The 288,358-nt window shown below is 42.8% G+C and overlaps 5 protein-coding genes, 2 long non-coding RNA genes, 1 other non-coding gene and 1 pseudogene across 41 annotated transcripts; 4 read left to right on the top strand and 5 right to left on the bottom strand.

Moving 5' to 3' along the window:
- Window positions 1-11,536: 11,536 nt before the first annotated feature.
- LOC145510504 (uncharacterized) lies at window positions 11,537-22,467 on the top strand. The gene is made up of 2 exons (XR_014057061.1): window positions 11,537-11,790; window positions 18,758-22,467. It is a non-coding gene; the product is annotated as an uncharacterized LOC145510504 (long non-coding RNA).
- Window positions 22,468-40,556: 18,089 nt separating this feature from the next.
- Window positions 40,557-40,696, bottom strand: LOC145511835 (small Cajal body-specific RNA 11). Its single transcript, XR_014058209.1, has one exon.
- A 15,524-nt stretch (window positions 40,697-56,220) lies between these two features.
- On the bottom strand, window positions 56,221-99,891 carry MRPL22 (mitochondrial ribosomal protein L22). 6 transcript variants are annotated; one of them, XM_081501892.1, is made up of 8 exons: window positions 99,846-99,891; window positions 99,723-99,765; window positions 75,087-75,222; window positions 72,249-72,319; window positions 70,655-70,720; window positions 69,772-69,849; window positions 68,071-68,140; window positions 56,221-59,598 (listed from the first exon to the last, which is right to left on the bottom strand). In XM_081501892.1, the coding sequence occupies exons 4-8, from the start codon at window positions 72,249-72,251 to the stop codon at window positions 59,387-59,389; spliced, it is 429 nt and encodes a 142-aa protein (XP_081358018.1). In that variant the 5' UTR covers window positions 72,252-72,319; window positions 75,087-75,222; window positions 99,723-99,765; window positions 99,846-99,891; the 3' UTR covers window positions 56,221-59,386. The 6 variants fall into 6 exon arrangements, with proteins under 6 accessions (XP_081358018.1, XP_081358017.1, XP_081358014.1 ...); XM_081501891.1 differs by having other exon boundaries at window positions 75,087-75,204; XM_081501888.1 differs by lacking the exon at window positions 72,249-72,319.
- Window positions 80,087-82,996, bottom strand: LOC145509402 (PITH domain-containing protein 1 pseudogene; annotated as a pseudogene).
- A 3,623-nt stretch (window positions 99,892-103,514) lies between the features above and the next one.
- GEMIN5 (gem nuclear organelle associated protein 5) lies at window positions 103,515-145,465 on the top strand. 10 transcript variants are annotated; one of them, XM_081501867.1, is made up of 28 exons: window positions 103,515-103,758; window positions 104,516-104,676; window positions 105,482-105,663; window positions 111,115-111,266; window positions 111,476-111,592; window positions 111,701-111,833; window positions 112,843-113,008; window positions 113,869-114,081; window positions 114,814-114,899; window positions 119,121-119,203; window positions 120,499-120,632; window positions 122,168-122,241; window positions 122,952-123,133; window positions 124,966-125,105; window positions 126,065-126,236; window positions 128,451-128,678; window positions 129,171-129,284; window positions 129,657-129,779; window positions 130,796-130,891; window positions 131,293-131,430; window positions 133,680-133,827; window positions 136,883-137,002; window positions 137,513-137,723; window positions 139,465-139,719; window positions 141,238-141,400; window positions 142,016-142,517; window positions 143,887-143,983; window positions 144,527-145,465. In XM_081501867.1, the coding sequence occupies exons 1-28, from the start codon at window positions 103,593-103,595 to the stop codon at window positions 144,692-144,694; spliced, it is 4,524 nt and encodes a 1,507-aa protein (XP_081357993.1). In that variant the 5' UTR covers window positions 103,515-103,592; the 3' UTR covers window positions 144,695-145,465. The 10 variants fall into 10 exon arrangements, with proteins under 10 accessions (XP_081357993.1, XP_081357991.1, XP_081357990.1 ...); XM_081501865.1 differs by having other exon boundaries at window positions 130,793-130,891; XM_081501864.1 differs by having other exon boundaries at window positions 111,473-111,592.
- On the bottom strand, window positions 104,360-167,845 carry CNOT8 (CCR4-NOT transcription complex subunit 8). Of its 12 annotated transcripts, none has more exons than XM_081501880.1 (8): window positions 167,679-167,845; window positions 160,150-160,331; window positions 158,826-159,019; window positions 155,173-155,334; window positions 154,149-154,293; window positions 153,343-153,453; window positions 150,606-150,650; window positions 150,202-150,423 (listed from the first exon to the last, which is right to left on the bottom strand). In XM_081501880.1, exons 2-8 carry the CDS (start codon window positions 160,264-160,266, stop codon window positions 150,385-150,387), a joined length of 813 nt encoding a protein of 270 aa, XP_081358006.1. In that variant the 5' UTR covers window positions 160,267-160,331; window positions 167,679-167,845; the 3' UTR covers window positions 150,202-150,384. The 12 variants fall into 12 exon arrangements, with proteins under 12 accessions (XP_081358010.1, XP_081358009.1, XP_081358007.1 ...); XM_081501879.1 differs by lacking the exon at window positions 167,679-167,845 and adding an exon at window positions 167,355-167,486; XM_081501884.1 differs by lacking the exons at window positions 150,202-150,423; window positions 150,606-150,650 and adding an exon at window positions 104,360-104,627 and having other exon boundaries at window positions 167,583-167,845.
- Window positions 167,846-171,815: 3,970 nt separating this feature from the next.
- Window positions 171,816-197,008, top strand: FAXDC2 (fatty acid hydroxylase domain containing 2). Of its 4 annotated transcripts, none has more exons than XM_081501860.1 (9): window positions 171,816-171,927; window positions 177,836-177,883; window positions 180,165-180,256; window positions 180,388-180,491; window positions 185,405-185,526; window positions 192,786-192,991; window positions 193,475-193,580; window positions 194,197-194,360; window positions 195,107-197,008. In XM_081501860.1, the coding sequence occupies exons 1-9, from the start codon at window positions 171,886-171,888 to the stop codon at window positions 195,258-195,260; spliced, it is 1,038 nt and encodes a 345-aa protein (XP_081357986.1). In that variant the 5' UTR covers window positions 171,816-171,885; the 3' UTR covers window positions 195,261-197,008. The 4 variants fall into 4 exon arrangements, with proteins under 4 accessions (XP_081357986.1, XP_081357985.1, XP_081357988.1 ...); XM_081501859.1 differs by having other exon boundaries at window positions 194,167-194,360; XM_081501862.1 differs by lacking the exon at window positions 177,836-177,883.
- Window positions 197,009-199,148: 2,140 nt separating this feature from the next.
- LARP1 (La ribonucleoprotein 1, translational regulator) lies at window positions 199,149-257,029 on the bottom strand. Of its 6 annotated transcripts, none has more exons than XM_081501854.1 (20): window positions 256,162-257,029; window positions 221,098-221,159; window positions 220,758-220,823; window positions 219,668-219,842; window positions 218,645-218,773; window positions 218,369-218,569; window positions 218,107-218,269; window positions 217,135-217,279; window positions 214,018-214,192; window positions 213,724-213,893; window positions 211,189-211,581; window positions 210,237-210,360; window positions 209,910-210,115; window positions 209,329-209,435; window positions 208,003-208,154; window positions 205,182-205,326; window positions 203,402-203,511; window positions 203,121-203,248; window positions 201,409-201,608; window positions 199,149-200,718 (listed from the first exon to the last, which is right to left on the bottom strand). In XM_081501854.1, exons 1-20 carry the CDS (start codon window positions 256,598-256,600, stop codon window positions 200,631-200,633), a joined length of 3,378 nt encoding a protein of 1,125 aa, XP_081357980.1. In that variant the 5' UTR covers window positions 256,601-257,029; the 3' UTR covers window positions 199,149-200,630. The 6 variants fall into 6 exon arrangements, with proteins under 6 accessions (XP_081357980.1, XP_081357982.1, XP_081357984.1 ...); XM_081501856.1 differs by lacking the exon at window positions 256,162-257,029 and adding an exon at window positions 255,424-255,750; XM_081501858.1 differs by lacking the exon at window positions 199,149-200,718 and having other exon boundaries at window positions 201,288-201,608; window positions 256,162-256,228; window positions 256,655-257,029.
- LOC145510496 (uncharacterized) lies at window positions 255,802-266,502 on the top strand. Its single transcript, XR_014057057.1, has 3 exons — window positions 255,802-255,833; window positions 264,321-264,721; window positions 265,833-266,502. It is a non-coding gene; the product is annotated as an uncharacterized LOC145510496 (long non-coding RNA).
- Window positions 266,503-288,358: the final 21,856 nt, after the last annotated feature.

The following is a 288,358-nucleotide window of genomic DNA, read 5'->3' as shown; positions in this document are numbered from 1 at the left end:
CAAAAATAATTTGATGAATAAATGTTTCCCATTTTAATAATGAGCTTACTCTAATGCATTAATCATATAAGTTCTAATTATGGCTGTTTGAAATAGCCCTTAACACACATAAGTAGATTTGACTCCCATCAGAAATCTTTCCAAAGCTGGATTTTATATGAAGGATGGCTTTTGACACATCAGCCCCCTAAGGTTTCTGAATCTGAAAATATTAATACTTAATAACTCCTAGCATCTGTGCAGTTATTAATGATTTCAAAGTTCTGTACCTCATTTGATTACCACATGACTTTCATAAGATAGAAGTTTATTCTCATTTACAACTTTGAAACAACTTGTTTAATAGCATAATGATTAGTCAGACAAGAAGTTGTAACCCAATAAATGTTTACCAATCCTCCAAAAATTAAATAAGCCCTTAAAGTCTAGGCCAGTGTTTCCTGTAGTCTTTTCTACTGTAGAACATCAGGGTTTCTGTAGGGTCACGACATGTCTTCTTTGTGGTTAGATAAGTTTGGGAGACATTAATAGGTTTCCCTACGGGTAGGACTTCTCAGAGCTTTTAAGACATTGATATACTTGGTGAACTGCAGAGAGGGCTCTTAACATGAAATACTCCCCATCTACTCCACCTCAGAACCCTTCTGACAAGAAGCACTTGAGTTTCACAAAACCTTCTGGACTCATCAAAATACTACCCTTCATCTTCATCTAAAATTACCAGCAAGAGCACTAAAAGAATAGCAAACTAGTTAAAAGTACTTCCACATTAACTGGCTGTGACCTTGAATGGGTCACTGAATTCCCAGCCTCGCTTGCCCACCAGGAACACACCGATTCTAACAGGGCCTAATTCTGAGGGTTGTCATGAGGACTGAATGAGGCAAGGCAGGCAGAGTGCCTAGATCATGTAAGCATTCGATAAATGTTAGCTGATTTTTATTGCCAAAGAGGCAGAAGGTCAGAACAGAATCTATCTTAAAATAGAACAAAACACCAAAGGTTGGGGTCCTTGGGAGGCAGCCTCTAGGATGGAGTTTAGTCTGTAGGAGGCTTGTAGAGGAGTGTTCTTGAAGTCAACATCAGGGGAAGGGAAGAAAGAGGGGAAAAAAGTTGAGCTGTGAGGCAGCCCAATGAGAGCGAGCCCCAAAGGGAAAGACCTAGAGATGAACTGACCCTTCAGAATTGTCCCCAGTTGAACTGAGAAGCTCAGGCATGAATCTGTCATTGGATGTGGGTCACCCAAGGAAGGCCTCAGATAAGGCAGCTCAGGCTACAGCACTCACAGCAACCAAGGCAAGTTCTCCAGCAGAGGGGTATCTGACCAGTGCACATAGAGTTTTGCATGCACACACACACACACACACACACACACACACACACACACACACAAACAACACAAAACAAAGCAAAAGCTTTCCTGATCCTCTGGGAAGGAAAAAGGGCACTCTGAAGACATCAACCAAATCTAGTCATTTATTCACTCATCATTTATTAATGCCTACCATATGCCAGGCCACGGGGCTAAGGGGTTATGAAACAGGTACTGATTCTATAGCAATAATAATAATAATGTCTTCTCTTGACTTTTTAAAGCATGAAAATAAAGATGGGGAAACAGAGTCGGTAGAGATATCAAACCACTTGAAGCCAGAATATATTCTCAGGTGATCAGTCACCTGTCAGCCCAGTATGAAAAGGTGTTAATTTGAATGAAGAAAGAGACACGGCATTTTTATTCCCCAGAGCAATACATCAAGTTGTTCTCCCAGTGATTTCGCAAGCTTGGCAAACTCTGTGTGCTGCACAAAATTGAATTTCCAGGTTTGGGGAAGCCTGGGCAGGCTCGAGATGCATGAGGATTTATGACTTTAGGTACTTAAAATGCCTCCCACCTATATTTGTTGTGACCTCCTCCCCTCTGCCCGTGGCCCCAAGTTAACCACAGCCTGGGGCAGAGCAAAGGTTAAAGGCACACCAATCAACCAAAAGCAGCCCCAGAGAGACAGATCTTTGCCTGGTGGAGGGAGAGAAAGCAAAGCCTTTCATGTCCCCGGAAGCCTTGGCTGTGTTCCTCTCTGCCCCGGAGCAGCTTCAGTTCTCAGGGTCTACCCACCCTCCCATCCTCTCAGGGATCCCTCTCATCCTCTGCATCTTGTCACTTGTCTCCCCAGCAGCCCCTCAAGCATTGTTCTTCTTCAGCAAAAGACAGCTCTTGTCTTTCCCACTGACCTTCTCGCCTGTTTATGTTGTGTCTTCTCAAGAAGCCAGACAGCTACCCTGCAACTAATATTTCACATTTGTGTAGGATGTCATAATTTACAACACACTCTGGGCCTCACAACCAGCTGAGAGGCAGGCACTGTAGAAATGATGACTCCCACTCTGGAGATGAGGGCACGGAGGCCCAGAGAGGCAAAGTTACTTGCCCAAAGTCACAAAGCAGAACAGTGAAACCCAAACCAGCCCCTCCATGTCACAAACTAGCTACACCCACCGCATCTCAGCCCCAGGGACTAGGCCATGTGTTGGCAGTGTGCCTCACACTCAGTAGGACAAGTGATCCAAGTCACAGATTTGGGGAACTACCTGGGAATCCACAGGAAGAAAGGGATGGCCAACCCCGCAGAAGAGGCCCATGTATACACTTCTGCACAAACATATGATCCAACTTGAGCATATCTGCAGAAGCCAAAGGTGGTTGTTTTCCAAGCCAAAAGCAACTAAAATTTTGAACTAAAACAACATAGATTTTTTTTTTTTTAACTTCACTGCCCCAAGTGAACTTAGGAAATCCATGGGCCTCTGAGCCTAAATATTTCTCTTGTCAGTTTAAAGTTCTTATTTTAAAATGTTTCCAGGGACCCATTTAAGAACAAGCCCTTGACAGGTATTCATTCTACGTTTTTTTCTTTCACTCAGCAGATAATCACTGAGCACCTACAGTGGACCAGGAGCTGTGCTAAGTTCTAAGGATTCAGTCAAGGACCAGGCAGTCAAATTCCTGCTCTCAGAAGGTCTCACAGACTGGCAGAATATTATGGTTATTAAACAAGCAAGTACAATGCAGAATTTAGAAATATCGCTCTTTGTAACCCTGTTGGAGTTTAAAATAGGACAACTTCTATGAAGAGCAAATTGACAGAAGCCATCAAAATTTTAAATGTGCATAACTTAGGGCTCAGCAGATGCAAAAGTAAAATGAAACAAATTAAACTAAAACATCAGATACTAAAGCAAGTGCAAAAGGGTATAGACATGAAAGGGGAGAGGGACAGAAAAGTAGGAGGGAGGGAGGAAGGGAGGGAGGAAAGAAGGAAGGAAAACTTAAATACCCATCCAAAGGAGTATAGTTTTAAAAGTTATGGTACATTCATACCATTGAGTACTAATAATCAATAAATATATGCAATAGACTTATTTGTACCAACCTGGGGAAATGTTTATAAAACAAGCTAAGTGGAGGAAACAAGCAAGTTGGGAAACAGTGCATGTGTTATACCTGTCTATGCACATGTGAGTGTGCCTATGTAAGCACTCTCTCAGTCTATGCATATGCGAGTGTGCCTATATAAGCACTCTCTCAGTCGTGCCCAGCTCTTTGTGACCCCATGGACTGTAGCCCACCAGGCTCCTCTGTCCGTGGGATTTTCCAGGTAAGAATACTGGAGTGGGTTGCCATTTCCTACTCCAGGGGATCTTGGAGGGATTGAAGCAGAGTCTCTTGCATCTCCTGCATTGTCAGGTGGATTCTTTACCACTGTGCCACCTGAGAAATGCCGTATAGGCATATATGAACAACTAAATGTATATCTACTTAAATCCAAAGGGAAAGCATCAGCAAGGATACAGCCCAAACTGTTACCAGGGAATAATATCTCTGAGCAGTGGAAGGGGGATGGTTTAAATTGACAAACCTTCAAAACTTTGCAAAGTAACCTTACTCTTGTAATTTTGAAAACCCAGTTGAGCAAAATAGAGTATTAAATGTTCTGAGAGGGGAAGAAGGGAGAACTGTCTCTCAGCACCAAGCAGGACTTACACTTCATTTCTTATCACTTTAATTTGCTTGTCCTTCAATCTCCAGCATTTCCCAACAAGACCCCAAGTATCCTGCAATTTTTAACCCCACCTAGTGGCAAATAGGTGAATTTCAGATGTCAAAACTTAAAGAGAAATACATTGTTTTGCAGGAGGGTGAACGTGGTGGACTTCACAGCTAAATACTACGAAATGACTAGTGAGAAAAGAGGGTCTTCTGGAGCCCCCCTTATAGCCCAACCATCCAACAACAAGTTGCTGTGAAGAGAAAACAAGCTGAATATGTTACAGAGGCTGTTTCCCAGTTCACACACTCACTTTTGTAAGAAACATGTGTGTGCTAAGTCGCCTCAGTCATGTCCGACTCTTTGTGACCCTATGGACTGTAGCCCTCCAGGCTCTTCCATCCAAGGGATTATCCAGGCCAGAATCCTGGAGTGGGTTGGCATGTCCTCCTCCAGGGGATCTTCCCAACCCAGGGATCAAACCCGCATCTCTTATGTCTCCTTCATTGGCAGCCAGATTCTTTACCACAAGCGCCACCTGGGAAGTCCCACACATTTTTATTCTTTCTAACTCAGCTAAACTTCTATTTTGAGCTCTTATTCTGCCACGATGGCAGGGATTTATTTTTAGTCAATACAGTACCACTCGCTCTGCTCCCACGACCACTCCCAATACACAGTTTACACACACATAACACCAGGACCGGGGAGGGGTCTCTGGGAGCCAGTGTGCTGGGGGTGGGGGTTTAGGTCTACACAGGCTACTGCAAGGTGCCTCTGAGCCTTCCCACTGGGCTTTTTCTGGCCCAGCAACTCTCCCTTGCTTCTGAGTCAGAGACTCTTTGCACAGTCAGGTCACTTCTGCCTCCCTCCAAGACTAGCCATATCATCTTTTTCTCTTGCTGCTCGCCTCCCAGGGCTCCACCCTGGAGAGGGGAGGGGAAGGATGTAGGAAGTCTCTCTCCCAGATCACAGAGTTCACTGCTCTCAACACCCACCTCCACCTCAACCGTCCCCTCCACACCACGGGGGATCTCTGTCTAGTCTTGTGGGGCTGTGGGGAGTGGTAAACCCCTGTGCTCCAATACTCTGGAAGTCAGCAGATGGGAGCACAAAAACCCGGAAGCTCTGCCCCAACTTCCCCTGAGATAAAGAGGTCTATTGCAGAGTAGGGTGCAATCCAGGATGGGGAAAAGGAAAATAAATGGAGAAAAAAGAAGAGGCTAATGAGCCATGTGCAAATGGTATAGCCAAGGCTTGGTTACTGGTATATAATTGTCTGGGTCTGAACCTCCACTGCACCATTTACTGCGTGCATGTGTGCATGCTCAGCCACTCAGTCATGTCCAATTCTTTGTGACCCTACGGACTGTAGCTCACATATATCTCACAGGAAAGAGTGTAGTTGTCTTTGGTATACCTTGCTGTCAAATAAGAGTCCCACATTTCTTAGCATTCATTATCCCATTAGAATGGAAAATGTGACATGATTAGTGCCTAGGAAATTTCCCCAAAGTCCCCCCAAATACCACTCCAATAAAACACAACTAGATAAGAAAAGGGAATCCATTAGTCCTATAAATTCTACATACACATTTCCTCCCACCCATGCTAAGAAGATAAAGACCATGCTCCCAGCTCTCTCTTATCCCTTCTGTGGATTGGCTCCTTCTTCCACAGACTCAACAGAGCTAGGCAGAAACTGAACTAAAACACAAGTCCCTTCTCTAGAAAGCTCCCCCGACCCATGAGAGAAGAGAGAAGCCATGTGACCATACTCTCTACCATTTCTGATTAGACCAGAAATGAAGACACCTGACCCAAGATTAGCCAATCAGATTCCCTCCTGGGAATTTGAAATTGGGATTCAGAGACATTTAGTCAGTATCTGAAATTGGCTATACTGATAAGTATGAGGTGGGCAGAATTCACCAGATGGCCTGAGGAGCAGGAAAAACTAATCTATAGAGGAAAAAAAAAAGAGCAAAGTAACTATGCATAGGTAAAGAGAGAACACAAAACATCCCTATGGCATTCTAGACCCCAGCTTATGCCTCTCCCTGATGGCTGCCCAGAGCCTTCTTTATCACACCCTCATGTTCCATATGACATTTTGTCCTCATCATTATTTTTCCTTTTCTACTTAAATTAGCTCCAATTGGAATCACTCATTTATTCAGTCCTCAGCCATTTGTTGAACACCTGAGCTAAGCCAAGTGCTGTCCTTAGTGATGGAGAAACGGTAGTGAACAGTACAGACCCATTCTTGATCCCATGGAGCAATCAGTTCTGTTACTCACAACCCAGAACACCTAGGATAGACCCTACACCTACCACAATATAGAGAAATGCGCTCACAGAAAGAAAAGTTATAGAGAAATATACACAGTTTATCCAACATCTACTATGCGCTAGGCACCCTGTTAGGTGCTTTGTATGCACCTTCTCTGACAACAGCCCTAGGAGACAGGAACTATTATCATCCCCATGGCTCAAGGACACAGAGGATTCACACCTGAGCGGTCTGAATCTTCGCAGCTGCTAAGAGAAAAGATAGAAAGTGACAGAACATAAGCAGACACTGGAGAAAGACACATACTCACAAACTCATTTACATTCACATGTACACTCAAACACAAACACACACCCAGAATTCAGGCCACCTATATCAGCACAGACCTAGGCACCTCTTGTTCTTTGTTAGGTGCTGGCCTCTCTGCTTCATCTCTATCCTATAAGGAGACGAAAATCAACTCCTCCCTCTTCAGAAATACTCTTGAAGAGGAAGAAAGCTTGGTAATACTTTAATTGGACAAAAGCCTTCCAAACGCGGCCTCCTGAGCACAGCAGGGATCCATTTTCACCTGCCTTTTAGAAAATGTGCCCTCCCTAGATTGCACATGAATGCTCTTAGGCAAATGCCATAGAATCGCTCTAAATGCTTTCTCCCAGCAGGTCAGCACTTACCCACTGGACGCCTCCTCAGGAGCCCCACTCAGGTTCCCTTGCAGCTCCATCCCTGGCTGCTCCCTGCCAGGCCCAGGAGAGCAGGGAGCAGCTCTGATCCAGGTGGACAGAGATGTGACTAGTCCCTGCCAACAGCCCCTCGCCCCCACCTCAGCTCAGGGTGGGCAAGCAAACACTTAAAGGCTGGCTGAGGCTTCAAGCCTGCAGAGTCCGGGAAGAAGACAAGAACTAAGAGGCGGGGGCATTCCAGCAAGAGAGGATGGGGAAACAGGGTAAGAGACACCTCTTGTTAGCTTCCACATCTGGAAAGTTGGGGTTCTCACATCTGCCTTACCTCAAAACAGATACCATTTATTGAGCATAGGCACTGTGCCAACCACATTTGTATGTTATTTTAAAGAACTCAAGTAGCTAGAGACGACTGTCTCCAATATACAAGTGACAAAACTGAGGTTCCAGAAGATAAGGCTGGGTTCACATAAGTAATCCTGGTTCACATAACTAGCAAATGGGAGAACCATCACTTTCCAAAGTCCATGCTGTCAGCCACTAGCTTTACTTGTGTTTGACTGGATGAACCAATAGTGAGCAGAATAGGACAAAGCCACCAGTATGTCTTCATAATTTGCCAGTAGTCAGCCTGATCTAGCGGCAACTTTGATTCCTCACCTCCCCACCTCCATCCCCAAGCCTGAATTATCTTCTAGCCCAGCTGCAGACTTCTTAGGACAATTTTCCTGATCCTAAGACAGGAGTCTTAACCCCAGAAGGCCTCAGCTGCCACCTACCCTAGCAAGCTCACAGAGCTCTGACACAAATGTGCTGACAAATCCATACCTCATCATCATAGCTAGAAATTTTTAAAAACAGAAATCTGAGCTATATTGAGGGAACTGGGAACTGGTATCAGAGTTTAGGTTTCAAATGCTTCTCGAAAGAACAATAGGAAATGTCTGCCTTAAAGCCCCATAGAGTAAAGCTTTATGATAAATTTGGTGAAACCTCTTTGAAACTCTTTCTGTCTCCCCATCCACTCTACCGGTAAGAATCACTCACATGTTCCATTTAGTATTTTCTGCTTTGCCCTCACACAAGCTTTAGGGTGAGCTCACTTACGCGCTCTTGCTCTCTCCTTCTCTCTCTCTGTCCTTCCTGAATTCTCAAGGTTCTCAGCAAAAAAAAAAAAAAAAAACAGTAACAAAGAAACACCCAACTATCCAGTCCTCTATGGGAAAAGAAATACTCATAGACACATGTCTCAGATATGCTTTTATCTTACATTAGACCAGGTATGTTTCCAGTTACAGAAGAGAACAACCAATATCTTAGAGCTAATCATAACTTTGATATTGGCTGAGGTCTCTCTGTCCTTGTCATCCAGAGAAGATGAAAATGAAAGGTCTGTTAGGGGCAGGCATTTTTTCCCTTTCTTCCCCCCCCTCCATTGCTGTATCCCCAGTGCCTAGAATAGTGCATAACACTGTGGTATTCAATAAAAATTTTTAACTCTTCCAGGATCTATTCAGACCTATGAATCAAAAACTCTGGGAATGAGGCCTAGTAATGTGTTATTATATTAAGCCTTCCAGGTCTTGATACTGAGTGATCCTGAAGTTTCACTGAAGTTTAAAAACCACTGAACTGGGACTTCCCTAGTGGTCCAGTGGCTAAGACTCCATGCTCCCAATGCAGGGGGCCAGGGTTTGACCTTTGGTCAGGGAACTAGATCTTGAAAGCTGCAACAAAGAGTTTGCATGTTGCAACTAAAAAGGATCCATTACCATACACAGTAACAAAAAAATTTTTTTCTTGTGATCAGAACTTTTAAGATCTACTCTCTTAGCAACTTTCAAATATACAATACAGTGTTAACTACAGTTACTATTAAAATATTTTTAATAAATAGGCAAAACTGGCTCAACATACACACACATATACCCTCTGGGGTAGGCAGACTTACAAGATGGCTCCCAGTGATTTCCACTTCCTAGTATTTCTGCCCTTGTATAACTATCCCTCTCTTTCAAGGTGGGCTATGTGTAGCGACTTGCTTCTAATCAAAAGAACATGGCAAAGATGATGGGATGTTATTTCTGTGATTAGATGTCACTTCCATGATAAGGTTACAGAAGACGGTCACTTCTGTCTTACCAGCAAAACTCACTCTCTCAGGTCAGCCTGAATGAAGCAAGCTGCCACGCTGAAGCTCACATGGCAAGGAAATGAGGAAAAACTTCAGCTAACAACCAGTGAGGAAACACAGTCCTCAGTCCAGCAGTCCCCAGGAAACTGAATTTTGCCAACAGTCACATCAGAGCTTGGAAGCCTTCTTTCCTCAGTTAAGCCTTCAGATGATACCCAAACAATGACTGACGCCTTGGTTGTAACCTTGTAAGAGACTCTGAAGATGTACACCCAGGTAAGCTATGCCTGGATTCCTAAGCCACAGAAATGCAAGATGATAGATGTTCACTGCTTTAAGTTTTAGGGCAATGTGATACACAGCAACAGGTAACTAATATTCCCTCACAGTGCAGAAATCCAAAACATTCCCCAGCACTTCTGTGAATCACAGAGTGCTTATATTTTCATGTTCCCCCTGGATTTGAACTCTAGGTTTAGTTTGATTTAAGAACCGTCTCATGTTCCACCTACACTACCCCTAATCCATACTCCTTCAATCTAGCCATGACGCTCAGTCTCTCATTTATTTCCATGTTCGCAGAGAGCAGGTAAAACAGGATAACCAAAAAGCTGAAAAGGACAAAATAAGGAAGGAAAAGTCCCTGGTTGGCTTGGAAACGCTTTAAAATATTTCTAGAGATCTACAAGACCATACATAAACACAGACCTGTGGGCATGCTATAAGACCTGAGAACATCCTAACTTCTCATCTCTGGCTAACAATGAGGCTCTATTCAAGCAGAAAGTGAAGTCTGTACACTCAGGAAAGCTATGCCTAGCAGTTGTGAACTGCTGGTTCAGCAATGAACATGTGCCCCAACACAAACACAGAGCCCCTCAGCAAAGCCTGGGAGACGTAGCAGTCCCAGAAGTTTAAGGAAACCACTACCCATCAGGAAATTAAAATTGTTCTCTAGAAAATATCTATATTTAACACAAAAGAAGGCAGTAATAGAGGAACAGAGAAAAAAATATATAAGCTGTATAGGAAACAGCAAAGTCACAGGCATAAATTCCACCTTCTTGGTGATTACATGTTAATGAATTAAACACTCCAGTTAAAAGGCAGAGCTTGGCAAAATGGACTTTTTTTAATGATCCAACTGTACACTATCTATAAGATTCAAAAGCACAAATAGGTTGAAAGTAAAAGTATTGGAAAAGAAATACGAAGCAAAAAGAGAGAGCTGAAATGGCTATAATAATTTCAGACAAAATAGACCTTCAGACAAAAATTGTTACTAGAGACAAAATTTCTAAATTAATGAAGAATATATAACAATTATAAAAATGTGTATACCTAATGACAGAATCCCAAAATACACAAAGGAAAAAATAACAGAATTGAAAAGAGAAATAGACAATTCAAAAGAGACTCAGCAGACATATCAACCAAAAGCAATGCATGTACCTGAACTGGGTCTTGATTCAAATAAATTGTAAATACACACACACACAAACACATACTGAAAGAAAATCAGGGAAATGTGAACACAATGAATATTCGATGATATTAAAGAATTACTGTTCAAGGAGATCAAACCAGTCAATCCTAAAGGAAATCAACCCTGAATATTCATTGGGAGGACTGATGCTGAAGCTCGAATACTTTATATGATGTATGCAGCCTTGGAGGGAGGAGGTGGAATATAAGGACTAGATCAAATAAGATTACTCATGAATGAATAACTGAATAATTAACATTGCTGGATAGAGGGTCCATGGCAGCCCATTTTGTTATTCTTTCTTATGTATGTATTCAAAATGTTCCATAATAGAAAGCTTAAGAAGGCAGAACAAAGCTACCTGACTGCTCACTCTGAGAAGCACTAGAACCAAAAAGATTACTATTTGTTGTTGTTGTTATTTAGTCACTAAGTTGTGTCTGACTCTTTTGCGACCCCCATGGACTAGAGTCCTCTGTCCATGGGATTTTCCAGGCAAGAATACTGGAGTGGGTTGCCATTTCCTTCTCCAGGGGATCTTTCTGACCCAGGGATTGAACCCACATTTCCTGCATTGGCAGGTGGATTCTTTACCGCTGAGCCACCAGGGAAGCCCTTACTATTTGTACATCTACTCAGAAACCATTTGTTGAGCATTTACTATGGGTAGGTCATTGGGATAAACATGTTCTCAAGCAGATACAGATAAAAATTAATTATAAACAAAGACCAGAAATGTGTTTTAAGAGAGACCCAAATGTAGGGCTTCAAGGGGTTCGTAAGGGAGAGATTATTACTGATGGAGGACAAGGGCAAGCTTGAAATCACAGAATAATCAAGTAGGAAGAATCTCCATCATAACCATCTTATTTACATCTGAAAAATCTGAATTCCAGAGAGAGGAAGTCAATCTGCCCAGTTACCACAGCAACATTCCAACAAAGCTGGGATTTATTTGTTCTGTAGCTAACATTCATTGACAGCTTATTATGTCCTGGCACCTTGCTTAGAATTTCACAGATTTAATCCTCACAATGTATTGCATTATTATCCCATTTTACAGAGAAGAAAACAGAGGTTCAGAGAGGTTAAGTGACTCACCCAAGTGGACACAGCCAGGAAGTGGCAGAAACAGGTCTCAAACCAAGGTAGGTTGTCTCCAGCTCCTTCTCTCCTCTCTCTATCCTGGGATTTAACCCAGAGGTCCTTCCATCACTCAGTGCTGGGTTCTGCTGTAACAGGATAGGGAGAGAACAACACATGTTTCAGGCAGAGGAAATAGAGGGGATATAACTAACACTAATACTTTGTCCTATAGGGCTTTCTAGGACTGACAAATGAACACCTGAAGAGAAGAACCCTATCACATTAATAATTTCATGTCACTATACAATGGTTGCCTTGTATAAATGCACAGAATTTGCTCCTGTGACCATTTTCCATACAGTGCTCTCTGACCACTTGCTCTGGTTTTCTGCACTTGTCAAACAAAGCCCATTTATCTCAGCCCTGCTGAGGGTCATCGAGCCTCCTCTGGCAGTCCTTCCCCACCCCAGATGGACTGCAGCGTGGAAGGCTCCAGGGGCCAAGCTCTCACACACCACCCAGCTCTATCCTCCTCCCAGAGGGGCTAGGTGGCAGCATGGAAATCTGGGCTCTCATCCTTAATAACACTAGCACAGCTCACCAAGTGACCTTGAGTAAGTCATTTAACCTGGACCTGTTTCCCCGTATCTTTCACATTAAAAGGGTCAAATCACATGAGCTTTAAAAATGTATCTTTTCCATAAAATATTTAATCACTATGCTGTATACCTGAAAGGAAATGTAATATCGTAAGTCAACTATATTTGAACTTTTTTTTAAAGGCACATTCTTCTCTGACAAGGCATAATTCCATGAAAACAGGGAGTGAGGAAAAGACACTTAAAAAAAAAGTTATTGGGGTTTCCCTGGTGACTCAGTGGTAAAGAATCCTCCTGCCAATGCAGGAGACAGGGGTTCAATTCCTGATCCGGGAAGATCCCACATGCCGTGAAGCAGCTAAGCCCATATGCCACAGCTACTAAGCCGGTCCTCTAGAGTCTGATAGCTGCAAAGTGCTGAACCTAATGACCCTAGAGCCTGTGCTCCACAACAGGAGAAGCCATTGCAATGAGAAGCCCATGCACCGCAACTAGAGAGTACCCCTCACTTGCCACAGCTAGAGAAGAGCCTGCACAGCAACAAAGACTCAGCATAGTAAAAAATAGAATAACAGAAACAAAAAAAAAATTACAAACCAAATATAAAATTGTAAATCAACTATATATATAACATATATGATAAAATAAATATAGATATGCTTATTCACTATACAGTGTTAAGGGTACAGCATTATCTTATGCCACTATTGGACTCAAAATATCAGACAAATTGGGCTCTGTAGCCCAGCTTTGCCAAGCACCGAGTACGTCCATGCTAATGCTCAATCACTGTTGTGTCTGACTCTTTGAGACCCTGTGGACTGTAGGTTGCCAGGCTCCTCTGTCCACGGGATTCTACAGGCAAGAATACTGGAGTGGGTTGTCATTTCCTTCTCCAAGGGATATTCCCCACCCAGGGATTGCACCCATGTCTCCTGCATTGACAGGCATATTCTTTACCACTGAGCCACTTGCGAAGCCCACTGGGTATGTTATTTTCTTGATTATAATAATAACAATAATAATAGTTAATAGTCATTGAATACTGCCTAGATGTTACAAACTCAACAGTCTAAGGTTCTCTTTGGGGAAAATCATGTAAGTCTCAGTTACCACATCTATAAGAATGAATAGAAGCATACCATAATATAGTAGCAGTAACATTACTGATATCAGCAAAGGTTTTTTAAAATTATATTATTGAACAAAGTTTGAGCTTGCTAAGAACAATTACTCCATCATCCTCCAGGCTAATGCAATGTTAGCCACCTACTGTGAGAAAAATATATATATATTCAACTATTTGTTTTTACTTTTCTTGAAAACTACTATTTTTAAATGTCATCTTATATCTTTAGGGTTGTAAATTCCTATAGCAGTAATAGTAATAAATGTATTATCTCCTTACCTTTCCCATTATTATTCCAAAAATAACAAATTCAGGCAGCTCATCATAAAATGCCACAAAAACAAATGAAAAATAAAAACATTTGTGAGAGAGGTATACTCTGTTGAAAAGCTAGAGCCAAAAACTGAAGAATTTAAAACCATGTGTATCACAATTAGACATTCAGTTGCTCTTACTAGGCCATCAAGTATTGAGACTATTTCCACTATCACATGACTAAGCTCTCTCAACTGGATTTTATGATTTTTAGTGATTCAAACTACTGAATCAAAAGAGTACTCAGAGATCAATCAGTTCAATTCCCTTCTAGTTCCATTCCTATGTTCAGGAAAGAAAAATGAGAGCCCCAAAAAACAATCAAGCAGTCAGTCAACTATTAGCTGCTCCACACACTATCATTTGCTAGCCTCTCTCTAGGTTCTTGGGATGCCTCATGAACAAAAGAACACTAAAAAGAATCCCTGCCCTCATGACACACACTGTGGCAGAGAAAGTGACTTGTCCAGACAACAGTTCAGACCAGGAGCAAAACTAGGTTACCCTACACCTAGACCTGGGCTAGAACCTTTACATCCAGTAACCAGACACCTTGTTTCACAGCAAAATTTGAATGACATCTGTGGTTAGGATTATCCTTCCTATACTTTGCTCAAAATGCCTTCAAAACTTTCCTTCAATTCCATCTGTTTGGCAGAGATATAAATTTCTGATTGCCAGGTCAATCCAGGTTGACTACAGCATGCTTTAACAAATCTAGTGAAACTACACAATACAATGTCACAGACTATAGTAATTATGTTTTGTAGCATGAATAATGCTGAAAAGTTCACAAAGTTTTTTGGAATCTTTTGGGAGATAGGTGTACATGCTAGGCATTTCCATATTACCCTATGCCTTCATTATAGAATTTCTCGTGTTATATTCTAAGTGCTTATTTTGTCTCCCTCTCTAAACTGTAAGCTCTATGATGGGGCAGGGGCATCCATGTGCCCTATTAGATTGACATCTAGCCCTAAGTCTGAATGCATGATTGGCACTCAATCCATAGTTATGGGGGAATGAATGAATGATCCATTTTCCCTCTCAAGCTTTTCAATGACCCTTTGAAGTGAATAGATATTACTACTACATTTTACCGGCCTCAGAACAATACTCAGAAAGTCCAGGTCATATTTCCAACGTCACATAGACAGTCATAAAAAAACATGATCTCCTGATAATTATTCTAGTGACTTTATGTTTCTTATAGACTAGAACCTCCTGTTTTTTCATTTTCTGAGCTCTTTACAGAGTTGGTCACCATATCTGGCCCCTAAGGAGGCAGTAATAAACCTAATTATTAAAAATTACTTTGATGAAACAGACTTTAAGTCAAAAACTGTCATATGAGACTTAGAAGGACATTATGTAATGATAAAAGGATCAATACACTGGGAAGATATAATAATTACATGTACCCAACATTAGAGCACTTAAATATATGAAGCAAAACTTGACAAAACTGAAGGGTGAAATAGACAGCAATACAATAATAGTAACAAACTTCAATACTTCACTTTAAATAATGGATAGAATATCCATATGAAAGATCAATAAGGAAACAGAGGACTTGGACACATTATAGATGAAGTGGATCTAAAAGACATACAGAACATTCTATCCAACAGCAGCAGAATACATATTCTTCTCAAGTGTACACAGAACTTTCTCCAGGATAGGCCACATATTAGGTCATAAAATAAGTCTTAACAAATTTAAGATTAAAGTCATACTAAGTATCTTTTCTAATCACAATAAAATAAAACTAGAAGAACCATAAATTCCTAGAAACTTACAACCTACCAAGACTACTATGAAAAAAAATGGAAAGTCTGAAAAGGCCTGTAGCGAATATGGAGACTGACATAGTAAAAGGATCATACATCATGACCAAGTGTGATTTATCACTGGGATACAAGAATGGTTCAACATACAAAAATCAACTAATTGATACACCACATTAAATAAAGGATAAAATCACATGATCATCTCAATAGATACAGAAAAAGCATTTGACAAAATTCAATATTCATTCATGATAAAAAACTGTCAACAAATTAGTAAAGGAAAGGAAGCACCTCAACAAAATAAAGGCCATATATGAAAAACCCACAGCAAACATCATTCTAAAAGTGGAAAACTAAAATCTTTTCCTTGAAGATCAGAAACAAGGCAAGGATGCCCACTCTCTCAATAAACCAGTTATAGAAAGACAAATACTGCATAATTCCACAGGTATGATGTATCTAAAATAGTCAAATTCATAAAACCAGAGTGGAATGATGGTTGCCAGGGGAGAGTGGAAAATAGGAAGTTGCTAATCAACAGGCATACAGTTTTAGTCAGGCAAAATGTGCAAATTCTAGATATCTGCTGTATTAACAACTGTACCTATAGTCAACAGGACTGTACTGTATACATAAACATTTGTTAAGGGGTTAGATCTCATGTAAAGTGCTCTTACTACAATAAAATTTTAAATGTTTAAAGAAGTGTTATTATTATTATTAAGAAAAAGAAATAAAAATAGTTTTTTTAAAAGAAAGGAGCTTCGGAATCAGAAGGTTCAAATCCCAACCCTGCCAGTAACTAACTAGCTGAGGGATCTTGAGTGGGCTTCTTCATATACTTATTCATCTTACAAAAAGAACATCATAGTTCCTATCTCCAGGGAGGCTAGAATAGAAGAGATATGCATGTAGAGGTCAACACAATACTGGCATTTCCCATGTAGGACCTTAAGGCCAATGCCCCCTCCTCAGATTCACAGAAATGGCAAAGCCTTCAAGAAGGAATCATGTGGGGAGCGAGGAGGGAGGGGGTCTCAGGATGGAGGGCACATGTACACACATGGCTGATTCATGTCAGTGTAAGGCAAAAACCACTACAGTATTATAAAGTAATTAGTCTCCAATTAAAATAAATAAATTAATTTTTTTAAAAAAAGGAAAGGAGCATGGCTTCTTCAAACCTGCTTATGTTGTTCAATGTACCAAACCAGGGAGTTCTAAGACTCAGATGCTCACAGACTGGTACCCACCTAGACAGAAAGCACTCATAATTCCATTCAAAGTCCCTGAAAGGCTTCTTCCCAGCTTCTGCTCAACTCAAAGTCAACTTGTCAATTCCTACAGGTTCCTGCAGCTTCATACAGTTTGGACAGTATTTCCTCGTGGCTTGTGTATAAAAAATTCTAAATGCTTCAAATCCTCAGTTGGCCTATGAACAAAGGAAGTACTTTTTGTTCAAACTAAAACCTTTGAAGAAACAAGCGAGGGGCTGAGGTAGGAGAGCAGCCTGGCAGTCAGCACAGGCCAAGTAAACAGCCTAACAGTATTAATAGAACTATGCGAACAATGGGAGACATCATAACTCTCCCACATGCCCCGAGACAAACAAAGCCCCAGTCCAAGAGCACCACAGACGGGCATGGCAGCAGGCTGGAAAATGCTGCCTACAGATCAATCCCCAATCTTTGTTCTGCTTCCCAAATCATTTAGCACACAGACATTTGCTACATTGGACCTTGTGATATGAAAGTCCCTGCTGAAGAGTTTTGACAATTTGTGAGTGCTATTTATTGTAGTTTATGACCTCTACAAGGGAAAAGCTTGGAGTTGCTCTTCAAAATGCAACATTTTTTTAAACATTCATTCACTCAAGAAATATTTACTGGGCACTCCTCTGTGTTAAACACTGAACTAGGTAGATCCTGGGGATCTGACAGCAGCAAACAGAAATGCTTCTGGCCTTCACAGAAACTGTGTTCCAATGGCACCAACAGACAAAAGCAACTAGACAAAAATAAATAAATAAATACTAATTGCAGTAAGTTCTACAAAGGAAGCAAATAAGGAGCTGACATGGGGAATAATATTAAAATTTGAGGGAAGAGATAACATTTTAGCTGACACTCAAACAATGAGGAAGGAAAGTCATGAAAAGAGATGTGGAATCGTATAATCCCATTTATACAGAATGTCCAGAAAAGCAAACATATAGACACAGAAAGTAGATTGGTGTTTGCCTAATGGGGCGGGTGTGAATGGGGACTGAGTATAGGCATGAGGTTTCTTTTTGAGGTGATGGAAATGTTCTATAATTCTATCCCTGCCCTGGATATTTATCCATGAGAAATGAAAGTATAAGTATACAAAAAGACTCATTATAAGTACTCAAAAGTATATTCAAGGAAACCTTATTCATAATAGTGCAAAATGGAAATAATTCAAATACTGATCAAAAGGAAAGAGATAAACAAATTGTTATATACTTATACAATTGAAAAATACTTAGCTGTATAAAAGAACTAACTCTTACATACACAAAGACCCATGAATGAATCTCAAAAACATTGTGCAGAGCAAAAGATGCCACATACATGGGCAAAAGTAAAGACTTTATTATTCCATTCATATGAAATTCTAAAAAAAGAAAATATCTATGGTGACAGAAGTCAGAAAGTGGTTTCCAGGGGAGGGAGCAGGAGGAAGAGTGACTGGGAAGGGGCACAAGGAATGACCTTCTGAAGTGATGGAAACGTTTTATATTCTGTTTTGCATGGTGGTTGCTCAAGTTACATATCTGCAGAAACTCATCAAATTGAATATTTAACCTGTAAAATATACCTGAGATTAAAATTAACTGGCTTTAAAAATTAATCCTCTAACCACCAAAAACCTACTGTATAGCACATGGAACTCTGCTCAATGTTATGTGCCAGCCTGTATGGAAAGGGGATTTGGGGGAGAATGGATACATGTATATGTATGGCTGAGTCCCTTCACTGTTCACCTAAAACTATCACAACATTGTTAACTGGCTATACCCCAATAAAAATGTTTTTGGTGTTTAAAAATTTTTAATTCAATTTTTTTAAAAAAGCAGTTTGGATTATGTCAAAAAAAATAAATTAATCTTCTCCATAGACTGATACATGTACATACACACAACATTCTTCCTGTAATTTCTGTATGTTCTCAGACCCCAGCAGTTCACACAATCTGGATTAAGAACTCCTGGACAAATGACTTTCCAATATCTCACATTCTCTGAATTCTCTGAAGAAAAAACAATTCTGAAATCACAAGGTAATCACAAAGTCAAAAGGGAAAAATGAGTCCTCGTGATTCACATTTTACCTATAACATAAATCAAGAAATGTACACAATCTTCCTTGGAAGTTACCAGCTACGGTTAATATCTTTATCCTGGCCCTGTGGAGCAAAGGCAGAAGACAGGGAACTCATTGGACTGGAGATGGCTGCTAGCCAGAGGAGAGGTGCATGAAACAGAAGCCCTGGTTTGAAGCCTTAGTTTTACCACTAGCACACTGAAGATTCCTAAAGGAATTCTAGAATCAATCAGGCCAAATGTATCATTTCAAGGATGAATACCCTGAGTTCCAAAGAAAGGGGTGAACTGGCTCAAGTTCAAATACCAAGTAAGTAACAGGGCCTGATTAGAACCCTGTCTTATCAAACCCAACTGTTATGGACCCTGTTGTTTTGTTTGGACAGTGTCTATTTTCTAGGAATTTCTTCTTTGTCCTATTATACATAGGCCTGTCGTAGAGCTACCACATTCCTTCAAAGTAACCCACACTATCAGGCCTACAGTATATGGGTCTAGAGAGACAGATGAGCGAGAAGAGGGGGGAGGAAGGAGAAGAGGATGGGGAGAAGGAGGAAGAGGAGGAGAGAAGAGAGAAAGATCCCATCTGTCTTTTTTCTTTATTCATTTTTTCTTGGTTTTGTTTTTTTTGGCTGCACTGGGTCTTCATTGCTTTGTGCAGGCTTCCTATAGTTGCGGCAAGCAGGGACTACTCTTTGTTGGGGTGCACGGGCTTCTCACTGTGGTGGCTTCTCTTGTTGGGGTCTGCAGCTCTAGAGTGCAGGCTCAGTAGTTGTGGCACACAGGCTTAGCTGCCCCATCACGGCATGTGGAATCTTCCCAGAAAAGGGATCGAATCTGTATCCCCTGAATTGACAGGTGGATTCTTATCCACTGGGCCACCTGGGAAGCCTAGAAGCTGGTCTTTTGAAGTTAGATTTTGTTGTTATTTTTCATTGAGGTATACCTGGTGTACAATATCAGATAAGTTTTAGGTGCACAACACAGTGATTCACAATTTTTAAAGGTTACATTCCATTCATAGTTATTATAAAATATTAGTTATATTATTTGTGTTGTCCATCTGCTTTTAGATGCTTATACCAGAAGTCTGTGGCAATGACCATTATCTTTCCCATAGTCTGAAAAATCCATTAAGTCAGAGGTGCCCAACAATTAGGCCTGCTATTCAGCCTAGAGATTACTTCTGTAGACCTTTTAAGAGTTCAGAGAATATTCAAGAAGGTATTTAGTAGAAGAAATTACAAGAAAACATAGGCAGGATGCTCTTTGATATCAGTTTTAGTGATCTTTTTTATATGTCCCCTCACATAAGGGAAACAAAAGCAAAAATAAACAAATGATTCTATATCAAACTAAAAAGCTTTTGCAAAACCAGGGAAATCAACAAAACGAAAAGGCTACCTACTGAATGGGAGAACATACTTGCAAATAATATATCTATAAGAAGTTAATATTCAAAATATACAAAGAACTCATACAACTCAACATCAAAAAAAAAAACACCTCATTTTAAAAATAGGCAGAGTATCTGAATAAACATGTTGGCAAGGATGTGGAAAAAAGGGAACACTCATGCATTGTTCATGGGAATGTAAATTGGTGCAGCCACTGTGGAAAGCAGTATGGGAGTTCCTCAAAAAAATTAAACATAGAACTACCATAGGACCCAGCAATTTCACTCCTGGGTATTTATCTGAAGAAAATGAAAACACTAATTAGAAAAGTTATATGCACCTCTATGTTCATTGCAGCATTATTTACAATAACTAAGATAGGGAAGCAACCCAGTGTCCATCAATACATGAATGGGTAAATAAGATGTAAGACACACAACCACACACAATGGGATATTACTTAGAAGAAGGGACAGAGAAAAAAAACTTTCTCTACTTTCACCAAACCTATCCAATTAAATTCAACCTACCAAATGACAGGTTTCTCAAAAAAGAAAGCAGGGCTCATTTATTTGAGTTGCAAACAAATAAGGAAAAATTGGCATAAACTTTATGTCTTTCTAAATGTTCTACTCTTGGTCTCAGGCAGGACGTTTTTAAGATACTAGGCATCAGCCTCAAGTTAATTAATCATTAACCACGTTTCATGACTCCAGTTTGTCTTGCTCCCAGGTTCCTGCCAGAGATGTTTGTTCTGAGGAAACCAAAGTGGTTAAGGTGGCCACAGTGTGCCCTCTGGTCAAACGGAGTTTACCTGTAGTATCCCAGCCATTACTTTGGCTTTGTCTTCTAATAGAACCCACTTGTTCCCATCATCACTTGTCTCTCTTTGAAAAACCTGACTACAGAAGCAAGGGCACAGTTTTCATTGGTTATTTGCTTATATCTAACAATGTGATTGGCTCATCTATCATTCAATCAGAACAAGTACAGGCAACAGCTCTAAAGGAGTGTTCCCTATGTACTGAGGAAAAGATGGCCAAAATGTCTCAAGCCAAAAAATAAATAAATAAGATGCAGAATAGTATGTGCTTTATGTTCAATATGTTTTTGTTCAGTCACTCAGTCATGTCCAACTCTTTGCGACCCCATGGACTGCAGCACACCAGGCTTCCTTGTCCTTCACCATCTCCCAAAGCTTGCTCAAACTCATGTCCATTGAGTTGGTGATGCCATCCAACCATCTCATCCTCTGTCCTCTTCTCCTCCTGCCTTTGATATTTCCCAGCATCAGGGTCTTTTCTAATGAGTTGGCTCTTTGCATCAGGTGGACAAAGTATTGGAATTTCACCTTCAGCATCAGTCCTTCCAATGAATATTCAGGGTTGATTTCCTTTAGGATTAACTGGTTTGATCTCCTTGCTGTCCAAGGAACTCTCAAGAGTCTTCTCCAACACCACAGTTCAAAAGCATCAATTCTTCGGTGCTCAGCCTTCTTTACAGTCCAACTCTGACATCCATACATGACTACTGGAAAAACCATAGCTTTGTCAGCAAAGTGTTTAGCATTAACCCTTTAGTTGTGGATCATGGGGAAGACAGGGAGGTTGTCTTTAAGGAGGGTCAGGGTGGCAAGAGTCTTGGGGAGGGGTTAGCTCGGTCTCAGAGCAGCATTTGTTACCAATTATATAGATGTAATTCAACATTTTAACAACTGCTATGGTCACACCAGTGTACAGTAGTGCCCAGACACAGGCAAAAAGGGTCGCTATTCTGGCCCCCACATTTTAGAAGACCTCACATGTCAGAAAAAAATAAATTCCTTGGAGAACACATGGTCACCATTGTCCATCAGTGTTCAAAACTATAGTAAGCACAGCCCATTCCCTAAACACCTGCTCTTCAGACCAACACCATTCAGGCCCCAGGGAAGCAGTTCTGCTCACCTCCTGCCCCTTGTACAGATGGCTGAGTCTGAATGCCACGAAGGTTTGTGGGTTGTGGCTCTGCTGACATTGAAGACAGAATGCACAGTGCAGGAGGGTTTGTGTGGTGAGAGTGCTTAGGTTATAGAAAAGACTAATTAATTAATTTGCCAAATTCTTCCACAAAGATAGCATACATGTGACAGATTCTTGAATAATGAAGTACAATCTCCCAGCAGTGCTGAGTGTCCATTTTTTTTTCTTTTCTTGGTTTTATAATATATTATTCACAAATTAGCATGGTATCCATAATTGCATGTGGTAACTAAGGAATATATGCTGTATTAAACAATTCATCTGTATGTACTGTCAAGAAAAGGTGCCCAAAATGTCTTAAGTAAAAAAATAAGATGCAGAATAGTAGGTACATTATATTCCTATTTCTGCGGGGTTTTTTTTAAGTTCATATACACAGAGATATACATTTGAACAATCATAGTAAATTTCTGGGCTTTCTGTCTAGAATTCTGTTTTTCTGGGAGTCCACTGAGAAGGCAATTTACTCTATTTCATGCTCTTCTGAAGTGTTTGGATGTTTTTTATAGTTCATAGATCAATTTTTCAATTTCAAACAGTAGTGTTTCATTAAAAAGAAATTCCTTATAGACTGAGTAAATTATATTTTCATTTTATCTATTTTCTGATTTTTCTACATTGACTCTGTATTATTTAATAACTTCTAAATAACTCACTTCTAGGGACTTTCCTGGCATTCCACTGGTTAAGACCCCACGCTTCCACTGAAGGGGGCATAGGTTCGATTAGCTATAAAAGTTATAGTCACTAATAACTTTCCCTCATTAATTAGCCCAACGTGCTTCCAGAAGATTTTCTGTCTCTGTAGCCGAGAATGCGGGTTTCCAGTTATGCTGAGAACTAAAACCACTGTGCAGGGTGTGCATATGAGAGAGACAGATACAGAGACAGAGGCTGACAAAACAGAGAGAGAGACAGAGAGAGGCAGAGACAGGGAACAATCACAATTGTCACAATCTCCCCAGAGTAAACAATAGCAAAGATAACATCCTGAGAAAAATGTTTCTTCCTGGGGATGTCCAGAGAATTTTCCCACATCACTCCTCTGAAAATCACAACTCTCACTCCACTTGGGGAGTCTGGCTGAGGGGAGCCGGAGCACAGAGAACACAGTCCCAACAGCAGATGGGAGGTTCTTACCAGCCCTTCACACCTGCTGGCTTGCTAGCCTCCCCGGTACCTAGGCTTCATGGTCATCCGAGCGCACACTGCTGCCCACCCTTCCCCCACCCCTGGCTTTGCACACAGGCTGTCCCAAACTCTGACACCAGAGCAAGACATCTCCACAGTCCTGAGTTTCAGACCTTCAGCTCCAAACTCCTCGGCCTCCTCTTTTAAAAATGCCTATTAGCTCCATTTCATCTCCTCTCATTCTAAAATCCACTAATTCATTGAAGGAAACAACTCTTTTGATCTCTGACAGAGTTTCAATTATGGAACCCCACTAGTGGAACAGAACTTTATTCCAATGAGGCAAATCAATCAGGGATGAAGGGGACAGAGAACAGCAAGAGAGAGACAGAAAGAAACAGACAGAGACCTAGAGTCCAGCCATAGACAGAGGGAGTAGTTAGAAACACAGACAGAAGGTGAATGTTTCAAACTTCCAGCAGCCAAAGCATCACCCAGGAAGGTTTTTAGCTCAACCCTTGTTGTCTCCTAAACTCAGACTTGGTAAAACTGCCCCGGGAATTCTTACTTCCTTCATCACAGATAACAATGAGAAGCAGGGCTGCCTTTTCCTGACAGTTCCACGACTCTCTCAGCCCTCTCAGCAATGACCTTCCAGCATTCACAGCCATTATCTTAAAGACCTTGGCATCGGCAGCCTTCAGAGTGAGCAGTAGTAAGAAGCCCATGCACACCCAAGGATGCTTAAGTCACAGAAGTTTAAGCATAAAGCAGATGAGGTTAGGGGTAGGAATTGTGGGGAGGTGGTTCACAGGGAAGAGGGGAGAAACCTGGGGGAAAGTTCAAAGGAAACACTTTACTGCCAAAAGCTTTGAAGTAATCAGCTCCTCTTTAAAGAACACTCTGTTACTATGTCATTTCTATGTCTTGGGTCCAATTTCACAACTCAAATGTATAGGATTCAATCACATCAGTTCTAGTGGTAGGGGAATGCTTAAGATATGTGAACAGAAGGCACTTTTCTAGAATATTCTCTTGCAATGCAAAACACACACACACATACACATCAAGTGACTTGACCCTAGGATAGTTTCAGAGGCATTCAAAAGCTCCAACAAGGTGACTGCCCATACCAAGTCCTATGTACAGAGGCTCACTAGGAAAGAAAGCTAGAATTCAACTCCCACAAAAGACAGCTTGCAGAACATGGCATCTACTTGTTATCAATTGGCTTTGAAAAACCTGACACAGGCATTTTTGAGCCCTAAGGGGGTGACTGCAGCTCTCCTCAGAAAATCTGATCAGCAAGGTAGTTGCTGCCTCCAAAGTCCAAACCCCTTAACCGTGGGTAACATGTTTTCAAATAATGATACCACTCGAAAATTGTACAGCACTTCATATTTCTTAAGTGCCTTCATCCATGTGGTCTTCTGGTGCTGGCAGCCAAGCAGGGCAGGGAGGAGAAGGGAGCCACTTGAGACAATGATGTGCCAAAGGTCACACACAGTGGCAGTGATGGCCCAACTGTACATGTGGTTGAGTCAGAGACAAAATCCCAACTCCACAGGTCTTCCTGTGATGCCCAGAAGGCCTTGCACATTGACTGAGCCTCACATTTTAAATTTCACTACTCTGTTGGCATTCACACTCTCTCCCTCCCCCATCATGACCCCTGCTCCTCCCTCTGCTTAAAATGCACTTCCCCGGGGAAGAGCCACTTGTTATTCACATCTTGGCTCAAATGTCATCTCCCCAGGGAGACTATGCTTCCTAGGAAATATGCCTTCACTATGACAGCCCTATGTAGAAATGAGCACATTCTGAGATTATTTTCTGGACTGGTGATCTTGTTAATCACCTGTTCCCCCAGCAGAAGCACGAGGACCTAGCTTGTGTACCACTGCATCCCACATGCCAAGAACAGTGCCTGGTACACAGTAGGTGCCCCCAAATGTTTTCTGAATGACTAACCTATTTCATTAATACTCATAATCTACCTTGTAGAAACATGAAAGCATTATTATTCCTGTTTTACAGATGAGGAAACTGAGGCCCAGATGACTGACCCGTTCAAGACTGCAGCTAGAAAAGTGACAGAGTTGAGAAAAGAGCCTGGGTCTTAGACATCAAGTCCAATGCTATCTGCACTATATAGCTTTTTTATACCAAAAGTTTAGGATGAGAAATTCTTGCTAATCAAGAATTACTTTATATCCCATTCATTCATTCATTCAACAATGGTTCTGAGCATTTATTAAGCTCAAGAAGTATATTAAACTCTATGTGAGATAAAAAGGATATGGGCAAGGTACACTTTCTGCCTCCAAGGAACTTACCAACTTTTAGGGGAGTTAAAAATAAACACATGAATATCAATAAAACAAAATAGAAAGCTTTAAGAGCTATTATGGACTGAAGCGTGTTCATCCCAAAATCCAAATGGTGAAGTCTGAACCCCCATAACCTCAGAATATAACCATACTAGGAGACAGGGCCTTTTAAAGAGGTAAAGATTAGTGAGGTCATATGGGTGGCCCCTAAACCACATATCCATATTTGCAGATGGGCTTCAAAGAAATAATTAAGTTAAATGAGGCAATTAGGGTAGCTCTCTAATTCAATAGGACAGTTGTCCTTTTAAGAAAAGGAAGAGACAGTAGGGATGTGTGAGCGTAGAGAAAAGGCCATATGAGGACACAGTGAGAAGGAAGTCATCTGCAAGCCCAGGAAGGAGGCCTTAGGAGAAACCAAACCTGCAACACCCTAATCTTTTTTTTTTTAATTTGAGGATAATTGCTTTACAATGTTGTGTTGGTTTCTGCCACACAACAACATGAATCAGCCATAGGTATACACATGTCCTCTCCCTCTTAAACTTCCTTCCCACCCCCACAATTCCACCCCTTTAGGTTGTCACAGAGCACCAGGCTGAGCTCTTGGTGTTAAACAGCAACTTCCCATTAGCTATCTATTTTACACGTGGTAATATATTTCAACGCTACTCTCTCAGTTCGTCCCACCCTTTCCTTCCCCGACTGACACCTTAATCTTGGATCTTTAAACTCCAGAACTATGAGAATAGTAATTTCTGTGTTTAAGCTACCCAGTCTGTATCTCTCTCTCTTCTCTCCTTACAAGGATACCAGTCACACTGGATTACTAGCCCACCCTACTCCCATATAACCTCATCATCACTTAACCAATTATATCTACAACAAAACTATTTCCAAATAACATCACATTCTGAAGATCAGGACTTAACATTTCTTTGGGGGAGAGGATACAATTCAATAAGTGCCTGATCCAATTTTACTTAAAAAGACTCCTTCTAAAACTTTTTCTGGAAATAATGGAAAAGATAAATGACACAAAGTTTAATGCAAAGATTATGTAAACCTAGTCTCTCACCACTGGAGAGAGACTGGCAGAAAGCAGAGCCTGAAGAAAGAAAGATGGAACAAGTCCTGATGGCCTTCTCTGAGCCCCTGGATCTAACCACACCTGATGCTGGTCTTTCCAGTTATATGGGTTATTACATTCTCTCTGTTCATTAATCCAATATAACTGAATCACTTAAAACCAATAGTTCCAACTAATAAAGAAAACAGAATCAATAACATCTGACAATTATCAATACATGAGAGCAGTCAAAGGAAAGATGAAGCTACCTCCAAACTGAGTTACTGAGAGGAAATAGGGATGAAAATGGACAAAGGGAAGTCTATAGGAAGAGAAAGTTTGAGAGGGAAAAATAATAAGGTTAGTTTTGGGTTTCTTGAGCTTAAGATTCTAGGATGACATGAATGGGGTTATATTCTATAGGACAAAGGAAACTTAAGATCAGGATTCACAGGAGAAAGATTATTACCTCCCATAAGTATGATTTGTACTAACACAGAGGGATGTATCAAATTCAGTGCAGGAAACCAAAGCCACTCTGGATATGTCAAGCAGAAAGAGGTTTAATACAAGGATTTAGTTACTCAAAAGGAAAAAAGGGACTGGAAGGCTGGAAGGGGTAGAAGTCAGGGGGTCTACAAGGGACTAGGGAGCTCAGTGACATGCTACCATCGCTGCAATCCCACCTGCTGCCATTCCTGCCCCTAAAGTCCCTGGAGGCTGGTGACTACCGACTGGGATGCTGAGTCAAGTCACTGCAACTGCCTCTTAACACATCTCCACCACCTTGACTCTCAACAACCATGGCTGCAGACAGACCCCATGAAAGGGCAATGAACTGGGGGAACTTATCTTGCATCTGGAATCCTAGCTGCAGGAAAGATGAGTTAGCTTTCCAATCTCTCGAGGTAGAAGGACGAGGAAATGGTAATTGAGAAGCCAAGCCATGGCTTCTACCACCAGGGATATATGCATATGATGATAAACCACGTGAAAGAGCAATTAATTGTCTGTATGATCACTGTACAGCCTTCAACAAGTGTATTTTCACACACTGAGAATCAGTTTCCCTGTCTCTAAAACAAGGCAACTGAACCAAGTGATTTGTAAGAGACTCTTCAGTCTGGCTATTTTAGATGTCTGTGAAAGCCACTCATGTCCTGATCCAGAGTTAAACAATTTCCCCCTGGGAGTATTATCTTTCCAGTCAGCAGACCAGCCCTCCACATTTGAACACAATCATTAAAGAAGTGCCACCCCACATACAGTTTAATAACTCACATTCCAATCCAATTACTGCACGTTTCATAAACAAGTGCTTCTTAGCATACAGCTGTTTCTCTGAGCAAGCAGACTTTTTAGAAGGGAAATTACGATGATTATACTTAAGATACAGGCATGAATAATAAAATCATTCTGCCTCTCTCGTCGCTGTTATCATTTCCCTTTCAGGCTGTCTTAGATGGGAACCTCAATGCAGCCCATGTCTCAATACAGCCACCCTTCCCACTCTGGACCCTTTAGTCCCCTCAACTAAGGTCTGCCCTGTCTCTTCATCAAAACACACCTGTCCTAGGTCCTAAAGGAGCAAAGGATTTGACAAGGGTCCTACTTATTACCTCTTCATCTCTGACCTACTATTGCATGTGAAGTTGGAGGGAATTTGGTGCTGACATAAGAAGCAGACTTACAGTGAGGCAACAGTATGGCTTGGAGCATCTGACCTCTTTCTGGATCCCTGAGTTCCCACCTCTAAAATAAGAGGATTGGATCAAACCAGGAATTCTTAGCTGGGGTACATGGGCAAGCTTTGGAGATTTAAGGATAAGCCCAAATTATATGCTGTAGGTCATATGTATAAGGAACATTCACGTGCCCAGTTTTTATCTGGAGGAACAATGTGGTCCTAAGAACACTAACTCCATATTAGTACCACAGCAGAGCATGTGACCTCGCTAAAGCAATCAGTGCTACCTCCTGTCCAAGGTATTGGTTTGGAGATGAGCATATGACTAAAACTTACGACCAGATCAAATTTTGTGACTTTTATTGGGAAAGCTGAAACAGACACTCTTTCCTGCTAGACATATACAATTAAGAATAAAGTGCCAGGGGGATTCCCTGGTGGTACAGTGATTAAGAATCTGCCCTCCAATGCAGGGGACATGGGTTCAGTCCCTGGTCTGGAGATTAAGATCGCACATGCTGCAGGGCAACTAAGCTCATGAGACACAACTAGAGAGAATCCATAAAGACTCCCGCATGCCGCAACTAAGACCTGACACAGACAAATAAATATTACTTAAAATATGAAATGCCAGGAGCTTCTACCAGCCATATTGGAACCCACAGGGAACCAGCCTTGGGATAAAGCTGACATTGTAGGAGACAGAAGAAATGAGTCTTGGTGAAACTGCTGAAGTGCTGGATCGAGCTTCATCTGATACCTCTAAAGCTTTTAATTACGTAAACCAGTAAATTTCCTCCACTGATTAAGCTACTCTGACCAGGGCTTCTGTGCCTTGAAATTAAAAGCAACTTATGTGACAGTATGTTTATATGTGAAATGCTCTAAGGAGAGAAGTCACAGTTTCCAAGAGATCTTCAAAGGAATCTGTGACCCCCCAAAATATTTTAAATCCATAAACTAGGAAAATCCTTCAGGTCCTTTTGTAGCATTAGCACTCTGGAATCTTATGACTCTATGAAATAGTTTTTTTAAAAATAAAGTTGATTTTTTTCCATTACAAAAGAAATTACATGCTTATTACAGAAAACTATAAAACTATAGAAAAATAAAAAAACTAAACAGAAAGACAACCACTGCTAATATTTCTAAAGTTCCCTCTTAATTCTTAAGTTTTTCTATGTATAATCTTAGGGAGGTTTTCATATAGCTGAGTTCATACTATATGTACAATTCTGTATCATGTATTTTTCACTTGCCATTATCATATAATTCCCACATGATCACAAACTCTTTGTAAACAGCCTTTTTAAATGACTTCTTTGCATTCTATTGAATGGATATTTTATAACTTACTACTCCCCAAATGTTGGACAAAATGAGGTTGTTTCCAGGTTTTGTCTTTTTTTTCCTTGCGTTTTTTGTTTTCTTTCATTTCTGCTATTCTATTTATTTTTGTTAACGGAAGACTCCTTGCTAAACATAAAGAAAGGAGGCACCAGCTCTGGAATGCCTGTGATCATGTTAGACCTCATGGGGAAAGAGGCAGAGAGCCATCCAGACACAGGGCAGTCCCCACCTGGCCATGGAGACAACTCCTGGGTCCTACACCAATTCAATGTTAAGCCATCTCTGAGCCTCCCATTCTTCTCCCATTTGGCTTCCCTGATAGCTCAGTTGGTGAAGAATCCGCCTGCAATGCAGGAGACCCCGGTTCTATTCCTGGGTCGGGAAGATCCACTGGAGAAGGGATAGGCTACCCACTCCAGTATTCCTGTGCTTCCCTTATGGCTCAGCTGGTAAAGAATCCACCTGCAATGCAGGAGACTCAGGTTCGATCCCTGGGTAGGGAAGATCCCCTGGAGAAGGGAAAGGCCACCCACTTCAATATTCTGGCCTGGAGAATTCCATGGACTGTATAGTCCATGGGGTTGCAAAGAGCTGGACCCGACTGAGTGACTTTCACTTTCACCTTCCAGGGCAGCACTCCTGGCCTCAAGGAGGAGGGTCTGATCTGATCAGTGGGTTTGAGAAGCAGCCCCTTTCACTACAACCAGCACAGCCCTCTGTTCTGCCCTGCTTGTTTTTGGTAGGTCAGTTTGGGCAGCTCTGCAATGATCCAGCTTTGTCTGTAATGGGGGAGAAGTCACACTCTGTTGTCCAGCAACAAGAAGTCTCTTTAATCTCCAAAATCTGTCTGATTGGGATAAAGGTGGTATTTGGGTCACCTATCTCCTTAGGTTTTGTCTAATTTTTTTATTGGTTCAAGCAAGGAAGAAGGCTGCTATTTATCCAACCCCTTCAAAACCACAGCTAAGACAATAATATCCTCCCCACTGTTGCTGAGTCTCTCTTCTCCTCATCCTGCAAGTGGGCTGTTGGAGTTTGGGACTCTGTTTGGAGGACTTAGCTGAAGACAAAACCTCTTGCTACCTGCGTATTTTAGCAGTCAGTACTGAGCTCAGATAGATACCACAGATAATAGAGTTTGTTATCACCTCTAACAGCCACTACTGTTTCTTGAGTAGTAATCATGCACCCTGCATTGTGTTAGATGCTTTACACATGTAGTTCATGCTAACAGAAACCCTATGAGGTAGGTTGTCACCTCCATTTTATAAGTGAGGAAGCCAAGGCTCAAAGAGGTCCTATAACACCAAGATTCACACTGTTAGCAGTGGCTAGGCTAGAATTCACACGTAGATTAAAGCCCATGCTGAAAGCTCACGCTCTTAACTTCTTGGCAACCCCATGGGTCCTCCAAGGAGTGGCTGGGACAGGGGCAGGTGAAAGAGTCAAGACCCCCACACTTCCTCAACACTCAGTCGAGGGAATTCCACCAGGCCACACCAGTCTTTATCTTTCCAGAGGCCACCTCCACAGCATCAGTGTGATTTAAAGGGACTTGAGGGGGAGCATGCTATTTATATTCAGCTTCTGGGTTTTAATGGAAAATTCATGTAACATAAAACTTATATTTTAAGTTGCACAATTCAGTGGCATTTAGTACACTCAAAACGTGCACAATCACTAGTTCCAGACCCTAGTTTTTTATCACCCTACTGCCATTTTTATCACCCTAAAAGGAAACCCTAGTACACAGTCACTCTCCAGTCTCCCCTCTCCCCAGCCTCTGGCAAGCACTCATCTGCTTTCTATCTCTTCTGGCGTACCTATTCTGGATATTTCATACGAGTGGAATTACCTGTAGGAGATTTCTCATGGGTGATAACAGCTCACAACTCGTTGACTGTGTGGTTAGGGAAGCGGTCCTCAAAGCACTGGGTAGACAGAATTCTCTTCTTGCTGCCTACTCTGATTCCTCCTCTGCCACTGGGCTGCCTCTTGGCTATTCTCTCTTTGATCATCCACCCTCTCCTCCTACCTCCCCAACACATTAACTCAAAACAAACAAATAAAAACCTTTCCCACCAATGAGCCAGTGACCTAGGAAGTGTAATGATTCAACCCTCTTTCTCCTTGCACAAGAAGGTCAAGACAGGGACTTCTCTGAAAGTGCACTGGCTAAGACTCCTTGCTTGACCCAGATCCCACATGCCACAAATAAGAGTTCAAGCGCCACACTAAAAGATAACACATACCACCACTAAAGATCCTGCATCCTGCAACTAAAGATCCTGTTCACCGCAACTAAGACCTAGCAGAGCCCAACAGAAGAATAAATAAGCAGGTCAAGACCAAAATGGCACTGATAGACTCAGAAGTTCAGCACTCCAAATAGTCTAGGCTCCTACAGGAGTCCTCAGTCAATGAGTATACAATTCCACTGTCGCATCCACCTCCACCCATGCTACCCTTCACCCTTGTCATAGGAGCTCTGAAAACTGTACACATCCTTATAATGTGTTATCTCTTCTTTCAAGATGAATTCTAGTCTTCCTATAGTAGTTATGCAGTGAGCAGTGAACCTAGTTTATCATTCTTGTCTGTGAATACCTTCCCTTCTGGTTGGAGAAAGCAGAGGAGAACCTGAGTTACTCAAAATGATACTGTCAGAGTGTGGAGTAGGAGAGGCAGAGAAGGGATGACTGACGGAAATGCAGGACCAATGAAGTCAAGGGGGATGGAGGGATTCTATGCTGAAAAAGGACTTCTACATCTTTCAGGAACATCCTGTGGAAAAATTAACTGAGACAGAGACCACCTGGCTGTCTCTGGGAAGTTACATAGGCATACAGCATCTCCCTGGAAATTATCTCCTGGTCTATATCTGACATGAAGAAAAAGGTATTCACCACAGACTGATAAAGTTCAACAATTTCCTAGGTCAGTTCCAAATTCCTCACATCTCAGCCCAACAAGACAACTACCTATATTCCTATGACAGAGAAGGGGAAGGAAGGACACTGAACAGGAGAACTGGGACAGATGAAATGCAGCAGCCCTTGCCCTCAGTCCTACTGTGTCCCCTCCTGCCTCTTCTGAGTGTATCTGTGGCATTCTGTGACCCTGAATATCCAGTCATCACCGTGAAGGCTCTCATTAATCTCAGAACTTGTGCCCCCACCACCACCACCCCCAACGCACACACACATACACACGTCCAGCATCACTAAGTCAGTAGGCAAATACCCGTGATCTCTTTGGGAGGTTATTACTCAATGGATTGAAAATATAGAAATGAGTGTTCTATGGCTAACAAGCCTAACCCTGGATGCTTAAATGGGAGCCCAAAACACTTCCTTCAGTACTGATACCCTATCTTTCCTCGGGCTGTCACAACAAATTACCACAAACTGGGAGGCTTAAAGCAACATAAACTCACAGTTCTAAAGGCTCAAAGTCCAGAACCAAGGTGCTGGCAGGGCTATGCTCCCTCCAAACACTCTAGGGAAGAAAGCTTCTTGGCCTCTTCTGGATTCTGGTGGTTGCTATTAACCCTTGACATTCCTTGGTTTGTGGCATCACTGCAATCTCTGCCTCTGTCTTCACACGGAGTTCTGCCTGTGTGTCTGTGTATAGATTTCTCCTTACAGACACTAGCTATTGGATGAGGGCCCACCATCATCCAGTATAACCTCATCTTAACTTGATTACATCTACAAAGATCTTATTTCCAAATACGCTCACATCTACTGAAGATATCTTCAGGGAGTTAATACTTGAAGATATCTTTTGGAGTAACACAATTCAACCCACCACACTCCCAGAGGCCTTTCATGTTAACAACAGTTTCCTGTTGTCAGTTCCTCAGACCTCAAAAATATATCATCAACACTACAAAGCAGCAGTATTTATTTAGCACTAAGCGCTATTTTATATGGATTGTCCTGTTAACCCTCAAATACTCTGTGAAGTAGGAATTATGACTAGCACCATTTGACAAGCAAGAAAATTAAAGCTTTAGAAAATTAAGTAACTTACCCAAGGAATATAGTGACAGATCCAGGATTTGAACCAAACTCTCTCTGACCCTAAAGCTCACCAAAGTTCTTTCAAGCTTTACTTTTTGAGCTTCCCTGGTGGTTCAGATGGTAAAAAATCTGCCTGCAATGTAGGAAACCAGGGTTTGATCTCTAGGTTGGAAATATCCCCTGGATGTGTGATTTGGGGCAAGAAATGCCCCTCTCTGGGCTTCAACAGCCTTACCTGTAAAAAGACCAGTTCCTCTAAGTTTCTAAGGGTTCTTCCCACTATGACTCCTTAGCTTTCTGAGTCTTCATCCAAGGTAACCCATCACTCTGGCCAGCTGATCCACTTCTAAAATCTACTGCAGAAAGGTCTGCTCTCCAACCCTCTCCCCTCCCCACGAGCAGACAGACATCTTGCAGTGTGTTTCTTCATGATTCAAACAAACAGGACTTCAAATACACTTTTCAAATTTCGATACCAGGCTCTGACAGCCTCAGGAGAAGCAGGGATCATTTTCATCTGCACATTCACTTCGGGGAAAGTCTAACTGACCCACATGGAAAGCCCAGCTCCACTAGCAACACACAACTTTACAGCACTTGGGAGAAAAACTTGCATTTCTAATTTGTTTCTTATCAGCAGTGTGCCTCTGGACTAAGTGAGAACTTTAAGAACATAAAGTCTTTCACTTGACTTAAATGAAAGTTCAGATTCCAGTTCCAGAGAACAGATTAATGAAAGGGACTTCGCATTTCCTGACCCTCCTCATCCTGGTATTTTCCCTCTGTCTTTCATTTCACTCTTCAGCTCAGCTACATCTGCAGGGCTCTAAACATCATGACAGGAGAGAAGCAGCAAGAGCAGGGGATGGGGAGTGACAAAAAGATTAGGGTCAGTAAGGGAGCTGGTAGAACCATAAGGAAAAGAACACTGCTAAGAGTGAGCTGGACCCAAAATGATCACCAAATCACAAATCACATTGGTTGTACTAGTTTCAGGCATATATTCTCTTGCAAGGCTCTCAGCAATTATGTGAGGCAGCTGTGCACGGTCCCACTCCGCACATGAAAAAACCAAGGCTCAGCTAGTAAACGAGATTCAGAGCACGTGTGGTTGGTCCAAAGCTGCTTTCCTCTACAACCCTGGAGCAGCAAGGACCACAAAAAAATAAAACAGTCCCGCTTTCTACAGCTTACATTGCTCTTGGTGTCATGGCTGCCAACTTACAAGAATAAATTCTTTACTTTTCCTCACGAAAGAGGAGACAAGATTTTGTTCTAATGAAGCCAGTAAAAAATAAGACTACCTCAGATCCAGAGTACCAGACAGAATCAACGCTTGGGAAGAACTGGTATAGGAGGAAAGGGAGAAAGAAGTCCTCTTCATCCCTAGTTCTCCTCCCTCTGGCTCCTGCTGCAGCATCAAAACCAAAGGCTGAATGATTCCTGCAACCTCTCGAAGCAGCAATTGCATTGCACTCCCCAGCCCCTCCCAGCAGAGGGGCAACCCATCCTCATGTTTGACTTCCTGAGCTTCCATCATCTGTATGATGAGGGTGACATTGGTAGGTATTCCGTATACATCCCGAATCCCAGTTTCTCACTCCTGCAACTCCTAAGGCCCTATCCAACCACAATACAGTGCAATAGCCACCTATTTTATCTCTTTCCTGTCACTTTTACTTCCTATAGCTACACTGTCTACCCAGCAGACACAGCGATCTTTTTGAAATGTAAATTGAGTTACATTAACTGTCTTGTTCAAACCCTCTGGTGGCATCTCATCATTCCTAGAATTTAAAAAACTCTTAGTCATGGGGGAATTCCCTGGTGGTCCAGTGGTTAGGGCTCCAAGTTCCCCTGCAAGGGGCTCAGGTTCAGTCCCTGGTTGGGAATTAACATCCCACATGCCTCACCTTGTAGCCAAAACAATAATTTTTAAAAATTCTTTGACTCTTTGCTGTAGTCTTCAAAGCTCACTCTTGCCTGCTTCCCTTACCCTCTCCCCCTTGATCTCTTCACGCCAGCCACATGGGCCACCTTCTAGTTCCTGAAAAATAGCTGGTCCCTCTGGCTTGCATGTTATTCCTATTTCACAGACTTTCTTCCTCACTTCATTTGGGTGTCTACTCAAATGTCTTTTCTCCAGAGAAGCTTTCCCAGACCCACACCACACCCACCACCAATTAAAACTTCCCTTATTGTTATCCTTCAGTCGCTAAATTGTGTCCAACTCTGCAATCCCTTGGACTGAAGCATGCCAGCCTTCTCTGTCCTTCACTACCTCCCAGAGTTTGCTCAAATTCATGTCTGCTTTCCTAGCAGACTCTAAATACTTCTTTGCCTCTTTTTTTCCCAGAACATTTATTACTACTTAAAATTCTACATGTGTATCAATTGCTATGATCTGTCTCTTCCACTAAAATAAAAGCTCTGTGACAGCAGGAATCTTGTCTGCATTGTTTATCCAATACTTGTCATGTAGTAGGTGCTTAATAAATATTAGTAGAATGAATGAATGAAGGAGACCAGATAAGTTTTGGCAAAGCTGCTAGTTGTCCCCAATATCCATTCTCCCCTTCTTCAAGTAATCAAAACCCCAAGCTGTACACACTACCACCCACCTGAGAACCCTTTCCTAGACTCCCTTGAAGCTAGCAGTGTCCATGCCACTAGGTGCTAGCCAAGTAGGGTTGTGAGGTAAAATATAGGATGCCCAGTTAAATTTGCAAGTCAGAGTGACAACTAGTAATTTTTTTTTACTATAAGTATGTCCCAAATTAAAAGTCCAATAATTGTTCTAGTATAATGATGGCCCACTAGAACAAAAAAAAGTATTGATTGTCTATCTGACATTCAAGTTTAACTGGTTGTCCTGTATTTTTGTTGCCTAAATCTGGCAACACTATGGCCAACAGACTATAAGAGAAAGCAATGTTCACAACTCCGAGCTCACACCCTTAAAACCAGGGGATGTGTCCTCACTTTTTTCCTCCTTCTTGTTGGCTGAAACACAAACATAGAGGGGGTGTGAGTCACCTTTGACCCTGTGGACGAGGAGTCCAGGCGCCCGGGTTGATGTGAAGGAACAGTGCTGCTCTGCCCCAGAACTACCTGCTTGCTCAGACTTGAGAGAATAACTTCCTTCAGCTTCATTGAAGTCTCTGTTATTTTGTCCTCCATTAAAGCAGCTAAATCCGTATCTGAACAAATGCAAAATAAAATTCTCCAGGCCAGAACACTGGAGTGGGTAGCCGTTCCCTTTTCCAAGGGATCTTCCCAACCCAGGGATCAAACTCAGGGCTCCCACATTGCAGACTGATTATTAACCAGCTGAGCCATAAGGAAAGCCCAAAAAAATTGTAAATAAACATGGTAATTCAGGTGACTTCTAGATTATCAGAAAGCCTCAAAAAATGATTTCCTCTTCTCCATACTAACAGGGTTGTCCCCTCTTCACCAAACTTCACAGCTCTGTTTTGAAGGAATTTGGCATCTTCAAGCTTTCTCAGCAGTTCTTGCAACCCCAGATTGTTTCAAAGTGGGGCTGCAGGAATTCAGCGGCCTGCAGGGCTGTGTGCCCTCTTGGCCTCTGAGGAGCGGGGCTCAAGGTGAGGCATATTCATAGGCTAAAATTAAGCAAAGGGACCAATAAGATTTTCAGTTCTCCCAGCATTGATTCCCAGCTGCTCAGAGAAGCTCCAGAATTCCCTGACACAGAGCTGTGAGCACTGTAAATACTCTCATCTATGGAAATTCAAGGAAAAGAGAAGCAGCCCTGAGTCCTTCTGCATGGGTGCTACCACTGGCTCAGCCACAGTCACAGCTGTCCAGCCCAAGGAGAAGCCTCCGGGTCTCCATGGGAAGTTCTCCCCTCCAAGCCTATCCACTGCTCCCCACACCTTCTAGTGGCTGGTCTCTGCTCCAACGTCACCTCTTTAGAGAGACCTCCTCTGGCCACTCCATCTAAAGGAGAAGCCCCTGTCACCCTCCACTCCTGGCCTGACACTTTACAGCATCTATTATATATATCTACTGGGTGATCGTCTGCCTTCCCCACTGAAAGGCAGGCTCAGTGAGGGAAGGGAATTTGTCTCTCTGGTTCCTGCTTTACCCCCATGGGCACCTCAGACAGCATCTAAGCAATTAGAAGGTGTGGGATAAATATTTCTGAATAAATAGAAGAGAGATATGGACATAGAAAAACAGATCTAGATATAGATGTAGATACAGATCTAGAAATACAGACATAGGTGTATCAGGGTCACCGGCAAGCCAAGCCGATGTTTAATCAATGACTTCTAGCACAGGGTGACAAGAAAAGCCATAAAACCTCCAAGTGCATGATAATGCTGATGTTCTGTTAGAGAAAACTCAGCTTTTAGTTTAAGGTTGACTCCCTATGGACATGGAAAGCTCTTCTGGGTAGAAGTAATGTTTGCACAGAATGTTGAGGCATCTGCAGTTCAAGTCCCTGATGGGGAAACTGAGTCCAGAGAGAGGATGGGGTCACACTAACAACAGCAACTGATACCTGCAAAGCACTTTTTAGTGAGGAAGCACCTTCACTTCTTCTTTTCTCATTTGATCCTCACAACAATTCTTCTAGGCAAGTGGTGGTAATATTGGTAGCACTGTATTATTTACAACTGCCAAAGTATGGGAGCAACCTAAGTGTCCATCAACAGATGAACGGATAAAGAAGATGCGGTATGGGGACTTCCCTGGTGGCACAGTGGACAGGAATCTGCCTGCCAATGCAGGGGACACAGGTTTCATCCCTGGTTCAAGAAGATTCCACATGCCTTTGAGCAACTAAGCGCAAGCGCCACAACTACTAACGCCTGCTTGCCCAGAGCCTGTGCTCTGCAACAAGAGAAGCCGCATCAAGAAGCTTGTGAACTGCAATGAAAAGTAACCCCACTCGCTGCAACTAAAGAAAGCCCACACAAAGCAACGAAGACACAGCACAGCCAAAAATAAAATTAATACAAATGTTTTAAAGATATGGTGTGTGTGTGTGTATATATATATGTAACGGAATATTACTCAACCATAAAAAGATTTAAATTTTGCCATTTGCAGCAACATGGATGGACTTAGAGGGCACTATGCTAAGTGAAATAAATGAGACAGATATTACATGGTATCACTTATATCTAGATTTTAAAAAATGCAATAAACTAGTGAATAAAACAAAAAAGAAGCAGACTCACAGACAGAAAACAAACTAGTGGTTACCAGTTGAGAGAGGGAAGGGCGGAGAGACAACATAAGCATAGGGGAAAAAAAGGGTTATTATGGAACTAGATGAAATCATGTGTTTGAAACATGAAAATTGTAAAGCAGTATAGAATTTAATTAATCTTTCATTCAACAAAAAATGCAATAAGATAGAATAAAAATACTGGTAGCATTATAATTATACTGAAATATAATAATTAGCTTCCTGAACTGTGTACTTTAAAATGGCTAGCTTGGTAAATTTTATGGGTATTTCACCACAACTAGAAATTTTTAAAATCATGTATGGGTGGCTCAGATGGTAAAGAATCTGCCTGCAAAGCAGGAGACCCAGGTTTAATCCCTGGATCAGGAAGATCCTCTGGAGTGGGGAATGGCTACCCACTCCAGCATTCTTGCCTGGGGCATTCCATGGACAGAGGAGCCTGGCCAGCTACAGGCCATGGGGTTGCAAACAGTTGGACACAACTGAATGATTAACACTAACATATATAAAACTACTAGCCACAACTATATTTTTTGAATGAAGTCAATAAATCTCAGAGAGGCTGTAACTTGTAAAACTCACACAGTAAGGAATGTGTGGGGAAGCCAATCTCATAATAGGACTTTCTCTGGACCTTGTCTACAGGGAGAGGGAAACTTCACCTTACAAACATGCCAAGAATCAACCTCAAGCTACAAGATCGTTGCCACTGCTCCAAGTTTTCCAAGGAAGCTTCTAATACATTTCATCCAGCACAGCTGTTCAAGCAGCTCTGCTGGAGAGACCTGCCTCTTGTATGCTACTGTGCCGAGGGGTGGCGGATCCAACAGACAACGGCTCAGTACAGACTGTGTGTTGTTTACTCTCATTTTGTGACGATTAATCTGCTCGGGGACCAAGGGTGTTCAGTGGTTACATTAAGATGCAAAGAAAAATTAAACATTTATGCATCCTTTATCTCATTTCAAGACAGATAAGTCCCATCAGTGTCTACAGAAGATATTTTCATTGACATTGTTTATCTGTTACACTTGACTCCAAATTACACTCGAGAAACAAGAACTAACACACCATGGTGTTTTTCTACAGAAGTGATGACTACAGGGGACCAGATATTAAAGAGAAAATATCTAGCCTGAGATTCCACTGCAGCATAAACTCGGTGAGATATGACACAAAGGATCAGGCCCAAACATGCAGGAGCACAATGAAGTCTTCTTGGAAAAAGCCACCTGGGCTGCTTGAGTCCCTGCTTAATGTGCAGCACTGTGCAAGTTGGGTTTCATTTCCTGTGCCAGCTTTGCTCTCAAATCTAAATCACTGTGTTAAGAAGGAGTCTGAGGGCTAATCAGAAGTTACAATCATAGCATAGAATGTAGTACATCACAACTGTCTGCTTCTTTTTTTTTAAAACTGTCCTCTCGTGCCTTTAAGAGCCAGCCCTATTCTTAGGACAGCTCTCCTAAACTGAGAGGGAGATTGCTGTGTATCCTGTCAGCCTCCCCTGTTAGAATTGAGCACAAGGGGGGAGAAAAGGCATAGGCGCACACAATTGCCTGTTTTCTGATACTCCTCCAACTCTCCCACTTCACTTAGATCACGCATCTCTTTCATACCGGCTGCCTGGTCTTGATTTCATATCAGGCTTCTCAAGGTAGGGTGGCATAAAGATTAACTTTGGAACCAAAGAGAGCCTCATTTGAATCTCAGCTCCATCACTTACTGTTTATATGGACTTGGAAAGTTACCTGACCTCATGGATCTTGTTTTTTCAACTCATAAAAAGGGAATAACATTGCCTGTCCCCATAGGATTGTTGTGTCAATTAAAGGAGTTATTTTGTGCAAAGCAGTGGGTACAGTGCCTTGTGGCAGCAAGGGTTCAATAACTGGGCTACTCATGATGCCTGGCTATACCTAACACTGTGTTAATCCCAGAGCACACTTTCAATAAGCATTTATTAGCAGCTACCACAGGGTCCTGAGAATGAGTGATCTCTTGGTTGGTTTTTACTTTATTCAACATGAATTACGCTTTATTGAGCACATATTATGTGCTAGGCCCTGCTGCATGCGGTTTGTGTCTTAATTCATCAAATTCTCACACAGTCCAATCACTCTGTGGGCAGAGGGATGCAGGCTGGTGGGGGAGCACACACACCCAGGCAATCTAGCTCTGGCACCTGCCCTCTTAACCTCACTGTCTCTGCCCAGGAACAGCTGCTACTTTTTTTGTAACCAGAAAAGCAAAATATTTTTTAAGTGATTTAAGACAGTAAATACACACTTGCTGAACCATTGTCAGCTCTCATCTGAATTTGAAGAATCTGATGATTGAGAGATTGACACTTCTTTTAATTCAGATGAAAGTTATCGAGAGCCGGGTGTTAGGTACAAGGCAAGATGCTGTGGGAAATATAACAGAAGAAATGATGTCTTCCCTTCAGGGCCTTTAGATTTGGAAGATGAGATATTATTGCCAGTAGCTGACATTCATTTAGTGTGTGCCGTGTGCCCACTGTGCTAAAGGCTTTCTCTCATTCTATCCTCATGACAAATTGATATAATAGGTATGATTAATACCCCTGAGGTGCAAATGAGGAAACCAAAGCCTTTAAATCTTAATAACTTGCTGGGGGTTCCAGGAAGAAAAGCCTGTACAGGCTAAATGCCACGTGGCTGCCACAGGCAATGATTCTCATCCATCTTTCTCTTCCCCACTCTCTTAAAAAGCAGGCCACCTGGTAAGTGCTTGAAACATTCCTGGCAAAGTGAATACCCACTTTTCAATAAACTCCCATTACTAAATATCCATGTATTTACCAGACATTAACCTTTACAAGCACATGATTACAGAGTTAGTGAGTTCTAAAGAACTCCACCTTTGGAGTTTATGGGCCTCTACCAGCATCTCCTCTCCCACCTTCACTTCAGCATTTGGAGAGGGGCCTGAAATGGAGAGGACACTGCCATCTCCTGCTCTCGTCTCCTAATTCTCAATTTTGAGATTTCTATTACACCTGATTTATGGCCCGACAGGGCTCATTCTAGACCACAACCTTGAGCTTGTAAAATGCACAGGAGAAAAGTTACTAATCACTGTGTTCGTCTTAATGCACTGTAGGGAATTTTTTAAGTTAAAAAGCCTTAAATAGTAGGGACATTTTAAACAGCCAATTATGAATAACAATTGTTTGATGGCCGAGCCCTGTAGTTCTTCCAGCTCATTCGGTTTTCATCTAATTAAACGTTTCATTTCCGGGGGCAGCATGCGGTACAAACTCGTGTCTGCATTTGTCGGCAGGAGATAATCAACAAGAAAAATGCGGATACATTTCAGCATTTATTAGCAGCTCAACTGGAAGTTGTTTTATTTTGATAACATCCTTGCCTTTATTCTGTTCAGGATAAATCGACAGCTTTGATGAACAATAGATGACCAAAAACTGGTTTATATTATCCCATTAAGAGTAAAGAAATCAGAGAATGAAAGGGAGCTGAGAAAGAAATTGAAAAACACTTTAAAGCTGCATTTTCTGTTACCAAGGAAAGGAAGAAACAAACAAAAATGCCTTCCATTCACTCTAAATGACCATCAAACCTATTTGACTTCAGCTAGATATCCCTCCCAAGACCAAAACAATAAATGCCCTCATTCTGAATCTTTCTATCACTTTTATTTGTAGATCATATTTAGTAATTCTCGGTTAACTTCCACTGGAGCTGCAATATTGATCAGAAAGGGGAGAACCAGGTACAAAATGTCATTTGTTCACCAGAAATGAACCCAAATGCCCAAAGTTCACATCCTTAAATAGTAGACAAGCTGGTAGGGTAGGATGCCTTAGAACAAATACACAAGGTCCACCATGATGAGGCATTTACAAGAGCCTTCACACCTTGCCAAGTGGAATTTAAACTGATCTGTGGGCCAGAAGACCTCTCTTTGAAATCTCGCTTGGTATAACCAACCATTTACTTGACAATGACATGTGAATATCTTTCGGGCATCACAAATATAACATCTAAAACTCTGAATGTTTTACCACACTGAGACACCACTTCACAATCATCAGGGTGAAGATTACAATTTAAATTAAGTTATAATTTAAATCATTTTTAAAAATTAATAAATAACATATGTTGGAAAGGAAGTGGAGAAATTGGAACCCTTATGTATTGCGACACGTACAAATGTGAAATGGTTCAGTCACCATGGAAAACAGTTTGGTGACTCCTCAGGCAACTGAAAATAGAACTACTATACAACTCAGAAATTCCACTTCTGGGTATAAATCGAAAAAAAGTGAAAGCAGGGGCTGGAACAGATACTTGTATACCCATGTTTGTAATTGCATTAAATAACGAGCAATAAACAAGAGCTGAACAATGGAAGCAACCCAAATGTCCATCAATAAACATATGAGTAAATAAAACACGGCATATACATACAATGGAATATTATTGTCTTAAAAGTGAAGTTCTGACAAAAACTACGGCATGGATGAACCTGGAAGATACTATGCTGAGTGAAATAAGCCAGTAACCAAAGGACAAATACTATTGATCATATGAGGTACCAAGAGCAGTCAAATTCATAGAGAAAATAGAAGGATAATGGTTACCAGGAGCTGGGGGTGGGGAGGAGAGAATAGGTAGTTAGTGTTGAATGGGTACATTCAGATGGGGAAAATGAGAAATTTCTGGAAATGTTTAGTGGTGGCACAACAATGTGAATGTACTTAGTGCCACAGAAGTGTACAATTTTAAATGGATAAAATGGTAAATTTTATGAGATATATATATATTAGCTTCCCGGGTAGTGTTAGTAGTAAAGAACCCGTCTGCCAATGCAGGGGACACAGGAGATGAGGGTTCAATCCCTGGTTCAAGAATACATATACATACATATATACACAGGTACATACGTACATGGGCTTCCCTGGTGGCTCAGATGGGAAAGCGTCTGCCTGCGATGTGGGAGACCCGGGAGGGCATGGCAACCCACTCTAGTATTCTTGCCTGGAGAACCCCATGGACAGAGGAACCTGGCAAGCTATAGTTCATAGGGGCACAAAGAGTGGGACACAACTAAAGTAACTTAGCATAACGTGTGTGTGTGTGTGTGTGTGTGTGTATCTTGCCATGATTTAAAAAAAAAAACACTGAGTATTGTAACTCCCAGATATAGCTATCCTCTCTGATATTTTGCACCTGAACACACAGTGCATCTATTCACCCAGCTTGCTCTAGCCCTAGCTAGGAACCAGTCCTGGTATCTCCCCACTCCTACCTGGTGTCCCTGTATTAGCTCAGGACCCGCCTGCTCCAGGCAATTCCCCAGCAGCAGCTAGACCTAAACAGGGTCCTGCCACCCCTCAGCTTCAAGCTTGCCCTTGCACTCAGAATCCAATATGCACTCCTCTCTCTGAAGCCAGCTGACCTTGCCAAAATCTTGTGCCACGTCACCCCTCACTCTGTACTTCCAGTAGTTCCTCAAACTAACTAGGTTTCATCTTTGCCTAGAACATTCTCCCCTCATCCTTTGCAAGCCAAACACTCCTTAGATTTCAGGCCTCAGTATAAATGGAACTTCCTCGAGGGTTCTTCACAGAGGCACAGTGCAAAAAGAGTGCCTCTGCTCTCCTGTCAAGTGCTCTTTTCTTAGCCCCCTGGCACTTTCTGCATGTCTCTATGTGTATATCTCTCACTACCCAAGACAGTCAGATGCCAGAGGTTAGCACCCAAGTCTGCCTTGATCCATAATCCCAGTACTTACTGCAATGCCTGGTGCATAGTAGATATGTATTTGTCAATGAGTGAAGAAACAAAGGAATGCATGCTCTTTTAAATCACCCAAAAAACAGTAAGCATAAACCCTGCCTTTAACCCAAAAAGCCTCCACCCTTTACTTTCTTAGACACCCAGACAGGCCTTTGTACAGTGCCCTGAAACACGTCCCACCTCCACTATCTTACATACCTGCTCATAACCATTTGTGTTGGACATTTGCACTCAATAGCACTCTTGCAAAAGGGCCTCGCTTTTCTCAAGATGTTGATGAGAGAGATGCCTGTCATAGACAGGTAATTGCTTGAGGTGTTTCCTGCAATGATATAAATCCATTGACAAGTGCCTCAAAGCTGTTCCCGCACTTGGTTTTCAATGGCACGCTGCCTGCTGTATTAGTGAGCAAATTCCTTGAAACAACATGAGATCGGCAATATTGATGGAATATAAAATCAGGTCTGTGGCTGCCAAGCACCCCAGAAAGGTCCTGATTCCTTACCTCAGCAGTAATGCTGAAGCCAGAGGCTCCCTGGCTGTTCTTCCTGCCTTTGGCAAGCCATCTTCCCCTAGGTAACGCTCCAACAAACAGTAACTTGGGTAATGACCAATGCTACAGTGATTATTATTGTTATTATGGACTCTATTTTATTCTCACTTAATTAGTAATTATTTTAAATTACATAGCTGAAGAGCTGCTACAATGGGTGTTTCCTGGCAGTCAGAGGCTAATTCTCCATCACTGCAAAAATATGGGCTATTTTCAGTTCAGCTGTTAAGACAGTGTAGTGATGAACGCCTCTCACTGCCATATGGTGTAGTCTAAACCTGGTGTCTCTTCACAACAATGCTTTCACTTCTATTACCATTAGAAAGCAATATGTAAAGACAGCTTTTTCTCTAAACCGAGCTCCCATGCCAGCAGGGCCCCAAGTATCCTTTGGAGGAAACCAAACAATCCTACAGCACAGATCAGTGCCAGTTCCTTTCTGTGCTCCCCTCAGGGATCCTCAAGTTCACAGTTGATATTTAGCTGGCCATAAAACACACTCATCTTCTACTGGACTCACAAATCTGGTAACAAACCAGGAATGAAAGCTCAAACCTGTGGGGCTTGCCATTGGTGAAAGTATGTGAAGTCACTTGGTAACACCCTGCGTTTGCATTTTTGACATTAAGAAGTGGCTTTATTTATACAGATAAATATGCTTTCCTCAAATCACTGAACCCAGGGAAATAAGAAGATGAGCCCGGATACATCTTTTCATGTCATAAAGAAAGTCATCAAACAATGATGAAGAAATGTCAAAAGGACAGAGGAAGCAACCTGCAATGGCTTCTACTAGCCAGATCTGGGACATTTTGAGCATGAAATACTGATAGCAACAGATTAGGATACAGTGAATAAAGTACTCATGAATCTATACTAACAGAAATAAATGAGAAGAGGAACTTCCTTATAGTAAACAATAAATGCAAAAGGAATGATGATGGTTATTAGAAAATTACCACTTCCTAACCTTCACAGTAACATTTTAGCCAAAAAATATCAAAGATGCTAAACTCCAGTGAATGAGAGATTGGTGAGGAAAGAGCTACTTACATAGTCTCAAAGTATCTCCTCCTAAGATACTTAGTAATTACAAAGCTGCTGCTGCTGCTAAATCACTTCAGTCATGTCCGACTCTGTGCGACCCCATAGACGGCAGCCCACCAGGTTCCACTGTCCCTGGGATTTTCCAGGCAAGAGTACTGGAGTGGGTTGCCATTGCCTTCTCCGGTAGAGTTCCTAGGCTTCTGAAAATAGTAATTATAAAGAGACTTCACAATAATTTTACAGTAGATTCACCTGGCAGTCAGCAGCACAATAAAGTGAATCAAAGTTAAAAATACCAGTAACCAAATAGACATCACTTGCCACCTTATGGAGTATGATTCAAAAAAAAAAAAAACGGATCTGTGACATTCCAGTCAAAACATATAATCTGAGTCCAAGTCCAAATTGAAGGCGACTCTACAAAATGACTGGCTTATAATCTTCAACCATGTTCACATCACAAAACATATAATTACCATGTGATCCAGCAATTCCACTTCTATATAAATACTCAAGATCAGTGAAAGCAGGGACTTGAACAGATATTTGTACACTCACATTCACTGCACCAATATTCACAATAACCAAAAGGTTAGAAGCAACCAAGTATCCACTGATGGGTGAATAAGCAAAACATGATATATTCATACAATGGAATATTGTTCAGCCTGGAAAAGGAAATTCTGACACATGCTATAGTATGGATGTATCTTGAAGACATTATGCTAAATTAAATAAGCCAACCACAAAAGGACAAACAGTATGATTCTTATATGAGGTACTTAGAGTGGCCAGATTCATACAAAAAGTAGAATGGTGGTTGCTTGCCAGGGGCTGGGAGGGAGAAATGGGGATTTAATATTTAGAGGATACAGAGTTTCAGAGGAAGAGGATAAAAAATTCTGGAGATGGATGGTGGTGATGCTCACACAACAATGTAAGTGTAACTAATGCCACAAAAATGTATACTTACAATAGTTAAAACGGTTAAGCTTTGTGTTGTATATATTTCATCGCAAATATAAAAGAATTCAAGGTTTGGAATCAAAACCTGGGTTTAAGGAGTAGGAGGAGATGAGTTTAGTACATAGTTCTGACAGTAATGATAGTTTCATAGGTATGTATATGTACTTATCTCCAAACACCTCAAGTTTTATACATTAAATATCTACAGCTTTTATATGTCAATCATACCTCAATAAAGTGGGGGGTTTTGTTGTTGCTATTTGTTTGTAATCTGGCTGCGCCATGAATGGCTTGTGGGATCTTAGTTCCCTGACCAGGGATTGAACCTGGGCCCCAGCAGTCAAAGTGCCGAGTCCCAACCACTGGACTGCCAGAAAATCCCCTATCAAGTGATTTGGGGAAGAAAAAAAACAAAAAACAGGGTTCAAATTCTGACTCTGCTACTTACTACATGATCCTTAAGAAAATTATTTAACTTCTTTGAACCTCAGGCTTCTCATTTATAAAATGGGAGACAATATTCAAGTCCATGAGATAAAATTGTTATAGGGCAGAAAACAATATTAAACATTTAGCACAATGCCTGGCATATAGCAGGCATTGGGTTAATATTAGCAAGAGGATAAATGCCACCAGACATGAGATACCATGCCACATGAGTTTCGAGAACCAATGTCACTTTGTGAGGTTGAAATATGTCTGCTGAGCGACAATGCTAGAATGAAAAGCAGGTCTTTTATACCAAGATGAAAAGTTTACACTTTGTCCTGAAGCCTGTGAAGAGTCACTGGAGGCTTGTAAGCAGTGGAGGGAGATATTAAAGAAGAAGGGACAGAGGGCAGAGACAACTGTATATTTCACTTGGTCATGGGCTTTCTCCTCTCCATCAACACATACCACTGGCTTCAGAGAAAACAAACCATTAAGGGAAATGCCACATTTAACACTCTCACTTGGCAGTTAGCACCTTAACAGAACAGGGAACTTGGATATAAAGAAGTAACTAGCCTACTATAGACTGTTTTGCCTTTACCTCCCACTTGAAACACTGGGTGGAGGGTACACTGGCCTCCCATGCTTCTCTGACTTAGCCAGGGCTTCCCACTGCCTTCTCCATCTGTCCCTTAACCCATGCCAAGCTTCCTTTGGCCCCTTAACATCTGTCATGAGCAGGGCTGGGTCAGAAGCATCTTGCTTAGGTTATATAACCCGCACATCAAGGATGGCCTGTGGCATATAACCTCATCTAGTTCCAACTTTCTAATGTGGTCACATTTTCACCACTGTCACTAAATGTCATCTAAACAGGCGCACTCTTACTGACTTCTCTATTTTATAAAGCTTAAGCTTTTATGTGAAGCTCAAGGTAATTAAAGTAACCAAAAGCGTACATTTCTCCTGGGTAAGCTGCATTTTTCACTTGCTTCTGCTCAGTACCCTAAATGAGATTTTTATTTTACTGTTTTTTCCCCCTGATTACCCAATAATAAACATTCCACCAAGAAAATATCAAAATTATAGAACGTACAAAAGGGAAAATAAAAACCACCTATAATCTTTTCATCCAGCTATAATACTCTTAAAAATACTGGTATACATCCTTCTAGGGTTTTTTTCCCTAGTTTTCTATGCATATTATTATACTTTAAAAAATTGGACTTATGTTGTACACAATGAAAAATTTACATTTTAAGTAACACTTAGTGACTAGTCAACAACTTCACATTGTATGTCATTAATAGCATACTGTGAACCTTACCCCTGTCATTCAAAACTGTGTTCTAATGACTCCACAGTACACTATCATTTGTGTATCAGAGCCCTGATCTCCACAGTCCAAGTTGTTGCCTGCACAAGCAGTAGGCCTGTCGTGGCGTGGGGTCTCCTGGAATAGAAGACTTTTTTCTAAGTCACACAATGGTGCCATTTAAGCTAGAAAATGCCCAAGCACACAACAGAAACATAACCTAGCCAGTTTCCTGTCATTGGAATGTTTTAGGTCATTTCCAGTTATCTTTATTATGAATATCTTTGTGTATATATTATGAACACATTAACATACGTTAATGAAAACAGTTTTTGATGCTGCTGGACTTCTACCAAGTGCTTCAGTGTTCTTTTCTCTACAATTTCACAATTATAGATGTTTCCATTCTAATACTGGGCAATTAAATATGTGACAAGTGCACACTTTCAACGTGCAACTATTTGATTATTAGAGAGAATTATTTTTAGAAGTTATGTATTACTTCTTCTCTTAAAAATCCCCTATTCATATTCCTTGCCTGTTTTTCTATTGGAGTACTGGTCTCACTGATTTTAGGGGCTCTTTGTATTTCAAGAATGCTAACCCTTTAACTACCGTATTTATTTTTAAATTTTATTTGACTGCACTGAGTCTTTGCTGTGGTGTGTGAATTCTTAGTTGTGGCATGTGGGATCTAGCTCCCTGACTAGGGATCGAACTGGGGCCCCTGCACTTGGGAGTGAACAGTCTTAGCCACCAGACCACCAGGGAAGTCCCTGTCATGTATTTTTTAAATATTTTCCCCAATTGTATGTTATCTTTCAGTTTTGCTCTGCTGTTTAAAATTTGTACATCATTTTTAACTTGGAAGTAATAAAATCTATCAGTCTTTTCCTTATGTCTTCTGCCTTTACTTTGATATTTAAAAAGCTTTCTCCAAGTCAGATTGATTTTACCCACATGTGTTTAGTTTTTTATTATACACCTCATAACTGCAACCTAGGTTCTTCTAATTGGGTTTGGTTTATCATGTTCAGAGTCTGTTAACCTGTGCTGAACCAGGTGGCTGCTCTGGCTGGTAGAGCACTAGATAGGGAATGGAGAATTGATGACAAAATGAGGGGAACCTTCGCCAATGGACTTGGACTCTCTGCGCCTGAATCCTGTTAAAATGTAGGAAATTACATTTGGATCCCAAGTGTTACCTTTTTTAAAATTATAAACTATGGTACATATAAACAGAAGGCTGCACAGTGTGATGAATAATCATAAAACAAATGTTCATGTAACTGCCATCCACATCACTGAGATGGAGAGTGAGGAAGAGCAAAGGGAGGAAGAGAGGAGGGGGAGGAACGGGGAGTGGGAGGGAGGGAAGGAGGGAGAGAAGACAGAGTCCTACAATGGGTTCTTTTTCAAAAACACTTTTACCTCTTGATAATCACTGTCCTGAGGCGGCAATCTTCACTTCCTTGTTTTACTTTATACTTTGCTCTCCTGTGTATTCATCACCTATCTTTTCTGCATACTTCTAAGCTTTTAATGGCTTTATTTTTTTCATCCTGATTTATAATCCATTTGGAATTAATCTTATCAGATGACCTGAGGAATTAAGTTAACTTCCCACAAATGATTTTTCAATTATTTCAGCACTGTTTATAGCATAATACTTTCTTCCTGAACCAGTTTTTTAAAGTCAGATCTCTTGAGATATAATCCATACTCTTATGATAGTGTCATGAATTTTGACAAACACCATGTGTAGTCACAACAATCAACACACATAGATGGAGTATTTCCATCATCCCCAAAATTTGCTTGTGCCCGTTTGTAGTCAATCCCCCACTCCCCACCTGCCAGCCCCTGGCAACCCTGATCCGTTCTCTCTGTTCATGTGGTTTTGCCTTTTCCTGAACGTCAATGAAATACACAATGTATAGCCTTTTGAGTTCAGCTTTTTCACTTACTGTAGTGCTTTTGAGATTCATCCATGCCGTTGCTTGTATCAGCAGTTCATTCATCTTATTGATGAGAAGTATTCCATTGTAGGGACACACCACAATTCATAGATTCTATCTTCCACCACTAAGTATGACGGTAGCCATAGGGTTTTTGTAGATGTCTATTATCAGATTGAGAAAGTTCTAGTTTGCTGAGTTTTTATCATAAATGGATGTTCAATGTTATCAAATGCTTTTCACGCAGTTATTAAGCAACACATTTTAGTCCGTCTGCCTTGAGAGTAACAGACTGCCACTGCAGAGACTTGAGGCTATAGTCTACTGTCCAGGGAAAAAGGCAGGGTCTTGAGCACCCCGGCCACTGATCACTTTGAATCCTGTGGGCAACTTGAGTTTCCCACCCTACCCCCAGCAGCTTAGAGCTTTTGATCCCTTAAGGGAGGAAAATCCAGGGAAGCCAATGGCATTTTGTGTCCCCAACATCCACTGACTGCTTCCCTCTGTCTGGACCTCAGATGTGGATTCAAGAGGGCCAGTCTCCTGCCCTCCCCTAGTACCTCTGGTGAGCACCTGGTGGAAGTCTATGGAGGACAGTCTAGCTGAGATGGAACTCCTCTGCTACCTCAGCTACCCTCGATTTACAGCTCACCCACATGTGTATTTTGGGCTACAATTCACTTGATCTCTTCTCCCCAGATGGACAGTGGCTGAGTTTCTGCTCCCCAAGCTCTGTGGGAGTGGGGACAGTTGTGAAGCCCATCTCTCTTTAGAGGCGCTTGTCTCTCTTCTGAATGAGGCTGTGCCTCCCAGCCTCATCTTTCTCATGAGCTCAAGCAAAGTAATGATTTTGTAGTTTATGTCATTTTCTCATTATTAGGAAAGAAGAGATATGCTTATTAGCAGCTTCCTATATTTGAAGCAGAGGTGTAAGAACATTTCAATTCCACCTTCATCCTAAACCAAATTTATATACTTAAGTCTGTTTGGGGGCCTATTTTTATTCTTATACAAGAACCATGCTGCTCTAATAATAAATCTTTCTAGCTGTGTAAGTCACCTCCCAATCTTCTAAAACTTCCTCAGCTTTCTATTAAGCTTCCCAGGTGACCTTAGGATTATACTGTCTAGATAAAAAAAATACTTTTGACATTTTTATGAGAATTGAAATGGCTGAATTACTGAGTTATGCCATCCAAGAATGTAGCATGCCCTACCATGTAAGTCTTCAAGTGTCCCAGGAAAGTTTTATAGTTTTGTTTATATGGGTCCTGCATACTTTTCGTATGTCAAGTTTATTCCTAGATATTTTCTATTTTAGTCTCTATTTTAATGGCTTTTTTAAAATTACATATTCTGATGATTGCTAATTTAAAGCATAAGCATTGACTTATACTGATTTTGCAACCAACTGACTTACTGAACTCTCCTTACTTCTAATAATTTTTCAGTTGATTTTCTTGGTTTCCCAGGGAGGCAGTTATATGCAAGTAATAATTCATCTCTTCCTTTCCAAAGATTTTTCTCTTATTTCATTTTGTCTTATGGCTTTTGACTAAACTTTTGGGAAATATTAAATCAACATGAATAGTCAGCACACTTGACTTGTCCCCAACTTTGGTGCGAAACTCCAGAGTGTTATCATTAAGTATGATGATACTTGAGGAAGATACAACAAATTCGCTTAGTCAATAGCTACTCAAATTTCCTTCCAGCCAGTATTTGAAAAAGAAAAGCACAGCCCCTGACATTCAGAAGCTGGCTAGGCACTTGACACAGTTATTCTCCTGTTGAACAGAAACCATCTCACAGAATACCAACTCAGACACGGTCATTCTGGGAACATGATTAAATGAAATAAAACAAGTACACAACATAATTTCATCTAAGCCTAGACAAAAACAAGGTCGCAGTGCCACCCACAAAATACCAAACACCTTCTCTTTGCTAAAATGAGTGACTGTTAATTCTTTATCAATTATTTACAGCTATTTCCTCACCCAAGTTTGCCCTCCCTATATGTAAAATTTATTGAGACAATCAATCATAGAATTTCCCCCACCCACCCACACTGTCTGATGACATCGAATTCAGAGCAAACCCTACCAAGTCAACCAACCAAAGCCCAAATCATATAAAATCACGCCACCAAAGCCCAAATCCTAACATCCTCTTGCTGAGGATTCCCCATGGTCGCCATGGTATGTGTTCTCCCTTGCTGCAAGAAGTAATAAACCCAACTTGTTCAACTCTGTGTTCATGATGGTCTCTGGCTGCAGAACACTGACATGTTTTAAGAGGCCAGAAAATTAGAAAGTACATTTCTAGACTACTTTACAGCTAAGGTTCAGTCTTATGACACTTCTGCAAGTCACTGATACCCACTCCCAATTCAGATAATAAAGTGAAGAAAGTGCCTGCAGACCAGGGGAAAACATATATAGTCTGGGGCCCACTTAGAAATTCTTTGAGCTAGCTAAGATCCTTAATAATTCCCTTCTGCTTAGTCTAACAAGATGTTGAAATGGGACACTTGCTGTCCTAGTGTGGTGTCTTACACTGAGGCACTACTGTGATAGGTATCAAGATGCCAAAATGATTGTGACAGCATCACTTCTAACTCCCAATTATTACTCAAGTTCATCTTTTGATCAATTCTAATCCAGAGCCATAGAGAGAAATAGAATGACCCAGCCCATTTCTTCACAGGATTCTTAATATTTTTTCTGTAAGTTTTTATGCCCTTGTAGCATACATATATTTTCATGTTTTTTTTTTTAATTAAAGTATAGCTGATTTACAATGTTCTATCAGCTTCTGGTATACAGCAAAGTGTTTCAGCTATATACACACACACACACACACACACACACACACACACACACATACACACACACATATATATCCCTATACACACATATACGTTTTCATATTCTTTTCCATTATGATTACAGGATATTGAATAGTTTCCTGTGCTATACAGTAGGACTTGGTTGCTCACCTATTTTACATATAGTATTTTGTATCTGCTAATCCCAAACTCCTAACTTATCCTTCCCCGAGGCCCTTTTCCCTTTGGTAACCATAAGTTTTGTTTTCTATGTTTGTGCGTCTGTTTCTGTTTTGTAAATCATTTGTGTTGCATTTTAGATTCCACATGTAAGTGATATCATAGTATTTGTCTCTTTCTGACTCACTTGACAATGTGAAAGGACAGTATGATAATCTCTAGGTTTATCCATATTGCTGCAAATGGCATTATTTCATTCTTTTTTATGACTGAGTAGTATTCCATTGTATATGTGTACCACATCTTCTTTATCCATTCATTTATCAATGGACATTTAGGTCACTTTCCTGTCTTGTCTATTTGTATCATTCGTATTTCATTAAACTTTTAAGATACGTCCATATCCATTTTTTCCCTCAAAGAATTAAGGAGTGTTTTATTATCAAAGAGATTATGCTTAAACTTTCTTTAAAAGAACAAATTTCTGATTTTAGGGTAGTATGATTTTAAAAAGTGGTCTATATGATTCTTATTTAAGAGAATGTGACGACTTCTTTGTAAATCAAAATTAAAATTGTAGAATCAATTTAGAGTCTACAACTATAGAATTTAAAATTTGTAGAATCAATTTTACCAATTGTTACAGACATTTGAAAAGACTGGTATTCTCCTTAAGAGTACGAAGTTTGAAATATTTATTAGAGCTACTACTGTCTAGCAAACTACCTCAAATTTCTGTGGCTTAATAAGAACTTACTAATTTCTTCATGAGTCTATAGTCAGTTTGTGCGGTTTACCTACCCTCACCTGTCATCAATGTCCACCGCATCAGCAGCTATGTGGATGTAAAGTCAGTTTGTGCAGTTTACTTACTCTCACCTGTCATCAGTGTCCACCGCATCAGCAGCTATGCGGATGTAAAGTCAGTTTGTGTGGTTTACCTACTCTCACCTGTCCTCAGGGTCCGCTGCATCAGCAGCTATGCAGGTGCTGGCTAGGCTCTCTCATGTTTTGTGGTTGGCTGGCTGTAAGCTGGAGCCCGCATCTCTCTTTCACATGGTCTCTCATCCTTGAGCGTCAGCCTGGGCTTGTTTACATAGAGAAGCAGAGATCCAAGAAAGAATAAGGAAGCAGAGACAAGGCTGAAAACCTGCCAGCTGTCACTTCTGCCACATGTTATTAGAAAATCAGCCCAAATTCAAGAGGTCAGAAGAGACTCCACTTTGCAGTAAGAGGAACTGCAAAGTCACACTGTAAAGAGCATGAATACAGGAAAAGAGTCACGAACTATGGCCAGACAGATAAAATGAACTTAAACCATTTAAATCAGATTTTCTTATGCTGGGGTCCACTATGGAAACTTGAAACTTTAAGATGACCTTCAGGAGGTTTAGAAACAGTTTCAAATTGACTGCAGAATGTGTTCCTCCAAATGTGCATTAAACAACCCTTTTAGGTTCATTTATGCCTTTTCCTTAAATTCCACTTCATTTGATATTAATATTGCCATCCCTTACTTTCCAGAGTAGAATTTTTATGCGTCTCCTTGGGCCGTTAAGTGAAAATAATTATTCATTCAGTCCCTACTGGATAAACATAAAAAAACATTTTACTTGAATGCACAAGTATGATTCACTTACCAATATTTTCTCTTCAATCCAATGAATTTGTGGTTCCATAACAGATACATCCTAAGCTGTATACTAACGTTAACTCACAGTAGGCTGGTGTGCTTAAGACTAAAGGCTAAAACCTGTCTCATACAGAGAATGGACCCTAGATAGTTACATCAGACAATGACTGAAAAGAGGGGCCTATTCCTGGAAGTGTTAATAATGTCATCTATGTAATTTTGTCCTGCTTTAGAATCTTTCTGGAAGCTCACCCACTCCAAAACCTTTCCTGTTTTAAACCCACACATGTGACTGAGCTCTTCTTAATCAACTAAAATTGTTACTACAACCTCTGCATTAAAGTGAAATCCATGGAAAAAATCCAATCATTTTCATCACTTGTGGAGAAACACATCCATTTTATTTTGCAGTGTTCACAGTATACTCACTTCACATGTCCTTCCCCTCAGGGTTAGCTGGAGCCTCATTCACAGTTTGGTAACCTGGAGTCAGCTCCAGAGACAGTATACTCCCCTCTGCATCACACATCCTATATACTTCTCAACTTCTGGAAGAATGAAGTGGTCCTAACTTTCATACAGTTGAAAACAAAACCCAGATTGGCCTGACAACATAACCCTTTATTGATCCGTATGACATTTTTCATTCTTACCTTTTCCCCTCACTCTATCTCTTTAAGAAAATTAATTTCCCCAAAACCCAAAGACAGTTTTCCAGGGTTCCCTGATGTCTACTCCCAAAGCCCCAATTCTCTACTCTCGTAACACTCAGCACAGTGAACACTTGTAATTACTGACTTACTGAATTACTCTGCCTTTCCCAGTAGAGTGTGAGCTCCACGAGCAGGTGTTGATTCCTTTTTCACTGCCTGTATCCTCAGCACCGGGCATATAATGGTTGCCCAATAAACTGAGCTGAAGAAAACAAAAGCTTACCTTAAAAAAAATCTATCATATGATAGCCAGGGTAATGGCTACCTTTTGGGAAGAGAGGTGGGTAGTGACAGGGCAGGGGCCTGAAGGAGAGCCAGGGATGCTACCATGTTCTATTTCTTCATCTGCTTACCTGGGTACGTTCATCACTTGATCATTTATGCAGCTAAACTTGTGACTGGTGCAATTTCTGAATGTGTTGTTGTTGCTGTTGTTTAGTCACTCAGTCATGTGTGACTCTGTGACCCCAAGGACTTTAGCTCGTCAGGCTCCTCTGTCCACAGGATTTCCCAGGCAAGAATACTGGAGTGGGTTGCCATTTCCTTCTCCAGAGGATCTTCATGACCCAGGGATCAAACCTACATCTCCTGCTTGGCAGATGGATTCTTTACCACTCAGTCACCTACAAAGCCCTCCTGAATGTGCTATACACCAACAAAAAAAGTTTAAATCTATCATAATTCTCTAAAAAACAAAAAGGAAATTACAAGCATCCAGTTATTGTTGAAGAGAAGACATCAGTTTCTGACCCATGTAAAATTAATTTCAGCATGGAAACTAACCAGATGTACTTAGCAACAGTCACAATGGGAAAGGTTCATTGAGATAATGTATACACCACATATACACCTGGGTACTTCAGGACAGGACCCAGTCCTGAAGGTTAGCAATTAGTACACTTTAACATACCAGAAGCAGTTCCAAATGAAGGCTGAATCTTAGATTACAAGCAAACACTCTTCATTAGACTCCAAGATGTTTGGTTCTTATCTATTTCAAAACAGTTTTAACAGCCTGATGAAGCAGCATCCTCATTTATGCAATTTATAGTTACAGAGTCCACAACACCACCTGGTGTGTTTTAGTCACACCCGAGGAAGTAAAAACTCTTGAGACTAAAACTCATAGAGCATCTGCCCCGAGAGAAAGCCTGGAGATCCTCTGGTCCAGGGATTCTTAGCCACACATCACTTGGGCATTCGTTACCAGTGCAAACCCCTGGGCCTCCACACCAAACCATGACTCACTAAGTCAGAGAGTGAGGCCCAAGGATTTAGATCTTTTAACAAGCCCTTCAAGTGATTCTGAAGGTGTTCTCCAGACAACTCTGAGCCTCTTATCTTCTAGGTGAATTAAATGGAGGCCAAGCAGGGAGGAGACTTGCCCAGAGTCTTCCTTCTGGTTAGTGATTATGACAAGACTAGAACAAAGGTCGCCTTCCACCACACCAGTGTTATTTCCATGCTTCCATGCTATAGTAGCTTAGGACCCAGAATGAATCTGCCCTACACCTCAGTGGCTTATTCACTGAGCCCTCTGCCTTTTTTACCCATACATAGGTTAATTGCAGAGGCGTAGAAATATACCTGTATATTCATTAGGTATGCATAAATAGATACTTAAACCTAGAGTTTCTAAATCATAGTCCAGTATTTACAAACTGTGTAACCCACAGATAGTTATTTGTAAAATAGAGCACAGAGCATGTCAAATAATGAGGTCCCAATAAATAGTAGCTATTATTAATGCCATCTTAAAACATGTCACAGAAGCTACATTCTTCATTTGACTCAAAGTGCAGTCCCTGAAAACAGAATCATCTGGAAGTGCTTATTTAAAACAGATTTCTAGTGAATCAGAATCTTTGGGGGGGGGGGGAGGCGGTGTGGAGAGGGACCCAGAAGTCTGCATTAATAATCACCCCAGGTTCTTCCTCTGCATATAAACATTAGACAAACACTGGACTAGGGCCGTGGACAGAGTGCCTCTTGTCTAACAACAAGAACCAGGCAGTGCTGAATACTCTTAACAATTTCTGCTAACAAGAGGGAAGTGAGTGCCATCTACTGCCTTATTTTAGAACACAAGGCTGAGACTGGTTCTTCTCTCTAATTGAATTCACTTTGAAAAATGAATCAATCCTAAACAAGATAGCCAAGCAACAGAAAGCACTGTTGGAAGGAGACATAAAAACAATTATTATTTAAGGAAAATAAACTTTATAAGTTAAATGATTTTGGGAGTTTTAGATTAATATATCTAATAAATTCCTACAATTTCAAGTTTCGGCTAAAACAGTAAAGGATAATATAAACCCTCACCCACTGGTCAATGCCAAAAGTGAAAGGAAAAAGTGAACCACAGAATGTTGCACTGAACATTGCACTGAACATTGCACTGAAACAACATGCAGGCATGCTCCCCTCCACCACACCCCCTTAGTCTCAAGAGAAAAATCAAGTGAAATAATAAGGAAAAGCTTTCTTATCCTATAACTTTCTACTCAAGTCTGGTATCAAAACTACCACCTGCAGGGCACTAGCTACAAAGTTAACATTCCTTTCAAACGGTACCCAAAAAAGCCTTCTGAATTATATAGTCTGTAACTATGTTTAAAGCTGATTTCCCCTTCCTAGTTGCAAATACATAAAATATACCCAGAGGCTCTCAAGAAATGGACAGAGCTTTATAAATATTCATATAAAACCAGCAGTGGTACTTCATATTTCAATAATTCAATAACGATTCATAAAAAGCATTTGTCTTTAATTCTTGTTGGTTTTAAGAAATAAATGGTAAAATATATACACCATGGAGTCTGAAGAGTCCCATCACAGAGCATGAATGACGGTCCGGTTGCGAAGCTCCTGGATATACTCTTTGGCGTGGGTGACTGCTGTCTTTGGTGCCTCAGGTGGAGGTGGAGGGCCTTCCACCAACTTCACAAAATAATGGCAAAAAACCTTCTCCATAATCCCAAAGCGACCTCTGCCGTGGTATCGGATGCGTTTCAGGCATTGGCCTCGCCCTGAGGTGGACTCAGCTAGACAGGGAAGAAAAAAAGAATTACACAAAACAACCATAATTCTATCTGCAAGATTACAGCTTGATCAGCTGAGCAATTCCTGTCTTCTCCTCAGCTAGATTCTAAGATTACATGAGCTCGCTGGCTGGCTAGAGCAGGCTTATCTAAAGATGAGTATCTCCTGAGTTCTTCCTTATAGATCAGGCAGGTCCTGGAGAAGTAAGAGTGAACAAGACCAGCAAGGGCCCTGGCTCCATACAGTGCACACTCTAGAGGAGAATGACAGAAAACAAACACCATCATTTTAGTCAGCGACAAGTGCTATGAATAAAACAAAAACAGTGATGTGACAGAGACTGAGAGGGTGTTGTGGGGGCAACTTCAGACTGGGTGGTGTCAAGAGGCATCCCTGAGGAAGAAACATTTGATCCAAGACCAGAATCAATCATTCATGCAAATATCTAAGGACAAGGTGTTCCAGGCTGAGGAAACAGCAAGAGCAAAGCCCCAAAGGTAAGAACATCCTTGGCTTGTTTTAGGACCAGAACCTGCTAAAATACAGTAAGCAAGGCAACGAGTGATACAAACAAGGGGAAGAGATCAGAGATGAAGACAAGATTACACAGAGCCCTGGAGGTTGTGAGAAGAACATTCTGATTTTATTCTAACTGTATGAGAAGCCTCTGGAACCAATGGTTCCCAAATGCTATCCTCAGGCTACTACACCAAACAAACTTACGGAACACATTTAAAATGCTGATGCTGACATTCTAATTTTTATTTGGAGTGGGCCTTGGAAATCATATCCTGAGCAAACAACATCCCCCAAATGAGGCAACTCTGATTCACAGTCAGGTTTAGGAACTCCTGCATCACCTCTATCCCCTCATCTCCCTGCCCCCATTCTACATGTCAAGGTTTGACCTGGTAAAATTTGAAAAAATCTTTTAAATAGTACAAGAAGCAATCTATTCACCTGTTCACCCATGGTAAATCATAGTAACTACCTTCTGAATTTAGTCTTACATTTTTAGTTAATTTAATAAGCCTTTTAAAAAGGCAAAATCTATAGCATACATAGCAAATTAATTCACTTTCATATTCACCACTTTTATTCTTACTGTGACAGAACGTTATATTACAGAGAGCCACCGACTCAATGGACATGGGTTTGGGTAGACTCCGGGAGCTGGTGATGGACAGGGAGGCCTGGCGTGCTGCGATTCATGGGGTCGCAAAGAGTTGGACACGACTGAGCGACTGAACTGAACTGATGTCCAAGTATGTGCTCCACAACTCTCTGACCACAAACCTCTCATGAAATGATTTCAGCAGAACCATCCTGGCTTTGCCAAAGAGAAAGTTAAGGATGAAAGTGACTAAGAAAACTGCCTAGGGTTTCAGTGAGATAAAGTGAGAGTTAACTGCCTATTTATCAGATTCATCTACTTTAGATTCACTAAAGAAGTGAATTTAAGAATTTCCAAAGATTGGGGTAGGGGGCAGGTGGGCAAAATGGATGAAGTGAGTCAAAAGGTACAAACTTTCAGTTATAAAATAAATAAGCCATGGGGATGTAATGTACAGCATGGTGACTATAGTCAATAATACCCATATTGCATATTTGAAAGTTGAGAAGAGATATTACAAGATCTCATCACAAGAAAAAAAAACCCTGTAACAATGTATGGTGACAGATGCTAACCAGATTTGTTACGGTGATCACTTTGCAATACTGAATCATCCAGCTCTACACCTGAAACTAACATAAAGTTGCATGTCAATTATACTTCAATAAAAAATTTTTTTTAGTTTTTCCAAACAAAAGCCAGTATTACACAAATCACTTTATAATATAAAGTACTTCCAGGTGCTCTGAATCCACTTGTCAGGAGGAATCCTAAAAATAAAACCAGTGACACTGGGAAGAGTGTAGAAACTTCTGAAAAGATTTTACAAACATGATGGCTAATGTTATCCAAAACTCCTACTCTACCCAATTTGAGTGTCAATTTCCAAATGCTCTAAGAATAAAGAATACTATACTCCAGGGAAAGAAGTATCAAAATTAGCTAACTGTGCAACACTACATAATCTATCAAAACACAAATGATCAGTGCTATCAGGGTCTATGCTACCTACCTTTTTTCCTCCATTTCTCCAAAAATACCTAAGAGTAAACACTCAGAACCTGAGAAATGCCAGCTATGATTTCCTCTTTAGGCCATAAAATAACATTTGCCTAACCTTCATGCATATAATGCCATCACTTTTTTATGTCAAAATAAAAACATTAATTCTTCTGAAACACCAGGATTCTTTAACACCCTGGAACGGGAATACACAACACAACCATTAAGATCTGAATGAAATCAGGGCTTACAGTATAGATTCCAAATTGGTTTATGGTCTCCCCTCCTCCAGTCTCTCCTCCACTAATTATGTATGTTGAGTTTCAAACTGCTTTAGTACAGAACTGTTTCAATTAAAATGAAACAGCATGTAGACGCCCACTTTCATAGCAATCTGTTTTAAATGAAACTTGGAATTGCTGTTTGTTGAGTGAGTGAACAGCACAGTTTCGGCAGATCCAAAACTGTGCCGTTCACTCACTCAACAGATAGAAATTTCAAGTTTCTGCTGAATGTGAAGCCAGGCTTCCCTGCCCATCACCAAATCCCGGAGCTTGCTCAAACTCATGTCCATCCAGTCAGTGATGCCATCCAACCATCTCATCCTCTGCCGTCCCCTTCTCCCGTCTGCACTCTTGCCCAGCATCAGGGTCTTTACCAACGAGTCACTTCTTCATATCAGGTGGCCAAAGTATTGGAGCTTCAGCATCAGTCCTTCCAATGAATGTTCAGAACTGATTTCCTTTAGGATAGATTGGTTGGATCTCCTTGCAGTCCAAGAGACTCGCAAGAGTCTTCTCTAACACCACAGTTCAAAAGCATCAATTCTTCAGCACTCAGCTTTCTTTATGGTCCAACTCTCACATCCATACATGACTACAGGGAAAACCATGGCTTTGACTAGACAGGCCTTTATCAGCAAAGTAATGTCTCTGCTTTTTAATATGCTGTCTAGGTTGGTCATAGCTTTTCTTCCAAGGAGCAAGCATCTTTGAATTTCATGGCTGCAGTCACCATCTGCAGTGATTTTGGAGCCCAAAAATATAAAGTCTCTCACTGTTTCCATTGTCTCCCCATCTATTTTCCATGAAGAGATATCTCTGCTAAATTTGCTCAAATTCTAAAATAAATTTCATAGTTTCCCAAGTACACACAGTACTAATATGTACAGTTTTGGTCCAACTCAGGAGAACAATTTGTATATTCTTCCAAAGTACTACTACTGACAAAAAACAAAACTACAAGTACTAAATGTTTTAAACTACAACAAAAGATATACCATCACCTAATTGTATGGGTATTACACCCACTGAAAAGCAAAAGTGTACGTCACTCAGTCATGTCCAACTCCTGTGACCCCATGGACTGTAGCCCACCAGACTCCTCCGTTTATAGAATTCTGGAGTAGGTTGCCATTTCCTTCTTCAGGGGATCTTCCCAACCCAAGGATCAAACCCAGATCTCTGGAATTGCAGGCAGAACCTTGCCGACTGAGCCACCAGGGAAGTAGGCACTCAAATATTTTTTGAATGAAAGAAAAAACATTAAGATATCTCAAAAGTAGAATCAACCTTCAAAGACAATGCCCAGCAGGTACCATGTATTGAAAATACTCTCAATATTTCTGATTACCTGTATTTAGGTAAATGCGAATCTTGACATTAACTTCAGAAACCCTCCCCACTTCACCCTTCATCATTCTTAGCCTAAAAGACTGATTTGCAAAGTCAGTCGTTAACTTTCCCTGAAGTGAACTACTTTAAGATGCTATGAATCATGGAGCAGTGACATTTTATTAGTCCATGTCCACTTGTTAAGGCCTATCACTGTGTCATTAGTCATCATTACAAGTTTGAAAAGGAAATGAACTTTCAAAGTCTATGGTCATGTAACACCAGGTATGAGCTTTAGACTGATGACAAGCATTTGAAGGAATTACCATATAATGAGAACATATGCTACCAAAAAAGGACATCTCTTAAAATGTCTGAACTTACTTATTTCAGGGGACTGAAAGAGCTTTTGCTGAGCCAAACCGGCAATCAACAAGTAACTAGGCTTTCAAACTCTAAAAGAGTTTATGGAATGAAGTATCTAGGCCTTTTCAAAGACTGTAAGATCAATCAGTTTCCCATATTTTATGGGTAAGAATCAACAAACTTTACCCAAGCCTCTCCCCTGGGGTTTCAATCTGTGGTGAGGCCTGAGAATCTGTGTTTTTAATAAGTGAAAGTCACTCAGTCGTGTCCAATTCTAGAACCTCAGGCAATTCATATCAGGACAGTTTAGCAAATACAGGGATAAACTGCCTGATGTGTTGTGATCAGATACTTCATCTTCCTGGGGGTACTCATCTCCTTTTCCTTCACAACAGAATCAGGCAACAAAATACTTAGCAAATGGGTTTTTAAAATCGTAAGACAAATCCAGACTTACTAGCCCTACTTAAGAAAAGAGATTCTGACCAGAACTAGATGAAAAGAAGATACAGGAGGGGCAGAGGTTTCTCAGCAGAAACGTGCATAAGAAGACCAGTATATTAAAGGACTATTCACAGTTAAGTTGATTTCTGCTTAAAGGTAATATTGGACTTTGCTCCTTCATTTGGGAAGACGAGATTAAGCTCTTCACCCTCTCGCTATATATACTGACTACTGATTATATTCTTTGCAGCCAAAGATGGAGAAGCTCTATAAAGTCAGCAAAAACTAGACCGGAAGCAGACTGTGGCTCAGATCATGAACTCCTTATTGCCAAATTCAGATTTAAATTGAAGAAAGTAGGGAAAACCACTAGACCATTCAGGTATGACCTAAATCAAATCCCTTAGGATTATACAGTGGAAGTGACAAGTAGATTTAAGGGACAAGATCTGATAGACAGAGTGCCTGATGAACTATGGACAGAGGTTCGTGACACTGTACAGGAGACAGGGATCAAGACCATCCCCATGGAAAAGAAATGCAAAAAAGCAAAATGGCTGTCTGAGGAGGCCTTACAAACAGCTGGGAAAAGAAGAGAAGCGAAAAGCATAGGAGAAAAGGAAAGATATTCCCATCTTAATGCAGAGTTCCAAAGAAGAGCAAGGAGAGATAAGAAAGCCTTCCTCAGCGATCAATGCAAAGAAATAGAGGAAAACAACACTTCAAGAAAATCAGAGATACTAAGGGAACATTTCATGCAAAGATGGGCTCAATAAAGGACAGAAATGGTATGAACCTAACAGAAGCAGAAGATATTAAGATATTAAGATATTAAGAAGAGGTGGCAAGAATACACAGAAGAACTGTACAAAAAAGATCTTCACGACCCAGATAATCACGATGGTGTGATCACTCACCTAGAGTCAGACATCCTGGAATGTGAAGTCAAGTGGGCCTTAGAAAGCATGACTACGAACAAAGCTAGTGGAGGTGATGGAATTCCAGTTGAGCTATTTCAAATCCTCAAAGGTGATGCTGTGAAAGTGCTGCACTCGATATGCCAGCAAATGTGGAAAACTCAGCAGTGGCCACAGGACCGGAAAAGGCCAGTTTTCATTCCAATCCCAAAGAAAGGCAATGCCAAAGAATGCTCAAACTACCACACAATTGCACTCATCTCACACGCTAGTAAAGTAACGCTCAAAATTCTCCAAGCCAGGCTTCAGCAATACATGAACCGTGAACTTCCAGATGTTCAAGCTGCTTTTAGAAAAGGCAGAGGAACCAGAGATCAAATTGCCAACATCCAATGGATCATCGAAAAAGCAAGAGAGTTCCAGAAAAACATCTATTTCTGCTTGATTGACTATGCCAAAGCCTTTGACTGTGTGGATCACAATAAACTGTGGAAAATTCTGAAAGAGATGGGAATACCAGACCATCTGACCTGTCTCTTGAGAAACCTGTATGCAGGTCAGGAAGCAACAGTTAGAACTGGACATGGAACAACAGACTGGTTCCAAATAGGAAAAGGAGTACGTTAAGGCTGTATATTGTCACCCTGCTTATTTAACTTATATGCAGAGTACATCATGAGAAATGCCGGGCTGGAAGAAGCACAAGCTGGCATCAAGATTGCTGGGAGAAGTATCAATATCCTCAGATATGCAGATGACACCACCCTTATGGCAAAAAGTGAAGAAGAACTAAAGGGCCTCTTGATGAAAGTGAAAGAGGAGAGTGAAAAAGTTGGCTTAAAGCTCAATGTTCAGAAAACTAAGATCACGGCATCTGGTCCCATCACTTCATGGGAAATAGATGGGGAAACATTGGAAACAGTGTCAGACTTTAGTTTTTTCGGCTCCAAAATCACTGCTGATGGTGATTGCAGCCATGAAATTAAAGACGCTTACTCCTTGGAAGGAAGGTTATGATCAACCTAGATAGCATATTTAAAAGCAGAGACATTACTTTGCCAACAAAGGTCCGTCTAGTCAAAGCTATGGTTTTTCCAGTGGTCATGTATGGATGTGAGAGTCAGACAGTGAAGAAGGCTGAGCGCCGCAGAATTGATGCCTTTGCAATGTGTTGGAGAAGACTCTTGAGAGTCCCTGGACGGCAAGGAGATCCACCAGTCCATCCTAAAGGAGATCAATCCTGGGTGTTCACTGGAAGGACTGATGTTGAAGCTGAAACTCCAATACTTTGGCCACCTCATGCGAAGAGTTGACTCACTGGAAAAGACCCTAATACTGGGAAGGATTGGGGGCAGGAGGAGAAGGGGACAACAGAGGATGAGATGGTTGGATGGCATTACTGACTCGATGGACATGGGTTTGGGTAAACTCTGGGAGTTGGTGATGGACAGGGAGGCCTGGCGTGCTGCGATTCATGGGGTCGCAAAGAGTCGGACACAACTGAGCGACTGAACTGAAACAGATTTAAACAAAAATTCCATTTCACTTGCATCTGAATTCCATTATGAAATGCTACTGATCAGCTAAGAAGCCAATATTCTTACGAAATTGAATAAAATTAATTAAATGTCATCTGATATTCAGTCACGGAGCAGGAAAGATCACCAAGAGGTTTTAAGCAAATGTTCTTGCCCTTCATCCATTTCATCTCTTCCAGTGATTCTGGGTCCTTCCAGCATTACTTATTCATGCTTCTCCCAGAAGAAAATGCTTATGATTAACTACTGTGGCCTGCATCTTCTGAGTTGCCATTTTGATTCCCCTCTAACTCTATATATGTATCAGAATATAATTAATTTTACAAGATTCAGCTTTAAAATAAGATGTTTCAATTGAAAACCGTAACTTATTTGAATTTCAGAAGTAGGTGTAGTTGCCAGCATCAATTCCAGATGAGGTGAGGTAATATATTAACCAGAGTAAACATCTCCAGTAGGGCAGAGGTTATGTGACAAAGTGGAATTTAGATGATCTTTTAAAATGCTAATTGCTGAAAAACTATAAGGTACAGCTAACTTCCACTGTAACGATTCAGCCTTTTCCCCTCCGTGTGGAGAGCAGCAGTTCCCATTATCTTGAATGAAGTATCTTTAGTAAAACAGTCCTTCTTATATGTAGGTTTGGTAGACTGAGAAAATTTTGTTTTGACATCAACATCTCTGTTTGGTGACAAAACTCCTGAAGTCAGGTGTAACTGCTGCATTAACTCCAACCTATGTTTTGCTTTACTGTGGTATTGGGGTGGGGTGGGGAAGAGCTTTGTAAGAAACACTGATCTCTTTCTAGAAAAAGATCAGTATGAAGGTATGTTACCAAAAAACCCTTTACATTTTTACAGTACACCATGCCTTCCAAAACATTTCACTTACATTAACTAGATGTGACACAAGCCTACAAAACCAAAGCTAATGCTTTAGGATGTTAAGAACAAAGAGGAACCAACACATCTGGGTCACTAAGTCTTCAAAGGTCCCCTGGCTTTTATAATTCAACAGATGATTTTCCATTCTGGTACTAGGAGGACTAACTTACAGGATACCTTTATGGATGAGGCACCTGGCATGGCACATTATCTATAAAGACTTTCTAAGTCCACTGTGATCCTTTATGTATCTCTTTCGGGTTGACAAAGAATTCATTTTTTTAAAAACCAGCTACATTCTTATTGTGAGTAAAGGATCATTATACGTATCATCTTGATATCCATTATTTAATAACTATCAGCAATAGATTTCATGATCTCAGTCTCATTAGAGAACAAGTAAAAATAAAGCAGCTAGGACCATTACAACAGACTTAACATTTGCATACTGAAGACTGAAAAGTAAGCTCTTACCAGCAGTTTCCAACGGTAAACATAGTCCAAAGTATTTAGATATCAAAGACTGTTATTAGATAAAGAACTTGGCATCACTGCTGGAAGATATTTTCCAAAGCTAAGAATATTAAAGATCTTACCTATATATAAATTGGATCTGAATTCCACATTGTGGTCTCTTACTGCCATATCTTGTGCTTCTAAGAGAACCTAAACAAGGAAAAGAAAGGCATTCATATGGCTGACCTTGAACTAAAACAGAATTAAATTTCTCATTTCTTGTTGTTATCTCTATATGACTGCTAATCACATGCTTTCCTATTATAGTCAATTTTAAAAAGAGAATATCAAATGATAACAGAACTAAGGAAAATGGATACGGTGAGCTTTTCTTCCTCAGACAAGAACTGCAAATGCAAAGAACACAGTCGATCCTGCTAAGTTTTAAATGGAATGTGTAAGCTGTAAAGGAGGAGATAACAGCACTAGCAGCAGCATCCCTGGTAATGAGCATTATGTCTTTGAGTCACAGACTTTGTCAAAAAGTTCAAGAAGCTCAAGAGCTAAATCTTAGTGAAAATTCTTAAACTTTGGATCCAAAATAACCATTAACAACATCAGACAAATAGAGAAAAGCATACTTGAAAATTTCCTTTAAGAATTATTAAGTTTAGAGATTTTCCTGGTGGTCCAATGGTTAAGACCCCAAGCGTTCAATGCAGGGGACTCGGGTTCAATTCCTGGTCAGAAAACTAAGATTCCCACATGCCAGATGGCACAGCCAAAAAATAAAAACCGAACAAAAAAAGAATTATTAAATTTATACTCCATTAATATTTTGAATTAACTTTCTCCAGAACACATTTTTTAAAATAGGACAATAGTTGTCAGAAATAACAGAAAGCAGATCTTTTTCTCCTTTAAAGACAAAGAATGTAGTACAAAGCTGGATACACAACAGATACTTAGTAACTGCATTCTGAATGGTAATAAATAAGAGGCATTATAAGAGAGCCTCTTAGAAGTCTGAATCCAACAATCTCAGCTATTCAACTACTAAATTAAAAGATCTGACTTAATGTGAAAATTAACTGAAGTACAGAAAATAATTGGAGAAGGAAATGGCAACCCACTCCAGTATCCTTGCCTGGAAAAATCCCATGGACAGAGGAGCCTGACAGGCTACAGTTCATGGGATCGCAAAGAGTCGGACACGACTGAGCAACTTTACTTCACAGAAAATAATGCTGATTTCCCCAGATGTCCTCAACTCAGCTTTCTGAAACAAAACACTCATGTGCCTAGAATGAGTCAGCATAAATACCAACAGTATATTTGCACCAAGTGAATCAGCTACATTTAGAGCTAGAGGGGTCTTTAGAGATCATCCAATTCAACCCCACCTAGTTTACAAATAAGAAAAATTGAACCAGACAAGTGCCTTGCCCATAGTCACAACAGAAATTGTCAGAGAAAAGATAAGACCAAGTCACCAGAGTCCCAGTCCAGTGCTTTTTCCAGTGGAAAAAAATTACTTTTAAAATCCCAAGCTCTCAGTTGTAGAATTGACAAAAAAATCTTCTAAAATAATGTATCAAGACCCAATAATTTAAAATAAGATGTATATAAATGACTTTGTGGTACAAATAGAAGCATCTCAGGAAAAACAATACTTAAAGCATAGAACATTCCCCTAAGGTATAAGAACATTAATAAAACTGAGTACCCTAAATCTGTATAATATAAACTCTGCACTTAAACGAGGTAATTCCGGATTTAGGCAAAGCTTACTAACATCTGCAAGACAACTATGTGCTCCTTTCCCACCAATCTTAGGTTACCTCTTTAATTATCTGGGCTCCTTTTTTGTCACTGAATTCCAATTGAGCCAGAGCCTGGTCAATTGACATTCCTCGTATCTAGAATTAAAGGATAACAGACAAGAGAAAATAAATAAATTGGTTTACCAGGTCAGCATTGTCACTTCAGTGAAAAGTAAAAGCCCTACATAATCCAAATAACTTCTAAAAATAGCTAACAAGTTACATGCTAATTACATCTCAGTAAAAGTAGGGAAAATTTTTTTCATTAAAAATAAAAATAGCTAATAAATGCAAAGGAGAAAAATACACGTTTGAGAAGGTATGCCACCACTCTCTTTAAGTTAAAATCAAACTTAAAAATTTCAACCATTAACCTGGATTTTAATAGTTTTGATACTAATAAAAGAGAGCAGACATGACAAAGAAAGATCATAGGTTGGCAAGGACCCTGGCAGGCATAAACGGCATCTCATTCTCCTACAGCATAAATGTATTATTATACACGTATTTGCATCTTTTGCTTCCTCTCATATATAAATTTTATTTTCTGTGTAAAAAACTTAAAAGGCAACAGTTTTGAAACAGGTTGAATCAGCTTTTACAGATATGTAAGTTTGCTTCCTAGATTCTCTAACTGTAGCCAGGTTCTTGATGTCTTTGTTCTAAATATCTATGTATCCAACATGATTGAGATTCTCAGGAGGTAAAAACTGAACAAAATCACTAATCCCTGAGCTATCATCTTTGGATTACCTACCAAATGTCTGAAAATGTAATTACATTCCTCACTTTTTGGAGAAAACAGGGCAAGTTTTGTTTTGTCTTGTTTTTTTCAAATACTAGGATAAAATTTGAACCTTGTTTCCCAAATTATTACATGGTAATAGTCACTTTAGCTTACCAATTTTGCCAAATACCACATCTTGTCTTTGCTGTACTTTATTTGTCTTCGACAGTGGTAGATTTCCTTACAAACAAGAAAAAAAAAATTAAGCAAGTCTACCAAAATGACAGTAACACACTATTAATAATTTTTACTTTCTAATGCCTAATGAAAATGCTGCCATAAGAAATAAGAATAGTATCAAGAATATGGAGACTTTTTTCCCCCTATTTAAAAGCTGTATTTTTCCAAAGTCTCACTATGTTATAAAGATTACTAAGGGAAAAACAAACTGTAAAATGGCTAGTTTGTGACAATATTTGCAATGCCTCCATACAGGTGAATAGTAAAAGACTTAAATGAAAGTATTTTAAAAACACTTAGCGGGCTAAAAGAACAAAGCATACAAAAAGAAAAAATGTTTCTTGTTAGTGAGAAAAACAATGGAAAAACAGATAAAACAGCTATTTTTGTAAGAAAATCAATATTGTGGGTGTCTGGTGAAGAGCACAGGTTCTAGAATCAAACTACCTGGGTTTGAATCCCCACTCTACCATTTACCAACTACAGAACCCAAGGTCCTTCATCTGTTTCTGGTTAAGTTTATTATTTAAAATGAAGATAACAAACTAACCTATATGGAGTAAGTACTCTAGAGTGCCTAGCACATGGTAAGATCTTAGTAAATATTAGGATTTTATTATCTTCTATTTATAGGGGGTAGGTATATCCCACTGAATTTTTTAATCAATCATCCATTAAACAATTTATAGTTCATAAAGCATTTTTCAAGCCCTTTATTTCATATATCTAACTCTATGAGTTGGGAGAGAAAACATTTTATAAATCTTTTACAAAATGAAAATCAGAGAAATCAAGTGACTTGTCCAAGATAGCAAAGCTTGTAAGAGACAAAGCTAGTGCCACCCAAGGAAGTATGTGAAGGGCCTAATACAATGTCTGGCAGGTGTATCTTTAAAGTTCTCCTCCTGACTCTAAAACCCACACTCTTTCTACTACTACACCCTACTGACACTTAAAAATCAGAAAAACATTTTCAAGGCAAATAACAGCAAGAAACCACAGAACTTTTTAACATTCTGAGCCCTGCTAGAAGTTTACAAATGACTTAGAAACACCAGCAAGTCTCAAGTGGCCATCTTTCAATATGTAGCAGATTTCAATTCTGTTGCAGTAGAAGCTGACAGGCTGAAAAGTGTAGCAACAACCTAATTACATTTTCAGCAATAATCTGTCCTGGGGAGCACAGGAGAGGAACGAACTGTCATGACTGATAATACTAATCTGCAAAACTTAATACTCAACAAAATCTTTTATGTAGAAACCTTTCAACTCTTGGTTTCTCATGGTGAGATATTGTTAAACCTGAACTGTATAAAATCATCTTCAAATTTTGTAAAAAAAAAAAAAAGACACTATAATCCTGGCAAAACACTGGGAAAAAAGAAATCAAGTGTTTACCAGAAAAGGTGAAAGTTATTCAATCATCGTCTTCTAAAACTAAAAAGCTCAACATTTACCTGAGGCAAGTGCATTGTCTAAGGGCACTTTCTAAAGGTAAACCAGATAAAGTCTCAGTAAATAAACCTACCATGACAAATAGATAAAGTGGCAAAGTTGGAGGTCAGAAGGCCTGGTTAAACATCACTGCTATTAATTAACCTACACAGTAAAATTAGGTAAAGTTACATTAGAATATAATGTGCAAAATAGCTATTCAAATAAAGTAAAAGTGTATATTATGAAATGTCTAAACCAGTAACTTGTAAAGAAGTTTATCTTTAAATGCATATAATGACACAAACAGCAACAAAAAAATGTTACCTAATAACAGTTTTAGAGTACAGAGGATCCACATTAATGACTCATAAGAATGACATATGATCAGCATGTCAATTAATCCACAAATTAAAAATATGCCTCTTATAGAAATGACAAAAGTTTTGATACAGTCTCACTATACTTCTAATTTATTTAACTTAGCTTTCTTCAAAAATACATAAAAAGTCAAGCTCAATTTAACAAGGTATGACTATCTTGTATGTATATATATTTTAAAAAGCCTTTAATTTCTGACTTACTTTCTTTACCAGGATGAAGTCACATGTAAGATATAGGGTCTATAGGAACCTACATTGTTTGGAAATTTGTACTAGTTAAATTAGGAAGACAGTCTTAAAAATAAAGGAGTGGTCTAAACTGGTGACATTCATTTTAAATTACTGCTATAGGATTTATTCATTGCCCCACCTGTTATTATTTAACTACATATTCCAAATGCTGAAGAACAGAATGAGATAGAATGGTAAATATTATCTGGCCCTCTTTTAAACGAGAGGTAATACTAACTTTCTAAATGTTTGCAGCTAGCAGACTGAAAAGTTTAAGGGACACTGCAAATAATGACACAGTGTGTAAACTTTGTGGCTAGGTGAGCAAATTATTCCCTGTTAATAAGCAAGGTATGTATAGTGAAAAAAGTGAAAGTCGCTCATTCTTTTCCAACTCTTTGCAACCCACTGGACTGTAGCCCACCAAGCTCCTCTCTCCATGGAATTCTCCCGGCAAGAATACTGCAGTGGGTAGCCATTCCCTTCTCCAGGGGCTCTCCCAGACCCAGGGATAAAACTCAGGTCTCCTGTATTGCAGGCAGCATTTATAAACAGCATTAATAATTACAGATGTGAGAACTGGACCATAAAAAAGGCTGAGTGCCAAAGAATTGATGCTTTTGAACTGTGGTGTTGGAGAAGACTCTTGAGAGTCCCTTGGACTGCAAGGAGATCAAACCAGTCAATCCTAAAGGAAATCAATTCTGAATATTCATTGGAAGGACTGATGCTGAAGCTGAAGCTCCAATTCTTTGGCCATCTGATGACTAACTGGAAAAGACTCTGAGGCTAGGAAACATTTGAGGGCAAAAGGAGAAGGAGGCGAAAGAGGATAAGATGCTTGGATGACATCATGACTCAATGGACATGGGTTTGAGCAAACTCTGGGAGATAGTAAAGGACAGGGAAGCCTGGTGTGCTGCAGTCCATGGGGTCACAAAGAGTCGGAGAATTTAGTCATAACAGATATAACTGATATACCAAGATCAATTTATCAAATACTATTTAAAATCAGAAAACGTTAAGGTATTTTCCAAAAGGATTACTTCCTCAAACAAAATCTGTGCAAAATAGAAAATTAAATTAGGTTTCTCCAAAGTGCCCATATAAAATCAAACCAAATGTCTTCACACAGGCACTTATATTATAGGAAAAGTATATATAATGCAAAAGTTACTCAAAATAGTTTCAGTAAATTACAATATATAACAAATTCTCTCATTGACATTGTTCTTCATTTGCTAGAGTTAGGCATATGATCTACTGTTAACTATTTGAATTTTGTTATTTAGGATGTAGCCTAAAGAGTGCTTAACATACTAAAAGACTGGATACTTTTTGGTACTGGTAATACAAAATACAGAATTTTGCTTTTAGATTCTAGACCTGGTAAATACTATTACGACTCCTTTATTTCCAATTAATATCCAAATCCAAAGAGCTGAAGCAAAGAAATAAAAGAAAGTTCATTATACAGAAAATATTTTATTGATATTTGTGCGTTTCCCTGGTGCCTCACTGGTAAAGAATCTACCTGCCAATGCAGGAGACACTGGCCCAGGAGGACCCCGAATGCCCGGGCACAACTAAGCCCGTGAGCCACAACTACTGAGTCTATGCTCTAGAGCCCATGCAGTCTAGGGTCTGTGCTCCACAACAAAACAAGCCACTGCAGAGAAGCCTGTGCCACAACTAGACAAAAGGCCATGTAGCAACAAAGACCCAGCACAGCCAAAAATAGATAAATAAAATTATTTTAAAAATAAATATCAGTCAGTGGCTTAAGCCATTCTTGCCAACCTCACGTGCTCCATTATCAAGCCTCTTGGGAGTCAAAAATCAGTCATGTCACAAGCTATCAGCTCAGTTACAGAGTTAAGGTGCCTATCCAGGAGGTTAAGAATTAGTCACTCAGTTGTGTCTGACTCTTTGCAACCCCATGAACTATATAGCCTGTCAGCTCTGTCCATGGAATTCTCCAGGCAAGAATACTGGAGTGGGTTGCCATTCCCTTCTCCAGGGGATCTTCCCTGACCCAAGGATTCAACCCAGTTCTCCTGCATTGCAGGCAGATTCTTTACTGTTTGAGCCACCAGAGAAACCCATCCAGGAGGTTAAGCCAAAGCAAATAAATAAAAAACAAAGACAATCTTTTTAACTACCAAAAAGATATACCTAGAACATTTTCTGTATCAATGAAAAGATCAAGAAAATTGCTGTAATTTTTTTCTTAATATGGAATACTAAGTCACTGCTAGCTACACAAGAGGAAGAGTGCTTTATCAAAATGAAGAAATCAGTTATACCCACAAACTTACAGCTGGTCTCCGAGGTTCTCCAGGCAGTTGTGGAGGATAAACAATTTTATTCTTCTTCTCCCATTTTCGAGATATTTCAAGAGAAGCACTTGTGTGGATATGTGATTGAGGTAAAATGCTGTGAGATAAAAAAAGCCTGTAAAGCAACAGACACTTAGAATCTTCTCCACATCTATTTTCTGAACCACATCAGCTCCATTTTGATGGAAACTACTTAAGGATCACAAGTGGGAACATTCTGGACATAGTTGTTAACAGAGAGCACTATTACAAAAAATACCACAAAGCGCTAGTAGTGTACTGAATGCTAAGAGTGAAAAGTCAGTAACTCACGTTAAGTCAAATAATAAACATACTGATTATGTCAAGAAAGAGTTAGATGAGCCTCTGGTGGCACTGCATTTTTGGCAGGTGTGCTAATTCCTGCCCATGGCAGTTTAAAACATCAAAAACTGAATTCTGGACAGATTCAAGCCTTGATACACTGTGGGGTTTTTTTCTTTTTCTTTCTTTCATTTTTTTGGTCCTGACTCTTTTCCCCATTGTGATGTTTAGTAACGTAAAATTTAAAATGTAGTTTTAAATAAACTTTGGACTTATCTGTAAAAAATAATAATAATAAACATATTGCAAAGCCCAAGATATCTTATACTTACTGACCAATAAACACTTATTTTTTTAGAGACTTTCTCATCATATATATATATGATATACAACATTATGTAAGTTTCAGGTATACAATATAATGAGTCACAATTTTTAAAGGTTACATTCCATTTACAGTTATTATAAAATTTTGGCTATATTGCCTGTGTTGCACAATATATCCTTGTAGCTTACTTATTTTATATATAGTAGCTTGTACTTCTTAACCTCCTACCCCTGTTTTGCCTCCCCCCTTTCCCTCTTCCCACTGCTAATCATCAGTTTTCTACATCTGTGAGTCTGTTTCTTCTTTGTTATATTCACTAGTTTGTTTTACATTTTAGATTCAAAATATGTTATACAATATTTGTCTTTCTCAGTCTCACTTATTTCACTAAAGATAATCTTAACTGAAGTTCATCCAATTGTTGCAAACGGCAAAATTTCATTCCTTTTTATGGTGGCCAGTGACTACTGATTCGCTACTATAAGTCATCTCAGTCTTAAAACAGATTTAAAGACACAGGAGATCCCTGACATGATCTGAAGAATTCCTCAACTTTGTTGAATAATCAAGACAAATAACATCATTTTGTAATCCCTAAGAAATTAATGCACAGAGGTGGATTTATATGCCTCCTGATGTAAAAAGACACCACCCACCATCTATGAAGTAGTCTTTCTGCCAAAAACAAACCTGAATTAATCCTGAGTCAATACAGAAAAGAGAGAGACAGGGAAACCTGTTAAACAACACCAAGAGGATGTGCTCAACAAAATCCGAGCCGCACTAAAGTCTGTGACACCAACAGCCCGCTTTCTTCAACAAACAAATCACAAGGAGAGTTTTTTAAAAAGAACTGAATAAAGTACCTACATACAGATTATGAGAACTAAGAAAAAGGTTAACAAGTGGACTTTTTTAAAAAGTTTGATTCAATGTATTTAAGCTAAAAAATGACAAAATAGACGAAAAACCAATTTGCCTATTTTTCCCACCCCTCAACCCAAGAGGCTGCAGCCTCCTGCAACTACCAATCTGTTCTCTGTATCTATTCTGTATCTATGAGCCTAGTTTTATTTTTGTTTTGTCTTATAGATTCCACATATAAGAGAAATCATATGTATTAGTCTTTCTTTGTCTGACTTATTTCACTCAGCACAATACCCTCCAGGTGCATCCTTGTCACAAATGGCAAAACTTCATTCTTTTTTACAGCTGATTAATATCTCTGTTTATGTATTTATATATATCGCAATCTCTTTAGCTATTCATCCACTGATGGACACTGAGGTTGTTCCCATATCCTGGCTACTGCAATGCAGCAATGGATAAGAGTGTGTATACGTCTTTTCAAAGCAGTGCTTTTGTTTTCTTCAAAAGTAGAATTGCTAGATCACATGGTAGTTCATTTTTAATTTTTTGAGGAACCTCCATACTGTTTTTCATGGTGGCTGCACCAAGTTACATTCCCACCAAAAGTGCACAAGGTTTCCCTTTTCTGCAAATCCCTGCCAACACCTCATAGTTGTATTTTTTTGATAATAGCCATCTAACAGGTGTGAAGTAGTATTTCACTGTGGTCTGGATTTTCATTTCTCTGATGAGTTATGATACTGAGTATCTTTTCATGTACCTGTTGGTCACTGGCATGTCTTCCTTGGAAAAACAGCTATTCAGATCGTCTCAGTTTTTAATTTGATTGTTTGGGGTCTCTTTGCTATTTAGTTGTATGAGTTTGTTGTATACTTTAGACATTAGCCCTTTATCAGATATATTACCTACAGTTGTTTTCTCCCATTCAGTAGCTTGCTGAATTACATCACTGATTTCCTATGCAGAAGTTTTTTAGTTTAATAAGGCCCTACTTGTTTATTTTTGTTACTGCTTTTGGTGTCAGATTCAAAAAAAGTATTGCCAAGACCTAGGTCAAGGAGCTTACTGCCTGCTTTCTTCTAGGAGTTTTATGGTTTCAGGTCATACATTCAAGTCTTTAACCCACTTAATTTTGGAGTAAGGTGTAAGACAGGATCCAATTTCATTCTTTTGCATGTGGCTGTCCAATAGAGACTATGTTTTCCCCATCATATATTCTTGCTCCTTTGTTGTAAGTTAATTGACAAAATATTTGTGGGTTTATTTCTGGGCTCTCTATTCTGTTCCATTGATCTATGTTTCTATTTTTATACCACAAATTTGTAATAGAGTTTGAAATCAGGTAGCATGATGCCTTTGGCTTTGCTCTTCTTTCTCAAGATTGCTTTGGTTATTGGAATCTTTGGAGGGTCCACACAAGTTTTAAGAGTGTTCCATTTCTGTGAAAAAACGCCACTGAAAAATTCTTTTGAATTTTATTTATTTTTGGCTGTGCTGGGTCTTTGGTGCTGCATGGGCTTTTCTCTAGTTGCTATAAGTGGGGGCTACTCTCCAGTTGTGGTGCGCAGGCTTCTCATTGCGGTGGCTTCTCTTGTGAAGCACAGGCCCTAGGACACAGGGGCTCAGTAGCTGCAGATCCCAGGCTCCAGAGCACTCATTGGCTCAACAGTTGTGACGCACAGGCTTAGTCGCTCCACAGCAGGTGGGATCTTCCCAGGTGAGGAATCGAATCTGTGTCTCCTGCACTGGAAGGAGGATTATTTATCAGTGAGCCACCAAAGAAGCCCTACCACTGAAATTTTGATAGGGATTGCACTGAATCTGTAGACTGGTTTGAGTGGTGTGGTCATTTAACAATATTAATTCTTCCAATCCACGGACACAAAATATGTTTGCATTTATTTCTATCTTCTTCAATTTCTTTCATTAATGTCTTGTAGTATTTAATATACAAGTCTTTCATCTCCTTGGTTAAATTTATTTTTAGATATTTTATTCTTTTTTGATGAAACTGTAAATGGGTTATTTGATTATCTGATAGTTCATTATTAGTATAAACAACAAGTTTTTGTGTATTGATTTTGTATCCTGCAACTTTACTGAATTCATTTACTTTTAATCGTTTCTTTGGAGTCTTTAGGGTTTTCTTATCATGTTGTCTGTAAATAGTGAGTTTTACTTCTTCCTTTCCAATTTGGATACCTTTTATTTCTTTTCTTGTCTCATTTCTGCAGCTAGAACTTCTAATATCATTTGAATAAAAGTGGCTAGAGTGTATGCATATCATCGTCTTTGTTCCTGACCTTATAAGAAAAGTTTTTAGCTTTTCATCATTGAGTATGATGCTAGCTGAGGATCTGACATATACAGCCTTTATTATGTTCAGGTATGTTCACTCAATGCCTGCTTTTTATCAAAAATGGATACTGAAAGTTTTTATCATAAATGGATATTGAATTTTGTCAAATGCTTTTTCTATACGTCCATACTGAGATGATCATATGATTTTTTTTAATCCTTCATTTTGTTAATGTGGTGAATTACATTAACTGGCTTGCATATGTTGAACCAATTTTGGAATTGGAAAGTGTTGAATACATTTTTAGAATAAATACAATTTATCATGGTCTATGATTTTTTTTTTTAAGTATGGCAAAGATTTATTAGGAAGCTTATTAGTCACAGTGAATAAAAAGCCATGAACAGAAGAACTGAGATCTCCATATTCTGCAACTGGGCTTACAACACTAGTTAGAAGCTGATAAACATTAAGGATATCCCAAAGGGAAGCATATCAAAGTTCCATCTTATCCCAACCAGGATACCCACAAACACAAAAACAATGCCCATGCTCTCCTCAGACCGCTGACCTGGGCAATAGGAAAAAAAGACCCTCTCAAGCTATTAAGCAACATCAGGAGATTCCTGCTCTTCAAGCTATAACACGGGACACTGGTGCATGACAGACAACTCCAAGCTGGGCAACTTGACAAGGATGGTGAAAGATGACAGGGAGAAGGAGTAAGCAGGGACAAGTATTTCTAGTTGGAGACCCTCCTGATGGTTAATACAAACACAATGCTGAGGCTTCAAAAAGTTTACCACAGCCCAGGAATAGTTTCCATTTTAAAAAACAAGTCACACAATAATCCTGCCACAAAGCAACAAGACACTTGGGATCCCATGGCCACATAAACTGGGAAGGCAGGCAATATCCATGGCTGCCAGATACCGACCAGCCCAAGACCCAGTTTCTGAAGGGCCCTAGAGAACCACGATTGTTCCCTGGCACCCACATAACCCTTCCTGGGGGTGTGGTATCTTCCATAGGCCAGGTTTCTGCAGCAAGCACCAAAGACAAAGCTTGGCAGAGGCTGTGGCAGCCAACTCTCCTTGGAGCCCCAGCTCTTTGTCCTTCCCAACAGCATGTCATACTTCTTCAATGACACAACATCTCTGTGGGAGTCTTAGCCAGCCCTTAGGAAATAAAGTGTGTCTGTAGGGTAACTGATGGACCCTGTGATCAGCTGGATTGGCTCATGCTTCATAATTGCAGATGGTCACCTGATGTGAGTGAAGCTCAGTCCATTCTCCTTTCAGGCCAATATAAAAGACCTTTGTGGTATCAGCTCCAAAGTTTTTTGAAATATGAATTGAGAGATGACAGATATTTGAAAAATGAGAAATTTTTGTAGCATACTCTAATTCCCCTGTAAGATCCCAGTTCAGACTAAAGGTCTGATTTGGCTCCCTGTCTCTATCATCAAAGGACATCCGTGGAATGTTCCTGTACAGTCTCAATTCAGAGGGGTGTGAGTCATCATCTTCTCCCATTATAATGATGCCCTTGAGCTTGGCATTGCCTGTAAATGGAATATTAAACAGAAGCTCTTCATCTGCATCACTTTCAACAAATTTGGAGGGGTCAGTCAGCTGCTCCCATGGCTGGAAGACGCCATGGCCGCTGCCCTTGCAGCTTTCCTTGAGGCACTGCTGCCGCTCCAGGTCATGCACAGGTACAGGCCAGGTGCAGGCCAAAGGCCAGGCCGCGCTGCTCGGGTGGCTCCTCCCGCTTGGCAGCGCAGCCACCCCCGCTGTGGCCTGCAACAGGGCATCACCACCACCCGTGCATCCCCTCGGCCTGCCACTGCTGCTGCTCCCCGCCACTCCTCTATGATCCTTTCAATGTATTGGTGAATTTAGTTTGCTAAGAATTTGTTGAGGATTTTGCATCTGTGGTCATCAGGGATATTGGCCTGTAACTTTTTGTGTGTGGCACATTATTTCGTTTTGTTATCAGGATAATGCTGGCCTCATAACATGTGTTTGGAAGAATTCTGCCCTGTTCTATTTTGGGGGAGAGTTTGAGAAGGACTGATTTTAATTCTTCTTTGAATGTTTGGTAGAATTTACCAGGGAAGCCATCTGGTCCTAGACTTTTGTTTGTTGGAAAGTTTTTGATTACTGATTCAGTCTCCTTGCTAGTAATCAGTTTGCTCAGATTTTCTATTTCATTATGATTCAGCCTTATGCTTCCCAGGTGGCACAGGGCTTGGTAAAGAATCCGTCTGCCAAACCAGGAGACAGGAGAAACGCAGGTTCGATCCCTAGGTTGGGAAGATCCCTTGTAGGAGGAAATGGCAATCCACTCCAGTATTCTTGCCTGGAAAATTCCATGGAGGGAAGCCTCGTGGGCTACAGTCCATGGGGTCGCAAAGAGTCCAACATGACTGAGCACACACACACCCACAGATTCAATTCAGCCTTAGGTTATGCATTTCTAGGAATTTATTCATTTCTTCTAAGTTGTCCAATTTGCTGGTATATAATTATTCATAGTAGTCTCCTTTTTTTTTATATTTTAAAAAATTTTTATTTATTTATTTAGGCTGCACTGGGCCTTCACTGCTGTGCATGGGCCTTCTCTAGTTGCGGCAAGTGGGGGCTACTCACTAGCTGCAGTGTGTGGGCTTCTCACTGCAGTGGCCTCTCTTGGGCTCTAGGTGCGCAGGCTTCCGTTGTGCGGTGCATGGGCTTAGCTGCCCTGCGGCACATTGGACTCTTCTCAACCAGGGATCAAGCCAGTATCCACTGCAATGGTAGGCAGAGTCTTAACCACTGGACCATCAGGGGAGTCCCATAGGAGTCTCTCAAGATCCTTTGTATTTCTGTGGTATCACTGTCACATTTCTTCTTTTCATTTCTGATTTCATATAATAAAGTCCTCTCTCTTTTTTCTTGTTGAGTCTACCTAAAGGTTTGTCAGGTTTGGGGGATTTTTTTTCTAGTCTTTTCAAAGAATTAGCTCTTATTTATCAATATTTTCTCTTGTCTTTTTAGTGTCTAGTTCATTTGTTTCTGCTTTAATTTTTATTATTTCCTTCTTTCTGACTACTAACCTTGGGCTTCATTTGTTCTTCTAGTTCCTAGAGGTGTAGAGTTAGGCTGTTTCTTGAGATTTTTCTTATTTCTTGAGGTAGGCATTTATTGCTGTGAATTTTCCTCTTAGAACTGCTTTTGCTGCATCCCATAAATTCTGGTATATTACATTTCCAATTTTCTTAAGGTATTTTCTGACTTCTTTGACTCATTGGTTATTCAGTAGCATATTATTTAATCTCCTAAACGTACCTCCTCCCATAGACACACTGAGTCTACAGCTATATATGGAAAAATTTCCTCTTAAAAAAAAACTAAAGGCTGTCTGGATGACAACAACACATCAGGTACACAAGAAGAAAACTATATCACAGCAGGAGGAGAGGTTGGCTCACAATCTTGTCATAAACCCCACACCCACCATGGCAACCCATAACTGAGAGGGAACTCAACACTCAGAGCTTCTCTCTGAGAAACAAAGGGTTCAAACTCCACATCTGGCACTGCAACTTTTAAGACACACACTTGAGAAATGAACCCCCAAAACACCTAATTTTGAAAACCAATTGAACTCTCGGCCCACAACCCACAAGCCGGAGACAATCAGAGAACCACCTCTTAAAGAGTCACACTCAGAAACTCACCCACTCCAATGCCCGGCTCAGAGGCAGCTGATTTCCACACTTAAAGGAGGCTCACCTGTTTACATTAAAACTTCAGCCTGGGGATTTCCCCAGCAGTACCATGGTTAAAACCGAGGTCTCACTGCAGAGGGTCCAGAGTCTCAATCTCTGTTCAGGGAACTAAGATCCTGCAGGCGGTGTGGTACCTCCAAAAGTAAATTTAAACAAACAAACCCTCAGCCTGAGGGGCAAGTTAATACAAACATTTAGGAGCCTGCTGCAACACTCTCCAGGGAAGGAGCCTGGTAGGCACCATTTTTGCTTTCTCCTTTACCATGCTCCAGAGAACCAGGATCTATCTCCCAGAAGAGAGCCTTTATATGCATCTGGTACCCCAACTTTTGCAGCTGCCACCCAGGAGGTAACTCTTGACTGTCTGGCTCTGGAGGTCAGAGGAGCTTGTGTTCCTGTTCACATGGAACTGTAGTAATAGGTGTCACCCAGAAAAGAGCTCATAACCCTGTCTAGCACCATGAATTTTATAACTGCTGCCAGGGGACACTTCTAAATCACTTGGCTCTGGTAATCAGAGGCTTAAACTTACTTGTGGGTCCCCCAGGAATGTAACCAATGGAGAAAGAGTTCTTAAACAGTTGCCACCCCTAGGACACAGCAAGAGGCAACAGAGCTTTAAGGTCTTTCTATGAAGGAGGCCTATTAGCTAACCATCCTAACTGGCGTGGAGGCAGGCTTCTAACCAAACAATACATGTCAAGGGGCTGACTGTAATCCTTTCCAAAGTTGGGGTTGGTGGTGGGGAGGTTGTAGACACTATCTTTGCACTCATCCTCTACCAGGCTTCAAAGCACTAGTGTCTCTGGAGGGGAGCTTTACACACGTCTGGTGCAGCTTCTGCAGCTGACATCCACGGGATGCCCCTTGATCATCTGGCCCTGGTGGCCAGAGGGGCTTGTGTTCTGGGTCTCATGGGACTGCGACCATTGGGGAAGGATGGTTCTTGGCAGTCTACCATCCTCAGGTGACTGCACAGACAGCAGACCAAGGCACACCCCTCAGTCTTTCTCTGAAGGAGACCACACTGCAGTCCTGGAACTTCAGACTGAGTGGAAAGCCTCAAGTCTGCAACACATTTAGTAGTCTACGAAGCAGCTCTCAAGAATGCAGGCTGGGATCTTCCCTGGTTGTCCAGTGGTTAAGACCTTGTGCTTCCAATGCAAGAGGCACAGGTTTAATCTTTGGTTGGGGAACTAAAATCCCACATGCCTTGCAGTGCAGCCAAAAAAACAAAACAAAATAAAAAATAATGCAAGCTGTAGACACCAGCTTGGAGCTTTCTCTGCCTTGCTCCAGCTCACCAATATCTTCCCCAAAAGAAGTTTATACACTCATCTGGACAGGGTATCCTGATTTTTGCAACTGCTGCCCAGAGGACAGATGGCCTGGCTCTGGGGGCCAACAAGGCTTACCTTTGTGCACCCCCCCAGGACTGAATATATTTGCATACCTATAAATTTGCTGCCTGAGGGTCTAGCTTCCAGTCAGATTGAATCTAGGTGCTGAAATCCTCCTCTTTGGAACACTATTATCGGCACATCCTCAACAACTGGGAGGCATTTGCCACTTGTGCAAACACAGAAGTTTGAAAGACAAACAAAAGCTGTGGCAGGGATGAATGAAAAGGTTCACCTCCTACATGAGGCCACTCCTTCAAGAACGAGAGAAGTGGTTGTTTCTTCTACTGTATAGAAACCAACAGAGAGAGTCAAGCGAAATGAAGACACAGAGGAATATGTTCCAAATGAGTTAACAAGATAAAAACCTCACAAAAATTCCTAAGGAAACAGAGATAAGTAATTTACCTAATAAAGAGTTCAAATTAATGGTCATCAAGATGCCCACTGAACTGGGAAGACAAATGGATGAAAACAGTGAAAACTTCAACAAAGAGTGGAAGATAGAAGAAAATATACAGTCCATGGAATTCTCCAGGCCAGAATACCAGCGTGGATACCCCTTCCCTTCTCCAGGGGATCCTGCCAACCCAGGGATCGAACCCAGGTCTCCCGCATTGCAGGCGGATTCATTACCAGCTGAGCCACGGGGGAAGCCCAAGAATACTGGAGTGGATAGCCTATCCCTTCTCCAGGGGATCTTCCTGACCCAGGATCGAACTGGGGTCTCCTGCACTGCAGGCAGATTCTTTACCAGCTGAACTACCAGGGAAGCAACAGAAGTCACAGAGCTGAAGAATTATTGCACTGAAAAATACACTAGAGGAACATCAACAACAAACTCAACGAACCAGAAGAAGGAATCAGTCAACTTGAAGAAAAGGCAGTAGAACTCACCCAAGCAGAGCAACAAAAAGAAAAAGAATAAACTTCCAACCAAGAATACTCTATCTGGTAAAGTTACCATTCAGAACTGAAGGAGAGACACCAGAAAATGGGCATAGCAGGAACCTACCTCAACATAATGAAGGCCATATAAGACAAACTCAGAGCAAACATTTTTCTTAATGGTGAAAAACTGAAACCATTTACTCTAAGATCAGGAACAAGACAAGGGTGCTCACTCTCACCACTATGATTCAATATAGCTTCAGAAGTTTTAGCCACAGCAATCAGAGAAGAAAAAGAAAGTAAATGAATCCAGATTGGAAAAGAGGAAGTAAAACTCTCACTGTTTGCAGATGATATGATTCTACACACAGAAAACCCTAAAGGAGCCACCAGAAAATTACTAGAGCTAATCAATGAGTTTATAGTAAAGTTGCAGGATACAGAATTAAGAGAGAAATCCCTTGCACTCCTATACACTAACAACAAAAAACCAGAAAGAGAAATTAAGAAAACAATCCCATTCATCACTACAACAAAAAGAATAAAACTCCGAGGAATAAACCTACCTAAGGAGACAAAAGACCTGTATGCAGAAAACTGTAAGACACTGATGAAAGAAATCAAAGATGCCACAAGGAGATGGAGAGATGCACCATATTACTGGATTAGAAGAGTCAATATTGTGAAAATTACTATACTACCCAAAGCAATCTACAGATTCAATGCAATCCCTATCAAATTACCAACAGCATTTTTCACAGAACTAGAACAAAAAATTTCACTATTTGTATGAAAACACAAAAGACTCCCAACACCCAAAGCAAACTTGACAAATACGAAGGGAGCTGGAGGAATCAACCATCCTGATCTCAGACTATACTACAAAGCTATAGTCAGTCAAGACAGTATGGTATTGGCACAAAAACAGAAATATAGATCAAAGGAACAAAATAGAAAGTCCAGACATAAATACACATACCTATGGGTACCTTATCTTTGACACAGGAGACAAGAATATACAATGGAGAAAAGAGAGCCCCTTCAATAAGTAGTGCTGGGAAAACTGGTCAACCACATGTAAAAGAATGAAACTAGAACACTTCCTTACACCATACACAAAAATAAACTCAAACTGGATTAAAGACCTAAACATAAGGCCAGAAACTATAAAACGCTTAAAAGGAAAACATAGGCAGTACATTCTTTGATATAAATCACAGCAATAACCTCTTTGACTCACCTCCCAGAGTAATGGAAATGAAAACAAACAGTGGGACTTAATTAAACTTAAACGCTCTTGCACAGCAAAGGAAACTATAAACAAGACGAAAAGACAACCCTCAGAATGGGAGGAAATAAATGCCTGTGAAACAATTGAGAAAAGATTAATCTCCAAAATATATAAGCAGCTGATGCTGCTCAATATCAGAAAAACAAACAACTCAATCAAAAAATGGGTGTGAGAACTAAAGAGGCATTTCTCCAAAGAAGACATACAAATGGTCAACAAACACATGGAGAGATGCTCAACATGGTTCATTACTAGAGAAAAGGAAATGAGGTATCACCTCACACTGGTCAGAATGGCCATCATCAAAAAATTTACAAACAATAAATGCTGGAGAAGGTGTGGAAAAAAGGGAATCCTCTTGCACTGCTGGTTGGAATGTAAACTGATAGAGCCACTATGGAGAACAGTATGGCAATTCCTTAAAAATCTATGAATAAAATTACCATATGACCCAGCAATCCCACTACTGGGCATATACCGTGAGAAAACCATAACTGAAAAAGACACATGTAACCTAATGTTCACTGTACCACTATTTACAATATCTAGGATACAGAAGCAACCTAGATATCCACCAAGAGATGAACAGATAAAGAGGTTGTGGTACATACATACAATGGAATATTATTCAGCCATAAAAAGGAACACGGTTGAATCAGTTCTAATGAGGTAGATGAACACAGAACCTATTATACAGAGTGAAGAAAGTCAGAAAGAGAAAAATAAATATCGTATGTTAATGCATATATATGGAATCTAGAAAAATGGTATTCATTAACCTATTTTCAGGGCAGGAATAGAGACACAGACATAGAGAATGGACTTTTGGACACAGTGGGAGAAGGTGAGGGTGGGACGAACTGAGAGAGTAGCAGTGAAACATACATATTATCATATGTAAAATAGCTAATGGAAAGTTGCTGTGTAACACAGGGAGCTCAACAAGGTACTCTGTGACAAGCTAGAGGGGTGGGATGGGGGTGGTGGGTGGGTAGAAGGTTCAAGAGTGAGAGGACATATGTATACTTATGACTGATTCACTTTGTTGTATGGCAGAGGCCAACACAATATTGTAAAGCAGCTGTCCTCCAGTTAAAAATAAAAGCAAAGAGAAAAACTGACTGAAATACATATATGTAGACAATTGCTTCCAGAGAAGGCAATGGCACCCCACTCCAGTACTCTTGCCTGGAAAATCCCATGGATGGAGGAGCCTGGTAGGCTGCAGTCCACGGGGTCACTAAGAGTCGGACACGACTAAGTGACTTCACTTTCACTTTTCACTTTCATGCACTGGAGAAGGAAATGGCAACCCACTCCAGTGTTCTTGCCTGGAGAATCCCAGGGACAGGGGAGCCAGGTGGGCTGCCATCTATGGGGTCACACAGAGTCGGACACGACTGAAGTGACTTACCAGCAGCAACAGACAACTGCTTCAAGAGAAAAAAAAAAAGAACTGAAGGGGAGAGTTTTCTAGACAAGCAAAAGCTAAAGAGGTTTCTCACCACTAAACTGACCTTACAAGAAATAAGAAATGCCAAAGGAATTTAAGTGTGGACTACTATAACTTTAAAAGTATAAAAGTTATTTAACCACTGGTTGAGCACTTCAACGTGAACCTGATTCCTTGTCTGAGACAATCAAACCCCCCCCCATCACCTTAATATTAATACTTTGTTCTTGCCAGCTGTACAACAATGAGTTGGACTACTCCTGAACTATTAATAAGGTGACTGCAAAACAATATGTTCCTGCAGTAAGTGTATCAATTTGAGCATCTCAAGGGCAAGTCTGACATCTTTTGTATTTCAGCACCAAGGACAGTATCTGGCACATTCATACTGAGTGAAAATTTAATCTACACTTAAATACTCAAAGTTGTTGTATACTGGCAGATTCTCACACAATAATATGCAATTAGATTATATACTTGGTAAAGTCTTTGTTTTTAATTCTCAAACCATTCAGGCTAAAAATTTTAAAAATGTATTCTTCTAGTGGCTCATTTCTCCTATTCTACCTCAAGTTCACTGATCAGTGCCATCGAAATACCTAACAAAATCTGTACCTTTGCCATCCCCTTTTAGGTTCCACTATTTTAACTGAAAAGCACAAAACCAGGACACATGATGTTAGAGGACAGAATTTTCTAATAAAATTATAAGCCAGGTGATGAGGGCAGAGATTACAGAATCAAGCAGACCTGGGTCTAAATCCTAACTCTAATTCTAGGTGAATGGCCTTGGGGAAGTGACATAACTTTCGAGGCCTCAGTTTTCTCATCAGTAAAATGAGTAATAATACTAATTATCTCATAGGCTTTGTTTTGGCTGCACTGTGCAGCATGCAGGATCTTAGTTCCCCAACCAGGTGTTGAACCCGCAGTGGAAGCACAGAGTCTTAACCACTGGACTGCCAGGGAAGTCCCCCCTCATAGGCTTCCTGAAAGTGAAAGTCACTCAGTCGTGTCCAACTCCTTGCAACCCCATTGCCTGTACAGTCCGTGGAACTATCCTGGCCAGAATACTGGAGTGGGTAGCCTATTCCCTTCTCCAGGGGATCTTGCCAACCCTGGGATTGAACTCAGGTCTCCTGCACAGTAGGCAGCTTCTTTACCAGCTGAGTCACAAGGGAAGTCCAAGAATACTGGAGTGGGTAGCCTATCCCTTTTCCATGGGATCCTTCTGACCTAGGAATCAAACCAGGGTCTCCTGCATTGCAGATGGATTCTTTACCAGCTGAGCTACCAGGGAAGCCCATAGGCTTCTTAAGGAGCTCAAAGGAGATACTTTAAGTAAAATATTTAATCTGACACATTAATGAGGCTCAATAAATTTTAGATATTATTACTTTTAGAATGAGAAGAACAATACTTATTTCATTCTGTTGGCAGTGGATAAATAATTAACATACAAAACCCCACAAAGTCTAGCACATGATATACACCAGTAGCTAGTATTAATTTTTAATTAGGCCCTCTGAACAATTCATCTCTCCTGTTCTCAATAAGTAAATAAATAAACACTTTGCAGATTAAAAAAATCACTTTGAACTGTAAACTTCATATTACACAATTTCAAACCTCCTTCTCATGTTTATAATCAAGATCAAATTTGTTTCTATGAAGCTGTGATTCATGGGCCCTAAGTTAGTCAAATTTTTTTTATCTATGAGAAGAGGAATTGGTATACTTCATCTCCAGGGTATCTCTGAACCTTAATCTTCTCTAATCTCATGGCTAACAGCAGGATTTCAGAAATATGAATGGCTTGGCTTCTATTTAAAAAACAAAACAAAACTGAAAGGCAACCAGGATCAACTTTTATCATTTTGAAATTCATATATCACTACTGATATTTACTATATCTTTTCATTTACTAGGAAACCTATATCCCTTTACCTTCACTGTATCTCTGTAAGATAGACATGAACCACCAGTCTATAGCGTTCATACACAAAACATACACACAGGTTCCCACAGTACAGTGAGACTGCCAGAGCTCAAGCAGAACGTGGATGATATGCTGGAACTAGCATATAAATTTCCCTACTTTCATCATTCTGGTTTTTTCTATCTACCAATACTCAAGGATTAAGTTTAAGCAGCACTTTTCAAATCCTGCCCATAGTCACTTGGCATTGAAAAGTAGCTCAGCATTGAAAAGTAGCAGATCCAAGCCAAATTATAGGATTAAGAGTTAAATCAGAAAAGAGTATATGAAACTTTATAAAGTCACAATTTGACAGAATGAATACTCCCTCTTTGTTACTCAAAGTTTATTTAGAAATTTAATACAAAGTATACCCAAGTCCCAAGTGAAGATAATACTGGCCTCCAGCTCAATGTTAAGAGAATCATGTTATTAGATGCAACAAGGTAAAAAATTCTGTGTTCTAAATTTACTTCAGATAACATCAAATTAATTCCACACTTGAGACTGAATAAAAGAACATACTCCCTCCTGACTCAATTAAAATCTAAAAGGGCTGAAGTGATATACATATATTCTCAGGAATGCATGCATGCTAAGTTGCTTCAGTCATGTCTCTTTGAGACCCTATGGACTGTAGCCCACCAGGCTCCTCAGTTCATGGGATTCTCCAGGCAAAAATACTGGAGTGGGTTCCCATGCCCACCTCCAGGGGATCTTCCTGACCCAGGGATCGAATCTGCATCTCCTGTAGTTTCTTTACCACTGAGCAACCAGGTAAGCCTCATAACTCAATATAATTTTACTGTGTGAAAATCAAGGACAAGCAATCAAGGAAACAGGAATTTAGCAAACAAAAAAAGTGAAACCAACGTTGGTCTCGGTATCTTCATATCTTCAAACTTCCTTGCTAATTAAACCTCCAGTATCTCCTCCCTCATCCTCAGTCTCAGCTGATAACTGTGCTTCTTCACTGAGATAAACAATCAGAAGAGAACATCTATAAGCTCCCACCACCTAATCTATATACTCACCAGCATCCGTATCCATACACACTTACTACTATACCTTCACTTACTACTATAATTCAAGTCTATGCACTAACCAAGACCAATCTCATCCCCTGCTCCCTAGATCCCATTCCTTCTCACCTACTCAAGAGCACTGTTCCCACAAGTCTTTCTTCCCCCTTTAAATCATCAATTTTTCATCTCTATTGGAACATTCCCATCAGCAAATAAATATACTCTAGTATCTCTCAACTTAAAACAAACTGTCCCCAACCAACTCCCTCTAACTACTGAAGCAAAACTCCTTCAATGAGTTACCTAAATTCCTTGTCTCTCATTCCGGCCCTCCCATTCACCCTTAATCCTCTCTCCAATCATGCCACCAAAACTGCTTTATTAAAGTCTTTGAAGATATCTGTGTTGTAAAACCCAGTGGACAATTCGCACTCCTCACCTAGAATGATTTAAGTATCTCTGGTAAAAGGGATCTGATTACTCAACGATTCCAACTTTGTGGGGGTGGTTCCTCACACCACCACTAAGCAACACTGACATCCGCTGAGGGTCCCACAATTCAATTCTGACACTCTCTACCTGGGGAGAGCAGCAGATTAAGGGCTTCTCCCATAAAACCACCATCCACTTCAGATACCAATTACAAGCCCAAGTTGTTACCTGTGCTTCTGACCAACTGCCTATATAAACCAAGAGGTTCTCATGAACCCCTCTTTGGGTTTGGTAAAGCAGCTTATAAGATTCAGGAAACCCATTTAATCACTATATTACTGACTTTTTACAAAAGGTTGAACCCCCTTTGGTCTTTTTATGGAGGCTTCATTACACAGGCAGGATTAACTCATCCACTGGCCATTGGTAACTGATTCAGCCTCCACTCCTTCCCCCATCTCTGGATACCAGGAGGTGGTACGACTGAAAGTCCCACCCCTCCATTCATGTTTGATTCCCCTGGCAACCACTACCCCCTGTCCTTAGTGCTTCCCCAAACTCACCTCATTAATAAAAACCCTGTGGAAAGGGGCTTGTCAGGAATAACAAGAGACCCATTTCACTTTATGCCTCTGAAGTCATAAACTGAGACGAAAGACCAAAGATGATGACAAAAGAAGCTCCCATAAACCTATGGCTCAGGAAATTCCGAAGGTTTTGGGAGCTGTGAGCCAGAACCATGGACAAAGACCAAATAAATATATAAGAAATATATTTTGGCTTATTTTGCATAAATCACAATACCACATCCAGTCACTTGCTCTTCCTTGGGACATTTTCTTGAGTTCCAGGACACTGTACACGCTGGGTTTTCCTCTCACCTCGAGACACTGCTCCAGTCTCCTTTACTGTGTCCTCCTCACCCTGATGTGTGAAAGTTGGCTGCCTCAGGTAGAAATCAATCCTTTAACTTGTGCATGCGAGCATGCTCAGTTGTGTCCAACTCTTTGTAACCCCATGGACTGCAGCCCACCAGGCTCCTCTGTCCATGAGATTTTTCCAGGCAAGAATACTGGAGTGGGTTGCCATTACCTTCTCCAAGGGATCTTCCCAACCCCAGTCTCCCGCATTGGCAGGTAGATTCTTTACTACTGAACCACCTGGGAAGCTTTGACTCCTGAGTTTTCCATCTACTCTCACAGTGAAGCCAACCAGTCTCATGGTTTTAACTACTGTTGATACACTGATGACTCCCAAATCTGCATTGTGCTCACTGAACTCCAAACTTATATATCCAGCTGTTTCCTCACAGCTCCACTTGTATGCTTACTAGATATTTCAAATTTAACAAGCCCTAAACTGAGTTCCTGATGGTCTCCCAAAGCCTGCTCCTCTGGAAGTCTTCCTATCTCAGCAAATGGTAACTCCATCCCTACACTTGCTTAAGTGGCAAACCCTGGTGTCACTCTTGTTTCTCACACTCCAAATTCAATTCATCAACAGGTCTTGTCAGCTCTCATTAATATACTGCCAAAATCCAACCATTCACCCACCTCACAGCCCCCCAATGCAAGCCACAATAATCTTTATCTTGAAGTACCCAACGGTCTCTTGCTCCTCATCCCCACTATGATTTATTCTCAACAAAGAATCACCCATTTCAGTCATATTATTCTTACATTGAAAACCCACCAATGGTTTCTCATCTCACTTAGACTAAAAACCAAAGTACTTCCAATGACCCATAAGGTTCTACATGATCTCCTATTCCTTCTTCTGACCTCATCTCCTACTATGTTCTTCCTCCTCTCATCCTCTCATACACTAGGTATGTTTCCTTCTCTGGGCCTCTGCATTTATGTTCCATCTGTCTAAAATGTTCTTCACTCATGGCACGGCTTGAGAGTTTGCTCCCTGGTTTCTTCCAGATCTTTATGCAAATGTTATCTTCTTAAAGAGGTCTTTCCTACCTGAAACTGCAATCTCCCTCTCATACACTCACACACACACACACTTTCCACTCCTAGGCTCTGCTTTCACTTTCTCCTACGTAGCTGTCACTTTCTAACATATTCTATATTTTACTTACTACTTGCCTCCCTCGCTAGATTGTACACTCCATAAGGGCAGTGATTATGCTTTTTGTTCACTACAAAACTCCCAGCGCTAGAATAGCTTGGCATGTGGCAGGCACTAAATACATATTTGTATCAACAGAATGAATTAAAGAATACAGGGGACAGCAAGGATAATATTAACAAGAGGGCTGAGAAAAAGTACCCATGCAAAAATTTTACACATGGTTGGAAAATGAGGAAAACTGAAGAATATCCACTATCCAAAGAGTGATACACTCTTCTGCTCTAGAAATTGCTGCCATGTCTTGCAATGCATAACAGAATGTGAAAAGTTAGATTTTTATAAGAAAGTCATCAGTTTTTAAATGGTGATTTTTTTTAAAAAAGTTTTTAAGCACAATATAACATACAAAACATATTTGCAGGCCTGACTCATCAGGCAGATTTTCAATCTGTAATCTCTTGAGGTAAGCTAGGAGAGCCCCAAAGCAACTATTTAAGTTTCATTCCTTCCCAACCCCACATTACTCTTATTTCTCATGATACAGCCCTTATTCATTATTTTATATTTTTACCTATACATATATATTGGGGGATGTTGGCTCACTCTAGAGGTGGATAAGAACAAATTAAAAAGTCACAATTTTCAGCAGAATAATTTTTTAAAAAAAGAATCTGAGGGTGAAAAAAAAAATCACAAAATTAATAAATATGTTCTTGTTTAACTTCCTATTTCACAAATCTAACACGTTCCCTCAGAGAAGCTAGTGGAAGTCTCTGGTGTCAATAATCATTTGAAAATAACATACTAACCCTTTCAGATCCCTACTGTATCATTCAGGGTAATAACAGTCATGTTCTAGTCAGTAACAAAGGTACACAGAGCTTCTCATTGTTTCCTAAGGAACAGTTAGAATACTTAAAAGAATTTGGATAATCAGTGCAAGCTAGTCTATTACATAAAGCTGGAAATCTGTACCTATACTTAATTTGCCATTAGATTCCTTCTTGGCACTGGAGTGGAAAAACCACTCAGTTTCTGGCAATCTTTCAGATTACAATTTGCATCTACTCAGGCTGATAGTTCAACTTACATTTATTGACAAATTAATAAGGACAGGGTACTACAGGTACTGTTTCAGCAGATGGGGATGCAAAGAGACATAAAACATTATTTCCTGTCAAGTGATTTAAAATTCAGTTAGAGAGATAAAGAATTAACCATACTGTGCAATAGGCATTAAAATGTCAGAAAAAGCAACAGAAGGGCTGGGGTGATCAGGATGGCTTTAAGGAGTTGGGACTGAGCGTTGAAGAAAGTAGACTCCCACACTCGGAAACCTAGTACAAGAGCACTCCAAGTTAAAGGCACAGCAGAAGTAAAAGTGTGATTTACAGGGCACCATGCTGGGGAAAAAAAAAAAAAAAAAGACCTGAAGATGATGTCACAGACCTCTTTTGAAACTGAATGTAGTGGGCTGAACAACGATCCCCAAACTATGTCTGCATCCTCACTCCCAGAATCTGTGAATAATACTTTTTGTGGAAAAGGAGGTAATTAAGTTAGGGATCTAGAGAGGAAAAGCTTATCCTGGATTATCTTGTTCAGCCCTAAATGTAATTTCATCTTTCCTAATGAGAAACATGCAGAGAAAGTTTTGAGGCAGACAAATGGAGGGAAAGGTGAGGTGAAGACAGAGCAAGAAGCTGAAGAGAGAGGCAAGGAGTGAATTCTCCCTATAGCCTTCAAAGGGAGTGCAGCCCTGCAGACAGCTTGATTTGGGGATTCTGGCCTCCAGAACTATGAGATAATAAATTTCCATTGTTTTAAGTCACCAACTTTGTGATAATTTGTCACAGCAGCCCTAGGAAACTAACACAAAAATCTTTCAAGTAAAGCTTCTACAAAGATCTACATGTAAGGCTTCAACAAGATACAAACCCTAATTGAAAGAAGAGTCCTTATAGCAGAAACAAATACAACATTGTAAAGCAATTATCCTTCAATAAAAAATTTTAAAAAAAAGAAGGAAGTGTCTTGAGAGTGCTTTGAAAGGAGTAAAGTGTCACATAAACAAGAGACTCACTAAACAAATATAAATATTACAGCACTGAAACTTTCCATCTATAAGTTTTAGTGCATGGCCATTTTAAGGCTTATTGTCAAGCCTCAAATAATGGTCAATTTTTCTTTTTTCAAAAGTAAATGCCAGCATACACTTGACTTCTATTTGACTCCTAAAACATTAAAATAAAGATAATTAAACTGTACCATTTCAATCATAGTTTGTGGTCCGTGGGACCTTTGTCACTTTTCAGAAATACAACCTGAACTGATTAGGAGTAAAGTACCATAGTGTGTACAATTCACTTTCAAATGATTCAGGGGAAAAAAAGCATATATATTTATAGAGAGCTAAAATTATGAGTTCAGCTGATAAGTCCAGCTGAAGGACATTGTAATATTCTTTAAACTTTCCTATAGAATTGAAGTTTTTCAAAATAAATTGAGGGAAATATTTCATCCATTAACACAAGGGCCACTGCCCATACCACTAATCATCACTGTGTAGTTATATACATAATTGTGTATCATCATTGTGCTTTTGTTTAGTTATCATGTCCCAATGCAAAGATTCCTACACTAAGGATGATGAAATTACAAGTTAAACTATGAATACTGTATGCATTTTTCTGGGAACACATTTTGTGGCTTTCATCAGACTCTCAAAGAAGTCTGTGGCTCAAATTTAAGAACCACTGACATAAAGGGCAAGGAATCACAACTCCCTCAGGTCATAGGTTAAGATTAATTAAAAGAGCACAAATCAACATGGTTGTCAAATCTGCTGGTCACAGCAATCAGAACACTGAAAGCATAGATACATTAAAAAACAAGAGATAATTTCTCTTGGTAAAGGCGACACTGCACTTGAAAATATGTGGGTTATTTTCAAATACCTTTTGCTATTGATTTATAACATAATTCCACAGTGATAAGAGAACAGACTCTGTATGATTTCAATAGCTTTAGACCATAAAATATTTGCACCTTGTTTTATGTCCCTGGATATGATCCAGTGTCTCCTAATTTAGTCTATGGGAACTTGAATAGAATTTTTATCCTACTGTTGTGTGAAAATTGTATAAATCTTAATTATGTTGAATTGGTTTACGGTTCTTTTCAGGTCTACTATATCCTTCTACTTTTCTGTATTATCTGTATCATTCTATTAATTTTTGAGCATTTGATATTGAAGCTCCAAGTAAAACTCTTAATTTATCTACTCAAAATATAATTGTAACAAATAGTGGAATTATATGCAACTCTGTTCTGTATTTTCCAAGTCTCCTGTAAATGTGTTGTCATACTTTAATAATTAAAAAAATAAAAAAGAAAGAGGAAAAAAAAGAATTAAAAAAAAAGTAGGGCTGATGGATGAAGTAGGTAACCTCATCTAAGAGTGTTGAGTACCCACTGATTGATTCTAGCATTAAATACGATTCCTCTCAAACAACTTCACAGCAGTATCATCTCCAACACAACATTTTCACATTTTCACAGTGCCATGCACTATAAGACATTTTACGTATTAAGTCTCTTAATTCTCACAACCATCCTTGAAGTTAAATATTATCCTCATTCTTTGATATGAGGAAAAACTGAAACTGAACCTCAGAGAAGTTAAGCAAATGACCCAAAGCTACAACACTTGTGCCTGACAGAAACCTGAAATCCAGTTCTATCACCTGTGGTCCAGTGTTTTTCAAATATATCACAATGCTGTCATCATTTTTCCACCAAACTGCTGATTCATAATATTTCCAACTTGGTTTTTCTTGTGGAGAATTTTAACATATGTACACCTTAGTAACTACTGTCTTCAAACTTTTACACCGACTCTTCTATTTTTAAAACACCAAACCATACTCTTCACTCTTTAAATTTTAACATCACCTCTTCCAGAAAGACTGCCCTGATAAACCCCTTAAAGGCTCATCACTTGTGTCCTTCCCGTGTGTGATACAGCACTATTTTAAGCCAGAGCATTTTTTCTTTAGATCCTAGATTTGCCATGTAACCTTCAATAAGTCACAAAACTTCCCAAATGCATATATCACTAAAATGGGAGACTTAAAATTTAAAGGCTGGGAATTGTCCATCTGCTACCAAATATAATCTGTAGAAAAGTATTTGGTGAGCAGCATTTTTAAATCCAGTTCAGTGTCTTCAGAGGAGGAAATGCACTCAACTGACCGTCACAAGCCCTACCACTCTCTTTTTACAACAACCACATCTCTATAGTTCATTTCTATTATCTGTCTGGCATTTGGTATGCAATTAGGTTTCCAACCACTGGATTATTATCAGTTATACCTTTTCTATTTAGTTTTCATGTGGTCATTTCCCCACTATAAAGTCCAAAATGGGGATTCATAAGTTATGTAACTTCAAACCTAGAGATTACCTAACAAAATCCAACCTTCCTGTATTACACAGATGAAAAGACTGAAGCCAAAGTGCTTTAGTTACTTGCTCAGAGGTTCCCAACACAAGTCAGTGTGGGACAATTTAAATCAACCAGAATAAACAAAATATTCACTTTGTGCAAGACCCTACCCTGGAGCTACAAAGCGAAACAAGAATTGTCCCTAACTGTCCAGGATACACAAGGCAGGAAAAGACAAAGACATATATATATATGAAGCCATTATTTAAGAAACACATGCTAAAAGAAAGAAGAAACTGATTTCATTTTTTTTTTAATATTTATTTTTTATTTATTTGGCTGCACTGGGTCTTAGTTGCAGCATGTGGGATATTCATCGCAATGTGCGAGATCTTTTAGTTTCAGCATGTAGTACCTAGTTCCCTGACAGGAATCGAACCTGGGTCCCCTGCAATTGGAGCGTGGAGTCTTAACTGCTAGGCCACCAAGGAAGTCCCCATTTCATTCATTTTTAGTGAGATCATGAAAGGGAAACATTTAAACAGGAATTTGAATAATGAGAACTGCTGGATTGTTTTGTTTGTTTTGTTTTTAAGATTTCTCCATTGCCTTTACTCACAGAAAAATGTATCTTCACATTTGTTCTCAACATGACCAACTGGAGCAGCACCCTTTCTCCCAGAGAAGTGCATTGACAGAAGAACTGGAGAAGGGCTTTGAAGGCTGCTGTTACTAACAGAAAGAGAGGGCACAGCATGAAAAAGCCAAGAAATATGTAAAGGCAGCATAAACAGAAAAAGTAAGTAAATCAGCATGGCTGAGGGTGGACTGATGGAAGATAATCTATGAAAGCAAAGTGAAGACAAATCCTAAGTACCAGTACTTCCTATTTTCTTCTTTAGCCACCTCTTCATCCCTTAAGCCAAGAACCTAAAACAAAGCTAGATATAATAGGAACTCAATAATAGTTTATAATGATAAAAACACTAATGGCAGCTAGGATTTAGGGTGGGATTATTATATGTCATGCACTGCATAAAACACTTTATAAACATTATTTCATTTAATCCTAATTTAAAAAGCTACCAAGTAGGCACTAATAATCCTCTCATATCACAAAACTGAAGCTTAGGAAAAATAAGTAACTTTTCCAAAATCAAACAGTTAAAATGTGGATTCACAACTTATCAGATGTCTCCAAAACCTATGAACTAAACCAAAATTAATGTTAACAAATACATCAATCAGAAAATTTACAATCAGATTATCAACCTCCACACAGCAACAGCTGTACTACATTAGAAGGACAACCAGAAGCTGGCAGACAAAGCCTCTTACCAGTACTGACTAAAGTTCATTCCCTAACCTTACGGAACGCTTTGTCCTGAGGTTAAAGAATGCTCTAGAAAATACAGTATAAACCTTCAAAATTCTGTAACTGTGGGACCTTCGGCACAGGTCCCTATTTTACTTCGGGGGCTTCAATTTCCTTGTCTGAAAAAATGGGTATAGCAGTACCTACACTAGGATGTTGTAAGAATGAGATAAGCGCATAAAGATTTTAACACAGCGTCAGACACGATGTAAACTGCAGCTGTCTACAATACAATCACTGCCCATATAGGCAGATAATTATATAACTAGAAAAGTACGCTCCCAACTTGGTGGGAGAGTCTAGGAAGTGTCCAGAAAATGCATTTACAACGTCCCTTCGGTCACTGATAATCCTGGTCCCCGCAGAGCTATGCGATACGGGGGTAAAAAAAACGGGGTGGCAAAGCTGAGATTCTGGTGTATCGTTCGCCAGCCTCAGGGCCTAAAGCAGAGCCTGGTACTTAAGCTCGCAGAGAATGAGATGGCTGGATGGCATCACCGACTCGATGGACAAAAGAGTTTGAGCAAGCTCTGGGAGTTGGTGATGGACAGGGAAGTCTGGCGTGCTGCAGTCCATGTGGTCGCAAAGAGTCGGACACTACAGAGCGACTGAACCGAACTGGACTAAGGCCGGGACCCTTCCGCAATTTCGAAGCGAAAGACTTACCTCAAGGCCAGCTTCCCCCTGAGATTCTGCATCCATAACGCACCTGCAATATCAACACAAGTCGTTAATTCAGATTCCCACCTCACTCCCTTTTTCCACCACTTAACCATCAAGAAATCTTACCCAAACGTTCCAGTATAACCGCCGCCATCTTTCTCCCTCCGTCTACGGAAGCCTCTGAGTTCAGAACGCCTTGTGCGCAAGACGCATGCGCAATTCTCTGGGTTGGGGTTGTTTTTTTTTTTCCCCCCTTCTTAAAGTGAATGCAGCCATGAAATTAAAAGACGCTTACTCCTTGGAAGGAAGGTTATGGCCAACCTAAATAGCATATTTAAAAGCAGAGACATTACTTTGCCAACAAAAGTACGTCTAGTCAAGGCTATGGTTTTTCCAGTGGTCATGTATGGATGTGAGAGTTGGACGGTGAAGAAAGCTGAGCGCCGCAGAATTGATGCTTTTGAACTGTGGTGTTGGAGAAGACTCTTGAGAGTCCCTTGGACGGCAAGGAGATCCAATCAATCCATCCTAAAGGAGATCAGTCCTGGGTGTTCATTGGAAGGACTGATGTTGAAGCTGAAACTCCAATACTTTGGCCACCTCATGAGAAGAGTTGACTCATTGGAAAAGACCCTAATGCTGGGTAGGATTGGGGGCGGGAGGAGAAGGGGACGACAGAGAATGAGATGGTTAGATGGCATCACCGACTCGAGGGACATGGGTTTGGGTGGACTCCGGGAGTTGGTGATGGACAGAGAGGCCTGGCGTGCTGCAATTCATGGGGTCGCAGAGAGTCGGACACGACTGAGCGACTGAACTGAACTGAACTGAACTGAAAGTGATACCGAGCCGCACCTTCATTTGCGGCGTTGTCTTGGAAACTGTCAACAAGAGGCGGGTGCTTAAGATGGGGTCCCCTCAGCCTTGCTTCGGAATGGATTACTCAATAAGGGCCAAAGTCTAGCGATTTTCCGAAAATTCGTAGGGATCCAGAAAAACTGCGAAGCCTCACAAATGGTCTGAAAGGATTAGGAAAACAGACCGTGAACCAAGCCAACTAACCTGGGAGGACTTCAGTTTTCTCAAAACAAAAATAAGTATCGCTAGGGCACAGGCTTGTAAAGACCACAAGAGATTGTAAGAAAGTTCTTTTAAACAACTCAAAATAGCAAAGTGCTAGTCACTCAGTAGTATCTGACTCTTTGCGACCCCATGGACTGTAGCCTGCCAGGCTCCTCTGTCCATGGAATTCTTCGGGCAAGAATACTGGAGTGGGTTGCCATTCCCTTCTCCGAGGGATCTTCTCAACCCAGGCATCCAACCCAGGTCTCCTGCAATGCAGGCAGATTTTTTACTCTGAGCCACGAGGGAAGCCCACTATGTATAAAATAAGCCACAAGGATATATTGTACAGCACAGGAAATATGGCCAATATTATGTAATAACTTTCAGTTCAGTTCAGTCGTTTAGCAGTGTCCGACTCTTTGCGACCCCATGGACTGCGCACGCCAGGCCTCCGTGTTCATCACCAACTCCGGGAGTTTACCCAAACTCATGTCCATTGAGTCGGTGATACCATCCAACCATCTCATCCTCTGTCGTCCTCTTCTCCTCCCGCCTTCAATCTTTCCCAGAATCAGGGTCTTTTCCAAGGAGTCAGCTCTTCACATCCGGTGGCCAAAGCATTGGAGTTCCAGCTTCAGCATCAGTCCTTCCAATGAATATTCAGGACTGATTTCCTTTAGGATGGACTGGTTGGGTCTCCTCCCTGCCCAGGGGACTCTCAAGAGTCTTCTCCAACACCACAGTTCAAAAGCATCAATTCTTCTGCACTCAGCTTTCTTTATAGTCCAACTCTCACATCCATACATGACTACTGGAAAAACCATAGCCTTGACAGGACGGACCTTTGTTGGCAAAGTAGTGTCTCTGCTTTTTAATATGCTGTCTAGGTTGGTCATAACTTTTCTTCCAAGGAGTAAGCATCTTTTAATTTCATGGCTGCAGTCACCATCTGCAGTGATTTTGGAGCCCAAAAAAATAAAGTCTCACACTGTTTCTGTTGTTTCCCCTTCTATTTCCCATGAAGTGATGGGACCGGATGCCATAATCTTAGTTTTCTGAATGTTGAGCTTTAAGACAACTTTTTCACTCTCCTCTGTGACTTTCATCAAGAGGCTCTTTAGTTCTTCTTCACTTTCTGCCACAAGGGTGGTGTCATTTGCATAGGTGAGGTTGATATTTCTCCAGAAATCTTGATTCCAGCTTGCGCTTCATCCAGCTCAGCGTTTCTCATGATGTACTCTGCATTTAAATTAAATAAGCAGGGTGACAATATACAGCCTTGACGTACTCCTTTTCCTATTTGGAACCAGTCTGTTGTTCCATGTCCAGTTCTAACTGTTGCTTCCTGACCTGCATACAGATGTCTCAAGAGGCAGGTCAAGTGGCCACAGTTTACTGTGATCCACACAGTCAAAGGCTTTGGCATAGTCAATAAAGCAGAAATAGATGTTTTTCTGGAACTCTCTTGCTTTTTTGATGATCCAGTGGATGTTGGCAATTTGATCTCTGGTTCCTCTGCCTTTTCTAAAAGCAGCTTGAACATCTGGAAGTTCACGGTTCATGTATTGCTGAAGCCTGGCTTGGAGAATTTTGAGCATTACTTAACTAGCGTGTGAGATGAGTGCAATTATGGGGTAGTTTGAGTATTCTTTGGCATTTCCTCTCTCACATAATAACTGGCAAAAACAGTGGTCAATCGAGGGGAAAAAGATTTATGACAGGCCAAAATCTCTCAGATTATAACTGGTAAAAACAGTGGCTACAAACAATCTAGGCTTCAGTGCCACCAAAGTTTAGTGTTCCTACCCACATAAAATAAATAAGTTTTATATATACTTATTTTTAGTAAGTTTTATATAAAACTTCTCTTCATTAGCATAGATAGTTCAGGTTTCCTTTAATACATATTCAAGAGTTTGAGATACTCAATGCAAACAAGCAATACGAAGAAGAGTAAGTGCACAAACGGAGCATTTTAGGCCGTTTGAGGTGGAAGGCAACTGGTTTTTTTCCTCCACAGCACTTAACACATACAGTTTCTTCATAGAGTTGGTACTTAATCACATCAAAAGAGAGTTACTCTATTCTGCTTCTCCTTGAGTATCAAAACCCAGAGCTAGAATTTCCACCCAATTACAAAAACCCTTGTTTTTGATTTCTAATTAGAATTTTTACCTTTTTGTTAGTTGGCTTCTTGTAGATACTTTTAAAGCATCTCCAGAGCTAGCACGGCAGAGAATAAACCAGCAGGGCGGGGAGGTGACTCCATCAGTCTAACCTCTTAGTTAATTTTCTTTGCTGTCGTTAATGAGAATACCTAACCTCTGGGCTGGGCTTCCCTGGTGGCTCAGACGGTAAAGAATCCGCCTGCAATGCGGGAAATCTGGGCTGGATTCCTGGGTTGGGAGGATCCCCTGGAGGGGGGCGTGACAACCCACTCCAGTATCCTTGCCTGGAGAATTCCACGGACAGAGGAGCCTGACGGGCTGCACAGTCCATGGGGTCGCAAAGAGTCGGATACGACTGAGCGACCGAGCACACAGCACAACCTCTGGCTAGCTAGGCTCCAGCGGTAGCAGACCCTCCAAGAGGGGCTGGGAAGCCGGCTGCAGCCCGGGGCCCCGCCTCTCCCGGGCTGGAGGCAGCAGGAGTCGAGCGCGCCGTGAGGTCTGGACCTTCGCGCGCGCCGTAGCGGCGGGCCGAGAAGGCGGGGCTCCGGATCAACCCCGCCCCCTTCCCGGCTCCAGCGTGTGGCTACGAACGGTCTGCTCCAGTGGTTGCTTCCCTTATCCCTGGTTGCCCGTGATTATGGGACAGGAACCGCGCACGCTACCGCCTTCCCCTAACTGGTACTGCTCCCGATGCAGCGATGCCGTGCCCGGGGGCCTCTTCGGCTTCGCGGCGCGGACCTCGGTCTTCCTTGTCCGCGTGGGCCCGGGCGCGGACGCGATCCCAGGGACGCCCCCATTTCGAGGTAAGTCCCCCACCTCTTGACCCCAACCTACCTGCACTAACTGCGTTCCCCAGGGGCGCCGAGAGGGCGTGTCTAGCCACCCCACCCCGCCTTAGATGGGGAAACTGAGGCTCGGGCGGAGAGAAGGGTCTATTCACAGTCGTCTAAACTGAGTCGTGTCCGGGTCTCCAAGGTTGAGCTCTACACCACGCTATGGCTGAGCGGCCCCGCCTCCTGGCTCTCAGCGTGCATCCGCTGGCTTACTAAAAAGTTACCCGTGTGTCTTTCCAGGTATTTATAACACTTAGGCCTTGCTGCCTACAGCTCCAGGCCCTAAGCGAGATCCTGCAAATACATGATACTCACTTCTGTAAGATAAATGACCTGAGCCGAATGCTTCCAGGCTCCAGCTGGGTGTTGGTTATGCCTTGGGATGCGGCATGCCAGATACTTCCTCTTTTCTAAAAGACTTCTAGCCAGATCTAAATACAAATCTCTCTTACATTCTTCATTGGAGCTGCTCCTCAGCCTGAGAACTAGGCACATCAAGCGATATGAACGTATTTTACAATTAAAAAGACTGAGTCCCAAGGAGATAAAACGACTTGTCTGAAGTCAGGTGGCAGAGCCAATATCTGCACTTGAGGTTTCTAATTGGGGGTTTCTGGATATTTTTGTTATTCCATGAAATAAGTGAGGCCGCAATCACCGACAACAGTAAAGATTCTGCCAGGAATCTTAGATAGCTCTTTAACCTGCAGCCTGGTTTTGCTTGAAGTCATAGGCGAGTTGATGGGACATACGGAAAAGGTGTCTGGCTTCACGTTTTGTCATCACCCGGGTCAATACAACCTCTGCGCCACCAGCTCCGATGATGGGACTGTGAAAATCTGGGATGTAGAGACAAAAACAGTTGTGACGGAACATGCACTCCATCAGGTACCATGGCTTACTGGTTTCTCAGACTATTAATATATATCTGTGTCAGAATTCTCCTGCTTCAAGTATAGTTTTGCTAGCTCCTCTGTGCTAGGTTAACATATATATATATTTTTTTTAAATTAAATATAATATAAAATATATGTTATATATATTATTGTAAATATATATTATACAGATTTGTATATATATACATATAAGGTAACTTTTATAATTGTGTTTGTTCATTAAATCAGAAGGTGTATATTGTAAATGTACCTCAAAACTTTTTTGGAAGGAGATACATATAAATCAGAGGTCAACAAACTCTGCTGCCTGCTTTTGCAGATTGTTTCATTGGAATACAATCACAGCTCTTCATTTTAGTATTGCCTAGAATTTTAACTATTGCTGCTTGCAGGCTACAACGGCAGAATTGAGTAGTTAAAATAGAGACAATATGCCCACACAATCTAAAATATTTACTCTCTGGCTCTTTACATGAAAAAGACTCCTGATATAAACTGTGAGTGAAACTTATTTTGAAACTAGATGGTTAATTGATATACCTGCCTAGAAAATATAGAAAAGAACTCAGTTAATCTTAGGAAGAATTTTGCATTAATCTACAACGGAAGAAAAAGATTTAATCGTTCTTAGCCTGAATTCTCCTATCATTTGATTATAATATCATCTTGCTATATGGGTGGTCCTAACAGTATTTATTAAATACCTATAATATGCCTAGCATTATACAGATTAAAAACTAAGTAAAAATTAAGCAATAACAAATGAGAAGCAAATATATCTTTCCTTTGTTTTTAAGCATACAATATCAGCATTGCATTGGTCTCCTCGAGTAAAGGATCTGGTAGTATCTGGAGATGAAAAAGGAGTAGTTTTCTGTTACTGGCTTAACAGAAATGACAGCCAGCACCTCTTTATAGAACCCAGGACAATCTTCTGTCTTACTTGCTCGCCTCATCATGAAGATTTAGTAGCCATTGGGTAAGTACTGTGCCATCTGCACTAATAATTTATTTTTGTTTATGATGTTATTTTGTATTTTATTTACCTTCTCCCATCCCTTTATTCCTCACAGGAAACCATTTACAGGTATTAACTACTCTCCCTGCACCCCTAGTATCATTATTCCTGTGACCTCCAGGTCCTCACTGTATTTTTGTTTCCTTGGTTTCTGTAGTACTGTTCTTTCCTCATTCTTCATACCTGATTTCTTCAGTGAATCTCCAAATGTCAGAAATGTCCTCTTTCACCTTTTACTCCTCTGTACTTACCCTTGGTTATATTATAACATTTATTCCCATAGTGTCAAATGACTCAGCTCTGCTCTGATTCTCTGCTCTTCCACTCAATTAGGAAAGCAATGTGGCATTGGGATCCGTCTCCCCTGTGATCATCAACGTTGTCTTCACATGAGGTGCCTCAGTAGGCAGTCCCCTCTCCCTTACTGCTCCATTTACTTCTCTCTCAAAGATGTCCATTCTGTCTAGTTTAAAGATGAGACATAAGCACAAGAATCTAAGAGGAGAAAGTCCAACAGGAGAGAATTCAAGAGACTTGGAGTTGGGGTAGATAAACACGGAAACAACTTTTCCACAGTTTGTTGCAACAATGTACATGTAGACATGAAGCCAGAGGAGGTATATGGGGGTCAGTTCAGTTCAGTCGCTCAGTCGTGTCCGACTCTTTGCGACCCCATGAACTGCAGCACACCAGGCCTCTCTGTCCGTCACCAACTCCCGGAGTCTACCCAAACCCATGTCCATCGAGTCGGTGATGCCATCCAACCATCTCATCCTCTGTCGTCCCCTTCTCCTCCCGCCCTCAATCCTACCCAACATTAGGGTCTTTTCCAATGAGTCAACTCTTCTCATGAGGTGGCCAAAGTATTGGAGTTTCAGCTTCAACATCAGACCTTCCAATGAACACCCAGGATTGATCTCTTTTAGGATGGATTGATTGGATCTCCTTGCAGTCCAAGGGACTCTCAAGAGTCTTCTCCAACACCACAGTTCAAAAGCATCAATTCTGCGGCGCTCAGCTTTCTTCACCGTCCAACTCTCACATCCATACATGACCACTGGAAAAACCATAGCCTTGACTAGATGGACTTTTGTTGGCAAAGTAATGTCTCTGCTTTTCAATATGCTATCTAGGTTGGCCATAACCTTCCTTCCAAGGAGTAAGCATCATTTAATTTCATGGCTGCAATCACCATCAGCAGTGATTTTGGAGCCCAAAAAAATAAAGTCTGACACTGTTTCCACTGTTTCCCCATCTATTTCTCATGAAGTGATGGGACCAGATGCCATGATCTTAGTTTTCTGAATGTTGAGCTTTAAGCCAACTTTTTCACTCTCCTCTTTCACTTTCATCAAGAGGCTCTTTAGTTCTTCGTCATCTGCATATCTGAGGTTATTGATATTTCTCCCAGCAATCTTGATTCCAGCTTGTGCTTCTTCCAGCCCAGCGTTTCTCATGATGTACTCTGCATAGAAGTTAAATAAGCAGGGTGACAATATACAGCCTTGACGTACTCCTTTTCCTATTTGGAACCAGTCTGTTGTTCCATGTCCAGTTCTAACTGTTGCTTCCTGACCTGCATACAGGTTTCTCAAGAGACAGGTCAGATGGTCTGGTATTCCCATCTCTTTCAGAATTTTCCACAGTTTATTGTGATCCACACAGACAAAGGCTTTGGCGTAGTCAATCAAGCAGAAATAGATGTTTTTCTGGAACTCTCTTGCTTTTTCGATGATCCAGCGGATATTGACAATTTGATCTCTGGTTCCTCTGCCTTTTCTAAAAGCAGCTTGAACATCTGGAAGTTCACGGTTCACGTATTGCTGAAGCCTGGCTTGGAGAATTTTGAGCATTACTTTACTAGCATGTGAGATGAGTGCAATTGTGCAGTAGTTTGAGCATTCTTTGGCATTGCCTTTCTTTGGGATTGGAACGAAGACTGACCTCTTCCAGTCCTGTGGCCACTGCTGAGTTTTCCAGATTTGCTGGCGTATCGAGTGCAGCACTTTCACAGCATCACCTTTGAGGATTTGAAATAGCTCAACTGGAATTCCATCACCTCCACTAGCTTTGTTCGTAGTCATGCTTTCTAAGGCCCACTTGACTTCACATTCCAGGATGTCTGGCTCTAAGTGAGTGATCACACCATCGTGATTATCTGGGTCGTGAAGATCTTTTTTGTACAGTTCTTCTGTGTATTCTTGCCACCTCTTCTTAATATCTTCTGCTTCTGTTAGGTCCATACCATTTCTGTCCTTTATCGAGCCCATCTTTGCATGAATTGTTCCTTTGGTATCTCTAATTTTCTTGAAGAGATCGCTAGTCTTTCCCAATCTGTTGTTTTCCTCTATTTCTTTGCACTGATTGTTGAGGAAGGCTTTCTTATCTCTCCTTGCTATTCTTTGGAACTCTGCATTAAGATGGGAATATCTTTCCTTTTCTCCTTTGCTTTTCGCTTCTCTTCTCTTCAAGCTATCTGTAAGGCCTCCTCAGACAGCCATTTTGCTTTTTTGCATTTCTTTTCCATGGGGATTTTCTTGATCCCTGTCTCCTGTACAATGTCACGAACCTCTGTCCATAGTTCATCAGGCAGTCTGTCTATCAGGTCTAGACCCTTAAATCTATTTGTCACTTCCACGGTATACTCATAAGGGATTTGATCTAGGTCATACCTGAATGGTCTAGTGGTTTTCCCTACTTTCTTCAATTTAAGTCTGAATTTGGCAATAAGCAGTTCATGATCCGAGCCACAGTCTGCTCCCGGTCTTGTTTTTGCTGACTGTATAGAGCTTCTCCATCTTTGGCTGCAAAGAATATAATCAATCTGATTTCGGTGTTGACCATCTGGTGATGTCCATGTGTAGAGTCTTCTCTTGTGTTGTTGGAATAGGGTGTTTGCTATTACCAGTGCGTTCTCGTGGCAAAACTCTATTAGCCTTTGCCCTGCTTCATTCTGTACTCCAAGGCCAAACTTGCCTGTTACGCCAGGTGTTTCTTGACTTCCTACTTTTGCATTCCAGTCCCCTATAATGAAAAGGACATCTTTTTTGGGTGTTAGTTCTAAAAGGTCTTATAGGTCTTCATAGAATCATTCAACTTCAGCTTCTTCGGCATTACTGGTTGGGGCATAGACTTGGATTACCGTGATATTGAATGGTTTGCCTTGGAAACGAACAGAGATCATTCTATCATTTTTGAGATTGCATCCAAGTACTGCATTTCGGACTCTTTTGTTGACCATGATGGCTACTCCATTTCTTCTAAGGGATTCTTGCCCACAGTAGTAGATATGATGGTCATCTGAGTTAAATTCACCCATTCCAGTCCATCTTAGTTCGCTGATTCCTAGAATGTCGACGTCAAGGGATTCCTAGAATGTCGACGTCAGTGGGGGTCAAGGGAGCATTAAATGGAAGATAACAAAGGTATGTTTCTATGCTGATGGAATGAGGCAGAAGGGGAGTCTATTGCAGGGGTAAACAGTGATGAATACAGGAGTGATAATGAGAAGTCAAGAGGGAATTGGCTCCAGATCACAAGTAAAAGGAGCCAGCTGAAAATGTGGAAATAGGTGTAAGTAGTTTCACAGATCTGCTTGGAAGAGAAGGGTGTTTCATTCTGATGGCTTCTGATTTTTTGTGAGGCACAAGTCAAGTTCAGAGTGGGGCAGGAGCTGGATGCAGGAAGAAGGTATGAAAAGAGTCATTTCAAGTAAACTACTCAAACTGATTGAGAAAGGAGGTGGTTAGATTCAACCAGATTTGGGGTTTTGTGGAGTAAATACCCCTGAGAAAAAGGGGGAACAAAAGGAGATAAGGATTTTATTTAAGGAGTGATTATAATGATGGATCATGAACCTGCTCTGCATGCTCTGCTCTGAACAGGAATACAGGTGTGGGTGAGTAACACTGAAAATGGAAGGGGTCTGTGATCGGAGGTCTCCATGAAATGGGACCATTGTGGTGAGAGTACAAGAGACGGAGCAGAGAGGGTGGTAGGCAGGGGTCAGAGAAGGGTAAATCAAACTGACCTTGAAAGATGAACAGAAATTCACAAGAAGAAGTGAGTCTTTCAAACAAACAGGATTGAATCAGAATGATTTGTTTTTAAATGTTCTTCAAAACAGGGATTAGTCCCTGAAGTCTTGATTGAAATTGCAAAATACCTTGATCACATGTCTGTTAGGTTATATAACTTGATGGTTTTCAAAGTCTGTATCTTCAAAGACTTGGTATATTCTATGATATTGGGAAAAAATACTTTTTTAATAAAGAGAGAAATAAAGCTGTAGGATTATCTAGTGTATAGGAAATGTAAACAGGTATGTCCACTTTGGAGAGCAATTTTGCACTTTCTAGTAAAGTGAAAATGTGACTAACAATTTGGCAGTTCTTTCCTAGGCATCAAACCTGAAACTGTCTCAAGTGTGTGATAAAATTATTAAGTTTATTATATATTTTATAATCTTACAATAATAAGATTATTAATAGCATTTTATGTTTGTAATAGTAAAAAAAGTGAGAGCCTTTCAAAAGGAAAATGAGTAACTAAACTTGAAGTATATTCATACAGTGGAGTACTATACAATAGTATAAATGACGGATCAGGGACAAGAGTTATATGTGTCAACATGGATGACTCACAAAAAGAATGAGTGGAAAAAACAAGCTACAGAAAAATAGACGTGTTACCATTTATATGAAGCTTTTAAATGTACAAAGTAATTTTGTATCTCATTTAGGAATACATACAAAGCAAGTCTAGAACTGATGTAACACAAGATTCAGGAATAGCAGTTTACCTCTGTGGAATAGAGGGGGAGAAATTTGATTGGGATGAGATATACAGAGGATTTCAACTGTACTGCAAAGTTTTTTTTTCCTTAAGCTAGAGGGTAGATATTTCTTTATTGTGTCTGAAATACTTCATCATTTAAAGGAAAAAAACTATTAGAATTTCTCAATTTCTTCTAAATTAAAAAAAATGACAGTCTTGAAATACCCAGATCTACAGGTTAGAATTCTGCAGCTTTTGTTAGAAAAGTAAGATTACTTGTAAAAGTAAAAAGATATTTTTAGTGTATTAGGACAAATTCATTTCCAATTAGGGAGATTGCTGGCCCCTTTCAGGACTATTTTTCTTTAACGTTTCCCTTGAGCACAAGCATGCTCTGCTGTCAACCTTCATGCTGGGCAACATGTATAGTATAACATAGTACCAGGAATTTGACCATTTGATCAAAATATGAAATAAGTATACTTTGGAAAAAGGACAGAACAAAATTATTCCTTGCTCTCTTTCCTCCCGGCCCATGCCCTTAACTTTTAGAAATGCACAATAACTCCTAAGCCAAAATGTTTCCTAGAAAGACAGTCTGTATTTTTCAGCAATATTTCTAACCTTGTTTTTTAGCTACAAGGATGGCATAGTGGTTATAATTGACATCAGCAAAAAAGGAGAAGTTATGCACAGGCTTCGAGGCCACGATGATGAGATCCATTCCATAGCCTGGTGTCCCCTGTCGGGTGAAGACTGTTTATCCATAAATCAAGAGGAAAATTCAGGTAGAGATGATTTAAGAGGGTTCAGTACTCTTTAGACCCAAAGAACCAAGTGGGTAGAATAGTGTCATTTGAATTACATTTAAAACTAGATTTTACAGATCAAATCTATGAAAATGATAGTTACAAGAACTCTTGCAAACTAGTTTTTTCTTTAATGAGTACATTTTTAATGCAAATTAAAAACAAAATTACCATCTCTATCCTAGAAGAACCTGAAATTCCCAATGGGAAAGTTACAGCACAAACTCCAGTAACAAAAGGCTGCTACTTAGCCACTGGGAGCAAAGACCAGACCATTCGGATCTGGAGCTGCTCTCGAGGCCGAGGTAATAATACTCGACATTTCCCTTGTGATAATAAAGTAAAGCTTTTTTACTGTCTTGTTATCCTGAGTGTGTGTCTTGACTGTCCATGGAACTTCTTTTAATCTGCAGGGGTGATGACTTTGAAATTGCCCTTTCTTAAAAGAAGAGGAGGGGGTGTAGACCCAACTATTAAAGAGCGCCTTTGGCTGACACTCCATTGGCCCAAGGATCAGCCAACTCAGCTGGTATCCAGCTGTTTTGGGTAAGTTTTTTTTTTTTTTTTGGTCATGCTCTCTGACACACTTTGTTTTTCTCTCTAGTCTCAGGAATTCCTAGGCTTCTCTTTCTAGACACAGCAGATGGAGACAGCAGTGGCTAAGGTTTATATTATGATGGGCCATTTGTAATGGAAAAGTCATGGAATTAATACCTATGCTGTCTAATAAGAGTTATGAAAAGATCAAATAAGTACAGCCTGCTTGTTAAGTGTGGACTGTGAAGTCAAGCAGATTTCAGAATCAGTCTGTTACTTATCAGCTGTTCATAAGCAAGATCCTTCACTTTTCTGAGCTTCAGTGACTTCACGTGAACAAAGGGGCAGTTATAGTGTTTCCTTTCTCTTAGGATGATTATGACCATTCGTTAAGCAAAATTTATTGAGCACCTGTTTCTAGTTGCTGGAGATGACAAGTGAATTTAACAGACAAGGTCCCTGCTTTTAAATGAGGTAATAAAGGTAAAGCATGTAGGAATCTCCCGAAGTGTTAGTTGTGATGCTACTACCCGCACTGCTCCAATGCAGACGTATGCTCCAAAAGCCTTTGTGGTTATGCAAATTATGGTGGCATTTTATAATTAAAGCTGTTAGGAAAATCTGTTCAGAAGTAGTCTAGTATATTTGCATGGTTCAAAAAGAATGAAAGGATATAATAAAGCTCCTTTTTAAAAATTTTAGCCACACCACGTAGCTTGCAGGGTCTCAGTTCCCTGACCAAATCAGGCAACTGCAGTGAAAGCACCGAGTCCTAACCATTAGACCACCAGCAAACTCCAAACCTCCCTTCCCACCTCTGCCTTCTCTGCTTGGTGGTCCTCACCATAGGCAACAACTTCTTTAGTTTTTGCGTCTGTTTTAGAATATGTAATTTGTCTCTCCTTAAAGGAACAATGAACAGAAAGTATTTTGCAGCTGAGGGCCCACACTCTGGCCCAAAACCACTTGTTTTCAGATTGCTCATGAAAGAGAACGGCTACTTGTTTTTCCTTCACAGAGGTGAACTGGTGCTATGGGATCTCACTCAGTCTTGGAGACGGAAATATACCCTCTTTAGTGGTTCATCAGAAGGGCAAAATCATTCAAGGATTGTATTTAATTTATGTCCTCTGCAAACTGAAGATGACAAACAGCTGCTGCTTTCCATATCAATGGACAGAGATGTAAGTACAGCTTATTTTGCATTCAACACTGTATAGTGGTGATTTATGACTTGGATAGGTTTAGAGGACTTTTTCAAATTATCATCAGTTCTCACACCTCACCTCGCCCCCAGGTTCCAATTTCAAAGTTACTGTTTCTGATTGGCATACATACATTAGCAGTAGAGAAGGGAAGGAACAACCAAGATGTCTTTTTGTTAAAGCAGATACGATAAGGAAGAGATGTGTGCATGAAAGGATGTGAGAGGTCATTATGGTTTAGCTTTAAAATATCCTTGTCTATAGTTTAGGTAGCAGAATCATCTGCTCTTGGCAGAGTCTCTGTAAGAGAGAATTGGCTTTATCTAAGTAACCTTACTGTTTTGCAATAAGCAAAGCTTGTTTGATAGACTTTGTTTTCTCCCAAGTCACTGTGTTAATAATAAACAAGTGAAGATTAAAAACTTAGCATTCCTCTTCCAATGGATATGATAACATATTTTGCTTTTTGAGATAAACTCTGATTCTTCCACTGTCCTGAAACCATCGTCATCTTTTTTCTTTCTTTACTTTTTTTGAATTTACCAAATGAGATTATCAAAGCTGTGTAATATTGTGGAAAGGCCACTGGACTCTGGGAAATAGGAAGCCTCAGTTCTAGTGTATTGTGTGCCTTCAATTCACTTGGCATCTCAGGGAATAAATGTATTCCAAGATCCCTTTGAGCTCTACAATTTACTGCTTTTTTTTTTCCTAATTCCTACTCGAATAGTTAAGTTACATTCTCCTGCTGCACTCATTGAGCCCATTCTGTCTGAAACGTTGATTGTTTTTCCTGTTTCTCTGATCTTCATAAAGACCCTAACCCTTAACCTTTTCAGGTAAAATGTTGGGATATGGCCACTCTGGAGTGCTGCTGGACCCTGCCTTCCCTTGGTGGGTTTGCCTATAGTCTGGCTTTCTCTCCTGTGGACACAGGCTGCTTGGCTATAGGCGTCGGGGATGGCATGATTCGCGTATGGAATACACTCTCTATAAAGAACAACTATGATGTGAAAATTTTTTGGCAAGGTGTCAAGTCCAAGGTTACGGCGGTAAGGATGCTTCTTTGAACTTGCCATGCATTGTTTTCAAATAACTAATTCTCTCTTAGAGAATACCTATTCACATAAATGAACTATATAGGGAATTCACACTTCTTCAAGAGTATTTTTGATCCAATTTGAAACTGGGAAAGCACAGGGACCCTCCCTAACCAAACGCATTACCTCCTAATTCAGAAATTTGGCTTTGTTTGTAAAATTACATTTTTATTCAAGTCACCCTGTTTTCTAACAGTAAGAAATTTAAAATAACCTGGATGTGTGTGCATTCATAGGCGATACATTAAATTATAATATAACCACATGGGGAATAATAATGTTTATGATTAAAAAAAAACCCCAGTACAGAAGTGTAGAAAGCAAAAATGTTTTCTTTTCCACCCTTGATTCCATTCTCCTGCTTCCATCATCCAAAGAACCACTGTTGATGTATCTTTCCAAACTTTGTTAATTAATAAACATTTGATCCTATTTTTGTTTTTCAATTACATGTAAAGTTTACTCACAAAAAATTTCTAGAAAGATACAGAACTGGCAATGGGGTGTTTTAGATGGTGAAATTACAGGTGACTTTATTTTTAATACTATTTCTCTTTTAAATAATGAGAATTTGTTACTTTTAAAATTAGAAGACACCAATAGCAAGAAATTTTTCCAGTTGAACACTGAAGTATAATCTAATGAGCCCCTTAACAGTGTCCCTTTCTTCATATTTCCTTGTAGCTGTGCTGGCACCCAACCAAGGAAGGCTGCCTAGCTTTTGGAACTGATGATGGAAAAGTGGGATTGTATGACACCTACTCCAACAAGTAAGAAATAGATGATCTTTATTTAGCCCATTGACTAAAATGTTAGTTCATTTTGAGTTCATAGACCCAGATGTTTATCATAGTAAGACTGGGAAGCATCTTTAAGATTCTGACTCTGAGACTGGGGCTTAGAACTTAGAATTTTATTTTAAAAACATTTTTTCAGGTGATAGTGATGGTTCAGCCCATCTGACGTGTGAAGTTTTTTTTTTTTCAGGAAAACATTTGCTTTTGTTTTCTCGCAACATTCTTTTTACAAAAGTTTTCAGGCATCCAAGAATGTTAAGTTATTCATAGGGGCTTTCCTGGTGGCTCAGATGGTAAAGAATCTGCTTGCAATGCAAGAGACCCAGGTTTAATCCCTGAATTGGGAAGATCCCCTGGAGAATGGAATGGCTATCCACTGTAGTATTCTTTCCTGGAGAATTCTGTCGACAGAGAAGCACGGTGGGCTAGTCTATAGGGTCGCAAAGAGTCAGACACAACTGAGCGACTGACATTTATATGGGCTTCCCTGGTGGCTCAGACCATAAGGAATCTGCCTGCAATGTGGGAGACCTGGGTTTGATCCCTGGTTGGGAAGATCCCCTGGAGAAGGAAATGGCTACCACTCCAGTATTGCTGAGTGTAGAATTCCAGGGACAGAGGAGCCTGGCAGGCTGCAGTCTATGGAGTCACAAAGAGTCAGACACGACTGAGCAGCTAACACTTTCACTTTCAAGAATGTTAAAAGCTTAGAATAAAGAACATCTCTGTATGTTCCATCTTGAATTACCAGCTGTTAACATTTTGCCATACTTTTGGTACACTTAACAAAAATTAGCAGTAATCCATAATATGATGTAATATCCTGTGCATATACAAATTTCCTCAGTTGAGCCAAAAATGTTTTTCTAGCAATTTTTTTTTCAAACCTTTTTCCAATCAGGGGTCACACATTGTAATTTTTTATGTCTCTTTAGTCTCTTATTATACAATAGTCCCCCACTTCTTTCCATAACATTGCCTTTTCAATTTGAAGATTCCAGATATGTTTTCTAGCACATTCTACATTTTGGACTTGTCTAGTTAATTCTTTGTGGTGACTTGTAACTCAGTTCACTCTTCCTGTATTTCCTATACTCCTTGTCTTCCCTGTATTGCCTTTAGTCACAGGCAGCTACTGAAGTGTGCCAAGTGTAGAACACACTTGAGACTTCAAAACAGAAAAGACTGTGAGATGCCTCAATAGTTATTTTAATTATATTTTAAAAGGTAATTCTTTTTAATATACTGAGCTAATTCCTACAATTGAATTTCACTTGTTTCTGATACTTCTGTTGACATGGCTACTAGAAAGCTTTAAGTTGCAGACGGGGCTTGTATTTATGGCTCACAGTATAAATCTATTGGACACAGCTATTCTGAGGGCTTGATTAGATTCCAGACCTGCACTGTTCAGTTTGGTAGCCACTGGCCACATGTGGCTACTTATGCTTAAAGTAATTAAAATTAAATAAAATTAGAGATTGAGTTCCTAGTCACATGTGCCACATTGCCAGTGCTCAAGGGCCGTATCTGGCTAAGGGCTACTTTATTGGACAGCACTGTTCTAGGCCAGGGATTACAGAACTGTGGCCCATGAGCTAAGAAAGTGCTTAGTCGCTCAGTCGTGTCCGACTCTTTGTGATCCCATGAACTGTACCCTGCCAGGCTCCTCTGACCATGGGATTTCCCAGGCAAGAATATTGGAGTAGGTTGCCATTTCCTCCTCCAAGGGATCTTCCCGACCCAAGGATCAAACCCAGGTCTCCTGCATTGCAGACGGACTCTTTACCGTCTGAGCCACCAGGGAAGCCCATGAGTTAAGAATAGTTTTATATTTTAAAAATCAATGAAAAAGAATCAAGAATATTTCACAATGTGTGAAAAGTAAATATAATTCAAGTTTCTCTGTCCATAAGTAAAGTTTTATTTAGAGCCCTGCCACACTCATTTCATTACATCTTATCTGAGGCTGCTTGTGTGCTACACAGCAAAGCGGATGGGTTGTGACAAAAACTGCTTGACTCACAAAGTCTGAAGCACTGACTACCTGGCCCTTTACAGAAAAAGTTTGCCTCCTCCTGTTCTAGATCATTTGCACCTAAGTGAGAATCATTCATTATACTGTAGAGCTAACCTTTTCATGTGCCAATTCTTTAGGTACTTGTGTATAACTTGTTTATTGTTTAATCACTAAGTCATATCTGACTTTTTGCAACCCTATGGACTGTAGCCAACCAGGCTCCCCTTGGGATTTCCCAGGCAAGAATACTGAGTCAGTAGCCATTCCCTTCTCCAGGGGATCTTCCCAAGCCAGGGATCGAACCTACATCTCCTGCATTGACAGGCAGATTCTTTACCAGTGAACCACCAGGGAAGACCCTATGTATAACTTACACACAGTTAACTGTTTTTCTCCATTTTTAATCTTTTTTTAAAAGGCTACACTACATCAAAGAAGTACTTAATAAAATAAAATTACATATCAATTTAAATAGCTTTGTGTCAGTACAAAATTACTAATTCTAGTAAATTACTATCTTTTGGTTATTATAAGCTGAATATTCAAACTGATAGCAGCAAAGGTATATAGTAGGAGGAAGGACGTTACTGAAGATATATTGTTAGGTATTCAGCCAGAAACGCTTATTCTGTTTCCTTTAGCCATAGAAAATTTGGTTTATTGTCTAGACTGATCATGATAAATGTGTCAGATACATGGAAATAAAGAAGTCAACAGCTCATTCAGTCACAGATACTGGAATTCTAAAATCATACAGAGTATAGTATATGTTAAAGGTAATGACTACACTGCCCTGTCCAGACACATCACATATCATTAATCAACCAAAACCTTCAAAAATACCCTGAAGAGCAAGGTTTCTTTTTTAAAAAAATAAATAAAAACCAAAAACTCAAAAAGAACTACCATATGACCCAGCAATTTCACTCCTCGAGATACATCCGAAAAAAACAAAAACACTAATTCTAAAAGATACACGCAGCCCAATCTTCAAAGCAGTATTATTTACCATTGCCAAGGTATGGGAGTAAGCTAGGTGTCCATCAACAGGGGAAAGGGTAAAAAAGGGGTGTGTGTGTGTGTGTGTGTGTATGTACACACACGCACACACAGGAATGCTGCTCAGCCATAAAAAACAATGAAGTTTCAGCATTTGCAGCAACATGGATGGATGGAAAAGACATTATGCTAAGTGAAATACGTCAGACAGAAAAAGACAAATACTGTATGATATCACTTATATGTGGAATCTAAAAAATACAGCCAACTACTGAATATAACAAAAAAGAAGCAGACTCACAGATACATAGAACAAACTAGTGGTTACCAGTGGGGGGGCGGGTATGGAGATGGAGGAGGGGAAGGTATAAACTATTGGGTGTAAGGCTCAAGGGTGTATTGTATAACATGGGGAGTATATCCAGCATTTTGTAATAACTAAATGGAAAATAATCTTAAAAAATTGTAAAACATTTTTAATTTTTAAATAAAAACCATTATTAGGTAGAAAGGATGGAAGAAATGAGTGTGAAGAATAAAAATACTAATCCAGAGGAAAAAAACTTAAAAACCTATCTACTCTGAAATCTTGGAAGTCCCTGGCCATCCAGTGGTTAGGACTATACGCTGCTACTGCAGGAGGCACAGGTTCAATCCTTGGTCCAGGATCCTGCAAGCTGCTTAGAACAGCCAAAAATAAATAAATTAAGTCTTAGTTTGAGAATGTGGTGTTAATGACAGGGTAAGCCAAAAAAATGACTGTAGTCTTTTACTTGACTATAAGGTGGATATATTTGCATGGTGATAATATATGCTTAGTAGTAACCTTAGTTCTGGGCTGAACAGTTTGCATTTTCTGTCTTGTCCTGTTTTTCTCAAGTTGTGATAGCCTTTACTTTTGTATATAACTACAGTAATATTAGAATATTTGACATTTAAGTGAAGTGAGAAACTCAGGAATAGATAGGGAAAATAACCCCAAACTGGCCGGTTAAGGGATATTAATAACTTTTTTCTAGGTAAAGTATATTTGGGACTTATTTTCTAGTTGCTGTTATTACATTGTATATTATTTAAATGTTTGCTTCTGTAACAGGCAACTTTTTTAAAAAAGATGGTCTGTTTTCCACTGTACCTTTTTAAATCTTTCTGTTTATAATTTCCCTTCCCCCCAGACCTCCACAGATTTCTAGCACGTATCACAAGAAGACTGTATACTCGTTAGCCTGGGGACCACCAGTACCCGCTGTGGCACTCGGTAAGTATCTGAATCATTCTCTAACAAACATAAGAGTATTCTCTTTCAACTTAATCGTAGGATATTCAACCTGGAAAAAGTCATAAACATTCTAGTGCAGTAACTCCTTATGCAGGCTGCTGTGTCCCTGGGGTCCGTGAGGGCAGTTGTAACAGGTGATCAGTTAGAAACCATTCACCTAGAATAAGCCTCTCCAAATTATAGTATTTGGTCTCTCTGAGCTGAATTTTTTTATTGTGAATATAGTTATCTCATGCTAGGTCCTGATACCTAATCTAATTATTTTCACTAAAATTTGCTATCGCCTTTTAATTTTATCAGAATTATAATGTTGGAAATTCCTTGGCAGTCCAGTGGTGCAGACTCCATGCTCTCACTGCCGAATGCCCAGGTTCAGTCCCTGGCCAGGTAACTAAGATCCCACAAGCCACAGTGTGGGCCAAAAAAAATAAGCAATTTATTTTTTAAAAATTTTTAAAGAATTATAATGTTAATGATCATCTGTTTCAACCTACAGTTAAAGCAGAGTTAGAATTTCTCAAATGATCTCTTGTTGCCTGTGAATACATTCTGACCCTTTTTTAGCCCCTCAGTCTTGCCTTTCTTATTCCTACAATGGTAGGTCTTGCAGAATTTATAAACTGAATGTGTTCAGCAAAATCTTTAGTAGTCTTTTCTTCAGCATCTATAGTGGAACATCTGTATATCTGCATAACTGCAGTGTAAGTCATCAGAACTCAAGCAGCATTGTAGTTGTAGTTCATTCATTCATTTAGCAAATGCTGATCCATGATTTGTGCCAAACAGTTCTACAGTAGTGAAAATAAAACTTCTCCTTACAAAAACCCATCAGAACCACTGTTTACTTCCTAAAATAAACAGGACAGTTACTATAACACCAAAGAAATCATTGCTTTGAGAATAGCTTCTTACATTTAGTCATAGGAAGTCCTGCAGCTTCATATAGTTAAATGCCAGACACTACTTATTTCTGTAAGATAAGATAAATTCCCCAAAACTTTGAGAACATGTCTTCTGATCCCAACTTTGGCACCCCTACTATTTTGAGTGGCAGAAGAATGTTTAAAGTAAACTATGTTGTATTATAAGAATTAATAAAACTTTATTACTTCTACTCCCAACAACTGTGTTCAGATGCATACCCTGACTTGATTCCAGGGTATTAATGTAATTCTTTTAAAACATCTCACAGTATAATGTGGTCATATTACAGCAACAAACAGTTAAGCTGGTGAAGTACAAAACTGATAACTTTCTTTTTTTATTGCATGTAGGAGAAGGAGACAGACCTTCCCTCACTTTATACAGCTGTGGAGGAGAAGGGATTGTCTTACAGCACAACCCTTGGAAGCTTAGTGGAGAGGCCTTTGACATCAACAAACTCATCAGGGACACCAATTCAATCAGAGTAAGTTCTTGTGATTTGAAGTCTTCTCATGATCTCTCTGTTTTATCTTCTCATCTTGCACAATAATGCCATTATGTGAGGTATCCATTGTGCTCAGTCAAATTTCAGGCTTCTCTCAGTTGCAATGGCTATTTATTATAAACTTTCAGATCTTGAGGGAGAAGGCAATGGCACCCCACTCCAGTCCTCTTGCCTGGAAAATCCCATGGACGGAGGAGCCTGGTAGGCTGCAGTCCATGGGGTCTCGAAGAGTCGGGTATGACTGAGTGACTTCACTTTCACTTTTCACTTTCATGCATTGGAGAAGGAAATGGCAACCCACTCCAGTGTTCTTGCCTGGAGAATCCCAGGGACGGGGGAGCCTGATGGGCTGCCGTCTATGGGGTTGCACATAGTCAGACACGACTGAAGCGACTTAGCAGCAGCAGGAGTTCAGATCTTGAATATAAAGCATCCTTTTCACACCTGCCACTTTCTCCAGAGGGAGGTGTTTGTAAAAATTACTTTATAATATGGTATGCAAGTTCAACTATGAGGTATTTCGCTCAAAACAGAATTATTTTGGTTTTTTAGTGAAATAATTACAGATTTATACAAAAGCTGTAAAAATAACACAAATAATTTCCGTATATCCTTCACCCAGATTTCCACATTTAGTCACATTTTTTTACCATTATATCAATATATCTGTATGCCAGAACTGTCTTTTTAAGTGAAACCATAAATGTTGAGTTTTCCTTACTCTTTCAAATGGGCATTTTTTACTGTTGCTCATTATTTTTGTATGGCTATTTTTGTTATAAAAATAATATTTAATCATAAATTGATTATTTTGATTGGCTATATTCCTTCATGTTTTAAATGTTATCTGAACATTCAACAAGGAATAAAAGAGGCAAAATTCCTGTTCCTAACAAGCGTTTAGTTTTGTAAGACTTAAATAATATAGATCAGAAGTTCGTATAAGGAATCGGGCTGGAAATGGAAATTTAGAGTCCCTTTATATGAGTGGTAGCTAAACAAGCTGTGGGCATGTATGAGGTGGTCTGTGGAGAGACAAGTAAGAAAAAAAGAGGGCCCAGGCAGCCTTGGGGAACAAAGGAACTGCTCTCTAATAAAAACAGAAGAGAAAAAAAAAAAGATTCTGGAAAAGAAAAAGAGATGGGAAGAAAAGAAGGGTGGCGTATATGACTTCTGCTGAGGAGATGGACAGCCCCCATGTTATTGAAGACATGTTTCATGTCTTACCGTGGGGTAAAAATCATTTTAATTAAATTCATTTCACAAGATTAGACACTGCAAACATTTAGTATTCACTGGCCTGTCTTTTGTCCCAGTTAGGAAATCATATTTAGAATACTTGCTCTTAGTAACTCTTTGGCAAATTATGTAGATTATTTATAAGAATGGCTGTTGTAATTAGAACATTTTTAAACCAGGGTTTTTTTTTTTCCCTCACGCTGTTGTCATTAATTTGTAAGCTGTGTGGCAAGAACAATGTTTTTAGTCGAGATTGGTTTGTTTTGCTTTTCTAGTACAAATTGCCTGTACACACAGAGATCAGCTGGAAAGCAGATGGCAAAATCATGGCTCTTGGCAATGAAGATGGGTATGTGTTTTGTTTCTTTAAAAAAAAAAACTTTGTAATTGCACATATATTTGATCACAAGCTAGTGCCATCTGTAATGTTAGTTGGGAAAGCCTAGCTGTATTTGATATTCTGACTTATACCTGATATCCTTAAATAACTCAGGAGCTCTCTGTATTATTGAGAACTGCAAAATAAGTTAAATATTTTCAGCTCAAAGAGAATGTTTGCCTACTCTGTTTTGGCTGTAGTATGCTTCAAAGAATGCTCATCTCCAGAATTAAGTTCCTTAAATCTCCCTTCATTCTTTTTAAAGGGAAAAAAAAAAAAGCAGAAATGCTCTTTAGGTCTTACTATATCCCTTCCAATGTTTGTTTTGGTTTTTTAGGGTTTTTTGTTTTGTTTTGCCCTTTCCAATGTTGACCATAGTAACATGGTTACTATTTAAGCCATTGGTTTATTAATTCTTCTTTTAGTTTTACCCTGGTACCATTTATTATTTTTAGAGCATGATAAATACAACTTTCCAGAGGTTGTTGAAATTTATTAAAGCTGTTTGAAAGAACTGCCTTTTGTACCTGATTTTTTGTAACAGAGTAACCTCTGCAGTTTAGATAGGGTTATCCTATTCCATTTCACCTTTCTTTGACCGATGGAATGAAGGCGATACCTGCTTGCACTGAACTGTAATTTGAGCATACTTTCTTATCTTGGTGTGTTTCTTATTCCAGATCAATAGAAATATTCAAGGTTCCTAACTTGAAACTGATCTGCACCATCCAGCAGCATCATAAGCTTGTGAATACCATTAGCTGGCATCATGAGCATGGCAGCCAGCCAGAGCTGAGCTATCTGATGGCCTCTGGGTCCAACAATGCAGTCATTTATGTGCACAACCTGCAGACTGTCATAGGTAACTTTGGTTTCTTTCCATACTGGGGGTGGTATATGTGTTCAGCTACTTTTTGTTCCAATCTTTGTACCATTTTCCTTTCTTTTTGGTACTAAACACTACTCTTAACTATTTTTCTACTTTCAAAAGTAATGTATTCACCTTATTTAAAACACAATGAAAATTTCAAACATGATAATACATGTTAACTTAGAAAGTACCTCCCCTAATCCCATCCCTCATTAATAAAGTGTTATTAGTTTGCTGTTTTCTCCAAATTTTCTAAAATGTAGTTATTGCCAAGTCACTCTCCAAAAGATGGTGCCAGTTTATAGCCCGTTCCTTCAGTGTTTGAGTATTTGAGTGTTTGACACATACAACACACATCCCATCCCCAAGCATGACTGCGTCTAATTCTTACAATCCTGGGAGGTAGGTTTTGTTATCTTCATTTTCCTAATTGAGGCTCACTTCCATGTGTCCCACAGCTTATATGATAGAGCCCAGATTCAGTCCCACACTGTCTTAATTGCAGCATCTGCATGTGTTCTGGTAACTACTAGTCCCTGCCTAACAGGTTGATCTTTTTCATATTTTCATACAACTTATTCCTTAACAAGTCTTAAACTTCTCTGAACTTCCTCAGCACCTAGAAGAAACAGTAAGTGGTCAGAAGAGCCTTTTTTTTAATGTGAAAGAAGTATAATTACTTTTTTTTTTCTTAATATGAAGAAAAAACAAACACATAACCCATCTTCATTGCCAAGAGCTATAATTTTTGTTTTTTAATATGCTCTTGTTTCTTTTGCCTGAAGAGATAAATCCAAAAAAATACTATCATTTATGTCAATGAGTTCCTTTCTAAGAGTTCTAAGGTTTCCAGTTTTACATTTAGGTCTTTAATCCATTGTGAGTTTTTTATATGGTGTGAGAAAATGTTTTAATCTCATTCTTTCACAGGTAGCTGTCCAGTTTTTCCAGCATCACTTACTGAAGTACATTAACTTAATTCTTAAAAGCAGTGCAGATCTTTGTCTACTGAAATATTATCATCCTGGTTTGTTTTTTTATTTCATATCTACTGAATAACAGAAAAAGGGAAAAAAATGACCAGGAAAAACTTCATTTTATTTTTATCTTCTTATATTTAAATAATTCACACTTAGAGGAAAGTTGCAAAAATAGTATGAAGGACTACCATATACCTTTTCACAGATTCAACAACTTATAACCTTTTGTCATGTTTGCTTTGTGCTGTGGTGTATGTATTTTCCAAAGTGTTCGTGTTGCACATGTCATGCTGCCATATTCCTTAATATTTGTGTATTTTGTAAGAATAATGATATTCCCTTATATAACCACAATTCCATTATTCAGTTATTTGATCTACCATGCTTATTCTAGTGTTGTCAGTTGATCCAATATTGTCCTTTATATCTCTCAGCCTTTTATGTTTTTTCATCTTGATTTTTTTTTTTTTTTGAAAAATACCAGCTGGTTATTTTGTAGATATGTCCTCAATTTGGTCTCATATATTCTTATGACTAGATTCAGGTCACACATTTTTAGCTATACGTGACAATACATCCTTCTTGGTATCACATCCTAAAGGCATTACTTTCATTTTGATGGCTTTTAGAAAGAAAGAATGATAGCTAACACTTCTTACAGTAAGCCCATGTGCCAGGCACTGTGGATATGCCTACACTCTTAACCACTAAACAATGTTGCCCAATGAAAATCATATAGAAAGCATGTGGTAAAATCTTGACTCTTGCCATGTTACTTAAAACCCTCCTTTATATCTTTCTGTTGTTGTTATTGGTATCAATGACATCATCCCCTGTCTTTAGAGAGCAATCCTGAATCTCCAGTGACCATTACAGAGCCCTACCGGACCCTGTCAGGGCACACAGCCAAGATCACCAGTCTGGCATGGAGCCCACATCATGATGGAAGGCTGGTATCCGCTTCCTATGACGGTACAGCTCAGGTACTATTGCATCCTTGATTCTGTGGGTTCTTCACTACATACTCTAACTGAAACTCATTCTTCTTCTCCCCTGCGATTTTTCTGAGCTCTAGAGGGCATTTTATTAAACATATCTGGGCCCTTAGCAGGGTAAGTTTGGGTTTTTTTGTAACTTAGGTGAAAGAGAATATTGATAGGAACTAGCTAAACTCTGATGTTTTTAAAGATTTCACTCTGACCTGCTGTCAGTATGATAGACTAAAGTTGATGTGAAAAGTACTCCTCCCATTCTGTTCTCTCACAGAATGGTGACTATAAATCATGAAAAAATACTTCTAATAATAACTTGGTAGCTCAGATCTCCAAGTTCTCAAAAATAAAGATGAGATGCCAAGCTAGAGCTGTGAAGTGAGTTTCGGATATCAGAACCAGAACAGACCTTGGGAACTGGGGATCCATCATCAGTGATGGATGTCTGTCTCAGTACTGAGTGGTAAATGAGCTGTCTGCACAGAGCTGAGAGCCATGACTGGCTGCCCTTTGAAATGGAGACTGGAATCATTCATGAAATAGCAAGGAAATTGATCATTTGCCCTGAGACAGAATAATCACCTGTGAGAAATTAGAACCCTTGCATCACACATGCAGATGTGGGCTCTGAATTAGAATTCTCTTCGAGGTATCAAGAATCCTCAGCCCAAAAATAACATGCAGTATGGGTTCAGGACAGTGAAATCCATAGGGCACCATTAAAAACTTACTCAAAATCATCCCTATGGGAATGCCTCTATATCCCAGAATACAGAAACCTCCCTTAGGAACTAGCACTTTCTGAAACTGCAAGTACAAATTACAAGAGGAAATAAGAGTACACAGATTTTTTTTTTTGAATTTTTTTCAAAAATATATACCACCACCACCCTCCCAAACAATAGAATAACCAGAAATTATATATTCTCTTGTGTGACTTTTGGTTTTAGGTGTGGGATACTCTCCAGGAACAGCCTCTGTGCAATTTCCGAGGACACAGAGGTCGACTGCTTTGCATTGCGTGGTCCCCATTGGATCCAGATTGCATCTACTCAGGGGCAGATGATTTCTGTGTGTACAAATGGCTCACTTCCATGCAGGAACACTCCCGACCTCCTCAAGGTCAGTCAGAACCTGGAGCCTATAAAGGCTTCCCTCATTCCCTTTCTCCTTTCCTCAGTAAGAGTTGATCAGTCATGCAAAGAGGACATTCATGCAGGGCAATAGAGCAGTATGGTGGGATTGAAGCCTGAACAAGGATAGTAGCCCCAAGGGGTCTGAAGACAACACCTGAATAGTAACAATAGTAGCACCTAGATCTTGTTTTCTAAATATCATTCTCTTAAAAGGAACCTACCAGGGCTTCTTGGAGAAATGGCTAGTTCCAGGTTAGGACAGAAAAAATATAAGGTAAGTCTTCAGCATCATTTGCCACAAAGGTGTAACTGAGGTCATCAATAGGACAAAGAAACCAGCTTGAAGGGGCCAGCTACCCAAATGTGAGACAGTCTGAACTTGAAATAATTAACAGGAGAATTTCACTTCTGGCTATAAGAGACTAACTGGAACCAGATTTTCCCATCCACCAGAAATAGCTAGAAAACTAAACAGGGTATATAAACAACTAGAAATGTACTCAAGAAATGAAATGATACATCCACATAAAGACTTATAAAAGAACCCTTATAGCTTAATCTGTAATTTCCACAAACCAGAAACAACACAAATGTACGTCAGCTGGTAAATAAACTGTGGTATATATCCTACGATGGAACTATTCAGCAATAAAAAGCAAGTAACTACTTATAAATACAACAAAATGAGTGAATCTCAAATATTATGCCTAGCAAAATAAACCTGGCACAGAAGACTAAAAACTGCATAGTACTAATATAGAGTATGAAATGTAGTTGTAAATCATATGAATTTCTAAAACAGACAAAATTAAACTATAGTGATAGCAAATCAACGACTGCCTGGGGCTCAGGGAGGAGGGAAATCTACTACAAAGAGGCATGAGGGAACATTTTGAAATAATGGCAACAGTTTATTTGTGGTGGTGGGTTACCTGACTATACATCTGTCTAAACTCATAAAAATGTTAAAAAATCTGGTATATTTTCTTGTATTAAATTATATCTCAGTAAGATGACTTGACATCAAAAGATAAAAGCTTTCAAACTAAAAAAGTAAATAAGTAATAATAAAGGATTGAAACCGTAAATAGGAATTCTTGAGTCCATACTGACAAAAATAAATGAACGGTCTAAATACGTGGAGAGAAGCAAAAGTTCTTTTCAGCAGAAGGCCACCTAGTAAGTGTCGACTGAACGATGGTACTGAAAATTACCATTTGGCCATTATCACAGTAATAATTTTTAGTAAAACTAGTAGGGACAAACCTGCAAGGTACCCCCCTCCTTATTCAAGTAATCAAGTAAGTAAGTATTAGTCACTCAGTCATGCCCGACTCTTTGTGACCCCATGGACTGCAGCCCACCAGGCTCCTGTGTCCATGAGATTTTCCAGACAAGGATACTGGAGTGGATTGCCATTTCCTTCTCCAGGGGATCTTCCTGACCCAGGGATCAAACCTGAGTCTCCTGCACTGCAGGCCGATTCTTTACCAACTGAGCTACAAGGGAAGCACACCAAGTAATCAAAGTGAACCACACATAATGAGATAAATAGAAATTATGTGCTACCTCACAGGCTGCACCAGGATAAACACAGCCTCACTGCTTTGTATTGCAGCTGAAAATGCATAACCTAAATCTAATCATGCAAAACATAAGGCAGACCCAATTTGAGGGAAATTAGACAAAATATCCTGTGATATTCATGAGTTTCGAGTCATGAAAGTCAAAATAAAATCTGAGCCTGTTCCAGGATGAAGGAAACTAGAGATGTAACAAGCCAGAGCAACGTGTAGTCCTGGAGTGATTTCCTTTTGCTATAAAGGACACTTCTGGTGTAACTAGTAGAACTTGAATGAAATTTCCTGATATTAATTTCCTGTTATTTCCTGATATTTATTAATATTAATTTCCTGATATTAATGGTTGTGCTGTGATGATGAAGGAGAATATCCTTGTCTGTAGGATATATAGTATTCAGGAGTAAATGGGCATCATGTTTATGATTTAATTAAATCTGAAAAGGGTCTGGTTTGGTTAACATTTTGGTAATATGACTAAGACTTCATTGGGAAGGGCGGGAAAAGGTAAGAATGTTATCAAAAAGAAGAGCAATAAGGTTTTGGAGTTTATCTCCTAGAGTGCTTTTAACCCAAAGATATACTTTAATCTATCCTTTTCTGAACTGTGTTTTCTATAGGCAAGAAAAGTATTGAATTAGAGAAAAAGCGGCTCTCTCAACCTAAGCCAAAGCCGAAAAAGAAGAAAAAGCCCACCTTGAGAGTTCCGGTAAGGCAAGAATTATGTGATGGGAATGAAGAAGAGAGTGTCAAGGAGAGCCTGGGCCCTACTGAGAATGGCGTGTCAGACCAGGAGACCGAGGAGGAAGCCCGTGAGCCTGAGCCATCCTGTGGCGTCCCCTCAGCGGGTATGTAGCCGAATCTCATGTTTCACTCTCTAGGACTTAATAGTCCTGACGTGGAAACCAAGTCAGGTCTACCTTTGAAGTGTTAAGGGAATCTAATGGATGATTGGGATGGAAATAGTAAAGTCCTCTAGAGAAAACTTATCAGCTTGGGCAGGGTAAGACTGTGGGACAGAGTGAAGCTGGGGCAGCATATACATAGAACCTTACACGTAAGGGTAAGTTTTAAAGTTGTGGTGGCTAGAATCTTTATAATTTTCCTTATATGAATCAGTCAGAGTTCTAGGTGATAAATCGACAGATTCCTGGAAGGCAGTTTGAGAGGTGGGGAAAGGAAGACTGACTACCCATGCTTCCTGTCTGAAATACTTCATCTTATATTTGGGGTAATAGATAAAATCACACTGTAAAGACTGGGATAGCTCTTAATTTTTAAAAAGAACTAGATTCCACATTGTTCTCATCCAAACTTTTTTCTTTCTCCCCATGATGTAGTTTCTAAAGAACCAATTATCTGCACTCCAGCAGCCTTAGGTTTTGAAAAGTCAAAAAGTACCATTAATAACAAAGTCACTTTACTGAAAAAGGAGGTACCTAAAGAGAAGCCAGGTTGGTATCTAATAATTAAAATAATTTGTTAAAGCATCCTCAAATATTACATGCAGATGAAAACTCAACAAAGTATGGTTTTTGGTTTTAAATATTTGTGTTATGATTTGGGGTCATTTTTTTAGTACTTGGAAGAACTGTCATTTTTCAGTTGTTCATGTTGGATCAAAGCTTTCTCAGGGACACTGTGTGTGTTGTAAACACTACCCCCCCGCTACTAATAATTTAATTTGAAAGCTTCCTTCTACGAGTGGGAACATTCTCTGCTCAGCAGTATTCCTCCAGTAGGTTGCATACACAGTAGACATGCATTCAGTTTGGGGTTTGTAATCAGTTCTTCTTCAGATGGTCTGTACTTGTATTACATTTCAGAAGCCTTAATCAAGAAGCGAAAAGCTCGTTCCATGCTTCCACTGAGTACAAGTCTGGACCACAGATCCAAAGAGGAGCTACATCAGGACTGTTTGGTATTAGCCACCGCTAAACACTCCAGAGGTATAGAAATACACTTCCCTGGCCCATCCGTAGTCTTCTGGGAACTGGCACATAAGTGCTTTTTTGGATGTTGGATGGATGAGTCAACAGATGTCCAAAATTGTCGTGTTTCTGCATCACGCCTGCTGCGGCTCTGCACTCTGACCGCTGTCGACACTCCCCAGTGCCTTGGAGACATAAAGCTCTGCTTTTCTGTGGTCAGGTTGTTGCCAACCATCTGTGTGCTGGAATTGGTATAATGGCGTAAATATCTCGGTGTCAATCAGTTCCATCAACTGTTTTTCCCCAGTAAACAGCATGCACACATAGAAAAAAACATCATTTGTTCGTTGAAAGTATACCCTTAATATAGCAGTTCCTTTAAAAATTTTTCAAGGAAGTTTTTGTTTATAGGTTTTTTGGTTTTAACTTTTCAAAGCCCTCACTAATGTGTGTTATTCTGACATTTCAGCAACTTTTTTTCTTTTTAATTTTGAATCGTATGTGTTGAAAAGGGATGCACATGATAAAAAGAAATTCAAATAGTATAAAGAGAAAATAAATCTCCCTCCCATCCCTCACCCCACTCTTCCATTTCTCCCCTGAGGCCACTTTTATTATCATTCAGTTGCCTTTTTCAAAAACAATCTATATTGAATCCCTCTGTGGAAGATCCTAGTTTACAGTACAGACTTTGCTTGTTAGTTTTTTGTCTGGTTTTTTCTTTACTGCATTTAAATACACTGAATTTGGGGTTGGCTTTTTAACATTCCTCTTTCCTCCCCACCCCCAAATCTTTCTTTGAGCAAACTTCAAACTAAACTGTCTTATTGGATTTTGCCAAGACTGAGCCTAAAAAGCCTGAAGTATTTTCACATTTTGCTATCAGTAGGGGTCTCTGTTAGGGTACACAAGAGCACAGGACTCTTTGTCTCAGAATCTGAAATGGGCATTACATACAGTCAGAATTAACTGAACAGAAAACAGTAATGTATTAAATCACTTTCATCTGAATTTTTGTCTTTTTGAATTAGCAGAGCCAAACGAGGATGTGTCTGCTGATCCTGAGGAAAGATTTCACCTGGGGCTTTTCACAGACAGGGCTACCCTGTACAGAATGATTGAGGTTGAAGGTGAGGCAAGTCCAATCAACACAATCCCGTCCATCTTTATGCTTTCCTAACACTTTGTATGTACTTCTTTTATGGCTCCCATCTTGTGGCATGGTAATGACTAGTTTTACATGTTAGCTAACTAGGCTTTGAATTCTGTTTGCAAGTTCAGACAGCCCTTGCTCACATCTGTCATAGGACCCTGTACTTCAGTGTTCATTCTGAGTGACTGAGCGCAAGTGACAGTGGGCGGGTGGGCAGATGACTGAGTGGGCTTCAGGCCCCGTTACGAGCATTCTGGGAAGTGACTCACCCATCAGCCAGTGACTACATATTCTAGAAATTTATTCCTCTTTCTCTAGAAGACAACACAGACAGATGTTTCTGAAACATCTTTCAAATATTATTTCTCCTCCAAACAGGAAAAGGTCACTTGGAAAATGGCCACCCTGAGTTATTTCACCAGCTCATGCTTTGGAAAGGAGATCTAAAAGGTGTTCTGCAGACTGCAGCGGAAAGAGGGGAGCTGACAGACAATCTCGTGGCTATGGCACCAGTTGGTATGTTCTTTACCACAAAAGCTCTAGCCTCTCTAGAGTACACCCATTAAAGATAGACATTGTCTTGAAAGACAGTTTGGCCAAATATAATGATTAAGTTTAAAATCCACATACCCTTTGACTCAGCAGTTCTAACTATAGGAATTTAACCGTACCTACACATGCAAAATGACAGATAACATGGACCATGATTGCAGCAGTATCTGTAACAGCAGAGATCACAAGAACCTTGATGTCTAGCAGTATAAGACTGGTTAAATCTTGTATATCTATACAGTAGAAACTCCTTCATATAACAAAAAACTGAGTCAACTCTTGTGTATTCTGATATAGATTGGAGCTCCAGAGTTTAGTAAGTGAGAAGAATGTGGGTATAGATGCACAACATAATATTTAATACTCTGTCATTTATACATGTGTGGTTATATGTTCAGACTGTTGCCAAAGGTTTCAGAAGAAACCAGTGATGATGGTTGTCTCTAGAGAAAGGAATTTCAACAAGTCTGGGTAGGAGGGCTCAGGATAACAAGGAAATTTTTTATGCCATGCCGCATTTTTTAGCTTTTTATTCAAGTATGCCAGAAAGGCAATGCCAAAGAATGCTCAAACTACCGCACAATTGCACTCATCTCACACGCTAGTAAAGTAATGCTCAAAATTCTCCAAGCCAGGCTTCAGCAATACGTGAACCGTGAAATTCCAGATGTTCAAGCTGGATTTAGAAAAGGCAGAGGAACCACAGATCAAAGTGCCAACATCCCCTGGATCACTGAAAAAGCAAGAGAGTTCCAGAAAAACATCTATTTCTGCTTTATTGACTATGCCAAAGCCTTTGACTGTGTGGATCACAATAAACTGTGGAAAATTCTGAAAGAGATGGGAATACCAGACCACCTGACCTGCCTCTTGAAAAACCTGTATGCAGGTCAGGAAGTAACAGTCAGAACTGGAGTACATCAAGGCTGTATATTGTCACCCTGCTTATTTAATTTATATGCGGAGTACATCATGAGAAACGCTGGGCTGAAGAAGCACAAGCTGGAATCAAGATTGCTGGGAGAAATATCAATAACCTCAGATATGCAGATGACACCACCCTTATGGCAGAAAGTAAAGAGGAACTAAAAAGCCTCTTGATGAAAGTGAAAGAGGAGAGTGAAAAAGTTGGCTTAAACCTCAACATTCAGAAAACTAAGATCATGGCATCTGGTCCCATCACTTCATGGGAAATAGATGGGGAAACAGTGTCAGACTTTATTTTGGGGGGCTCCAAAATCACTGCAGATGGTGATTACAGCCATGAAATTAAAAGACGCTTACTCCTTGGAAGGAAAGTTATGACCAACCTAGATAGCATGTTGAAAAGCAGAGACATTACTTTGCCAACAAAGGTCCATCTAGTCAAGGCTCTGGTTTTTCCAGTAGTCATGTATGGATGTGAGAACTGGACTGTGAAGAAAGCTGAGCGCCGAAGAATTGATGCTTTTGAACTGTGGTGTTGGAGAAGACTCTTGAGAGTCCCTTGGACTGTGAGAAGATCCAACCAGTCCATCCTAAAGGAGATCAGTCCTAGGTGTTCATTGGAAGGACTGATGTTGAAGCTGAAACTCCAATCCTGTGGCCACCTGATGCTAAGAGCTGACTCACTGGAAAAGACCCAACTCACTGGAAAAGACCCTGATGCTGGGAAGGATTGGGGGCAGGAGGAGAAGAGGACGACAGAGGATGAGATGGCTGGATGGCATCACCGACTTGATGGACATGAGTTTGGGTAAACTGCAGGAGTTGGTGATGGACAGGGAGGCCTGGCGTGCTGCGATTCATGAGGTCGCAAAGAATCGGACACGACTTAGCGGCTGAACTGAACTGATGCCAGAGAGAGGGAGAGAAGTACACAGGTCATGAGTGTACCTGAATTTCACTAACTGAATACACCCTTGTTAACTAGTTCCTGTATCAGGAAATATAACATTATCAGCACCCTAGAAGCTTCTCTGATGCACTTTTTCACTCAGCCTGCATACACCCACACAAGGGTAAGCACTATCTGACTTCCCTACTTTTGTACATGTGAATGTTGTACTATTTTTTTATGTATTACATAATCAAAGAAACAATTTACATTTCAAAGGATAGGGATGGGGAGAGATAGATGAAACAAATGATCATAACAGCAACTTAATTACTATCTAAATGTTCTGCTTTAATGCAGTGACTAACAACAAGCATTTTCTTTTTTATTCCTAAAGCCGGTTACCATGTGTGGGTATGGGCTGTGGAAGCTTTTGCCAAACAACTGTGTTTTCAGGACCAGTATGTCAAGGCTGCCTCTCACCTGCTTTCTATCCACAAAGTGTATGAAGCTGTGGAGCTGCTCAAGTCAAACCATTTCTACAGGTCTGTATGACGCAACAGTTGAACTAACAGTTGGCTATGATATGAAATTAACCTATATAACAGTTCTGTTTCATGACAACCTCCATAAAACCTTTACTGTAATTAAACATCTCAAATGTATACAAAATATTATGTTCACTAGCTTAACAAACATCAACACATCCACCACCTATACTTAACAAATGTTAACTCTCAGCAATATTTGCCACTGATCTTTTTTTAAATTTCTTTATAAAGTATCACAAATAGAGAAAACAGCATGATACAAATGAACAACTTAATAAATTATTAAAAGAGGAAATTTTTTAACCTGGGAAGGAAGAAGTATAATATTCCAGACTTGGCTGAATTGCCTTTCCCCAGTTCTGTCCTGATGCCTTCTCTAGCAGTAACCACTCAGAGACTGATGCTGTTCAAGTTAATATTCTTTCACTGCAATACATATGTAAGTACAGAAAACAAAAGCAACAGAATATGTCTTCTTTTAAAATTTTTATTAGTATTTATTTTTATGTATTTATTTGACTGCGCCGGGTCTTATTTGCTGCATGTGGGATCTAGTTCCCTGACCAGGGATCGGACCCTGGCCCCCTGCATTGGGAGCTCAGAGTCTAAGCCACTGAACCACCAGGGAAGTTGCCAAAATATTTCTTATACACAGCATACAACTGGGTTTTGTTTTTTTATCCAGTCTGATAGTCTCTGCCTTTTAATTGCAGTGTTTTAATGTAGATATTGGTGTGACTGATTTAAATCTACCATCTTGCTATTTTTTTTTTCCTCCTTTCTTTCGGACTAACTTTTTTTATCTCCAATACTAGCTTCTTAGCTATAATCCTTTATTTTCTTAATAGTTACTTTAGGATTTATAAGCATTTTTAATTTATCACTTTACCTCCAGTAATATTGTACAAGTTCTTGCATACGTCACACTTCTTTCTTTCTTCCTATCCATTCCACTGTTGCTGTCGTATATTTGACATACTATGTACATGTTATAACCCCACATTACAATGTTAGAATTTTTGCTTTAAACAGTGAGTTTCTTATTTTTGCCCATATACTTATTCCCAACACTTTCCATCCTCTTATGTAGATCCAAATTTCCAGTTGTTATCAATTCCTTCTTAACCCGAAGAACTCCAACATTTTTTTTCTAGTGTGATTCTGCTGGTGACATACTCCATCAACTTTTGTTTGTCTATAAAAGTCCTTAATTTTGCCTTTTTTTTTTAAGAATCTTTCCGTGGGTGTAGACTTCTAGGTTTCTAAGGTTTTGTCTTTCTGTGCTTCACAGATATCATTCCATTTTTTCTTGGCTTGCACTGTTGACTACGGTATTTATTCTTATCTTTGCTACATAGGATTTTTTTTTTTTTCCTCTTTGTAGGACTTCATCCACCACTGATTTTTCAGCCATTTCATATGGCTTTGATGAGACTTTCTTTTTATTTATCCTCTTCTGGTTTGTTGTCTTCCTTTAGAGCATGCTGGACACTTTTGACAAGCAGTCAAGTTCCCTGCAGATCAGCTTGATCTTTTCATGGCTGTTTTTAAGCTTTCTTAGGGTAGGGGCAGAAAAATCCGTACACTAGAATTAGTTTGCCCTCCTACCTTCTAGTATCTTTACTGAACGCGTTGTGTAATTCAACAAATCAGAATTAGATGTCAGAGTGGTCAAAACTTATGTATGTCTCCTGCCCTGAATGAGCCCTGGGAGTTAGTCAGCTTATAGTTCCCTGGTTCTTCTTTGTCCAGCCTTAAGGCCTTTCCTCCATGTACACAGCTTTGTGTTTAAACCAGAGTCTCAACAGTATCCATAAGCACCATTGTGGAGCTCTTTCTCTGAACAGCTTCTTCCTTCTTACTATCTTGCCCCATAAATTCCAACTACTTCGTCTCCATTCAGCCCTAACTGCGGAGGCTCTGCTGGGGTTTCTTCGGGGAAGATGGTTTTAGGCAGAAAGCCAGGGGGCCAGGGCCAGATTGAGCTCACAGCATGTTTTCTTTTCTCCAGGATGACAGTCCTGTGCTGCCTCGTGTCCAGTGTTTGAAAACACTTGTTTTGTACCTATTTTCTCCAGTGTTTTAATTTTGTGACAGGAGAATACATATGGTCTTAGTTATCACCCCGTCATGGCTGGAAATAGAGATCTTCTTAATATTGCTCTGTCTAAATCACTTTAGTCTAAAACACTGACTCCAGCTACAACTTTACGTTGGCTGCAAACCAGAAGTTATATGTCATTTGGAAAATAGTACTTCAGTGAGTTACACAGATCCTCCAAATGTTAACACATTTCATTAAAATATATATATAAAAAAATGACATTCCTTACTTCATCAGAAAAGTCTTTATAACTTTGGGGAAGCTCTCAGGCTCACAGTGGAAGGGACAAGGTTCCTAAAACTCTAATTTTCACTTGAAAGCTGAGATTTTATCACTAGCAACAGTACTCTTTTGGTTGGTTTCCGTGAAATGATAGGCTTACTTTGTTCATTATTGAGAAAACATCTGCCAGATACTCAACGCTAAATAACTATCATTTGTATGTCAGTCATTCTTTCAAGAAGTAATGAGAAGTAATGAGGTTCCATCAATATTAACCTGACATTTAGTGAAATTAATCATTTTTCCTTTTCAAGGAAATTTACCTTTAAAAAAAAAAAAAAAACTACAAGAGCTACTACCTCCTGGATCCTTGCTCTGGGTGCCAGCAATGTACCCACCATTGCTTTTGCATCATCAGTACAAATGTCAACAGTTAAAGCAAATAATCTTGACATTATTATGAAAATAGTCTTGACCTCATGAACCCCCTGAAAGGGCCTTGGGTACTCCCAGGAATTCACAGACCACACTTTGAGTACTGCTGACCTAGGTGAAGAACAGGTGAAAGCGCAGCTTGCGCTTTCTAACTTGCCCTGAAATGCAGGAATACAGTTGTTTTATGGGAAGTTGGAGTAAGACAGACAATATAGATGGCTTATCCTATCTTGCAACCCCCTCCTAGGGCTTTTTTCAGATTGGCTCATTACCTCTTCTTGCCTCTAGGGAAGCTATTGCAATTGCCAAGGCCCGGCTGCGCCCAGAGGACCCAATCATAAAAGACCTGTACCTCAACTGGGGAGCCATCCTAGAAAAAGACGGCCACTATGCCTTAGCAGCAAAATGGTAAGTCTGAGTGCACCCAGACAGAGAAGAGCTTCTGCAAAGAGCAGGACAATAGTGGAAGTAAGTTTAGAGGTGGGGGTGAAGTGACTAGCAAATTAAAAAGCATATGTGTATTAAACCGAGCTTCATTAAGATTCAGCAAGGTCTACCTACTTGATATTTACATAAGTCACCATAACTATTCAAGAAATCCAAGTAGCGGATTCAGAAGTTACTCCTTTCTTCAGGGATATCTTGCATCATTAAATTTGGAAAAAGGGAGGAAATGATTCTTTTGCTTGGGCTCAACTCAGCAGCTGCTGGGATTCCTCTATGTCCTTAACCTCCATGATGCTGCCTCTGTTTCTCCGCCGTGCTGGCCTCAGCCTTCACAGGGACAGCCACAGGCAGTGACACAGCTGGGACCACAGGAAGCCACGCAAGTCAGAGTGGACAGAAAGAAATGATTCGACTCTCTGGGGAGCAGGAGTAGCTAGTCTTTTTATGTTTGATTTTTCTTTTGTATCTTAGCTATTTAGGGGCCACTTCAGCTTATGATGCAGCCAAAGTTTTGGCCAAAAAGGGGGATGCAGCATCACTTAGGACGGCAGCAGAGTTGGCCTCCATCGTGGGAGAGAATGAGTTGTCAGCTTCCCTGGCTCTAAGATGTGCCCAAGAACTGCTTCTGGCCCGGAACTGGGTGGGAGCCCAGGAGGCCCTGCAGCTCCACACAAGTCTAAAGGTCAGTCTGTTTGCCTCTCCTGCTTTTAGGAGGGAAGAGCCCCAGATCCTCTCCAGTCACATTCCAAGTGCATTACCCAGTTGCACAAGCTGAACCAATCTGGCAGGTATTCTTAGAAGTGTCCAGCAAGCCCTGGCCATACTATCCCATCTAAGTACCCCGGGGCTTGCAGTTGCCATATTCAGAGTAAGAGATAATGTGGTTATTGACAGTGATTCTCATTGTTTAGCTTAGCCCCTATGCTTCTTCATTGATGTCATCAGCACAAAAATGATGAGGGAGAGGGTCTGCTTTAACAGAAATCACTGTGCTCTGCCTGTAGGAGCCCTCCTCAGCTGCATGCCATAGTGAATTTGAGTAAAATCAAAATATTTTGTTAGGGACTTCCCTGGTGGTCCAGTGATTAAGAATCCACCTTGCAAAGCAGCACGTGTGGGTTCTATGCCTGGTCAGGGAACTAAGATCCCACACGCCACAGAGCAACTAAGCCTGTGCGCCACAAGTACTAAGCCTGCGCGCCGCAACTATAGAGTCCGTGTGCCATGAAAGAGCCCTTGTAACTGCAACTAAGACCTGACGCAGCCAAATTAAAAACAATTTTTTTTCCATTAAATGTTTTGTTCCCATCTGGTTAAAAAATCAATAACTTTTTCAATATATGTCTTTTTCGACATATCAACATTGTCTTTTTTGATATATCAACATTGAGATTATCTTAAAAGCCTTAGCAAAAACTAGTTTTGAAAACATATAAACATTTGGTTCATTTTAGAGAGTTTTGCTTGTCAGATATTATATGAACTTTTTTAGTTCCTCTGTCCATTCAATAGAATAACTGGGCCTAACAACAGTTCCTAGCTGAAAAATACTAGGTGAGGAGGTAGCTTTCTGGGAACTGCAGAATAAAAGTGGAGGCAGAAGTGGAACATCTTCAAAGATAGTATCACGTGGCACATTATTTACAGAGTGACCAGAGATTCATTTATCCACCACAACAAAAAAAAAGTTTCCAGAATGGTTATTTAGCACTTCTTTTTTTTCTCTTAACATCCTTAAAAAAGCAAGAAGACAAATGCTGTTCTCCTGAGGCCTATTTTGCCTATGCTTTCCCAAGCTTAACTGAGAAAATATTACAAGGATACACATGGAATCTCATGGTAGCTGAAAATTCTGTAAAAAATAAGGATTTTTCTAGGCCTTTTGTCTGTGCTCTGTTCCATTCCAGTTGGTTCCCTCTGTTAAACCTACTTGGCCCCGACCACTGCCCCAGGTCTCAGACCCACACAGCTCATCTGCTCCAGCACTTCTGCCCATGATGCTTTAACTTTTGTATTCCTTCATCTGAAGTCTAGGCAGAGGAAGGAACTAGATGAGTCCAGCCCATCTTTTCTCACACTGGCCACAAATCTTAAGTGGCTGGCCCATATGTGGCTTAAATATCAGTGAGTAGGGCTGTAGTTATGGTTTCATGTTATAAAATATGGTTGCTTGAGCTCTAAGAACTGTGGGTAAGAATTCCCAAAAAGGCTAGGATCCCAAAGATCCTAGAAAAATCATCTGTTAGATCACCTCTTCCCTCCCCCTTACCCCCGCACACAAGACTCACACTGGGCTGGCAGCCCACTGAGGGGGTATGGTTGCTGCAGATACAGAGCGCAAGAATCTGAGAGACTGGGGAAAGTCCTAGATAATGGAGCACTTCCCTGTATAATATTTCCTCTCCTTTGTTTTTGGGTTCCAGGGTCAGAGACTGGTGTTTTGCCTTCTAGAGCTACTGTCCAGGCACCTGGAAGAAAAGCAGCTCTCTGAGGGCAAAAGTTCCTTCTCTTCTTACAATGCTTGGCCCACAGACAGCGAAGGGTCCTTCGTGGAGAGGGTGACTGCAGTATGGAAGAGTGCCTTCAGCCTCGACTCCCCAGAGCAGTACCAGGCAGCATTTCAGCAGCTGCAAAATATCAAGTACCCATCTGCTACAAGTAACACTCCCTCCAAACAGGTATGCCCTCTGCCTGAGCTTCTGATATTAGTCATTCAGTAGTAAGACTTCTCTAACCCCTGTCTAGTATAATAAGGAAACATGTAGAATGCCAGTCTGCATTTCAGAAAGGACTAAGCCAGGCCCAGGAAACTGCAAAGATCCCTCCAGAGTAATTAGAGCCCTTTATCTCTGAAGTTAGTCTTTGATCAGCATTCCCTTCTAAATGAAAAAAAAAGTCTAAAAACAACAACAACACCCAAAAAAAAAGCACAGATAATAAATACCCATCAACTGGAATTAACCGATATTCATATTCTGTCATTTTTGCTTCATAGAGTCTTTTGGTTTGGTTTTGTATATTTTGCTTTTAGTTAAAGAAATACAACCAAGTTGAAGTCCCTCAGTGTTCCCTTGCCCAGTCCCATTCCCCTGCCCTAGCTCACCAACATTTTAGCCCCTGCATCAGACGTGTTATTTTGTGGCTTGCTTATGTGACCGTCGTTTGCAAAATCTGTCCGTATTGATAGGAAGAGAACTGATTCATTACAGCCCCTCTACTCATCCTATGAAAACATCTCAGCTTATCCACTTTTTTCTTTTAATGAGAAAACATTATTATATTTTTGAGGAATGAAATGTTCTCAGGTAGTATAGCACTTTGGAAAACTGTGTGGCAGTTTCTTATAATCAAACATATATGCACGATGACCGAGCAACCCCCTTGCCTAGATATTTCACCAAAAGAAGTGAACTCAGGTGTCTACACAGTCTAGTACAGAAACATTCATAGCAGATTGGTTCATATAGCCAAACAGAAACAACCCAAATGTCCATCAGTTGGCAAATGGGTATACAAACTACAGTATTTCCATATGGTGGAAAACTATACTATGCAACAATAAAAAGGAACAAATTACAAATGCAAAAAGAATATCAGTGAATCTTGAAAGCATTATGGTAAGTCAAAGCATCAAGTCACAAAAGACTACAGATTCTACTGTTCCATTCATATGAATTCTAGAAAAGACAAAATGATACTAGCAAAAACTAGATCAGAGGTTGCCAAGGGATGGGAAGAGGGGAGTTGACTGCAAAGGGGTTTAAAGTGAAAATATCATATCCTATGTCTGATTTTGGTGGTGGTTATACTAAATGTATGTATATATACATATATGTTTGTCAGAACTCATCAAATTGCACACTTAAAATTGAAAATTTTCTTAATTACACGCCAGATTTTCTTTTAATTATAGCTTTTAGTTCCAGACACTCACTTTTTGTTTTAATTAAATGCAAATATCAAGGCATTTTCTTTGCCTGAACAGACTTTAAAACTAGACTGTGTTTACTGCTGTGCAAGTTACTAAATATGAATGTTTCCAATGAGGAAGCAAAAATGGGTGGTGGGATAGGAGGACCTTTCTTAAATGTGAACTGTGTGTACTTCCCAAATGCTGTAAATAGGAGCATTTCTGGTGTCATCCCAGTGCTTGCTGTGCAAAGATGTTTACCTGAGACTCTGGCTCTTCACTCCAGCTCCTGCTCCACATTTGCCATGACCTGACCTTGGCAGTGCTAAGCCAGGAAGCGGGCTCCTGGGACGCAGCTGTGGAAGGACTGCTTCGGGCTGTGATCCGGAGCTACGACTCAGGAAACTTCACCATCATGCAGGAAGTGCACTCAGCCTTTCTTCCGCAGGGTAAAGGACCCCCAGCCCTGCTGGGGCACACCCACTCGCTGAAGGATGATATAACCACTGCCAGTGGTGTGGCAGCAGGAGTACATAGGTTATTGGAAGACATAGATGAGCCATAGTGTCATTTAGTAGAAAGTTTGAATTCTCTTACCCAAATTCCTAAGAGGTAGTTAGCATGACTGAGCTGTTTTCCTTTACCTGGTCCTACATACTTTAGTGTTTCTTATATACTTTCCTACACACAGCTAGAGAGAAATAGTAGTATACTCACAAGTTATAAAGAATGGAGAAAACATTCCTTGAGCTACACAATTAGTCACTGACCTAAAACGTTACGGTTTTTCAGAACACAGTGGCATCTTAGCCCCAGAGCCTACAATGGGACAGATGAAATACTTCTTTCTGTCATGCTTTACATGGCTTATAGCACTGAGGACACTGTCTTAAGCCAGAAGCTCTGATTGGCTTTTGGTGGAAAGCATGCGGTCCCATCGGTCACTGCCATTGTTTTTCTTGGGATCTGATTTGCCTCTTGGGTGACAGGAAACATGTGGGCAGGAAGCCAGATTTCTGGCAGACAAAGAAATAACAACCCTAAATCCTTTTCTTCTCTTCTAGGCTGTGACCACCTAAGAGACAAACTGGGTGATCATCAGTCCCCCACCACACCAGCTTTCAAAAGTCTGAAGGCCTTTTTTATTTATGGACGTCTATATGAATTCTGGTGGTCTCTCTCTGGGCCTTACCCCAAGTCCAGTGTCTGGGTAAGAGCTGCTCACAGAAGTAAAACCTCTGCTGAACAGAGTCAAGAGGTTGACAGTGTCAGTCCTGAAGAAACTGACCCCAAAGCTTCCCAGCCAGAGCCAAGCAGGACTCCAGAAGTAGACGTGAGTCTTACAGAAGAACGCGAGCAAATGCAGAACGCTTGTAAGGAGCTCTTATCAGAAAAGCATGCTGGTCTCCAAAATGCACAGAGAACTGTTGCTGAAGTTCAAGAGACCTTGGCAGACATGATCCGCCACCACCAGAAAAGTCAACTCTGTAAATCCACAGCAAATGGCCCCGATAAGAATGAACCTGAACAAGAAGAAGAGTCCCTCTCTCATCCTCAGAACCAGTGGTAAGTACTGATTCCGTACGATGTGGAACTAAAATCCCCTGCTGGAATCTCACACGGTACTTGGTGAGGCCGATCGGGTCACTTGTGCAGCCCCACAGTGCAGTCATTAAGGCACAGGCTTTGGGGTCAGATATGGGGTTCTAGTCCTGGTCCTGCTCAGTGACCTCAGGAGTCTTAATGTCTCTTGAGCTTTAGTTCCCTTATCCATAAATGGAGTACCAACCCGATCCTTGCTTGTTTTGATAAACAAAATCACAAATATTGTTAATAAAATAGTACAATGAAACCCTTTTGTGCAAGATTCCAAAAAAAATCGGTCATGTAAAATAGGGAGTTGCAATATTACATCATTAATGAAAACCACTGTTCTTCTTTTGGCCACCCTCCATGGCTTGTGGAATTTTAGTTCCCTGACCAGGGATTCAGTCTACACCTTCAGCAGTGAAAGCACAGAGTCCTAAACACTGGACTGCCAAGGAATTCCCAAAACCATTGTTTTTAAATTTTTCAGTACTATCCCAAAAAACACAAAAAGGGTAGTGTATAGAATTACACACCAAACTGTAAAACCTCCCAAATGATCAGATTGCTGCAGCATCCTGATCACCTCCATTGAAAGTAAGAGCCAGGTAGATGATCACTGATCACTTTAGAGCCCCTTTGTATTGTCACAGAGCATTCGGCTGTGTCATCTGCAGTGATTAGCAGTTACTGATTAGTTGTTATGCTGAGTACCTTTTACTTTGTGTCCCCACCAGCACAGGACCTAAAATATCTTAACTAGTACAGTCAATAAATTTATAGCTATTATTACTAACTTTTAAAAATTAAAATTACATTTGTTGCTCCAAAAATACAATTGAAATCTTGAGTCAAAGTTCTGAGTACTTCTCTAGTGAGCTACACTCTAAGCAGCACTATACGTTTGGTTTTAGTAATAAGAAAAACATTAAACAGTTCTCTAACCAGCAGCTCTCAACCTTTGGATCAGAGGACCCCTTTGAGAAGCTTAAGACCCTCTTCCCAGAAAAATGTGCATCCATACACCCCGAGGGTAGGGACCCCTGCTCTGTCAACCCATTACCCAGAGAAATCCAGGCCCTCCACACTTGGCTGCAGGTTGAATCCCCTGAAGATCCTTAATTCTTCCTGGAGCTGTGTGTCTAAGAAATGGGAATTTGGAAAGTGGTGAGGAACGATACCGCATTTTGAAAACTTTATATCACATCACATTAAATTCCCTTCTCTTAGACTTAGTATTTAAAGATGAGAGTTAAAGACCCAGGTGGCGAAAGTAATTTACAACATAATGGATGTAAAAGTTATGTGCAACAAGACATATGACTTGTAACTTTTTTATTATCACTAGTAAAGAAGAAAACAATGAACCAGTTTCTTTGCCTGAATTAACCAAAAGACTTATGGAGGCAAATGAGAGAATAGCTAAGTTTCCTGAGAGTATTAAGGTAAGATACATTAGCAGTTCATTTGGTAAAATATTACTTTTTGTATTATCAATTGACTACACCAAATTCTTTAATGTCATCTGAATTCTGTACATATTTGTTATATATTTAAAAACTGAGGCTCTAATTGCCTTTGGTGAGCTATAATGTTTTGTGAGAATAGAAGGATTGATACCACAAACAGTTTTATACCTCAGCCTTCAGAGAAATCTATGGTAAAGTAAAACTGTACCATGTATTCGATTGTCTACAAATGGATAGGTGCATTTGAATATGGCCCCTAGTAGTAACAGAAGCATCATGTTTTAAATTCATTTGAGTAGGGCTCTTCTTAGAAAAAGATTGTATCATTTGAGAAGGATATCCCAGTTTTGAGCATCATCTCTCCTTAGAGTAACTGATGAAGAGTCTTAAGAGAGAAATGGCTCAACCATGCCAGAGATATGTCAGTAGAAAAGACTGAGTCACTGGTGACTAATGTGCAGGTGTACATAGCTTTTTTTTCGCAAATGCTTCCTTGTTTATCCCCGTGTCATCTTTCAGACCTGGCCTTTCCCAGACGTGCTGGAGTGCTGCCTCATCCTGCTTCACATCGGGTCCCAGTGTCCTAGCTTTGTGACCCAGGAAATACAGCAACAGGCTGAAGAGCTCCTTCAGAAGTATGGCAACACAAAAGTTTACAAACGACATTATCAGACCCTCTACATATGAACTTCCAAGGATCTGTAAGAAAGTGCCAAATTCGAAACATCTAACACCTTTCACCTCTGCATTTACACTTCACCAGACATTCACTTTGATCCCTAGATACTTCTGCAGTGATCCAAGTAATACAAATGAGTGTCAAGTTTGAATCAGCTCTACACTTGGACCCAGTGAAATCTGACTTTGGACTCAATTGTGGTTTCCTACTGGAGGAAAGAGCATGAAAAGCCAGCAGTAGTTACTCAACAGTTAACACCTGCTAAGTGATTGCCTTATGCAGGTTTCACCCAAAGAGGAGAAACTCTTTCAGCCACCCAAAGTGTTATATTCTTAAACACAAGCTACCTTTATAAATGCTTCATCTGATCATAAACATGTCATTCTAGTTTAAGACACAATTGCTGCAAATTATGACTACTGGTATCATTTTTTTTAACTGTTTTTGTTCATTTGAGTTCACTTCTTCTACTCTTTGAAGCTTGAATGTGAAAGAGGCCTTACCCATCACGCTGACTCTTTACCCTGTGTCTGAACTTCAGGCCAGAACTTTGGTTTCAGTGTGTAATGGAATTGCTTATTTGAACAAATCACTAATGCTTTAGAAGAACAAATAACTAATTCAGATGTGACTTACCCCTTCAGTTTTATAAGAAATGAATGGTGATCAAATTAGCTCAGGATGAAATGACTGTTTCATTGGTTCTTAATCTTTTTTTTTTTTTTTGGATCATAAGGACTTTTTGAGAATTAAAGCCACAGATGATCTTTGAAGAAAAATGCATACTCTTCATTTTGCATATGTAACTTTGGAATCACTGGACTCCAACTTTAGCATAATAGGACCCTACATACTATTTAATTACAAATCCCTGTGGGGATTTGGGGGGGGGGGTTGTTGTTTTTGGTTTTGGTTTTCTGTTGTTGTTGTTTTCCCCTCACTAATGAGCATTTTCTTAAGATCTGTTCTTCCCATTGGTTATTTACATAGCTGAAAAATGTCAGGAACAGATGTTTCTGTAATATCACAGTTGCTAGGACATAAATAGCAGGCAGTCTGGGGTGTGTTGTTAGGGAGCACTCTTTCCCAGTACTATTTTCTTTTGGGGATTCATTGTGAAAGCTTTCCTGATCCAGTGTCCTATTTATTTTTCAATTATTTCCAAGGGTTGGGGTTGTTGTGGGCAAGAATGAAACTGATTACAGCAACTCTCTAGGAAGGAAAAATAAACTTTTCCTTAGAGGCAGTTTTCAAAGATCTGACTTACTGGGGTTGTTCTGTTTTTTCTTTTTTATTAGACCTAGCTTTAGGATTTTAAAACCCTAAATCCCAAAAAGGAAATATTGTAGCATTTAGATCCTCATAGTTCTTTACATAGGTAAGTGAATTTTAGGAAGATGTATGAAGAATCTTTGTAGCAAAGTGGAGAACTAGGTACCAGTTCTACAGTCTTTGTTAAAATGAACAAATGCTTCACTTACAGAGAGTAAAGAGCAGTATTATTAAACTAGAAATTTCTAAACTCCTTCATGATTTACCAAAACCAACACCTCTGGATGGGGCGTCCTGCATCCTCCTGATCACTGCTTTGGTAAGAACAAATATTGCTTTACAACTAAGCAAGGAGACTTCCAAAAGCAAAGATGAAAAAAATGATACAACTCCATTTCCTCTCAAACTCCTTTTTCCAATTCGAGATGATGTATTGTATCTAACTATTCCGGGAGCTGGTGATGGACAGGAAGGCCTGGCATGCTGCAGTCCACAGGGTCACAAAGAGTCGGACACGACTGAGCGACTGAACTGAATTCTAATTTGAATACATGGTTTTCATTTCCATCTTCCTAATTATCAGAACCACAGGGAGGTGACTCAAGCTTTCTGAGTGGGTAACATATAACTAAGCAACTAAAGATTTAGTTTTGGTACTTTTACCCCACCCAAAGTAACTTTTTCTCTAATATAAACCACCATCCTATTACCCAGTGGCTGCACTCACCTCCCAGTATCTGAACCTGCTTTTTTTGTTGTTGTTGCGTGGCTTGTGGGATCTTAGTTCCCCAACCAGGGATCAAACGCAGGCCCTCGGCAGTGAGAGCACCATGTCCTAACAACTGGGCCTCCAGGGAATTCCCTAAACCTACTTTCTTATTACTAATTTACCATTCTTCATATACCAATGACTGGTGTAACTTACAAATCAAATCTTGTTTCAGTTCAGTTCAGTTGCTCAGTCGTGTCCGACTCTGCGACCCCATGAATCGCAGCACACCAGGCCTCCCTGTCCATCACCAACTCCCAGAGTCTACCCAAACTCATGTCCATCGAGTCAGTGATGCCATCCAGCCATCTCATCCTCTGTCGTCCCCTTCTCCTCCCACCCCCAATTCTTCCCAGCATTAGGGTCTTTTCCAATGAGTCAACTCTTCACATCAGGTGGCCAAAGTATTGGAGTTTCAGTTTCAACATCAGTCCTTCCAATGAACACCCAGGACTGACCTCCTTTAGGATGGACTGGTTGGATCTTCTTGCAGTCCAAGGGACTCTCAAGAGTCTTCTCCAACACCACAGTTCAGTTCTTCAGCACTCAGCTTTCTTCACAGTCCAACTCTCACATCCATACATGACTACTGGAAAAACGATAGCCTTGACTAGACGGACCTTTGTTGGCAAAGTAATGTCTCTGCTTTTCAATATGCTATCTAGGTTGGTCATAACCTTCCTTCCAAGGAGTAAGCGTCTTTTAATTTCATGGCTGCAATCACCATCAGCAGTGATTTTGGAGCCCCCAAAAATACAATCTGACACTGTTTCCACTGTTTCCGCATCTGTTTCCCATGAAGTGATGGGACCAGATGCCATGATCTTAGTTTTCTGAATGTTGAGCTTTAAGCCAACTTTTTCACTCTCCTCTTTCACTTTCATCAAGAGGCTCTTTAGTTCTTCGTCATCTGCATATCTGAGGTTATTGATATTTCTCCCGGCAATCTTGATTCCAGCTTGTGTTTCTTCCAGCCCAGCGTTTCTCATGATGTACTCTGCATAGAAGTTAAATAAGCAGGGTGACAATATACAGCCTTGACGTACTCCTTTTCCTATTTGGAACCAGTCTGTTGTTCCATGTCCAGTTCTAACTGTTGCTTCCTGACCTGCATACAGGTTTCTCAAGAGACAGGTCAGATGGTCTGGTATTCCCATCTCTTTCAGAATTTTCCACAGTTTATTGTGATCCACACAGTCAAAGGCTTTGGCATAGTCAATCAAGCAGAAATAGATGTTTTTCTGGAACTCTTGCTTTTTCGATGATCCAGTGGATGTTGGCAATTTGATCTCTGGTTCCTCTGCCTTTTCTAAAACCAGCTTGAACATCTTTTGAAGTATTTTCCGACTGGTATTGGAAAGTTAATTTTGAATTCGGCTTATAAAGCCCTGCCTGATCCTAGCCCTTACCTCTCAGCTTTCTGCCTAGACATTCTCATCCTTGCTTCGAGACTCCAGTCACACTGGTCTCTGAGCTGCTACCAAGTTCTCTTGTCATCTCAGGGATTTCTGCCTACTTTGTTTCTCTGCCTAGTCCAGTTGTGCTCCTCTCTTAGATCTCAGCTTAAAAGTCCTCTCTTTTGGGGACCTTCCTGGTGGTTCAGTGGTTAAGACTCTGCGCTTCCAATGCAGGGGGCATGGGTTCCGTCCCTGGTCAAGGAACCAAGATCCCACATGCTGCACAGCACAGCTGAAAAAATGTCCTTTCTCAAAGACTGTCCTTCAACTTCAACCTCAGGGACATCAACATCCTATACTTGACAGTTCACAGATTATATTTTTGTGATTTACTATCTGGCAGCACAGGTAGATTGTAAATGGTAAGAGATTGTTTTCCATTTACTACTTTATCCCTAGCATGCACTTAGAATGTCTAGTATCTAGTAGGTGCATAATTCAAACTTATCAACTGAATAAGTTGGGAAACTGAAAAAATGCTAATTAATACCTTGGACTTAAAGGACTCTAAACAGCTCTTTCATACTAGCACTGGCTGACAACTAAGTCTTGTGAGTGGTAGTCAACCTTACTGCCTTAGCAGACCACAGAAATTCAATGGCTAGGATTACAATAGCCCCTCCACCCCCAGCCACAATATCACTTTGCACAGTTTCAGTTACCCCCACTCAACAGAGTCCAAAAATATTAAATGGGAAATTCCAGGAATAAACAATTCATAAGTTAAACTGGCCATTCTGAGTAGCATAATGAAATCTCATAGCCCTACCAGTCCCTCCCACCAAAACGTGAATCATTCTTTTGTCTAGCATATCCACATTGTATACACTACCCACCCATGAGTATATGAAGATTACAGATCATACATTATAGGGCTCAGTACTATCCATGGTTTCAGGCACCCACTGTGGGTCTTGAAACATTTCCCCCACAGATAAGGGGGACTACTGTATGTGGAGGGGCTGAATCACACCCAAGTTACTATTCTCTTGGATATTCTGCAGGACCATCTCTTTCTGAGGATAACCACTGACAGCCCTACACACCCTCCTACATACAAAGTGAAGTTCTTTCCAGTTCTACTAGACCTGTGCCCCTTCTTTAGCGCATAACTTATTTAAGATAACTTTTAAATAAGTGATCTCTATGCAATGAGTACACACCCCACTCAACACTGAGATCCTCAACCCTTCATCTCAGCATTTCTCCTGACGTGTCAGTAAGCCTGTTCTTAACTGTGGCAAAGATAAATGCCTCTTTTACACATGATCTTAGTCAAAAGTCCGAGAAGTGACTAAATGCCTATTTTAATCCAAATTTTTTAGACATCTGTGTAGGGCTCATAGTCACCGGCATGCCAAAGCACCTTGATTGAGAACTACTGACCTAAACTGCTTTACCACACATCTACAATGATAAATATATATTGCAGTCAAAATTCTAGCTCTGCTCCTGTACCTGACTTACTGTGTCCAACTGTTTGCAACCCCATGGACTGTAGCCCGCCAGGCTCCTCTGTCCATGGAATTTCCCAGGCAAGAATACTGGAATGGGTTTCCATTTCCCACTCCAGAGGATCATCCCCACCCAGGGATTGAACTAGCGTCTCTTATGTCTCCCGCACTGGCAGGTGGATTCTTTATCACTAGAGCCACTTAGGAGACTTATTACAACCCCATATTGTTGGGCCAAAAGAAAGGACTGGGAACAAAATCCTGAACCAAGTCTAGAAGTTCAATTTGTCTAAAAGTCCAGTAATTAATAAGCGAATCCACCACATATAGTGGAGTAGCACCAGGAATTAGAATTAAAACGAATTCCCAAGTAAGGCCCAATAATCAGCAGAACATATGAAGTAAAGAGACAATTTGCTTACACAGTCGCTCGTTAAGAGCTTTCTACAGAGTGAGACATTTTGTATGCAAGCCAACTTGTAGAAAATGGAGGCAAGTTGCATCCATGTCAACAACCATCTTCTAGAGCCAGCAATTTAGAGCTTTGAAAGACCAAACCTTCATGCCAGTGGTTAAAAAGAAATCTTTATTTTACAAAATTAAAAACATAAATAATATTTACAAGCATCTTAAATACCAGCTTATAATACTTGACATTTTTTAATCACTTCAAATTGAGTTTTCCATAAGCTTTTAAAATGCAAGACTATTCATCCACTTCAGTGATTTACCAGTTTTCATTTCCACTATTCCAAAGGAGTTTTTGGTTTTTGAAATTGTCCATACTGTAGTCATTCAAAAAAAAAAAATACAGCTTAGTTTTTAAATGACTGGTTAAAAAAAAAAATCACAATCCTGAGCTTCCTTACCCCAGCTGTGCATGGGATATTACTCCAAGAGAACCCTATAAACTAAATTCCTTACTGCCCTGTTTACATGTAACCACTGTGACTTTTTAAAGACTCACCTTCCTGGTACTCACATTAATCCATGTCCCTAACTTCTCAGTTTGCTGAAAAGGAAAAGCACAGAAAACAGAGAAGAGAGGTAGGAGAACAGAGACAACCATCTGAAATCACATTACTGAAAATATAACAGACTTAAGACCCAAAACCTGCTCTCAGTAATTTCCAAGATATTTTATGAAATGAAAACTTAAAATGATTTCAAATGATGCATATGTCACAGCAAATCTCAGTGGCACAATGGAACAGACTTAAAGACATTTAAGTGGTTAACTTAATACCCATTCTGGAGTTCCTTGTACATTACGTGTAGACAGATGCAGTAGAAATTTGTTTTTAAGGAACATTTTCATTATCTGGTCTTCATATTTCAGCACTAATTCATTTCCACATAATAATACATAAGACCAACGAAGTGTGAGGAAAGCAAATGTCCTCGAGAAAAGTCAAAATAAACGAAAGAAAGGAAAAGGCTCAACATCTATAACCCACTTCACAAGCCCATCACTTGGTTCCACTTTTGCTCGAAGCCCTCAGCTCAGCTGAGGTTCACAGCAAGAAGTCTTCATCCTCAGAGATTAGCAACAAATTTAAAAGAAAAAGAATGACAACAGGTAAGAGTTATATACATTTTACTAGTTTGTTTCCGACTTGTCCTGGATTTTAAAAGGTGTCAAAGGAGCCATGGATGCTGGTGGCAGGAGGTAACTGGAGAAGAGAGGCTTAGGGATGAGGAAGAGGGAAGACGTTACAAATTCAGAGCAAACTTCTTCTGGATCTAAAATAAAGTCATCTTTTGTCTTCAGTAAAACAAAAGTCTGTCAACGCAGATGGTAGGTACAGTTTGCTCAAAAAAGGCGTCTTCTCTTGGGGAGGAAGGTAAGTATACACGGTCAGCACAGGAAGCACCACTCTGGGACCGGGCCCACCCTGCAGAGCCTCGTGCCATCACTGCTGCATGTTGTTGATGATCGCCAGGATGCTCATCTTCTCCTGGGCAGAGTCCACATCCTCATTCTGCTTCTGGGCCACTCCCGTGCCTAGGCCATAGAGCCGCCCACAATACTTGGCATCATCAATACTGTCCTCAAAAAACAACTGCAGAATAGGACAGAGAACCCCTGGTGAGAACCGACCGTGCCAAGAGTCATGCCAAGAATCAGGCCAAGCGGCAACACTATCTCATCAGCACCTCCCAGCTTTCTTAAGGCCTTGAAAATCTAGCCAACTAGAAGCTAACTTCATAAAGAAAGGCTCCAAACCTCTCCTATGCATAGTCTTTTTATGTTCCTTTCTCTCTATATAGGTTCCCCTTTCAAAACAGACTTCTACTGATACTTTCCGTGAGTTTTCACTGCCAGGATCCCTCTGCTGTTTTGTTGCTGCTTTTAGTAACGGCCTCTATCTCCTCCCTTCTCTTTAACAGGTAGCACAACGGTTAAGAGCTTGAGCTCTAGCCTCAGACTGACTCACTGTGTGAAAGTCACTTCAGCGCTCCTTAAGGCACAGATTCCCGTCCATAAAATGGGTAATAAGAGTAATAGGTTGTTACGAAAATGGACATGAAGCACACACAGCAAGGTGTCTCACCCTTCTGGGCACTACTGGGCGGGAGAACGCTCTGCTGGGGGTTGAGGAGGTGGTCCAGTGTACGGTAGCACTGTGGGATATTCAGCAGCATAACCCCACTCCCCAGGTTATGATAGCCGAAAATGTCTCCAGGCACTGCCAAGGGTACCCCAGAGGGCAAAACTGGGGGCATGATGTTGCCAGCTTTGTTCTTCTTTCTCAAGATGGCTTTAGCTATTTGGGGTCTTTTGTGGTTCCATACAAATTTTAGGATTATTTGTGCTATTTCTGTGAAAAAATGCCCCACTGGAATTTTGACCAGGATTACAATCACTCTGTAGACTGCTTTGGGCAGTATGAATTAACAATATTAATTCTTCCAGTCCATGAGCCCAGAATATCTTTCCATTGACTTATGTCTTCTTCAGTTTCTTTCGTCAGTATCTCCCAGTTTTCAGTGTACAGGTCTTTCACCTCCTTGGTAAAATTTATTCCAAGGTCATTTTATTCTTTTTGATGTAAATGAAGCTGTTTTCATAATTTCTCTTTCTGATAGTTCACTATCAGTATATAGACACAAAAGATTTTTTATGTTAATTTTTTTTATCCTGCAATTTTACTGGATTCATCTATCAGTTCTAAAAGTTTGATAGAGTCTTTGTGGTTTCCTACATATAGTATGTCATCTGCAAATACTGACAGTTTTCCTCCTTTCTGATTTGAATGCCTTGAATTTCTTTTTCTTGCCTAACTGCTCCAGCTAGGACTTCCAAAACCATGTTGAATAAAAGTGGCGCAAGTGGGTATCTTTGTCCTGTTCCTCATTTTAGAGGAAAAGCTTTGAGCTTTTCACCACTGAGTATGATGTCAGATTGGGACATTTGATAATTAATAGAACTTAGCATAAAATGAGTGGGTGGTTTAACAAATGTGTTCATATTACAGAAATCAGAAGAAAAGCAAATAATTGCAAGGATGAGCGCTGCAAGGAACACCAGGTATACTTCTAGACTTGAGCATGCTGAGTAACCTCCACTTGAGAATGTTTCTTTGCCTCTCAAATCACAGCGTGTTTAACATATGCATAACACATACACAAAAAACATGCTTTCAAGGTGGCCATCAACTTCCAAGAGAAACTATAAATTTCCAAAAAGCCTTTTGCCTTACCTCTTTCATCCTGAAGAATGCCATTCCCGTCAGCAGTGAGTCTGAGCCTGCCTGGTGCTGCCTTCCAATTCTCTGCAAATCCAACTGATCAGCAACTTCCTGAAGACCTCCCTGGAGACGGAAGGAAAACACATATAATACTACAGACCCAACTTCTCTACTGGAGTCAACTATGTCTGTCCTAAGTTTACTTCTTTTGGTGACAGAAAGTAGGAACAGGTCATTTACTTAACAGGCCTCAACGCAGACTATCCCCTTTTCAACTCTCCAAATGATACACTGTCTTATATTCCACCACTTTTCACTCCTTTCTTTTCTATATTAATCTTGTGAGACCTCTGCCATTCAAAGTCCTCACTGCTGGAAAACAAGGTTGGGGAAACAGTAAATGCCAGTGCAATTCTAGATGGAAGCCTCTTAGATTAGCAATTTTTAGGAGACAGAGTTCTTATATTGTTTAGAGCTAAGAACTCCTCTGAGAGTCTTCTACGCTACAAACCCCATCCCTAACAAATAGTACACACACCTCATGTCTCCAACTGTTTCGCTAGATTCGTGGGCCCTAAGTGAGAAATGCCTGCCTTATGGTGAGAGAAGCAGAAGGCTTCATGCCCAGGTCAAAAGACAGTTACCACACAAATTCCTGTGCCAATCAACTCTATATACACCCTGTCTAGCACCAGACTGGCACCCAGCAGGATCTCAAGAACACGTGGTCAACAAACTGCAATAAAGCAACATGACAAGTCTACATTTTAATCTTTTTCTTGTTGTTGCTACTATATATTAAGAAAAATACTGTGTACCTTAAGATTTTTACAACTCTTCATCAGGTATTTCACATCATAAATGGATGGGAAGAAAAGATTCAGAATATGAAAGAATTCATGTTCTTCTTCTGGCAAACGAGAATCTGTAAGCAACTTTACCATGTAGCCGAAATCGTAGCCACTATAAGGAGAGAATGAGGCAGTAAAGTAAAAAGAGTTATTAGCAGTTATCAGACCCCAGCATTCAACTGCCTATTTCTCAGAGCTTATGGTACTACCTCATGTTAAAGAAAGTGAAGTCGCTCAGTCGTGTCCAACTCTTTGCGACCTCATGGACTGTAGCCTACCAGTCTCCTCAATCCATGGGATTTTCCAGGCAAGAATACTGGAGTGGGTTGCCATTTCCTTCTCCAGGAGATCTTCCCCACCCAGGGATCGAACCCCAGTCTCCCGCAGAGTAGACAGACACTTTAATGTTTTCCAAAGGACTACAGTTTATCCTATACTCTGTACTTTCCATTAAATGACAACATAACAGATTAATATGGTATATATGTAAGTGAACCCAAGGGTTTATCAGTGTGGGTTTTACACATCAAAAATTTAAAAGCAGTGAAAGGTAGAGGGTTCCTTAGTGGTCTAGCGGTTAGCAGCTTTCACTGTGGCCTGGGTTCAATCCTTGTTTGGGGACTGAGATCCCATAAGCAACACAGCGTGGCAAAAATAAGCCTCTCTAGGGGAATGTGGTTTTTGAGTACCCAGCAAACTCCAGGTCAGCCATTTAAAAGACAAGAAAAGGTGACCAAGTCTTCTATCCTTCCCACCCTCCATCTTTCCACTTGGCATATACCCACTGACAGCCACGGGACACAGCCTAATACTGTGTGAAATAAACCAGTATGAGCTCCAAAGTGTTTTTTGAAAAACTGAAATGTGAGCAACAGTTATCATTTCAACTTTATAACTGCTAGTGAACAACAAGAGTGCCAAGAGGACTGCAAAAGTAATGTAAGAATTCAATTGCTTGCTCCCAAAGCAAAAGTGAAACACTGAGACTGACCTGTGAAATGAAAGCCATTTGACGTTGTCACAGAGAACCACCCCGGACGTCATAAGCAGCTCTGCAAAGTGCAGTGTGTCGATCCCTTCCTCTTCATGCTTCTGAAACTGCAGTCCTGAGTTAGCGAGGAGGTCTATGGAATCCTGGGAGTACATGTCCTCTCTAAAAAAGAAGGCATTCATTTCTTAGCTCCTAATATAGTAAAAGAAGGAGTGGGCAACAATATTACCATCACCTTATAAATCACAGAACAAGTATTCTTGAAGTGCTTTCATACTTTAAGAATAAATCAATTCATTCCTTCCAGTATTCTAGCAAACAAAGTAATCTTATCTGTAACAGAAAGAAAAATGGGATTTTTTCCCCTGCAAAATAAGTGTATTCATTATGAAAGATCCATATTTTCTCATTTAAAGAAAAGCAGAGTCAATCAACCAAAAAATTTAAAAATAGAAGAAAGTGGAAAAAATAATTTTATTATAATGCTACTACATTATATATATATACCACATAAAAATAACTTTTATTTCTTTCATCACTGGTTGGTTGGTTGGTTTAGTCGCTAAGTCGTGTCCGACTCTTGCGACCCTATAGACTGTAGCCTGCCAGGCTCCTCTGTCCGTAGGATTCTCCAGGCAAGAATACGGGAGTGGGTTGCCATTTCCTTCTCCAGGGGATCTTTCCAACCCAGGAATCGAACCCGGGTCTCCTGCACTGCAGGCAGATTCTTTACCGACTGAGCTATGACGGAAGCCCTCATCTCAGTTTACATACCCTGTTTTCTTTAGCCACAGACACACCTCCATCCCTATATCTGCATATCACAGACTATCTTTCCAGATCAACACTCACAGATAGAACACATTCTTTGTGGCTCTGAAACAGTATTCCACTGTAAAGATCCATTAATCTAAACACAGGAATATTTATAATACCACATAACACAAATGTAGGTTTGTGTTTTCCACTAGATTTCACTGCTTGCCTTTTGTTTTTCATATAAACTTAGGACAGAACACTAGAAAGCAAAACAACACAATCTCAATTTTTTCCACTAAACTGAAACCAGTGTTGAATCACAATCTTGTTCTTACTAAAATAAACACTATTTTAAATACAAACACCAACCATGCAATAAATATAACCCTTATTTTTCCTGTGTGCTAAACTGTCGTCACGGTACAAATAATAAGCTTTGGCTATGGACTCAAAAACTGCAGTTAAAGGAAAGATCCAGATCATCTCCTAAAATTATTCTCTGAACCTCAAAGAAAGCTCCAAAATAAATGAACAATAATCAAAAAATTATTCCTGACCTATCAGATGCTCCTGGTCCCAATTAAACAAAGCCGTTTTCAAGAACTACGGCCCAATAGGAAATACATTAACACTGCTTCATTTAATGAGCAAAACAATGATCTTCCCAAATTTTCCCCTTAAAAATTACATTCTCCTCAAAAACTTCAAAGGACAACTATGACATGACCCAGCAATGCCACTTCTAGGTATATACACAAAGGACAGAAAATCAGTATCTCAAGGTGACATCTGCACATCCATGTTGGCAGCAGCGCTATTCACAACAGCCAAGAGGTGGAAACAACCAAAATGTCCATCAATGGATGAACAGGTGAACAATATACAGCACATACATACAGTGGACTATTGCTCAGCTAAGGGAGGCAATTCTGCCAACATATGACAACACGGATGGCCTTTAAGGACATTTGTTGTTGTTGTTGTTCAGTCGCTAAGTTGTGTCCAACTCTGCAACCCCATGGACTGGAGCACACAAGGCTTCCCTGTCCTTCACTGTCTCCCCGAGTTTGCTCAGATTCACATCCATTGAGTCAGTGATGCTATCTAACCATCTCATCCTCTGCCGCCCCCTTCTCCTTTTGCCTTCAATCTTTCCCAGCATCAGGGTCTTTTCCAATGAGTCGTCTCTTCACATCAGGTGGCCAAAGTATTGGAGCTTCAGCTTCAGTATCAGTCCTTCCAATGAATATTCAGGGTTGACTTCCTTTAGGATTGACTGGTTTGATCTCCTTGCTGTCCAAGGGACTCTCAAGAGTCTTCTCCAGCACCATTATGCTAAGTAAAATAAGCCAGTCACAAAAAGACAAATACTGTATGATTCCACTTATATGAGACATCTAAAGTAGTCAAATTCATAGAAACAAAGGAGAATGATGGTTACCAAGAGCTGGGGGAAAGAAAAAAGGTGAGCTGTTGTTCAATGGGTATAGTTTCAGATTTGCGAGATGAAAAAGTTCTGGAGGTATGCTTCACCACAACGCAAATACACTTAACATTACTCAACTGTATACTTAAATACGGTTAAGATGGTAAATTTCATGTTGTGTGGTTTTTACCACAGCTTTTTTTTAAGTGCATAAAAATTTGCCCACTATCAGATAGGTTTCAGTTTCAATTACCCTTGATTAGCATACACTCTATACTTCATTTCTATTATGAAAGATAGTAATAACACTATTTACAGATAAGGAAAGTGAATTACAGAAGGTAAAATAACTGACCCAAATTTACCCAGCTAAGAAATGGCAGAACTGCAATTAGAACCCTGATATCCTAATTGGGGAATTGATTTCCCTTTTCCATTTTAAACAGCCCTACTAAGATATAATTCACATACTAAACAATGCCCTCATGTAAAGTATGCAATTCAATAGTATATTCAAAGAGTTGTATAACCACTATCAATCATGTGCCACCTTATCACCTCTAAAGGAAACCCCATACCCGTTAAGCACTCACTCCCCATTACCTCCCCGCTGTCCACCCTGGACAATTACTACTCTATTTTCTAGAGGGCCTATTTTGGACATTTCAAATAAACAGAATCATAGGATATGTGATCTTTTGTGTCTGGCTTCTTTCCCTTAGCACGATGTTTTCAAAGCTCATGCATGTATAGCATATGTCAGTATTTTATCTCTCTGGACAGTCCAGTAACATTCCATGGCATGGAGATACCGCATACAGCCATTCCTCAGATCACAGACATTTGGACTGACTGTTTCTACATTGTGGCCTTTATGAATAATGCTGCTGTGAATACTCACAAGTTTTAACATTGATGTATGATTTCATTTCTTCTAGGTGCAATTGCTGGGTCATACGGTAACACCATGTTTCACCTTTTGAGAAACTGCCTGTTCTCCAAAGAGGCTGCACCATTTTATGTCTCCAATAGCAATATATGAGAGTTCTAATTTCTCTACACCCTCATCAACATTTGCTATTATGTCTTCTTGATTATAGCCACCTAGTGGGTATAAAGTAGTTTACTATCTCATGGTTTCGATTTGCATTTCTCTAATGACTAAGGATGGTGGCCATCTTTTCACAAGCTTATCGGCCATCTTTAAATCTTCTTTGGAGAAATATATATTCAAATCTTGTGCCCATTTTTAATTGAGCTGTCTTTTTATTGTCAACTGGTAAGAGTTCTTTAAGGGAGGCTTTTCTTTCTGATATTTGTTACTCCATCTTCTGTTTGACTACTGTGTCCACCCCCTACGTGGGTTTGAGGGAAACAAAACTTAAAATTAATAAAATCAGTTAAAGTCACAGTCTGCACAAATGCAGAAAGTCTAAGAATAATGCTGAGAAGTGTCTCAGATACTTACGTAAGGTTGAATTTGAAGTTGAACTGCCAGGTGTTGATTCCAGAAGGATATTCTCCCTTCTCATTAGTGAATGTAAGGCCCAGCTGGATAATTTTTAAAAGGTCAACATTGCACCGTAAAAGCTGATACTGGTAATCTATGGAACTACGAAATTCACCAATGGGTCGTACCACAACACCTGGAAATTCTGTGTCCTAGAAAAGGAAAAAGTCTGTCATCATAAGATTTCACACAACAATGGATGCTGACTTGATCATTCATAAAAAAATTTTTATCTCCATTTATAAAAGCTATACAACAAACCCCAAGCTCAGGCACAAAAATTCACCTTAAAATACTGATTTCATTAACCTACAGAAGGAGCACTAGAATCATGAAGCTTTACACATCAACTTGCAGATCTAAGCAGAATGCGAACAGAAGTAGTTGACTAACTCTGGGTCCATTAAGAACATTCTCAGTTTGGGAATTCCCTGGTTGTCCAATGGTTAGGACTCAGCACTTTCACTGGTTGGCAAACTTAAGATCCTCCTACAAGACATGCAGGGTGGCAAAAAAAAAACACCCATCACTCTAGGTTCATAAAGAATTAACAAGGAACAGTCGAGGTTAAGAACAGAACTCTATGAATAAACACAAATACAGGAACGTGAGACAGCCATTAAAAAAGAATAATAAAGAGCCATGCTTGGCTTAAGTAAAAAGCCTGGAACAACATCACAGAGAGTTCTGAATACCAGCCTGAAGACATAACTCTATACTCTCCACAGCAGGAGTCACAAACTCCAGGCAGTTAAAAGTAAAGGAGTAAAGCACACAGAATATGAAAAGGGTTATGAGTAACGGAGACTGGAGCAAACTAAAGAGGATGCACCTCCCCTAAGAGGGCCTTGACTTCACTGGGATGCAGGTCTCTCTCCAGCCACTCAACACTGGACAGGAAAGTGGACCCTATGGTGCCCATTTTTTCCAGAGATACCAGAAATCTGGAATTTGAGTAAGATCTCTTGATTTTTAAATGCTGCCAACTACTTTCTAAAAAGTGCTTTAACACTGTCAAAGTCACCATACGTGTGGAACACATGTGTCCTATGGGCTGAGGCAACTTCTATTTAAAGACAGAGTAACATCATCAATAATCTAAGATCCTGGAGGTTACATCCGTCTCAGACACACAGGCTACCTTGATGTTTCATAAAAGCAACATAGCCTGCCATCATGTTTAATTTACCATGGCTTTAGTGTAATCATTTCTTTCAAAATCTCATATTAAAGATTCCCTAAGTCCGTTTCAGAAGGTGAGTCAGACAGTAGAGCTCCTTACCATGGCAATATAGCTGTAACTGAGCACAATCTCTCGGATCCTCCTCATCTCTTCCTCCAGATTGCTGGCCCAGACCTCACAGATGACCTGGCTGTTCTCCACAAGTGCCGCAGGCATCCTGAAGAAACTTGTAGGGACTTTCAGCAGACTACGTTGGAGGGCAAATCAGTGGCTGATCTGATCTACATTCAAAAACATATTTTGAAATCACATTAATTTACATACTGGCATTAAGATGTTAACAAAACAAAGACATCAAAACAATACCATCATGTCATCAGCTTAAACTAAAACATTAAGACTATTGTATTTATTCTCCCATTTATATAATGGAGGAACTTGCCTTTGTCAAAAGAGAAAGACACACACACAAACACATACTTTGGCTCCGTTCCTCAGTTCTTTAACTTGAAGAAAATAAATAAAATTGCTTAAACATGAAAAAACTTTTGCCTAAGCTGCCCTTTAGTACAGAAATGAAGCTATTACCCTAATCCAGTTTTTGAGCCCTCTCTAGACTAACTGAAGACTAAAATAATCCCTTGTGAACACAAATATGTCCTTACCCAAGTGTTTCACATCACTCTGACCACTCTGCACACAGACCAAATCATGGAAACATTTCTAAAGGAATCACTTCAGGAAGTTTAAATGTACCAGGATGTCTGAAAGCCTGAAAGAATGTGGACCTGAACTCTTACGCTGAAGTCTTAACACTGTGTGATGAATATGGGCATGGGAACAGCCACGCCAATCTCCAAAAAAGGAAATTCTTTTTCCCCACCAGAAAAAGTCAAATACAACCAGACACAAACAGATCAGGAAGTGAGAGATTTAAGTTGTAAAAACCAATCCCAAGGGCTTATTTGAGCAACTACAACGAAAATTAGAATTTGAGTTATTAATGTCTACTTTTCACCATATAATATTATAAGAAGCTAAGCAGCAATTCAACAATAAAAGCAGAGAAGATAGCAGGTATAAATAATTCAACCAGAAGCAACATGATTTACAATGTATATTCTGGCAGGAAACTGGGAAGGCAACAAGATAAACTCAACGTGGTTCAGTCTTAAGAGTAATGCTACTATTACAGCAATGATGTGCTTGGTTATAAAACGACGAAAAGGAGCTTATCACAAGGGTCTTTACTTAAAAAGCAAGCCCACACACAGATCCTCAACACAATATAAGAGTGGGCTCCGCTGAATATATTCAAGGGAAAATTCCTAGAAAGAGTAAAATGAATCTTTGCTTGCAAGATGCTGTTGTTGTTATTCAGTCACCAAGTCATACCCGACTCTGCAACCTCATGGACTGCCGCACACCAGGCTTCCCTGTCCTTCACTACCTTCAAGAGTCCGCTCAGGTTCATGACCACTGAGTCAGTGATATGATCTAACCATCTTATCTTCTGCCGCCCCCTTCTCCTTTTGCCTTCAATCTTTCCCAGCATCAGTCTTTCTTTTCCAATGAATCAGCTCTTCGCATCAGGTAGCCAAAGTATTGGTGCTTCAGCTTTACCATACTGGAGCTTCAGCTTCACCATCACTCCTTCCAATGAATATTCAGGGTTGATTTCCTTTAGGACTGACTGGTTTGATCTCCTTGCAACCCAAGGGACTCACAAGAGTCTTCTTCAGCACCACAATTCAAAAGCATCAATTCTTCGGTGCTCAGCCTTCTTTATGGTCCAACTTTCACATCCATACATGACTATAGCTAGGCAGATGCACAGCTACAGTCATATAGCTATGACTATATCAACACCATAGCTAGGCAGATGCAAAAATAAGACTCTGGATCAAAAGAAAATTGGCATTCCTATGTGCTATCATTTCTCCGAGACACTTCTGAGAAACCAATCTATTGGTCTGTTATCAACCTCTGAAGATTCCATTTATTTAAGTTACTCCATACTTTGACAGATGCTTCTCTGAAATTATCGTAGATTTTCTGTAATCACTCTGAAACTTAAGTAGACTGTGTAGTAGCTTCCTAACAAATATGGGTGAACACTTCTTAAAGGCAGAATTCACTTCTTCTCATTTTTGTTCTACACACAATAGGCATAAATTAAAGGCATGCAAATGAACTAATCAAGACCATTGGAAAAGGGCAGAAGTTCAGACTGAGTGTGGAGTAAATTCCAATATCTGACCATATTTAAGAAAATGCTGGGGGAATTTTCTGGTGGACTAGTGGTTAGATCTCAGCACTCTGACTGCGGGGGGCCCAGGTTTGATCCCGGGTCAAGGAACTGAGATCCCACAAGCCATGCAACGTGGCCAAAAGAAAGAAATAAAGAAAATGCTGGGACCCAAAACCTTAGATTCTAAACCATGCTTAAGATGTTCCCCTGCAACAGGGCATAAAACCATTTCTATGCCCATTAATGTTATATCAGTAGCCCTTCATGCCTCCCTTTTTGGTGTCACATCAAACACAACCATAAGTGGGTATCCCTAGTGAGACATTTACATAAAAACAAAACAACAAAAGCAATTCAAACCAAAAATGTCTTTGTCCTCCAAGCAGCAAAGATCAGGCTTAAAAAGAGGACAATTAGATTATTTAAACCCTTAGAACAAGGTTCCCGAGCTAAGAAGCTCTAATGTCAAAGCGTTAGTTGCTTCGTCTCAGTTGTATCCAACTCTCTGTGATTCCATGGACTGTAGCCCGCCAGGCTCCTCTTGTCCATGGAATTCTCCAGGCAAGAACATTGAAGTGGGCAGCCATTACCTTCTCCAAGTAATCTTCCTAACCCAAGGATCAAACTCAGGTCTCCTGCATTGCAGGCCGATTCTCAATGTTTTATCAAAAGAACTCAGGGAACAATCTGAAGAGGTTCCCTCTGGTCAAATAAAATATGATCTGAATATCTTTATGGATAATTACTACGATGTATTATGACTTCTCAGAGATTTAAATCCAAGAGTTCATAATGGGGCTTCCCTGGTGGCTCAGTGGTAAAGAATCCACCAGCCAATGTAGGAGATACAGGTTCAATCCCCAGTCAGGGAAGATCCCACATGCCGCGGAGCAACTAAACCCACGCACCACAACTATTGAGCCTGTGCCCTAGAACCCATTTCCACAACAAAAAAAGGCACCACAATGAGAAGCCCTCACACCACAACTAGAGAGTAGCCCCTGCTTGCTGGAACTAGAGAAAAGCACAAGCAACAATGAAAAATCAGCACAGCCAAGACTAAATGAATAAATAAATAAATAAAAATTTTTTAAAGAGTTCATAATGAGCTAAGAAAATAAATTTAATTGAGCACCATTAGAAAATGAGAATGGACTTATTTTTAAAAATATGTATCCTGTCTTTCCTATATAAACTATAACCCCAGATAACCAAAGAGTTGAAGGGAAGTTTCTCTTTAGAGGTTGTATAGCTAAAAATAAATATGGAGTGAGTGATAGACTATCACTGTTTTGTAACTCCTAATAAATTTAAACATCTGGCATTTATATGGGATATCCAGAAAAGGCAAAAAATATCTATCAAGACAGAAAAGACTACATGGTAGAATGGGACTGAGTTATATAAATGGGAATGAGGTTTATCTCATTGAGGAGATAGAAATGTTCCCAAACTCCATAACAATGATTATTGCACAACTCAAAAAATTTACTAAAAAAAAAAACACTAAATTTTACATGCAAATAGGTGTCTTTATAGTATGTAAATTACATCTCAATAAAGATGTTAAAATATCACTATGAGCTGTAGTCATCACAAAAAGAGATCACCAGGTATTATGTGCCTGAAAAACAAAACACATCACCACAATGAAATTGTCTTGCAAAAAAAATTTAACTTGAAGCTGACCAAGTCTCTATATTTATATACAGAAAATAAGGACACAGGAACATGTTAAATGACACCAGAGAAACTCAAGCAACAAAATCCAGACACTTCTATAGGAAACTAGAGAATACAGCTTCTTCAATAAATAAATTACAAGAAATAAAGGTAAAAGACTCTCAGGATACCTATCAATCAATCAAAACATACAGTCCTTAGTTAAACTCTGCTCTAAACAACTCATAGGAAAAAAAAATTCTAACATTTTTGAGACAAGTAGAAGTCTGAACAATGTCTGATTTTTTTGGTTTCAAGGTTTTCTTTACTCCCTCTTCCTTTTTTTTTGGGGGGGGGTGTTACCTAGCAGTTAATAGTTGTTTTTTTTTTAAGTTCTCACCTTTTAGAAATAATGCAAAATAGTTGTAAGTGACTGGACATAAAATGTGGGATTTGCTTCAAAATAACAATGAAGAAAACTCACAACAACTTTTACAGTACTATCATTCTCTACAGGCTTCCCCGGTGGCTCAGCGGTAAAGAATCCACCCACCAATTCAGGAGACTCAGGTTTAATCCCTGGGTCAGGAAGATCCCCCAGTGAAGGTAACAGCAACCTACTTGCCTGGGAAATCCCAAGAACAGAGGAGCCTGGAGGGCTAACAGTCACAAAGAGTTGGAGATGACTTAGCAACTAAACAACACTAATCTTTCTCTATATTTTACAGATAAGAAAACTGAAACTCAAAGACATTAATTTTAAAAGGTAGTGTCATGACTTCCATTTCCAAGAAAATTCTTTTTATAATATAGGGACTGGGGATTAAGAGGAGTACAAACTATTATGTATAAAATAAGCTGTAACAATATACTGCACACAAGGAATATATATAGCCAATATTTTATAATAACTATAAATGGAGTACAACACTTAAAAATTGTGAATCACTGTTGTACACCTGTAACATATAATTTTGTACATCAACTACAATTAAATTTTTTTTACTTCTTTTTAAAAGCTAACCATTGTTATGTGTGTGTGGGTGCACTCAGTCATGTCTGACTCTTTTCGACTCCATGGACTGTAGCCCACGAGGCTCCTCTGTCCATGAGATTTTCCAGGCAAGAATAACGGAGTGGATTACCATTCCCTTTTCCAGGGGATCTTCCCGACCTAGGGATTGAACCCAAGTCTCCTGCCTCTCCTGCAATGGCAGGCAGATTTTTTACCACTGAGCCAGCTGAGAAGTATGTATAATCATTGTTATAGTATTGACAAACAAGAAGTCAAAACCAGACCACTGGCAAAATATTTAAGACATACTTCCACCAAACCCTTATCTAGGAAAACTATGCAGAAACAAACAAAAGCTTGGAAGCAGCAAAATGTAGTGCCACTCAAAAACTGAAATGGAACATTACACACATTTAATTTAGTGTACATTACTATCGTTAGCCCAAAACGACAGAAATAATGATGATAACAATAAAGCTAACAATTCTGCCTGCCACTTTCCACTCAGTGAGCACAAGCTCCAGTATGAGCCTAAAATGGGGATCAATAAACATACTTTTCCCCGTGGTCATTAGTCTTCTTCCTAAGCCTCTCAGTGCCAACACAGCACAGGGCACCTCACAGTGTAGAATGACTCTATGCCATTCAACTGTGTGTATCTGTTCAACACAGCCCCTAAAGGTAACCTAATTACTTTACCTGGATTACAACCAAAGAAACTGTAGTAAGTTTCAAAACTGAAGGAGAAGACTTCTCTAGTGGAGCAGTGTTAAGAATCCATCTGCCAATGCAGGGGACACAGGTTTGATCCCTGGTCCAGGAAGATTCCACATGCTGCGGAGCAACTAAGACTGTGTGCCACAACTACTGAAGCCCGCTTGCCTAGAGCCTGTGCTCCGCAACAAGAGAAGCCACCGCAATGAGAAGCCCACACACCGAAACTAGAGAGTAGCCCCCAGTCTCTGCAACTAGAGAAAAAGCCTCCGCAGCAACGAAGATCCAGCAGCGCCAAAACTAAATAAATAATCTTTTTTAAAAAAATGAAGGCGAAACAACTGTGCTAGATTTACTGAGAAACACAATGACCATTTCCAATTCTGCACTTTCCTAAGGAATTTTTAATGATAATTTTGGTTGCATGCAAGGTTTGCCCCGCAGGCTGACTTGAAAACCTGACTCCCACAGAAGCTACCCCACTCTATATGAAAGCAAAATACAAGCCCTGATACCTGTTGTTTGCCAGTACTAGACAGTGTAAGGCCACTCAGGAGTTCGTCTGCCCTGTGCTCATCTGTAGAACAAACTTATCTACAGGGTAACTTCTCCAAAACCAAGCTCCTTACTGACTCAGGAAAGCTCTGAAGAGCAGCTCAAGAAAAAGTCAACAGAACGCTTTCTCTGCAAGCAATAGAGAGTACCAGACCTCACTTGGGAAAAGCATGTTTTGGTTTTTCTGGGTTTTTTTTTTTGTTTGAAGCTGTGTGTGCAGTTCAGTGCAAGGAAACAATGAACAAGACTTCCCCATTCTAGAGGACAGGACAAAGGCTTTGCAGCGCTCGGCTAAGAAGGAAAAGGAAGTAGCAGCACTTCAGAAGACATGGCAGCCTCCTGGAGTGGGGTTCTCCCTATCCCGGCCGCGGGGGCCGCCGTCCTCCGCCGCCGCCAGCGTCCCAAGACACCATCCTGCACCGAACCGCAGTTCAACCAGTTTTAAAACCACCCATGTGGCCCGGACCTGTGAGCTGGCTCCTCCAGAGCGAACAGCTCTGGTTCAGAAAGCCACCGAACAGCAAGGAAAAGTTGTGAGGCCGCAAGAACCAAGAAGGGGGAGGCGCGCGAGGTTCCAAACTCAGGTCCCCTGCCTTACACCTTCTTCCTTCATCCTTCTCTCCTGTTCTGGATCACTCTCCCACTGCAAACGACTCTCACCCCTCTCCTCCTCCTAACCCTACTTTTTTTTTTTTTTTTGGTAAAACAAAGATATTTAAACTACACCCCTTAGGGCCAGAGAGACCTAAGTTCGAACTGAGGACGCGAAGGAGCTATGGGGCTTTGCCTAAGTTACTTAACCTCTCTCCTGCCTCAGTTTTCCCTTCTTTTAAAATGGGCTTAATGATGGTACACATCTCAGAGGACTAAAGTAGGGGTTAACAGAATGAAGCACATAAGGTGCTCTTCAAGCTCCGGTACCTAGCACTAGAATATTACTGTCGTGTGCTAGTGGTGGTTATTATGACTACTATTTGATGGGCCTCTTTCTCTTCTCATACCCTTTCCCTCATGCACGCTCCCACTCCCTTTCCTCCCGCAGGCTCCTGATGGCCTCCCACACTCTCTCATCTCACGCTCTTCCCTGATAAGCCTGGACCCGCTTACCCCTGACAGGCAGAGCCCGCAAAACGCGGGCAGACGGGCTGGCGGGAGGACTTCCCGGGAGCGGCAACGGCGGCCCTTGACCCGGTGTTCTCCTCCCCCTGCCCCGGATCGGGTCCTAGAACCGAGTGGCCCAGTGAGATGGGCGCACTCGGGCCCAGAGCGGCCTTACGCACCGCCCTCCAAACAACCTGGCCGCACCGCTCTATCCATCCGATCCGCCCGACTCGCCTGCTCCTTTCGCGTCCCTCCTGGCGCGCGCGCGCCTGACTCCGCCTGCCCCTCCCCTTCTGCGCGCCCCGGCGATCCTGTGCGTGTTCGCCCAACCTGTGGCCTCGCGGGAGCGTCGCGCGGGCGCGAAAACGGCGGGGCGGGGCGACCTCGAACGACGCACGCGGAATACAGGCCCCTGCGGCCTTCGCGCGGTTAGTTGTGCTGGTTCATTTAATCAACACCACTGCTCCTCCATTTCGGTTCGCCTTCCGCGCGCGCTCAAGAGAAGGGGCGTGGTCTAGAGCTAGACTCCTCCCAGTGGTGGGCGTGGCCTAGGTAGACTAAAGGCCGAGGGAAGGGCTTGGTCTGTCTGACGCCGTCTTCACAATTACGACTTCTGGGTTCTTTCTCCCTTCTCTGAAGGACCATTAAAATCAGCGGCAGCAGACTTTAGGGAGGTTGCTGGGGGGAGGAGGGCCGAGGGGGGATTGTCCTGACCCTTTCCTATTATACTAATACGGCCCCCTGGACACTTCACTTACAAGATATCTACCTTACCACTTCCTTTCTGACAAACAATTGGTTGGGAATGGGGCAGCAACCCCAAATAAAGTCTAGGTGACATCCACCGAGGCCCGCTCCCCACCTCCGCGCCTCAGGGAGCCGAGCAAGCACCGCTACCATAGCAACCAGCCCTAGGGTCTGCTCGAGTTACAAAGAAGACGCGGCCTTGGTTGGGGAGGCACAGGGCGAGTGCTGGGTTCGCTCCTGCTTTCCGAGAACCTCCGAGACGTGGCGGATGCTAAGCGAACTCGCTAGATCTTCGTTGTGACAGCAGTGGGGTCCAGGCCTAGCTTAGGAGGTTCTTTCAAAGCCCGAACCTGCCCTCTGATTATCCGTGAATCTTGTTTGGAAAGAGAGCTCTTTGCCAACTCCTGTCCTTGGCAGCTTGACCGAGCTCGGCTGCAAGGCTGCCTGGTGTTCTCCGGTGGTGGGAGAGAACACAGAACACTGACTTCCTGAACAGTTATCAATTCCAAGCAGCCCTCACAGTCACTCACGCAAAATCCCCACCCTCTCCCTGTGAGAAGGTGCAGACTCCTCAGAGCGTAGAGAGTCATCCTCCTTGATGTCTTCCGTTGAAGGAGCTGTTGATAAGTTGGTAGCAAATTCAACCCCAGGGATGTGAACGCTCATCCCATTAAAAATGCACTTTCTGAACACTCCTCCCCTTTCCCTCTCGGAAGGAGTATCTCTCCTTATCCATAAGAGGGACATGAAAAACCATCTCACAAGATGTTTGTGTTAATAAATGGGAAAACGCTGTACAAGATATAGAAGTGTATTCAATAAAGCATTGTTTCTGGCCTGTCTCTGTTATCCCTGAAATATTCAGTATTTGTTAGCATTGCTGCAGGCTTAACAATCATTCCATTCAGCAATACTGTGATGGAGAAGGCAGACAAGACACTCCCTTCTCCCTGTCCTGTGAGTTTCTAATATCCTCTTATCCACTTTGTCGTTACATTCAGTACACTGTAGCTCTATCAAGAGCCTGTCACATGAAGAACAGTCTGTATTTTCCCCGCAGCACTGGGCCTGGTGTGCACTGAAACAATCAAGTAGGAAACATACCCCATCTTCTCCCCTCTCTAACACCCCGAAACCCAAAACTGACTGTTCATTTCTCAGGTTACACAAGTTAAGTGTAAAACAAACATCCTGATGGCTTGTATTTCCAAAGACCTTGGAGTGTTTGTTGCAAACAATGGATTTTATGCTGCACTTGCTTATTGCAAAATTAGAACAACTGCGTAAATCACTGATTCTTGATGGGAGGGAAGCCCCAGATGAATAAGAGGGTAGTTGGAGAAGAATATATTCAATAATATATATCACATTTGAACGAAAAAAAACTTGCTTTTGAATGGCACACATTATGAATGGTCATTACAGTAAGTAAGACTTAAACATCTTCTGAGCTGGGAGAGTATATAGGTTTTAAAAAACTGAGGAACATTGGTTGTAAAATCAGTTTTCCTTAAGAACAAAACAGGGTGATTTCCTTAGCCAGCCAAGCCTTTCTGTTATTACTAATTCTCTGCTCTCCCTTCCTCTCCCTGTTCATGAATGTAACAAACTCATCTTTAGTGTTACAGCCAGATCTCAAAAATCCCTGTAATTTTTTTGTAATATGACCAGCACTGAGAATCTTTTTTGAACTTCTGCATTATTCTGTAATGTTCTAGGAGCAATGGGACCCCAAGGCTTCAGAATATCTCTGAAGATTTTAACCGGATGTGTTTATTTGGAGTCTGGGATGAGGGATATATTCCAGAAAAATTGGTAAACATTGCTATAAAAATCTAATTTCCATTAGACCTGGAAGGGGCCTCCAAGATACTCTTAGCAAACTGGCTTATTTTATAAATGAGGAAATTGAGACCCAGAGAGGCCGAGGTCACAAAACTGGTGAATGACAGTGCCCAGTTTGAGCCCAAATCTACCTTCTTTCAAGATCTCAGAACCTGTCCTCCCTTCAAAGGAGATCAGCCAAGGAAGGGACCTTATACAACCTTGAAATAACAAGAAAGCTAAGCGAGTCCTCAAAGACAGAATGGAGAGAAAAACCAGAGGATCAGAGAAGAGTGTCTCATTCATGCAAACTCTACTGCAAACCTACTATGTGCCAAAGTTATTAGTGCCACGAAGATATATAAAGCTCCTATTTTCTGTCATTCCTACCTCCACATAATTACTTGAACTAATCCTCCCATCCAGAATTTCCTTCCTTGTCTTGACGACTACTCTGCCTCTGGTTCTGTTCTTTCTGAACTGTTGACCACATTAAACTAAAAAAGTTCAGAAAGTAAAGAACCAGAAGCAGAGTAGTGGTCAGACAAGGAAGGAAATTCTGGATGGGAAGATTGGTACAAGTAATTATGTGGAGGTAGGAATGACAGAAAATAGAAAAAAAATTTTCTGCATATAGTGATCAGTAAATATTTGCACATGGCAGTGATTCTTGGAACATAGGAAAATAGGACATAGTGAGGAGTAACAATAAAGGAGCAAGATAAGGCGGACCTTGGAAGTCAGTAAGGTTTGATCAGTGCACAAGACAGACTTGAGTGGCCAGGAATATATACATTACACAAGTATCTGGATTATTGAACAAATACTGGTACCTCTAAATAGCAATGATAAAAAACATGAACAAGTTGTACAAGATGTATTTTCTGAACAAGCATTGAATGTTTACTGAGCTTTGTGTTGTACAGGGAATTAGGGAAAGATGACTAAGATGTGGTCTTTTAATTGGCCAGATAAGCTATGACACATCTAGACAAAGGAACAGCGTACAGCCTTAAAAAGAACATGGTAGCTCTTAAAAGTACTAAATGGAATAATCTCCACATGTGCATGCTAAGTGAAAAAGCAAGGAGCATAACAAGTATATATGGTGAGCTGTTCCTAAAAAGGGGGCAACATATATGTTAGTATTTACAGAGAGAAGCTCTGGATGGAAATACAAAAACATTAGTTCTAGCGGTTGCCTCTTGTGAGAAATAGAGGACTGGGAAGGACGAAAAAAGACTGGCTTTTCACTGTACACTCTTTTGACCCTTTCGTGTTTTATATCAGACATACATGTTGCCTAATAAAAAATAATTTTCAGAAACTTAAAAGAAAATCAATTCTTTAAAAAAAAAAAAATCTCACTTTTTCACATCACGGGTCAACCTGTATTCTAAGTTCACCTGTTTCAAAGTGTAAAAACTTCACCTATCCAGGAAGGGGTTCCTTTCTTGCATCTAGACTCGACAGCAATAGTTGCTACATCTCTCCTCCCTTAGCTGCCCTCAGCAGCAAAAGAAGCAATCAAAAGTGAGACAATGAGACCTTGTGGTCCAGGGAAGCTTTTTATCCACTTGGACAGCCCATCTTCTGCTGTCAACATTATCTGACTCCCACAACTTTTATCGAAACTGCCTCCTATGGGACAGCAACATTTTCTTAAGTTGAGGAAGATGTAAGAAGTTTGTAAAAAGAAAAAAATACAAAAGCTCAGCCAAATGTGCTTTTTCAAGCCGTGGCTTGAACTGAGTATATCGTCTCAGTTTTCAGATGTCCTTTGGCAAGAAGAGCGTTTTTGTCTCTCATCAAAATAGATCCAAATTCTTTTCCCCATTATGTTCACGTGCCTGGCCTGAGCCAGCCAGTCGGCTTGGCCAGCCTCCCAGCCCACCCGAGTACTAGCAGGGTGAGAAGGCAGCAGCTGCCGACTGGGGGCTGAAGGAAGAGAGAGCTGGCTTGAGCTATGCCGGGACCTGAAGGAACTGGGAAACAGCCCACTGCAGAGGTGAGTGGGAGCTGGGCAGGGAAGCTGGTCACCAAGATTAGGACGTGTCCAAGTTCATTTAAAGAAAGGCCAAGCATCCCCATCTCACCTCTGCACCTCTCTGTCTTGTCCACTTACAGTGCAGGTGAGATCTGCCTCTGAGAAATGTCCCGGGATGTTTTCTTAGTACACAGAGTCCTGTCCTGTCTTGCTAATGTCTACGTCCTCTGCCTGTGTTTTTACCATCTCCCTCCTCTGTGTAGTCCCATTTTTCTAGCAACTGACACATAATTCTGTCAAGGATTGGGTTTGGCTTCAAAACCATGTGAAAGAGAAAACCCCAAGTTAGAATTCAAAAATCGGACTGTAAAAGACTGCCAGGAAGACACTGTGGTTGAATTGCCTCTCCTCTGTAAACTGGTAGGGCCACCTGGAAGGGATGGGGCCAATTACAACAAAATTGCAAAGGCCCAAGGTATGTGTGTGGGCTAGAAGCTAGACAACCACATCCAAGCTGTTTTCAAGCAACATACTGGGATTTATCAACAGCTGTTCCAAGTTTAGATTTGTGGATGTCCTGGTAGTACCCCAGGATGGATTCCCACAGAGGTTACCAAGGGAGAGGAATAGTGTGTGTAGATGGGGGTGAACAGTGGGCCAGTGGCTTTCAGGGTGCTCATATGGATCCTTTGAGGTATAAGGCAAGCAAAACAAGATAGAGACTTGTAAGTTGCTTCAGTTTCATAGAAATTCCAACTAATTTCTCTAGCTGGGACATAAAGAGTCCATTCAATTTGGCAAAAACAAATGCTCTGAGCATTAGCTTCTGACCTTAGAAAGGAAAAGTGTATAGTGTAGGGAAAGGTGCTGAAATGTTTGACAGAAAACGTTAGACACATTCTGAGGGCAAGAAAAGATCATTTCCCCTTCTTTTGTTTATGCAACAAATACTTCCTCAGTATGCTAGGCTTGTGTTTGGTGCTGTGGATCTCAGAGTAAACAAAATAGCATGCTTTCAGCCTGCCGGTCAGACGGTCAAGTGGGGCAGTAAATCTGAAGGGGTGTAAGTACCCACAGCAAAAGCAGTGAAGAGAGCATTGCTAAAACTGTCCAAAGAGGGTCATTTTTGTCTCAGAGTTTAAACTTTTCCTTCAAGCATTTTACCTTCTTGAATGAATATCTTTTCCCTCTATAAGAGTTTCACTTACATACAGACCTTGTCATACTACCTTCTTGAAACCCTCTTTATCAGAAGCTTTAAGCTGGAGGCAGACTGCTCAGCTTTTCCCAAGAATACAAACAGCCTGAGAGCAAAGGCTGAAGTGATGGGGGTTTCAGTCCTCCAGACAGTAGCCCTCTCCCTCATGAAACAAAATTGGTTATTCTGAAACCACTTGTGACACCAGGCAAAGTGTTAGAAAGCCTGGATTTTGTCAGATACTGTGTGGAGTTTGGAACAAGTCAGTTTTGCTATCTAAGCCTTTCTCTTAATTTATAAAATGGAAGGGGTAGACAGATGGTCTATCAGATGTTCCGCTTCCCTAGTAATTTTTTCCCCTAATTATTTCACAAGATATTTACAAAGAAACCATGTACATTCACATAAAATACTCTTGAGAGTCCTTTGGACTGCAAGGAGATCCAACCAGTCCATCCTAAAGGAGATCAGTCCTGAGTGTTCATTGGAAGGACTGATGTTGAAGCTGAAACTCCAATACTTTGGCCACCTGATGCGAAGAGCTGATTCACTGGAAAAGACCCTGATGCTGGGAAAGACTGAAGGCAGGAGGAGAAGGGGATGACAGAGGATGAGATGGCTGGATGGCATCACTGACTCAATGGAAATGAGTTTGGGTAAACTCCAGGAGTTGGTGATGGACATGGAGGCCTGGCGTGCTGCAGTCCATGGAGTCACAAAGAGTCGGACACGATTGAGCAACTGAACTGAACTGAACTGATCTTTTACCTATTAAATGGGAAATTTCATCAACCATGTAGAATATCCAGGAACCTAGAATCTGAAAGAACCAGGTTGCAGACAAAACTGTCTACTTCTCCCACCTTCATCCCATTCCCCTGCCCTGTCTTCAGATTTTCAAGGCTGTGGACATCCACTACACCTTCACTCTGTCATTTACCTAGACTGGGGATTCTGCGATAAAAAAATGGCATAGTCAGAATCATCTGCTTTCAAAAGAACCGCAGTAAAAAGCATGTAATTTGGATAATCTTACAATACTATCAAAATCCCTTTAAGGGAAAGTCAATTCATTGTTATAAAGTATTAGAATATTTACTTGCAGTGCATAGTTTCTTTCTCTGAATACAGTCCCATCATAAATGCCATTTCCTATCCTCCCCATACATATTTTCTCACATGGAAAATCAAAGTTATATAATATTATGTTCTTAAATAGGGCCAAGAAGCATGTATTATTCATCTTTGTATCCTCTGTGGCTAGCATTGTATCTGGCACACAATAAATGTTTCTCAAAATAATGATTCAATTCAGTTCAGTTCAGTCGCTCAGTCATGTCCAACTCTTTGCAACCCCAAGAACTGCAGCACGCCAGGCCTCCCTGTCCATCACCAACTCCTGGAGTCTACCCAAACCCATGTCCATTGAGTCAGTGATGCCATCCAGCCATCTCATCCTCTCTCTTCCCCTTCTCCTCCTGCCCTCAATCTTTCCCAGCATTAGGGTCTTTTCAAATGAGTCAGCTCTTCGCATCAGGTGGCCAAAGTAATGGAGTTTCAGCTTCAACATCAGTCCTACCAATGAACACCCAGGACTCCTTTAGGATGGACTGGTTGGATCTTCTTGCAGTCCAAGGGACTCTCAAGAGTCTTCTCCAACACCACAGTTCAAAAGCATCAATTCTTCGGCACTCAGCTTTCTTTATAGTCCAACTCTCACATCCATACATGACTACTGGAAAAACCATAGCCTTGACTAGATGGACCTTTGTTGGCAAAGTAATGTCTCTGCTTTTTAATATGCTGTCTAGGTTGGTCATAACTTTCCTTCCAAGGAGTAAGCGTCTTTTAATTTCATGGCTGCAATCACCATCTGCAGTGATTTTGGAGCCCAGAAAAATAAAGTCAGCCACTGTTTCCACTGTTTCTCCATCCATTTCCCATGAAGTGATGGAACCAGATGCCATGATCTTAGTTTTCTGAATGTTGAGCTTTAAGCCAACTTTTCCACTTTCCTCTTTCACTTTCATCAAGAGGCTCTTTAGTTCTTCTTCACTTTCTGCCATAAGGGTGGTGTCATCTGCATATCTGAGGTTATTGATATTTCTCCCGGTAATCTTGATTCCAGCTTGTGCTTCATCCAGCCCAGCGTTTCTCATGATGTACTGCATAGAAGTTAAATAAGCAGGGTGACAATATACAGCCTTGATGTACTCTTTTTACTATTTGGAACCAATCTGTTGTTCCATGTCCAGTTCTAATTGTTGCTTCCAATTAATATCATAGAAAAACTATGCCCTATTTTACTTTTGGTATTAAAAAAAGAAAGCACGCACACACAATATCTAATCCATTATTTGCGGCTAATCGAGGCTGATCTTATTCCTTTTTGTCCCTGTACCACCTGAATGACACCCTGCATTCACTGACTTCAGCACATTCTATACATTGTGTAGACTCAATCAGTATAATAAGCACTGAATTCAAGTTCTTCCACTAAATAACTGTAATCTGAAGCTGATTGGGGGCAAGAGGAGAAGGGGACAACAGAGGATGAGATGGTTGGATGGCATCACTAACTCGATGGTCATGGGTTTGGGTAAACTGAGAGTTGGTGATGGACAGGGAGGCCTGGCGTGCTGCGATTCATGGGGTCGCAAAGAGTCGGACAAGACTGACTGAACTGAACTGAACTGAACCTGAATAATGAAAATTTCTATGCCTCCATTTCTTCAAATGGAAAATGGGGTCAACATAATAGATGAGCTTGGAACTTCCATGGTGGTCCAGTGGTTAAGACTCCATGCTTACAATGCAGGGGGCCTGGGTTCCATCCTTTATCAGGTAGTAGAGCCTGCATGTCACAACTAAAGATCCTGCATGCCGCAAATAAGACCCTGCACAGCCAAATTAAAAAAAAAAGAATAGTTGAACTAAAGACAACTGGTAGTTCTTAAGTGGGAGACTTCAAAAGGTAGAGAAAAAGACAGGAAGCACGATAAAAATGTAATGATTATAGTATCTTCAGTTTCAGTTCAGTCACTCAGTCCTGTCTGACTCTGCGACACCATGGACTGCAGCATGCCAGGCTTCCCTGTCCATCACCAAATCCTGGAGCTTGCTCAAACTCATGTCCATCAAGTCGATGATGCCATCCAACGATCTCATCCTCTGTCTTCCCCATCTCCTCCTGCCTTCAATCTTTCCCTTCAATCTTTCAATCAGGATCTTTTCTAATGAGCCAGTTCTTTGCATCAGGTGGCCAAAGAATTGGAGCTTCTTCAGCATCAGTCTTTCCAATGAATATTCAGGGTTGATTTCCTTTAGGATTGACTGGTTTGATCTCCTTGCAGTCCAAGGGACTCTCAAGAGTCTTCTCCAACACCACAGCTCAAAAGCACCAATTTTTCAGCGCTCAGTTTTTTATTAAGGTCCAACTCTCACATCCATACACGACTACTGGAAAAACCATAACTTTGACTACACAGACCCTTGTTGGCAAAGTAATGTCTCCGCTTTTTAATATGCTGTCTAGGCTTGTCATAGCTTTTCTTTAAAGGAGCAAGCATCTTTTAATTTCAAGGCTGCAGTCACCATCTGCAGTGATTTTGGAGCCCAAAAACATTAAGTCTGTCACTGTTTCCATTGTTTCCCCATCTGTTTGCCATGAAGTGATGGGACCAGATGCCACGATCTTAGTTTTCTGAATGTTGAGTTTTAAGCCAACTTTTTCACTCTCCTCTTTCACCTTCATCAAGAGACTCTTTAGTTCTTCTTCACTTTCTGCCATAAGGGTGGTGTCATCTGCATATCTGAGGTTATTGATATTTCTCCTGGCAATCTTGATTTCCACTTGTGCTTCATCCAGTCTGGCATTTCTCATGATGTACTCTGCAAAGAAGTTAAATAAGCAGGGTGACAATATACAGCCTTGACGTCCTCCTTTCCCAATTTGGAACCTGTCTGTTTTTCCATGTCCAGTTCTAACTGTTGCTTCTAGACCTGCATACAGATTTCTCAGGAGACAGGTAAGGTGGTCTGGTATTCCCATCTCTTTAAGAATTCTCCACAGTTGTTGTGATCCACATAGTCAAAGGCTTTAGCATAGTCAATGAAGCAGAAGTAAGTGCTTTTCTAGAATTCTCTTGCTTTTCTGTGATCCAGCGGATGTTTGGCCATTTGATCTCTGATTCCTTTGCCTTTTCTAAATCCAGCTTGAACATCTGGAAGTTCTCAGTTCACATACTGTTGAAGCCTAGCTTGGTGTATTTTGAGAATTAATTTGCTAGCATGTGAGATGAGTGCAATTGTGAGGTAGTTTGAGCATTCTTTGACATTGCCTTTCTTTGGGATTGGAATGAAAACTGATCTTTTCCAGTCCTGTGGCCAGTGCTGATTTTCCAAACTTGCTGGCATATTGAGTGCAGCGCTTTAACAGCAACATATTTTAGGATTTGAAATAGTTCACTAGCTTTGTTCGTAGTGATGCTTCCTAAGGCCCAATTGACTTTGCACTTAAGGATCTCCAAGTAAATTTTAGAATCAGTTTGTCTCATTCCAGGGGAGTTTTTGGTGGTTTGTTTGTTTTTTTTTTGTAACTCTCGGGTGATTCTAATGAGCAGCCAGCACAAAAAGTCACTGCTGGCCATTCACTCTGACATTCTTTATTACTTACTTAGCTGGTTGCATGTGAAAATGACACCTAGGATCAGCTGCACTTTTTTATTCCAGATGAAAGGAGAAGCTGGACATATGCTACACAATGAGAATCCAAACCAGGTAAATATGAGTACTCTACCCACCAAACTGAACTTCCCTGAATATTCAGATGGTAAAGAATCTGCCTGCAATGCAAGAGACCCAGGTTCAATCCCTGGGTCAGGTAGATCCCTTGGAGATGGGAATGGCTACCTACTCTAGTATTCTTGCCTGGAGAAATCCATGGACAGAAGAAGAGCCCAGCAGGCTACAGTCCATGGGTCACAAAGAGTCAGACACAACCAAGCGACTTCACTTCACTTTAACCCATCAAAGCGGTGAGCATGCAGCCAGTGCTCCCTTCCATAATCTGTGCAGGCAGCGTAACTGACAGCCTCACAGGGTGCTGGGGTAGCTGACATGTTAGTGAAGTGCTCCCCTCAGTAGCTGAGCAGAATCACTTGACTCCAAGCTGCCTCATTATCACTCAAGCCCCTTTGCCTGCATGTAGGCACTGAAGAGCCCCACCGCTGTCCCACCAAGGTCTCCTGGCCCTTAGAATGCCTCAGGCTCACGCCTTTGGAACCACCCCTTCTACATCTGCTCTGGGGACAGGAGAGGTCTACTCTGGTCTGGGGCTGTGACTTGGGAACAGACTGCAGCAGATCCCAATAACATCTGATCTGTATGCACCTGCCCTTCACAGAGACCTTTGTCCTGCATATGTTCCTGGCATTTGGGGCTGCAGGAGACAGAAAACACCATGATCCATGAAAACACATCTAGTCTTATACATGAAAACCTTTAAACAGCCTATGTAAAAGAACAAGTTTCTGTGGTCCTGGTGATCCAACCCATAATGGCAGAGACAGAAAAAGAGAAAGAGAGAGAGATCGAGAAAGAAAGAAGAAAAGGAGGTCATTTTTCATAACTCAGGACCCCGAAGAGTAGTAGGCATTCAAAAACATTTCACTGGCCCTAGAAAATGACTTACAAACTTCTTCTGATTGAAAGTAGAAAGGGGTAATCAGAGAAGAAGAGTCAGTGCAGATTCAGTTTGCTCTGAATGAGTCTGTCAAAACAGTCCACTAGGGGACTTCCCTGGTGGTCCAGTTGGCCAAGACTCCACACTCCCAATGCAAGGGCCCCAAGTTCCATCCCTGGTCAGAGAACTAGATCCCACATGTTGCAACTAAGAGATCACATGCCACAACTAAGAGTTCACATGCCACAACTGAAAGATCCAGCATTCCACAATGCAGCCAAATAAATAAGTATTAAAAAAAAACAACAAACCACTCCTCCAAATCTCCAAAGTCTGGGTCAAGACATGGCATCCTATTAGATCAGCTTCCTGTACAAGGGTGTGTGCGGTTGGATTCACTAACTGCACACACCTGTAGGGACCACCACTTCTTGTTCTCTCGCTTGAAGGAATATGAGCAGACTCCATCCAGGCTTATAAACATAAACTGTAATGGACATTTGTCACCCCTGTACAAAATACTATGGAAATTGGTGACACACCAGGGATTTCCTTCTGCAAGACTGGACCTTCTTGTTTTACCATCAGGGTTGCTGCCTTTGATGTTTTAGACTTCTGGAGAACATGTCAGGAACATCCAGTGATGGCCAGTGCTTATTTTTTGCCCAGGGAGCCTCTCATCAGCCTCAGACATAAGCTGGCAGCCAGGCTTGTGTCTAAGGGAGGCAGAGGACTTATTACAAGTTAGAAAATGTGTTTGTTTACTCTTTTCTCCAAGGACAAAAGAGTGATGGGCACTGCAAAGCAGGCCTGGCTAGGGAACATAGTGAAGTCCCCATGGCCTCATCAAAGATCCTGCAGATCCCTCTATGATGGCCGTCCCAGCCTTGCTGCCCACTAGATTTAAATGGGGAGCTTTAAAAACAGGGCAGCTCATGCTCCACCCCAAAACTCTTATGTAACTGAGCTGGGAAGGAGCCTGCATATTGGGATGTTTTAAAAGCTCCCACGTGATTCCCATGTATAGAAAATCTGCATCTCTGTTCAACAAGAGGACTGGTCATGAAATCCCATGGCTCTTGGAAGGCTCATCTGTCATTATCTAGGTGACAAAACTGCCTGCTAGATTCTCTGGGGCAGGTATGCGCTTTTCCTTCCCTCCACCCTTAAGCTCTAACTTTCATGCTCACCTCCGCACAAGCCTGAGAGCTCTTGACAAGAAAGAGCCTCCTGTGGAAGCTGGGAAAGGTCAGCAGATGTGCCATGCTGGCATGGCTGAGAACCTGATGGCCCATCACTCCTGCCAGGCTTCAGCAGTGAGCCACCTGGGAAGGCAGAAGTCTGGTTGGGGCCTGACATTTTCTTGTCCTCTCCTAGGAGGGACACATCTGGGGCTCCATGAGGAGGATGGCTCTCATCCTGGGCTCCGGCCTTCTCTTGCTGATGGTCCACTGGAACTGCATCACAGGGTGAGTCTGCTCGGCCGGCTCTAATTCAGGATCTGGGGGCCTTGCGGTAGAGGTCTGCAGGCAGAGCATGAATTTAGGAGCTGTCCACCCACCAGTCTTCACTCAGAAACATGAATGAGTTTTCTTTCAAGGCATCTTCAGAGATTTTGGGGTGCTTCCGGCTACTTTTGGCAAGCCCAGTGGGAGAGGCTGCTGTCTACATTTGAAGGGAAGGAGTGGCTCCTCTACATTCTAGGTAAGATTCCCAGACACCAGCCCTCAGGGTTTGGGTACAGGTTATAGCTTAATTCTGTTTGTTTTGTTCTCTACTCTGAGACTTCTCAGTTTATTACTCTAAGGAATGAGGACCTAAAGACAGTGGTAACCCCAAAGAGTACTAAATTTGTGGGCAATCCGGAATGGATGTTTAAGGAACTTGAGACATCCCCCTAGCTAAGTCAAACAGAGAGGAAAAAGAAATAAAAGGAATAAAAAAGAATTTAAAAAGAAATAAAAGGAATCCAGATTGGAAAAGAAGTAAAACTCTCATTGTTTGCAGATGACATGATACTATACAGAGAAAACCCTAAAGATACTATCAGAAAATTACTAGAGCTAATCAGTGAATTTAGCAAAGTTGCAGGATATAAAAATCAGTACACAGAAATCTCTTGCATTCCTATACACTAACAATGAAAAATCAGAAAGAGAAATTAAGGAATCAATCCCATTCACACTGCAACAAAAAGAATAAAAAATACCTAGGAATCAACCTACCTAAGTTGTTCAGTCGTGTCCGACTCTTTGTGATCCCATGGACTGTAGCCTGCCAGGCTCCTCTGTCCATGGAATTCTCCAGGCATTACTGGAGTGGGTTGCCATTTCCTTCTCCAGAGGATCTTCCCACCCCTGGGGTTGAATCCAGATCTCCTGCTTTGCAGGCAGATTCTTTACCTTCTGAGCCACCAGGGAAGCCCCACACAAGAAGACAAAAGAGCTGTATTCAGAAAACTGTAAGACAATGATGAAAGAAATCAAAGAATATAAACAGATGGAGAGATATTCCATGTTCCTGGGTAGGAAGAATCAATATAGTGAAAATGACTATACTACCAAATGTAATTTACAGATTCTATGCGATCCATATCAAATTACCAATGGCATTTTTCACAGAACTAGAATAAAAAAATCTCACAATTCATATGGAAACATAAAAGACCCTGAATAGCCAAAGCAATTTTGAGAAAGAAGAATGGAGCTGGTGGAATCAACCTTCCTGGCTTCAGACTATACTACAAAACTACAGTCATCAAGATAGTATGGTACTGGGACAAAAACAGAAATATAGACCAATGGAACAGGATATAAATAAATATACCCATGAAATAAATATATCCAGAAATAAACCCATGCACCTACAGGTACCTTATTTTTGACAAAGGAGGCAAGAGTATATAATAGGGCAAAGATAGTCTCTTCAATAAGTGCTGCTGGAAAAACTGGACAGCTATGTGTAAAAGAATGACACCATACACAAAGATAAACTAAAAATGGATTAAAGACCTAAATTTAAGACCAGAAACTATAAAACTCTTAGAGGAAAACATAGTCAGAACACTCTATGACATAAATCACAGCAAAATCCTCTATGACCCACCTCCTAGAGTAATGGAAATAAAAACAAAAATAGACAAGTGGGGCCTAATTAAATTTAAAAGCTTCTGCATAGCAAAGGAAACTATAAACAAGGTGAAAAGACAACCCTCAGAATGGGAGAAAATAATAGCAAACGAAACAACTGACAAAAGATTAATTTCCAAAATACACAAGCAGCTTATACAAGTCAATACCAGAAAGACAAACAAACAACCCAATCAAAACGTGGGCAATCGACCTAAACAGACATTTCTCCAAAGAAGACGTGCAGATGGCTAATACACACATGAAAAGATGCTCAACATTGCTTATTATTAGGGAAATGCAAATCAAAACTACAATGAGATATCACCTCACATTGGTCAGAATGACCATCATCATCAAAAAAAAAAAGATGATCAAAATTCAATAAAGAGGGAAGATGAATGAAAAAATATAAAAAAATAAAAAATTATGTACCTTAAAAAAAAATCTACAAACGATAAATGCTGGAGAAGGTGTGGAGAAAAGGGAACCCTCTTGTACTGTTGGTAGAAATGTAAATTGATACAGCCACTATGGAAAACAGAATGACGATTCCTTAAAACATTAGGAATAAAACCACCCATAAGGCAATGGCAACCCACTCCAGTACTCTTGGCCTGGAAAATCCCATGGATGGAGGAGCCTGGTAAGCTACAGTCCACGGGGTCACAAAGAGTCAGACACGACTGAGCGACTTCACTTTCACTTTCATATATGACCCAGCAATCCCATTACTAGGCATATAGCCTGAGGAGACCAAAACTGAAAAGACACATGTACCCCAATGTTCACTGCAGCACTGTTTACAATACCTATGACATGGAAGCAACCTAGAGGTCCATTGACAGATGAATGGATAAGGAAGGTGTGGTACATATATACAATGGAATATTACTCAGCCATAAAAAGGAACACATTCGAGTCAGTTCTAGTGAAGTGGATGATCCTAGAGCCTATTACACAGAGTGAAGTAAGTCAGAAAGAGAAAAATAAATACTGTATACTAACGCATATATATGGGATCCAGAAAGATGGTACTGATGAAATAAATTATTTGCAGGGCAGTAGAGGACACAAAGACATAGAGAACAGACTTACGCACATGGAAGTGAGCAGGAAGGAGAGGGTGGAATGTATGGAGTGAGTAACATATAAACATACACTACCATTTGTAAAATAGATACCAATGGGAATTTGCTGTATTACTCAGGGAACTCAAACCAGAGCTCTGTAACTACCAAGAGGTGCGGGATGGGGAGGGAGGTGGGGTTGAGGTTCAAGAAGGAGGGAACATAGGTAAACCTCTGACTGATTCATGTTGATGTTTGGCAGAAAACAACACAATACTGTAAAGCAATTATCCTTCAGTTAAAAATAAATTAAAAAAAAAAAGAACTTGAGACATCTCCCACACGCACCAAAATAGAAAAATAAAAAAGTTTATGTATAAACGAAAGCATGTGAGAGCAGTACTCCAGCTTCCAGATGTCAGGTTCACGAGTACAGAGGGCTGCTGGGTCTCATGCGAGGCTATGTCCTTGGACCTGAGGCAACCTAGCTCTTGGGGCCTGACAGCATGTGTTCAATCAGTAAATATTCACTGATAGTGCCACTGGCTCTAAAGAGTCCTAAGGAAACAGAGTAGAAGAAAAAGCTATTTTAAGATAGGTATCTATAACAGCATTATCTACAATAGTGACTGTCCTCAATTATACATGCATTCAATCAAATAGTACTTATTAAGTGACTTTGTGCCAAACTCATAAGTAGGATACAGAGAAATTTAAGATAAAGTATTAACATACTCTAGCTACCCATTTAAATTATGTCGCAGTCTGACTGGAAGAAAATAACTACAAAACAAACCTCAACCAAAACTATGTCACAGCCTAGAAGGGGAGATGAAATGTGTCAGTTTCACGAGGCAAATGTAGAGATAAATAAAATGTTTCATGTTTCTGACAACTGTTTTCTTCAGAAAGAAAACTCTGAAAATGGGCTGAATATTAAACATGACAGGTTAATGGAATCCTAAAGACTCACTGAAAAAAAAACAATGCAAATTGCAAATGTACATGGTGAGAGTGGTGGGAAAACATGTTTCTGTTACAATGATGGGAAAACTACCTATCATCTGTGATAGGTAGTGATAAGCAAATACAAGACAGAAAAAATATTTGCAATTTGACAAGTTAGAGCTGAAAAAAATGCTTAAGACACCTCTTGCGATTTTCACTCTGTATTTCTCAAGGAGCCCTTGGATGAACAGGTAGGCAGGCACCTCGATGGATGGCCCACTAGGCCTAAGGGCCAAACTGCCCTGAGGACCTTTATGCCAGTCACATTTCCCCACTGTGTTAGCCAAATACTTTCCAGGTATCAACTGGCACAAGGCATGGTGCTTGACGGAGCAAGAAGGCTACTAAAGGAGGATGGAAGGAAGAGACAGAGAACAGAGTAAAACACCCTTGCTCCTTGGGATACTGAAAGTAGAGGAGGCAGCAAATCAAGGAAAAATACAGTTAACAGCACAAGAGTTAGATAACTCTGTGATGTCACCTGGATAACTGCCACTTGGGGTGGACAAAGTGCTTATTTGTTCACTGGATGAGATCAGAGATATTTGGGGTGACTTCATGCAAATGTGGGATGCGGAGCCAAGAGCTCTATCTAAATTTGTGTTGATCGCCATTTTCTAAAACATCCTGCAGAACAGCATTTCTGTAGGAGGTTAATGGGGTTGAGGGGAGACCATACAAGGTATCATCCAAATGGGTCATGTGTGAGAGTAAAGGAGGGGTTATTAAGAATGATGCTGGAATCGTAGATATAAATTGAAACTGTCCTGGGCAGACAGGGACGTATGGCCATCCTATGCTGAGCTATCTGGGAAAACAGTACTGGATACAGAAAAGCCTGGGAAAGGCTGAACAAGGTCAAACAGGAAATCTCAGAGCTGTTACCACCCTGGTCTGGACCCTGACTCTCTAAGAGGGCAGGGTGTGAAGATTGTTTAACCAAGGAGCCCCTCAGAGGTGGGTTTTCCACTTTGGGAAACGCCCACTGGACACCTGAGCTCCCTCTGCTCATGGCATCATAGGCTCATGAGGACTGGGTGACCCAAGTGCCCGTCATGAGCCGAGCTGGTCTCCCCCTGCTCCTCCCTTCCTCGGCTATTCTTCGGGCTCAGTGGGCAGACACCCAAAAGTCAACCGAAAGTCATTTCTATGTGGAGTGCATCACACATCTTATAAGGTTTTGTTGTTCTGTCTCAAACCACCTAGAAGTCTATTGTCCCCGTACTACAGCTAAGAAAAGAAACAGAGACACTCCATAAGTGACCCATGCCAGTTTCCAGGCAGGCTTGTCACCCGGCCCTGGGCTGCCCACAGTGCAGCCTCAGTCACCACCGAGCGTGTGTTCAGGGGATACTTACCCTGCCAGCTCCTGAAGTTGTCCTGATGTTTTCCTTCTGCTCTCTAACTTTAGGTGTCACCCAAGTACCTCTTCTTGTCTACTGGACCTTCAGTGGGCTTCTCCTGGTGGTGGACGTGACTGGAAAGCCTAACTTCATCTGCCGCTACCGAATTCAGGTCGACAACAATGACCGTGTAAGTGCTGCTGCAGCTTCTCCAGGTTCGAGCACAGAGAGCAGGGGCTAAAGCTGTGACCTCCAAACTCTGCTAGCCAGCCCAGGACACAGCATGGACAGTGGGAGCCCAGAGCTTCTGTAACAGGCTCCCCCAGATTAGAAGCTTAGAGAGAGTACATAATATATCTTAAATCTCAGAGCCAGCCAGTCAAGACTCATGTCTGATCTCCTGACCCCTAGACTTGGCTCTCCATCTGCCTGTTCTGGCCCTCAACATCCAGGTCAGCATTTTAGGAAAAGAAATGACTGTCTCAGTCTAGCACTTACCAAGCCCCAGAGAAGTCATGCAGGTCTCCCCTTACCCATGGGAGCAGGGACAGCAATGGCAGACGTTGAAAATACAGATACCAGTTGGCCTTGTTTGGGAAGGACACAGCTGCTGAAACAATGGATAACCCCACCATCACGAATTCTGACTATGTGCATGGTGGTTGTTTTTTAAGCAGGGACTCCTTCCCAATTATTTCATTCAACCAATTGAACAGAGCTGCTAGATTTTATAAGACCAGTCCATGCTCTGCTTATCCTCCTTCTCTTCTGGACAGGATAGCTAGATCATGCTTCTCTTCCCTCTTCAAATCCTCAACACATCCTCCTAGATTATGGCCTTGCCTTCAAGTAGAAGAGACCCTTCACAGCCTCGCACCACTGCAGCCTGTGGGGAGCAACTGCACACATGCTCTCCCTGCCCACCTGGGGCAGCACGTGGTCTCTCCTTGTTCCTCCTCCAGCTCTTCCTCTACCACCTGTACACTGCAGCCACCACCTCTTGTTTACTCCAGCAATTATTCCTTCTCTTTTTTGCATTCTTTTAATTTTTCCTCTTCTGCTGTCTTCAGTTCAGTTCAGTCGCTCAGTCGTGTCCAACTCTTTGCGACCCCATAGACTACAGCACACCAGGCCTCCCTGTGCATTACCAACTCCTGGAGCCTACCCAAGCTCATGTCCACTGAGTCAGTGATGCCATCCAACCATCTCATCCTCTGTCGTCCCCTTCTTATTCTCCTGCCCTCAATCTTTCCCAGCATCAGGGTCTTTTCAAATGAGTCAGCTCTTCGCATCAGGTGGTCAAATTATTGGAGTTTCAGCTTCAACATCAGACCTTCCAATGAACACCCAGGACTAATCTCCTTTAGGATAGACTGGTTGGATCTTCTTGCAGTCCAAGGGACTCTCAAGAGTCTTCTCCAACACCACAGTTCAAAAGCATCAATTCTTCGGCGCTCAGCTTTCTTTATAGTCCAACTCTCACATCCATACATGACTACTGGAAAAACCATAGCCTTGACTAGATGGACTTTGTTGGCAAAGTAATGTCTCTGCTTTTTAATATGCTGTCTAGGTTGGTCATAACTTTCCTACCAAGGAGTAAGCGTCTTTTAATTTCATGGCTGCAATCACCATCTGCAGTGATTTTGGAGCCCCCCAAAATAAAGTCTCTCACTGTTTCCCCATCTATTTCCCATGAAGTGATGGGACCAGATGCCATGATCTTAGTTTTCTGAATGTTGAGCTTTAAGCCAACTTTTTCACTCTCCTCTTTCACTTTCATCAAGAGGCTCTTCAGTTCTTCTTCTTCTCCCATAAGGGTAGTGTCATCTGCATATCTGAGGTTATTGATATTTCTCCCGGCAATCTTGATTCCAGCTTGTGCTTCATCCAGTCCAGCATTTCTCATGATGTACTCTGCATATAACACCTGGCATAACAGGCAAATTTGGCCTTGGAGTACAGAATGAAGCAGGGCAAAGGCTAATAGAGTTTTGCCAAGAGAACGCACTGGTAATAGCAAACACCCTATTCCAACAACACAAGAGAAGACTCTACACATGGACATCACCAGATGGTCAACACCGAAATCAGATTGATTATATTCTTTGCAGCCAAAGATGGAGAAGCTCTATACAGTCAGCAAGAACAAGACCGGGAGCAGACTGTGGCTCAGATCATGAACTGCTTATTGCCAAATTCAGACTTAAATTGAAGAAAGTGGGGAAAACCACTAGTCCATTCAGGTATGACCTAGATCAAATCCCTTATGAGTATACAGTAGAAGTGCAAATAGATTTAAGGGACTAGATCTGATAGACAGAGTGCCTGATGAACTATCGACAGAGGTTCGTGACATTGTACAGCAGACAGGGATCAAGACAATCCCCATGGAAAAGAAATGCAAAAAAGCAAAATGGCTGTCTGAGGAGGCCTTGCAGATAGCTGGGAAGAGAAGAGAAGCGAAAAGCAAAGGAGAAAAGGAAAGATATTCCCATCTGAATGCAGAGTTCCAAAGAATAGTAAGGAGAGGTAAGAAAGCCTTCCTCAGCGATCAATGCAAAGAAATAGAGGAAAACAACAGATTGGGAAAAACTAGAGATCTCTTCAAGAAAATTAGAGATACCAAAGGAACATTTCATGCAAAGATAGGCTCAATAAAGGACAGAAATGGTATGGACCTAACAGAAGCAGAAGATATTAAGAAGAGGTGGCAAGAATACACAGAAGAACTGTACAAAAAGGATCTTCATGACCCAGATAATCACGATGGTGTCATCACTCACCTAGAGCCAGACATCCTGGAATGTGAAGTCAAGTGGGCCTTAGAAAGCATGACTACGAACAAAGCTAGTGGAGGTGATGGAATTCCAGTTGAGCTATTTCAAATCCTCAAAGGTGATGCTGTGAAAGTGCTCCACTCAATATGCCAGCAAATTTGGAAAACTCAGCAGTGGCCACAGGACTGGAAAAGGTCAGTTTTCGTTCCAATCCCAAAGAAAGGCAATGCCAAAAAATGCTCAAACTACTGCACAATTGCACTCATCTCTCACGCTAGTAAAGTAATGCTCAAAATTCTCCAAGCCAGGCTTCAGCAATACGTGAACCGTGAACTTCCAGATGTTCAAGCTGCTTTTAGAAAAGGCAGAGGAACCAGAGATCAAATTGCCAATATCCGCTGGATCATCGAAAAAGCAAGAGAGTTCCAGAAAAACATCTATTTCTGCTTTATTGACTATGCCAAAGCCTTTGACTGTGTGGATCACAATAAACTGTGGAAAATTCTGAAAGAGATGGGAATACCAGACCATCTGACCTGTCTCTTGAGAAACCTGTATGCAGGTCAGGAAGCAACAGTTAGAACTGGACATGGAACAACAGACTGGTTCCAAATAGGAAAAGGAGTACGTCAAGGCTGTATATTGTCACCCTGCTTATTTAACTTCTATGCAGAGTACATCATGAGAAACGCTGGGCTGGAAGAAACACAAGCTGGAATCAAGATTGCCGGGAGAAATATCAATAACCTCAGATATGCGGATGACACCGCCCTTACGGAAGAAAGTGAAGAAGAACTAAACAGCCTCTTGATGAAAGTGAAAGAGGAGAGTGAAACAGTTGGCTTAAAGCTCAACGTTCAGAAAACTAAGATCATGGCATCTGGTCCCATCACTTCATGGGAAACAGATGGGGAAACAGTGGAAACAGTGTCAGACTTTGTTTTTTGGGGCTCCAAAATCACTGCTGATGGTGATTGCAGCCATGAAATTAAAAGACACTTACTCTTTGGAAGGAAGGTTATGGCCAACCTAGAGAGCATATTGAAAAGCAGAGACATTACTTTGCCAACAAAAGTCCATCTAGTCAAGGCTATGGTTTTTCCAGTGGTCATGTATGGATGTGAGAGTTGGACAGTGAAGAAAGCTGAGCACCGAAGAACTGATGCTTTTGAACTGTGGTGTTGGAGAAGACTCTTGAGAGTCCCTTGGACTGCAAGGAGATCCAATCAATCCATCCTAAAGGAGATCAATCCTGGGTGTTCATTGGAAGGACTGATGTTGAAGCTGAAACTCCAATACTTTGGCCACCTCATGCGACGAGTTGACTCATTGCAAAAGACCCTAATGCTGGGTAGGATTGGGGGCGGGAGGCGAAGGGGACGACAGAGGATGAGATGGCTGGATGGCATCACCGACTCGATGGACATGGGTTTGGGTAGACTCCGGGAGTTGGTGATGGACAGGGAGGCCTGGCGTGCTGCAATTCATGGTGTCGCAAAGAGTCAGACACAACTGAGCGACTGAACTGAACTGAACTCTGCATATAAGTCAAATAAGCAAGATGACGATATACAGCCTTGACATACTCCTTTTCCTATTTGGAACCAGTCTGTTGTTCCATGTCCGGTTCTAACTGTTGCTTCCTGGCCTGCATACAGGTTTCTCAAGAGACAGGTCAGATGGTCTGGTATTCCCATCTCTTTCAGAATTTTCCACAGTTTATTGTGATCCACACAGTCAAAGGCTTTGGCATAGTCAATAAAGCAGAAATAGATGTTTTTCTGGAACTCTCTTGCTTTTTCGATGATCCATTTGATCTCTGGTTCCTCTGCCTTTTCTAAAACCAGCTTGAACATCTGGAAGTTCACGGTTCGCATATTGCTGAAGCCTGGCTTGGAGAATTTTGAGCATTACTTGACTAGCATATGCTCTCTTACTCTCTGCTTTATCACAAACCTGCTATAATTCATCCCAGGTTAAAAACCAAACCAAACTCAAAACTGTTACCTCCCTCTCCCATACGCACTCCCACTCACATTTTTGGTCTCCTTTGCAGAGTTGTCTCTACAGTTTCCAGTGCCTCTCTGTCTACTTATTCCCCATCATTTCACACTATGAAGAATGGAAAACACATATACAGAAGGTGAAATGGTAGTACCCTGATCACTCATTTACCCACCACCTAGATTCACCAATCTTAAACATTTCAAAATGTGTGCTTTTGCTATATATAAAAATATAAATATCGATGCATCTATGATTTTTTGTTTTGTTTGAAACTAAGACATCATAAAACTCTAAATCCTTCAGCCTGTACCTCATAGAAATAAACACAAAACTATCCTCTCATCTACTCTAGCTATACACTTCCTCCCATCAGGCCCTAACCTCCATGGCTCCTTCAGAAATGTACAGGTCGCCAGTGTCCCTGTCACGGGCTTGTCTCATTAGACCTAACAAGACTGTTTTCACAGTTGCTCATTGCCGCCCTGTTGTAGCTTCTTATACTGGCTCCCAAGGCCCTGCTCTGTCCTCCAACCTCATAGCTTACCCCTTCACAGTCTGCTTTCTGGTTCCACCTCAGCCTAATCTCCCCAATCTCTTAATGTTGACACCCAGGGCTCAGCCTTGGTCTGCTTCTCTGTCCTCATCTCTTCAGTGTCATGATTTTAAATAGCACCTAAATTCTGACAGCTCACACACATTTAGTTCTCAAACCCAGACTCTCTCCTGATCCAGGATCAAATATCCACCTGCCTCATGGACATCTCCAATCCAACCTGATCTACAGACCATTTCTGAACTTCTACTCCCTCCAAAGTCTTTGTTCTCCACAGCCTCCCCCATCTGAGTTGGGCAGCTTCTCAGACCCAAAGCCTTGGAGTCACCCTTGAGAATGCTCTTTCCCTCACACTTCACATCCAGTCTATCAGGAAGCCTCCAGAATCCAACCATTTCTCACCACATCCATTGCCACCTCCCTGGTCTGAGCCACCATCCTCTCACGTGGGTATTTTTGCAATTCTAATTAGCCTCCCCATTTCCGTTCTTGACCTCCTACTGTCTATTCCCAACACAGCAGCCAGAGTGACCCTGTACATGCTGTCACTTCTCTGCTCACAACCTTGGGATGACATCTACTTCTCTTGGAGTAAAAGTCCAAGTCCTCAGCGTGGCTTCAGGGGCCCTTATGTACCGGCTCCTCACCTCTTGACCTCACCTTCCATACTCCTCATCCCACTGCTCACTCCTCTCCAGCCAAAGATGCCAGGAGTGTGCCGCCTTAGAGCCTTCTACCAGCTCTTCCCTTTACCCGAACACACTCCCCCTCCATAAATGTTTCCTCTTCATCATTTGTTCAAATCTCACCATCAGGGAAGCTTACCCTGATCATTCTATTTAAAACAGTAAGCATATAAGTTCAGTGAGGGCGGCAATTTGTTTTGTTCACTGTTTTCTTCCCAGCACACGAAACACTGCCAGGAACATAGAAAATACTCAGTAAGTATCATTTGAATGAATGAATGATCATACATCACACTCTCCTTTTGGTCAAGGTTGCCAGAAGAGGTGTTTTACTTCCTCTATAGGTAGTTTGAAATGAGGCCAGCCAGACTTGGCTTTGCCACGGGATGAAACTGAAGTTTAGAGACTGAATCCTGGTCCCTCAATACACATAGCGCTTGGAGAAGCCAGAAAGAGAGCCAGGCCTGAAGTATAAGGACCACTTTGAACCTGGCCTTGCCTTGGGGCAATATACCTGCAGCTTGCAGACATTTCTCAGGAAGAAATCCTTTCTGATACCCCCAAATCAGTTCATTAGGATCAGCAAATGGCCTGTGGTCATGGGGCTATTCCCTGGAACAAGTTGGTCAAGAGGCCAGATAGCAGCATCCTGGCTCACATCCTTCTTCACTGGGGTCTGATGCAGTGAGACTAGATTGCATGAAGGGAAAGGGGGTGACTGGTCCCCAAGGAAAGTTTGGCTGCAGCATTGAGGCCCAATGGGGTGTGAGCATGTGGGGCCAGCTCTCCACAGTGACCTGGGAGAACGCTCAGGCAGGCCCCCATCCTGAGCTGAGGTCACTGAGGGTGACATCCTGTCACTGAGGGTGACTACCACCCTGAACACCAGGAAGACCCACTTACCTAAGTTCGTCAAGAGGCCAGATTGCAGCTCTCTGACCCAAATCCTTCTTAACTTGGGCCTGGTGAAGCGAGGCTAGACCACATGAGGAGGCACATCGCCTCGATCTCTGCTCCTGACCCTGGTCAAGCCTCCCTGGATGACCAGGGGCCAAAAGGCTGAAGAAGGAGTCAGGCGGACAGCCTTCTTCACACTCCCCAGGGTGCCTGCGTGAATACACGGGGCTGGGCCTGGGCACAGAAACGAGGAGGACAGTGGTGGAAGCTGTAGGAGGAAGCAGCAGGCAAGTTCAGACAGACACTCAGGCTGGGAGAGGGGACTTTCCAAAAGCAGGGCATTACCAGGTGGCTTCCCCCTGAACTGGTCTGCACTCGGGGGCTGCCAGCTCCAGCCGGACATTACTCCTAGCACTCAGCCCAGAGCAAAGGCCTGAGAACAGTTCACAGGGGAGCCTGGTTTCCAGAAGACAAAGACCTACTTATACTCTTGTCCACTTCCTTACTTCCTTCTTTCCCTCCACAGGTGGACCCCATGAAACTACGCCAGTCTATCCTCATGATTCTCTTCAATCAATTCATGATCTCTCTTCCCATGCTGGTCTCACTCTACCCCATCCTCAAGTTGTGGGGAGACCCCTGCCGTCGAGAGCTCCCCACCTTCCACTGGTTCCTCCTGGAGCTGGTTGTCTTCACGCTGATTGAGGAAGTGCTATTCTACTACTCACACCGGTAAGCGCACTCCTCCTGAGCACAGCCAGCTCCTCACTCTCCAGGTTCACCCGTCACCCAGGAAACAAGGCCTCCTTGGAGTTGTGGGGATGGGACACCACTACCTGGCCTGGAAAGCCTTGTTATCTAGGTAACAGGAAGACCACTCTGTGCTCCACAGCTGACAACCCAAGATGACCCAGGAGTGTCTGGAACTCATTTATGCCTGTGGCAGGGCAATTTCCCATTCATTCCCCTATGTAATCCTTTCTGGCCATCATCCACTTTGCAGCTCATACAACTGAGGTAGAGACAGGCTACATCACCCTCCCCAAATTATGCACCACAAAAATTCAAAGGCAGGTCTGTCTAGGTGCCAATCCAGTGTGTTTTCAACTTTACTCCTTGTATGTAACCCCAGTTTTTACCTTTGCTTTCTCAAGTTCTCATCGGGGACTGGGAGAGGGAGGCTGGCAAATTATGAACTGGTAACTATCTTTCTAGACTCCTTCACCACCCAAAACTCTACAAGAAAATCCATAAGAAACACCACGAGTGGACAGTACCCATTGCTGCAACCTGTCTCTCTGTCCACCCTATCGAGCATGTGGTGAGTAGAGCTCGGCTTCCCCAGAGAAGAGGGCAAAGGGCCCCAATCCCCTTCCTTAAGCTAAGGTCTCCTGCACAAAAGGGGACCATACTGTGAGTTTCTTTCTTCTGCACCTTCCACAGCTACCATTTATGCTGCCATATCCAAGGAAAAGCCAGATGCCTAATGTGAGTTATCTCATTTAGAGATAACTCCCAACAAGCATTTAGAAACAACCATTCTGATAATGAGGAAGTTGAGGTTCAAACAGTTAATACCTTGTCCTAGGTTTCAAGCTGAAAGTGAAAGTTGCTTGAAATTCGCTCAGTTGTGTCCAGCCCTTTGCGACCCCATGGATTGTAGCCTGCCAGGCTCCTTTGTCCATGGAATTCCCTTCTCCAGGAGTTCTTCCCAACCCAGGGATCAACCCTAGGTCTCCTGCCTTGCAGGCGGATTCTTTATGGCCTGAGCCACCAGGAAGGCTGAAGGACTCCAGCAAATTAAGGTCCAGAAATTCATTCACCTTCCCCAGATCTGAGTCAGGAAGTCTTCCTGGTACCACTGTGGGGGAAGGGGACATCCACCTCGGTTCCTTTCCTCCCCTCAGGACCCTCTTCAGACAGCTCTCTCCTTGCAGATCAACATGCTGCTGGCGATACTGGGCCCAGTGGCAATGGGCTCCCACTTGTCCTCCATCATCATGTGGATTTCCTTGGCCCTCATCTTCACCATGATCTCCCACTGTGGCTACCACCTACCTTTCTTGCCTTCACCTGAATTCCATGACTACCACCATCAAAAGTAAGGCACCCCTCCCCACTTTGGGTCTCTTGGTGGTTAACACTCACTTTTATTCCTGGAGCTCCTGACAGCAGACACTGGTGTCTCAGTGCAAATGTGGGTCTAGTGGAGGGAGAGGCATCTGGGGTCAGCACAATAACCACCACCCTGGGACCCAGATCACCTTGCCATTTTGGTTCTGACACTGGATCTTCCTTGCCACTGTTTAAGCTCCATTTATACCTGGACCCTTTGAGTATACAGCGTAAGCTATGGGCACTACCAGAAAAATGCACGTATGCATACAACTCCTGCAGGCAATTCAAGGGGAGCTGTGCACTTTCTGAAAGCTTTCAGTCTCAGCAGTGAGGTTTAGGACCCTCCTGCATCAGAAGTCACCTGAGATGCTTTTTTCAAATGCAGGCTCTGGGGTTCCACCTCAGATACCCAGAATCAAAGCCTCTGGGGGAACAGGGCCTGGCAATTGCACTTAATAAGTGTTCAAGGGGAATCTGATGGATTCCAGAACCTACCTGAACAAGCAGGCTCTGCTGCAGGTTCTGACTTGTGTCCATCAAATCAGAGAGAGAGATTTTCAAAGGAAAAGCATCGATTTTCACTCTGGAGGGGCCCAGCAATCTGTGCACACCCACTCAGAAGCAGGTGGTGGGCACGGTGGGGACAGGTATGGGGCAGGAAGGCTCAAGTGGGCACAGGTGAAATGGACATGAGCACACCAGCCTTCAGCACCCTCCTCTCTCCTCCAGGGTCGACCAGTGCTATGGGGCCCTGGGGATGCTGGACTACCTCCATGGGACTGACACCGTGTTTAAGCAGACCAAGGCCTACAAAAGACACATGATCCTGCTGGGCTTCACCCCACTCTCTGAGAGCATCCCCGATCCTCCGAAGATGGACTAAGAAACAGCCGTAGTTCCACGTTGGCCCATCCCCTCAGCAGACAGTCCTTTGCTGTGCCTCAGGACTCCTACTCACATCTAACAGCTTGCTCCTTCAGCCACACACTCTGATGACGACCCTATGAGGGCAGGGGAAGATCAGCTTCCTGGAAAAGCAGAGCCACAGAGACTAGGGCTCCCCCAACTGCTCCTGTTACCACACTGGGTCCAAGCATTCACAGAAGGAAGGAAAAAATACATCTTCCCAGAATGCAGGCCAGCCAGAGGAAAGAAGCTACTGGAGAGGGTTCCTGGGGAGTCCACTGGTCCTCTCCAATGGAAGGGGACAGGTACACCAGATGATCTGTTGGTGGCCCCGGCAGGACACAGAATGACAAAGGTGGCAGGAAGCTGTGTGCCTGCAGCCATCGCTGCTCCTGGTGCCAGTGGATGAGGGAACCAGATGCTTTGTCCCTTCCTGTCCCCGAAAGCCTCTCTCAAACCCTATTCAGGACAGGGCTAGGACACCCTGGAACAGTTCTGGGATCAAGTTCCCATTACACACACACACACAAACGCCCCATTCAACTCAGCCCACTGCAATTGGACATCACCCTCCTCTGAAAAGAAAAATAAGTCACAGTAGCTTCTCCCGGGACCATAATTGAAATATAAAGAAGCTCAAAGGTTACCCCAACACCTTCAGCCACTCACAGATTCAAAGGCCAAAGCCTGTGGCCTTGCTCAACTGGGGCCCTTGTAACCCCAGAGGGAAGGGTCAGAGTGCTGACCTTGGAGGACACCCAACTGAGGTACCCTAGTATCCTCTGTATAAAGGACCAAAAGGGCTAGCACCCTCTTCCTCCAAAAAGAAGGTAGCAAGTACACACCTGAACAGAGGAAAAAACCCTCATTCCCACCCAAATCATGAACCAGTTGTTTCAGCACCCTTTTCTCAGGATGATTTTAGCAGAGATGCCTTTTCTGATGAGACCTGTCTACAATGAAACCACAGAGCTGCCCAGGTGGAAGCCAACCCCACTCTGGGTTCCCAGGGCAGTCCCCAACATTGCCCAGAACCCTGTGGCTCCCAAGATCAACGTGAAGACCACACTCTGACTTGAAAGGCCACCATTACCAGTTCCCAAAGTCCAGTATTTCCCTGAACTTTCAGTTCTCCTCTCTCCAGAAAACCACCCGCTGTAGTTTTATGAAGTACTTTCATGTCTGAGGTGGCCTCGTCTCCAGGCAGGACTATCAAAGAGGACCTCTTTGTATGGGCCAGACCCAGAGGACCTGCCCAGAAGGCCAACCAGGAACTTACCAGGCAGTGTCCTCCTGGGGCCTGGGTGGGCCCCAACCCCTCCCTGGGACCGAGTACCCTTAGCTGGTGGTATACAACTTCTGGAGCATCAGAAGCTGCTGGCCCACACCCACAATGCGTCCTACAAATAACTGGAAAGCAACCCGTTTTCAGTGAACTTAGCGAGGGTCCGGAGTGAGGAGTGTGTAGAAAAAGGAAGAATGGCAGTCCTCCTCCCTTTCAGGTCTGTAGTGGCAAGCCACAAAGGGATGAAGGGCCTCATGTCTCACCCTGTTTCTTGGGCAGGTGGTTGGGCTGGCCCTCAGACTGGTTACCAAATAGGCTCTAGCAAGGGCTGAGGTCTCAACCTTCCCACCAGAAAATGTGCAAGGAGAAAGCATTCCCACCAGAAAATGTGCAAGGAGAAAGCATGAGAAATAAACTGGTCTCCTTTGACCTGCAGTGGATACTTCTGTTCTGAGTCGTTCTGGCATCATGACCTCGTGGCATGGGGGAGTCACAGCAGCACAAGGCACACTCCGCCCTCCCAGCCCCCCAGCCCCCTTCAGTGTTCCCAGCGGGCGACAGAAGTGAGGTTCCTCTTCCAGAGAGGCCTGCAGAAGCCCTGGCTAGTATCTCTTAGACTCACCTCTGCCCCCTGCAGGCCATCGGTGGTGTTAAAGTCTCTGCTCTCCTGACACAAGGCAAACTGTCTGGAAAAACATTTGTGAAGGGATGCTGACGTGCCAGGCCCAGGACACTTAACAGCTATCGGTGAATAAGGCCCAGTTTTAGTTTTGTCAGTACACACTACAGCCAGACTGGCATTTGGTCACTACTGCTGGTGCCTGGCCTCATGCATCAGACAAAACTCATCAGCAACCTGGGGACCAGTTGTGGTGGGGGTGCTCGTCCGTCCTTCCCAGGCGTAAATCCGGGGCTGATCTGGATTCCACTGGGCCAGAGCGCTGCTCCTCCTTTCCAGCCCATAGGGAAATGTGTTCAGTGAGGAATCACAGCAACTTCTATCTTCCTGGCTGTGTCCTGATACAATGTCAAGCCACGGCCAGTGCATGAAATCCTGGAATTCCAGCTACTGGACTGGGGAGTGCTCTAGTCTGTGGCACTGGCTATAGCTCCTCCGTCCTCAGACACAAGGTGGAGACGAGCTCAAGACACGTAGAAGTTCTCCAGACCCCTGAGGAAGCACCTGAATGCGCCAGGAGCCTCAGACACTGTCGGGAGACTCCGCCCTGGGCAGACGGGACTGACAGCCCTGAGGCCCAGCCCTGGAGAGGTTCCATATGCATATGCCGAGGGCAGGTTCCCATGGATTTGAGGTCAGAACGTGAACCAGGCTCCACTCGACACACCCAATAGCTGTACCCCTTCATGGGAGACCAGCCAGGCTTCTTTTTTTTGCCTTTTCAAGTTTTTATTTTTATACATTTTTTTTGTATTAAAAAGAAAAGCATAATTACCACAAATTACAAACGACTAAAGCAGGACTAGAATAATGAATGAATCACTTCAGCCTGGAAAGCAGATACTCTCAATAATATTAATGTTATAATACAAGCTCATTCAAGTATTTTACATTTTTTTCCTTGTAAATGTGATATCCTAGCACATGGTAAAGATAATGTACTATGAGCATAAGGTGGAACCTTCTCCGCAAAGCCAGATGACACGTTTTCCTCTCCAGTCAGAATGGGCTGTATGTTCTGATCTTCTCTGCCTCTGCCATTAATGTGGCTGAAGGAGAGGGTGGGGCTGGGGCAAATCCTGGGACCCTCATACACGAGATACTTTGGGGTCCCATTCGGGAGGGTGCTAGGTGATCCAGACCACTCAGCCTTTTGGCAAAAAACCAGCCCACCCTCCCGAACTAGTTGTCTTCTTTGCCCCTCCTCCCACTGCCAGGGCTTTCTGAGCAGCTTTCTTTTGTAAAATCAATCACCAGGAAAGGAGAGAGAACTACAATAGAACAGAACAAAAACATAACAACTTTGACATGGGGGCTCCTTGCCGGGATCTGAGCCCAAGGGGTCCACGCTGCGGCAGCGTCGGGCAGCCCCTCTCTACCCGGAGTGCCTTTCCTCCCAGGTTCAGGAGACAGCGGGAGAAACCTGCCCCTAAGCAGAGCTGAGACACACAGACCTTCTGATGTTTGAGGCCCAAAGCTCATGTTGGCGTGGACCCATCTCGGAAAGTACAGGATGAACGGAAGGATTGGGGCAGGCTGTTGCTTCTGTCTCAGATCTTGGATCCCCATGGAGGATGGTGGATGTGAAGTGGCAAGCCCGATGTCCTCTGCCACTCCTGGCATGCTTGTCACAGATACATCGGTCCTAAATTCAAGTGTCTTCAGAAAGTGAAGATGTAAACTACTCTTTGCAACATTAACTCCAAACATGTCACACAAAAAAAGAAAAAGAAAAAGAAAGAAAAAAAAGGAAGAAAAAAAGCCCCCCCAGCCCCAGCCTGTATTGAGATGAAGTCCTCACCTCCCCACCCCAAAGGGGCTTCTTCTTTCTGGGGTCTGTGGGGAGGATCAGGGAGAGGATGGCAGCCCCCTGGCCTGGGAGTAAACTCTAGAGAACAGCCTTTCTCCACAACCCCAAGGCTTTCTTGTGACCCCAAACCCAGCAGAGGACAAACACTGAGGTTACTATGGTGCTGGAAACAGTACAGGGCCAAGCAACCTGAAGGAAAAGGGGCGATTAAGGGAAGGTGGGGGTCCGGGGGTCCAGGTGTCCGGTGTCTGGTACATCATGGGGCAGGCACCGGGCTGGGCAGGGAGAGGTCTCAGACTCCACTGTCAGAGCACAGACCAGACACTCATCTTGGCTTTCAAGACAACCAGCTCACAGGAATGGAGATGGGCTTCCCCATACTGGGAGGGTGGAGACTGGGGGTGGGCGGGGGGTGGCACAGCAATGAGGCGCCCAAGACAGAAGACAAGCCCTTGCCAGCCTGAGATACTGGCCGCTACTCCCAACTTTAGAGCTCAACAGAGGAAGCAGATGAAAAGGGCTGAGTGTGAGCACATGACCAACACCACCGTGGGATAAGTGTATCATCATGCCCGCACCCAGCCCCCAGCCCAGTCTGTGAAGGTCAGTCACCGGTCACTGTCCCTAGCTTTGGCTGCCAGGAGATCGGCCATTCCACTAATCATCCACAGCCCAAGACAAGCAGTCAGTGGCTGGAGAAGTGAAGACAGGTATACTCTATGTCCACATATACCTTCCTACTGTGGGGCTTCTCCAACCGGCAGGATTCCCCATACCCTCACAGCCTCCTCATCACTTGTCCCTAGGCAGGGTCAACTGGAAAGTGGGCAGAGATGGCTTGCAGAGGGGTGACGCAAGATGGGGAAACCCACCCAGCCCATGGGAGAAGAACAGCATCTTTCTCCACCTTTTAAGAGACAAAGCCTCCTGGAGGTCTCAGAGATCGATCGATGGAACGTGAGAAATGTTTCCAAGCCTCAGTTGCCAAGTGTTCACCTTTCCCCTCTGAGGTGGGGGAAGACGGTCAGGCTGAGGACGAGTGTGTCCCAGATCCAGGCCAATGCTGTCCTCCAACAATCTGAAGCAAACGTGGCCTCGGGGTTCCAAAGGTAGGATGAAGGGTGTCACGGCAGGACGGAGCCTGGCGAGAGGAAACAGCAAGCAGAGCGAGGACACGACAGTGGCAGCGGTGTACGGACATAGGATGTCAGCTTCAAATGATGTGACAGCAGAGATATTTTGGGCACGGCTCTGATCCGAGCCACTCCCAACTCTCTTGCCTATAGGCAGGAGGTGCTGTACATGCAACTCAGTCAAGAGACAGATTCTAACCAATCCAGCCCAGGCACATCCAGAGAAGGTGGGAGCTCTTCAAGTTGACTCCACCGAGGAAAACAGGCATTTGGGTCTTTCAGATTCCCACTCCACAATAAGGCAACTTTTAAAAAAATACTATTTCCAAGAACAAAACAAAAAAATTCCAAGAGTAGGGGAAAGACATCACTTTCTGTGGATTAGGTGGGGGTTTTCTGATGGTTTTTTTTGGTCTTTTAAGGTCGATTTTGTCTTTTTTTCATTTTCCCAAGGATGGAAAGGTCAGAGAAAAATAAAATAAATCATCTTTCAATAGTCTTTTCTGGTATGAGCAGCGTCTCTCTGGGCTGGAGTAAGGGGCATGGGGAGAGGGGGATGGAGAGAGGCTGAAACCTTCCCTCACCCCCACTTCTAGATCCTTTGGTTTCCTCCTCCCAGAAGATGGCAGAAGGGTGTAATGGGGATGGCAGGGAGAGAACGTGGTGATGGCAAGCCCCAGATAATCAAGGGGCTGGTGCTTGTAGGGCCCAGGGACGCTGCCAGAGCCTTCTAGGAAACAGTGCTGGGCAATGGGGCCCACAGGGCCTTTTCGTGGGCTGCATAGTTGGCTTGAGGGGGAGCAGGAGGCAGCTGTGGATGGGGACCAGGGTTGCGGCCTACCAGCCGCGGGGAGGGCTGCAGAGTGATTTTGGTAATCCAGACGAACTATCAATAATTTAAAACTTGATATATATATATATATATATATATATAAAAAAAATTTCCCCCCTTACCCTCCCCCCCTTAGAAGAAGCTAGGATGTGAAGAAGAGTCATGGAGAGAGAAGAGGGAAGGGGGTGTGTGGAGGCTCCTGCCCAGGGGTACCTCTGATAGCCCAAATGGTATACACATTGCTACTCAGCACGAAGGCCCATCATAATGACTACAGGCCTGTCCTTTCTCTTTCCCCTCTCCTGGGACTGGGCACCCCCAAAGACGCTCACCTACTTCCTCCATCCCTTCTTCCCCCAAAACCCCAGGGCTAAAGAGCTTTTCACTTTCCCAAAGTCTGTGTATCCGAGTGCTGGCTTGTCCATTTAGCATCTTCCCGGATGGGCTGGCCAGTAGGTGGTGTGGGGGGTTGGCTGGTGGTGGGTCTGCTGGAAGACTGAGAGGGGCACCGTTTCCTGCCCTCACCGCTGCCACCTCCTGCTGCCACTGGGTGTCGCTTGTGGTTGCCCTCCTCACCCATGGGGGGCTGTAACAAGGAGGGAGTCACAGGTGAGTAGGAAGCACTACCCACAGCCCCTCCCCCTTGCCAGAGCTATTCAGAGACCCACTACTTCCTACCTCCCAGGGTAGATAATAAACAGGTTTATAACCCTGAAAACTAGTCACTAGTTTTATTAAGCACATCTCCATGCCAAGATGCCAAACCTTGTGCTGATTTATGCACATTTACTCATGGGGTCTACACCACCCTTTGATGTAGACATGACCATCTAATTTCACAGATGAGGACAGCGAAGCACAGAAAAATAATTTGCTCCCAAGGGGTCCAGAACTTTTAATTGGTCAAGACAAAATCTGAAACAGGCCTATCTACCACTGAAGCCCAGGCCTTTATCCATACATCTTTCCGCTCCCCTTCTGGGAAGTGGCGGCTGCTCAGGAGATGGTACATGGAACGTGGCATGCAATACACTGACAGGCCTCCACTCAGAAGGCCCAGAGACTCCTGGGGACTGCCTCATGGCCCTAAAAAGGACACTGATCTTAAGAGTCAGACTGGGATCCAGTCTAGCCTCATCACTGCCAGAGGTCCTGTAACCCCAAGGTCACCTCTCCCCTTTCTGGGAGCCAAAGCTGAGCCCTTTCTGCTCTGTTCCCAACAGGTCTCCCTATTCTCTGCACATGCATCCCCCACCTCCAGCCCCCAAAGGAGGAAGTCCTTAAGGGTGGAAGAAAATGGACCCATCTTTCTGTCAGGACATCTGAGCAGTGCTGCCACTATCTCACTGGCTGGCCATGGGCTCCTGACCATCCACTGCTGTAAGTGATGAGTACAATAACCCTGCCTGCTTCACTTTATAAAGGTTACAAAGGTCAGAGCACAGTGTCTGACACACAATAAAGTCAACTTTTTTAATGTATGTGAAGACTATTACTTACTTCTATTTGCTCTTTTGCTAAAAGGTTTCAAGGGAGTAAGACGATTGGCATATCCCTACTACATTATGAACACTTTGAAGAAAAAAGTTTTACTTATCTCTGGAATCCCTGATATACTCAGGATGGAAGAACCAGCAGTCATAACTTTGACCCACCACTAGATGTCACTGTTGAGTCACTGTGCCAAGAAGAAGTGGGAGGAGCAGGGAAGTACTAGACATACTTTATCAAGTTCTGGGGTTAGAAATGACCTCTCCCAGAAAGAATAAGAACATTTACCTAGGGTACTCATCCTGATCACCTCTAAATAGGGCATAGCAGCAAAGAGGGATGGAGATAAGACAGAAAGGGCATTATGATGGTTTAGCCACATCAGCTATGGGAAAGGGAGTGGGGAACAATCACAAACCCTCCAATAAGCCTTCACTGCCCACTTCTCACACCTTCTGTTTAAGAAACTTAAGGCCCAAATAGGGACAAGAAGGGTCCCTGGGCTAGTGGCCCAGCTGGGATCAAAACCCAGGTATCCAGATCTCTGGTCCAGTTTTCTTTCTAAGACAATCAGGGCGGGAAAGATGAGACTCAGACATCCACTCACATCTACTCGGAAGTCTTCGAGACGTCGGAATTTGCCGAGGTATTCTTGAAGTTTGGGGTCAATGTCCAAATTTTTGGCTTTGGAATATTTCAAGAAGGCCCAGAACTTCTCTAGCCCATACAGCTGACCTGCAGGGAAAGAGAGAGGTAGAAAGAAGCTTGGCCGCTGAGAAGTAAAGAATAGAGAGGCTCAGGAGAGGGAGACATGATGTGATACACAAGCCCAGGGGCCGGGAAGACTGAGATGACCAGGGCTCACAGAGTCCCAACTCTGACTCTTACCCGCTTCATAGTCCTTCACGGTTTCCTCCTGAAAGTCCTTAAATATGTCCAGCCGGAACTTCTTTTCCAGGCCATAACTGTAGTATCGAAAAAGGCACTCCAAACCATATCTGTAGGAGAACACAAGTCAGTGAAATCAGGACAGTTTCTTTATCTGTAAATAGGAAACACATCTGGATGATAGATGAACTATGAAACCATTTAAAATACATGGATTACTGAGAAAATGGTAAGTGTTCTCTGAGAAGGCTGGCATTTAATGCTAGTCTAAATGAGTCCAGCATTAAACGTTCGCCAAGGGTCAGCAAACTTGGGCCAAATGAACAACAGCCTTCTGCCCACACCCATTTGCCTATGAAGTATCACTGGTTACTTTCTGCTGCTAGAGCAGAGAGTAGTTGTAACAGAGACTTTATGTTCCACAAACCTAAAATATTTGTTGTCTGTCCCCTAAGCAAAGTTTGTCAATCACCAGCATGAGCTCTCTGCAAAGCCATTTGACCATGGCAATTAGATCATCTATTCACTTATCGGACTCAGAAATTTCAATTCTAGCAACATATACAGGGAAATGACCAAACATGTAGATTTAGATTTTATAGATGTACCAAAATTGTTCATAGCAGCATTCTTTTGAAAAACTTAAGTCTTAGAAAAGTGATTAAGAAAAATCATGGTAACTGTACAACAGAATAATACAATCTATTTAAAATTATAATTTAAGTATACACTGATGGATGTTTAGAGATGTTTACATTATCAAGTAGAAAAGACATGTTTCAAAGTGTTATAGGTAGACAAACACATTTTGTAAACAAGTAAGTAAATTTTAAGTTTACACATGCACACGAAGTCTGGAAGGGCACAGACTATGATGTTAAATACGCTGACACTGGTTATCTTTGGGAGGTAGGATTTTCAAATGATCTTCTCTCTATTTTCTAACTTTCAGCCAAAAGCATAAAACTTTTGTAAGATGGCAAAAAAGTTAAGTATTTTAACAACATGGAGAAATGCTGATGCTTATAAATCATGAAGAAAGTACAAAAAAAAGCATCCCTTGCATGACCTGAATACATAAATATGGCAGAACATTAACACTGGTTGTCTCTGGACTGAAGGATGTTTTCCCCCATCTTCTTTAAACATTTGTCCTTTTCAAATTGTTCACAGAGAAAACATTTTACTTGAGAAAGAAGTGTCCCTCTAGTTTGTTTTTTTTTTAAATAGCAAAACATTAAAAGCAACTGAAGTATCTATTAATAGGAGACTAGTTAAATAAATTATGGTACATCTATACAGTAAGACCACATAGGCCATAAAAAAAACCAAGAAAGTCATTTATATATGGATATGGAATGATTTCTAAAATACAGCATTAATTAAAAAAGCAAGGTGCAAAATATTACCTAATAGAGGCTACCTTTTATATAAACAAAAGAGGTGTGGGTAGGGGGCAGACTACACAGGTCTGTCTTTGCTTACATAAGCAAAGTATTTTTAGAAAGAACTCACAAGATTCTAACAATACTGGCTGCCTGTGGGGAAAGGAACTAGATGGCCAGAAAACCAGGATGAGGAAGACTTCTCACTATATAACCTTACGACTTCTTTGAATTTTGAATACATTACTTATTCAAAAGTACTGATTTTTTTTTTTTATGAAGTACATGAAATATATACACAATGGATTTCCTATCACAGTTCTGGAAGCAGACCCAACAAAGATACCCTCTCACCATCCCTCAAGCACCAGATTCTTCACCCCAATCTCACTCACCTGTAGCCTTCTTTGGCATCCTCCAGAGCCAGCTGCTTGAATTCCTCATACATCTTTTTGTTGAAGTGATCTCGGAGGAAGAAGGACCAGAAGCGGAAGAGAGTGTTCATCTCCTGAGACTGGCCAATGCCCAAGCGTTTTCGCTCTGATTGGGGAGGAAAGAGGAAAGATATGTTTTAGAGCCAGGCTGCCTGTGCTGTGGGGGACAAATGATGCTGTGGCTCAAAGACATTGGTCCTTTCTCCTCCCAATTCCCCTGCTCATCACCGTTAAGTCTCCGGGGAAGTATTTACTGAGGACTAACTACTCTGCAGCAGGCCCTGTTGCTGGGCATGGGGCCTGAGCACCCCCAGAAGTAGGTGGCATCTGCTTCTGAAGCGGGCATCCTGGTCTACCGCTCCACCTCAAACATCACTGCTCTCAGTGTAGTAAGAACCAGGAAAAGCACAAATAAGTAATCCGTGCACTCAACAAACTATATTCATCATATCATCGTTACCGATTATTTTAGGAGTCCTACAATATTAAGTAAAAATGGTATGTGCGAGGTAGGTTCAAGAGGGAGGAGACATATATATACCTATGGCTGATCCATGTTGATGTATGACAGAAACCAACACAATATTGTAAAGCAATTATTTTCCAATTAAAAATTAAATATATATACATATACACACACACACACAACACCGAAGAACAAGAAAAACAGATAAAATTTTTAAAATCTGGTATCATTTAAAAATTAAGAACCTTTGTATTTCAAAGGACATGATCGACAAACAAGGTGAAAAGACAACCCACAGGATGGGAAAAATATTTACAAATTATGTTATCTGATAAGGGATTTCCAAATAATTCAGTTAAAAAACAGACAAAGGATATGAATGGACATTTCCCCAAAGAAGATATACAAATGGCCAATAAGCATATGAAAAAATGCTCAACATTATTAGCTATCAAAACCATATCAAATAAAATCAAAACCATTACAGGATATCACTGCACACCCACTAGGATGGCTATACTCAAAAGGAAGAGGATAAGTGTCAGGAGGATATGGAGAAATCAGAACCCTCATACACTGCTCTGAGTAATATAAAATGATGCTGCTACTTAGAAAACAGTCTTGCAGCAGTTCCTCAAAAGGCTACACAAAACTACCCTATTATACGACCCAGGAATTACTCTTCCACTCAAGATAAATGAAAACCTATATCCACACAAAAACATGTACAGGAATGTTCAAAGTAGCATTACTCATGAAAAGACAAAGCAGAAATTTTGTCCATCAACTGATGAATGGATAAACAAAAGGTGGTATCATCCACAGTGGAATGCTGTTTGATAATAAAAAGGCATTAAGTACTGATACATGGTACAACATAAATGAACCTTGAAATTATACGCTAAAGGAAAGAAGCCAGTCACAAAGGATCATGCGTCATACGATTCCATGTTTATGAAGTCAAATCCATAGAGACAGAGTAAATTGGTGGTTGTGTAGGTCTGGGAGGAGTTGGGGAGGTGGAGGGATGGGGAATGACTAGTAAGGGTGGCACAGGGCTTACTTCTAAGGTAACAAAAATGTTCTAAAATGGATTCTGGTGATGGATGCACAACTCAAATATATTAAAAGTTACAGAGTTTGTACACTTAAAATAGGTCAATCATATAGTGTGTGAACTGTATTTCACTAAAGCTGTTATTACACACACATACATACCAAGAGGGAAGTAAGGTAGATGAATCAAGCATTGAGCAGCCATGTTTTGCTAAATAAAAGGGGGCTGACTGACCAGTAACTTTAAGTGAGCATGGCTCTGAGCATCTTTTTTTTTTTTTAAGCATTAAAACATTTTTATTACAGAAAAAACTTACACATAACTCAAAAGTCAGAGTATATAATAATCCCCCTCATTCAGCTTAAACAATAATCAATATTTTGCCAGTTTTCTTAATTATTCTCCTCTCCACCTTTGGTCTGGAGTATTAGAAAGTAAATCCCAGGAGTTGTATCGCTTTTACTGGTAAATACTTCACTGTGCATCTTTAACAGAAACGGCATTTTTAGAGAATATTGTACTCAGTCACTCAGTCATGTCCAACTCAACTGACTGGAGCCCACCAGGCTCTTCTGTCCTTGGGATTTCACAGGCAAGAATACCAGAGTGGGTTGCCATTTCCTACTCCAGGGGGCTCTGAGCATCTTTAGAGACAACCCAAGAGAAACCTACCGTTAAAAGGTTATCTTTTGTGATAAAAGGAAACATGTGAGTGTCTAGAGAGGTTCTCTCCTTACATTCTCATCTACAGTAGGGGTTAGCCATCTTTTTTTCTGTAAGGGGCTAGAGAGTAAATATTTTAGGTTTTGCAGGTCACATACATACAGTCTCTGTCATGAAGTCTTACCCTCCCCACCTCTACTTAAAAATGTTAAAACAAAACCTGTTCTTAGCTCCAGGGCAGTACAAAGACAGGCTGCTGGTTGGATTTGATCCACAGGTCATCATCTTTCTGGAGAATATATGCTGTCTTATGCATATTTGTTTGTGACATCGATAGCTTCACCAGAAACAGGAAAGAAAACTCCTGATTTTTTTTTTTAGTATCAACAGAGAAAAATCAAGGAACAGGAATAGTCTAAAAGCACCAGATCCTCTTTGCCTCCTATATTCCAAAACTAACTTCAGTCCTTCCTGCTATAATGTTATGTCACTTCTTGCTCTGAGGCTAGTGAGAATAGTCACCTGCTCCACCAGCCCTTACTCTGGATCTCAGTAGTGGCCCAGGAAGCTCTGCCCTCTCCCTCTGTGCTTCTTACCATTAAGGCAGCGCCTACGATACTTGTGGTAGACGTGTTGTGTGAAGCCGTTTTCCTTGAGCAGCTCGTGGGAAGGATGTTGGAACTTGGGCAGCGACTGAGGGGTACAGCCATAGCTGCCAACTGCAGGCGTGCCTTCTGAGGGGCTGGAGCTGCAGAGACCATGAAACAGAGAGTGTCACCAGGTTCCCCAGAACAGCCAACCATCAGATAGGAAGGGTCCCTCTGGTTCCTTCCAGCCTTCAACATCCAGCCTCTCAGTGTAACAAAGAGGCCCAGGTACTGTACTAGACCCTTAATTAACTATATGCATGGATCTCACTTATTATATCCATGGGTCTCACTTACTCAACCAACCTTTGGATGTTTTTTTAACAGTGAGGACATTGGGGCTCACAGACTGGGAGTCTTGCCCTGTCACAGAGCTAATATTTAACATCTCAGATCTGTACAGTGCCCAAACCTGAGCTTTTAGCAGTTTATTTATCCCATGTTAACATTTAACTTTCCTTAACGAGCTGTAATGGGTTAACCCATCCATATTTTTTGTAAAACCACCACCTATCTTTGCAGGGAATAAATAAGAGTGCATAGGTCAGTGGCTCCCAAACCTGCTCTGGAATTCAGAACACTGGGGTCATTTTCCTGAGAATAAATAAAAAGGAATCCAGGCCCTACCCCCAGAAGCTGCTCCAGCAGACCTAGGGTGGAGAATCTAGGAAGCTGTACTTTTTTTTATTCAACTCCTGAGCTATCCTGAGGGAGGCAGCAGATATGCATGTCTGAAATCAACTGAGCTAACCTCCCATGAGCGGAGAAGGCAAGGGCACCCCACTCCAGTACTCTTGCCTGGAAAATCCCATGGACGGAGGAGCCTGGTAGGCTACAGTCCATGGGGTCGCTAAGAGTCGGACACGACTGAGCGACTTCACTTTCACTTTTCCCTTTCATGCACTGGAGAAAGAAATGGCAACCCACTCCAGTATTCTTGCCTGGAGAATCCTAGGGACGGCGGAGCCTGGTGAGCTGCCGTCTATGGGGTCGCACAGAGTCGGACACGACTGAAGCGACTTAGCATAGCATAGCACAGCAACCTCCCATGAGAATGCCATGCCACCACCACACTTCAGAAAGCAGCCTTCCTCTCCCCACGATCTGGATTAAGCTCTCTAGACTACTCCTGGTTTTTTGGATTTGGATGAGGGCCCCTTCCTTAAATTTTCCTTCTTTGCAGACCAAAGAGGTACTCTCCTCTTGGTCTCATCACTGTCATGGCTCTGCTGCCCTCCCTGCAGTCAGCCTGAACCCCCTTTCCACAGCCCACACCTGATGGAAGCAGTCCGGGGCCTGTGCTCGCGGGAATCCATCACCCAGCCCACGTGACTCTCCAAAGGTGGGTTCGAGCTGTGTCTTGTCTTCCTTTTCCGAGGCGTCTGCAAAGGTCAGTGTGGGATTTGTTAATATACAGTCATACTCATATGACTCTGAGGAGCATCAAGTATTTGTAAGATTACGATACCCTCCTAAAGTCTGAGTTATCTCACAATTTACAAAGCACTCTCACATCTAGTCTCACGTGATGTCCACAGCTGTGAGGAGGAGCTGGCACACCTACTTGACAGGTGACAAAATTGAGGCTTGCGGGTGATGTGATGTCATCTGCTCAAGGACCTGCTCAGTTCTCCTTAGACCTTATCATGGCTGCATGGGGCCACCACTCCCACCCCCCATTCCACACTGCAGATGGGGTCACTCAATCCCGGTAGGCCCACTAGCCTAAGAATACAGAGCAGGTGGAGGGTGGGGGGGATGTGGTACTTTCTTAGCTCAAGACAAAGGAGAGAGGCAGAGCCCTGGAAGGCAGTCAAGTGAGCCCAAGACTTAGTGGCTCAGCATCAACGCCTCACCTTAGCATCCAGTGTCCGACCTTCCTTCACCACTGGATAAAACCGTGATGTCTGGCTTGAATCTTTGAGCTGCGGTGTCCGGGGTGTGCGGGGGGTCCTGGCATTGCGGTAGTTTGGCGACTCTGGGACAGTGGTTGGTAGAGAGCGGGCGATGGTGGAAGGCTCGGGAGCACCAAACAGCTTGTTGGCCAGGGCATCAGTGGGAACTGCAGAAGCAGAGTGGGGACAGTGAGCAGAGGTAGGCCTGTAACTGCCTGTCCCTGGAAGCCCCATCAGACAGCTCCAGACTCTCCCACTCAGGCCAGAGTGGCAGGGGTCATCTCTCACCTTGCTGGAAGCGAGGTGGTCCAGGAGGGACCTCCTGGTTGGGATCCACAGGGGGCTCAGGGGTTAGTGTGTCAAACTGCTCCCGACTGATCATATTGACTTTCTTGAAGTTCTCGACTTCTTGCTGCAGAGGACACGAGATAGGTGGGGAAAAGAGGCTGGTAAGAGGACTGCCCCAGCCTGTTTTAGGAATCCAGACAGACAGGAAGTTGAAGACGGCAGTTCCCATGTCCACATACATGGAATTCTGGTCCCCAGGCTCTCAGATGCCCATCACTATGCCTCAACCCCAGGTGCCCAGGTTTGAGTGTGCTCACCCAGCAGGGCTGAAGATTTGCCCAGCCCTCCTTGCAGCAGCACTGAGGTCAGAACTCCAGCCACCCCCACCCCCACAACCTGCTATGGCCTCCCCTCCCCAACTCTCTTCCTGCACTTCTCTCATCTCGAAACACATTACTACTACCACTCACTACAGAAGCTTACCAGAAGCCAACTGGCCACCATACACATCCACTCTGTAAAATGCCTACAACTACCAGTTTTGACTGTTTCTAGGCAGCAGTGAGTTTTTAAAAGACCTATCATCTTTTCTCCATATTCCACACTCAAAAGCAAGTTCCTCAAAAGGCCTTTAAACTTTAATACATGCCTAAATGTTTAAGAATAGAAATGACAATCCAACCTTATTCTTAACAAAAGTGTCTAGCCAACCTCTGAAATTAAACGCGGATGATCAAAGAAGCAGGATGATCACCTCTCACATGGCCAGTTTACAGTGTTTATACACTTCTTCTCATTCTTAATGCCCCCCACCAAGCAGTGTCAATCATCACCCCCTTTTATTAGATGAGGGTGCTGAGGTTCTGAGCCCAAGGTCACAGGCTTGTCAGCTTTCCTCTGCCTCACGTCACAGGCACTCTAGGCCCCCACCACCACTATGCCCAAGGCTTACCTTGATCTGGGAATACTCGGGTTCGAACTTCTCAGTCCACAGGTCCTGCTCATAGTAGAAGAGCCCATCATTAATGACCTTGGCCAGCTCAGCACTCATCTTGGCACGCGAGGTGTGGTTGCCAGTGCGGTCGCCCCCCGGGTGCCGGCGCATGTAAGGTGGTGTCTGAGTGACAATGAGGATTTTGTTGACATCCCGGTCATCAATCTCATAGTCAGAGTCCTCATCAGACCAGGCAGTAAAGGTGTTCTTCCGCCCATCCATCTGCTCCATTTCCTCGTCAAACAGGAAATCCAGTTCCTCTTGCTCATCTTGATCCTTGGACATCAGCTGCTGAGAGGGCAGATGCTGAGGCAGAGTGGTCGAGTGAACCAACCTGGGCTCCTCCGACTTCTAAAATGGGGGGAGACCAAAGAGAGAGAGAATCACCAGGAAGTCCTTAGACCAGGCTGTCACTGTCCCCTGAGAGAAGCCCTGACCCCTCAACACGGGACTGTTACATCTGCAGCCCTGATAATGACACCAAGTCACAGCTGTCAGCACTGGAGTCACTCACGAAAAAAGGATGTCCCATAGGACTCTGGGTTTCTCCACTCACAGTTCACATCACATCATTCACAAACACTGAGACAAGTTCCCTGTACGTACGAACTGCACTCTCATTTACCTAAATATATATCCCTCCACAGCACCTGGCCTCCCAGTGGGTACATGAAGTTCAATAGGCTGATTCATCCATTTCCCCATCCCCAACTCCTCCCAACAAGCTGGAAGCTTCGTCAGGCAAGAACCACAGCTGCCTTGCCTTCCATCGTACCCTCAGAACTTAGATTGGGACTGAACCACAGCCCATGTTCAACTGTTCAGTAAATGGATAAGAACCCACTGGTACCAGGCTGTGTGAACATGACCAGGTCCTTGAACTTATGGAGCTCACAGGTTAGTGGGAGAAAAAGTCAACCAACCAATCAACTGCAATGTGATCGTCAAGACTATAAATAGGCCTCGTGGGAGTACTTAGGGAGGAGCACTTAAGCAACTGGGGGTGGGACTGGGGACACTCATGGAAGGCTTCTGTGAAGAAGTGATTATGAAAGGACCTGTTTAAATAAGCCAGATGAAGGCAGGGACAAAGACTGTAAGAGGCAAAACAGACCAAAAACCAAAAACACGGCATGCCCCAAAGGCAAGGGAAAAAACAACACTCCTTTCAGCCAAAACAAAATATTTGTGAGTGTTGATAGGCTGAATTTATCTGCAAGTATTTGGAGGTAAAACATCTGTTTACCTCACAGAACATATTTAAACATTAATTCCCTGCTGTGCCAAAAAAAGCTTTCTGTATAAATCTTAAACTATTCTCTTTTGCAAGGGTCAGGGTAGGCCAGGTAGAAGTGGAGGGCTCTAATTCTGGAATGGGGGCTAAGTGTGGCTTTGGAAAGGCGTTTCCAAAGCCTTTGCAGTCTTCAGCACTGAACTGAACCTTGTCAGGTCCTTGTCCACTTACTACCTTCTCCTCACAATTCTAGCCTATCTGACACTTCTTGAACAACCAGAACAGACAGGGAAGTTGGGGGTGAGGGGGCAGGAAGGAAATGAGGGAGTCGATCACAGTGGTACAGTGGAAAAGGGGGCACAGAATTCCATAGACCCAAAGGTCATCTATCAGGTCTCCTCTCAAGGCCTAGACCAAGGTATCCAAAGAAGGGATGGCAGTGGGCAGGTGAATGGAGTAGAAATTTGCTCCTCAAATTTTAGTTTGAGATTGAAACACTTCTCTAACAGAGGACTATGTGTGAGCTACTCATATATTAGTCTACTATTTCTAGAGCAATCTAACCCCTCCTTTCTTTCAACCTAAGATAGAGAAAGTGAGGCCTTCAGATATTAAAGAAGTTTTCCAAGGTCACCAGCCAGCAGTAACAGAAGACCTGTGTTCCAGTCTAGACTCTAACTCTCCAGACCATGGGTCTGCTCCTTCTCCCTTCCCTTTTCAAAGGATTTGATGGAGTTACCTATGAGACAGTGAGGACAAACTCAGGGGGAATGCGCTAAATAATGCAGCCACAAGGACTCAGATGAGGCAAAAACAACAGCCAAGGGACTGCCCTGGTGGCCCAGTGGCTAAGACTGTGTTTCCACTGCAGGGGGTGTGAGTCTCATCCCTGGTCAGAGTGGCCAAATAAGCCCTCAAACAAACCCCAAAAAATCAAACAAAAAAACCCAGCCAAGCATTAAGAAACACTTAATTTTCAATGAGACTGCTGCCAGAGGCTGTATGATCTCCTCCCGTGAAAATGCCACTCAGAAACTACAGAGCTAGGGCTGTCCTGAGGGGTGATCCACTGAAAATGGAAACAGGCCATATCAGCTTTCCTGCACTCACTGGTGACCTGTGGCTTACATCACAACCCTGAACCAACTGGCCTGACTGCTACCCCCTTAGAACACAGAGCTCTGTGCCTATGTGATACCCGTTCCGCACTCTCCAGCCCAAGCCCCTAGAATCCAGGATAGGGGACAGGCCTCACCCACCTTGGGTCGTGCTGGAGAGGGCCGAGGCCGTTTCTTCACTTCAATCCAGTTCTCAGAATCCAGGTCAGGGAGGCTGGCGGACAGGCCCTTGGGCAGCGTCTTTAGGTTGCTGACCTCTTCTGTTTTGGTTGGCACTGGGGTGACCGCACGGGGAGAGCCAGGCGCTGACTCTGAAGGGTGGAAAGAGGAGGCCCTCATCCCTCCAGCCCTCCTCCTGATGCCAGCCCCGAGCAGGACTGCTGGCCGGAAGACAAGGGCAACAGGAAAGCATCCACATGCCAGCAGGGTACCTACCTGTCTCTTTCTGGTAGTGCTGGCGGGGCACAAACTCTGGGCAGTTGAGAAGCTGGGAGAAATCCGTTTGGGAATAATCCACTATCGGGGGACCAGGAAGAGGCCATTTCTCTGGCTCCTCCCTCCTGCGTACTTTTTCCTCAACGATCTCCACCACTTTGCTGTCCTTTAGGGCCTGCAGGGGAGGAGGAGGGAGAAGATGCAGAGGGAAGACGTAGACAGACCGAGATCTTGGAAACTAGGGCATGACTGAGCCCCATGAGCTCAGTGCAAACTCCAGAGTTGGCAGGAGTATAAGAAAACTGGCCCCATCTTCCACAACCAGCAGACAAGTGAGATGTTCTAACTTGTAAGAGGTACCAACATGCAAAACACACTTGCCCTTTGACCCTGCCATTCTACTTCCAGGAATCAATCCCGGGGAAATACTTGTACCAACAGGTGACAACATGTATAAGATATGGATAAAAGGCCATTCACAGCGACACTGCCTGTAAAAGGAAAAAACGGAACTACCTAAACTTGCCACTACATAGGTAATTTAAACCAATTATGGCACATCCATTCAACCCAACACTACTCAGGCTTAAAAATCAGCTTCAAATGTGTTGAGGTGGTTAACAATCACAAAAACCAGGTCTAGGTCAATGAGTTTAGTATCCCACTGGTGCTGGAATTCTTAAGTAAAAACATGCAAATGCACACAAATTTTTCTAGGATTCACAGGTAAAGGGCTACAGGTATCTATGTCTGGGGAAAAGGGATGAAGTAATGGAGAGTAGAGAAGAGTTTTTAAAATCTTTTAAATGGAAAAGAGAAACATTTCAACATGTGACAACATACTCTTGTTGGTGAGGCTGGGGAAAGAGGCATTCTCATACACTACTGGTGAGATTGCAGAAAGCATACCCACTAGAAAGGGAATCAGGTAACAGCTAGCAAAATTATACATGCATTTGCCCTTCATTTGCCCTTCAGTTCAACCATCCCACTCCTACACCAAAGACACACTGGCTAAAACATGAAGAGATATATATACACACAACTGTAAATAAGAACGAGGAGTGTCTTTCTATTACCACTACCAAGTGGTCAGCTCCCAGATACATTAAGTGAAAGCAAAAAATGGTGAAGAAATACATGTGCCATGTTACCATTCATCTAAGAAAGGGTAAGTATATAATACACAGAGAGGCATTTACTTATTTTTTTTTTAATGGAAGGATTCAAAAAAGTTTGTTTATAGTAAAAGGGAAAAAAGGATTAAGAAAATTTTTTTTTAAGTTGGACTTTCAACATACCATTTGCCTTTGGAACCACATAAATATTTTATATAAATGTAAAAGAAGTAAGAAATTAGGGGTAAGAAAGCATTCCTGAAAATGTGAGAGCAAAGCAAAATTACTAAAACTAGTATGTACACAACCACACAAAAATTATTTCAACTTAAGAAAATAGTCACTGACCATATAAATGGGGAAAAAAAATTTTTAGGAGTAGGAGAGGTACTGTAAGCATAATGTGTAGAGTAAAACAAATGAATAGTTATGTTGATGTTATTTGGAATCAGGATTTTTGGCATGGGAGAAAGTAATAGTTACAAACATAAAAGATCCTTGAGTTAAGTAAAGACACTGTAGAAATATTAACAGAAAATATCAGTGTAATCTCATGATGTATTAAAAAACGACAACCAATCGTAGCAATCAATACCCTACAACTCAGGCTGTGATATCTAAGTATCAGAATTACCATTTCCCCAAAATAAAGGACCTAGAGTGTCTTTAAAAAAAAAAAAGGCCATTCCAGATCTGGGGCACCAAAAATATAAGATGAACCAGGGTCCCATTGGCAACGATTTGATTTAGCATAATAACTACAATAAATGAAACAAAATGCTTTAATCTACTAGTCTGTAATGATACTGAAACAAAAATAAACAAAAAAACAAACTGAAACCTTACCAGTTACCTTTGAAGGTTATTAGGGATCAGCTAATTCTAATTCTAAATCAGCTAATTCTGAGAACTGGTTAACAAAGGAAAAGATCAAGCACTTAACTGCCCTTCTTGTACAAACTACATGCTTCTTGGTAACCAAATAGCTGATAAGGCAAAATACCTCCTTAAAGAGTTATTCCAGCAAACAAATACAGACAGACAGATAGAACATAAACATTTTATAGTTTCTAATGAAGTAACAGGTAATGACTTACAGCTTATATAACAAAAAAGAGAACCAGGTGAAGCATTAAGTGCCATCTGAGAGAATATATCACTATCTATAAAGTATTCTTGACAAGGAGGGAGAAAGGAAAAAAAAACCTGAATCTGATCAGGCCGCTCAATCACTAATTTACTAAAAATCTGGAGTACGGAACATGTAAAATGGTACCACTGTGTCCTACGGAAAATTCTACAAGCTGTATAATCTAGCATTCCAACAAAAAACTGCAAACGAAGAGCAAGAGGAAGAGACATCATAAGACAATGTATTGATCTTATCTGGATCCTGATTCACAAACTACTGAAAGAAAACTTCTGAAACGGGGGGTGAATTGGCAACTGAACAAATATTTGGTGATATTAAAGAATCGTTAATATTTTTACATGCAATAATGATATAGTGAGTACTTTTCTTTAACAGGCCTTTATCTTTTAGAGACAGAATAACTGAAACATGGATTAAATGTCAAATTATTGGAGATTTTCTTCAAAGTAATCTGGGAAAGGAAACAGATGAGGAGATAGATGGCGTAAGACTGGCCATGAACTGATAAGTGCTGAGACTGGGTAACGGGCTCCTTACACCACTGCACTGACTTTTGTAAATTTTCCACGTCTGATGTCTTCCATGATAAAGGGGTGAGGGAGAGAGAGGGAGGAAGGCGAGATAAAGAAGGGAAGGAAAGGAGGAGAGGGAGGGAGAGAGGAAGGCGAGATAAAGAAGGGAAGGGAAGGAGGAGAGGGAGGGAGAGAGGCTGGCTAAGCCTTGGAACGTTAGCACAAGTAATGAGATGAGTACTCTTCTGGGGTTCTTGGGCTTAACCCAAACTCCAGCTCCTTAAGTAAGGATCTTTCTTTCCTCTCCACCCCAGCCCCAGGGAGGGAGACATACCGCAAAGATGAGTGAAATGTCAGTGGTAAGGGCCTGCACTCGGTGGAAGGACGCAATAAGTGTCATGGGAAGGAAACCGTCAGCATCCATTTTTCGTCGCAGGAAGAAGTCTCGCTCTAAATTGTCCACGCTGAAGTAGTATTCACTAGGTGGAGGGGAGAAGTGTGATTGCTCCATCATGTGTGAATATGCCTTCTTTGTTCTGTACATTCCAGGAACCTCACACAGCCTCGGACCAACCCTGTCCCTCTATTTACAATCTTAAAGGCTGGAAAGAGATAATGTTATTCTCTCATGGCTCCCTAACCTTGGGTCAAACTGTCTCCCTCTACCCTTCAGCCTCTTGGTACACCTGACAAGCTCCTCATCCTTTAAAACCCAGTCCCAATACTGTTGGTCACTTTCTCTTCTGCTCCTAAACTGCTTATCACACTCTACTGCAATGATCTCTTTCCTTGTATGGCTCCCCCCACTGGACTGAGAGACAGTCCATTAGAGAGGTTAGGAGTTAAGGTTTTGCAAGTCAGACAGAAATACAGACTGAAATCTGTGCCTTGTCACTTACTAGCTGGGGAAGTTACTGGGCCCGTTTGCTTATCAATAAAAAGGGGATAAAACCCAGCTCATAAAAATTAAATAGGTAACTCCAGAACTAAGTAAGAGAATGCCTATAAAGCTGAGCACTGGACCTCATCAATGAGGACTCAGTAAGTGTCTATTAGCATTCTGACAATGCTGCCATTACAAACAGAGGCCCAAAGGGAACAGAATCTAGACATTTTCTTTCCTTTTAAAAACATTAACTGATTAATTTTTAAAACAGAAGTACAGTTCTCTCAAGTTATCTTTTTCACCTCCAGCCAGAGGCAGCAACCACTGTGATCCCCAGAAGGGCCTGCACAGCCCTACTCCGTCCTCGGGACACCCCCAACCCCACCCATGTCTCCAGAAGGAAGACACCTGTCCACTCACATCTGGCGTTTGATGTAGTCTTTAAGCAACTCCTGGTCCACGCTGTAAAGCTCAGTGCTGCTGACATTGTCAAAATAGTAGGTGATGTTGTTCATGTACTTGGGGGTGCGAGGCCCCTCCGCACCATCAAACTTTCGGTAGCCAAACTGGTAGTCAAAATGGGCTATGGGAGGAACGAGCACCATGAGGGAGAGGAGATTCCCGCCCACCGCCCCCGCTGAACTCCCTCAGACATCCCGGAGCCCAAAGGGGCCTCACGTACTTCGAGTGCCACCCCGTCCGCGTCCCCGTCCGCGACCACGCCCCCGTCCACGGCCACGGAAGGAAGCCCGCGCCCCACCAGCCCCATCACTCTTCACACTCGATGTCTCATCCTGGTCATGCCAGGCAGGCTCCGATTTGGTCTCTGGTTGCCAGGCTGGAGTGGGGGGGGCCACGGGCACGTAGGTGACAGGCTCAGACCCTATGGGGAGAGGGGGCATCAGGTCAAGCCTGAGGGTGACCTCCAGGCCCAGGCCCTCCTAGTGGGAGCACGTACCTTTGATCTCCCCGCGGTTGGTGGGGGTGTGTCGTGGCTCTGGAGGACGAGCAGGGCGTGAGACCAGCTTCTCTCTGGGCGCTTCAGGCTTCATGTCTATTTGCAACGGAACCCACTTGTGTTTGTTCCCTGGAGGACAGCGTGGGCACGAGAAAGGCTTGAAGGAGAGGCCCCTCCTGCCCACCTCTATCCCCAGTCCTCTGTCCCTGGCAGGGCTTTCATTGCCCCCCAGTCACCTCGGGCAAACGCCTTTCCCCCACTGGACTTCATTTTCATCTCTGAAATAAGAAGGCGGTGGACTTCAGTGTGATGGACACTCTTGGTTGACCCCCAAGACTGATTTCTCCAGGGCACACCCTCTACAGCCAGACACATGGCAGCCTGGAATCAAGACCACACCTCCAGGCTCCCCTAGATACATGCCGAGGAGAGCTGAGTGGAAGCAGTCAATTCTAGGGTGTGTCCCTAAAAGGAAGGGAGCTATTCTCCCCTCTCCCCATCCTGCTAAGTACAGTGAGTCAGCTAGGATGAGAAGGGCCAACACACAGCAAGACAAAGGAATCAAAGAGTTGCCATTCTAGGCCTGACCTACTTCTACCCAGCTCTCAAGTGAAAGAAACAATCTTCCATATTGGTTAAACCCCTGTTCCTCTAGATACGTACGACAGCAGCCAAACCTGTATCCTAGTCATTTCAGCCAGAGCAATGGGATCTCCTGTATTTAAATGAAATCTAACACAGGCAGCAATACATCGACAGACGCAAAGAACACACTGAGGGAGGGACCCCCTGTCTTCTGCACTGCTTGAGCCCCAGTACTGAGGACAAGGCTTTCCAAATGCTGGTTACAGCAAAAGAACTGATGGACAGATAGTTGGAAGGAAGCTTGCCAGCCCAGCAGCCTACACCCGTCAGACTCTCAAGCACTTTTGGGGGGCTCCTGAAATTGCTCCAGCAGCCCTTGAGTTCTCACATTTCCTGATTCTGCCTACCTTCTCCCAAGTCCTGCTCCAAGTCACTCACCTTTCTTCTTCTGTCCCCCTCGCTGGCAGTCCTCGTCCCCATTCTTCTCCTCCCCCGATTCATCCGATTTGGTTTTCGGGCTCTCCTTACTATCGCTCCCCTCTCCTTTCTCCTGTTCCTTCATGTCCTTTTTGGGTGGTAGCTTGCGGGCAGGCTGAGATTTGTGGGCCTGTGGCTGCAGCAGGAAGCAGAGGAACAGGGAGGTAACGTGCATCTGAAAGCCACTCAGGATGGGAAAGAAGGGAGCCCCCTGTCACTGGAGCACATGATGCAGCCTGGGGTGGATGTATCCTATAGTCCTGCTTTCACACCTGACATGCCTTTGCTGGGAAGAGTGGTCAAACAGGTGAGAGGCAGAGGATAACCTGCTTCTCCAGGTCCCTTAAGTCGAAATGAGAGAGACAACCCCTCAACATGGGCTGTGGCCTGCAAAGGCCAGCTGTTTACTCCCTACAATAGGACCATATAGTTTCAATCACCTGTGGGATGAAGGAGACACAGGCCTCTGGTCTGCCCACACCAATCCTGTCTGTGAACAAAGCCCAGTGGCCCGAGCCAATGAGGGATCTTGCCGTTAGCCCAGAAAAAAGATGCTGGGGAGGAAAGGACTGACCAGGGGTCCACCTTCTGCTGAAGCTTAGGAAAGCTATGTAAGCTTCCCCATAGCCTGTGGTCTGGAGGTGGGTACTTGCCCTAATGACCATTCTGCTGCACTCACAGGCAATCCAAGTGGAGAACACAGGTTTTAGAACACGACACATGTGACTTTCAATCCCTGCCTGGCCATCAAGGACTAGTGATTAACCTCCCCTCCCGGCCTCAGTGGCCTCATCTGTAAAATGGGAATTACCAAAGGGCCTATCTAGGAGTCACTGAGGATTAGGTGAAATGATGGATAAACAGCACTTGGCAGTCTCTGTCACACAGCAAGGGCTCAAAGGATGATTCTTAGCTATTTCAAGGTTGCCCATATTTTCTAACCACTCCTTTTAAAAAACAGAAAATTAACACCCGAGGCTCTGAAAGCTTGAGGCCAAATGTGAACATGTAGACGGAGTTCAAACCTGCCCATCCCTCCCCACAGACTCACCTGCACACTTTTGTGGGCTATCTCTCCAGGTGTTGGCCAGTTGATTGCATCTCCAAAGTCACCAACCTGCAAGGCACATTCTGTGAGGGTTCCAGGGTAACCCTGCCTCCACCATGCAGGCCCTCATCCAAAATATATCTCCACCAAGAGATCATAAGCGAAAACCAGTCTGTCCACAAGGACCATCCACAACAAAGACCCAGAAAAAGTGCCTCTGCTATTCAGAGAGAACCCAGAAATCCCCTGCAGCCCAGCAGCACTCACTACAACAGAAAAGAGGCTACCACCTCCATCCAGGAAGCCCATCCCCACCCCTGGGTTGCCAACTCATATTTCTTACCTTGCCACCTTTGCGCTGTTTAGGAACTGCTGCCCTCACCACCTTGGCCGGGGCAGAATGTTCTGTGGAAGCAAGAAAGGAGAGGTGGTTATACAGCGCCTGTCAGAGAGGGCCTCGACCAGCTCCTCACCCTCATCACTGCCCCATGCCACCAAGCAACCTGCAGGTTCCCACAGACGGAAGACGTGGTGGACAGAAGAAGGACACACGCTCAAACTCCACTTTCTGAAGAAATCGTGGAAAGTGAGATCATGGAAGAAGCAGGCAGCCAAAACCCCAGGAATTCAACACTGGTCTCTCACAGCTCTTACCCTCTTGTGTAAGGGGGACTGAGGCCTGGAGACTCTAGGTCCATGGCAGGATTTGCTCTAAAATTCAGGGCTCCTGAATCACAGCAGACCCCATAAAGGAATCTGAAAAGTCTCTCTCTGGCTCAAACTCTAGAAGTCTTTGTGTGAGTAGACTTAGGAAGGCAAGACAAAAACCCTAAGTGGGCAATCAAGAAGTCCAAGACCTCTTCTAAGGCCTGTGCATCAGAGCCAGCTCTGTCCTTGATTTGTGGTCACTGACGGGAAGATGTGCCTGCCTTCCAAGTTTTCAGAGGAAGTGAGACCATCACCCCCCACATTTGACTCAATGGTTCCAGCTTTAGGAATCTATCCTAATGTTACAAATTAGACAAGTGTTTAGGCTTATGTGCAAAGATGTTGAAAGAGCTATTTATAATTTCAAAAAAACTGAAAATAATGTCTAACAGTAGGGAACTGGCTAAATAAAAGTTGAGCAACTTCGAGTGTTCTTAAAATAATAATGATCTCTACTGATATGAAAAGATAAACACAGTAAATGAAAAAAATTATAATCCTATTTTTGTAAAATAAGTTGAAAAGGTATACATACAAATACACATAGTAGGAACTCTGGAAAGACATATAACCAAATATTACCAGGACTTAAGTAGTATGTTTACAGTGACTTAATTTTGTTTGGGATTTTCCAATAGTTTCAACCAGGGCAGAGAGGAGCTTTCTATTCTCATTACTTTTAATTTTTATTTTTTGGCTGTACTGCGCATCCTGCAGGGTCATAGCTCCCTGACCAGGAATCGCACCTGCAGCCCCTGCAATAGAAGTGCAGAGTCTTAACCACTGGCCAGCCAGGAAAGTCCAGGGGCTTTTTAAAAAGGGGAAAAAAAAAATTTTTTTTTAAGGAAGTGGCTCCAGTAAGTCTGGTCCTTTCTACACCTACACTTGTTTTTCCAAGTTGGTTTGGAAGACCAGGAGTTTCTGAACCCTTCCTTCCCGGAGACCCACAGGACAAGAGACAACCTGGGGCTCCGCTCATCCATGCCTTTGCCTCCACTGTTGGCCAGCCACGCAGGACAAGAGCAGAGAAATTTGTCCAGCTGGTCTCAAAAGGAAATGCTCCACTTCTTGATCAGACGCATGTTCCCTTAATGAGAAGGGAGCCCTTGCATGATTCCTAATGGTGAGGCCACTGAATTCTTGGCTTCCACCCCATACTGGAGCCACTGCCTCAAGACACTCCACATGCCAAAGGAGAGCTGGGGCTCTATAACCCAACGCACAGCATTCCCCATTCCCAGTACTGGGCAGTGGAGAACCAGAAAATCTCTTTCAGTTCCAAGAGTATGGAGCCCGTAGGCCCAGGGATCTCCTTACTCCACACTGATTCTCTTGCTAACTCCAGTTTGGCCCAGCACAGCCTAATACCACGCAGCTCCCTGACTAGGACCAGCAGAGGTAGCTGTTAGAAGATCAATTCCCTCGATTACACATGAACTATGACAGTAATCACTTCTCCAGGGACCCAGCCTTTAGACCCCAAAAACACTCCCTGCCTACTACCAGGACAAGAGCAGGCCAAAAGGCCGGCACCATCAACGTCATCATCAAGAAGGTGGAATGGGAAATCAGATTCAGAGGGCAAAGTGCTCTTGAAGACTACCTGAAAAGGTTTAAGGCCAAGTTCTGTCAGGTCTTTGTCTTATTTCCTCTAAAAAAAACTCTTTCAAAACTGGAAAGAATCAGATCCTGTAATCACCCTGTCTAACATCTTGTTCAAGATCACAAATGGTAAAGTACTGCTAAAAGTTCAGGCTCTCCTTAATGGGAGTGCCCTGCTACCACTAAAAGATCCCACTGATTCCCTACTCTCCGACCAATCCCAAGCTAACCAGGGGAATGTGGCTTCTCTGGGCACACCCAGGAAAACCAATCAAGTCAGCCCTTCGTCAAGTTTGCTGAGAAGGCCCCATCCCTCGTTAGCCTCCCTCTATACCAAGGACCCTCAGTACCCTGGTCCTGCTCTCAGGTAGGGCCTCGGGCTGCCTCTGCTCTAAGGAAGAATAAAATTCCTCAGAGAGAGAAGTACTTTAGGGAGAGAGAACCACTGCTACCTTTAAGCAAAATCTCTAGCTCTGTTAAAATCCCACAGGGCCTAGGGAAACCCAGAAAGGCTCAGAAAAGCCACTGTCAGGCCCTGGGGGCAGGCTGGTAAAAAGACTAGGCTTTCTGACTTCAATCACACATCCTTTTCTGGGTCCCCTCCCAACTATCCACCTTCACCAGGCGCATGCGTGTGCGTACAAACATGGGCACACACAGTACAGCTCCACAATATACAGGGCCTAGCATCTAAAATGGCTCCCAATGAAAACCAATCTTTTGTGCAAGAGGCCAGTCCTTATGTCCAGCACCACTGCCAGCCACCACTGACCCAAGTCCAGCTCGGGACACACTACATTCACCACCTCACATGTGCCCAAGAAAACAGTTGTAGGACATGAGAGCAGCAAAAAGGCCCGTGGTTCTGATTCCTTCCATTCAGATAGGCAACTGAGGCCCCCAAAGGGTAATAAGGGGCTTCCCTAGGGAAGAGCTGAGATGGACACTAGAAGCCTCAGCTCCCTCTGTCTGTCCAGTGCTCCTTCCAGCTCACCAGAGATTCCACATGTCCACTGGTGGGAAAATGGGCCAAAAAGCCTTCCTGGTGCAAACTCAGAGCACCATCCTGCCACCTCCTAGTGACGAGTCACTGATGTCAGGGAGAGGTTCCCAGGCAGAGGTGTGGTGAGGTGGGCCGAGGTGAGCACAGCACTCAGGGGGAGGAGGATGGCAGGCAGCGGCTCTGTGAGTGTCTCCCTTCTCCATCAAGGCAAGCAGGGGCTAGCCGGGATACCGAAGAGGCGAAATGGAGTCTGCTAGGAGCCAGTACTGAATGTTGTTCCGGGAGGGGTCAAGGGGCTTTCTACAAACACAAACTCAGTCGTGTATTAAATGAAGCACACCAGAATCTCTCTGTGCAGTTGAGGGGGGGGTGGGGGAGGGAACAGGGAGACCAGGAGATTTTTTGTGAAGCTCTATCTGATCAGCAAACTCACTATTTTCACTTAAGACTGTGAGTGGTGAAGAGAAGGGGAGCTAAACCAATACCTTCCTCTCCCGGAGCCTGGCTCTTCTTCCACACACTGCGCCCCCACCCCAAGGAGGGGCTGGCTCCAGGGCAGGTCTCCCCAGGAGAGAGGAAAGAAGGGGGGATTTGCCTCAGTCCCCAGGGAGGTTGTGGTATAAACCCCTGCCACACCAGAGGAAGGAAGAGCAGACGGAAGGCCTGAAGCTCCTTTCAGTTGAAGAAATTCAGCCACTCCACCTTTTTCTCAGCACAGAAGAGGAAGAGAGCCTGGCTTCAAGGTGTCTCTGTCAGCCTACAAACAGGATAAGCGCAAATACACCTGGTATAAACCCAAGTAAAAACACAAAGTATGGGTGACCCTTGAACAACACAGGGGTTAGGAGCACTCACCCCCAACACGGTTGAAAAATCCAACTGCACATCACGCAGTACTGCTTTTACATTGAGAATGCTATGCTATGCTATGCTAAGTCGCTTCACTCGTGTCCGACTCTGTGCGACCCCATAGACGGCAGCTCACCAGGCTCCGCCATCCCTAGGATTCTCCAGGCAAGAATACTGGAGTGGGTTGCCATTTCTTTCTCCAGTGCATGAAAGGGAAAAGTGAAAGTGAAAGTGAAGTCGTGTCCGACTCTTAGTGACCTCATGGACTGTAGCCTACCAGGCTCCTCCGTCCATGGGATTTTCCAGGCAAGAGTACTGGAGTGGGGTGCCATTGCCTTCCCCAACATTGAGAATAACCACATATTAATGGACCCACACAGTTCAAACCTGTATTGTTCGAAGGTCAAGTCCATTTAAAAAAAATTATTTTTCATTTGTCTACTTTTGGTTGCACTGGATCTTCACTGCTGTGGGTAGTGAGCAGGGACTACTCTCCAGTTGCACTGAAGCAGCTTCCCTTGTTGCAGAGCACAGGCTCTAGGGTGTGTGGGCTTCAGTAGTTGTGGCTCTCAGGCCCTAGAGCATGGACTCAATAGTTCTGGCTCACAGGCTCTGTTGCTCGGCCACCTGTGGGATCCTCCTGGATCAGGGATCAAACCCATGCCCCCTGCATTTAGCAGGCGGATTCTTATTCACTGCCCAACGAGGGAGGTCCCAACTGTATTTTCTACACTGCTTGCTTCCAGAAAGATCCTAAAGCTGCTGACCCTTTTCTTGGGGGCCGGGGTGGGGGGGAGCTACCTAGAAGGGCCAGATGTAGGTCTTAAAGAGCAAGGACTTGGTAAACTAGCAACAAACTAGGGAAGGATTTGGGGGGGGGGGAAGGTATGTGAATATGAGTCCAACTCATCAGGCTATAGAAAAAAGAACTGGTAAGAGGGGGACTTCCCTGGGATCCAGTGACTAAAACTCTGCACTCTTAATCCAAGGTTTGATCTCGGGTTCAATCCCTGGTCAGGGAACTAGATTCCCACTCTCCAAAGAAGATTGAAGTCTCTGAGTGCTGCAACTGTATCCGGTACAGCTAAATACATAAATAAAAACTGGTAACAGGAAGGGAAAAGCTGGAAATGAAACTGAGGGATGAGTGTAGGTGAAAAGTGAGATGGGGCTGGGCTAGATGGGAGAAGGCCTAAAGGATGGGGTTGGCCAGAAGGAGCTACTAGATTTCATGCCTTAGTGCCAAGAGAATAGGGGAAGGCCAAACATTTATTTTGGGGCTGGCATCATCTCCTGGAGATTAGCAAAGTATCTAAAAAGGCTGAATTTACCCTGAGTGTAAAGAACTTCTGCCTTGGGGAACAAGGTCATTTGTTAGGGGCTGCATTAGTGGTGTTTGTACCCATCTGCTGAACTATTCCTACGGCCATTAGGTCAACTTCTTGAAGAGACAACCAGATCCCAGGTGAACTACCCCAGCTCTGTGCTCTCATTGTACTGTGTTAGCTGCCTGGTTACTTATCTATTCTCAACCCCACTCCACCCGCCTTGACAGCAGGTACCAGCTGTTTTCATAGCAGTGATTCTGGCATCTAGCTCAGGAATTGGCAATACGGCTGAGCTTTGCTGTTCCAAGTGCTAGTTCCTGAGTCTATGGCCTCAATCCTCAGTCTTTCCCTGGAGCCTTCCCCCAGGCAGAGAAACAAGTGTCACAGTCACTGCTGGGTCCCAGCGGAACCTAGTCCAGACTCCAATACTCATCAATTGTATAATCTTGGAGACACTCCCTACCACCCATCCTCCCTGAGCCTCCCTCACCTTCCTCAACTGAACAGAGGATATTCCTATCTAGAGGGAGAGGGAAGAGAAGGTAAGATCGCAACCAATGAGACTTCTCATCAGAGCAGAATAGATGCTAGCACCAAGCTGTGGTCATAATAATGTTAACAGCGAGTACTTATGAGATGCCATGGACTGTTCTAACACTGAGTTAGTTCCTCTAACTGGTCTCATTTTACAAATGAGGAAACGAAGAAATATGGTGGAAAGGTTATTTACCAAGATCACAGCCTGCAAGCAATAGAACAGGATTTGAAGTCAAGCAATCTGACTCCAAATACTGTGCTTTCAACCACTAGCAGGAGGGTCCAATTTACCCCCTCATTGTGGTCAACAGGGCAGGCCCTCAAATCACCCTATACACTGGAGAAAACCAAGGCCCACTACAGGGAAATCTAAGGTCATGGAGCAAGGCAAGCGACATTCCTAGGATTGAACACTGGCAACTTGACAATCCCCTTCTTCCCCACCCAGAGAGAAGCAAGGGAAACTGTCCCCAAACACACCTATCAGGCACCCCCACAGGCCTGTGAGGGAAGAGGCTTTGCCTCTAGGCCCACCCCCCAGTTCCCCCATTCCTACCTCTGCCCCAATGAGGGTGGGGGGCAGGGACAGGAATCCAGCTGACATGGATTCTGCCCCTACAACTGCCTGAGCTGGAGCCCAGGACCCTCACTGTGGAAGGCAGAGAAACCATTAAGGGAGTGTGCAATGCCAACAGGAGTCTAGATTATATCACCCACCTGTGCCCGTCCCTCCCAGGCCAGCCTGGGGGCAGAGTCAGAAAAGTCTGGTGTATTCTCAGCTGTAGTCAGAAAAGTCTAGTGTATTCTCAGCTGTCATCCAGCCTGGGGGCACAGTGGGGTCATATAGGAGGAGTTTGGGGACCACTGACTTTTCATCCCATCCCCACTGATCCCAACACCAACCCCACCCCCGGCATGAACACTCATCTAAAGAGTTAAAAAAAAAAAAAAGCTTTGTTAACCATCCTCACCTTGTTCACTGATTCCTACTGTTGCCACCACTTTTCAGACAGCTCTCTCTGACCAGCTTCCCACCCTGATTTCCCCCAGACGTGCAGAAGAAACACAGGAGGGGGCTGGAGGGTGCTCTTATGGAAAGGAGTGAGAGGAGAGAGGAAACCTTCAGAAGTCCAGCTCATCGGGCTCCACTCAAAGCAAGCTCCTAAAGAGCCTGCGCCCCTTGGGCCTGGGAGGAGCGCAGGTGGCAGGCTCTGGTCACATGACGCTGCCTGGTCCGGCCCAGCCCGTCAACTATCTTTAGCTGGCAGTGACCCTTTAGCTGGCGGTGACCCTTTAGCCTGCAGTGACTCTCTCTGCCCAGACACAGTCTCTGCCACCCTGGGGTGGCTGTGGTCACACCCACTACCAGTCCCAGTCCCTGAAGTCCTGCCCCAAAGCTAATTAATAATCATCACAGCTGAAATATACCAGCAGCCAGTGAAGTCTCTGGCCTTCAAGTGCCAGATCCCTGACCCAGCCTTTCTGAAGAGCACATTTGGTTCTAGTTAGAACAATCCTAATAACCACCTTTTACTAAGTGCTGAGTAGGCACCAAAAACTGCTCTAAGTTGCTTTGTGCAATTTCATGTAACTGCCTCAAAAAGACATTCCGGTTGCTTGGAAGATGAAACTGAGGGAAGAGACTTGCCCAGGGTCACAGAATATATATACTGTGTGACATTATTCACAAATCTCAGCGTAAATTCTTCTCAAGGCCTTTCTTAATTGCCCAACTAGCAACTATGGATCAAGTTCTAATTCAGTCTATCATGTGGGGTCTTCAGAGCACTCATTAGCCCCTGAAATGTTTGCATTTGTGTGCACCTTAACCACACCAGACTAATCAATTAGTGAGTACATACACTATCCACACAAATTGCTCACACGCAATGGCTCATTTACTTTTCACAACAACGCTAGGAGACAGGTAAGGTGATGATGACTCCCAGTTTACAGATGAGGAAACTGGGGCTCAGAGAGGCCACCTGCCTTAGGTAGACTAAAACCCAGGTACAGCTTGACTCCACCTTGGGCTTCACCAGCCAGCAACATGCCCTATATAGGCAATGACTGGGATTTCCACAAGCGTAGGGATCTTTCTGCATTGCTCACTGGCCCCTAGAACCCAGGACTGCAGCCTGTTCCTAGCTGGCCCATAGTTAGTATTTGCTGAATGAAGAATTTTAGATCGGTATCGGTGCTTCTCAACTTCCAAAGCATTCTTTTATGGGAAAAGAGGTTAATTACCCCTTTGCATTATGTCTGAACAGCACAGCTGTGCAGCCTGGCAGCTGCAACCCTTTTGGAGTCTAGACCTATGCCCTGTTCTCCTTCAAGTTGGAAGCAGTGTGCTTCAACCCAAACACCAGACATCAGCTGTGGAAAACAGAACAGAGAGTGTGTGCAGCAAACAAAACAGCACTGGAACTCCCCAGAGGTCCCAGACTTCAGACATAAGCCTCCAGGCCCTGGGCTACATCATAAATCACAAGGCTGGCTGGTTGGCGTGGCGAGCTGGGAAGCACGGACACCAGCTCAGAGGGCAGCACCCACTCAAAGGCAGTCGCCACACCACACAGGAACACAAGCTTATGTTGCCAGAGCATCTGAGTTTTCAAGAAACACAGAAAAATAAACTTCGTGTGGAAGAGTAATTTTCTGCTTTCTAAATACTGTTAATGAATTCACATTAAAAAACAAAACTTTTTCAAGCCATATCCAGCCTGTGGGCTCCTGCATTGCTCTCCTAAGCCCTGAGGGGCAAACCCACCATCCAGCAGCCAGGCCCTGGATTTCAGAGCCAACCCTCAGGCAGGCTGCAATGCTCTGCTGCCCCACTGACACCATCATCCTTATGCTGGAGGCTGCTGACATCAAAACTCCTTTTTCCTTGTGCCTGTGGTCACCTACCACCTAAGGTAACACAAACTCATTTTAACTGTCCTAAGTCTAAGGCATTCTTTGCTGCAAGAGGCTTCTGAATCCCCAAGAAACTACTCTGGATTATCCTTGTTACTGGAACGAGAGGCTGGAAGGGACTTGAGAACTCATGCCATTGTATGGACAGGAAAACTGAGGCCCAGGAGGGACCAGGCTGTGACCAGCGTATTGTTGTGAAGCTGGCCCTGGACATCAAGTTTCTGCCTTGTGATTCAAAGTTTCTTCCACAGGTTAGGAAGCCACTCAACAACACAATTACAGTAATTCACAGACTGGGGGGCAGGGCGTCAGGGACTCAAGCATTCCAGGTACTGCTCCGCACACCCACTGATAATGCCTATAATAGAAACCCAGAAGTTTTTAAGAATGGCTTCTCACATGGAATTGGCCTACATGACAGAAATGGAGGGGTGCTCTGGCTGAAGTGGATCTGGGAGTAGGGCTCCACTTTCACCAACGACCTGACTTCTCCAGGGAAGGCTCTCGGCCCCTCTGGAAGATATGCAGCAGGCGGGCCCCAGAGGGCCTGACCAACCATCTATCCAGCGAGGCAGGCTGGGCATCCTCACTGACCCTCAGTTTCCTGCTCTCTGAAATGCTCGGATCCTAACAGCTCCAGCCCTGCAGGCTGGGGACACTTGGTAAGGGGAAAACTTCAGCAAAAATAGTAGAGACTTGCCAACCGTCCCAGAAGTACATGGGGAATTGAAGTGCTTGGATAAAGACTAATTCCCCTAACACAATTTAGCCAGATTGGCCTTGCTCCCCACAGAAGTAGTTGATCTGTTTCTGCTGTTGAGTCTGGGCCGGGCTTGGAGGCCTCTTCATACATAAGAAACTCCAGCTGGGACACTGTGGATAAGGAGACAGGCTGCCCCACCAGCAGACTCCACACCCTTGCTCACTGGTGACTCCCTCCCCGCCTTCAGCAAATATAGAGGAGATGTGATCCTACATTACCTGGCTACCCCACCAAGTAGGCCCCTGGGTTAAGAGGCAGGACAGAGCAGCTATCCCGGACTTGGGAGTCCACTTGAGAATGCTCTAACCACTAGCTGCCATCACAATAAGGAACTCATGAGGCCAGGGGAGATGGTCTTATCTGACCAATTTCTCATGCGGCTTGTAACTCGATAGGCATTAACAGGGCCACAGAGGAATGAAACCCAAGCAAGCAGGTTCATCAGGAAGCAGAAGAGCACCTTGCATGGAAGATCCTAGAGTAAGACCTAACCTCTCATTTTCTGAAACTATGAAAGGGGTTCATGGTGGCTGCTAGCTCAAAGGATTGTTTAACAGCTTAAATTAAGGGCAGAGTTAAACAGAAAACTACCATAAATGCATCTTTAAATGTATTTTTTTAATTATTAAAAATCATTATTTTATAAAACCTCTTTGAGTCAATTACTGAATCTGGTGCTTTAATAAAAAATTTTTTTTTTGAAGATTACAATTTGCCAGATTTAGCAAATTTCAGGTAAATAATAGTAAATGTTTAGATTAATTATGTCCCATGCAATATTTGGGACACCTTATACTAAAAAACTTATTTGCTGCTTATCTGAAAATCAAATTTAACTGGAGATCATATATTTTTAATTTCTAAATCTGGCCACAGTAGGAAAGAACCACTGCCCATGTTCCACAACAGTTAGTCAAGTGTCCAGGGCACGGGGCTAGTGGTCGGGAGACTGAACCAGTCCTGGCACCAGCCCTACAGCCCTTGTTCTTGGAGCCTGGTAGAATTCCCCTCTGGGTGGCTTCAGTTTCTCTACTAAGGTCTATGCTTAGGGTGTAAGGATCCAGTCATCTGCACTCCTAACATCCTTTAATTCTATCCTCACATTCACTGATCACCCTAACCACAACCTTAGATGAAGCTAGTTTTCCAAGCGTACACTCTACCTCTGAAACTACTGCTATAAATGACTTGGGCCCTAAGATTTCAGGATGCAAAAAAATTATCTCCTGAGGAGCTTGTCAAAATACAGAATCCTGGGTCCCACCCTCCAGAGATTCTTGCTCAGGAACAGTGGAACCAGGAATCTGCTTAGTAATTCTAAGATAGGTTTTCTCTGGACATACCTGAAGTTATAGACCAAATGAGTTTCAGCTGCTAATTCTGACAGTGCTTACTCAGAACCACAACACTGCATTTAGTATTTTTAAAATTTTTTTACGAAGCGAAGTTGATTTACAATACTGTTAAAAAAAGTTTCACAAAAAAATAAATAAATAAATAAAGTTTCACGTGTACAGCAAAGTGATTCAGTTATATATGTATATTTTCAGATTACTTTCCATTATAAGTTATTACAAGATATCAAATGTAATTCCCTATCCTATACAATACAGTAATCCTTATTTGCTTATCTATTTTATATATGCTAAGTCGCTTCAGTCATGTCCGACTCTTTGTGACCCCATGGACTGTAGCCCACCAGGCTTTTCTGTCCATGGGATTCTCCAGGCAAGAATACTGTAATGGGTTTGCCATTCCCTTCTCCAGGGGATCTTCCTGACCCAGGACGCAGGGATCAAACCTGGATCTCCTGCACTGCAGGCAGATTCTTAACCGCCATCTGAGCCACCTTGGGAATCACATTTTACGTACAGCAGTGTGTTAATCCGGAGAAGGCACTGGCGACCCACTCCAGTATTCTTGGCTGGAAAATCCCATGGACAGAGGAGCCTGGTGGGCTGCCATCTATGGGGTCGCACCGAAGTCGGACACGACTGACGCGACTTAGCAGCAGCAGAAGTATCTCATACTTCATCTCTCTCCTTCCTCCAAGTTTGCTTTGGTATCTGTGAGGCTGTTTCCGTTTTGTAAGTAAATTCATTTGTATTTATTTAGATTCTATAGAAGTGATATAATACTAGTCTGTCTTACTTTAGTATGATAATCTCTAGGTCCATCTATGTTGCTGCAAAAGGCAGTATTTCATTTTTTATGGTTGATTAATCTTTCATCGTATATATGTACCATCTTTATCCATTCATCTGTCAAAGGACACTTTAGGTTGCTTCCATGTCTTGGCTATTATAAATAGTGCTGCTATGAACATGGGGGGGGGGGTTATGTGTATCTTTTCAAATTATACTTTTGTCTAGCTATGTGCCCCAGAGTGGGATAATTGTACTATATGGTAGCTCTATTTTTAGTTTTTCAAGAACCTTCATATTGTTTTCCTGTGGTGGCTGTACCAGTTTACATTCCCACCGACAGTGCAGCAGGGTTTCCCCTTCCTCCATAGCCTCTCCAGCATTTACTATTTGTAGACTTTTTGAAGATGGCCATTCTAACTGGTGTGATGTGATACCTCATTGTAGTTTTGATTTGCATTTCTCTAATAATTATTGATACTGAGTATCTCTTCATGTGCCGACTGGCTATCTGTGTGTCTTCTCTGAACAAATGCCTATTCAGGTCTTGTGCCCACTTTTTTGATTGGGTTGTTCCTTTTTTGATATGAATCTGTATAAGCTGTCTGAATATTTTGGAAATTAACTCCTTGCAAGTTGCACTGTTTGCAAATATTTTCTCCCATTCCACAGGTTGTCTTGTTTATGATTTCCTCTTGTGCAAAAGCTCTTAAGTTTGATTAGGCCCCATCTGTCTATTTTTGCTTTCAAGGCCTGGGAGATTTTTTAGTATTAGTATTTTAGAGCTGACTGGGCTTCCCTGGTGGCTCAGTTGGTAAAGAATCTGCCTGCAATGCAGGAGACCACCTGCAATGCAGGAGATCCGGGTTCAATCCCTGGGTGGGAAAGACTCTCTGGAGAAGGAAATGGCAACCTACTCCAGTATGCTTGCCTGGAAAATCCCATGGACAGAGAAGCCTGGCAGATTGCAGTCCATGGGGTCACAAAGAGTTGACTACGACTAAGTAACTAAACCACACCATTTTAGAATCAGGGTGTGCTTCTTAAGAAACGGTAGTGGCTACATGGGTTCTTGTTCAATGTTTTTCTTTTTATATTGTATTAAATACTGAATAATGTCTTGAAAAGAAAAATACATTGCAGAACTATTCTAGTGGACATGGAACTGAAGTCTCCTTCTTCCCACTTGACCTCCCACTCTTCTGGAGTCCCTGAGCAGAAGGCTATATACAAACCTCTCACCCTCATGACTGTGGAAACAGGGACCCTGAGCTAGCAGGACTGCAACACCACTTCCATAAGCTAAGAACACCTGAGAATGTGGGGGACCTGGGTTAAATGCTGACTCCTGACTTCCCCCAAGCTCCAAAAAGCAGTTTGCGGAGAGGGGCAAAGCATGGACATCTGCATTTTTAACAAGTTTCCTGTGTGATGCTGATGCCAATTAGTATTTGAGAACTGAGCCGCCAATGAGTGAGACTGGCAGGAAGGGATCTCTGGTCTCCAAGTGCCAATCCAGGGTCTCACACTTATGGACTGGAAATGTAGACACGAATTAACCAGCTCAGAAAACCAGGAGGGAGCGAGTTTTAATTACACACAGAGAGCAGTCAGAGGAGGGATGCACCGAGGAGCTCATCCACTCTTTACCACATCCAACCTCTAGCATCAGGAACCAAGACTGGCAAGCCAAGGAGCCACAAGTGAGCCACGTGTCTTGACAGACGTTGAGTTAACAAGTCAGTCTGGGCTGAGCTCAAGGTTCAGTTTCACAATGAGCTCCCACCTATGGCTGTGCTAGAAGGAGAATGAAGGCTCTGAAGGGACCTGTCTGCCTTTCTTACAGCTTCCACTCTCCCTCTAAACTTTGCTCTTTGCTCACCCAGTGCCCTGAGATTTGGATCCATTAAATAATAATGGTTACCACTTACTAAGCATTTACCTCAGGCCTCCTGCTGTAGGCCTTTTGTGCATTTTCTACTCCTCCCAAGGGTGAAGCTATTCCAGTTTTATTGGAGGCTAGGTGGCTAGCCAAAGGTCACACAGTGAGAAGGGGGCTAACACCAAGGATCTGAAATTGAAAGCCCAGGCTACTCTAGGTCTCTCAGCACTACTGCCAGAGACAGATCCTTGGTTGAGATCCCAAAGGGCTCCAGCTCAAGCAGACCCTACAAGGGACTGAAGCCATCAGCACCGAATCCACTTCTCTGAACCTATTAGCTCACCTGCCAGGCAAGGATAATGCCATTTAGCACTGGGGACAGGGGCAAAGCACAGCCAGGAATTAGCACACTCCTTACTGCGAAGGCCTGTAACCCAAAGGCCTGGGCTCTGGCTACACCGAGCCCAGGAGAATTCTGCCTCCTCCAGAAGATGAGAAAGGAGAGGATGAAGGAAATCGCAGATAACCCACAGGACAAAAGACAGACTAGAGAGAGAGAAAGGGAAGTAGGAAAGCAGAGGTTTTATGTAGGCGCTGCTTCAGGGCACAGGGGAGAGCTGAAGAGAGTATAAGCTACCCATTCAGGTAAATTACCCTTTCTGTATCCTTGGTGACTTATCGGTTCATGAGGTCTCCCTCATCCATCACCGCATCTAAGTCTCACAATATCAGTTTGAGGTAGGAAGGGTGGATGGACATGGTTCTCCCCAGATGACAGAATAAGACAGAACTGAGACTCAGTGAGCTTCCTGGTTTGTTCCAAGAACATCAACTTGTTTTTAAAGATGTCAGCCCTGGGCTCCTGCCACTCTGTCATGAAACGTGACCACTGATTTGAGGGATTTTGTGTGCCAGGCACTAGAGAAGTAACGGTAAACAAGACAGTCCCTATCCTCTGAGGGCTCAGTTTATATAAAGCCTTAATCTGAACTCTACCTGCAACCGGTTGATCTCAATTGCTTGGGATGCTGTACTGAGGAACCTCAATAAACAGACTCAGGAAAAACCTGTGATCAATTAGCAATGTGTGTTGTGAGTAAGAGAAGGGACAGTAGTCACAAACGTATTTATAATTCCAGTTTGGTAACCACTGAAAAATGCTCTTCATCTCAACAACCATTCAGCCCATACTACGTATTGTGGATACAGAAGTGGCTAAGACTGCCAAGGATCCAGCCCAAGAAACTGATGACTGACATGAGAGCTGACATGGGTGGTGGTGGATTCAATGCACTTTCCCTCTAGGGACCACCCCATTCTCATCCCAGGTAACACCTGCAACCCTTAGATCTGGCCTCTTTCACAGATTAAGGCAAGGCCCAGGAAAAACAAAGTGCAGAAACACAAGTGAGAATTACAGAATGGATACCTCTGGGGAAAGCTCACTGGGCTGCTCCATCCCCAAGGTCAGCCCGGATCCCCTCCTCCACTTTACCACCAGCAGCGGGGCAGTGCAATGGGTCTGAGGGAGAAGGTGAGGGTGGGACATTTTGAGAGAATAGCATTGAAACATGTATATTATCACATGTGAAACAGAACACCATTCCAGGTTCGATGCATGAGACAAATGCTCAGGGCTGGGGCAATGGGATGACCCAGAGGGATGGGATGGGGAGGGAGGTGGGAGGGGGGTTCAGGATGGGGAACACATGTAAACCCATGGCTGATTCATGTCAATGTATGGCAAAAACCACTACAATACTGTAAAGTAATTAGCCCCCAACTAAAATAAATAAATTTATTTTTAAAAAAATAAAAATAAAATCTTACAATGCAAAAAAAAAAAAAAGAATGAGCCTGGGCTTCCAGCTCTGCCACTCCCATCTCAGTGACTCGGAATTTCTGTAAATGGGAACAGTTTCTCACCTACTGGGATTCTGAGGATTAAATGAGCTGCTATTTTTTAAGTACTAGGGGAAGCACGTAAGTCTTCGTTATGTGTTAGCTATTATTTGGAAGTTTAGCTATCTCTGACTACTAACGAATTTTTCTACCCCATCTCACTCACTGGTGAGCCTATTAGGTACTTAATCCTGGATGTTTCTTAGTGCCCCTCATCCTTCCAAGAACCATGTTTTAAGCTCTGTCTTGAAGGGTAAGGTGGGCTTGCGGTGAGGGTGAGGCCCTGTTTTTAGGAAATTGAGAGCATTTCTAAGCAATACCTCCTCCATTTGGGCAGGTTTTCCCTGGCCTTCTCAGGGCTCAGGGTGTATCAACAGCTGGCCCAGTGCAGGAGAGAAAGCTGAAGGCTCGTGTCTGGAGGACCGAGTCAGAGCATCTGCACTAGGTCACCTTGGGGTGCATCCTTCCAGGTCTAGTCCTCTTCTAACCTCCATCCTACAGCACCAACCACTTGAAGGGCCTTGCATGTCTCTATCCCTGAAGAAACAAGGCAGAAGAAGACAGAACTAGCACAGGCATCAGGATTCCTTTGGTGCCACCCAGGAGACTTTGGTTACCAGATGACCTCAGCTTTCTGCAAAATGAAGTGATCAGATGGCTTCCAAAGCCCAACTGCACTCTGACCCTCCTCAACTTTAGGATCGCCAAAGAGCTGCCACCTCAGAGAGGCAAAGGCAGTGATGAAACAAGTCAGGGGCTGGGACAGGGAAGACCTGGAATGGCGAGAACATCCCAGAGCAACTGGAAGCCCAGCTGCAGCCAACAGAGAACTTCAGTAGCCTCTCCACTCCCAGCCAGGAGTCTAGCATTTCCAGACTGCCCTCACACTCCTTTCTCCTGCTCAGCAGACAAACTCCTATGCCCAGGGCAATTCGATAAAGTCAAGTATCCTTCCACAAATGGTTATGGAGCTATAATACTATCGAGCCCTTAAGTATGACTGTCACTGTGCTAAATGTCTCCCTTGCAATATCTTACTTAATAATAGACTGATGCTTATCTTTTTTTTACTCTCCTGGATTTTTTCCTTATTTGTTGTGCTTTAAAGGTGTGGGAGGACTAGCTCTGCCAGTTTTTAATTCTGACCCTGGGCAATTCCCTTCATCTCCATGACCCTATAGAGAAGGAATTGCTCCATAAAAGGGGGCCAATTACCACCCACCTCAAGGGCACTGTGAGATAATAATAAAGAAGTGTTTTGTAAAGTTTTAAGGTCTAACCAAAGGCAGTACCAACTGTTCCAACCAAGGACTTGATGAATAAGACTACACCCCAGGAGTAATCAAGGATGGTGGCTTAGAATCTTCAGCTCTGGCAGTCCACCTTGGACAGTGTCCCACCTCAGCTCCTCAGAGCTCCCAGAGGAGTACAAACCTGCCAACTCCTGGTACCTGAAGCAGACCCCTCCCAGCCTTTGGAGGCCTGGCTCAGGGCTGCTGGGTGCTACAGTAACAGGAGAGGAAGACTGTATATCCTGAATCTACCTAGCCTTCAAAACCCCAATCATGAGAAATCTGACGACCTTTATTTGAAACCCAACCCACGGGCTGCTGCTCATCCCAGCCCTCCTATGAAGAGGCAAGGGGTGGCCAGAAGCAGGCTAGTGATATGCCTAGAATGCAGCCCTATTTTACAGGCTGAAAATCTGAGGCAAAGATTTGGGTGTGGGGGAAGAAAAAAAAAAAATGAAACCAGGCTCCTACAAACTTCAGACCTGCTAAGAAATGAGGTTCTTGCCACAAAAGTGGACTCGTGTGAAACTGGCCCTGCACTAGGGCAACAGCACTGTTCAACAAACTGATCAATTATTTAGAGATTTCTAAGTCCTGACCTCACCCAGGCCAATCCATGCATGTTCCCTTCTGCACTCACTCTGGCCCTGATGGTTTTTGTCCCATTGCTGGTCAGCCTGCACTGGGGATGTGCTGTGGGCTTTGGGGGCATCCCAGGACAAACCCAAGTGGAGGGCTCTGCCCACCTCTTACTGACCTCCTTTGTGCTTTGGCTAGTTGCAAACCCAAGCAGTAAGCTGTTGGAAATCAGTTGAGTGCGATGGAAAGAGCACTGAAATGGGCATTGGAGTGTTGGGTTTTAAACACTGCACCCTGTACAAGAGCCTTGTTCAACAGCTTCCCCTGTGTGGGCCTGCTTCCCTCAGCAAAAGAGTGGTGTGCGTGCGCTCACAGACAGGGTACCTATCAACTCTGTGCCTGCAGGGGCAGTGGAGGAGCAGGGGCTCCAGCAGAGAACCACAGCATGTGCACCTGCACTGGCAGTAATGAAGTACTGGCCAGCTCCTTAACCTTCCTCACCAGAAAGACGTGACCCTCCTTACCAAGGCTGCTTTGAGGGTCCTAAATGCCTTTGAAAGCCTCTGTTTCTAAGTCGGGGAAAAATTTTGGCTCACAAAATATTATAGCCCTATTTTTTAAAAAGGTGTGTGCATGTATAATATATACAAAATATAGAAGTGTGTGACTCAAGAAAAAAAAAATCTAGAAATATGCTGTCAAATACAGTAGTCACTAGCTACATGTGGACACTGAACACATGTAATGTAGCCAGTCTGAACTGAGAAGTAAGCACTTTAAGTATAAAAGATATACCAGATTTCAAAGACAGTATAAAAAATAATTTTTATACTGATTATATGCTGAAACAAAATATTGTGATTATCTTGGCTGGGTTATATTAAGTTGGTTTCACCTATCTTTCTTTTTAAAAATATGGTTACTAGAAAGTTTTTAATTATATATATATGGCTTGCACTGTATTTCTATTAGGCAGTGATTGATCTAAAAAGGTATAGTTGCTTAGTAGTATTTTTGGCGGTTGGTGGAACAGATTATGAAGGGATTTATTTTCACTGAAACACATTTGAACATCTTCCTACAATGAACTGGTGCTGCTTGAATAAGCTGAAAAGATTTCTCCTTCAAAAGAAGTTAAAAGATCCAACACATAATAGTATTTCCCATCCCTTTTGATAACCCAGAGCCTGAGAGCATCCCAATGCCGGCAGAGTGGTCCCCACCCCTCCCACTGGCTGGGAGGCCATGCCTGAGAAACCACAAGGTCAGCAGGGCTCTTTCCAGCAGGCTGCATGTGGCCTGACAGAGCTGAAGAGGAACATCTCTTGAGGGAACAGGGGCCAGGGCTCCCCAGCAGAATCAGAAGTTCCAGGGCCTGGCTCATACCCACTGAGGGTGGCCAGGGCGGGCAAAGCTGGGACCTCCAGGCTGGGCCACCAGGGCCCGCAGAGATTCCTGCTGTCTGAAGATCTGTGTGGGTCCTCTCTCTCCCAGAAAGTTTTTTTCAGGTGAAGTATGTATACTTCTGTGGTCCAGGAGATTGCAAACCCAGATGGTAAGTAAGGCAGAAGTCTGGATTCAGTCTGCCATGGGCTAGAATCCCAGCTACTAACAAACTACTATGCTGCCTTGAGCAAATTACTGAACCTCTCTGAACTGTGGTTTTCTGGTCTGTAAAACAGGATCAGGACTGTAGGAGGATCCTACGGGGATGTAAATATTAACCAAGATAATGAACAAGATGTGTGTGACGTCTTAGAAGTTTGTTCATCATGAGAGAAGTGGAAGCTCTAGACAATCTGGCCTTGTTCCCTGGGGCATGTGTCTTCAACAAGGCAAGCTACCCCTGAGGTACGTTTGAGGACCCCCGGCTAAGCCCAAGGGCAAGATAAAGGCACATCAGCAAAGGATGGGCAATGCATTCTTGAGCACAGGATCCAATCCCTCCATACAAGTTTTAAGAGTTGAACGTCCAGCCAGGAGAAATGTGAGAGCCGGGCTGAAATCAGAACAGGGATCTCCCGACTTTCAGCTCTGGCAGTTCGCTCTGACCCCACCCTGAAGTTCTTACCTGAAATAAAAAAGCTATAGTTTCCGACAAGTCAGGAACAGAAAACTGTGACACAGAGAGCCCACATCGGGCTCATTCCCCATCTCCAGGCCTTACCATGCCTGAGCCCATGCTATTCCCCCTCCCCCTCGAGGATGGGGCCTGGGACAGGGCAGGGAAGGTGGAAAACACTCACACTCCTCCTGGCTCTGGGGCCTAGAGACTTCTGGACAGTATGAGAAAAGAGGAGGAAGTAAGAAATAGCAATCAGAAAACTTCCTCTTAAAGTGACCTAGTCTGGAGGAGGCAAGGACCGGACATTAAGTTAGTCAAATGGCCCAAGGCACTATGCCATCAGCTCTTCCTTTCCATCTCTTTTCTGGATGACTGCAGCAGTTTCTCCAGGGGTTTCCCTGCTTCTAACCTGGCCTTTCTGCCCCACCCCAATGCACTCTCCACAGAATGGAGAAATTAGCTCCTGCCACCTTCTTCCTTGCTTTTGGGACAGCAATCAAACTTCCTAAGCTGACCTCCAAAAGCCTCTCGGGTCAGCTCCTTGGAGAACTCTAAACTCATCCCCACCTAGCACCTGCTATTCCTCATCAGCAGGCTCCTTATCAATCCCATCGTGGCCCACCCTTAGAGGTATTCACTGACACCTTGATTGAAGCGACCCTCACCCACACAACCCCAAATACTTCTCTCTTAGTTACTGTTTCTTTCACCGCACTCACCACTATCAGAAACTGCCAAGTAGTACCAGAGATGGCAGCAAACTGACATTCTTCCCGTTGAAAAACAGGACCCATGTCCCCTCCCCTTCCTTCTCAGAGGAATCTGTGACTTCTACCAACACAGTATGACAAAAGTGATACTGTACCAGTGCTCGGGCCCAGGACCTTAGAATACTGACCCCATCTACTTCCTGTCTCTTGGAATGCTCGCTCTGAGAACCCCAAGCCACTATGTATGGATAAGAAGTCCTACTACTTGGAAATCACAGTGGTGCAGAGGACACTTGAAGGCCCTCCAGTTCTAGATGAACCCAGACTTCCAATCACCCTGTCAAGGTTCCAAACATGTTGAGTGAAGCTCTGGTGGGCCCTGTAGACCAGGACCTGCCACCTCTATCACTGTCATGTAGAAAAGAAGAATCTCCTGGGCAAGCCTGTGTTCAACTCCTACCCCATGAAATCAGTGAATAAAAGGGCTGTTGTTGATATAACTAGTAGCCTCCCTATTCCTCCCCAACACCCCAGTGAAGACAGCCGTGTGCCCTGCCATGCCATCCACCACACGGTGAGGTGTGGCTCCAGGATCTTGCTTCAGACATGAAAACTCCCTCCATCCATTAAACCACTGACTACTGTTGCTGACTCCAGGCTCGCTCGTCAGTCTTGAAGCTGGACAACAGAGGCCCTGCAGGCCTGTGAGGTACAGTCCAACCACCATCAAAGAAATAAATAGTGTGACAGGCTAGTTAATCTTCAGTGGAGACCTCTTCTTAGAAAACGCCAAAATCACAACCAAATGCTTAACAACCATCAACAACAACACAAAAAACCTGCTGGAACCTACCAAAACAGGATACTCTACATCCAAAGACAAAGAAGCCACAAGGAGATGGCAGGAAGGGTGCGATCGAGATAAAATCAAATCCTATACCTGCTGGGTGGGTGACACACAAACCGGATCACCCACCAGATACGACAGAAGTTTTGTCACAAGAGTGAAAGTCCGGAGCCCCATGTCAGGTTTCGCAGCCTGGGAGTCCAGCAATGACAGAAGGAGCCCACAGAGAATCTGGCTTTGAAGGCCAGCAGGGTTTGATCTCAGAAATTCCACAAGGCTGGGGGAAACAGAATCTCCACTCTTGGAGGAAGCACACAAGGTCGCACGTGCACCAGGATCCAGGGCTGTTTACTGTTTTTGTTTTTTATTTATTTGGGTGCACTGGGTCTCAGTTGCAGCACGTGGGATCTTCGATTTTCCTTGCGGCATGTGGAATCTTTAGTTGCAGCATGCAAACTCTCAATTGGAGCATGTGGGATCTAGTTTCCTGACCAGGGATTGAACCTGGGTCCCCTAAGACGGGAGTGCGGTCTTAGTCACTGGACCACCAGGGAAGTCTCTCCAGGGCCGTTTTTTTAAGCTACCAAGTTTTGGGGTGATTTGTTAGGCATTAACAGATAACCAGAACTACTCTGCTGGCTTACGGTGTCACTCCACTAGCATGTAAACTGTGAGTGCAGGCCTCTTCTGTCTTATTTCCATCAATATTTCCAAGGTCTAACACTTAGGTTACTGAAATAAATGTGTTAAATGAGTGATTTTCACTTTGGTGGCAGCCAAATTAGTTCTTTCCCGACAAACAAAGGTTAGGCTCAATTCCCAGCGCTTCTCTAGATAAGCGTGAATACTCTGAATACTCACGAGACTCTCTTGAGGGGACTTTCCTTATGGTCTAGTGGTTAAGTCTCTGTGCTTTCACTACAGAAGGCACAGGTTCCATCCCTGGTCAGGGAAGTAAGATCCTGCATGCCAAGTGGCCAAAACCTCCCTCCCCTCAAAATAGCTCTAAATAAAATAGTTTCAGGCTACAGTGTCAATTTGGGCTCAAATAAACCTCTTTAAAATTTTTTTAAAAACAGACAATCTCTTTCCCTATCCACTCCTCTAGCCCATGCACCTAGGACCCCTCCTTCCCCAAATTAAAGGGGGAACAGCGTTCAGGCCTCCCTTCCCAGGTGTCCTTTCAGGGACTCCCTCTCCCTTTTCAGGGGCCAGAGGTGCCCCGATGCTGAGGAACAAGGAGAAAGTGGAGCACGAGCTCATATTCTGAGGAAAGCCCGGAGGCCCCCAGGGTGGGTCACAAATTAAAACGGGATATTTGAAACCCTCTGTGACAAATGAGCGGCATATGATGCTTATCTGATCTGCCAGGGCATAATCCCAGAGTAAAGGTTATGGATAGGCACATGACAGTGAAGTAGCACTGTATGTGAGGAAGACGTATACGATCTCAGAGTAAAAACTTACCAAACATCTATGGGAGGAACTCAGTCTCACATGATTCTCAAAATCACACCTGCTTACCGTAAAATATCTGCTAATTGTAGTCATACACGCACACATACACACTAAATAAAAAAAAGACAATCTCTGGAGATGGGCTGGTTTACCGTCTCACTGAACTAACTGTGGCCTCCACCAGACCTAGGCTCTCAGTCTCAGGGCTATAAGGGGAGTCTTAGCAACTGCCCCATCTAACCAGGTTCAGGACGTCAGAATCTTCTCAACAACATTCCTGCCAAGGATGGGCCACCACTGTGTGCACACTGATGGGGGCATTCACAACTTTCTGGGGCACTCACCTTGGGCCAGAACTCCCCAACAGCCTAGGGCAGAATGAATGCCTTGGCAGAAGAATCCCATAGCCTTGGCCAAGATCTTGGGGATGACACTCTAAAGCTGGTCCAATCATGTGGGGGAAAGCAATTCCCATCAGATAAAATCTTTCTCAAATCAGAGACCTAACTTCCAGTTTGATACACAGAACTTAATCCTGTGGGAAAGGACCCTGAAAAGTCTTTTGGCTTGACCGCTTTCATTTACAGAAAAGGGAAAGGAAGTCCAAAGAGGTTCAGTCAGCTGCCCAAGGTGTCTCAGCACATGAGCCAAACCTCTGGGACTAGAAAGCTGGTCCCCAATTCTCCTGCCCTATCCTACAGGGCTCACACCCACCGCTGCTGTAGAGAAGCTTCTTTTCAGTGTTGGTTGCCCTAGAGTGAATTCAGTACTCCCGTTAGCTTTAGTTCCACTGCCCAAAGAGTAGGATCATGAATAGGCAGGCATAAGGCCTCTAGCCAGCATCCTCCCCATTCCGCTTGAGGCAGTAACATCTGCCTTAGCTGCTCTCATACCCAAAGGGTATCTGGGCTAGAAGGGGCCTTGGAGAATGTTACCAAGGAGGCTACACCCATTTCACAGATGCTGGAAAGGGAGTGAAGTCTCACTGGGGCCTAACACAACCGTGTTTCCTTGGCAAGCCCACTCTTCAGCATTCAGAAAGCTTTCCCTTACTGCCCTGGGGCCTCAAGCCAAAATGCCCAGTGTGTCCTGTCTCCCCATCATATCCACTCTCCCTCAGAAAGGTGGATAAGGAGACCCCCTCCAGGACTGCAATTCCTGCCCGTCAACTCTTCCCGACCCTCTCCTCTGTAATTCTCCAATAAGGACATGCCTCAGCTTGTAGGTTGGACAGACTGCTGTGCCCTCTCCTTTGTATGACAAAATATACAGAGTCTGAGCCCATAGGCCTCACACAGGTGTCCTAGACTAAAGGAAGCTAGATCCTGCCACTGGATATGTGCGTCATAAAGGAACAGAGGTTCGGTGTGGCCAGGTCTTCTCATTTTTTTCCAGAACAGTTTTATTGATATAACTCACATTCCTTGCTATTGACTCATTTAAGGTAGACAATTCATTTTTTTTTTTTTTGTATATTTAGGATTTAAGTTTTAAAAGAGAAACCAAAAAATCTCTAGGTTTCCAGATAATCAAGATGCTTAAATTGTTTTTAAATGGAAGGGTAATCAAACTCTGTCAGGAAGCTGAACTGGATTTCAGGTGGTAAGCAGAGTGAATAACCATTTGTAACTTCCATCTTTCAAGACAAAAGTCTCATCATGGCTTTTGTGTCTTGTTTACCCCTGAATTCTGGAGCCTGATACCTAACAAGTCCCCCAAAATTTTCAGAATAAATCCATCTAGAAAAGTACTTTGCCAATTTACAGCTGCAGAACCCTACAGCAAACTGCCATCCAAACTCTTTAAGTACTGTCACCATGACAGGGAACACAGGACCTACAGTGGCAGCTGAATCCATTGAGGGCACTGCTAAAAGTTACTTACTTGACCACCGTCAAAACCTACTGACCCTCCACCTCCCACCTGCCATCAGAGCTTTAAGTGTAGGGCCACTTGAAGCAGGTCTGTTCAAATGCTGTACTTTAGAACAACCGCACTGCCACCCACCCCAAGCTTTGATGGTCTGGGAAAAATTATCCTAGTTTCTCAACCATCCCCTCTTCACAGTAAGGGGCAATGCGTCACAGCAAGCAGCCACCTCCTCGGTGTGTTCCTAATTTCCTGTCTTGCTCCCACTCCCCAGAAGTAGCATCTAGCCTCCCATACCCAAAGGGGCTCTCACCATGTCCAAACTCCGCCCCCTACACTCAGCTCCACTGCGGACAAAATCCAGACTAGGTTATTCCGTCCACATAATTGGCCTCTCTCCCTCATATCACGGTTAAGATATATAAAGAACAGTAAAAGCAAGGAGATCTCCACTCCCTCAAGCAAATCCAAAGCTGCAGAAAGATACCAAAGATGGAGCAGGAGGGTTTCACTGCAAAGCACCTGAGCTGTCCTCTCACCAACATTCTACCACTAGGGCACTCCCAAGTGCCACAATGTGGGCTTCTCATGGCAGGAGTATAGCCGCCAGTGATTCCTTAAATTCCCCTCCACTATGAAGCTGTGTACCAGCCTAGGGCAGGTAGGAAGAGCAGGCTCTAAGTGATATGGGCTGCCTTCCTGTGTATCCCCAGGACCAAACAGCAGGGAAAAGGGGGAGAGAGGACCCAGGAAGACAGAAGACTTAGCACTTGACCTCTGTTAGCAAACTGAAGACCTGGGTCAAATTCAAGACCTCAAAAGAGGAACCGTCAACACTCTTAAGAGTGGTCATCACTTATTTGCCCAGCTTCAGCCGAGCACTCCCCTTCACCTAGTGCGCATTCCCGGTGATCCCAGGACACAGGCACTCCAGTTAGAACTCCATTTACTGAAGCCAGAAGTTACCAACCTATTTGAGGGCACTCACTCAGTAGGTGATTGGGCTTAACTCAAACTAGATAACTACAAAGTCAACACTCTGCCACCCAATTCTACTTCTTCCTCCAGAGGAGTGAAAACAAAACCAGAATAGGAGCAAAGAGACGTGGGTTCAAGTCTCAGCCGTACTCTGAACTGACTGAGACCTTGAGCAACTCTATTTCCTTTCTGGGCCCAAAGTACCTAACCTGTAAACGAATGGTTTAGTTAGATTCAAGGACCTCTGGGGTCCCTTCCAGCTGTAAATACTCCTTCTTCTCTGAAAGGGAGATAAAAGACATCTAAGCCCCTTTGTGCAGAGCATTAGGGACAGAGTTGATAACTGGTCACAGGTCAAGGTAAGCCTGGCTCTCGAAAGCCCAGTGTTCTCAGAAACTCAGACTGCCTATGGGCAGATGCAAACCCACTGTTGGCTCAAGTGTAAAAATGGCTCAAAATCAGCTGAAAGGAGGTGGCTCTGATGGGAAGAAAACCTTGTGCATGTAGCTATGTGTGGCAAAGCCCACCGAGCCAAGCTGCAGAGAGGCTGGTGGCAGACAATCTAGGTGCGGACCTAGGAAGTCCCGCTACATGGGTACTTTCCAGGTGGAGGTGGGGAATCCTGTATGGAAGCCTGTCCCCCTGCCACTACTTCAAGGGCCACTGCCTCCTCTTCCCGCCTAAACAGCTGCAGTAGTGCAAGCAAGATGGGGCTCTTGGCTCAAGCGTGGACTCAGCCTAGGCCAGTCACCAGCAACTGCATTCCAACTAAGCTGGCCTTCTGAAAGGTCCGAGAAATCCCATACACTGGAGTTGCTCCCTACCCTTGAAGGATGACAACCGATAACTGTCCTACACCTACACTTCAGGAATGTCTCAGAAGTCTGCTCCCTTTTAATCTGGGAAGCTTGCCCCGAAGGATGAGACAGGAAACCTCAAATCACCTATTCTTAACCTAAGAGGTTCTCCCACGTGGCCAAAGCAAACTTTCAGAAACAAAAATCTGACCCTCTTAAAATCTTCTAAAGCTCTCCACTGCCTTCCAGTTAAAATCAGAATTTATACCACAGCCATGGGGAACTACTCAGTTCCCTGAACCTCACGGCCTTTGCTCAACCAAGAATGAGTCCTCTTTTCAGGTCTTTTCTCAGTTAACTCTTATCTGTCCTTCCCATTTCAGTTTAGCCACTGTTTCCTCCAGAAAAATTACTCTGACCTAGACTGAACTGGGTGCCCCTGCTGCACTCCCAAAGAATCCCACAGCCTTCTTACACAGCATCACATACTGCATCGAGAGTGTGTGTGCTGCCAACACAACTTGTTATTCTTCACTATGGTATCCTCTGAGCCAGACTCAAAATATGAATGATGTTGCTAAAAGTATGAGATTCATCCATTCATTCACTAATTAAATCTTCACTGAGCTGCCCACTCTGGCAGGCATGTTTAGGTGCTGGAAATAAAGCAGTGGTCAAATACCAAAGACCCTTATCCAACAGTGATAAAAACTAAAGAGAAAACTGAAGCAGGGTAAGAGGGATGAGACAGAGCATAAGGTGCATGCAGTTTGCCAGTTAATACAGGGTGGTGTGGGCAGGCCTCTCCATCCCAGGGAATGGAACAGGAACCTGAAGAAAGTGGGGGCATGGTCCACGTTGCTATCTGGGGGAACAGCACTGAGGAATACAAGCCCTGAAGCACAACATGCTCCAGAAGAGCAAAGAGTCACCACGTCCTTGGAGGGGGAAAGTGGTGAAGGATGGAGCCAGAGCTCAGGGTCGGGCAAGGGGAAGTCTGGGGAGTGAGCTTCAGAAGACACTCTGAGGACTCTAATTTCACCCCACTAGAGAAGCCGTGAGAGGACTTACAGCAGGAGTGACAGGACACCAGGTGAGAAGCAATGGTATATGGACCAGGCTGGCAGGCAAGGAGGTGGTAAAAACGTTCACCTTTGGTCACAGTTGACCTGCTCTGGTCTCCTCTCCACATACACTAGCTCACTGAAACTCCTGATAACCCCAAAGTAAGTAATAGTGATATCGCAATTATCCTCTATAATCTGCTCAGCAGGCACTCTTTTTAGCCCCACTTCAGTTACCTGTTTACCTTTGGTCACAGTTTTTAGAAGCCAAAAGGATGTCCTGATAAATTAGATATAAGGTGACAGAGAAACAGGTGGCAAGAATGACCCCAAGGTTTTTAGTCTGAGCAATGAGAAGGACAGTTGCTTATTAACCTCTCCTGAGGCTCACTTTCCTCATCTGTGAAGTGGGGTTAAAAAAGAGTGCCTGCTGAGAAGATTAGGAAGGATAACTGCATATCACTATTACTTATCTTGGGGTTATCAAGAGTTTCAATAAGCTAGTATATGTCGAAGGGAGACCAAAACCATACAGAGTTCAGGTGGACCACGTATGGAGATGGCTCCCGGCGACTATGGGACTGAATTCAGTTCCTCCGAAACGCTGGGAACTTCATTTTAAAGCAAGGAAAAGAAAAGGCTATCTGGAGTTGCTGGAATGTATGTCCAGAGGGGAAGGTGGTTACCACATCAAATGTGGAGGGTTATACCAAGTTCCCAGAACACCAGGCCTCAGATGGAGGCTCCGGCTGGGTTTACCAGTAACACCTCAAACTGAAGTGGGTGAAGCTGCTCATTGTATGTCAGATTTATGTCGACAGTTTTACAAAGTTCATCATAAAAGCCCACATTCCTTACCTTTCACACCTAAGGCTTTGTCAGTCCAAAGGTGCAGCCAGAGGAAAAGAGCCCATCAAGACTGTCCCTCTGATTCTGGGAAAATCCCTCGTGGAGACACCCTAGGCTAACTCCAAATTATCAATCCTCACTTAGCAAAGGCATGGATAACCCCTCAGAATGGGTAATTACCACAAACTATTGACACACATACAGTCGATCCCCGAACAACGCAGGGGTCAGGCAGGGCACCAACCTCTAGCTCAGTGAAAAATCCACTTATAAGTTTATAGGCTGTGCCAAGTATCTGCTGCTGCTCTCATCTGCAGTTCTGCGTGAGCATGGACTCAGTCGACAGCAGAGAGTGTAGGACTACAGTATTTACTGAAAAAAATCTACATAAGTGGATCCATGCAACGTGAACCCATATTGTTCAAGGGTCAATTGAACCTGGCTTTGGAATGCATCTTCCGCAATCTAAACCACTTACATCTGTGTGGGACATTTCAAGTCATGAACTGGGCTACCCCATAACAAGGTATCAACTTGATCCTCAGAACCACCTCAGCGTCGGGGTTAGTCTCATTCTGTGAACAAGAAAAACAGTATGTTCTGATTTAAATCCCATCACCTACCCCTTTGCTCCTTCACCCTGTTTCCTGTCCTTTTATTAGCCAGGTATCAAAATTTATTTTTTATGAATCTCTAGCAAGTAAGGCTGTCCTCTCCTGGCCACTCCCTTAGATCACTCCGGACCAGCCAGGGAGGTTTGGGAGCCCTCTGGAGCCCCCAACACCCTAATTACCCGCTTTGAGGTAGTCTTGGATTTTGCAAACAGGGGCAGTCCCATCTGCCAAGCTCTCCATGTTAAAGAGGTTTTCGTGGTTTCAGGTCCACTGCTCCGCCTCCTCTCCCTCCCTTTGGGAGGGAAAGAGTGCTGAGTAACAGCTCTAAAATGCTTACTCTAGCCTAGGTCCCACTGCAGAGAGGCAGTGAGTCAGCCAAGAGATTCCACCCCCTAGGGAGGTTCAGAGTTCAGGACTGCAGAGACCACCCCCTACCTGCCCAGGGCCCCAAACCACCTCCAAAGCATCTCTCCCTCCCTAGCAGGCATTATCTCCCAGTGAGTGTAAAACTCAAACACCCCGGCCAGAACAAGGGACAGGATCCTGGGGAAGGCCTCCTTCCCTTCAGAGGGTGTCCCGATTGTGTGCTTTCTTTACAAGAGAAGAAAGTGGTCTGAACTATAGGAAACGAGCTTTAAGCCCTCATTTATAAAGGCTAACGTAACATTTCTTCACCAAAAGGTGTACAATATAACCAGCTATGGAGTTAAATAAAAACAACCATAATGCCATTATTACGCTTGACAAATAATTCCTTAATACAATCTAAACTTTCAAAATTTCTTCTTATACAACCTGTTTGTTTCAATCAGGATTCAAACAAGATCCACACAAGGCATTTGATTGATGTCTCAACTCTTCCAACAGTTCCCTCTTTTAAAAATGCTTGTTTACTTTTTAATTGAAGCTGATGTACAATAATATTATATATAAATGGTAGGTGGATAATACAGTGAGTCATGATTTTTAAAAGTTATACTCCATTTATGGCTTCCCTGGTGTCTCAGTGGTAAAGAACCCACTTCCCAATGCAGGAGACGTGGGTTTGGTCCCTGGTTCAGGAAAATCCCCTGGAGAAGGAAATTGCAACCCACTGCAGTATTCTTGCCTGGGAAACCCTATGGCCAGAAGGAGTCTCGTGGGCTACATACAGTCCATGGGGTCGCAAGGAGTCATACACTACTTAGAGACGAAACAACTCCATTTATGGTTATTATAAAATATTGGCTATATCCCGTGTTTGTACAACACATCCTTGTAGCTTATTTTGTCCATAATAGTTTGTATCTCTCAACCTTGTACCTCTTAATCCCCTATCTCAACGCTGCCCTTCCCTCCTCCCCTCTCCCCACTGGTAACCACTAGTTTGTTCTCTGTGAGCCCATTTCTGTTTGTTACGTTCACTAGTTTTGTTTTCTTCACTGATTTATTCATGGCTGTGCTATGTCTCCATTGCTGCAGGTGGGCTTTCTCTAGTTTCGGCGAGCAGTGGCTACTCCCGAGTTGCGGTGCACAGGCGTCCCCTGTTGCAGAGCCCAGGCTCTATGGCGCGCAGGCTTCAGTAGTTGCAGCACATGGGCTCAGTTGCTCCATGGTACGTGGACTCTTCCTAGACCAGTGATTGAACTGTGTCCCCTGCACTGGCAGATGGGAGTCTTATCCACTGCACCACCAGGGAAGTCCTTGCTGTATTTTTTTAACGCCACTTATTTACTAACAAAATAATCTGTCCTGTAGTTTCTCACATTCAAAAACTGAATACCTGCCACCTCATGGTCCATCAACGTATTCCTCTATCCTCACAGATCTATGATTCTGTTAGATGTGGGTTCAATTTTTATTTGGCAGACACAATTTTTACAGACAGCACAGTGTACTTTCTATTATCACATTCACTGTAAGGCACCTAATGCCTGGCTACCACACAGGCTGCTCTGATATACAACTCCAAGCAGCTGGCTTAGGTTCCTAAAGCCAGAAAAGTGTCTCCAGCCTTCACAGAACTTGGATTCAAAACTGTAATTCTTAACCACAATCGCAGATATAAACATACACATATAAAAAGCTCTGCTTTGTAAAAATTGTGAATCACTGCTGTATACCTGAAAATTACATAAATACTACAAACCAAGTATATCTCAATTAAAAACAAATCAAAAGGCTCTACTTTGGTTTCTTTTGTGGGGAAGGGGTTTATCAGAGAAAAAGTGCTTTTGATACTAAAAAAAAACTAGACATTTAGACGTATTCCAATTCCCTTATTTTACAGATGAAGAAACACAGGCTGAGAGAGAGTATGGGGGTTGCTAATGCCCACAAAGTTGGACACAAGCAGAATTACAAGCGAAATGAACACCCCTAATAATGGTGATGATTTATTACAGCTAGCACTTATCAGATGCTCTGTACTTGACATTAAGCTAAACATCACACTAAATATTTATGGATCAGTTACTATTACTATTCCCATTTTGAGGATGAAGGAACAATGGCTTAGAGAGGCTGAGTTATTTACCCAAGACTGCATAGGAAGTTAGGAGCAAAGTCGGGACTCAAAATTACAGACTGTTTAATTCCACCCAGTCCACTTCTAGTGGTGGGGAAGGAAGGAGCCAGGGTCTGAAGTAGCTCTGACACCATGAGGTCTTCATGCAGTGAAGACTGACTGATACCCTAGATCCCCATCAATGCTCCACCTAGTACACCAGTTGTGGGACTGGTGGGTAAAGGAAGATGGGAAAGGGCCCAAACGCAGGAAGGAAATAGAGACTGGGAGTGGAGGTTTATTTGGAGCCAGTTCAGTGTGGCACAAGATTCCTGGGGTTGCCAGGGGTTAGCTGGGATTATAATCCTTTTTTATTTCACGCCACCAGTTAGCTGTACTTCAAAGGGACACAGAAAAAAAAAAAACGATACCCAGAATATAAATATGCAAGTCTCAGACCCTGATCCCAACTCTCCTTTAAAGAGAAATTAAGAAAAAGATCACAGCAATGGTTCGTTTTCTTACCACACAAAGTTAGAAGTGTCACACAATCCACCCACTTATTCCCTGCTAGGGGTGCTGGAAGTTTGTGGGGTTAATGCACTCTCAAGTCTCTACCTACTACATGTATACCAGCCACAGCAATTTTTAAAAAGCTTTTAACACAGCAAATGTTTAGTTCAGTTAGACTCGCCTTTGCCCACAGCCCTAAAGAGCACATGTACACTCTGCCAAAAGCTAATTTTTACAAAAGGCAGATAAATTAAAATTTACTTTAAAAACATTCGTCGTAACACATTCCAAAGCAAAAGTAGGCAACTGTTTGGATCATCAACCTTTAAGATTATCCGTACTATGTCTTTCATGTCTGTGGAGAAGCAAAGCTCTACTTTTAAGGAGACAGATCCCATATATTTCCGGGAGTACTAATAAAGAAAAGGAAAATACACCATTCTCCAACCCCCTCAATTTTACAGGTAGAGAAAACGGAGACCCAGAACAAGTCCCAGGAAACCCCAAAGTTTCAGTCTCCCAGACACAGTATAACAGCACACACATGCCAGGCACCAGACTAAATACTTCACACGTACCATCACAGTGAATGCTCACAATGCTCCCTTGAGGCAGATAAATAATTTTATTTCTAGAATATAATGAGGAGGCTGAGGCACAGAATGGTTAAGTATCTTGTCCAATGAAGCACAGCCAAGCAAGTGAGAGAGCTGGCATTTGAATCCAAGCAGTTTTGACACCAGAACCTTTGGTATCTTCTTCATAAAAAAAAAAATTTTATTTGGCTGTGCTAGGTCTTAGTTTCGGCACACAGGATCTTCGCTGCAGCACAGGAGATCTAGTTCCCTGACCAGGGATTGAACCTGGGCTCCCTCCACTGAGAGCGGGGAGTCCTAACCATCACGGAAGTCCCTCATTTCTTCTTGTAAATGAGACATCCTGCCTCTCTCATACTTAAAAAGTTGTGGCTAGGTTAAGGAAAAGAAATTTTAATGTTTTCAAAACATTCTAGGGGAGGGAAATACAAAAAGCCAAACTGCAAATCCCAAGACTTAAAACCACTAAAACAGACACTTAAACCAGAACAGAGAACCCCACAAGAAAGGGGGGATGTCACAAAACATCTTTTATTACTAGTTACTGCGTGTGTCTCTTAAAGAACTAAAATACTAGCATCTGAGCCAAAAGGAGAGCTAAAAATAGGCGTTTGCAGCAAGCTTTGGAAAGCTTTTGGCTTACTTAGGAGGCACCAAAAACATATGCATCACAGAACACAAAATTTCCCAAGACCACACTGCCACTCCACTGGTGTCACATTTAAACTTGTCCAAATAAAATCAGGGCTGGAAAAGGGCCTTAGTGATCCATGTAAATTTCAAAGAAAGAGCCACTATCTACCCTGACCACAAAATTCTCCTTCAAAAAGCATCCAAGCCCTAACAACAAGCTTAAACAGAGAAGCTACTGGATTAATTCAGAGTTTGTCTGTCGACGACTATTGTGAAGGTTCAAAACTAATGAGCTGACAACAGACTTTCTTGCCTAACAAGGACAGAGTAAGTCTACCGGACTTAGAATTTCGCTTTGGGCACTTAAAGTAAGTTGGCTTTTTCTACTCAGAGGTGAAGGCGAGATGCCAGCCAAGCTGTCTTCTTCCCACGATCAATAACCCCGATGACGCACCCTACCAAAGGCCCCAAGACTTGCACAAAATGCCAGCTCAGGCATCCAACACCACCTGATGTCATGGCTGATTTAAAACCCACAAGGCAGGTTCACCATTAGCAGAGCAGCAGCAGCCAGAGTGAGTAGCCTCATTTAAACTTCTGAGGACTGCTCTCTCCTGCGGATGATTATACCCCTCTGAGTTTAAAGAGGGGGGAAGGACCAAAGAGTGTCTTCAAATTGCTTTTCCTCCCTCCGTGGGTGGATCAGGAGGGATTTGCAAGAAAATGGAGATTTCAGCACTGCCCTTTGCATAAGAGGGTTCTGGAAGGAAAAGGGGGGGAAGGGGAGAAGGGCAGAAGGAAGAGAACACGGTTTGAGGTACTATTAGTAAACGCCAAAGGTCCCTTCCCCCAAATGAAGCAATCTTAAAAAGAAATAAAAATTACAACATGCCATTTTCAGAATTCGGTGTTCTGGTTTCCCTGGGACTACAGGGATTCTATTCCCTTGAATGTGAAGGCATTAAGCCGCCTTTTCAACTTGCCCCATTTTGATGGTTTAAAACGATCAATATCAAGCAGAAGGGGAGCAGTTCTGAAAAAGCCGTAGGGCTATGGCCACAGGCCATCGTCCTAGCTCCAATTGGGTTTTAATACCGGCTCACTGCAAGAAGATCCTGAACCCAAGATTCCAGCACCAGGGTGTCTCTACGGGCTCGCAAAGGGAGCAGGACGGGCGCGCCCCTCACCAAAGCCGACGATATATTTTCGGCAAAAGAAGGCCTAGCGGAGACTCCGTATTCCGCACCCCCCTCCCCCCACTAACAAGGCTCTGCGGGGTCTTCCCGCACGCCCACCTCCCCCAAGGGGCCGGGTCCGAAAGGACTCAAAAAGTCGAGGAGGGAGAGGGAGGGCGCGCCGCTCGGCGGTCACATGCCGCCCGCCAGCCGCGCGGGGAGGCACCACGTTGTCCCGGCTGCGGAGGAATGCCGGGAAGGGGGGACGCGCACTCCCACCCGCGCACACGCACACTCCCGGCCGCGCCGCCCGCACCCGCCTTCCGCCCCGAGCGCCGCGGCGGCCGCCGCCGAACGCCCAAGCCGAGCGGCCGCGAGCAGCCCGCGGGCCGGCGGCGCGGCGCATGGCGCCCGGCGCCCAACTGTCACCCGCCCGTCCGGCCTGGCCCGGCCACTCCCTCCCCCGCCGCCACACGCCCCTCGCGTCGCCGCATGCCCCCTTACTCGCCTCACATTTCCCCTCACTGGACGCCCCGCACACTCGCCATCCGGCTCCGTCTCAAGGCGGAAGGTCCCCGGAGTCAGGCGAGGGAAAGCACCGAATTCAATGACACGTTGGGTTTCCTCTTCTCCCCATTCTCCCCGTAACCGACCCCTCGAGCCGTCGCCCACGGCCATTCTACCGCCTAACACCATCTACTCGAGAACAAACTTGTTAACTTTTAAATCCCGAATCCGTGTGGTCGGTATGCACTCATCGCCGGGCGTTTTGCTGCCTATGACATATACTCATTAAATATTTACAACGCGGGGACGATAGCAACGCTACCAAAACGAGGAACACGGGGCGGGGGGGGGGGTGGAGGGGGCTTCCCGAGGAAGGTTCAGGCAAGAAACCGTCTCTCACACCGACACGCGGTGAGGGGGGAGAGGGCCCCTTTCACCGAAACCAGCGCCCACCCCTCTCCCCGCGAGATAGGCCGGGACCACGCCGTTGCCCACTAACCGCTGCGGCCCAGGCGGTGGCCGTAGCCTCCTGGAGGCCGGGCCCTCCGGCAGGGGCAGGTTCCCGAGAGTGCTGGGGGGGCAGGGCACGGCGACCAGAATTAGCCAGGAGATAATGGGGGGGGGAACCGGAGTCACCACGACCAGTGGCGGACCCCTGGGCCCTGGAGGCCGCTGGGGGAGGGGACGCCTATGTCCCCGGAAGAGGCCCCCGGTCCCGGAATACCAAACAGAGACCCACCTGGAGGAGACTGTCCGTTCACGGTGGCCAGGACCGGCGGCAGCGCGTTCTTAGTCCACGGGTTCACCTTGGGCGGAGGGGCCTCCACGAAGTCTCGGCGCCCGGCGCCCGCGGCTCCGGCAGCTCCTCCGCCAGCGCCCGGCTCGCCGCCGCCGCCCTCCTCCCCGTCGCTGACGGCCAGGCCCTCGGCGCCGGGCGGCTGCGGCGGCCGTGGGCTCTCGCGCTCCAGCTGCCCGGTGCCTTCCTTGTGCGGCTTGGCGCAGGGCGGCCGAGGTCTCCGGGTGCCGCCGTTCGGCTCTCCGCCTCCGACGTCGCTCGCCCCAGGCTCGCCCTTGCCCTCGGGCGGCGGCAGTGGCTTCTTCCTCACCAGACCCCCGTGCTCTTCGGCCTGCAAGAGCGGGGCGCCCCCCGGCAGCAGCGGCTCCACCTGAGTGGCCATCTGCGCGCTCGCCCCCCCGGAGAAGCCGGGCGCGCCCGAGGCTGCCTCCCCCGCCTCGAACTTGGCTCTCAGAGCGCCCGCGACGCCTTCCTCCGGGGCGCTGGGCCCCAGTCCCGGCGGAGAAGGGTCGGGGTTCACGCTAGGCGCGGCCCCCCCTCCCGGTCGGATGCAGCCGCCGTAGATCCAAGGCCCGCTGGCGGGGCGGGGGGGGGAGGAAGGCCCCCCACTCTGCGGTCCAGGCCTCCTCGGCGCGCGTCCCCCCCCGCCCGTTCCTCGCAAGGAGCCCCCACCCCGAGCCTGGCTGGCTTCTCGTCCCGTCCCTCCCTCCCCCCCGCCCCCGGGGCGGCCCGGGCTTCCCGGCACGGGGGCTGCAGCAATATGGACGGACGGGGGAGAGGCGCGGCGAGCCGAGCTGACCACGCGATCCGCGGCAGGCGGCGGGCGGGCGCGCGCCTCGCGACGCAGCGGGCAAGGGGAGGGGACGGCGCAACGGGGGCGCGCCCGCCGGGGCTGGCCCTGGGCGACGGGCGGGCGAAGGCGGCGGGAGCGCGCGCGCAGGGCCTCGCCGCCCCGCCCCTGGCCCCGCCCCTGGCCTCCAATTCCTCGGCGCACCTCTTGGGCTGGTGGGTGAGGGGTACTCAAACCGGACGGGGGCGAGCACGTGCCTGATGCAATTCGGAAGAAGTGGGGGGGGGCGGTCAGCGAGCCCGGTAGGAGAGAGCGGGTGGTATAGAGGGGAAAGTGTCTTAAAGAGCCAGCGCGTGAGAGCGTCCGCAGGTGGAGCACATGGGACCGCGCCACGCGGCCGGCGGGGCCTGCTCACGCTCTTTAGGTTGGGTGCGCCAGAATCCGGGGAAGGAGCCATTAATATCACCCTGGGCTTACAGGATGATGGGATGGGGGTGCTGTCGCCTCACTTGCGTCCCATAGGCCTGGCCCTTCCAGGCCCCGCCTGGGTGACCTTGGGTGAGCCGGCCTCACCTCTGCGGACTGTGCTCGGCTCCTCCCAGGCAGCCCCGGCCAGGTCACTGTCCCGAGTTGGGTTCGACACCCAGCCTAGAAGACGGGTCTTTAACACTTGGGGGCATCGGGCGTCTAGGCAGTGAGCAGGGAATTACCAACAGCCCCCAACCCGGCCAAGCCCTGAAACCGAGTATTTATGGGCGAGAAACCCCCCCCCCCCCGCCGCAAATGGACTTCAGTTTTTATAAGAATTGCCTGGGGGGGGAGACGAACCAACGCCGAATTGGGACTCTAGAGATCTGAGATTTTATCCTGACCCTGGTCCTGCTCCTTACCAACTCTGCATTAGCTGGGTCTCAGTTTCCCTTTTGTAAAATGAAGACAGTGGTTTCAAATTTTATTGCACATGCAATTAAATATTTACTGTGGGGGGTTTCTAGGAACAGGGCTTGGAAATAAACAAGGCTTACAAGGACTGCATGGAATTTACATTCTAAGGTGGAGAAAGAGACAGTAAAACAAACTTAGGAACAAGAGCTTGTCTCATATCTATGAAGACAGTAACTACTACGGTAATAGGTCACTAGATCAGTTAGTTTGGATGATGAGGGAAAACCTTGAATGCAGATTCCAAAGTATTTGGAATCAGGAATTGGACCCAGAAACTGCATGTCTAGCAAGAACCCTTTTGGTGCTTGTGATCCCACATTTCACTTGGAGAAGTCCTGGCCTCTGGCTGGCTATGATATCACCTGCTCAAGACATAACAGCCAAGAGTGTTAGCCATCTCCAAAAGAATTAGAACACATGACCTGCTGGACAGAGGAGAAGGCTTATTGAAAATCAGCCTTTTGAAACTGCCCCCAAGGGGTGAAGCTAGTTGTAGGATTGTTGTAACCAGGACCACTGAGGAGAGGTGCTGGTGGGGACAACCAGACAATCTGATGTGTGGTCCCAACTCTTCCATAACGTGGTGTCCACACCTTGGCCAGCTCTCAGCACTTCAGTGGACCCCTCTTCCCTGGTAGAAAAATGGGGATAAATTAAGCTTGACTTGCTTCTAACCGCTCAGCTTTTGTGAGGAGTCAAGTGAGACTATGTCAGTCAAAGTGCTATGTAAATTATAGAGACTGAGGCCAGTGCTTCAAAAGAGATACAAGGAAGATAATGATTAAATGAGTAAAGGGATCTTGATGAATTAAAACATATTCTTTGTCATTACATTATATATACCCTTAATCAGAAGGTAAATTATTGTACACTGTCACTAGCATGCACTATTTTTTAGTTTATTTCCTAAAGAGGATTCAATTAGACTATCTCTAAACTTTTTAAAAGAGGACATAACGGTCCTTGTTGGTCATTCTTTTCTATATTCCTATAGTTGGAGGTAGAGGGTATGCTTTGTGAAGGGAGCAGGGCTCTATGTGGACAAGTAACTTGTTCATGTTACCCAGCATCAGTCCGAGCTGAACAAGCAGCACCAGGCCCTATGTGGAGGCTGGAGCAGCACTGAGATCTGCACACCCTAGGCCTGCTCTGCCCCAGAGAGGGGCTCCTAACACCCATAGGCCATTTTACAGATGGGCAGACTGGGATCACAGAAGGAAGATAAGACAAGGTAACCGGCATGAGACCACATCTTACACTGAGGCTATTAAATTGGAAAAAGGAATCTTAAAGATTACTCAGTCCCCTTGTTTTTCAGGAAACTGAAGTTCAGAGAAGTCAGGTTACTTAACCAAAGTCACACAGCTAGTCCATGGCAGAGTCAGGTCTCATACCTGAATCTTCTGATCTGAAATGCAGTAGCTTTTTCTATTGGAAATCATGGCATTGCAATTTGAATTCATTTTTTGTTTTTTTAGATTCCTGACCTACTATGGCATTCTATATGCATGTGTTCAGTTTTAAATACTATTGATCAAATAGTTCAGAGTAGCTACTTTTATCAAGTAACTACTATATGCTAGGTTCTATGAGAAATATTAATACTTGACATACTTTATCTCATTTCATCCTCACAATAACCTAATGAGATAGTTACTAGCTTTCCGCACAAATATCTACTGTGTTCCTACTATGGGCCAGGCACTAGGCTTGGTCTTGAAGCTATTATCTTCATTTACAAATGGAAGCAATTGAAGTTCAGAAAAAGAAAGTCAGCTGGCTGCTTAGGGTCTCAGGCAGCAGCTAACTCCCCAGGCCTGTTTTTATCCCCTGCACTACACTGTAAGGCTGCCTCTCTTCTCTCCATTGCCATATCGATGGCTATTTGTGGAGCACTCATCAAATACATTGGACTGGGGAAGATACTAAAAAAAGCTGAACCCTGTCTCTCCAAAAGGTAAACTCTAATTGGAGGGACCAAGTAGTTAAGCAATAATTGATCTCAGGCAAAAAAAAGAAGTTAAAAAAGATGTGCTTTAGGCAGAAAGCAGTAAGGATCAGACTAGTGCTTTGCCCACGGCCTGAACACATCATAGGCTTAAAACTCACAGACACACAGAGAGAGAAAATCAAACTTTAAAAAATTAAAATAATAAAGTGGGTCCAAATACCTATTTATAATTATGTGCTTGTTTGCTTCCTGGTGCTGACAGCTTCCTAAAAGAGAGACGGGAGGCTGAAGCAGGGACTAGAGACAGCAGACCTGGTTCATAACCTGGGGCCATTCCCGGCTTTGCTGAATGAATTGGAGCAGCCTCCTGAGCCTTCCTGGGCTTCCATTTCTCTGTTCACAAAATGGGAAGCGTAATACCTGCCCATCAGGCTCATGAGTAGGAAGAAAGATACAAGTTCCCTGAAACTATTTTTTGGAGGAGAACATAGGTAAAAGAGAGGTGGTTCCTTTATCTGGGCTTGGATGTTCCATTTTATTCCTCTTTAAGCTTGATTTTCCAGAGGGCCTTTTGTTTCTGAAAGAACTTGGGCTTTATCACTTTTCTTCTTCTGATACCAGGGGCCCATAGGCTTGAGGCCTCTCTATACCAACATGGAAGAGTAGGTGGGGTTAGCCAGGGAGGGGCATTGGCCAGACAGTATTAGCTAGGCAATGTTTTCCAAAACCTGAAGACTTGGACCTTCTGGCACATGCCAAGAAATTTACTTCAGTTCATGAGAGGAGGTTCAGCCTAGATCTCCTCTTGTCAACTAGATGCAAACAGCAATAGTTACAATGTAAGGGGAATAAGGAGAAGGGGAGGGTACTGACTGTTCCCATGCCTGTGTATTCAGTCGCTAAGTCGTGTCTGATTACTTGCAACCCCATGGACTGTAGCCCTCCAGGCTCCTCTGACCATGGAATTCTCCAGGCAAGAATACTAGAGTGGGTTCCCATTTCCTCCTCCAAGGGATCTTCCGGACCTAGGGATCAAACCCGCATATCCTGCACTGCAGGCAGATTCTCTGCCACTGAGTCACCTGGGAAGTCCGACTGTTCCCATAATAACGTGGCTAACCCTCAGGGTTTCTGTAAGTATGATTACCCCCATTTTACAGATGAGGAAGTAGGCTCAGAGGCTGCCCAAGCCACCCCATGAGGTTAGTTAAAGATGGAGAATAGATTTGTAAAGGTCTGATAGAAAATCAACTTTCTTTTAATTCCCCACCCTGAGTTAGAGACAGGCAGCATCCCACGGCCTCTTGCTAATCTATCCTACCTACACAGCTTCTTCCTCCATTCCCACTCCTCTCCCTCGTGTTCCTGAACTTTCTCAAGTGGTCTCCGGCAGGGCTCCCCCACCAACTAACTGTTCTCCTCCCTGCCATGCAGCCTGGAATGCTGCTGGAGCCAATTCTCTGGTTCTTTGATTGATGGGCCCTGCCTCTGCTTAAAATCCTGCGCATGCCTGCCTGTCCTACTGCTTTTAACCACACAGCCTACATGCCAGCAACAGTCGACCACTCACTGTTTCTTTTATCCTTTCTTTCAACCAATATTTACTAAGCATCTACAATGTGCCAGTTACTGTCCAGACCCTGGACACGGAAAGGTGAATAAGACACACAAGGTCCATGTCTTCAAAAAGCTCCGATCTAATTCCCTATGGGCCCCATGCTTTCCTGCCTCAATTCATGTACTTTCTCTGTGACAAAGCTGTTCACAGTGAGGTCCTAAGTGTGAATCCCAGCTTAACCATCTCGTGACTTCAGGAGAGTATCTTTCATCTTTCTAAGCCTCAGTCTCCCCATCTGTCAATTGGAGATGATAATACTACTTTCCTCATAGAACTTCTGTGAGTCTTAAATGGGAGAATATGTGTAGTTTAAAAGTACAATGCCTGGCACATAGTATGTGCTAAGTAAATTTTACCTTTCATTACCTTTATTACCACCAGTGATGCCTTTCCATTTCCACATACCTAGAATTCTACTGGTCCTTCAAGGCTCAGCACAAAATGACAACTTTACAAAAATCTTATTTAATCTCCATAGCTGGAATAGATTTCTCCCCCACTGTTAACTCCTAGTGACAATTTCCCTAAAATATTTAGTACTTTCTACCTTCAATTATGGCTAGTGATGAATATGCCTTATCCTCCATCTAGATTATAATATATTTCTTGAGGGCAAGGATTATACCCCATTTTTCTTAGTGTTGCTTATAGTAATCATCACTGCTGCCTTTACATAGCAAGCCCTATGTGTGTTTTCTGGACAAGGGAATGAATGAATGAATGGATGCAGGATCACACCTTATCACTTCAATGTTCTGGTAACTAGAGCAACATTGTCAAGGGCTAGGTACTAAATTTTATGTATTTATTTATACATAAATATATATAAAAATTACTTAACATATATACTTTAATATATAATAAATTTATTATGTATAAAACATATAAATTACCTATATACTTTTAAATGATAAAATATAATACAAAATGGGCTAACTTTTCCAAATAGAAAAAAAATTTAAGTCTAGCAAAGCAGAGCCCACATACAAGCTCACAACCCAGAGGCAATCACAGGCAAACTGGTATATTTTCTTCTAGTCTCTTTTCTGTTTGTATTTTACATAACTGAGACCATACTGCACATTCCACAGCTTTATTTTTTAACACTGTATTATGAGCATTGTCTCCACATCATTGCAAATCCCCTCCACATCGTCAGTGAGCGTCATCTATTGAGCACTTTTGGTATGCCTTACCTCTCAGCAGCCCACCGTCTATTTGTACCACACTGCATTTCTGAAACGGCTTTCATGGAGAGAGGACAGATATGATTGTCCCCTGAGCCCCACAGAAGTTCAATGACTTGCTCCCAGATGCTGTGGCAGCAGAATAAAGATCAGAACTTCAGTCTCTCCCATCCCATTCTAGGCCCCTGCACCACACCACAGGAAAGAGAGAGAGCACCCATCAAAAATGCAAAACTCCCATAGCCAAAGGAAGGTAACTATGTTTAAACACTCCAGGGTCAAGAAACATCCAAGTTCATGGGGACAAGTGGAAACCAGCAGTCACATGAAGACAGAAAGCAGTTTTCCTGTCAACATGATCATAACTGTGCTCCAGGACAGAAAGGCCCTGAGCTAGAGGCTGGAGTAGAAACAAGAAAGGGCAATACATGTTTTCTGTCCTGGGGCAGAACACTACGTCAGCACACTGTTCTCTTTACAGATCACTTGCCTGTCCTTCACCTCTGGCACAGAAGAAAGGGCACAGGGTTTGGGGTCAGAGTGGCGTTCGGGGTCAGGTTTGCCCACTTTCAAGCTGTGTGATACCAGGCAAGTTGCTTTACTTCTCTGAGCTTCAGTGTCTCCAGCTATAAAATGGTGAAAAGTGAAACACTTGCCTCATAAAATTCAGAGAACATTAAATGAGCCAGTATTTGTGTAAGGGTGTTACAGTCCCAGCTCTGCACCCACCTGCAAGTTCTTTCACCTCTTTTTGCCTCAGTTTTCTCATCTGTAAAATAGAGATGATAACAGCACCTCCCTCTTAGGGTTACTGTGGGGACTAAGTGAGTTAACACTTGTAAGGTGCTTAGAACAGTACCTGACAAATGTAACTGAATAAATGTCTGCTATTATTGTAAAAAGGATGGTGGTCACTGGCATAGAGTCAAGGCAACCATTCTTCAAATCTCATGAAGAAAGCAGAGACAGTGTTACCCTAATGTATAGATAAGGAAACTGAGGCTCAGAAAGATTAGGTATTTATCTGGACTAAGGCTGCTAGTCAGGGACAGCTCTAGGACTTCTAAAGATTCTAAATGCAATGCTTCTCTTCCAGATAATATGCTAGCTGTTGGAAGCTGCCAGCCTTCTGGTCAATTTCAGCCCACAGACATGTTGTGTTTGGCCCCCACAGTATTTTTTTTTTTTAATTGAGTTGAACTGTGATTAGATGGGCCCAACACACACTAGTGGGCCTCAGGCCCCAGCCTCCTCTGGTGCTTGTTCCTCCCAAGGGATGTGTTTAGATCCCTACACAGGCTGATGCCACGCCAGTCACTAAACACATGGTAAAGACACGTTTAAGAGACCAAGGGGAGGAAGAGAAGAGCACAGACCAGAGGGACAGGGAAAAGGTGGTCAGGGAAGACTTCTTGGAGGTGGCTGTAATTGAGTTAGGACTTAAAATTGAAATGTGGGAATTATCTAGATTAAAAGGCAGGGTAGGGGGTAAGGCAGATTAATTTGGCATTTTGTGACCTTCAGGGAGGTTTATGAGTTTCCCTGCCAAGACTTCCTCAGGCCTTTTCCTTGGTTGAGAAGAGGGAAGAAATGAGTGCTCTTTTATCACAGATGAGGTCATGTGACTCAGGAAGTCACACTGTCTGTTGATTGGATTACTGATCTGTGTCATCATCCCTAAAGATTCCACACTGCACAAGGCAACAGGAAGGAGGTGTGATCACCAAAGTATGAACTCTGCCTGTCTAACCATGGCCATCTGGAACTAAATATCTTTACATCTGAGCAGTCTTGATAGCAGTTTCTAACATTTCACACCTCAGTGCAAAGAAGATGAGTGCTAGCTGTAGGAATGAGGTGGGGAAAGGCTGTGGTAAACGAGTAAAGCTGCCTGATTGCCTGTCCCAGTGACATTCATTGCATCAGAGATGTCTGCCGATCCCCACCGCGTCCCATAGCACCTGAATCTCTGGATCTGTGACACATGGACGGAATAGAGAACTTCAAATAACGTGAGTGGCCTAATTACCTGGGCTTCCCTTGTGGCTCAGCTGGTAAGAATCCACCTGCAATGCAGGAGACTTGGGTTTGATCCCTGTGTTGGGAAGATCCCCTGGAGAAGGGAAAGGGTACCCACTCCAGTATTCTGGCCTGGAGAATTCCATGGACTACATTCCATGGGGTCGCAAAGAGTCGGACACGACTGAGCAACTTTCACTTCTTTCCTTCACTTCACTTCCTTCCTAATTACCTAATGCAGATAGAATGTGTAGTGATCACTAAAGACAAGGAATAGCCAGGTTCACTTTGCACTAATAGCATTGCCTGGTGGGTTCTCTGCAAGCCTCCAGGGTGACAGGGCTCCCAGGGAGCCCTCGCATTGGGAAAAGCAGGAAATGTTACAGCGTGTCATGCATAAGCTCTCCCATGGCTTCATAGTGCGATGAAAATGAACTCCAGGGCTCTCATCTCAGCCCACAAGACACCATGTGCTCCAGACTCCATCCACCTCAGACTTCCCCTTTCTGCTCCTCTTCCCTGCCCTTGCCCTGTGCCAGCACCTCCAACACGGGGAGCTCATCCCTGCCCGGGGGGCACTGCCTGGAACACATCCCTGCAGCACAGACACACAAACAGCATACACTTATGCTTCAAGCCTCAGCTGAAATGGCCCCTTCCGAGAGAGACTGCCCTTGATCAGCTTGGCTGAAGTACTTCATGACACAGATCACAATCTCTGATTTTATGCGTGTACCTGCTTTTTCCCATTTCCTCCACTAATGTGTAAACTTGATGAGCCTGGAGCTTTTGGCTATTTTGTTCATCCTTAGTGTTCCCAAGCACAGTTTGTGGCACAGTAGACCCTTAGTATTTTGTTGAAGGAATGCTGTGTGGTCTCTGGCAAGTTGCTTCCCTTCTCTGGGCTTCAGTATCCCCACATGTGAAATGCAGAGGCTGGATGAGGGACTGCAGAGACTGACTGTGGTTCTGTGACTGACATCTGGGCCTTGGGCTCAGGAGTGAGCCTGGCATGCAGCATCTCCATAGTGCTGGACACAGGAACTGATTTAATCAGGTGGCGGACACCCTGTAATTTACTGTTCTGCTGTCCCTCCTCCCTAGTCCCTCGGCTGAAGACCACGCTGTCAAATTTCCAGGATGATCCACGCATAGCCACCTGTTCTCACAGCTCACTGATCCCAGTGCCCGTGAGGAGGGGATGGTTGGCAGGCAGGACAGGCTGGGCGAGGGTGTTCAATCCAGGAGCTCGAGAACCAGGAGGACTTGTCAATGTCATGAACTGAAAGACTGGGATCTGTGAGAGATTTCATCAAATCCTACACTCTCTGGTAGGAAGGGACCTTCCAGGACAACCCACCAGCCCTCAGCCTCAACGCTACCTGCCGTAAACACTGCTCAGTAATGATCACCATCACCTTGACTCCACTCGAAGTGCCCAGAATAGGGGCCTCACTGCTCTCAGAGCTGTGCATCTTGTCAATGAACAGCTCTGTTTAGAAAGCTTTTTCCTCAGCAGCACAGTGTAACAGGAGGCTATATAGCACAGGTGCCAAGGGCTTGGGCTCTGAGCCAGGAGGCCTGGACAGAGTCTCAGCTCCACAACCTGCTTGCTTTGTGAGCCTGAGCAAGCCAGGGGCCCGCTCTGTGCTTCCACCTCCTCTTCTGTTAAACAGAGAGAACCCTCACTGGGCTGCTGGGAGAATCACAAGTGTTAATATCTAATGGGAAGGCAATAAATTGTCTGTAACTGTTAACTGCCACCTATGAATGTTCTTCTTGTTGTTATTATTGTTTTTAGTTCTTCTTGGACTCTGTTCTCTGGGTTGGTTGATTTGTCTGCAAAAGAGACGGTGGGGCACAGCCCAAAGACACAGGCTGAGAAATCAGAGGGGTGTGCTTGCTGGTGGCTATGAGAACATTTCACGTCATCCTTCTAGGCCTCAGGATCCTCACCTGAAAAAAGGAGAGGGAATAGTCTTTGTCCTGCTTTCTTGTCACAGAACCCATATAGAACAAATGAGAAATAGACAAAAAGGTTTTGAAAAGTAAAACATGCTATCTAAAAGTGATAGCACTTCTCTTATGTTGTCAGAGAAGCCCTTTCCTCTTTCAGCAAGGCACATTAGCTTCAAAAGAGCTAAACTCAGCCTATTTGGCAAACAGTGTGTTTTGGGTACTTGTTGTGAATTTGAAGCTAATCCCCTCAGAATCTTTTTTTATTAATGTACCAGAGCAAACAAATTTGAGAAGGGTTTACTTACAAGCACTTGGTACATTCCTACAAGACGCAGGGATTGGTTTGGCTGATTTCTGCCAACTTTGTTTATTGTTATTACATAATTATTATTTCTTTACTTTCTCTTCTTCAGCAATTTGATTGGCAGGATCCAGGTGAGGTACATTCACTTTGCAAATATCAGCAGGACACAGTAGCGCTGCATACTCTCAGGAGTCTTCTGTGACCTTTGACCAATACCTGCTGTGTCATGGGGACCAAGAGACAGCCTCCTCATTGTACAGGAGAGAAGCCAGGGCCTAGAGAGGTGAGGGCAGCAGCCCAAAGTCACACAGCTGGTTAATGCCAAAGGCTTGACTTAGTAACCAGGTCTCGTGACTCCAAACTCTATCCTCTTTCCAACAGTTCTGTGGACTCCTGCAATTTCTCTACATTAGCTGACTGTGTATCAGAATCTTGTAATTCACAGGGGTTCATGTTTGTCAAAGCTCATTGAATTGTACATTTAAAATCTGTACAGTAAAAAGAAAAAAGAAAAAATCTGTACAGCATATTGTTGTAAATTTAACACAATTTAAAAAAAGAGAGAAAATGGTATGGCAGGGTCCCATTTCATGAGGAGGGACAGTGTCTAAGGTTAGCATTTATGGCAAAAATAATATATAATATAATGGGCTCAAGAAAAGCCTTAGGAAGGTATTAATAGCACACAGGAGTCAGCACGGTTTCTTTAGGCATTTTAACAACCAACTGTTCAGAGGGTTCAGGTTAGATGCTGGCTGGCATGTAGGGGTCAGGATGTGAGAAAAAAAAGAATGTGTCTCTACAACAGGGTGATATTCAATGTGGTGAGATGCATATATGGGAACCACATCTGCCAAGGGAATGGCAGGTTATAGTATCTCACCTTAGAAACACACACACACACACACACACACACACACACACACACACACACACACACACACACACACACACACACACACACACACACACACACACACACACACACAAACAGGCAGACCCCCTCTGAGCAGCTTCCTGGAGCAGGTTAACCAAGGGTTGCAAGCCAGAGACAAGGACCTGAGGGTTCCCGGGACCCACCAGCATGAGAGTGAAGTAGGGGATATTTCAGGGCCTGGCTGGGGAGGGCTGAGGAAAAGGGGTTGGAACGGGTTGGGAAGTTGGAACAATGGAGAACACCTCATTTAAGAGGAGAGGGCAGGGGTGGGAACCAGAAAAGGAGGAGGAGATTAAAGGCTTGGAGGAGATCAAAGAGACAGACAGTGGGAAGTAGCTTGGTTTTTGAGAAGCAGAAAACAAGTACCAAGGGCTGACCTGCTGCAACATTACAGAAGTAGTAATTGTCCTTTGATAAGTAAACATCCTAAAATTTGAAGTGGTGGGAAGCTCATCCACAAAGCAGAGTGTGTCTGATGAGAGTTTATAAGTTTCAGAAAGGTTGTTATTCTCATTTATACATAAAAAAGAAGATTCCACATTTCTCAGTATCAAAATTTGCTCTTTTGAGAATTTTAAACATTCTGCCAGAATTGTGTTAAAATAATACATATGTTCACCTTGTACCCTTTAGGATGGCTACTATTGAAAAAGAAAAAATAAATGTTGGAGTGGATATGGAGAAATCAGAACCCTTGTACACTGTGGATGAGAATGTATGGATGAGAATGTAAAATAGTGTAGCTATTACACCATAGAAAACAGTATGTAGCTTCTTCAAAAAATTAAAAATATATCTATTATATGATCCAGCAATTCCACTTTTGGGTATATATCCAAAGCAATGGAAAGCAATATTCATAGCAGTGTTATTCATAATAGCCAAGAAGTAGAAACAATCCCAAAATCAATCAGTGAAGAAAAGAATAAACAAATACGGTTCATACCAACATACAATGGAATATTATCAAGCCTTAAAATGGAAGGAAACTCTGCCACATGCTACAACATGAATGCAACTTGAGGACATTATGCTAAATGAAATAAGCCAGTCAGAAAACAACAGATATGCTATGATTCCACTTATGTGGAGCAGCTAAAACAGTCAAACCCACAGAAACAGAACACAGAACGCTGTTGCCAGGGGCGGGGGGAAGGGGGAAAGGGGAGCTGTTTAGTGGGTAGATTTGCAAGATGAAAAGCTCCAGAGATCTGTTTTACAACAATGTGAATACACTTAACACTATTGAGCTGTATACTTTAAAGTGGAAAATGTTATGCTAGGTGCCTTTTAAACGGTAAGGGAAAAAAAAAAACAACAGACAAACAAAAACCCAGTACATTTGCCTATAGACCTCCCTTTACTCACTGAAACACAGCTGGCTATAAAACAGCTTGTTCAGTGTGATACTGCCTGTGTCAAGTGTCCTTTTTTGTTCTAATATGTGTGTGTCATCATCATGAGGATATACACCAAAAGATAAACAGGTTATTTATCATGGTTATTTCTGAGTACTGATTTGTTCTTTTGGTCAACCTCTATAATTGGCCAACCATATAATTTTCTAACTTTTTTTTAATGAGCATTCTGTTAGTATTAAAACAACAACAATAAAAAAACTCCACCCCATTCCAGCCCCTGTCTTGATGTCTACACAGCTTATAGAAGCTAAATTTGCATTTTTGAGTTTTATTTCATATGTAATTAGAAATCACTGCTAATAACTTTTTTTTTTTTTGCTGCACCATGCAGCATGTGGGATCTTAGTTACCCAACCAGGAATCAAGCCCACACCCCCTGAACTGGAAGTGCCAGAGTCTTAACTACTGGATAGCCAAAGAAGTCCTAATAATTATTTAAAGCATAATAGTAATACTTCCTATATAGGGCAGGCTTAATCTGTGCCAGACATTTGTGCTTTTTATGAATTATGTCATACAATAACCTTCTGAAATAGGTATTATTATGGAGCCCATTCTACATATGAGAAAACAGAGGCTAAGTGGCTGGTGCAAATTCATTTATAAATGTTGGAGCTACGTTCAGACTCACAGCAGTCTGATTTCAAAGCCTGCGTTATTGACAGCCTGACTGTTCTGCTAGGCCCGCAGGATGTGCTTATCTGCAGTCCAGTTTATGAGTGCTTTTGTCAGCCACAAACATATAATTTCTGTGTTACTTAAATTGTTCAAACAATACCTTTCCCAATGGTTATAGGATATTTCTTTCAAAGATAAAGCAAAGGTCAAGCTCCCTACAGAAATCCCAAGCATGTAACATTCCAGGTGAGTCCAGACAGAGTAATGAATGAGCCAGACTCTGGTCTGGGACTCTGGTATTGTACCCAGGACATTCCCCTTCTTCATCTATAAACTGACTCCACTGCCCACTACGACCAGTCAAGATACACGCTCACTTCTGGGACCAACTTCAACCAGAGGGGAGGGCACTGTGTGGACAGGAAAGGCGGCCAAATATGATTTATCTCAAAAGAATGATTACAATTATATAATTAACACCTTGTATCCAGACATTTTCATCTCTAAGGATCTCTGAGAGTCTTACAGATTATTTAAATATATATCACATACATTGCTGGAGACAAAGTCTATAGTTTCAGAAGATAATTAAAATTCCTTCCCCTTTGGAATTAAGAGAATTGCTTATGGGATGAACATTATGCCCACCAAACACACAAATAGATCTAAGATAAGGCTGGAAAGGATCTTGAAGAGCAATAGGTACAGGAAAGACAAATTTCTAATATATATAATGCTCATTTCAAATCCCCTGCTCATGGCAGAAGTAATTAATCAGTTATAACACTCTTCCCCACTAAGCCTGGCTTTGTCCTCAGAATCTTTCTCAACGTAGCAATTCCAGCAGTCATCACCACCTAATCAGAGTTGAAACCTTGGTCATCCTGTAAATTAGTCCACCATCATCCCTCCAGTGTGGCGGAGAGGGAACTGAAATTCAGAGAGGTAAATTAACTTGCTCAAAGTTACACAGTCGGTAATACAAAGCTGAGGTTTCCAAATGCTTTTTTCTTAATCTCCTCCTCTGCTCTTTGCTCTGCTCAAAATATACTTGGTGGATTATATGTTTTGCACTAGACTTCTCTTTCTTGAATGACCTGTTTAGAATGCCTCTGCCGATGATTTGCTGAATGACAATGGGCCTATTGCTTAACCCTTTCAGCATCAAGTGCTTTTAAGGTGAGAGCAGACGTAATAATCTGGGTTCATATCCCTGCCTTGCTTACTGGAAAACTGGGGTACTCTTTCTGAGAAATGTGAGCTGCTGCTGAAATTTATATGACTATAGAGAAAGGATCACACATTTTGAGAGCACCTTCTCTAGGTAAGGCACTGTGCTTCTGCTGCAGTGTGGTTTTTCCTCAAAAGTGTAAACATGAAGCAAGACATTGGCTGGCTATGGTCACCTGGCTATGCTCCTTGGAAGGCTACCTAGAAGGAGGTGGCATTTGAGCAAGACTTTGGAGAGCAATACGATTAAATGTTTCTTTTGATTGTAAAAGAATACCTGGTTATTACACGATTACTGGGACAGAATGCAAGAGGAAAAAAAATCACCCCTATTTCCTTTGTAAACCATGTCAACATTTTATTTTTCTCTTCTAATATCTTTTTACTCTATGCATAGGTGCTTGCTATTTTCCTCTTTCTACATGGTTGTTAATCTATGCATGCTATTTAAAAATTTTTGTTTATTTTTGTCTGTGCTGGGTCTTCGTTGCTGCATGGACTTTTTCTCTAGTCGGGGTGAGCGGGGGCTACACTCTAGTTGCAGTGGGTAGGCTTCTCATCACCGTAGCTTCTCTCATTTTGGAGCATGGGCTCTAGGTGAGGGAGTTTCAGTAGTTGAGGCACATGGGCTCAGTAGCTGCAGCTCTAGAGCACAGGCTCAGTAGTCGTGGTGCGTAGACTTAGTTGCTCAGTATCAAGTGGGATCTTCCTAGACCATGGATCAAACCTGTGTCTCTTGCATTGGCAGGTGGATTCTTTACCACTGAACCAACCAAGGAAGTCCTGCATGCCATTTTATATTTTGATTTTATTTAAGTTTTAATATAGTATGAGAATGCTTCATAACCCAATAATTCTACTCCTAAGAATAACAAACCAGAAGCACATATGTGAGACTTCCCTGGTGGTCCAGGGGTGAAGAATCTGCCTTCTAATGCAGGGGACAGGGGTGGATCCCTGGCTGAGGAACCAAGATCTTACGTGCCAGGGGGCAACTAAGCTGGCGCACCAACTAGAGGGCCAGGCGTGCCACTGCTACTGAGCCCACGCGCTCAGGAGCCCGTGCATTGCCAGAGACCCTGCACACCACAGTGAAGGTCCTCCATGCCACAACTAAGACCCAACACAGCTAAAATAAGTAAATAAGAAGCACATATATATACCTGTTCAGTTTAGTTCAGTCGCTCAGTCGTGTCCAACTCTTAGCGATCCCATGAATCGCAGCACCCCAGGCCTCCCTGTCCATCACCAACTCCCAGAGTTTACCCAAATTTATGTCCATCGAGTCTGTGATGCCATCCAGCCATCTCATCCTCTGTCGTCCCCTTCTCCTCCTGCCCCTAATCCTTCCCAGCATGACGGTCTTTTCCAATGAGTCAACTCTTTGCATCAGGTGGCCAAAGTATTGGAGTTTCAGCTTCAACATCAGTCCTTCCAATGAACACCCAGGGCTGATCTTCTTTAGGATGGACTGGGTGGATCTCCTTGCAGTCCAAGGGACTCTCAAGAGTCTTCTTCAACACCACAGTTCAAAAGCATCAATTCTTCAGCACTCAGCTTTCTTCACCGTCCAACTCTCACATCCATATATCACTACTGGAAAAACCATAGCCTTGACTAGACGGACCTTTGTTGGCAAAGTAATGTCTCTGCTTTTTAATATGCTGTCTAGATTGGTCATAACTTTCCTTCCAAGGAGTAAGCGTCTTTTAATTTCATGGCTGCAATCACCATCTGCAGTGATTTTGGAGCCCCCCCAAAATAAAGTCTGACACTGTTTCCACTGTTTCCCCATCCATTTCCCATGAAGTGATGGGACCAGATGCCATGATCTTAGTTTTCTGAATGTTGAGCTTTACGCCAACTTTTTCACTCTCTTCTCTCACGTTCATCAAGAGGCTCTTTAGTTCTTCTTCTGCCATAAGGGTGGTGTCATCTGCATATGTGAGGTTATTGATATTTCTCCTGGCAATCTTGATTCCAGCTTGTGTTTCTTCCAGCCCAGCATTTCTCATGATGTACTCTGCATGTAAGTTACATAAGCAGGGTGACAATATACAGCCTTGACGTACTCCTTTTCCTATTTGGAACCAGTCTGTTGTTCCATGTCCAGTTCTAACTGTTGCTTCCTGGCCTGCATACAGGTTTCTCAAGAGGCAGGTCAGGTGGTCTGGTATTCCCTTCTCTTTCAGAATTTTCCACAGTTTATTGTGATCCACACAGTCAAAAGCTTTTGCATAGTCAATAAAGCAGAAATAGATGTTTTTCTGGAACTCTCTTGCTTTTTTGATGATCCAGTGGATGTTGTCATCTCTGGTTCCTCTGCCTTTTCTAAAAGCAGCTTGAACATCTGGAGGTTCACGGTTCACGTATTGCTAAAGCCTGGCTTGGAGAATTTTGAGCATTACTTTGCCAGCATGTGAGATGAGTGCAATTGTGTGGTAGTTTGAGCATTCTTTGGCATTGCCTTTAAAGGTAAATGCCAACAGTACATATTTGTAATAGGGCCAAACTGGAAACAACCTAAATATCCATCAATAAAATGGATAAATAAACTGTAGTATATTCACAAAATTAAAAAACTATACAGTGATGAAAATAAACTACAATTACACAAAGCAACGTGAATGAATCTCACAAATATAATGTTGAGCGAAAAAAGCCAGACACAAAAGAGAATATGCTGTATGATCTATTGACATAAAGTCAAAACCAGGGAAAAACTCGTCCTGGTATAAGACGTTAGAACAGTGTTTACACAGCTCGTGCTTGGAAGGAAACACAGGGGGGCATCTGATTATAGTTTATAAAGTATAAGCGCTGGGTGAAAATGTATCAAACTGTGCATCTCTGACTTGTGTACTCGTGTATTTGTCTACATATGTGCTATAAATCAGTAAGAAATTAATTAAGTAGTTTCAGGAAAACACAGTCATTAGACAGACAGGGCCAAGAATGTCACTTTGGGCAGAGGGAACAGCACAAAGACTCAAGAATGGGAATTGGAAAACAATCAAGATTGTTTGTGACACTGGAATTACAGTATTTTGCATGAAGAAACTATCTCAAAAGAATCTGCCTGCCAGGATAAGGAAATGGCAACCCACTCCAGTATTCTTGCCTGGGAAATCTCATGGACAGATGAGCCTGGTGGACTACAGTCTATGGCATCGCAGAGTTGGACACAACTTAGCAACTGAACAACAACGCACAATCAGGCAGATTGTGATTTGGGGAGATAGTTCTTGATGGAAATGTGGCATAAAATGGAGAGTGAAGTGACCTAGCAATATGGAATACAGAGTTTTGTAAGAAATTAACATTTATGTATAGAATTATAGCTGCAAATATTCAAACAATAAAGTCCGTGGTTAAAGGGGAAAAAAAAGAATCTGCCTGCCAGTGCAGGGGCCACAGTTTCCATCGCTGGTTGGGGAAAATTCCACATGCTGCTGCTGCTGCTGCTAAGTCGCTTCAGTCGTGTCCGACTCTGTGCGACCCCATAGACGGCAGCCCACCAGGCTCCGCCGTCCCTGGGATTCTCCAGGCAAGAATACTGGAGTGGGTTGCCATTTCCTTCTCCAGTGCATGAAAGGGAAAAGTGAAAGTGAAGTCGCTCAGTCATGTCCAACTCCTAGCGACCCCATGGGTCTGCAGCCTACCAGGCTCCTCCACCCATGGGATAGCAGCTAAGCCTGTGTGCTTCATCTACTGAAGCCCACATGCCTAGAGCCTGTGTTCTACAACAGGAGAAGCTACCACAATGAGAAGCCTGGGAACTGCAATGAAGAGTAGCTCCCGCTTGTCACAACTAGAGCATTCCTGAGCAAAGCAATGAAGACCCAACACAGCCAAAAATAATAAATAAGTAAGTAAACAAAGTAAAAATAAAACAACTTAGGGCTTAAAGATAACTACATTTTTTTGCCCATAATTCTAAGAGTTAGCAATTTGGGCTGGGTTCAGTTCAATAGTGCTGCTGCTGCTGCTGCTGCTGCTAAGTCGCTTCAGTCATGTCTGACTCTGTGCGACCGCATAGACGGCAGCCCACCAGGCTCCGCCATCCCTGGGATTCTCCAGGCAAGAATACTGGAGTGGGTTGCCATTTCCTTCTCCAGTGCATGAAAGGGAAAAGGGAAAGTGAAGTCGCTCAGTCGTGTCCGACTCTTAGTGACCCCATGGACTGTACCCTACCAGGCTCCTCCGTCCATGGGATTTTCCAGGCAAGAGTACTGGAGTGGGCTAGTCTCATCTAATTTCGCTCATGCACTTGTAGTCATGGAGACTGACACTTGATAGCCCAAATGGCCTTTCATCCTTTTTGTCTGCTCTAGTAAAATGGGTCTGGGCCCTTTAAATATCCTTTTCTTTTGCCAGCTGGCAGGGTGCTCAATTTTGTCATCAGAGGGAACTTGAGAGACTAATATTAAAGTAACAAAGGTTTTCTTTGCTTCTTGGTTTCAGTGTGAAGGCTGGCTCTCCCATGCTTAGCTCCTCTAGAAGACACCTTCTCCTGCATCAGGCTCCTGCAGGTCACCGCAGCCAGCAGCTTCTCCAGGAATCCTTGTCACGTGTTTTTGTAGTCAAGTGTCTCTAGTGAGACATTTGTCTATGAATGGATTTTCTGGTAACTGAGAAGGCACATTTTCAGCAACTTTCAGAGGGTGAGTTCCCTCCTCTTTCCTTCCCTTTCTTCTTTCTCCTCCTCCTCTTTCTTCTTCTTTGCCCTACTTCTTTCTCTCTGCCTCCCTATGGAACTTCAGTTATTCATACTTAGACATTCTCACCACGCTCCACGTCTCTTTTTTGTATTACACTTGCCATAGTTTGGATATTTTCCACTGACCTATTTTTCAGTTCACTAATTTCGTCTTTAGCTGTACCTAGCTGTACAGTAAACTCACATCCATCTTTTAAGTTCTTAACTTCAGTTACTGTATTTCAGCCTTAGAGTTTCCATTTCTAGGACTTTCCCTTCCACTGCAGGGGGTGCAAGTTAAAACCCCGGTCAGGGAACTAACATCCCACACGTAGTGTGGTGAAAAAGAAAAAAAAAATTTCCATTTAATTCTCCTTGATAGAGTCTAATTCTTCGCTGAAATTCTCCATCTTGTCATATAATGTCTTAAACATATTTATCACATGTTTTAAAGTCCATGACTTATAATGCCAACATGTGGATCTTCTGTGGGCCTATTTTGATCGGCCTATTATTTTTTCTTGGTTTTTAGCCACTTGGTCTTATTTGCTGGGACATCAGGTAAATTGTGATTGAATGCTTAATATTACATATTTTAAAAATTATAGGAAAATTTGAGGTCTTTGATAGTATTATCTTCCTTCAGAGAGATTTTGCTTTTGTTTCTGGGAGGCATTTATAAAACCTAATTCATATAAAGGATTTAATTGATTAGATGTTAGTCTTCAGTTTTGTTGGGGCTGATCAATTTCTAACTCACTTCAGCTCCTAGGCCACAGCCCTTTAGGGGTTACATTTGAAAGCCTGGAGTGTTTATTACGGACATTCCTCCTTGGTAGATCCTGAAATTCAGTTTATATACCCCAGCTTCATAACAATTCCAGATGCCCCGCTCATATTCTTAGCCATCTCCTGAGAAATAGCATACTTAAGGGCAAAGTGGCAGCTGAATAGTGGCATCTCCCTTACGTTTGGAATCGGTGCCTCTCAGGTCATTCTTGTTTTGGTAGTTCTTTAATGCCTTCAAATACACATACATACACACATTTGTTTTGTTCAGCTATTTTAATGATTCCCTTTAGGAGGGTGTAGCCTCAATAAGCTACCATAATTATTAGAAATAAAAGACCCTTGTTCACCCAACATTTATGTTATAGTTCTCAGTGGGTTGGAAGCATGCCTTATTCTTCTCTGTAGTGCCAAGTCCTCACTTGCTTTAAGTTCTTAATAGACACTAATTGAATAAATGGATAACAGTTTGTAAGTTGCTTTCAATATTATAATTTTAAACTGTAGGCAGGGACTTCCCTGGTCTAGTGGTTAAGAATCTGCCTGCCAAGGCAGAGGACATGGGTTTGATCACTGGTCTGGGAAGATTCCACATGCCACAGGGCAACTAAGCCCATGAGCCACAACTCCTGAAGCCCGCACACCCTAAAGTCTCTGCTCCACAGCAAGAGAAGCCACTGCAATGAGAAGCCTGCGCACTGCATCAAAAAGTAGCCTCCGCTCACCACAACTAGAGAAAGCCTGTGTGCAGCAACAAAGACCCAGCGCAGCCAAAAATCAATAATAATAAAATAAATTTTAAAAAACTAGACAGAATTTCCTTTCTATAAACCTAGATATTGGGCCCAGAGAAGACTTGCCCAAGGGTTCCCTGACTAAGGTCCATTAAGAAGTCGTTGGCCTACTGGGGGCTTGAATCTAGAACCAGAACAGTAGTTTTCCCCACTCTGCCATATTGCACTACAATAGAACCGTCAAGAGCCTCATGGGCTTGGGTGTCACGTAGACCTGAGTTTAAATCCCCCTCAGCCACTTATCAACTGTGTGGCCTTGGAAAAGTTCCATGAACTTTTGGAGCTTTAGGCTTCTCATCCGGTAAAGTGACAATGATAATAATAGGAGATACTTGAGACAGTGCTGTTGACAAGATTAAAGTGAGCCAATGTGTATAATAAGGTAACCTGTCTCTGGGGATCTTTGGGTTAAAGTGTTGACAACCCCTGCTAAGAGCCAGCACCACACTGCCTAGAAGTGACACATTAAGCCACTGTTGGAAAATCAGTCCTGGGCCAGTTATTCAGTCTCCTGGTAGGAGTTCAGAGGCCAGAGCCCAGGACAAGGAGACTGGGAAGAAAATCAGACAGCAGCTCCAGTCAGGGCTCTGCCTCAAACTTTTGTGGCCCTGGGCAAGCCACCCCCCTTTTCCAGGCCTAACCGTTCTGTTTGAAGCAGAAAGGACTTAGACTAGAGGAAACATCCGCATGGTCCCTTCTAGCTCTGACCTTCTAAGAATCAGAGATTCTATTAATCTTAGCTGTATTCTGTTCCTGGTGACCTGGTTCTTGCCTCTGGTTCAGATAAGCATAGCAAACGGTTGACTCTCCCTGACTGGGCAGTGTGCTCTCAACTCTCTGCACCATTCCTGGCTGCTCGCTGGAAATAACCTGTTTGCCTGCGCACTGCATCAAAAAGTAGCCTCTGCTCACCACAACTAGAGAAAGCCTGTGTGCAGCAACAAAGACCCAGCACAGCCAAAAATCAATAATAATAAAATAAATTTTTAAAAACTTTAGACAGAATTTCCTTTCTATAAACCTAGATATTGGGCCCAGAGCCAATATCTGCCCCAATTGGGACAGAGCCACACCTGCCCCTACCCCTACCAGCAGTATGCCTCAGAGTCCTCTGCATGTTCTGCAGTACCTGCCCATCACATTAGCCTCTGGTTTCCTGAATTCTTGCATCTTCCCACAGCTCCCAGGGCTTGCACTATCATCTGGGCTCATGCAGAAGGCAGGGGAGACCCCAACAACAGAGCAGCAGCCCCCCCAGCAGGAGGAGGTAGGGATGCTGGAAAAGGGAGAATGCATGGAGGCTGCAGACAGATCCTGAGGAGTCTGGGTTGCCATGCTCCGGAGGCAGGATTTGGCCTTGTGTGCAGTGAAGAGATATCACAGGCCTTGAAGCAGAAGGACACGGTCAGAACTTACAGTCAGAACGTGTCTGGGCTCCGTGAAAGGCGGGCTGGAACAGAGAGAGAGACTGGGGTGGGGAGGGGGGGTGTTACAGAAATGCAGGCCAGAGGGCATGACACGGGACAGCAAACGGAGGAATTGAAGAGGTCAACTGGCAGATGAGTGACTGGGTGGCTGGGATTATACTGTGTGGGGGAGAGAGTTTGTTGGAATTGGGAGAAAGACCCTAAGGGAGAGCTGAGAAAAAGGTCTCAGGCTTAGAGATAAATATATTAAAATATCTTTAATAGTTCTTTATGTTTCTTAAAATGGTCTCATTTTTGGAATATTACTCAGCCATAAAGAGGAATGAAATTGTGCTATTTGCAGAGACGTGGATGGATCTAGAGACTGTCATACAGAATGAAGTTAAGTCAGAAAGAGAAAAACAACTATCATATAATATCACTTACATGTGGAATCTAGAAAAATTATACAAATGAACTTATTTGCAAAGCAGAAATAGAGACACAAACATAGAGAAAAAAATATGGATACCAAGGAGGGAAGAGAGGGTGGGATGAACTGACAGCTTGGGATTGACATACATGTACTACTCAGTGCTCTGTGGTGACCTTATTGAGGAGGAAGTTAAAAAAAGAGGGGATATATGTGTATGTATAGCAGATTCACTTTGCTGTACAGCAGCAAATAATATTGTAAAGCAACTATACTACAATAAAAATTAATAACAAAAACTTTCTCATTTTGCAAATGCTATATGATATCACTTACATGTGGAATCTAAAAAATACAACAAACTAGTGAATATAACAAAAAAGATGCAGACTTTCAAACATAGAGAACAAACCAGTGGGGAGAGAGAAATGGGTAGATGGGTAAGAGGTACAAACTCTTAGGTATAAAATAAACTACAATGATATACTATACAGGGGGCTTCCCAGGTGGCTCAGTGGTAAAGAATCTGCCTGCCAATGCAGGAACCTCAGGAGACGTGGGTTTGATCCCTGGGTTGGGAAGATCCCTTGGAGGAGGAAATGGCAACCCTCCCTAGTATTCTTGCCTGGAAAATCCCATGGACAGAGGAGCCTCGCGGGGTCGCAAACAGTCAGACACAACTGAGTGACTGAGCATGCATATGCTGTACAACACGGGATACAGCCAATACTTTATAATAACTATAAACAGAGTATAACCTTTAAAAACTGTGAATCACTATCTTGTACACCTGTAACTTTTATAACATTGGACAGCAACTATACTTAATTGAAACTTTTTTTTTTCATTTTGTCCTTTCAAAATTAATGTATAATTATCTCTGAGAAACTTGAGGTTGTGTCAGATAGAGGACCCTGAATTCAGGTCTCCTGACTCGTGGCCACAGCCGACTGCTGCTCTGAAGTGGTTTGCAGGCAGAGGTAGCAGGAAGCTCACCCCCGCCCAGCTGCTTCTCTCCACCCCCTCGGGTTCCACGGCCCCAACCCTGCCACCAGACGTTGTGTGCCTCCAGCACCCTTCACTGCGCTAGGCCTTGGCTTTGCTTCCTGTCACAAGAAGAGATGGATGGGGCCAAGTGAAGGTTTTTTACATGTAGAAAGGATCAGATAAATCTCCCCCACTTTTTTTTTCAAAAGGATCTCAAATGAACCACCAAAGTGAATTCAAATAAGAAATTTGATCAGGCAAGGCAGAGGTGCTGGATTCAGAGTTATTTGTCTGGTTGGCCGATGGTCCTGCTTTTGCCCCACGCTGTGGCAGCCTCTGTGACACTCCTTGGGTCTCCAGGGTTCCATGGCCCACAGTTTGCAAACCATGGGACTAGCATACTCCTTAGAACAGAGCAAGGGAGTCTCAGCCTGGGAGCACAGGTGGAATTCAGATGTCTCTGAGCTTGGATGGGGAAACTTCCATCTTTATTTTCACTAAGCTCTAATTCAAGTTAAATACTTTGTTCCATTGGAATGTAGGCAATGGCCACAAGAATACTGATGGTTCCTGTGATTGTGTCACCAAGAGAAGTCATAGATATTTTTGTATCACATTACAGTTGTTATAGATCATTCAAAACTTCATTTCTGCTCATCATTAGTCTAAAATTATATCTAATGCTCAATTTCATTTTAAATGTATTAATAAAGTATATATTATATCATAAGCAATTTAAAAAATATCCTGATAACTATATTCCAGTATGATTGGCTTCCTTCATAGTCCTATGTATTTTACTTTATGCATTTCAAGACATTCTGAGAAGGGATCTATAGGCTTCACTAGATTGCCAGAGGAATGCATGGAATCAGTAAGGTTAAGAACCCCTGTCCTAGGACTTTTCTTCCAGAACAGAGGGGGCTGGGGAGCTCATTGTCAAAAGAGGGCATGTAGGACCTGGGATCCCAGGAGACAATGTGCACTCTCTGAGTCAGAGGAAAATGAGACAGGAAACTGGGGCAGGAGCAAGGGGACTCTGAGAAGTGGAGCACAAGCCAACAGGTCATCAGGCAGGGCTCGGTCTAGTGGGACAGAATTAAACTCCTTAGCCCCAACCCCAGCCAGACTTCTTGGGGGAGCCGGGACCCCAGGGTCCTTGGGTTGCTTCTGTCATCTTCCCTCTGCTCTCAGGTTTCTTCTCTGAACTAATATAGTGGAAGCAATGGTGGCTTCCGGCCAAGGGAGATCTTGCTTCTGGACCTGAGTCTTGCCTTGCTGAGTGATTCTGGGCAAGTCATCTCCCCTTCCTGGGTTTCCCTGTTGGCTCAGATGGTAAAGAATCTGCTTGTAATGCAAGACACCTGGGTTCAATCCCTGGGTCGGGAAGAGCCCCTGGAGAAGGGAATAGCAACCCATCCAGTATTATTGCCTGGAAAATCCCATGGACAGAGGAGCCTGGTGGGCTACAGTCCATGGGGTCACAAAGAGTCAGATATGACTGAGTGACTAATACTTTCTTTCACACTTGCATCTCCCATTCCCAGCCCAGTTTTCATATCTGTATAAATTTCTGGCATAAGTACTGCTACAGCCCCTCACCATACCCACAGTAGATATTGCTGACAGATATCAGTGTATGATTATCCCATGCTCATACGTAGCTTCAGAAGCCTTTTCAAGCGCTCTACTGATTGATAGGAATTCGCAAATGAAGTAAAATATATTTGCTATTATTGGGTTAGATGATATGTACATTTCCATCTCTACTATTCCATAGCTCTAAAGATCTGATCTCAGAAATCCAAACAAGGGACTTCTCTGGTGGTCCAGTGGCTAAGACTCCACACTCCCAATGCAGGGGGCCCATGTTCAATCCTTGGTCAGGGAACTAGATCCCACATGCCACAGCTAAGAGTTCTCATGCTGCAACTAAGACCTGGTATAGCCGAATGAATGAATATTTTTAAAAAGAGAAATCTGAACAAGACACTAGACAGATATGAAGACCTACAAAGAGTGGCTATTTTTGACCCTTATGTGTGTGTGTGTGTGTGTGTGTGTGTGTGTGTGTGTGTTGTAACAGAAACAGAGAATACATTCTCAGCTGGGCTATAGATGTCCTCTTGCACACTCTATAGCAAAAATAGGGTCAGAAGAAGATATTCAGATTTTGAAATCTCAAACTGGCTTCTTGAAACAGAAACAGGCACATGGAAGTCAGACCCTTTGATCAAAGTATTAGGAATGGGCATCACAATGGGGTTGGTGCCACCAGGCCCTACCTGTTTCCAAATGTCCTGTGTCATCAGGAGCATCAGACACAGTATAGTGGAATGATGGTGACAAAGAGCAAATAACACCAGCTACCCCTGGTGTAAGGCACACAGACTCAGCCAGGCCACCAAGATGTGGATGTGCCAGAGAGTTAGGGCTTCCCCTCAACCCCCTAGCAGCACAGAAAGCCACTTAGGATGTTATTTCAGGGTGTTACCTCACTCAGATCACAATAGCCCAGGTAGGTGCCATAACTTACTTAAAGCCATAGCCAAGTCAAGTGCTAGGACCACAACCGAGGTCTCCACAGGCCTGTAGGGCCAGGCTGGTCATAAACAAGAAAGTGGACTGAGTAGAAGGAGAGGCAGTGGTGGCAAACTAGAAGTCGCATGCCCTGTTTAAAGGCAGAGGCTGATAAGCAGGTCTAGTTGATTGCTGGCATATGAGAATGTGGAAACACAGTGCCACGTCTTCCTTCTGATCTTCAGAGAAAAATCAGTCTTGATTCTTATGTTAAATAGCTGCATTTTCAAATGTTGGCATCTAAATATTTAAAATGTTACAACAAAACAAAACACTGTGTAAGCCAAACAAAATGCACCTGGGAACTTCAGTATTTGGTCTGATTTGCAACTACTGGTAGAACAGCTAAGAGGCCAGGCTCTTGACATAGCGGTACAAAGATCTGAGTCACAGTTCTGCCACTTGTTAGCTGAGCAATCTTACTCAAGATATGTAACCTCTCTGAGCCTCAGTGTTCTCATCTATGAAATGGGAATAATAAACCACTACTGTAAGGATTAAATGTGGTAATAAAATTAAAATACCTAGCATAATCATTAGATCACAATAGGCACCCCACAAATGTAGCTCCTCCAAAGTGCCTCTAAGCTTCCTGGTGACTGCAGAAAACCTCAACCCCCCCACTGCATCCCAGTCACTTCAACCTCAAACTTATTTTTCTGCAAGGTTTGAGTGCTCAGTGTCCATGGAACTCTAATTCAGACATCCAAGGCCCTCAAACATGCACACACACACAGAATGAGCACACCCTGGGGAGGATTTTTAGATGCCATGGCTGGTTACCAAGGAGAGGTGTTTAGGAGGCTTCCCTGGAGTGCAGCTGCAACCTCTTGTGTGGGTTAGAAGAGACTCCTGCCCCAAGCAGGGGGCTGGCTAACATGACCTCTTGGGGGCCTTCACACTCAGAATTTTTCAATGTGAATTTTTAAAATAATTTTAGTTATTTTTGTTTGACTGTGCTTGGTCTTCATTGCTGTGAGGGTTTTTCTCTAGGTGTGGTGAGCAGGGGCTACTCTTCATTGTGTGTGGGCTTCTCACTGCAGTGGTTGTTCTTGTTGGGGAGCACGGGCTCTAGGGCACTCAGGCTTCAGTAGTTGTAGCATTCGGGCTCAGCAGTTTCAGCTCCTCGGCTCTAGGGCACAAGCTCAATAGTTGTGGCGCACGGGGTCAGTTGCTCTACGGCACGTGGAATCAGAGATTGAACCCATGTCTCCTGCATTGGCAGGTGTAATCTCCACCACTGAGCCACCAGGCAAGGCCCTCCACTTGAACTGTGCTAGCTCGTGTGCATACACATGCACACTCTCACACACCACCTGCCCAACTGGACAAGAAGGGCTGCCTCTCCCTTTCTTGCGAAGCTTCTGTTCCAGCTCTCACTCCACCCCACCCTCCCGCAGCCTCGCTGGGAGGGGAGGCACTGTCATGACCCCTAAACTTCACTCTCTATGACTGATTTGCTCAGTAGGAAATCTCAGGACAGGGAGAACAGAGTGACCAAACAGAAGGGGCCAGGACCTTGGCTGGACCCCCAGAGCAAGGAGCAGCAGCAGCCCCATGCATTCAGGGGAATTCACTGGTTCCACGCACTTACTCATCCAGCATCTCTCCAGAGCCTCCTGCTACTGCAGAAGGTGACAAGGGTGATCAGAGCCCCTGGTGGGGAGCTGGCTGCTGTGTCTTGCCCTGAATCAGTGTATCTAGTCCACTTGAATCTCCAAGGATCAGGAGCCCTCTGGATCTGGGCAGCTCTAGTGGAACATATATGTGGGTGCTGAGTCCTTGTCCTACATTAAACCCCCTCAACAAAAACATCAGCCAGGACTTGTGACATTTCCCCCACTCCATTTTAGAATTTAGAAGAAATCGAAGCACAGAAACACATAGCGATTTACACCCAAGGTCATCAGTAAGTCTCTGGGTCTGCATTTGAACCCAACACTGTCTAACTGCAAAGTGCATGCTCTAACCACGCATTACACTGTTTCCCACACTAGGGCCACATTCCAGGCCTGGGTTTCAGTTCCAGGAATCATTAGAAAATACCATTACTCAATGAGCTGTTTCCCCCTGCTTTCTGTTTACGAGTCTACTTTTAAAAAAGTCCCAATAAATGGTACTTTTCAAAAGGAAAAGGACTTGAATAACAAGCAATCACAATTCCCTCATCATTGAAACAATTCTTTATCATGGAGGTCACATTTTACAAAACATCCATTACTCTGTTGTATCAATTCTAAAAAGCATGTTTGTGGTTCTTTTAATTTCTGAAATCTGGATGCATTTTAAAGACTAGAATCTAAGCTTCTGTGAAATACACAATATTATTTGGCCCTAATCCTGGTAGGTGAGCATTGTCAAGATTACAATCACCATTTTACAACTGGGAAAACTGAGGTTCAAAAAGGTTAGGCGACTAGCCTGAGGTCACAGAGCCAATCAATGCAGATTAGCCCAGTCTCCTGATTCCCAGCACAAGCTGTGTTCATGGTATACTGTCCCGGCTTCCAGGCCCAGTGCTCAGCTAACTTGTTCCCATCACCATTCCCCTGGCTATCCTCCATGAGAGGCCTGAGGGTGACCTTGGCTCCCTAACCCAGGGCTCTCCAATCTCAGTCAGAGCAGGGGAATGAACCCAGAGTGAGGACACATGGGAACAGCCCAACCCCACACAGGAAGTTTTCAGGCCAAAGGATCCCACTTTCAAGAATGCATTCCATGTAGGAGGCAGCATAGCAGGGATCAAAGCTGGGCCTGGGGTGTGAGGGCAGTGTTTCTACCTGGTACCCCCACACACCAGGCATGCTAGATTTAGGGGCTCCCCACCTAGGGTCCCCATTCCCTGGAATTACTCACCGTGCCCTCTTTCTCCTATTTCAAGAGGCCAAATGAAAATCAAATATTGGCTCTAGATAAGATCTCACAGACAGACTAAAACACCACAATTCTTTGCCATGGTTCAACTTACATCAGCTCAGTGGCACTGCCAGGGTTTGGTCTTGCTGACCAGAAAACACTGATCGGCTGTGATAGGGCCCCAATTAACACACAAGGGGAAAAACCAATTAACGACTTATTATATAACAGGCGCAGCTTGGCAGACAAAAATCTTTCAAAACAAGGCATGGGACAGGGGAAAGTAATCAAGGGGGCAAGCTGACACATGGGTGGAAGCGCATTTCCCCAGATGGGACAGGTGAGGTTCAGAGAGCTGGAGTGACTTGCTCAAGGTCACCCACCAGGACTGGGACTAGCACCCACAGTTTCTGCCCCTCAGGAGAGGCATCTTTCTACCATACCCTTCTGTGCTGAGGATCGAGAAGGTCAGAGCATCAGGACTCACCAGGGCTGCAGAAGGGGGCAAGGAAATGGCTTCTCCCTGGCACCTGCGGGCTCCTTCCTGGTGGGTAGCTGCCAAGGCCACGCTGTCTTTCCTCCCTGGGCGTCTGCCAGGGCAGCTAGGCGTGGGCGCCTACTGGAAAGCCGGCTCTGGATAAGGCGGAGGAGGCCGCCCTGAAGCAAGCACCCTCTAGGACATGAGGTCACAGGGTCGCCATGGAGGGGTTTGCTGCACCCAGCCCCACAGTTGCCTCCTGGCATCCGCCCTGGGAGCTCTTCAGGTCGCAGGGCTGGTTTTCGTGCCAGCTGCTGGGTGCCTTTAAGAGAACAAGAGCAGTTCATTGGCTGAGCAAGGCTCCCCCCACCTCTTCACCTGAGCAGGTGAAGGCTGCAAGGCTAGGGGCAGACCCAGAAGTAAACAAACTGTGCCAACCCGCTGGCTCCCCCTCTTCCACAGCCCTGGTCCTGGGCTTCCTTCCCCTCTCCCACCCCAACTCTGAGAATAACCTGGGAGTAAACAGAGGCCCAACATTCTGCAGAATGCTTAGTGCTGTTCAGTTTAGGAAACTTCATTATTTCACAGTCACCCTTGACCAGAGTTAACAGTATGCCTTCTCTTTCAGATGGAAAAACTGCGCTGGGAGAGGTAAATGGCTTGTTCAGTTCACCTGGATCTTGTAAGGAAGGTTGACAGAGTAGGATGGTGTGAGGACCCAAACCTGAGTCCCCTGCTTTTGAATTCCCACATGGTCATGAGTTTGGTCCCTGGGTCAGGAAGATCCTCTGGAGGAGGGCATGGCAACCCACTCCAGTATTCTTGCCTGGAGAATCCCATGAACTTAGGGGCCTGGTGGGACTGAGTTACAGTCCATGGGGTCGCAAAGAGTCAGACACAACTGAGCAACTGAGAACACACACACACACACACACACACACACGGTGCTCTAGACCAGCGGTCCCCAACTGTTTTGGCACCAGGGATCAGTTTCATGGAAGACAATTTTTGGACAGAGGTAGGAGATGGCTTGGGGATATTTCAAATGTATTACATGTATTGTGCACTTTATTTCTATTATTATTATTACGTCAGCTCCACCTCAGATCATCAGGCTTTAGATCCCAGAGGTTGGGGACCCCAGCTCTAGACCACACCACCGACCACCCTCTCTGTGAAACCTTTAGCAAGTCACTCACTGCCTCAGTTTCCACATCTGTAAAATGGTACAGTCATGCTTGCATGTGAGTTTATACTGTGTTGTATATCCTTGGGTTTAGAGCTAAAAAGGACTTAGGAGACCCTCTAGGCTATCTATTCACTTACCAGGAATTCATGCACTCAATAGGTATCACTATTTAGCAACTACATGTTCCTGCCCAGCCTGTCTCAGGGCCTAGGGATACATCAGTAAACCTGAAAGTCAAGGATTCTACACCTACTGAGTTCACATTCTAGAAAGAGGGGTGGTGGTGTTGGCTTAGTCGCTAAGTCGTGTCCAACTCTTGTGACCCCCTGCACTGTAGCCCACCAGGTGCCTCTGTCCATGGAGTTTCCCCAGGCAAAGAATATTGGAGCAGGTCACCATTTCCTTCTCCAGGGGATCTTCTCGACCCAGGGATCGAACCCGGGTCTCCTGCATTGCAGGTGGATTCTTTACCACTGAGCCACCAGGTAAGCAGGGGACTGTTACATATTTGATCTGTTTACTTGTTTAGGTTCTAGAGGGGGGAGCTAGACCTAAACAAGTAAAGAGATCAAGCAGGTAACAGTCCCCTGAAGAAAGGAAATAAGCTGATATGATCAAGTAATGGCTATGGCTAGTGTAGATTATGTGGTCAGAGAGGCTCTCTCTGAGGAGGTGATATTAAAGGTGAGACTTGAGTAATGACAGAACCAGTCATTCGAAGAGCTGGATGAGAGTGTTCCAGGCTCAGGGAACTACAAATGCAAAAGCTCTGAGCAGGTGTGTTTGGAGAACAGAAAGAAAACTGCTGTGGTAAGAGTATAGTCCAATCTCTGCCGCCCTTTTTTAATAGATAAGTAAATGATTAAGAGGGATGACTTGACTTACCCCATATCACCTCCTGCAAATATCTCCTTCCTCTCTTTATCCTCACATATTAGGGAGGGAAACTA

This window comes from Giraffa tippelskirchi, chromosome 6 (genome assembly GCF_054371585.1).
Source record: "Giraffa tippelskirchi isolate mGirTip1 chromosome 6, T2T-mGirTip1v1.2.pri, whole genome shotgun sequence".
Taxonomy (NCBI): Eukaryota; Metazoa; Chordata; class Mammalia; order Artiodactyla; family Giraffidae; genus Giraffa; species Giraffa tippelskirchi.
This window is presented reverse-complemented; position numbering and strand designations above follow the sequence as displayed.

What these genes read in the sequence shown, in the direction of transcription:
- MRPL22 (XM_081501888.1), bottom strand. Translation starts at nt 99,873, where the DNA reads ATGGCGGCGGTTATACTGGAACGTTTGG. An exon ending in TGTGGTATTTGGCAAAATTG is followed by an intron (nt 69,850 to 70,654) that starts GTAAGCTAAAGT and finishes CTTTAATTCTAG; the next exon opens with ATACGAGGAATGTCAATTGA. An exon ending in CAGATCCAATTTATATATAG is followed by an intron (nt 59,599 to 68,070) that starts GTAAGATCTTTA and finishes TTCCCTGTCTAG; the next exon opens with CTGAGTCCACCTCAGGGCGA.
- GEMIN5 (XM_081501863.1), top strand. Translation starts at nt 103,593, where the DNA reads ATGGGACAGGAACCGCGCACGCTACCGCCTTCCCCTAACTGGTACTGC. An exon ending in TCTCATCCTCAGAACCAGTG is followed by an intron (nt 142,518 to 143,886) that starts GTAAGTACTGAT and finishes TATTATCACTAG; the next exon opens with TAAAGAAGAAAACAATGAAC. An exon ending in AGTTTCCTGAGAGTATTAAG is followed by an intron (nt 143,984 to 144,526) that starts GTAAGATACATT and finishes GTCATCTTTCAG; the next exon opens with ACCTGGCCTTTCCCAGACGT.
- CNOT8 (XM_081501877.1), bottom strand. Translation starts at nt 160,266, where the DNA reads ATGCCTGCGGCACTTGTGGAGAACAGCCAGGTCATCTGTGAGGTCTGG. An exon ending in AGAGTTGTAAAAATCTTAAG is followed by an intron (nt 153,454 to 154,148) that starts GTACACAGTATT and finishes TTCCGTCTCCAG; the next exon opens with GGAGGTCTTCAGGAAGTTGC. An exon ending in CATTCTTCAGGATGAAAGAG is followed by an intron (nt 151,702 to 153,342) that starts GTAAGGCAAAAG and finishes CCTATTCTGCAG; the next exon opens with TTGTTTTTTGAGGACAGTAT.
- FAXDC2 (XM_081501859.1), top strand. Translation starts at nt 171,886, where the DNA reads ATGCCGGGACCTGAAGGAACTGGGAAACAGCCCACTGCAGAG. An exon ending in GTGGCTCCTCTACATTCTAG is followed by an intron (nt 180,492 to 185,404) that starts GTAAGATTCCCA and finishes CTCTAACTTTAG; the next exon opens with GTGTCACCCAAGTACCTCTT. An exon ending in TCCACCCTATCGAGCATGTG is followed by an intron (nt 193,581 to 194,166) that starts GTGAGTAGAGCT and finishes TCCTCCCCTCAG; the next exon opens with GACCCTCTTCAGACAGCTCT.
- LARP1 (XM_081501854.1), bottom strand. Translation starts at nt 256,600, where the DNA reads ATGGCCACTCAGGTGGAGCCGCTGCTGCCGGGGGGCGCCCCGCTCTTG. An exon ending in AACAGCGCAAAGGTGGCAAG is followed by an intron (nt 220,824 to 221,097) that starts GTAAGAAATATG and finishes TGTGCCTTGCAG; the next exon opens with GTTGGTGACTTTGGAGATGC. An exon ending in AGGGGGACAGAAGAAGAAAG is followed by an intron (nt 218,774 to 219,667) that starts GTGAGTGACTTG and finishes GCTGTCCTCCAG; the next exon opens with GGAACAAACACAAGTGGGTT.